The sequence below is a fragment of the Symphodus melops genome (genome assembly GCF_947650265.1).
Source record: "Symphodus melops genome assembly, chromosome: 18".
Classification (NCBI taxonomy): domain Eukaryota; kingdom Metazoa; phylum Chordata; class Actinopteri; order Labriformes; family Labridae; genus Symphodus; species Symphodus melops.
In genome coordinates this window covers 19821100-20099885 of record NC_136708.1, presented here as the reverse complement: position 1 = coordinate 20099885, position 278786 = coordinate 19821100, and the positions used below count along the sequence as shown (strand labels likewise).

At 42.9% G+C, this 278786-nt stretch overlaps 22 protein-coding genes and 1 long non-coding RNA gene across 39 annotated transcripts; 11 read left to right on the top strand and 12 right to left on the bottom strand.

Moving 5' to 3' along the window:
- The first annotated feature begins 7598 nt into the window (after positions 1–7598).
- Positions 7599–13640, top strand: oscp1a (organic solute carrier partner 1a). Of its 2 annotated transcripts, none has more exons than XM_079368037.1 (11): positions 7599–7912; positions 8112–8141; positions 8991–9145; positions 9686–9853; positions 10041–10121; positions 10214–10317; positions 10889–11017; positions 11675–11729; positions 12851–13011; positions 13087–13147; positions 13238–13640. In XM_079368037.1, the coding sequence occupies exons 1-11, from the start codon at positions 7801–7803 to the stop codon at positions 13370–13372; spliced, it is 1191 nt and encodes a 396-aa protein (XP_079224163.1). In that variant the 5' UTR covers positions 7599–7800; the 3' UTR covers positions 13373–13640. The 2 variants fall into 2 exon arrangements, with proteins under 2 accessions (XP_079224163.1, XP_079224162.1); XM_079368036.1 differs by having other exon boundaries at positions 12833–13011.
- Positions 13641–14039: 399 nt separating this feature from the next.
- Positions 14040–15941, top strand: lsm10 (LSM10, U7 small nuclear RNA associated). Of its 2 annotated transcripts, none has more exons than XM_079368839.1 (2): positions 14040–14151; positions 15366–15941. In XM_079368839.1, the coding sequence occupies exon 2, from the start codon at positions 15421–15423 to the stop codon at positions 15832–15834; it is 414 nt and encodes a 137-aa protein (XP_079224965.1). In that variant the 5' UTR covers positions 14040–14151; positions 15366–15420; the 3' UTR covers positions 15835–15941. The 2 variants fall into 2 exon arrangements, with proteins under 2 accessions (XP_079224965.1, XP_079224964.1); XM_079368838.1 differs by having other exon boundaries at positions 14040–14155.
- Positions 15942–18700: 2759 nt separating this feature from the next.
- Positions 18701–27091, top strand: eva1bb (eva-1 homolog Bb (C. elegans)). The gene is made up of 3 exons (XM_079367931.1): positions 18701–19313; positions 22620–22773; positions 24386–27091. Exons 2-3 carry the CDS (start codon positions 22707–22709, stop codon positions 24814–24816), a joined length of 498 nt encoding a protein of 165 aa, XP_079224057.1. The 5' UTR covers positions 18701–19313; positions 22620–22706; the 3' UTR covers positions 24817–27091.
- Positions 27092–28642: 1551 nt separating this feature from the next.
- Positions 28643–40738, bottom strand: thrap3b (thyroid hormone receptor associated protein 3b). Its single transcript, XM_079367649.1, has 11 exons — positions 40340–40738; positions 36434–36570; positions 33992–34831; positions 32497–33111; positions 31976–32142; positions 31745–31856; positions 31552–31627; positions 30684–30856; positions 30252–30489; positions 29713–29862; positions 28643–29198 (listed from the first exon to the last, which is right to left on the bottom strand). Exons 2-11 carry the CDS (start codon positions 36553–36555, stop codon positions 28971–28973), a joined length of 2721 nt encoding a protein of 906 aa, XP_079223775.1. The 5' UTR covers positions 36556–36570; positions 40340–40738; the 3' UTR covers positions 28643–28970.
- Positions 40739–48443: 7705 nt separating this feature from the next.
- On the bottom strand, positions 48444–85683 carry LOC306839640 (uncharacterized protein). Of its 6 annotated transcripts, none has more exons than XM_079368438.1 (18): positions 84335–85683; positions 67499–67717; positions 65012–65080; positions 64738–64758; positions 62007–62170; positions 61108–61216; positions 60155–60259; positions 56692–56811; positions 55517–55665; positions 54747–54889; positions 53962–54206; positions 52848–53145; positions 52338–52518; positions 50555–50659; positions 50422–50472; positions 50279–50333; positions 49934–50173; positions 48444–49048 (listed from the first exon to the last, which is right to left on the bottom strand). In XM_079368438.1, the coding sequence occupies exons 1-18, from the start codon at positions 84390–84392 to the stop codon at positions 49038–49040; spliced, it is 2343 nt and encodes a 780-aa protein (XP_079224564.1). In that variant the 5' UTR covers positions 84393–85683; the 3' UTR covers positions 48444–49037. The 6 variants fall into 6 exon arrangements, with proteins under 6 accessions (XP_079224564.1, XP_079224566.1, XP_079224567.1 ...); XM_079368440.1 differs by having other exon boundaries at positions 55517–55641; positions 84335–85682; XM_079368441.1 differs by lacking the exon at positions 60155–60259.
- Positions 85684–90966: 5283 nt separating this feature from the next.
- On the bottom strand, positions 90967–94151 carry stpg1 (sperm-tail PG-rich repeat containing 1). 2 transcript variants are annotated; one of them, XM_079368445.1, is made up of 8 exons: positions 94075–94151; positions 93852–93976; positions 93671–93772; positions 92988–93158; positions 92793–92901; positions 92489–92657; positions 92199–92389; positions 90967–91184 (listed from the first exon to the last, which is right to left on the bottom strand). In XM_079368445.1, exons 1-8 carry the CDS (start codon positions 94133–94135, stop codon positions 91111–91113), a joined length of 1002 nt encoding a protein of 333 aa, XP_079224571.1. In that variant the 5' UTR covers positions 94136–94151; the 3' UTR covers positions 90967–91110. The 2 variants fall into 2 exon arrangements, with proteins under 2 accessions (XP_079224571.1, XP_079224570.1); XM_079368444.1 differs by having other exon boundaries at positions 93852–93979; positions 94075–94148.
- A 181-nt stretch (positions 94152–94332) lies between these two features.
- meaf6 (MYST/Esa1-associated factor 6) lies at positions 94333–98883 on the top strand. 2 transcript variants are annotated; one of them, XM_079368446.1, is made up of 8 exons: positions 94333–94447; positions 95444–95559; positions 95788–95875; positions 95963–96008; positions 96138–96330; positions 97549–97578; positions 98075–98108; positions 98426–98883. In XM_079368446.1, exons 1-8 carry the CDS (start codon positions 94358–94360, stop codon positions 98438–98440), a joined length of 612 nt encoding a protein of 203 aa, XP_079224572.1. In that variant the 5' UTR covers positions 94333–94357; the 3' UTR covers positions 98441–98883. The 2 variants fall into 2 exon arrangements, with proteins under 2 accessions (XP_079224572.1, XP_079224573.1); XM_079368447.1 differs by lacking the exon at positions 97549–97578.
- Positions 98884–104953: 6070 nt separating this feature from the next.
- Positions 104954–122387, bottom strand: LOC306838955 (four and a half LIM domains protein 3-like). Its single transcript, XM_079367389.1, has 6 exons — positions 122059–122387; positions 111191–111370; positions 109275–109449; positions 107601–107770; positions 106796–106982; positions 104954–105774 (listed from the first exon to the last, which is right to left on the bottom strand). Exons 2-6 carry the CDS (start codon positions 111344–111346, stop codon positions 105623–105625), a joined length of 840 nt encoding a protein of 279 aa, XP_079223515.1. The 5' UTR covers positions 111347–111370; positions 122059–122387; the 3' UTR covers positions 104954–105622.
- A 1843-nt stretch (positions 122388–124230) lies between these two features.
- Positions 124231–129377, bottom strand: rragcb (Ras-related GTP binding Cb). Its single transcript, XM_079368433.1, has 7 exons — positions 128825–129377; positions 127494–127697; positions 127196–127395; positions 126460–126574; positions 125829–125971; positions 125585–125733; positions 124231–125055 (listed from the first exon to the last, which is right to left on the bottom strand). The coding sequence occupies exons 1-7, from the start codon at positions 129002–129004 to the stop codon at positions 124919–124921; spliced, it is 1128 nt and encodes a 375-aa protein (XP_079224559.1). The 5' UTR covers positions 129005–129377; the 3' UTR covers positions 124231–124918.
- Positions 129378–129421: 44 nt separating this feature from the next.
- ppt1 (palmitoyl-protein thioesterase 1 (ceroid-lipofuscinosis, neuronal 1, infantile)) lies at positions 129422–135232 on the top strand. Its single transcript, XM_079368434.1, has 10 exons — positions 129422–129503; positions 130432–130554; positions 131178–131287; positions 131976–132103; positions 132401–132471; positions 132726–132828; positions 132977–133067; positions 133709–133807; positions 133946–134017; positions 134772–135232. Exons 2-10 carry the CDS (start codon positions 130440–130442, stop codon positions 134892–134894), a joined length of 912 nt encoding a protein of 303 aa, XP_079224560.1. The 5' UTR covers positions 129422–129503; positions 130432–130439; the 3' UTR covers positions 134895–135232.
- A 4-nt stretch (positions 135233–135236) lies between these two features.
- Positions 135237–159904, bottom strand: cap1 (CAP, adenylate cyclase-associated protein 1 (yeast)). Of its 2 annotated transcripts, XM_079368432.1 has the most exons (14): positions 159900–159904; positions 146802–146834; positions 141878–141985; positions 141338–141438; positions 141150–141227; positions 140709–140852; positions 139898–139983; positions 138920–139025; positions 138580–138775; positions 138132–138310; positions 137799–137922; positions 137332–137414; positions 136868–137014; positions 135237–136512 (listed from the first exon to the last, which is right to left on the bottom strand). In XM_079368432.1, exons 3-14 carry the CDS (start codon positions 141981–141983, stop codon positions 136429–136431), a joined length of 1434 nt encoding a protein of 477 aa, XP_079224558.1. In that variant the 5' UTR covers positions 141984–141985; positions 146802–146834; positions 159900–159904; the 3' UTR covers positions 135237–136428. The 2 variants fall into 2 exon arrangements, with proteins under 2 accessions (XP_079224558.1, XP_079224557.1); XM_079368431.1 differs by lacking the exons at positions 146802–146834; positions 159900–159904 and adding an exon at positions 142131–142232.
- Positions 148706–170933, bottom strand: kiaa0319l (KIAA0319-like). Of its 3 annotated transcripts, XM_079368418.1 has the most exons (26): positions 169935–170197; positions 169622–169782; positions 167476–168072; positions 165151–165315; positions 164398–164511; positions 162492–162760; positions 161877–161963; positions 161392–161635; positions 159651–159749; positions 159310–159407; positions 159140–159227; positions 157924–158016; positions 157706–157838; positions 157286–157391; positions 157064–157186; positions 156842–156965; positions 155802–155934; positions 155485–155633; positions 154728–154879; positions 154505–154643; positions 154057–154216; positions 153785–153927; positions 153349–153471; positions 152903–152993; positions 152574–152665; positions 148706–151394 (listed from the first exon to the last, which is right to left on the bottom strand). In XM_079368418.1, the coding sequence occupies exons 5-26, from the start codon at positions 164489–164491 to the stop codon at positions 151198–151200; spliced, it is 2937 nt and encodes a 978-aa protein (XP_079224544.1). In that variant the 5' UTR covers positions 164492–164511; positions 165151–165315; positions 167476–168072; positions 169622–169782; positions 169935–170197; the 3' UTR covers positions 148706–151197. The 3 variants fall into 3 exon arrangements, with proteins under 3 accessions (XP_079224544.1, XP_079224545.1, XP_079224543.1); XM_079368419.1 differs by lacking the exons at positions 169622–169782; positions 169935–170197 and adding an exon at positions 170921–170933 and having other exon boundaries at positions 167476–167923; XM_079368417.1 differs by having other exon boundaries at positions 169622–170197.
- ncdn (neurochondrin) lies at positions 170273–175001 on the top strand. 2 transcript variants are annotated; one of them, XM_079368429.1, is made up of 8 exons: positions 170273–170357; positions 170563–170784; positions 171072–172128; positions 172218–172399; positions 172746–172984; positions 173098–173313; positions 173450–173592; positions 174290–175001. In XM_079368429.1, exons 2-8 carry the CDS (start codon positions 170569–170571, stop codon positions 174706–174708), a joined length of 2472 nt encoding a protein of 823 aa, XP_079224555.1. In that variant the 5' UTR covers positions 170273–170357; positions 170563–170568; the 3' UTR covers positions 174709–175001. The 2 variants fall into 2 exon arrangements, with proteins under 2 accessions (XP_079224555.1, XP_079224556.1); XM_079368430.1 differs by lacking the exon at positions 170273–170357 and having other exon boundaries at positions 170382–170784; positions 174296–175001.
- Positions 175002–176684: 1683 nt separating this feature from the next.
- Positions 176685–190700, top strand: tfap2e (transcription factor AP-2 epsilon). Its single transcript, XM_079367961.1, has 7 exons — positions 176685–177055; positions 178369–178812; positions 180948–181002; positions 184712–184937; positions 187732–187850; positions 188307–188445; positions 189657–190700. Exons 1-7 carry the CDS (start codon positions 177029–177031, stop codon positions 189916–189918), a joined length of 1272 nt encoding a protein of 423 aa, XP_079224087.1. The 5' UTR covers positions 176685–177028; the 3' UTR covers positions 189919–190700.
- Positions 190701–193644: 2944 nt separating this feature from the next.
- psmb2 (proteasome 20S subunit beta 2) lies at positions 193645–205615 on the bottom strand. Its single transcript, XM_079367387.1, has 6 exons — positions 205474–205615; positions 204914–205036; positions 204093–204163; positions 195162–195324; positions 194747–194796; positions 193645–193886 (listed from the first exon to the last, which is right to left on the bottom strand). Exons 1-6 carry the CDS (start codon positions 205562–205564, stop codon positions 193785–193787), a joined length of 600 nt encoding a protein of 199 aa, XP_079223513.1. The 5' UTR covers positions 205565–205615; the 3' UTR covers positions 193645–193784.
- Positions 205616–205852: 237 nt separating this feature from the next.
- Positions 205853–207063, top strand: cdca5 (cell division cycle associated 5). The gene is made up of 2 exons (XM_079367385.1): positions 205853–206089; positions 206206–207063. Exons 1-2 carry the CDS (start codon positions 205865–205867, stop codon positions 206725–206727), a joined length of 747 nt encoding a protein of 248 aa, XP_079223511.1. The 5' UTR covers positions 205853–205864; the 3' UTR covers positions 206728–207063.
- Positions 207064–208009: 946 nt separating this feature from the next.
- LOC306839639 lies at positions 208010–210002 on the bottom strand. The gene is made up of 2 exons (XR_013781226.1): positions 208722–210002; positions 208010–208678 (listed from the first exon to the last, which is right to left on the bottom strand). It is a non-coding gene; the product is annotated as an uncharacterized lncRNA (long non-coding RNA).
- Positions 210003–222277: 12275 nt separating this feature from the next.
- On the bottom strand, positions 222278–225885 carry c19h1orf216 (chromosome 19 C1orf216 homolog). Of its 3 annotated transcripts, none has more exons than XM_079367648.1 (2): positions 225778–225885; positions 222278–223844 (listed from the first exon to the last, which is right to left on the bottom strand). In XM_079367648.1, exon 2 carries the CDS (start codon positions 223820–223822, stop codon positions 222779–222781), a length of 1044 nt encoding a protein of 347 aa, XP_079223774.1. In that variant the 5' UTR covers positions 223823–223844; positions 225778–225885; the 3' UTR covers positions 222278–222778. The 3 variants fall into 3 exon arrangements, with proteins under 3 accessions (XP_079223774.1, XP_079223773.1, XP_079223772.1); XM_079367647.1 differs by lacking the exon at positions 225778–225885 and adding an exon at positions 225629–225740; XM_079367646.1 differs by lacking the exon at positions 225778–225885 and adding an exon at positions 225363–225542.
- A 5624-nt stretch (positions 225886–231509) lies between these two features.
- On the bottom strand, positions 231510–243126 carry clspn (claspin). Its single transcript, XM_079368416.1, has 24 exons — positions 242884–243126; positions 241501–241618; positions 240849–241246; positions 240270–240419; positions 239849–239896; positions 239688–239760; positions 239215–239317; positions 238522–239078; positions 238227–238415; positions 237876–238042; positions 237560–237750; positions 237407–237459; positions 237128–237321; positions 236473–236998; positions 236268–236301; positions 235955–236042; positions 235741–235862; positions 235493–235654; positions 235100–235221; positions 234424–234551; positions 234172–234292; positions 233258–233337; positions 232691–232852; positions 231510–232036 (listed from the first exon to the last, which is right to left on the bottom strand). Exons 1-24 carry the CDS (start codon positions 242908–242910, stop codon positions 231911–231913), a joined length of 3939 nt encoding a protein of 1312 aa, XP_079224542.1. The 5' UTR covers positions 242911–243126; the 3' UTR covers positions 231510–231910.
- Positions 243127–244398: 1272 nt separating this feature from the next.
- On the top strand, positions 244399–266265 carry ago4 (argonaute RISC component 4). 2 transcript variants are annotated; one of them, XM_079368428.1, is made up of 19 exons: positions 244399–244639; positions 251654–251825; positions 252005–252125; positions 253184–253365; positions 254108–254244; positions 254854–254988; positions 255585–255672; positions 255893–256040; positions 256154–256273; positions 256488–256649; positions 258325–258458; positions 258923–259107; positions 259202–259361; positions 259742–259931; positions 260171–260314; positions 260504–260638; positions 260748–260849; positions 261591–261790; positions 261984–266265. In XM_079368428.1, exons 1-19 carry the CDS (start codon positions 244420–244422, stop codon positions 262090–262092), a joined length of 2844 nt encoding a protein of 947 aa, XP_079224554.1. In that variant the 5' UTR covers positions 244399–244419; the 3' UTR covers positions 262093–266265. The 2 variants fall into 2 exon arrangements, with proteins under 2 accessions (XP_079224554.1, XP_079224553.1); XM_079368427.1 differs by having other exon boundaries at positions 258310–258458.
- A 678-nt stretch (positions 266266–266943) lies between these two features.
- Positions 266944–273600, bottom strand: airim (AFG2 interacting ribosome maturation factor). The gene is made up of 5 exons (XM_079368437.1): positions 273156–273600; positions 272306–272485; positions 272101–272219; positions 271456–271512; positions 266944–267903 (listed from the first exon to the last, which is right to left on the bottom strand). The coding sequence occupies exons 1-4, from the start codon at positions 273422–273424 to the stop codon at positions 271472–271474; spliced, it is 609 nt and encodes a 202-aa protein (XP_079224563.1). The 5' UTR covers positions 273425–273600; the 3' UTR covers positions 266944–267903; positions 271456–271471.
- cldn35 (claudin 35) lies at positions 268436–271449 on the top strand. The gene has a single exon (XM_079368436.1). It carries the CDS (start codon positions 269626–269628, stop codon positions 270313–270315), a length of 690 nt encoding a protein of 229 aa, XP_079224562.1. The 5' UTR covers positions 268436–269625; the 3' UTR covers positions 270316–271449.
- A 61-nt stretch (positions 273601–273661) lies between the features above and the next one.
- cdca8 (cell division cycle associated 8) lies at positions 273662–277369 on the top strand. Its single transcript, XM_079368435.1, has 11 exons — positions 273662–273775; positions 274060–274152; positions 274260–274388; positions 274517–274557; positions 274671–274746; positions 275070–275131; positions 275247–275329; positions 275413–275511; positions 276306–276435; positions 276578–276664; positions 276770–277369. Exons 2-11 carry the CDS (start codon positions 274062–274064, stop codon positions 276803–276805), a joined length of 834 nt encoding a protein of 277 aa, XP_079224561.1. The 5' UTR covers positions 273662–273775; positions 274060–274061; the 3' UTR covers positions 276806–277369.
- Positions 277370–278786: the final 1417 nt, after the last annotated feature.

Below are 278786 nucleotides of genomic sequence, written 5' to 3'. Positions count from 1 at the left end.
TGTTTCTTGTGCAGTTGTTGTAGACTCTGGTGCCGGTGTTGTTTCTGATTCTTGTACCTGCGTTGTTTCAGATTCTTGTGCAGGTGTTGTTTCTGATTCTTGTGCAGGTGTTGTTTCTGATTCTTGTGCAGGTGTTGTTTCTGATTCTTGTGCAGGTGTTGTTTCAGATTCTTGTGCAGGTGTTGTTTCTGATTCTTGTGTAGGTGTTGTTTCTGATTCTTGTGCAGGTGTTGTTTCTGATTCTTGTGCAGGTGTTGTTTCAGATTCTTGTGCAGGTGTTGTTTCGGATTCTTGTGCAGGTGTTGTCGACTCTTCTGCCTGTGTTGTTTCGGATTCTTGTGCAGGTGTTGTCGACTCTTCTGCCTGTGTTGTTTCGGATTCTTGTGCAGCTGTTGTTTCAGATTCTTGTGCAGGTGTTGTTTCAGATTCTTGTGCAGGTGTTGTTTCAGATTCTTGTGCAGGTGTTGTTTCAGATTCTTGTGCAGGTGTTGTTTCAGATTCTTGTGCAGGTGTTGTTTCGGATTCTTGTGCAGCTGTTGTTTCAGATTCTTGTTCAGGTGTTGTTTCAGATTCTTGTGCAGGTGTTGTTTCTGATTCTTGTGCAGGTGTTGTCGACTCTTCTGCCTGTGTTGTTTCGGATTCTTGTGCAGCTGTTGTTTCAGATTCTTGTGCAGGTGTTGTTTCAGATTCTTGTGCAGGTGTTGTTTCTGATTCTTGTGCAGGTGTTGTTTCAGATTCTTGTTCAGGTGTTGTTTCTGATTCTTGTGCAGGTGTTGTTTCTGATTCTTGTGCATGTGTTGTTTCAGATTCTTGTGCAGGTGTTGTTTCAGATTCTTGTTCAGGTGTTGTTTCTGATTCTTGTGCAGGTGTTGTTTCTGATTCTTGTGCATGTGTTGTTTCGGATTCTTGTGCAGGTGTTGTTTCAGATTCTTGTGCAGGTGTTGTTTCAGATTCTTGTGCAGGTGTTGTTTCTGATTCTTGTGCAGGTGTTGTCGACTCTGGTGCCTGTGTTGTTTCAGATTCTTGTGCAGGTGTTGTTTCAGATTCTTGTGCAGGTGTTGTTTCAGATTCTTGTGCAGGTGTTGTTTGAGATTCTTGTGCAGGTGTTGTTTCAGATTCTTGTGCAGGTGTTGTTTCGGATTCTTGTGCAGGTGTTGTCGACTCTTCTGCCTGTGTTGTTTCAGATTCTTGTGCAGGTGTTGTTTCTGATTCTTGTGCAGGTGTTGTCGACTCTTCTGCCTGTGTTGTTTCAGATTCTTGTGCAGGTGTTGTTTCAGATTCTTGTGCAGGTGTTGTTTCGGATTCTTGTGCAGGTGTTGTCGACTCTTCTGCCTGTGTTGTTTCAGATTCTTGTGCAGGTGTTGTTTCAGATTCTTGTGCAGGTGTTGTTTCGGATTCTTGTTCAGGTGTTGTTTCTGATTCTTGTGCAGGTGTTGTTTCTGATTCTTGTGCAGGTGTTGTCGACTCTTCTGCCTGTGTTGTTTCAGATTCTTGTGCAGGTGTTGTTTCGGATTCTTGTGCAGCTGTTGTTTCGGATTCTTGTGCAGGTGTTGTTTCAGATTCTTGTGCAGGTGTTGTTTCGGATTCTTGTGCAGGTGTTGTTTCGGATTCTTGTGCAGGTGTTGTTTCGGATTCTTGTGCAGCTGTTGTTTCAGATTCTTGTTCAGGTGTTGTTTCTGATTCTTGTGCAGGTGTTGTTTCTGATTCTTGTGCAGGTGTTGTTTCTGATTCTTGTGCAGGTGTTGTTTCGGATTCTTGTGCAGGTGTTGTTTCAGATTCTTGTGCAGGTGTTGTTTCAGATTCTTGTGCAGGTGTTGTTTCTGATTCTTGTGCAGGTGTTGTCGACTCTGGTGCCTGTGTTGTTTCAGATTCTTGTGCAGGTGTTGTTTCAGATTCTTGTGCAGGTGTTGTTTCTGATTCTTGTGCAGGTGTTGTTTCAGGTTCTTGTGCAGGTGTTGTTTCAGATTCTTGTGCAGGTGTTGTCGACTCTTCTGCCTGTGTTGTTTCAGATTCTTGTGCAGGTGTTGTTTCGGATTCTTGTGCAGCTGTTGTTTCAGATTCTTGTGCGGGTGTTGTTTCAGATTCTTGTGCAGGTGTTGTTTCAGATTCTTGTCCAGGTGTTGTCGACTCTTCTGCCTGTGTTGTTTCAGATTCTTGTGCAGGTGTTGTTTCAGATTCTTGTCCAGGTGTTGTTTCAGATTCTTGTGCAGGTGTTGTTTCGGATTCTTGTGCTGCTGTTGTTTCCGATTCTTGTTCAGGTGTTGTTTCAGATTCTTGTGCAGGTGTTGTTTCTGATTCTTGTGCAGGTGTTGTCGACTCTTCTGCCTGTGTTGTTTCAGATTCTTGTGCAGCTGTTGTTTCAGATTCTTGTGCGGGTGTTGTTTCAGATTCTTGTGCAGGTGTTGTTTCTGATTCTTGTGCAGGTGTTGTTTCAGATTCTTGTGCAGGTGTTGTTTCGGATTCTTGTGCAGCTGTTGTTTCTGATTCTTGTTCAGGTGTTGTTTCAGATTCTTGTGCAGGTGTTGTTTCTGATTCTTGTGCAGGTGTTGTTTCTGATTCTTGTGCAGGTGTTGTCGACTCTGGTGCCTGTGTTGTTTCAGATTCTTGTGCAGGTGTTGTTTCAGATTCTTGTGCAGGTGTTGTTTCAGATTCTTGTGCAGGTGTTGTTTGAGATTCTTGTGCAGGTGTTGTTTCGGATTCTTGTGCAGGTGTTGTCGACTCTTCTGCCTGTGTTGTTTCAGATTCTTGTGCAGGTGTTGTTTCTGATTCTTGTGCAGGTGTTGTCGACTCTTCTGCCTGTGTTGTTTCAGATTCTTGTGCAGGTGTTGTTTCGGATTCTTGTGCAGGTGTTGTCGACTCTTCTGCCTGTGTTGTTTCAGATTCTTGTGCAGGTGTTGTTTCGGATTCTTGTTCAGGTGTTGTTTCTGATTCTTGTGCAGGTGTTGTTTCTGATTCTTGTGCAGGTGTTGTCGACTCTTCTGCCTGTGTTGTTTCAGATTCTTGTGCAGGTGTTGTTTCGGATTCTTGTGCAGCTGTTGTTTCGGATTCTTGTGCAGGTGTTGTTTCAGATTCTTGTGCAGGTGTTGTTTCTGATTCTTGTGCAGGTGTTGTTTCTGATTCTTGTGCAGGTGTTGTTTCTGATTCTTGTGCAGGTGTTGTTTCGGATTCTTGTGCCTGTGTTGTTTCAGATTCTTGTGCCTGTGTTGTTTCAGATTCTTGTGCCTGTGTTGTTTCAGATTCTTGTGCAGGTGTTGTTTCAGATTCTTGTGCAGGTGTTGTTTCGGATTCTTGTGCCTGTGTTGTTTCAGATTCTTGTGCCTGTGTTGTTTCAGATTCTTGTGCAGGTGTTGTTTCAGATTCTTGTGCAGGTGTTGTTTCAGATTCTTGTGCAGGTGTTGTTTCAGATTCATGTGCCTGTGTTGTTTCAGATTCTTGTGCAGGTGTTGTTTCTGATTCTTGTGCAGGTGTTGTCGACTCTGCTGCCTGTGTTGTTTCAGATTCTTGTGCCTGTGTTGTTTCTGATTCTTGTGCAGGTGTTGTTTCTGATTCTTGTGCAGGTGTTGTTTCGGATTCTTGTCCCTGTGTTGTTTCAGATTCTTGTGCAGGTGTTGTTTCAGATTCTTGTGCAGATGTTGTTTCTGATTCTTGTGCAGGTGTTGTTTCGGATTCTTGTCCCTGTGTTGTTTCAGATTCTTGTGCAGGTGTTGTTTCAGATTCTTGTGCAGGTGTTGTTTCTGATTCTTGTTCAGGTGTTGTTTCTGATTCTTGTGCAGGTGTTGTTTCTGATTCTTGTGCAGTTGTTTCTGATTCTTGTGCAGGTGTTGTTTCTGATTCTTGTGCCTGTGTTGTTTCTGATTCTTGTGCAGTTGTTTCAGATTCTTGTGCAGGTGTTGTTTCAGATTCTTGAGCCTGTGTTGTTTCTGATTCTTGTGCAGGTGTTGTTTCTGATTCTTGTGCAGGTGTTGTTTCAGATTCTTGTGCAGGTGTTGTTTCCGATTCTTGTGCTGGCGTTGTTTCTGATTGTTGTGCAGATGTTGTTTCGGATTCTTGTGCCTGTGTTGTTTCTGATTCTTGTGCAGGTGTTGTTTCTGATTCTTGTGCAGGTGTTGTTTCTGATTCTTGTGCAGGTGTTGTTTCTGATTCTTGTGCAGGTGTTGTTTCTGATTCTTGTGCCTGTGTTGTTTCTGATTCTTGTGCAGATGTTGTTTCAGATTCTTGTGCAGGTGTTGTTTCTGATTCTTGTGCAGGTGTTGTTTCAGATTCTTGTGCAGGTGTTGTTTCTGATTCTTGTGCAGGTGTTGTTTCTGATTCTTGTGCAGGTGTTGTTTCTGATTCTTGTGCAGGTGTTGTTTCTGATTCTTGTGCAGGTGTTGTCGACTCTGGTGCCGGTGTTGTTTCCGATTCTTGTGCAGATGTTGTTTCTGATTCTTGTGCAGATGTTGTTTCTGATTCTTGTGCAGATGTTGTTTCTGATTCTTGTGCCTGTGTTGTTTCTGATTCTTGTGCAGGTGTTGTTTCTGATTCTTGTGCAGGTGTTGTTTCTGATTCTTGTGCAGGTGTTGTTTCTGATTCTTGTGCAGGTGTTGTTTCTGATTCTTGTGCAGGTGTTGTTTCTGATTCTTGTGCAGTTGTTTCTGATTCTTGTGCAGGTGTTGTTTCGGATTCTTGTGCCTGTGTTGTTTCAGATTCTTGTGCTGGCGTTTTTTCTGATTCTTGTGCAGATGTTGTTTCTGATTCTTGTGCTGGCGTTGTTTCTGATTCTTGTGCAGGTGTTGTTTCTGATTCTTGTGCAGGTGTTTCTGATTCTTGTACAGGTGTTGTTTCGGATTCTTGTGTCTGTGTTGTTTCAGATTCTTGTGCCGGTGTTGTTTCTGATTCTTGTGCAGGTGTTGTTTCTGATTCTTGTGCAGGTGTTGTTTCTGATTCTTGTGCAGGTGTTGTTTCTGGTTCTTGTGCAGTTGTTGTTTCTGACTCTTGTGCAGGTGTTGTAGACTCTGGTGCCTGTGTTGTTTTGGATTCTTGTCCAGGTGTTGTAGACTCTGAAGAAGGTGTTGGTCGTGATTCTTGCAAAGTTGTTGTGGACTCGTAATTGGGTTTATCTTCTTTTCCTCCACCTCCCCCACAGTTGCAAGGTGGGATTTCAATGATTTCTCTGATGACATCAGCACCGGGAAAGTCCATGCTTAAGACACCTAAGCACCCTTTGTTTGGGGAATTCATTTTGTGGTTCACCACGATGGTATAAAGGCGCTCGTTAATTTTTTTCGCTAAGGTTTTCGGACTTTGATGAGTTAATGCTTCTTTGCCAGTTAGAACAATAAAATCGTGACAGAGATTTGACTTAGTTGCCCTTATTTTTTCTTCGACATTTTGAAGCTTATTATGTTCAAAGAACAATGATTTGTGGTTCCTTGTACCAACAGGATATGTGTGGCTACGGAGTAAAACAATTTTACCCCTTGCCTGTTGCATGTTGGGCACTGACCAATTAGTCCATATTCTATTCTTGAACTTTTCGATTGATTTATTCATCAGTGTCCCCACATTTTTCTTTAAAGGTCCATGTAGTGTCACCTTTAAAAGCACTGTCTCACTCACATGGGCATCTAAGAAATTGAAAAAGATCTGTAGGACTTCATCTATTTTAATTAGCTTCCAAAACAACCAATGACTATTCCGCATATTCATTTGCTCTTGGCCAGGTAGCCAAAGACCAGCGTGCATATCAAAATACCGGATTCCCACTTTAAGTTGCTTTTCCAGAGTCCAAACTTGAGTTTGAATTAGATGTCCTCCATACAATGATGAGCTGTCGTGTGTTCCAGGAATGGAAATAGCAGATACCGGAGTAGTATCAGATATAGATTTCATCCATTTCTGGTTGTAAAATCTGCTGTCTAAAGCTGAGTCATCATTGAAACCTTTCCCTGAACCTGAACAGGAGGTTACTCTGGAAGAGAGAACATGAAAATCACTAATTTGACTATTGCTTTGGAATTTTCACAAATTTTGAGGATAAATGTTCAACAATAAGCAGGTTAAAAACCAACCATGTACTAAACAGCATTACATACTTTGAGAAGCGATTATCCATATTGCAGAAAACGCATAAGGGTGAGAAAAAAAGTACAATACGATTACCAAGGTAAGTTAAACTTACATAGAGAGAAGCCATAGGTAATGATGAATCTCCATTATTGGTTTGTTGGTTCGTCTTAAGTCCAATGAGCTCAGTCAGAAGCTGTTGTTTTTCCTCGATGTGTTTACATTTTAGTCCCAATTTATTGAATTTGTGGAATGTTAATTAAGGCTCCCAATCCTTTCTCCGGAGGACGTGAGTGTTAAAACACTGGCAGTCTCATTTGGAGTGAACTGGTGTTACCATGAGTATTAAGATAAACTTTAATTTGCATGTTTCTACACTGTTATCTTCTATTTGGAATAGAAGGGCATGAGAGCAGTCAGTGGAAAAAAGAGACAAAGAAATGTGAGCATTGTAAAAGCGGTTCATATCGCAACAGTTAAGGTTGTAAAATTAGACTTCAGGGACAGTCATGGTGTGACACAAGTCTGTTTCCCTGGATATATCTGAACATAATACAACCAAGACTAAATTATTATGAGGATTTTTGAGGTTTTCAGTCATATTGCATTGAAAATGAGTTCTAAATCAAACGTTTGTCTGCAGAGGGAATGTTTACAGAAAGTTAGCATTGGTTTACAAAAGAGTGGAAACAGGTAGAGAGCAAGCCCTGCTTTTCCCAAATCTTTATACCAACACATCCAAAGTTGTTTTAATCAAACATGTTTGATTAAAAAAAATAAAAACTTTAAAAAAATAAAAAAAAAATTTACATTTGACTTATTGGGAAGTAAAATCACTATGTGGTTTCAAACTACTCTCAGCTAAATTTACCTCATCCGCTTCTGGCTTTTACTTTTTTGTTGAAAGTGTCATCGATCATACATGTTACTCTCTGTTTTAATAATGCTCCAAAAAAAAAGTTTTATCTGGAAAAACAGTTGGCTATTTGACCTTTGCTCCACTATAATCTTATGCCCTTGGGCAAGGTCTTGTCCACTAAGAAACGCATGAACTTCACTCCTCTGCAAAGAATCTTGACCTCATCTCCACTCCAAACCTACAGGTTGAACTGGATCAAGCCTCGCTTTACCTGGTAGAATCACTTCTCAACCTCACTAATAATCCTGTGGCTGAATTGGAACAAATCCCTGCAGCTTGGGCTTTGAATCTTGATTTAGGAATGTTAAAGCAACAAGTTAGAGTATAGTTTTTTGAATAAGACTTTGAACAATCACATCAGGGTGAAAATTTACTTTTTTCCAACATATAATGTAAATGGGTTTGTTTTAGTTGTTTCATGTATGCATCATCATGCAAAGTATGTGTCAACCTGACCCCAAAACACAAACTCTTGTTAGTTACAATTGTTTCAGTTGTTTTTTTTACCAGGAACTGAGAATATAGCTGCAGGCCTTCCGTGTTTGGGTGTGCTCTGCTGACACGTCTTTTTGTCCTGGCCAATAAGCTTGTGAGTGGCCTTGACTGATCCTCTTCCTGACCACCTGTTGCATCTTAGTGCTATCTGCAGAATCAGGATCAGATAAGACTTTAACATGGAAGACTTGTTAGCGGTGGAATTTCACGACGGATACGGTTGGATATTGTCTTTGAATGCCAAGAGGTCTTTTGATTTGCAAGAGGCACGGCTGTGTGTTAAGTTTTCTTCTGAACCAGCTTTAACCTCTAGGAATTAATCCCTGCTTTGCTTCTGCAAAATGTCTGTGAGAACTCTACCTCTGGTTGTCATTAACCTTGGTGGAGAGATGCTTTACATATTGGACCAACGCCTGCAAGCTCACAACACGTCCGAGGACAATTCAGATAAAGGTACTGCTGAATACACTGACAGGCCTGTTACTGTAGGTGTGTACGTGTTTAGCCCCAAGTCATCCCTCCTCTTGACAGTTGTACCTGTCAGACGTCAGCTTATGAGCTCTACATGTGCATTATATTTGTCATGTGCAACACCCTGAATGACAGCTCTATTTTTTTTCTTGTCTTTCTCGGAAACTCTACTTGGACGCAGGAGTGTGGTCAGAGTATGACAGAAAAAGAGGTATCCATGTCATACTTCAACAGACTTATGTTTAACTCTTCCTTGATTGTAGCAAATAAACTGATTCATGGGTTAACTATAAAGTGAGCTCCATTCATACATCCAAAGCTGTCTTTACCATAGACTATTGCCTTAGAAAAAAAATCAATTTAGAAGTAAATTCAAGAATCAGTCTTAACATTTTTAAAATATCACTCTTTATTTAAAACACAAAGAGCGAGCTAGCTAACTAGCTAAAGCAATAGAACTACCTAAAGTACATTTACGGACACTTGAAATATTATGAATTGTGTTAGGGGGTGGAGATAAAAACAACGTGTATGTTATTAAGTGTCTATTAGTAGCTAACCCAGAGGTGTTGGGGATTTACAACAAGCTAAATTCCTGCTAATAGCAACTAGCTTAGCAGAGTAGCTGTTACTGCAGTCTCAGCTGTGCCAATCAAATGAGTTTCAGGCCGGGTTGTTCAACCTTTAAATCCTGTACTGAAATAGCCATTATATATATATATATATATATATATATATATATATATATATAAAAGATGAATTATTTTATTTCACTACAATCAATAATAGCCTACTGAGGGAAAATAAACAATCAAGCTGGACACATTTAATCCTAATATGTAATGGACTAGGATTTAAGCTAGAGTCAAAAGACCTAAAATGAATTTAAAATAACACATAAAGGCAAAACAATGAATGTTTGTTTGCAATTTGTCAACCATAACACCTTTTGTGTGTTGTAATTGTTCTCTGTTTTTTTGTAAAATGGTGGTAGATCTAAATATTTGGTTGTTTATTCACAGGAGAATATAAACCACCTCTCTGCTTTCTTTGTTTGTAGTGATGAATGACATCGTCGGCACCATGTTCAATAAAGGCTTCATGGACGAGCTTCTCAAACCTCAGCAGCTGTATTCTCATAGGACACTGAAAACAGTGCTAACTCGTTTGGCGCACGCATCAATCATGAGGCTAAACCCGGCGAGCATGGACAGGGTGCGTACGACATGTGGGAGAAAGTTATTTAGAAATATTTGTGGGGAAATATCTTCAGACAAAAAACAAAACAAAGCCATAAAATAAGTGACAGGTTTCTCTGATAGCTGATGTTTTTCTACTTTTGACCCACTTTACATCCTTATCTAGCGGGGATGAAATATTTGTCATCATACTTTAATTAGTTCATTACTTCCCTCAAATCAGTACAGTAGTTCCTCGGGACAGCCATGACAAATATTACTGCTATGTGAATAATTTACCAAAAAGAAAAAAATAAATGTGAAGCAACTGATGCATTTACCAGCACAGTGATAAATCGTGTTAGGCTGAATCAAAAACATTTATTATCAACTCTTTAATTTAGAATTTATCTAAGCATTCAATATACCATTAACCATCACAACTAATACTTTGAGAAAGATGAATATTGTCGGTTAAGGAGGATCTAAGATCGGTTGTAGTAGAGTATTTGTGTGACTTGTGAATGTTTGATACTGTTTCACATTTCGTACTCTTTTGTTTTTACTCCTCTTGAAGCTTTATGAGTTGATGATCATGGCCGTCAAATACCAAGTCTTCCTTTGTCCACGGCCGAGAGACCTGCTCCTCATCTCGTACAATCACATAGATACCATCAGGGAATTGGTAAAGGAAACTCCTGTGGCTCTGAACCAAGTGGAAGAAGCACATAGGAAACTCGTTGAGGTACATTAAGAGCCAGGCTAACAAGTTATTGTCGTTCTATAATGTTCAAATCCAGGTACAGCTGTAACCCAGGGCAGTAAAAACTGTCTGTACAGTAAATTAGTCCATACTGTCTACATTCCAGCTGTCTCCGTTGTCAATGGAGCCGACATTCTGTGTGACCTGTTTTTTTCTTCCTTCGCTGCAGGTTTACTCATCGTTATCAGAAGGTGAATTCCAGCTTCTCCGACAAACGCTGCTCATATTTTTACAAGACAGCCATGTTCGAGTGAGTGCCTTTCATTCATCCCCCTCAAACATGCAAATAAGACCCATTATATAACAGTGACTCTTTTTTCTTCTTCTTTTCTTATGTCTTAGGTGTCACTTTTCATGAAAAATAAAGTCCAGAACCCAAATGGACGTTTTATCCTGTCGACAACGGGCCCAGTCCCTCATGGTGTAGATATTCCAGGTCTTATCAGGTAGTAATATATGACAAGCTAAAGCACAACATCTAATGTGTGTTTGTGATGTTTATAAAATCCTGTCATTAAGTTCAGCAGCAGATAAAACACATTTTAAAGATGATATAAACAGTGCTGTTTGATGTCTGATTTAGTCCCTCCACTTGTCTTTCTCGCATTTAGCATCTATTCCTCTACTTCTGATGAAAATCACGTTTGATACTTACTGCATTCACTTACAAAGGCTAACTAGGAAAGCTAAATGATCTTCTGACCTTAAAGCTGGCTTCTTTGAAAAAACAAGACCAAAAAAAAATCACAGGACTAAATTGCAAATGGGATTCCCAGCTAAATAAAAGCTGAATTATCTGCCAGACTTTTGCACGTTTTCTTTGTGGTCCCTGTATTGTGGTCATTGGGAATCCTGTACGATAAGCTTTTTTTAAACACTTGTTCTTTATTTAGCAGCTTTACACAGCAAGTCTGACACGCTCAGCTGACACGATTTAATGGCATCATTTGATACTTTCTGATAGTTGGTAAAAAATCAAAATTCCAGGGTGTCATCATCTGCTTCCTGTTTCCACAGGACGTTTGACAGTAAAGGAAGAAAAGTCAAACAGAGTGAGTTCCCCACAGGAGGAAGTTACACCAGCGCTATCAGAGAGGGATCTTTTGAACTGCATGGAGACAGAGTCATAAGACTTGGGCTGAACATGTGCGTATCAACAACGCCGCCACTTTCACTCCAGCTTATATCATTGTTTCCCAACCTGGTGTCTGGTCCCGCCCCTTGTGTGGGGGTGTACGGCTGTGTGTGGTCGTCAAACGTAGATTTGCACATATTACATTAAATCAGGATGACACACTTTCTGGATAGTTTATCATCAAGTATTCTTTGATTTATTTTTTGTATTCTTTTGATAAGAACAAATGTGTCTAGAGCTTTTATGTTTGTACTTTATCAACAGCAGTTTGGGATATGATTGAGAGCTCGGACGAGAGGGGCAACCTATCAACAGACTGTAGTTTGTCTAGCTCCACCTTTTAGGGGTCAGATCTGTAAGTTAGCACACCAACAGAAGTGTACTAAAAAAAGTAAGACAGTATGGATTTGTTATTTTGGTACCATTTTGTAACATTTATAACTTTTGGAAATGCCAATAGATGCTTACCGTACCAGAGCAGAACCACTTGGTGAAAACACAGCTGCAGAAAACAGTAACACATTGCTCAAATGTTTGATTGCAATTTATCACTTTTAGGTCCCTAAAATAAAAGTAGCGGGGGTCTCTGAGGAAAAATGTTGGGAAGCACTGGTTTACATGGATGATAAATATAAGTGTTTGTGTGTTTTGTGCTTCATGAATTAAAGGTACACTGTGAACCATCCAGAGGAGACACACACATCCAAAGCTTCCTCAGCCAAGGTAAAAAAAAAAAAAAGGGTCTAATTGATTGCACAGATGTAATTAAAGGAACATTTTGACATAAATATTTGTTTGAGTGCCTATGGAAAGGTGAGGCTCTATTATAAGCTGTGTGAAAGATTTACAGCCTCTTTTATTTTTCCTGCACAAACAGAATATTGACTTGTTTAAGTAAGAGTTTAGATTTAGCTTAGCCTGCAGAATCCTGCAGACAGTGCGTGTTTGGCTCTGCCCAGGATTCAACGTCCTCTCACGCATACTGACACACCTTTATGTAAAGGAGAAGTGAACGCAAAGGGCCTCAGTGTGAAGCACGTTTCTCTTATTCCAACATTCACACACTCAAGCTGATTTGAACAAAGTCAAATTGTCTTTGAAATAAGTTTACTTTCGATTCTGTTCCTAAGCATAAAACTACATTTAATTTACTCCGCTTCTATATTGTTTTTTATCCGATCTAGACAAACATGTGTGTGTGTGTGTGTGTGATAATTTTAGTTTATTTGCAAATTATTAGGAAGCATGCAATCCCAATAATTATTAAATGTAAACTGATCCACAAATAAGATTGATTAAACCTTACCGTAGATTGTATTAATAAAGATCAAAGAGGAGTTCCTCTTCATCCCCATCAACAGAAAGAGTCTGCCTATTTACTTCTACTTCATTCATACATTCATTCGTAAATAATGGAGCAAGATTTTTTTTCAATTATTTTTCAAATTAACTGGGTGTGCAAAGTGATGTAAATAAAAAAGCGTTTTTAAACTTTTCTTTTTATTCACAATTGTGTGCAAGTTACACTAGTGTCCACTAGAGGGAGCCTCATGAGCTGCTGCTGAACTTACTGACAGTGGACTCGTTGAGTTTGACTGTGGACATGAAGGAACTTTATAAGACTGGACTTGGATATCAGGCTTTATGTTTGAATCGACTGACAATTATTTCTATTAAAAGTTGTGTTGCTCCATTTGCAAAAAAAAAAAAAAGGATCAGGACTCTTTGTTCTTTGCATCACTTCACAGCTCTCAGTCAGGTCTTTTTTTTTCTCCCCTTGTGATGAATGATCACATCCAGTGTTTCTCTCCATCCGTGTCTAACAGTCTTCCTCCGCCCTGCAGCAGACAGATGACTCCCCGAACCTGCTGGCCAAAGAGGAGCTGAACCAGCTGGCTCGACTGATGGGCAGCATGAAGGCCGACAACACGCCCAAATCAGAACCTTATTTTAGGATCAACCTGTTCACTACAGATGAAGAGGAGGAGGAGGAGGAGGCGGCCGGGTGAGTGCTCCTTGTCTCTTCTTGTTCTCTGACATCAACTAACTAACGTCACTTAAATAGGACTTTTGATTGCAGGAGAACAGCAGGTGGAGCAGAGGAGCCTTTGTTTGGAGTGATAAATATTCAAGCCATGCAGGTTCAGTATGATTGTTTTTAGACATAACGCGACCACACGACTGGTCTTTGTGAATAAACGTGCAGTTGACGTGTTTCTTGTTTGATTCAGGATGAACAAGCTGCGACTGAGCTGGCTCGAATCGCCGGACAGTTTGCAGAAGGAGAAGAGCCGCCTGACAATCCCTGCAGCAGCAGCAGCAGCAACAAAGGAGACGACCTGCTGGCCATGATGGACCATCTCTGATGGTGATCTGTAGTTCAATCAAACTCTTTTACAGTTTCAACTTTACTGCCTCACTCAGGATGAGTCTTCATCCAAAGGAAAATCCTCTAATCTCTCACTGTTTATTGAAATTATTTTGACCTGTGTTTATAACAACGTTAGCATGGATGAAATCCCACTTGTCAGATACAACATCTACACATTTATATATTTGGTAAAGAGTTTAAAAAGCACATTGTCAAGTTGCAATATAATTAATTTTGTGTTTTCAATAAAGCATATATTCTTATTAAGTTTTATTTTTCTCTTTTTTTTGTTGATGGACTGAACACATGCAGAGACAAATTATGCAACGAGAATGTTTCACCTTTTTCTATTTAATTAGTAATGACTAGATTTCCATCAGATCTGGATGTATTAACCAAATACGGTGCATGTGAGCAGTAACTTAGCTTCAAACACAATGTGTTAAAAAGATTATTTTACTGTGTTAATAAGTACAGTAATATAAACGTTTATATATTAGTTTATATTATTCTCTCCTGATTTAAATGGTCCAAATCCAAATCATCTCTTTACTGTCTTTGTGCTGAGGGAGACCACAGACGATCAGTTTGTTTTAAGCCTGCAGATGACGCTATTGTTCCGCGCGGACGCATTTCTTCTTGACGCAAACTGACACGTCATCACGTTGCGCTTCCTGGTGCGGAAATCAAACTTTATCGACTCCTCTGAACGGTATTCTGTCACCTGTGCAGTTATTAGAGGAGGTTTTGTTGCGGGACACGGCTTCAACCAGAGCAGGTAAAACGTGAAACACGACACTGACACTTTTAAGTCGGTGTTTATATTATTATGTTGTCATATGAGTGACGGTCGCTGCTGAAGCTAAGTTTAAAGCTAACCATCATCATACGTTCACTTCAGCTTTATGAATAAAATCACCTGAAACATTTGTTAATTCTTCCTGGAGAACATGCAGACTTACATTTATCACTCTCACGGCTGAAAAAGAGGAAAAAAAACTGCATGTTGTTTTCGTGTTTCTATGTTTTATTAGCAGCTGAATTAAATCCAGCTTCACAATCAAACACACATCAGCACAGATGTGTTTTAAGTGATTAAAAGTTATTTTTATTTATTTAAGCAGAAAAGAAACACGATTAGATTTAAAGAGTCTCTAAAACATTGCAGCTGCACAATTTACAGAGTTTCATTTCTCAGGTCATCACTCACCATCTCATAAAGTCTGATCAGTCTCTGAGGAAATATTTCACCTGTATGTTAGTTTTTTTTTTCAGAAAGTGTTTCAAATTATTTTCTTTACTTGTCCACAGAAACATGGACAACATTACACTTTTTATCCCCTTTTTTTTTTTTTAAAAACCAACAGCTTTGTGTTATGATGTATAATTTATTAATCAAGGCTTAAAATGTTCAAGTAATCTTCTGTGTTATGAGCAGAAATGTTTAAACAAGTTAAGGAAACACTGACGGGGTCTTTGTCTCGCTCCTGAGCTTTTGTGTTAGTAGTTTTTGTAGTTTAGAAATTTTTAAGGCTGGTTAGTTGAAATGTTGTTTCAAAGCTTTTATAAATGTGCTGAACGATCAGATCTGTTTTTATTGACGTGTTTTCTCTTTCTGTCGGAGCTGCAACGAACACTTGATAAGTCGATTAGGAGAAAATGAAGCGTTGAGAACATTTCACATTCGACGCATTAAATCCATTCTCTGGTTCGAGATTGTTCACTGTAAAGATCTGTTCTTTATTGTCAGGGAGCGATTAACGCATCCTCAAATGTTGGACATAACCCAAGACAGAAGTTGTTTTCACAGGACATGTCGGACCAAAAAATCCTCATTATTTAGATTTTTTTTTAATGGTAATGCATTATAATAAATGCTGGTCATAAAGACAATAATTTTGGTTGCAGTTTTATCTTTAATCAGTTCAGAAATCACATGTTTGATTTACAATCACTTAAATTCATCTCGGTGTAATTCTCTGTTTTAGCTCATCCCGCTGCCTCTCTGTAGCAGACCTCCAGACCTCCTCGTCATCAGAGATCATGGAGGCAGAGGACTCTGGATCCTCTCCGTCCGGCTCGGGGTCAGCTGAAGTCTTTAACTCCATCCGGGAGCGCACCATCGCCGAGAACAGCATGGTGGTCCTGCTGCAGGGCCTTCAGGGGGAGGTGACCACGGTGGACCTGAGGAACGAGAACTCGGCGCGGGGCCGCGTGGTCAACGTGGACGCCTTCATGAACATCCGACTGAAGGACGTGGTGTACCGGGACAGACGGGGTCGAGTCACGCAGCTGCAGGATCTGTTTGTCACGGGTAGGAACATTCGCTACGTTCACATTCCAGACCACGTGGACATAATGAAGACCATCGAGAGCCAGCTGGCCAAGATCCACAGAGTCCGCAACTTCGCCAGCCAAGGCGGAGGCAGAAAAGAGTACAAGACGAAAACAAAATGATGTTTTAGTTTCACAAAGGACATAAAAAAACTGTGCTTGACCAACGTTCACTCCTACTGTTCAAACTTTCTTACACACTGTGTTTGACTTTTTCACACCTTTAAAAACCTGACAAAAGCAAATCAGTGTATGACGCAGAACTTGTGATGAAAGCTCAGAGGTTGACAGTGCAGCTTAGATGACTTGTTAGTTAATCAATTTGACTTTATTTATTTATTTTTTTTGTCCTTCAGTTTTTCTCGAAAGTTCTGACATTGTGCACGTTCGCAGGTAAGATGTGAGCCTGAGATTAAGCTGGTTTAGGAGTTTAAAACGTGATGATTGTGCGGTCGCCACGGTTAAGAAAGACTCGATCAACCCGGGACGTCTTTGAGTGCCTGGTTACTTCTCAGCTGACATTAATACTTGTGTATGTGATTTTTTTTTAAAGGAATCTCTGGACACGTCTAACGGTTAAACACTGTGTTTCTGTTTATCATATTTTAGTTTTGATATCGACATTAGGAGGTTACATTCGATTTCTTTTACAGAAATGAGAGTCATGTTTTTGGAAATGCATTGAAGAGTTTGGAATAAAGATACATACAGGAGACTCTGTCTCAACGAACATCTCTGTTTTAGTCACAGACTCTCCTCAGCTGGCAAGTTTGGTTCAGTGGTCTTTGTACACAGTGGTCTGGATTTTCACTGTGGGAAATGTTCTGTTTTCTGATCACGTATCCGCAGGCTGGTTTGTTGGATTTCCATTGATGGGATTCTAACGTCGCTTTAAACAGATATGTTTAAAAGTGAGGCTTAGTCAAAAATAGCTTTTTTAAGTATTGCTTTAAACTTGCAATGAATTAATAAACTCAAAATGTTTAATGGTGAGTAATGAAATCAGGCCATTTTCCCATCTGGTTCCATACAGTCTTATTACTGTACTAAACCAGTACAGTGGCCTCCTGCTGGCAATTTGTAAGAACGCAGGTTTTTTTTAATCGCTTAGATTTCTAAATTTTTCAGAGGCTCTGTCTATGCCTCATATAGTCTGCAATACAGCACATTCCTGCTCTTAAACATAAATGTAGAATAGGCTGCAACAATCAACATTATAGATGGAGAGTCAGCACAAATCCTGTCTGTCTGTAAAACCAACTTCAAAGTTAGTAACTGTCCGTATACAGGAAAACATGACTCATGGTCAGCGCTGGTCGGGTGGCGGGAAAAAAAAAAGTTTCCACAGCGTCCGACTCACAAACATCTCCGCTGCATGCATCAGCTGTCACTCTGCGCTCTGACGACCAGCCGGGCAGGATGGGACTCTGCTGCAGCCAATCAAAACGAGCAGAGCGGGTGAAAGGAAGAGAGTGTTTCGCTTGGAAACTGCCAATACACAAATAGGATTGGGAATTTGAGGAATTTGCAGAGGGGTATGTTATTCCTACAGAGTATCAGGAAGAGGACAGGCCTGACATAACACGACACAGGCGGAGGCAGATAAACTGAGCACCAGTGTGCAGAATCATTTTAAACTCAGGGAATTGAATTAAGAGCAACACGCACACAGGAATGTCCCTCAGTGGTCACAGCATTGTTTTGGTTGTGGCCTCGGTGTGTCTTTTTAGAGACATATTTTTCCTCTTGACTCCTTTTTTTAAAAACCAACCTGGAGAGCGTCTGAATGAGAGCAGCCACATAATGACCGCTTACTGCTCGGCTAAAAAACACGACCGAGTGCCACATCAACACTCATTCAACTCAGAATAGCACTTCACAGAGGCTCAACCGCATAAACAATTCTTAAACAATACATCACACAGTCTGGATCAGCGTCTCAGACTCCAGCAGAGCAAAGTAAAACTACCTCAAACAAAGAACAGATACTTACTATGGTGAACGTACAGAAGAATAATCGGCCTGATGTTCACAGAAATTCATTTTTTAGTTGGCTCTTTAAGTCTGACTCTTCCAAGCTGAAGGTCACGCCTCTCTTAGGGGTCACAAGAATGATAAGATGGGTCTTTAGATGGTTATGAGGGAAGAGAGAAGTACAAATGTCACTTTTTTTAACTTTCTGACTTCCAAATAAAGTTTCATTGACCTTGTGTCACATCTTTTGTCTCAATCAAGAGGCTTTCATTTTTTGAAAATAGCCCGCTTGGCTATTTGAATCTACTCAATAAGTTACTCTTTAGCAACTTATTTGAGTTACATCAACTCAACTTTTAACAAAGTTGGATTGAATTAATAATAATGTGTGCAATCTGTTACCTCAGTTTAATTGAGTAGTTAATGTGTATCTCTTTTAACAGTGTCGGGGGGGGGGGGGGTCACAACAGGATAACAATATATAGAATAACCAGGGAGGAGGAGAAGAAGTGAGACCTGGAATGAGCTTAAAAAGTTGAATTATCTATTAAAAAACAGAGATGAATGTCAGAACAAGCTGAAGGATCAAGGGAGCCAATTAGGTTTCAAACAAAAACCAAAATTACAACCAACAAAAGAAACAAGCACACTGAGACAAACACACCCACCGTGCACAGAAAGAGTCCGTAATCCTGATCTAACACTTCTAACCAAAATGTAAAGATTTGTTTGCGTTTGTCCCATTTATTATCTGTCTCCCCCTCCTCGGTTTATGACGTGACTCAAAGGAAGGGGCCCTCTCCTAAACTTACTTACTGCATTCATACTTTATCTTGACAAGCCAGCTGTAAAAAGTTTGACTGACTGCAGGATGAAGATGTAAATCAAGTCTTATTTCAGTTACGTGGTAATCGTTCTTCATCACTCTCCACCTGTCTGCACGTCGCTCCTCTCTGTACTTTATAAACTCAGTGCACTCTCCCCCCCCCTCCTCCCCCCAACGCTCAGATTAAAACACAAAGAGCTCAATTAATCCACGAGCCCCGGGAGAAGTCCTGCTGCAAAGTGCCCATGGCAGCCGACGAGCTATTTCCTGTTCCACCCTCTTGGCTCACAGTGAACAGACCTCACTGTGGTGCGTTTGTGGCCAGCAGAGGAGAGATCACCTCCCTTTGGTCAGCCGTGAGGCTCAAATCTGCACGGAAGAAGAAAATACTTCAGGGAAAGGGATTGTTTCTGTAAAGGTTATGACTCAGTTGTTTAATTTTGTGGCTCTTATTTTGTAGCCAGATGCTACTGGTGAGTGTCTCTTATCTCTCAGTAACAGGAAACGCCTCCTCTTCAACACGTGTCTGGACTGTTTGAGGCTGGTCCTCCTCCTCCTCCTCCAGAGGATGACAGGGAGTGGATCATAGTGGAAGCTGCTCTTTCTCCGGCTCCAGCAGCTCCATCAGCTCCTCTGTTACAAACACCAACAGGGACTAAGTGTTCAATAGTCTCTCGCTCCTTCTGATCTAAATCGTGGGACCTCTTCTAATTTTTTTGCCTGACACACCAGATCTGAATTTGGATCTTAACTTTTTTTGTTTTGCATGGGAAACTTTCTGCAGCTCTCGTCCAGGAGCAAGGTGAGTGATGTTCAGACTTTAGGATGATACCGTCTGTATCTTTTACTGTTCTTCTGCTAAATAGGTTTTTGTGTTAATCAAGCTTTTGTTTTACCTTACAGTCCAGGAAATACTATCTGTCAGACCCCAGTTTGCAAACTAGGATATTTAAATTTTGAAAACCTACTTTTTAAATACACTTGAGTTACTTTGCTGTCAGGCAGTAAAGTATTTTATTAGTAGCCACAAACCACTCTTCTCTTCAGAGGTGCAAGTGGCTGCAGTGTGCCCAAAATGTTCGACACTTTTGATACAAATTCAAAGGGAGAACCCATTCTGTCTCGTGTGTTTACTGCTTTCTTATCCCTCTTTCTCTTGAGCTGGAAGGACGGGGTTCTGACAGCGACCCCTCCTCTGAGAGACTATAAACATGTCGTGGAAGCAGAGCTGCCTATTGTAAAATAACAAGTGTTATTTTCAATGGTTTCACGTTTCTTCTTTTAACTTAAATGGGATTATCTGAGCAGGAAATATGGGAGGGTTGAACGGTAGTGCATTTTATGGGGTTACATAAACAGCTACAGCTGCCGGGCTTTGCATGTGTTTGGTTAAAGTAGACAAGTTATTGGACTTGTCTGGAAATGTTAGGTGTTAAATCTGTCTACCCCGAGACTGCGGCTGCATGAAACGGACATTTGTCTCCCTCTGGTATTGCTGTTGTGCTTCCAGCTCAGACAAACTTCACCACAAACTGTCTGTCATGAAGTCATGCCGGGGCTCTGCATAAAGTACACGTATTGTTTTTTATTCTGCAAATGAAAAGAGAACAAGAAAGTCAGTGTGCTCATTAGTTGACATCATTTTTGAACTTCACACAGTTGTCTGTACAATTAGTTGACAGCTGGACCACATAAAGTCATAAGGCCCCTTTTTGTTCCTGAATATAAGAAAAAAAGGACGATGCAGTTTCATAATTTCTGTTCACAGATACAAGAGTCAGGAAAGTCCAAATAAAGGATTAATGCTTGCTCAAAGTGTAACAAGCCTCCACGTAGCCTATACCTTAGCACAAATATTGAAAACAAGAGAACAGCTAGCTTGGCTCTTTCCAAAGAAAACTAAACAGCATCTTTAAAGCTAAAAATAAATGTTTGTGTAATATGTATCAGCCTGAATAAAAAACACTCGGCCTACTATTTTTTGCTGTTTGGTATGCAGGAGGTCTCTTTCTGCACTAAACCTCAACTTCTGGGAATAAACTGCAAAATATAGTTTAGTGAGACTTAGTGAGAGTTTTTGAAGGCACAGGAAGTCAGTTCTTGTATATATTAAATATGAAAACTGGATAATTTAGCTACGTTTGCTTAAATATACTTTCAGTATCTTCTGGGGAAAAAAGGAAACAACAATGCTAATCTAAGATAACTCTCTACAGGCTGTAGCTTCATTGTTAGCTAGCACACATAAGCATGCTATCAATGATCTCATCTAACTTTAAAGTGTGTATAAATGTCCTAGAGCAAATTACAGAAAATATGACTTGAGTCTAAAGTCTGATAAGTAGGCATGTAGGACTGCCGGGTGTAAAGATCAGTCTGTAATTAACACAAACGCTGTTTTCTTTAAACCAACTGAACTAAAAACTAAATTGCCCACTTAGGTTGTTAAGGTCTGGGGGCTGCAAATTGAGGGTGCAGATGAAGTCGTGTTTCTTCTGTCTGTGACTTAAATGTCGAACAGAAAGCATCGCTGGTTCAGATCCATCCGTTCCCATGAGTAAGTGAACCCTGGGACTCTACCCGCGTAATTGCCCCCCAAAATAACAAAAAATTAAAGCCTTTGAGTGTGTTCAGGGTCTGCCAAGAGTCACCAGGATAAGGATCAGGGTGGGAGACAGAATCAAGCCCCCAATGGCAGAGATTGGAGCAGGGCAATGGTTTCGTTTTCCCCGGAGAAAAGGCACCAGAAAGAACAACATTCAGCTCCCACGCACATTGTTGTAATGACAGGGAATGTGAGGGGGCGGAAAAATCCGTCATCATGTTTACATCAAGCTTTACTGTAACCGTGGGACCATTTGTGACGGGGGGGCTCAAACCGAATCCCCTAATTTAGCCTCATGTAACCCTCACTTTGTAAGAGCACGCTCTTGAGGGGACTGTTTGCCAAAATCACAACAAAAACTTTTTTAGCAAACAGTTACGATAAGACACTGTGTGTATGATTTAGAGCAATGGGAACGTTGTTTGTTTGGTGGTCCGTCCATCACCTGCTACCGTTAGATAGAAGCACTGCCAGGGTCCCCATAGGATCAATTCTAATTAATTAGCAATCTCTTTGAGGTTTAAATCTGCAGTTTTTAGTGAAATGCCTGGTAAACTGCAGGATTAGAAAAACAAAAATAATTTTGACTTTTTATAGCTGATTAACATATGTTAATTTGTTTTAATCATCTTCAGTGGCACAAAACAAAATGATCTCAAAAAGTTGATATAGTTAGCTCTTTTTTTCCCCCCTAAGCTTTAAATCGTATCTTTTGTTTTCTGAGGAGATCCCAGCAGCTGTTTTGCCAGCATTCCCAATTAGTGTAATTATTAACATCTGTAAAAGATCCTCAGCTTCTTTAGGGAATTGTGTAGGGAACAATACAATCATTAAAATCCAGCTTTTTATTTTTGGGCGTTTTATGCCGTCATTTAGAGATAGAACAGTGGATAGAGTCAGAAATCTGAGAGAGAGAAAGAAAGAGAGAGAGAGTGGGGAATGACATGCCGCAGAGTAGCCACAGGTCGGATTCAAACCCAGGCCGCCCACTTGGAGGACCAGCCTCCATATGTAGGGCTACAGTCTCCAAAATCCCACATTTTTAGTCCAGTTTTTGAGCAGACCCATCTCTTTCCCAAAGACTCTGGAACAGTCAACTCAAATCAAACTTTGTTAATCAAATCTGAACAAGAAAATCCACTTCTCCTAAATCTCCTAAATGTCTGAGTGAACACGCTGCTGTCACTTCTTCTGTGGAAAAAAAGAAACCAATTAGCTTGATGCAGAAAAAAAGAGCCTCCTGATGTGCTGATGTCATGAATATAAACATCCCTGTCCGACACGGAGGGCCCCTTGTCCGCAGGCCTGAGTGTAAAACACTTACGAGGAACACAATGTCCTCGTCTCCTGACCCCTTAGATCACAGGAACCAACCGCAGGGTGGGGACACTTTGAGTCAAGGCTTTCAGCATCTGCTGCATGAGCTCAGACCTTCCCATGACATTATCACATCTGTTATGTTATGAAGACTTTTTTACTCATGCTTGTGTTTTTGTCTGACAGGATACGCCGTTGTTGGATGGTCCAGGAGTTCAGCGTGTTGAATAAAGTTCTGGAGATGGTAGATATCTGAAACCACAGTGAACCAGGATGGAGCCAATAAAGAGAGACATGGAGCTGCTCAGTAACAGCATGGCCACATACGCTCACATCAAAGGTACAAAACCACAGTGTCTATAACTAACCTTCTGTTTGTGGCAAACTACAAATACTGTGTAGTTTATTAAGTTAATGAAGAGAAGATGTGTCCTTTATCAATGAGAGCTAGACTGGAAGGTTAATGAGCCTAACCCTGTAAAAGGCTCCAGGAGATGGTTAGCTAAGCTAATTTAGCTCAAAGGGGTGGAAACAGGATGCTATAAAGTCTTAACAGCAGCTACTTTAAAGCTAATTTATCAACACTTATTATTATGCTAAAAACACTTTAACATGTTTATCTAACACTAATATGTGTCCCTGTTCTTTCTACCAACCCACTCCATCTTTAGCCTCCTTCCTTTTAAATCCGTCTTAAAACAATAATCACATTTATTGTGACTTGAAAATGATGTTGGGTGTGTTACTGTTCCTCCTGTTTGCACTAAATTTAAATGTGAAAACGTCCTTCAGAGGGGAAACCAGTGAAAACCACAGGTCTATTTTACTGCAGATCTCAACAGAAGACTTTTGTTTTGTGCTTGAAGAATTCCTCTCGCTGTCTCGTCTGAATCATTTCCAGGGACTTCAGTGTCCTGTTTTCGTTGGCTCAGTGCGCTGCAGTACTCTGTCAGAGAGTATGCTCACATAGTTCAGTTTCTGCTGCTCCAAAGTATGTGGGAGAAAAATAAACGAGGTGACAGAACCTGTTTCAATCAATCAATCAATCAATCAATCAATCTTTATTTATATAGCGTCAATTCATAACAGGCGTTATCTCAAGACACTTTACAAAAGCAGGTAAAGGACCTTACTGTTTGTCTGTTAACATTAACAAAAGAGCAGGTAAACAGACCATGCTCATTGTTATGTTTACAAAAAGCAGGTAAAGGACCTTACTTATGGCTATATTACAAGAGCCCAGCTTAATCCGTCATAGCGTGGCAAGAAAAAACTTCCTTTTAACAGGCAGAAATCTTCAGCAGACCCGGGCTCATGACGGAACAGCCATCTGCTAAACTGTGCTGGGCTTGAAAATGGGATGGGGGAGATGTGTCATCATCACACCCACGAATCATTTAGTGTAGTGGTGTGAAAGACGGATTCAAATCCCTTACTCAACGTTATCAATACTCCAATTTAAAGTAAAGGGCCGGAGCTAAAATAGAGGAAGAAAATGTGATGGTGCAACATGAACAGAAGATTTTGGAGTTTTTGCTCGTGAAACTACTTAGAAGTGTTTATTTTTGTCCAGTGGTTCCCAACCTGGGGGTCAAAACCCTTCCAAAGGTCGCAAGATAAATGTGAGGGGGCCGTGAGATGATAAATGTGGGAAGACGCATCTAAAAACAAAACAAACATCTGCGAAGCTAAGAGGGAAAAATGTCCCTTTAAACTAAAACTCTCAGGCGTTGTAAAAAAAAGCATTTGAAATTCTAACCAGAGAGGTTCGTTAAGATGTTTTTATTTATCTTGTGATAAATAATAGTACTCCTAAAAACCTACAATTTCTGTAGGGGAGTTAACTGATGTGAGAGCACAGCAGGAAAGTTTTATTCGCTATATAAAAATAAATTGAACTGTTCAAACTGGAATTGTTTACTTAAATTCTATATGTATTTCTACCTGCACAGCCAATCCTGAGAGCTTTGCCCTCTACTTCATGATGGGCGTCTGTTTCGGCCTCTTGATGGCGCTGTGCCTCCTGGTGGCCGGCATCGCCTGCAGGACTCGGCGCCCCCGTAGGCCTCCACCGTCTCCAGAGAGAAGACAGCTGAAGGAGTCCAGTGAGGAAGAAGAGGAGGAGGAGGAGGAGGAGAGTATGGCAGAGGAAGACGTGGAGGAGGCGGAGATCCCTAAAGTGACAGCGGGGCCCCTGAGTGAGCGCAGCAGCCAATCTAACGGGACCCTCAGGAGCGTGAATGTGTTTGCGTCGGCTGAGGAGCTGGAGAAGGCTCGACGCCTGGAGGAGAGGGAGCGAATCGTCAGGGAGATCTGGAGGAACGGACAGCCGGACATCCTGGTCACAGGGACGGGGACTATTGGACGAGTGCATTACCACTAACAGACACTTTAACTGTGACCAATAAAATCCAACTCACAGACAATGACGACACAGCACAATGGAAGAGAACATTTTCATCACAATTTGTACAACGTCAACCTTATAAAAAAAACTGGCATGGTCACGTTTAAACAGAAGGAAGGTTAAACAGGAAGTTTACATAAACTATAACAACGTTTAAAGAGTCCCTCAGAAATATTTTCAGAATTTTCAAATCATTGCTAAATGTGTTCAGGACAGCTTTAAGGACATTTAGACCAAGAAATAAAAAAATGATCATTCCTTATAAGGAGATCAAATCTTTTAAATGTCTGTATTTATTCATGGAAATAATTTATTTCATCATAGTAAGTAAGTAAGTAAAATTTATTTATATAGCACTTTTCACAGGCAGGGGCCACAAAGTGCTTCACAAACAGGGTTTAAATCATCACAAGCAACAAACAGACAGTACAGAGACCATAGCAGCCCTAAAAGAGACCAACCAAAAGCCTGGACAAATAAAAACGTCCCCAGTTGACTCTTGAAAGTGTCGGAGTCACATTGAACGAGTATCCAATAGGCCAACGTGGATTGACGTCTCGGAGGTAGTGTCCGTGTTGCGGAGCGGGACTGGACGAAGGCACATCCAGCGGTCACGTGAGCTCCAGCTGGTCCACGCTGGAAAAGCCGGCATAAACACGGAAGTAGGCGATGGCGATGAAAACCCCTGACCATGGCTCCAGCACTGTGAAGGGTCCAGGACAGTTGTTGAAGCGCGGGCAGGCGGCAGCGAGGACACGCTGGCGCACATATCGAGGAGAGGAATCCGGCGCAGGAACCGAGCGTGGTCCCGGCAGCCAAAGACGACGGAGCCCCCGGCAGCCGCAGCACACCCTCGCCTCACTTGGATACCGGACCGAGAGCCTCTTCTTCTGGATCTCCTGGATCTCCTGCGGGTCCTTCCCGGCACCCGATACAGCATCAAGCAGTCCTGTGAGTCGGGATCGACCCCAAACGGAGGCAGAAATGCCCGTTTGTAACGGTCACCAGGCATGAAACATGTCCTCCAATGACTCTTTGATACGAAATAAAGAGTCCCGATCATAGGTTAGTAAAGCCAGGACACTTCCATTTGTCATCTGGGCTGCTAAGATCACATATAGTGAAACAATAATCATCAATAATCTACAAAACAGAGAGCGAACCGTGGCAATGCCAGTCACAGGCGCCAGTACGGTTTGGTCATGTCAAAGATAACTGGATACTTCACGCTGTTATTTCTCCTGACGTCCTTTGTGAACATGCATCGTAGGTTAATTGGTTTCATCTGTTATCAACCATCAATCAACAGCAGGACACGTAAGTTAAATGTGCAGTGCATGTGTCAGCATATACTCACTTAATGAGTATGAATGTGTGACAAAATCCATGATGATGTCACAGACCTGGATAATTTATAACTATGTTTAATGGTCTCAAGTTTCCCTCCACTTTTTTTTATCATAAAATGACATTGTGCATAATAATACCAGTGATGCTCTTGTCATTGTTCTTTCAGCTAATAAATAACTTTTATGACATGTAATCATAGTTGATTTTAATCACAGCAACTTTTAAAGCTGGATTTATTTCAGCAGTTTCATCCAATTATCTTGAGAACTTATCAAGTGCAATCTTAGCGGGAGAGATTTCTTCCCACAGAAGCCCTCCGAGCATTCCCAGTTTGTGTCTCTGACCCCATCACTTCCTGTGTTTCCTTTCCACAATTCCCAACAACCTTCCCTCCCAGAGTCAGCTGTGACACTGCAGCTCTGTGTGCTGAAGATGGAGCTATGAAAAGAGCCATTGACCTGAGCTGTACTGTAGATTTGACCAAAGCAGAGCCTCCTGAAGTGGATCCAAACGATGTCCCAGGGGACAGCTGCTTTTTCTGTTGGCTGGATTTTCCTCCCAGTGCGTTGAAAGGAGCGATTATGTTACAAGTGGAAGGCTTGTGTCCATTTAAACTGAATGAGACACTCATCAGCTGATGCTGCAGACTGACTGTGTGACTGTTTGTTTGTTCACTATAGTTTCTGGTCCTTGCCACATATTAACACAGAAGAATAATATTTAGGCGTAGTCCCATTTCACCACCTCCATATTTCATGCGTTTTTGGGATCTAGTGATGATTGCTTTTAAGTAATTCTGTAGAGATAATAAATAAAATAAAGGAGCAAAAATTAAGGAGCATGTGTAGCCGAACAAGGTTTGGACAAGCAGCGACTTCTGGTGTTTAAAAAAAAGAGAAAATATTATAAAAAAATAATATAAAAAAACTGCAGATCTTTGAGTCTCTGCTAAAGACCCAGAAGTCCCATCAAACTTCTTTTTTGACAGCAGAAATTCACGTTCAGAGCCTGCTAGAAATACTATTTTAAATTAGTAAAAGTTTGTAATTGGCACTCTGTAAATGTACTTATCACAGGACAACTGAGTAAAGTCAAATGCCTGCTCAAGGTTCCCATTCTTAAGGTCTTTCTGACTTTAGTTATACATAATGTAATACATAAATGTATAACTAAATGAATGTATAAAACATTCATTTAGTTATTCAGGCTTTTTTGTCCTTTACTGGAGAGACATTAGATTGTTCTGGAGACTTGAACCTGGCCCCCCCCGGTCCAAGGACCACATCCTCCGTCCATGGGGCACGCAAACCACTGAACCACCCGTGTCCCCATTTCAGCTCTCGTCACCTGCAGCTTGTTTCATTATCTCCAGGCTGATGTTTTTTGTGTTGGAGCTAAAAATGATCACGTCAGTATTTGTATTCATATTTCTTTTTAATAAGATCAGAAGAAAAAAAAAAAACAACTAAATAATTCAGCAACTATTCAGATTTGTACACAGACTGCAGTGGGGTTTGTGAGACCCCAAAACAAAACGATTAAATCAACACAGTGGGCTGTCCAACATTTCTACAGTCTCATTAGTCACTCACAGATTTGCCCTGAATTAAAAAAAAAAAAGAGAAAACAATCGTAATGAAAATTAAAAGACAAAGTAATTCAAAGCTCTTGAGAACAGTAAAAAAAGAAAAAAAAGAGTTCTGCTCAGTACATGCAGTCTGTACAGTCAGGAGTGGGACAGCTCGGCACAGTGAGATTCACAGAAGGAGCTCTGCTAGTTAAAAATCCTCACTCGTCGTGTTCGTCACTAATCGTTACGGCGCTGCTTCACTCGCTTATGTTCCAGGTTTTCTTAAATTAGCTCTCTCTCTTTACGGGACACTAACTGTTGTATTAAAAATGAACTACTATGACTTTCTATTTTCCCTCTTCAAGATGTGAAGATAAATGACTCGTCACTCTATGTAGAAATATCTGAAGAAGACTAGTCATTCAGAAAGCTCTGTGTGTGTGTTCACAAACTTTACTGCCAATTCTTAACAATTTGATGTTTGTTTGTTTTTTTTAACTGAAAAATATCCACACATCGACGACGATATACTGTAGCACACACACAGACACACACGTCGAATGTTTCCACCTCTACATGAGAAGTACAGCGGGCACTGTATGAACGAGCTCAGATGACACGAGTGACAAACATCCAACCGTTCTGGGGTCCGACAGATACTTCCACGTGTGATATTTGAATGACAGGGAGCCCCGAGCCCGCTACTGATTGGTCCCGTGGAGCGAGGCATCAATCAAATGTTTCATGCAGTAACATCGAAGGTTGAGTGCGGCCCCAAACACAAACAGAAAGAATAAAATGGACATGGTGTAATGTCGCTCACAGACAGGGCTCTACCTCCGACAGATTACATGTGACTGTTTTCTTTTCTTTTTTTCCCCCCCCACTCTAAGGCACAGATGCTTTTCTTATTTTTTTTTCCCTCATGCTGTCGTTACATTTAATCTTCGATGCCTCCGATAATTCTCCCCTTAAAAAGTTTACAATTAAGTCGAAACCAAAACTCACCGTTACGTTTAAAAAGAACATTTAAGCTGAAACCTCACATAGAAAAAAGTACGAGTGCTGCTCTGAAATCAAGTCAGATCTTTCTTCACAAACTCACTGAACACATTAAATCACTGAACAGGTTTTATGATGACGTGAAGAAGAAAATCTAATCCCTATTAACCCCTTCATCATGGCTGTGACCGCTGTGAATACGAGTCGTCTACTGCTTCATGGCCGGCACGTCTCCGGGGCTCTTGGGTTCTTTACGCCCTTCTTCCATGTTGTCGTCTCCCAGCCCCCTCTCCTCCCCGCCCTGGAACATGTCGTGGGTCCACTTCGGGCTGCTGCCCCCTTTACGGTAGACGAAGCGTCCGCGGCGGGCTGGAAAGGCTCCCCGGCCTCTTCCGCGGTTGTCTACCCAGGTTTTCTCTCCGTCGCGATCGTCATGCTGGAAGGGGAGATGGGAAGACTTAAAGATGAAGATGACAAAAAAAAAAAAAAAAAGTTCTGAATTTCCCAAATTAAAAAAAAAATCCAGATCTGGATGTAACTTTAAAATCATTGTGATGCACTTAAATCAAAATAATTCAACGACACTTCAGTCAATAAAAAGCAGGCATCACACACGCTGTGTTAACACATTCAAAGGCGCCCATAAATAAATTGTATATTGAATATGTCGAGAGAAGTCCCATTCATCCCTCACAGTGTGCAGACGACAACAATACATGACGAGACGACAGGCTGCTGAAACACCAGATGGCAGAGTCGGCACTTCATGACATCATCATTGAACGAGTGGAGAGCAGCTGTCACACATCGCAGGTCGCTCTGCTTGCACGATGGGACACGCGTGTCGTTCAGGTGTGCCGGATTGCAGGTCTGCGTTTTCTGCTCTGATGTGGGATCGAAACCTAAGAAGGGCTCTTGTTGTGTCTCGGTGAGGAGCGTCAGAGACTCACCAGGTAGTACTTCCTGCTCTTGGGAGTATATTCAGGGTCCCACTCCTCCTCGGGGGGCCGCGCCTGAGGATTCATGTTGACAGGGTTTCCATTGCTGTTGTTGCCGGGATAATTTCCCCTGTTCCACCCTCGACCTCGGACTCTTGGGAACTGAGATTTAAAAAAAAAAAAGCACGTGGATTTAAACTCACAGTCAACAGACAAAAAAAAAAAACAGGGCCGATGAAAACCACAGAACACAGATTAAAGCACTTCTGATGGAAATCAGGATTTTTTAGTCATGACAGTTCCACTGACTTGCGCTACATTACCTTGATAAAAATCAGGTAGTGAATGGAATATGTATGATAGAGTGTCATCACCATTATCATCATCATCCACATTATGTTCCTTAGCATTAGGAGGAAGGAACAGAGCAGAGAAGCGCAGTCTACTGTGATGCCATTAGGACAGAGAATTGCAAGAAGATGAGATGTCAGTACCTCGGTGGAAAAGGGAGAAGAGATAAAAAAAAAGTGAGCGGGGAGATGATGACTTACGAATCCACGGCCTCGCCCTCTTCCCTCCGGGTTGTGACCGTCGTAATGTCCGGGGCCTCTCTCTGAGGGCCCGCCATAGTCCCGGGGAGGATAACGGGAGTGGCCGTAGCCCTCCTCTGGATGCTCCGCCCCCTCCCCTCCCATGTACTCTTTACCTCTGAAGGGCGGAGGGTAAGGGGACGGAGAGGAGGAGGAGGAAGAGGAGGACGGCGAGCGATCACGCTTCTTCTTTCCCTTCCTGTGAGCACAAACAGAAGGATCAGACTCGACGGTGAAGAGGTGGAAGAAATCCTCTTCAAATGTTTAATGTGAAGATGTTTATATCCGTCTCTCTGCTCAGTGCTGCTTGGCAACATGTTGGCTCTAACCACACAAACCTCTCCTCTTACAGCCCCTCTCTCTCTTTCTCTCTCTCTCTCTCTTTGAACCTACTTGGATTTCTTGTGGTGTTTCCCAGATTTCTCAGAGGACCTCTCTCTGCTCGGCCCTCGGGAGCCTCCTGGGCTCCTGCCTCCTTCACGTTTGTAGTCCTTCCCGAACCTCTTACGCCTTTCAATATCCAGGCGCAGGTCCATCACGTCACCTTTGAACTTTTGAGCTGAATCCTGCAGAGACACGTGTTCGTTAGCACCGACAGCCGCTGTGCAAAATACTGATGGATAAAATATTTGGATCAATGCATCAAGATTTAAAATGTGCGTTTTTTTTTGTTTTTTTTAGACAGACAAATATGAAGCAGCAGAACAAATAGATACATGTACAGTATGTGCATGGTGCGCCCTCTGGTGGTTCAGATTAAATGTGAATACAGACACTTGATGTTTTACAAAAAGGCTGATGGCTCGTTTTCGATAAATGTAGTCAAACTAAATGTGTTACAAGTTAAGATGTTTCTTTAATCAAACTCGTCCCATATGAAGGTGTTTGTGGAAACCAGCAGCATGCATGTAGCTCAAGTTAAATCAATTCTATTTCACAGCTTTTTGTTGTGGCTTGATTTGATTCTTTTTAGAAAAATACTTACAAGGTAAAGGCATTGATAAGCGTCCCTTGAGAGGCTCGGATTCTGGATCTTAATTCACTTCCTTTTAGCCTTTGCTTGGGTTCGTACATACCCAATCAATAACCATATCTCATAGGCTTGGGGGGGCTTGCTTGGCACTTATAAAACACAATTGGGCTCTTTCTGAATTAGAAATATGCATCCTTTGAAAGAAAAGCACAAAGCTGAACACTGCTGCTTTGGATGGTCTCATATTGTCTTGCTCCAAATACGTCAAAATTCAAAAGGGCGGGTCACCTTGTAGCTCGACTCCTCCATATCCTCAAACAGGTGAGAGTGCCTCTTAAAGGCACTGGGGGAAACATCGATTCTCCTGAGAGAGAGAGAGAGAAGAAGAAGGAGAGATGTCATAAAGGCGTGTGGATATTAAAAGAAGGGAAAAAAAGAGAATAAATGAGTGAGCGATGTGAGTGAGTGATGTGGTCTGTACCTGTGGATTTCTGGGCTCTTCCTTGGCTTCATCATTTCTACCTCTGCAGCTTTCCTTTGGTACATCGCAAACCGCTCACTCAAAGTCATGTCTGAGGAGGTGAAGTGTTGAGCTGCACGAAAAACAACACAGACCTCTGATTAGACATGAAGGAATAAGTCTGGATGTTTCTAAGTTAAAGCAGCTGTGTGATCTTTAGTCTGCTGAGGCTCAGCACAGATCATGCTATACCTTTGATGTAGTGCACAATGGAGACTATGTGCTGAGCAAACAGCTCAGAGGGGCTGCGGCGGAGCTGAGCCGACTGCAGGTGCTGGAAGATGGAACGAAACTCGGCCTCTTTCTTGGAGGGATTGAGCAGATCTCGGGGCACGAGGCGATCTTTAGACAGAGAAGCACTGAGAGGAGAGGAGAGGTGAGAGACGCCGACTTAAACACGGATCCGTGATTTGAAAACATGTTGGCCTGAGATCAGGATGAGAGGGTCCGATAATGACGTGACAGAAGGTCAAACGTCCCTGGGTGACCTGAGCCTATAAAGCATGCATCGTTTATCTTTCCTGTTCAAAAAAACACATTTAAATGATGACATTCACTGATGTATTATGGGCTTTTTGTAGCTTTAGCCTGGCTAAGGTAGCTAGTTTCTTAAAACATCACTTGGCCCTAAATGATTCACGTTAACAAGACGAAATGCTGCGTCAATCGTCCCAGCATGAAGCCAGTGAAAGTTCACTGAGTGGGTTACATACCCAGGCAGCTCATCTGAAGCTCCGTACTTGAGCTCAAACTCTTCCCTTGATGAAGACAAGTTGCGGGCAGGTGAGGCATCACGAGGAGGGAACGCTCCGGGGAACAGAGGACGCTCCTTCACTCTGGATGTGACGGGCGGGGACGGACTCCTTCTGGACTTCTCCTTTTCCTTCTTCTCCTTCTTCTTGGCCTTCTCCTCTTTCTTGGAGCTGTGCTTGCGGCTCCGGTACATCTCCTCCTCCATCTGATCGACGGGATCCGCCTCTTCGGCGTCTCTCCGGCTTTTCTCTTTGACCGACGGGTAGGACGTCGGGTAGCTCGGCTCGTCTCCCCACTTCCCGAAAATATCCCGAGCGGTGAGGGCGGGCTTCAGCTCGCCCTCCTCCTCCATGTCCACCTCTTTGAGCCCGTGAGACTTGAGGAACTCCTCTTCTCCGGCGTCAAAGAAAGGCATGCTCTTGTCCTCCTTGGACTCGAAAGAAGTGGACGAGATGTTGAAAAGCTCTCCGGTCTTGCCTCCTTTCTCCGGCTCTCTGTCGGCGGCGCTCTGCTCCTTCTCCCGGCCGTTCTCCTTCTCGGCCGCTTGCTTTTTGTTTTTATTCTCAGCCAAGAATCTGAAAGAGAGAAGCAGACTCAGATTTAGAACCTGCGGCTCCGAGCTCCCCAACATTATGCTTGATTTAACACTTTAGAGCCAAATGAACAATGCATTATGGGAAAACAGGACTACACAGTTACAACACATTCAAATGTAATAGACAGCAGGGATGGGCAGCAGATGAAAACAATGGACTTAAAAGATAAACAGTAGCTTATGCAAAAGTCTCCCCTTTTTAAAGCTTCTAGTCTGTCATCCCTCACACTAGTATCTTTTTGTTACAGCTGGTCGGAATTTACTCGGTGCAAAAACTAACTACTGCATGTTAATCAGTCTGTTTGATTTCAATTCCATAGTTTGAATATATATTAGGAGGGGTCAAATACTTTTTTTGTGGTAACAAAATGTAGTAATACACTAGTTGATGAGAAGAAATCAAGTGTCCTAATACGGCTTTGGGACAGTCAAAATGGATAAACTTGATTTCAGATCTCGTAGCATAAATAAAGTCCCCTCACAGGTTTTTAAGAAGCGGTGCAGCAGACCGACTCATTTTAGCTCTCTCGTTATTGATTATTTCTTACGAATGAATGAATCAATACATAAGCCCATCCCTTATGCAAACAGGAAACCAGGACTCACATTGCAGTACTTATACTCACGTAACCACCACCGTTTCAAACAACTTCCTCTCAGTGCACAGAAAAAGGCAACAGCATTTTCACTGCACTTAAAATCTGGAGTCTTATGTATTCCTTTTTAACCTTTATTCTTCCAAGGATCTTTGACAAATGCTAAACATGTTTGAAAGAAAAATATTGTCATCAATTGTTAGAAAAATGAAAAAGAAAACAGTGTAAAGCATTACGAGATGACTGAAGAAGTAACAGACATACTTTTTGAAGGCGGCAGAGATCACCGTCTTATCTCCAGATTTGACATCATCCTTTGAGAAGAACCCGAAGCCTCCAAAGGAGGCGGTCTGTCCCGACTTTGAGGGGCTCTTTGGTGGAGGGGACACACTGCCGACGGTTTTCCACATAGGGCCTCCACTCACAGCTCCTTTGGTTGCAGAACCGGTGGGGGTATCTTCTTTCTTACAGTCTGGACTGGTTTGTTTGGGGCTCGCATCGTAGTCGATCCATTTACCTCCGGATGCTTTCTCGATGGCGCTGCCGTCTGCTGCCTGCCTGGGTTTCTCTGCGTGACTCTCTGCCTGCTTGTCCTTGCCGTCCTTGGAGCCCGGCTTGCCCTTGCTGCTGCGATGGCGTGGTGACCCGGAGCGGGACCGGGAGGAGTAGCTGGAGTGCCGGGAGCGTCGAGATCTCCCAGAAGAAGAGCGGTCAGAGTAGTGAGAGCGGCTCCGGCTACCTGAGCGTTTCTTCGGTGTGCGTGAGCGTGAACGTGAGCGCCCTCTCCTGGGGCTGTATGAGTGGTGGTCTTGGTCGTGGTGGCGATCGTGCCAACCCCCCCCTCCTCCTCCTCCTCCCCCTCCCCCTCCTCCTCCTCCACCCCCACCCCCTTGATAGTTTGCCTTATAGCCATATCCGCCTCCGCCTCCCCTGTTCTGGTAATGGCCGCGTTGGTAATAGCCTCGGTTTCTGCCGCGGTAGTGGAAAGGCCTCCGGTAGCCTCGGTTGTAGCCTCTAAAGTTCCCTCTGTTGTTCTGATAGTCCCTGGGAGGATAGTTTCTGTAGGACGGAGAGTGAGAGCGAGAGCGGGAACGAGACCTAGAACTGGACAAGACAGAGAAGAGGACAAAAAGCTGTCAAGAAAGCAAAACCAGAGATTCAAAGCTGTTAGCATCACGTCTCATGTAGGGTTGATGTGCAGTTTTTAAAAACTGAAGAGTAGGGAGAAATGAAGGCGGGGCTTCGTGCTCATGTCCGTTAAAAACTTGAACATCGAATGAAAAGAAAGTTTCATCTTAAATACTGAAAGGCTTTTCATTAGACACTTTTAGAAATGTAAAAGAGGTGAACCGTTGAAAACATCTAAACAAAAACGTTCCTCAAAAGTTAAACATATATATAGAAAAATTATTAGTTTACCCCAAAACAACTGATTAAAAAAACAAGACTGACTGCAAACACTTTGTTTTAGCTGATACATGGGTATTTACATGAACCCTGCACTTCAAAAAGACCTTGGCAGGCACAGGGATCCTACAGCTGCCAGTAGGGGGCACTGTAAGCTAAGTCACCTCCACTGAGTACAACCAGCTCATCCCAAACACGAGGGAGTCGTTCAGGAAGCAGCTACACTGACTCAACTTCCATCCAATGAAAACAGTACAACACATTAAATGTGATCTCTTCGGCCAATCAGCAAACAGTCACTTTACTACTGAGCGAGCAAGAGCTAAGTTCATCAAAAAAAAACCAACAACTCCAAAGTCATTCCTCTGCTCACCCCCTCCCTCTCTTCATTTGGATTTGAGCAGTCGTGGACTTTGCACCTGAACGTCGCACAAAGGTTGCCGTCAGGACACACGCCGCTCTAATCCACGGCAGGAGGAGGGTGTGAAGGGGGGAAAGAGATACTCTCTCTATTTAGACAATCATTGATGTGCAGGGTTTGAGATGCTCTTCAAGGTAAACAATCCTTTTCAACCACCTGCCATGTGTCTATATTTAACCTCTGAGCCGTGAGCGTCCACAGCCCTCCTCCTTTGAAATGAACAGTGAAAAAAAAAAAATTCAACCAGTAACAGGTTGACTTCTGGAGTCCGTAAAACACACGTTACAAAACAAATGATGACTAACAAGAGCTCGTGCACATTTTCCTGAGGCTTCGACAGCCTCCCTCCCACACAGGAAATACATTTATGCAAATTAAGAATAAACCTAGAATGAACCGTGCATTTCAGGACACAGAATAGGATTTAAAAACCTTGAACAAAACAAGTGACTTCTCACAAAACATAATGTGGGTGCACTTACTGTTATTGAAGGTTAAAGGTCAAGATAATAAAACATGTCTCCAGATTAAATTGTGATCAAGGCCAACTGTTTGGGCCTTCACGAGGGTGAATGGGCTGAAGACTAAACAAACACACCTCTGAAACCTGACCTGAATGTATTTGTAGCTGACACACACACAGTCAGAGCCAAACAAATATCACTACAAAGCACTTTAATGTGCTTCCCTGCACCGACCACAGCCTGTGTGACATCAACTATACGTCTGTTTGTACTGGACCAGCAGACATGAAAACAGCCATGATACTTTATCAATATAAAGTCAAAGCCAGCTGCACACAGTAAAGTGACCACACACACACACACACACACACACACACACACACACACACACACACACAGCAGAACGGTTTTTACCTGTAGCGGCGTTTTCTGGATCTTGAGCGGGAGCGACTTCGAGAGTGAGATCTCGAATAGGACCTGGATCTGGATCTTGATCTGGACCGAGATCGAGCAGGAGAAGCTGGAGCCTTCGACATTGTTTAGGTATTTACCTAAAAAGACAAGAAAACAAGCTTACTGATTTACTGAAAAGCTAAGACAGGCGCTTTGCTTTCATTGACACAGTTTCATCATCAAATCAGTCAATATCGCCCGATACAAACGTTGAACTTATGCATTGATGCATCCGACCAGAAACCAAAGATAGATGAAGGAATTCTGCTTTACAGCAGAAAACGTCAACACTGAGTTCAAAGAAGGCGCCCTGTATTCACCAGTATCTAACACAGCATACAGGACACCCTACCTCCCATCCACAGCCCCCTGAAGCCCCCTGAAGCCCCTCATGACCTTGAAGTCTGAGGAGAAAAATAAGTCAAATCGGGCCAGTTTCGCCGCAGGAGCAGCGTGCAAACGTGTGCATACTTGAGCCGACAGCAGTGAGTGACAAGTGGAGCTTCTGTGCAGCAACATGTGATGGCTAAAGTTTGATTTTCTCTGATCAGACGCAGATCAGATCGTGCAGCTCAATCCTGCCATGCTGAATGTGACTGTATCATAAAGACCTGGAAGCCATACGAGTAACATGCTGGAACGAGCTTCTTAGCTTCGCAGTCTAATGCAATAATACACGTCCTATCCGTCTTCTTTATTTATGTCTACAGCCGTCCATTGATATGGAGGAGATACCAAAGTTATCAAAATGTTACAGGAGGAGGAGTGAAAGACAGTTTATTCTGAATAGTGTGCAGCCTGGACGACACAACTGGACACCCAAGATCACATTTCAACAATAAATCCAATCCCAGTATTCCGGTCAGAGGAACACAATCGGCTCCTTGAGAAACCCTGTATCTGGTTCGGTTAGTTTCTAAAGACCATCGTGAATAGATGGAATTGTTGCTCGAGAATTTTGTACTGAATGAATGACCCACATCCCCCCTTCATGTCTCTACTGCTGCAGTCAACTAAAGGCATCATATGTTTGACATACAGTACTAATAGTCACTTAATGAAGAAACAAAAACGCTGCTATAAAAAAAAAAAACACCTGTCGCTCATGCTTCTTACTGGTGCAGTGTTTAATAAGTGAATACCACTTTAAAAAGGTGGAAGGTGATGTCACAGACCCAGACAGGAGAAGAACACTTTTTGATCTAATTTTAGTTTCATTTTAAAAGCATGAATTCTCCCACTGAGCACGCTGCTCTTTCACTCCTGCTGGACGTCGGAGGAGGAAGAAAACGGGCTCAAACAAAGAGGCCGAGGCCTCCTAAATCCAGTTACTGACAGAGATGACCTTGAATGTCTTTGTTTTGGCTTGACGAGTTGTATTTAAAGATGTCATGTGGATGATTTGTTCTGCTGACACGTATGTATGTATGAATTGACTTCATTAACTCGTATCCCTCTTCCTCCAGGATGTGTATGACAGTGTGTTTGAGTTGAACTTGTTTTAGGGTAATGACATTTGAATTGTTTGCATACGCCACCTCAAACTAATCCCTCACAACACCATCGCTCCAAACCACCACGAGGAACACATAAAACACTACTTTACTTGTGAAATGCTTTCGATTACAGACGAACTTAATTCACTAGGGATGCCCAACTCGGACCCAAACTTATCGTATTGCAGGGGTGGCATAAAGTATGTGTGCAGTCCCCTCCTCCCCCTTCCTGCAGCCCCTAACTGATAAACCTCAGGGAAACACTGCAAACTATGATATGCCCATTTATTTTTAAACCATTCAAGAAGAGCATTTATATCCTTTTCTACATAGTGCTTTGTAAAAAAGGCAAACGTGTCTTTCATTTACCGCACATCTTTGAAAAATCTACCAACTTATACACAACAGCAATGACTGTACTGCTGCCTTAATGCCCACATGCTCTAATAATGTCTAAATATTGTTTTAATCTTCACCCACTCTCCTACAAAATGGAGATCAGAGCATCAGAGTGTCTCACAAAGCAGCAGCAGCCCTGGAGCCGCTGTTGTTGCTTTAGTGCAGTCAGGCAAGCAGGGCGCTTTTACTACAACAGGGACTTCTCAATGTTGAAGACGTGGTGTCCCTGGTGCTGATGTCGTCAATCTGCTTTTCTCTCGAAGCACGGGGCATTTGCATTTTATTCTGAATTTCATTTGACAACCACATGAACTGAATTTTAGGGTTTGTTTACTCCACACAACAACGTGTGAAAAGCTAATTTCCTGTCATGTTTGCTTGGAAAATAGTTGCTATGTGCCAAACAGTTGCTATGGGTTTGTAAAACAGTCTTCTCAGTTTGTCCTCACCTAAAGACAGTGGTTAAATAGCCCCCCCCAAGCAGGCCATTCAGGGGGGGACAGAAGACCCACATCCCTTTCTTGCTGGGCCTCAATCTTTCAATGTACATAAGGTAATCGACACCTCCTGGTCCCCCTTTGATGACGGGCAACATGATCCTAACCAAGCCAGTTCGACTGGGTCGGCTCGCTAGGTGCATCGTGCGGTTTGATCGTAAAAAAGACAGAAACCGCTCGGTGAACTTCATGCTTCACAGGAAGGTCTTTAAAGTCTCAGTATTCACAGGATCATCTCTAACTCTGCTCTGGAGAATGAAAAAAAAACCTGCAGAATCTCCATATGCCCTGAATGATAATTACAACGAGTCGCATCTGTGAGTTAACGTTCACCCAACCACAAGTATCGGATTTCTACTCTGACATGAAAACAAAACAGGAAGTGAGACTGAGCGTGAATAATTCCAAATGCCTCCAATCTATTACTGCACGAAACTTCAGGGAGTCGACTGTTTGTTCAGCAAAGTATGCATATAAAAAATGATGGATTCACTCACTGCATCTGTCACAAGCTTATGTTTGCTCTGAGGCGGTTTGAGAGGGACTGGATCAGGTAGTAGCGAGGCTGATTGTGTGGATTGATGCTGAATGAATGATGAAAAGGGGACCATGAGACCAAGGACACAATTATAATGACGGCAAATAAAAATGTGAGTGAAGGTGAAACCAAAGCCGTTTTCACATACGCACTCCGGAGATTCTCAGACCGAGCTGTTCACATATACACCTCACAGCTGGAGACTATTTAGTGACTACATTGATAAAATCCGATATTTGTTTTCTGGCTGATATCGGACCGATATCTAATATCAATAATGTATTGGGACACCCCTAAAAACAAAACAAAAAACCTACATTCTTATCTTTTTAAATAGATTTTAAATAGATTCAAAACTTCCCAAATGTTTTTAATTCTCTTTGACTCAGTCGAAAAGAAATTCAGCCGCTCTGACACATGACTGGAGTAGATCCTTAAGTTTGTACTAATTCAAAAATAAACTTTTAAATCATGAATCGAAAACAGAGTCTGAATCAAATCGTAAAACCCCCCAAAGAATCGAAATCGAGAGATCAAAACACACCCAGTCCTAGTTTCTGTTGTGATCCGTTTGCAGATCGTGCAAAAAACATCACATTCAATTTCACCAAATAAGTACCAAATGGAACAAACACAAATATACTTTACATGCCAAGAAGGTAACAAAACCTCTGTAAAGAGGGATTACTCGGTTGACTGATTTAATGATCACTATAAAAATAGTTCAGACTGCAGTGATCAATAAAGCCAAAACAAAAGGGACATATTTAATTATTATTTCATGCTGCAGCTGATCAACGATCATCTGCGTGCAAATCTTATTAAAGTGTCTAAAAGCTTCAGATAATGAAACCACTAGAAAGTGAACGACATGTTACAGAACCGAAGCAGCGAATCACTTTAACTAGTGTCGTGTTACATTTTTAAAAACACTCACCTTTTCCTCGTGTTTTCCAGGCAGTGGTTCCGAGGTTATCTTATTTAAGCAATTTCACTGTCCGTAGTAAAGTAGAGCAACCTCTGATGAGGCCAAAAGCTCCCTCCTTCCTGGTTTAACTGTAGTTAGCCTAGTTAGCTTGTTAGCAGTTACTGACACAGTTACGGACGCACTGTGTCGTTTAGAATAGGCAAATAAATGTGTATGTTAGCATGAAGGTCCCCAGTTGGATGCATTCGGGTATTCGCCTCTGTATTTAACAAGTACACTAATTGTAATTTGTTGAGGGCATCGACATTTTGCGGTTACTAACGACCGACGGACGTTATTAGCCTCAAATGCTAACCACGGTCGAGGCGAGCGCTTGCTGTACCCAAATCCCGCGAGACTTGGAATCATAGAGCGTGGATAGATGCCCAGGTGAAGAAGGACTCCCAGATTCCCAGAGAGAGAGAGGGAGGAAGCTCTTTATCTGTTGCTGTGTGTGCTATCTCCTCTTGCTGTGTTTACTGGAGCACTGAATGGTATTAATCTGACAGGGGCGGGGTTTTTCTGTCCCTGAAGAAGTGGGTATACTCTCAATTTCCCCCCCTAAAATGATTCTCTTATGTGGATCATCAACCAAAGGATAAATTGCCTCTGTTAGAAACAGTGTTTTTTAATACTGCTCTTGCATATTTAGTTAGTACAGAGGGTTATTCTTTCACCATCCTATGAAAAAAAAATGCATACAAAATATTGTCAATAAATAAATGGTGTGAATAAGATATTACTTTATTGATCCCCAAGAGGAAATTCAGGAATAAGAGGAGATTAAGAAGGGGGTATACCCTCCACTACACCTCTGAGTGTGGCTTAAAGAGGTCAATATACTCTTAAAGATGCTCTTCACAATTTCCCACAGTCCAATGGGATACCCTTAACTTGCTTCACTAACGGTGCTAAAGTAAATATGTAAGTAGTCTAACATGTCACTGTTTATAACAGAGCAAGTTTATACTCTGCTGGACTTGCCTCTTCAAGAAAAACACATTTTGGAATTTGTGAGAGGAATTAACAAGTTTTTAAACATTTGATTATATGATTAAATTTTAAAATAACCTGAATTTCCAGCCCTTATTATTACACAGGAAAGCTTCAAAGTTAGAATTAATCGTAAAGTAGATTCCTTATTTTCTAAAAGATGTACTGAGTCGCTTGCTGTCATGTTTCTATGGAAAATCTGTATTCCCAGATATGATCATAAGACTCATTTTAAAGTCTTGACATGTGTGCTGGTATTGTGTATAACTGTCTCAGAGTATTAACAAATTCTTGCTGCACTGAATGATTTACATCTATTGTCGTGATTTAAACAGAATTTGTACTTTGCTTTTAAAAAATCTTGCATAAAACATGTTTTTTAATAGTGCTATTTACAAACGTTTTCTCAGTAACACCTGTGAGAAAATATTGATTAAATAGGAATGTATAAATGAAAATAATTGCAGCTTTCATACAGCATGCCAGGATCCTCCAACACTGCAGAGCACATTGTTAGGTTATTAAACAAAAAATCTCTCAACATTTAAAACTGATTTCTCCTTCTCTTTGTGTTCATTCTGTGGAATAAGATGTTCCTGCATCCCCCGAAACACACAGCTGTCTTTCAGCTTGACACTGGTGTCAGTGGGTCTTACGCCGTCCACAGTCCTGTGCACTATTTTTATCAGACTTAAAGCCTCATAACACCTCCTATCACAGACACAGATTCCACATTAACTCCACTCAGGGCTCTGCTGGGAATCAGCCAAACACAAACACACTCAGTTACTAAAGTTAACATTTGTCTTATCACACCTTCTTGTTGTCTACTGCAGCAGTTAAAAGGCAGTTTTCCCCTTGAGGAGATTTGTCAAAGTCAAAAGGTGCTTGGATGTCTTTTTATGACGAAGGACCTGTTTTTCACTAAGGATGTTTTTATTTGCTGGCTGATTCCAAGTTTCAATACAAAAACAATGCAGTTCAGGATTTTCAACGCTCAGCAAACTGGACGCAAAAACGCCCACTGTGTTGGCTGTTTTTTTTGTCGCTGATGATCTCAGTTGAAAACAAGTCAACACCTTCAGACTTGTCAATGTTACTCCCCCTCACAAACCAATCACTTTTTTTTTTTAAAGGGGGCGGGACTTCATTGTTTTCATGTTTTCTTGGTGATATTTCCTGAATAAATAAAATTTTAAATTGAAGTATTCAATCCACCCTAACGGTCAGGAGCGAGGGTAGCAGAAGTTAAGTTTCATAAACTTGTTGCAACAATGAGTGCCGGTGTAACGCTCTGTAAATGAGGTTGTTAGACACGTACCCTAAAGGAGCAAGAGGAGACAAAAAGAATCCAATGGAATGCAGCCAGCCGTTGTCATAGCAACCTGCAACCCAAACATTCTCCTCGCAGAGTTGCTGTGATTGGCCAGTGACACACAAGCTAACCCTGGATTGGTTATCTGATTCACACAGAATACAATGGATGGAGTCCAACAGACTCATATTTATTCAAAGGAACATTTAATTATTTTAATTGTTGTTGAAATGCAATGATCAAACTATGTTGTTATAATCAACATTTTAAAGAAATAACATGTGGCTTTAAGGAGCGAGTCCCCATCCTGGGAGACGGTCAGAAAAGAAGATCAAATGAAGGCCTAGTTTCAAACAGGAATATAAACTGAAGTTAAGGCTGCTGCACCTGTCACCTTAGAGACCCTTTAAATCCCACATGGCAACGAGACAAACAGTCAGAAAAACACGGCTGGATTCAAGGCTCAGTTTTCCCTCACGTACAGCAAGTACCTGACTATTTAAATGTGTGTTTACATTTTGTTTTTTTCCCTACTCGTCTCTCTGGAGTATTTTGATATCTAATCTTAATTAATTACACGTTGACCTCACTCACCTCTGATTCCACTCTCGAGCATTTACACTAGAAAACAGAACTTGAACTATTTCAACCTTCGAGACTGGGAGAGATTTCTTGAATGTTTGATGATGCATGTGTTTCTAGAGAGGGTCATGTTAAACAACCATCCATGCAGAAACTGTAAAGGCAGGGACCCTTCAAGCTCCCCCCTGCTCTCCCTTCTGCACGATAACAACATAACATCCTGTCCACAGCCTGCATAAAGACCTGGTTTGAATTTTGACAGCTTTAAGGCATGCAGTGATCATGTCACCCCTCGTTGACCTTCGACAGAGATATGCAAACAGACTGCATGAACTCTCCTTTTCCTTCGCTGCACAGGTGTTAGACACTCAGACGTGCCAGAGTTAAATTTAGCATCTCGACAAATCTTTGCTCGGGCCACAATGTGAGTCTGTCACTCACTGTTACAAGCTGTTAATGGTCGCCCCGAGGACTGGAGGTCTGAATGCCAAGGGGCGGAGGACGGCTTTGATTCGGTGAGGTCATGAGATTAAAGTGAAGTGAAGATTAGAGAGATTGAAGAAGAGTTGAGTCACTGCAACTCGAAACGTGTGGAGCTTTTGTGTCATCATTCAAAATACAGAGCAAACAAGGAACAAGCAGAGGTACCTGTATATTACTGGGGCCATATCAGAAGGACAACTTGACAAAAGGCACAACGTTGATGTTATTTGGAGATAGGCTACTTGGTTACTTATTTTTAATGTTGTCACAGAAAACAGGATTGCTTGTTTGAGTTTCACTCTGAGAATATTGACCCGTTATATCTTTGTATAAAACAAAACATGTGACAGAACAAAACAAACATTTTCTAAAAGGGCTTCATGGACTTTTGGTCCCCCCACCCCCCCCTTTTTTTTTACCAGTCACACATTCACGACCCACTGAAACAGCTCCGCGGCCCACTTTTGGGTCCCAACCCACCAGTTGAGAACCACTGCTCTAAAGTAGTTTCTAATGTAGTTTAAGTACTTCCTGTTGTCAACTGTGTTTCTTTGCTTTTCCTTTCTTGGGTTAGGTTTTATTAATTCATGCCCTGTGTCACTTCTAATTGGGACAACCAATAGAAAACCTGCTGCAACCATCTTTTTATTTTTTCATTGTATAAATGGATCGATGTCATTGCACACTGCCTGGATGTGTTTATTTGTCTTTATCAAGCTGCTTATGTAAAAATAATAAAAAAATAAATATTTTTCTATATGAACGAATGAAAACAAAATAAAAAAAATATGAAATCTCCAAACAATACTGTCTTTCATTTCACCTTTTATCTCTTTTTTAAATTCTGCTTATTTAAGTTATCGTCTTTGTTTTCTGTCTGCTCCGCCTCTCTGGCATCATTTATCACATTTTCTATCCTATATTTAACCAAAAGGGTTTAACCATTGTGATACAATATCTCATCTGCCAAGAAGTCGGTTATTTATATCAGTGTTCTTTATAGAGACGGGGACTTTAAACATCACAAAAACGAAGCAAACCAACAAAACATACAGCAATGTGAAGCTTAAAGCATCAAGACAAATAACAGAACTTGATTAAAGCCGTCAAACAGCTCACTGTAAATGTTGTTCTCAAAGTATTCTCATATAAAGAATTTAAGTAGGAACAAATACAGAAGACATCAAAACTCTTATCAAGAAATCTCCCCTGTCAAAGGTTTAACAGCTCAGCATTTCTCTTAAAGGGATACTTCACCAATTTACATGAAGCTGTGTATCATTAGAAACATGGTAGTAGTGTTGAATGGTCGTGAATCCAGCCCTCATTTTGCCCTGAGACGAGAAAAATATGTTTTTCTTTGCTTGAAAGTTTTCTTCATGTGATGCAAAAATCGTCATATTGCATCACATGAAGAAAACTTACAGGCAAAGAAAAACCCTTTAAATACTGTTAAAGCCATGCCAGCATGAGAACATCTAAAAGGTGTACGACTGAAAAGAAAACTCACCTTTCAGGCTGAGAGTGAAACAGAGCAGAGAGAGTCAGACGGCTCAGCCTCCACATTTATTGAAATGAGTGAAGAAGAAAAAAAAACCACAGAGGAGGGTGTGAAGACATCGCAACCAACAACCTGTCTGACAGCCACTTGGTGAAATCGCATCTCAATTATAAATAGTTCTCTCTCTCTCTCTGGAGGCTTTCCAGGATCCACACCAAGAAATGTATTCACCATTAAAATCTCATTTTATTCTTCTTGGAAAACTGGCAGGTACCTGAGATCAATGTCTAACAAGCTGCATCATCGTGTCCTGTTGGCTGACCTTTAATGTAAACAGCATCACTCTCCCATTCAGAGACACTGGAGCCTTTTTATTCCTCCTCTTATCAGTGCTGCCATGCTGATCAGGCAATAAAGCAACAGGGTCAATGTTGGCTCAGAGATAGCAGCCGGATGTGAAGCTAAGGCTAAAAGGTAGAGGACCCCACATTGTATCACAGAGTCATAAAATAGGCAGAGCTGTCCAGGAATGAAATACCCCGGGGTTAAAACGTCAGTCTGGATGACACACACGTGCATCATTCATTCATAAATACACAAAATGAGTCAAAGCCAACTGTCAGGTTTTTCATTGATTCAGAAGACCCGGACTCCATGATGTGTTGATGCAGCCCTTCCTTTGTTTTTCTTCTTCTTCTATACATTTGTTTTGCGCCCTCTCCTCGCTCCTTTTAGATGATGACCTGTGGAAGAGGAGGATTTCCTTTTTCTATACTGTATCTATCCTTGTATTTATCATATTCTTGTTTACCAAAATGATTTGCTTTCTGATGATGATGAGAACACAATATCTGCATTTAGCTTTGACCGAGCTTTAATTATGTAACAAAGTTGAATAACAATTTAATAATTTAAACAGAGATAGCTCAGTGGACATGTCGCACGCCACGTGCACAGAAACGATGGTCTCTGTCTCAGCAGCTGTGGGTTTGAATCCGACCTCTGCCCCTTTGCTGCATGTCACCCCCCTCTCTCTCAACCCAACATTTCCTGTCTCTCTTCCGCTGTCCTGTCCAATAAAGGCAAAAATGGCGAAAAAATATAATTAAATTTTTCTTTAACAACACTTGACTTAACAAGCTGCTCTCTAAAACTTACAGAACGCTGAACTGGACAGAGACAGAGACGTAAACAGGGCCTCTTGTTTGCTGCAGTGTCGTGGGAAACCTTTCTAACTGCAAAGTCATGCTCCAAAGAGAAACAGATAAAGACAATATGTCCTCATCCCCTGGTTTCTGTCCAGAATCTCACCGCTGCGACAAATGGCGGCCTGTTTACAGTGAAACAAGGTCCAGTGTGTTCTGTGAGACATTTGATACGTAGCAACCAAGTGACAGATGCAAACTGACCAACAGCTGCTGCAGAGAAAGTCTGTCTGAGGACAACGTAACCTGGAGCTGAAGGGAAAACAAAGTGACCACAAGGCTTCTCATATCTGAACGCTAGAGAGCTGAAATCTTTGATCCTGTCACTGGACTTTAGGTCGGAGCAGTCTCGGCTCAGTTCTCTTGTCTGTGTCACAAAGAAAACAAGAGACTGTGAAAATCAAGTGGTTCAAACATGAAATCCTGACTCAGCAATTTAGTCAGACTTAGTTTGACCCTGAAGGTAGGATCACCAAAAAAAAGCATATTAAGATCATAATGCATGTTCAACAGCTTCCTAACTTACTGTCAACAAGCAGATATTAGGAGGTAATTAAGGGCAAACTTCAGTTTACTTCAGTGGAGGAAAGTCAGAAACCATGATACTCAGAGGAAATGAAAACGTTGACTTAAAGCGCTCTAACTGTAACATGCAAACTGGTGTGAAATCCTGAAGGAGGAAGTTAGTAGTCAAAGTTTATAGGTGAAACATCAGTGGGGGAATGTTATTGGGATTTGTGGTGCATCGTGAGAATCAGTGACTTTAAAAAGTAGCCTGTTGAACACTCACTGTTCAACTTATTTTAAGCTATTTAGATTTGTTTGAGGATAGAATAAGATTCATAGCACGCCAAATAAGAAACACTGTCTTTAACCTGAGTTCATTTTTATTTGATTTTTTATTGTGTTATCTTGAAACCGTAAAAACATGTGTAGTCAAACAGGAATGTGCACGGTGAACCAAATCCCAAACAATCCATGAACCAACAAATAATAGGTCTCGATTGCACTTTGTTTTATTGACCACTAGATGTCCTGCTCGAGCACTGTGTCATTGAAGCCTAAACCATCTGTTGACTCAGCTTCAACAAAGCCTTGATCAGCCATCATTAGTCACCTGTTGCTCCTCAGTCTTAGCCAGTGGTGGGTCTGTCTGGGCCCCGGGCTAAAATGACTGGGGGGCCCTCCAAGCAGCGTTCATCACTATTGTAATATGTCATCCAGACTCCAGACTTTTTCTCCTCTTACTCTTTTTTTTTTTCTCTTCTTTAGACGGATAATTCTTCGTCAGGTTGGTAAACTTTGGTTTTCACAGCAATAATTCATGCAACGCTGAGCAGGGCAATGAGACTGAGTGCAAGCAGTTTCCTGCCTTGCAAGTTGACAAGCATCGCCTCTGACTTTAGCACTGCACGCCTGTTTCTCAAACAGGAAGTGTCAAACAGATCTGAACCCAGCCTTGGGTTTATATGGGGGGGGGGGGGGGGGGGGGGGGGGGGGTGTCAAGTGGAAGGTGCTGTGTTTGGTTGAAGTGTGTGTGTGTGTGTGTGTGTGTGTGTGTGTGTGTGTTAAAAATATTAATTAAAAGGCTTTTTAAGTATTTACTGAACTAACTTTAGCCTTATTGTGGTTTGGAGAAGAGATAATACTCACCTGAGAGAGTGAACCGATTTCCAACCCTTTTTGGTCGCTGCCAACTCCTCCATCCGTCTTGAAATGGGGTAAAAGGAGTTTCAGGTACACTACTCCTGCAGGAGGATTTGGGTTCTGGTCTCTTTAACACCCTCATTAAGAAAACTGTCCCGACAGGCAGCAGCACAAATGAAGAAATGACCGACATGCCACATAAAAAAACACACAAACACGGACGAATCTCTATGAGGCTTTCCTGGTTAAGGTGCATACAGACAAAAAAAAAGATAAACCTGTACTGTGGAGGATATTTGATGTTTTTTTTTAAAGTCTCATCATGATTGACGATAGACAGACTCCAGCCCCTTTTTCATAAAGCTTTATTTCACAGATCCCCTGTAACAGGAGGCCGAGGCAGCCAGGCTCTTTATACATTTACATACACTGTCTGTGGCCCGTCCTTACAATGCTCCCCATGTTAAATAACTCAATAATTCAAGACAAAAACAACAAACACGCACGCACACACAGGTCAACTTAAGATAACAACAATTTCTTAACGACGGTAATAATAACAACCATGGTCAAATATGATGAATTTCCAGGATCTTATACTGTATTCTTTAAAATCTGTTACTCAGTCAGTCATCTTTAAGGTGCACCATGAAATCTGTATGTGACAATAATGCTGCACCAGAACACGCGGTGGAGAATACTTGTTGTGTTTTTGTATGTTTCCGATGAGTTTGTTTGTTGTTGTTGGTTTTTTTCCGCTGCGTCTTCTCGTCCGTCCTCGGCGGCAGATTAACTGTGGATGTGGATTCAGCGTAGTTGGTTTTGTTTGTTTTGGCACACGTTGTTTTTTTTGTTTTTTTTTAATAAGCCGTTGTGGTGTGGCAATGAATCTCGTAGCTCAAGCAGAGACATAAGGCGCTTCTCCGTGGATGTGTTGGGGACTCACAGGACCTCTGCGGGGGAAACGTGGAGATCGAGAGGAGAAACAGAGGTTAAAGGTCGTCTCTGACAGAGACAGTAACATGTGTTCAATTCACATTCAAGTACTGGTTTAGTTTTAGTTTATGTGAATCAGGGACGTTTTACAAAAACAAACATTATTCTCAGAAGAGAAGAGAACTAACTCGCTATTTTCCATCTGTTGTATTGGCATGACTTTTTTTTTTTTTTTTCGAAGGGGGAGGGGCTTTTATGTGATGTAATTTTGATAACACAGTGTATAGAGTCATAAACTGTGGAGAGAGAGAGAGAGAGAGAGTGGGGAAAGACGTGCAGGAAAGGAGCCACAGGTTGGATTCAAACACGTGCCGACTGCTCTCGAAGGACGACGCTCCAGCGCCCAACTTCAAGCTCATTTCTGACCTTTTCATTTTCACTCTTGATCAGGTTTGACCTCTCTGGGCGAGTAAAACTCATTTAATCATTTCATTTCATTTAATAATAATGTGAAGAGCAGTTAGCGTTTTTTTAAAGATGTTTTTATGTTTTTATTTAAAGACGGAAAAGTGGATAGAGTCAGGAATCAGGAGGAGAGAGTGTGGGCCAATGGTAAGATTCGAACCTGGGACACCCGCTTTCAAGGGACCACAGTCTCTCTATACGGGGCGTGCAAACAAACAACTAGGCTACAGGCGTTCCTGATGATGATTCCGTTTAGGAAAAAAAAGAGTAACTTGAAGTGAGGAATTATTGTTAGTGGAAACTTTTTTTCATTATTTAACGATTTAAAAAGAATGAATTCATGATCATTCCTTCTCACTCGAGTCCTCAAAACAGTGAAGTTTGAAACCTGGTCGAGCAGGAGGTAAGTCCAACAGACTCGTGTGTCTTGAGCGTACCTGCGACATGCTGAGGCTTCATGGCTCCTGTTTTCATCCGGAAAGGCTCTCCGCCCTCGAAGGCCAGGATCGGCTCGCTCTGACTCGGAGTCGTGCTCCCTCCTTTGTTCAGCTGCATGATCTCCTCGAAGTCCGCTGCTTCCCCATTCGCTGAGACGCCGTTCTGGTGAGCGGCGGGCTGCACGCCGTTCACCACCGGAGCGGAGACATTTTGCGTGCCTGGACTCTGCAGGGTTACAGCTGCAGAAAGAAAAGAAGTGAAATAAATGTGCACATATGTATTTAGAGTATGGTAAATACGGAACAGCAGCTTTTTAATTCTTACTGTAAGAAAGGTGGCGTTACCTTTATTGAGCTCCGTGTCTTTGCCGTTAACCTGGAGAGAAGCTTTCACTTCCTTCTGCGATCACAAAGAACCAAAAGTTGTTAGAATTCAGAAAGAGATGCTTTTAGTTTCTTCAAACCTGATCAGGAGGAATCGAGCTGACCTTTTCTCCTGCGTCGCTTTTACGAGTCCTCTTCATGATCTCGTCGAGGCGCTGTGCAGAACAGACAGAGAAGTCGTTGAGATAAGGAGAAGCTGCTGGAGTTTATAGAAAGCTGGACTCAGGTGTTTCTCACCTTCTTCCTCTCCAGTCGCTCCTGCTCCTCTTTCTGGAAGTGTTTCTCTCTCTCCAGGCGCTGACGCTCCGCCTCCTCGCGGGCTTTGGCTTCAGCCTCCTCTCTCTGTAAACACAAAATAGACCCCTCCATATGAAGACATATTCTCAATAAACAGTATAAGGTCAAGATTAGAAAGCTACACATGAAACGGTCTGAACTGTTGGATTTTGTAACGTGTAGATACACAGATCAGGATTCATGAGCAGCAGCTTGTGTGGGTTTTGTCTCGTAGGCTACGTAAAATTAAAATAAAAACTTGAGTTTTGAGTTTGAGCACCAGACAAAAAGCCTTACAGGCGGTGAGGCTTTTTGCTGAAGGTAAAAAAAAAAGAAAAGAAAATGTCGTCTGAAAATTCATGTATCCACACAAAATAATTGTGTTAATTAGCAAAGTAATTAAAAAAATAAGTTAAAAAAATACAAAAAATAACCACTAATTGACTGAAATGCTGAACATGATTTTATATTGAATCATTTTATATAGTTCAAGCAGTTCTGATTTAACCTTTGTTGGGTTTTTTTTCCATTTTTTGCTTCTTATTAAAAGATGTGAAATTTTGCTAATTTATTTGACTGTCTGAATTATTCTTCATACTGCGTATTGATGCGCTGTGTTGGACAGACAGTCCTGACCACCAGGGGGCAGCAGATGCTCAGTTTACTCTGCAGCCTTTAAGGCCTGACTTGATATCATTTGAGTAACTCTATCATATGGTTCACTGGGTTTTCATACTCACACAGATGTGAGCAATCAAAACTTAAATTACGATCTGGGCATCAACCACTTACATCCAGAGCAACTGTTTTATTTTTAAATCAATAATTTAACCTTTAACATGAGTTGAGTCTACTGGCAAAACTCTGAAACATGAGGCCCTGCAGAGAGCTCAACACTTGCATAATGTCTGCTTCAAGGCCTGAACAAAGGTCTAATTGAGGGGAAAAGGAGAGCTGATAGCTTCAGGCAAGACGTACACTGACGCTGCTTCTCCGACTATCAGCCCACTGCAGAGACAAGCGTGCGAGACAGAAGCAACACAGGCCTGTCACTATCTGCACGGATCACAATGGCTCCCTCAGCCTGCCTGCGCTCAGCACCATTATGGAGGTCACCAGCTGGCATCGGGCCGAGCAGCCCAGGAGACGAGGGCCCCGTGACGAGCCTGACACACTAACTCTCCTCCCTTTAATCTGGCCAGACGCACAGACAGCCAGCGGGTGAGGGTGCCCGACCGCCGCCTGATGTTTGGCCTCATGGACAGTGTCGCCCTCACCCGCTCCCACAGCTCAGGCATCCTCATGAGCATTAATCTGCCCAGATGGTAAATGGGCTTACGGCATGTGGGGATCACAGGGGGGTTCATGGTGGTTAATGGAAATGTAAAGGGTTAAACAGTATTTACAGTTAACAGGGACTGATCATGTGTCTCATAGAGGAAGTGTTGGGACTGATAGAAACCACGGCAGGATTAAATACATGTTGAGTCGAGTGATTAAAGGAGAAAAAATTATTTTTTGTGTTATTTTGCTGAAATCATGGAGTCAAAATAAACTGGTATAAATTAAAATAAGATATATTTAATATGTTTAATAAAAGGCAGGGTTGGTCATTTTCTCCAGATACACTTTGCTCTGAAAATCCGTCATCTGTAGCAGCTGTAAGCCTGTACAAACTTTGACCAATGGTTTATCACGAGGTACCAATTGGATGAACCAATCAGACGCCTCCCTGCTCACTAACCTGTCTCTGCAGCCGCTCGTTCTCCTCCTGCTCAGCTCTGGCTCTCTCCTGCGCCTCCTTCTCCTCTTCAGCTCGCTGGGCGTCGTCCCTCAGACGCTGCTGCTCCGCCATGAAGCGGGCCTCCTCCTCTCGCCGCTTCCTCTCCTCCACCTCGCGGGCCATCGCCTCCTCGCGAAGGACCCTGGAAAGGAGACATCCGTGTCACATGCGGTGTTTCCCAACCCTTCGCATCAAACGCATGCAGGCAGATGAGAAGTTTCAAATCAACCTCCAGTTTTTCACAGCTCTCATTTTTCACTACGTCCACGACCTAAATGTCAAACACCTGGACTTACAAGGAGAAGCAGACTTGCCACTCAGCTTATGCTATGATATGAAAAAGTAGGTCTCAGATCAACAAAATCTCCATTCAAAAAAGCAAAACCTTTAAAAAAAGGGAGCTGTGCAGAACATTTGCACAGAGCTGGAAAACACTGAGGAATGATATCGCGCTAATAATCGTTTTCTGACCTGTTCCTTTGCTCCTGCTCCACACGCTCCTGCTCCTCCCTCTCTCTCTGCTCCCTGGCTTGTCTGCGTTTCTCTGCCAGGACGCGAGCGGCCTCCTCGGGGTCGTTGGTGCCCGCAGAGGGTTTGTTGGCCGGTGCAGGAGAGGTGGCTGCAGCAGCAGCAGGAGCAGCAGGAGCAGCAGAGGCCGCGGGCTCTACATCTGGCACAGCTGGAGAGGCGGCTGATACGACAGGCGTGCCGGAGGAGGGAGGTGAGAGAGGGGCAGAGGAGACCACGATGGCAGGAACGTTACCGGAGCCTGTCAGAGAGAAGGACGATCAGAGGGATCAAACAATGGAAGAGGAGGATTTATGAAGAATGTCCTGATCGGAAACTCTGGAAGACCCAAGATGAGGAAACGTATCTTGAGAATATCAGGTGATGATGTTCGTCAAACATTTCAAAGCTGTGTCAAATTAGATGATTTATTCAAAACGGACATGAGGAGCTTTTAGTTTGGGGTGACTTTGCCGACTCCTGTGGATAAAGTGGTCAGCGCTGATTTCATCCTCTAAACTTGTGGGTTTCTTTTTTTAAAAATTTTTTAGGGGGATTTCTGTATCTTGATTGACAGTGATAGAGGAAAAGAAAGAGAGAGAGAGAGAGAGAGAGAGAGAGGGGGAAATGACCTGCAGGAAACTATAACCCAGGTCGACTGCTTGGAGGACTAAGGCCTCTAAAGACAGGGTGCATGCACCAACAACTAGGCTACCTTTACCCATAGTAGTGGGTTTTTTTGTAAAATAAAATATCTCCTCTTGCTGTGTTACACCGCTGCTCCCAGAGAAACGCTTTATTTATTTTCTGTATGTCCAGCACATGATGAAAAACTGACAATAAAGATGACCATGACCTTGACTTGCATAAGAAAATGCATGAACAGACGTAAACTGAAGCCTTACCATGTGTAACATCTCTGCAGTTTGATGCAGATGGACCAAAGTGAGGTCGGTTTTTGACTCTGTGGGAGTGTCATGTGCTCGCACATGAATTTCACACTGCAACATTAATGTCAGCTGAAAACCTCGAGGTCACCTTGAAGCTCGGACGTTGTCGACTTGGCAAAAGCGCTCACCTTTTTTCTCATCTGATGCGGTGGGCTGCGGGGCCTCTTGGCCCGTTTCCACGGCGACCGCGGAGACCGTCTGGGTCTGCACCCTGGCGGGCGTCTGGGCTCGTTTGGGTCGGGTCTTGGTGCCAGAAGGAGACGGCGCCTTCTTGCCCGTTGGCGTCTTTGTGGCGGCTGCGGGCACCAGGGGGGACAGGGGCCGACTTTTGGGGGCGGCAGGTGACGGGGGTCTGTTTCTGGACCTCGGTGTGCTGAAGGGAAGAGAGACGACATGAAATATGAGACAGAGAAAAAAAAAGAAGAGGAGAGGGCGGCATAAAAGAGGAGGATTCATCGCAGGAAGAGATGATGAGGTTCCCAGTGTGGCACATGAAGACAAAACTAGGTCAAACAGGACGTGTGAGTCTGAAACCTCACATTCGGTCGCCATGATTCTTTGGCTGTAGGGGGGTGTAACGTGAGGAGAGGAGGCAACGAGCCATCTTTTTTTCCCCCTCTGTGCATCAGTGGGGAAAAACCCCGTTCAGCCTGTGATCTCCTCTCTCACACAGGCGGGCTGCTGGCAGACTCAACCTCGGCTGGTGACTGCCTGAATGGAGTCCAGCAGAGTCTCTTTTAGTCGTTAGATTAAAGCACCTTGGACCATCTGTCAGACATAAACCTACTCTCTCTCTCTCTCTCTCTCTCTCTCTCTCTCTCTCTCTCCTGCTTCAGTATTTATTACCTTCCACAGTTTTCCCAGATGAAACAAAGATCATGGGAAATATCTGTGCGTGTTTGGAGAACGGTACCTGGTCTCTGGTCTGGATCTCTGCGTGGTGGTGGTGGGGGATGTGGTCTGTCTCCTCTTCTGGACTTTCTCTGTGGAGAGAGAGTTCTTCTCTTTTTCATTCTCCCTCTCCTTGTCTCTCTTCTCCTTCTTTTTCTTGTCCACCTGGAGGAGGAGGGGGGAAAAAGCGACACCAGTTATGACCACAGGCCGAGGTCGGCTCTGAATGTTGATGAGAAAAGTCTGAGATGAAACTTGACTTGTTTCCACGACAACACAAAGAAAGAACTCAATGTATTCCGTTTAAGACGAAACAACTCAAAGACAGTCGTCTTTATATTCAGCAAAGAGCGACATTATTGTTTATGTTGAGTTTAATTTCACTCTTGTTTTGGTCTCCACCAACTTTTTCTCCCTCTGAAAGCTTCTAAATGTCCCCAGATGTTCAGCAGCAGCTCGGCTCTAACTTTGTGTGTCAGCTGATTTTTTTTTGTTTTGTTTTGAATCTCTATTTATCCCCATGTGGGCAATTAGCGCACCAAGCGGTCGACCCGCATGCACCCTGACGGAGCAATTCGGGGTTAAGTGTCTTGCCCAAGGACACGTCAGACATGTTGCTCCCAGGAGCTGGGGATCGAAGCTTCCGGTTTGAGAGACGACGATTCTACCCACTGAGCCACAGCCGCCACCGATTGGTGCTGAGCAGGCAGCGAGCAGCGCTTCAAAAGACGCCAAAACTGTTAAAAGGCTCGAACCAAAACAATAAAAGGTGAGTGCTTTCTGTGCGAGTACCGGGGTGGAGTTTCTCCGGCGCTGTCTCTGCGTGATGTCGGGCGTGCTGGCCGAGGAGACCCTCCAGCGCTCGGCGTTCTGGTGCGGGTGGTGGTGGGAGCTGGCGTTGAGCGGGCTGGCAGAGGCTGAACGGGAGCAGTGATGAGAGTCTGAGTGACACATGAACGTGCAGAGAGCGACAGCGCACACACACAGACACACACACACACACACACACACAGACAACATGCAGAGTGATGATAAAGTCCTCACAGAGCGAGCGCACACAGCGAACACAGCAACACGAGACGATGACTCAGATCCTGCTGGCTGATCCGTTCTCTCATCACATAACATTCATCAAAACAATCTTTCTTGTGTTCCTAGTTTTGTTTCAATAAACAAAAACACGTGAGCTCTTAAAGGTATACTACGCCTCATTCTGAATATGAACTCAAACTCTTGTCGACGTTTCTTTCAGAGGCTAAAACATGGTTCATACGTGTTTTTCCTCTCCAACCTTCAGCCCTGCCGCCACGTGGTGTAAGAGAACATATCTCTTGTTGTACTTTTCTAAAGGTCACGATCAGTGTTTCAGTGACGGAGTGTATTTTTAGACCACATCAGCCATCATCTTGGGATTTGAGATGTTTTTTCTCCTCACACAGTAAAAAAAAAAATAATAATAATCCAACTGAAGACAGTCGTCACCTTCAATCAAACCAAAGAGCGCATGCACATAAAGATATGATTATAATGACGGGTAGAAGTTCTTTTTTTCACCTCAAACTAAAACTGTGTTGGTTTGTTTATTTGGCCATACATTTCATGTATGTTCATGTTATAACTGAGAAGCTAATTAATCATAAAATCACAGTATGACACTGAGAGAACAATCTCACCACAAACTCCAAATTATAAACATTATAAATAAATGATAAGGAGCCTTAAAGAAGGTGAGAAGTGCTGGAAAAAATGTCTGATCAGTGAAAGCTTGAGAACATGTCGGGGATGAAACACTCTTAACTCCAGAGGTTTAGAGTCAAAATGACTGAGGAGAAGTTTGAGCATTCAAATAACACACGGTCACAGTTTTAGGTAAGAGGGGGGAAGGTAAAGTCTCAAACACAGAAAGGAGTGCACGGTAGGTCTGAACGTGAAGGGTCAAAGACGGCTGATTCCTCCGTCATACTCACGGGAGTCGCTGTGGTTGAGGAGGGTGGCGGCGCTGCGACTGCGGGCCAGGAAGGACAGCGTCGGCGTCATGAGCCGCTCCACGATGCGGCTCTCCCAGGGGCTCAAACGCAGGCTGCGGGCTGACACAAGAGGGCGCCGTTAGTATCGGGTTACCTGCCTGAGCGCACGCTGATACTCACCACAAAAACACCCTCACCGTCGACCGGCACACAGGTGAACACACACTGATGGAGAGGCATCGCTACGTGTGGATGTCAGCACATCCTCTCTCACACACACACACACACACACACACACACACACACACACACACACACGCCTCCGCCTAAAGCAGAGCGCTTCAGATTGTGTTCGTGGGCTGCAGGAAACATCCTCAGAATGAGATTCTCCCTCTCAAAGGAGTTGAGATGTTGTCGGGTGAAACAGTCCCGGGTCATGATCGTAAATGAAAAGGTAAATAAACACCACCGTCATCGTGTACGTGTTTATTTAGCCGATCAAAGTGTGAGAAGTTCACAAAAAGCGAGAGGCGACATGTTTGTTTTTGAAGCCTCTGTGATTTCAAACATTAGATGAAGACACACAGAGGAGCGAGTCCGCGTTAATTTGACTCATCACAAAACAAAAACAAAGTTTTGCTTTTTTATTTGTTTTCCTCACTCAAACTCAAAGCAGTGCACAGGCTGTTTCTTCTTAAAGCAACACACACCTCTGACCTTCAAACGCCCCCCCGACAAAGAGCTGATGTTGTTGTTGTTGTTGTTGTTATGAAGTGTAACATGACGACCGTTCAGCTCATATGACATCCAACATGAGCAGAACGTATGAACGACGTGTTTCGAGATGACCGACTCACAAACACCTGAAGGATTCTCCTGAAGTCAGAGAATAAAAGGCTCTCGGCCGCCGCTCGTTTCCCTCTTTCATTCAGGCTGAATCACATCAAGCCTGAAAGAGAAACTTTTGGAGGCATGTGAGGGAGTCTTTTTTAGTGACAGATGAATCATTCATGGTGAAAGCTTCGATCTCGAAAACTCTTCACACAGAATATTTTATTAAAGAGACAAAACTTCTTCAACTGAATGAAACGTTTGAAGCGTTTTCCTTCAATCATTTAAACTCCAGACCTGCAGAAAATGCTAGAAACTCACATTTAGGGAGCTCTGCTTTAACATCTATATTTTTTCTCTTCTTGAAATCCGTAATTCAGCGTTGAATATTTCACTTTTCCCAAACATTTAAAGCAGCCATTTGGGCCACGTTTGACTCGAAATAGATGATACTGGTGTACTAATTGAGTTTACGTGAACTTCATGCAGGACTATTTTTTTTAAAGAGTACTTAATCTGATTTAGTGGAGACCTGGATTTAAAGATCAGTGGTCTGAGTCGAGTCTTGTTTGTAATTGATTATTGTGTGATTATTGAACTGCTCCAGATCGATCTGAGCCTCCCTGACCTCCAATCATACTCACGTCTGATGTTTTCAATCCCAGATCGGGCCGTCTATGACGCAACACCTGCAATATTTTCACTATTTTAAAATCATGACCTCTACATTAGTTACTTCGTCTTCTTTGGGCAGATTTTTTTTCGTCCAAGGCTTCATCCATGCTTGCCGATTCCATCTGTTTTTAGTCTCTTTGCTATGCTAGACTAACAATCTGTTGGCTGTAGCTTCATATTTAGGGCACAGTCATGAGAGATGCAGGAAAGCTAAGCTAAGCTAATTTAATCTAAAATTGAAAAAACTTCATATTCTCTTTTTTTTTTTCACTGCTGCCTATACAGTACATAAAATGTCCCCATGTAGGTTTTTGAATTCAATATTTTTCTATCTTTTAAAACAGAGAAGTTTACTTTACAGGAGGTAAACGCACAGATGGACACGCCAGGTGTTTTTGGTCTCTTCAAACGAGAACGTCAACAACAAAACATGACATGAAAAAATGATTTTTTTTTAGTGATGGGTGTCGCTGGGTGCAGCGTCGTTTCAGTGCTTCTCTAGTGTTGCTGACACACACACACACAGGTATAGTACATGATGACACCTACAAACAAATACACACTTAAAACAGTGCAATCACAACAGCGCTGCAGAGACCAACACAAATGGGCTTCATATTTTGGCTCTCCTTATGTAACAGCACATAAAGTCACCTCTGCTGCACGTCGGCCGGATCATTTTAACAACATGTTTTATGACCAACTGATAACACCACTACCTCCTGTTGCTAGGAAACAGAGGTTTCCCTCCTCCTCCTCTCTCTCTCTCTCTCTCTCTCTCTCCAATGCGGTACAGAAAGATGGCCGAGCAGAGCGGCTGATCGACCGTTCACCTGACGGCAGATTGATGCCTGATCTAAAAATAAATAAACAACCGTCACAGAACTTCTCCTGAAGGCAGAAACATGAGACCTGACATGGAGCTCCGGCTCTGCAGAAAAAGTGACTCCGAAAACAAATGTGTCCGTTCGTGCTCCTGCAGCATCGGAGCGTCCGAGTTTAGCAAAGATCAAACGTCAAATCAGGATCTTTATGGTGGTTACAGAAGCCGAGAGCCAGCCTGCTGATTGCACTGTGAGGGATACGAGCCGTGATGACAGCGTGGGATGAACATCAAGACGTTATTACGACAAAGCAAACCTTTTCTCCGTTTTTTTTTGGTTAATCGTTTATCGTGTTATTTTAGGTTTAAGCCTGACTTGAATAAAACGTAAAGCTGTTGTGATCTTGGAAAATGCAAAAGAGTTGAGCGTGTGGAGAGAAAACATGAGAACGACACTGAAGCCTTCTGTTCTGATGTATGAAGAGGACTTGATGAGTTTGGCTAAGATAACGCCGATGCACTGCTATAAATATCTGACCAAGCACGGGGAGGCTGTATCGCTATGGAAACAGCCTTCGCCAACACATGTACTCAAATATATGAACACCATTATGCAATAATTGTTGTCATTTCATTTGCAACAATGACACTATTATATCCACCACCATCACACCAACCAACAGTACAGTGGAGGGGGACAACAGAAAGAAAAAGGAGGTGTAATGACAAAACGTGAACCCCCAAAAAATCCATGACCGAACCCAAATTATAGCACAGACGATGACGCAGTGAGGTCGATGTGAGAGGAAGGCTGATCAAAATGCAGAGGACACTCAAATCAATGAACACCACCAACTAAAATTAAAAAAAACAAAAAAATAAAAAAACACGATGCATACGAGACCGAGAGCGTGATAAGAGGAGGGAGTAGGTGGTAAATGACCAGTCACCAAGCACAGGCAGGCAGGCAGGCCACCAGAGACGACAGTTATAGTAAATCAAGAAGAAAAACCAAAAACCAGATTAGAGGAGGAGGAGGGGGGAGGGGGGGGGAGGTGGAAGGGGATGAAGAGGAAGGGAGAGGGAGGGGGGGTGGAGGGAGCCCGGTGGACATTGACGTCGGGTCGTCCTTACTTCTGTTGGGGGAGTTCCAGAGCGTGGCAGAGGACTTGGACAGCCTGTTGTTAATGACAGGGTCCACCTGTCTCGGCAAGTTGACCGTGGAGGCCGAGCATCTGCCTGCACCGGAGAGAACGCAACACACAACAAGTGTTCACAAGGCGGCCGGGGTGCAAGGCGGCCCCCCCAGCTTTAAGGACTTTCAGGGGGGGATTTCGGCTGCCGACTCCCTCGGTCTGGATCTGACTCTGGACACGTACTCACCAAATCTCTGAGGTCAAACTGGCTCTTTATTGACAAGGAAGAATTAATCTGAATTGAGGTTTGTAAGGAAATGGGGAGGAAATTTAAGGAAAGTTTGGGAAGGGTTTGGTATCCTGAGATATAACAAGAAGAGGGAGTGGGGTTTTTTTTTTCTTTCCTTTTTTCTTCCAACTGCATAAAACAGGACTCGCACACTCACTCACGCGCTCGCACACATTCAGGATCTTTCACACTTGTCTTCACCTTGGTGTCACGGGTTAAAAAAAAGGGCAGCCGGTCACGAGTATATGTGAGCGAAAAACAGGACGGTCTGAAAGGACGAAATTAGCTCCCAGCTCCCTGAAAAAACACTCCTCACACTGCTGATCTAATGAAACGTGCTCGTGGCGGCTAACCTCGGCGCTCATTCTCTGCCTCCGTGATCACTTTTAAATGGAGACAATTTGGTACGCAAAGTCGCCCTTTTAGTCTGAAACACAAAGAGGGATTAAAAAAAAAAAAAGGTTTAACATCGCAAATCACCGAGGAGCCTGTGTTTCTTGTACTCCGCCTTCATGGCAGCAAAGCCCTTCAGGAACTATTTCCTGGAGTTGCATCAGCGAGTCTGCAGCGTTCCTCAACATGGCCGAGTGCTTGAGTAACTCTCAGGACGTGATTCAAACTTTATTCACTGTGAGTGTTGTTGTTGTCGATCTCTCACTCACTTTCTCTGCGAGACGTTTGGTTGAGTCCGCCCGCCCAGGACCACCTCTGCTGCCGGATCTCTGCCCACGTCTTCTTTGTCGACCGCTTGATCGCAGACTCGTATCTCTCCTGGAAAGGACACACGCACTCTTATAGCAGTTTGTTTGACTGATTAAAGTGATCGTTCGGTGCTTCATAAAGTGGGTTGCTTTTGTTTCTGTAAGTAGGATTTACAGCCAGAAGCTTCTTAGCTTAGCTTAACATACAAACAACTGGAAAACAAACTCGTCTGGCCCAGTTACCAAACCAAACTTGTTGCAGTACTCAAAATCCGTCGTGGTCTCTCGACTGATTTGGAGACCACTTTTTGAAGGTCTTGGTCTCGACTTGGAATCGAAAGCATTTCTTACTCGGTGTTGTTTCGGTCTCACACGAGGTGGACTCTGGATTTTAAATCAAGACCGCTCATGACCACCACTGACAGACTGTTTTTAACATCATTACTGTGATCCTCTTACTAAAAGAACAAATGACTTTATTTCATTTGTAGTTAGATTTCTAAGTGATTTGTTCAGAAGATGATTTTTCAGTGATTTGTATGGTCCTGGTCTCGGTCCTGGTCTCAGTCCTGGTCTCGGTCTTGCCCTGTCTTGGTCTTGTCTCAGTCTCGGTAAGTGTGTTCTTGACTAAAACACTCGTTCTGAAACAAAGGGGCTTACGAGCAGAAATGTTTAGCACTGGGGCTGTTTGAAGAGAGTGACAGTAGGCTTATTCAGACTTAGCTGTTAGCTGTCTGCTAAAACAAAGCCAAGCTTCTGTGCAATGTATCTCAACCAGAGGACCAGAGCTGACCAACATCACCTCATATACAACCCCAAAAAGACAAAATACAAGATCAAGAACAAGCATCTGAGCTCACCTTGTTCTTCTCTAGTTTCTGTCTCTGTTTCTCCTCCAGCAGGGCTCGGCGTTTCTCGGTCTTCAGCCTCTGCTCCTCCAGCTTCCTCCGGCGCTCCTCCAGCTGGCTCTCCCTCAGACGTCGGGCCTTCTCCTCCTTCTCCAGCCACTGGGCCTTCTTTGCAGCTGTGGGGTCACCACACATAAGAGAGGTGAAGCGAGAGAGGAGAGGAGAGAGTTAGAAGACAATGATTGCTGCGGTTGTTCTTCTTTAATGTTGTGCTTTGTTGAGTTAATTCAGGCTCACAGCGAGCTAGCTTGAGTTGCTAAGTTGTTGTTGTTAGCGAAGCCCAGACTTTTTCTTTCTCCACATTGATGACAACATTGAGAAAATGAAACTACGCTTCACTTCCTGGAATAACTTTACATTAATAAGAGTCGACTGATAACACCACTACCTCCTGTAGGTGAAATGAAATTAGTAAAGTACAGCTAAGGCTGAAGGAAATATTGTTAGCTTTGCAGTTAATAGGTCAAAAATTAAAGCAGAGGAAATGTCACTCAAATTCATGAATCTCATCCGTGTGAAAAATAGTAAAACATTTCTGATATTTTTCTGATTCATTTGAAGAGAAAAGAAAGTACAGATCACAGATGGTACAAAAAAAAATTTTAAGATTGATTTTTGGTCTTTTTTTGGTGATATAGGAGAGTGGATGGAGTCGGAGATCAGGGAGCGAGGGAATGAAGAACGACGTGCAGGAAGGAGTCACAGGTCAGACGTGAACCCGCCCGCTCAGAGGGATAACCTCTGTACACGGGGCGCCACCTTCTGCCTCAGTGTGACGTTTTGACACTAGTTATTTTTCTCACACACATTCGTGACCCACTGAAACTGACTCTGCGACCCACTCTCAGGTTCTGACCCACCAGTTGAGAACCACTGTCTTATAACTTCGGTTTTATCCTCTGATGACACTGAACAACTAAAAAAAAAAAAAAAAAAAAGTACAACAATGGATCCGATAGTGACCCAGGGATTTATGTCCAAGTCCTGGACCAACATGTAAACCAACATTAGCATCAATTAAATCATTTAGTTTAGAGATAAATGATTAAAGGAATGAAAAACAAATACATCAAGTCCAAGTTCTACTTCGCCTGATGCAGTATTTTAACTCGGATGAAGACACGTTTATATCTTTCCACAGATGTATCGACAGCCTTTAAATCCAGCTGTGCAACATCACTTCACCTCTTCCATTGGCTCCTCGACAGACGAGCTCACGGAGCCGAGGAAGCAGATGGGCGACGATGTGATCACTGCACTATAATCCTGGTTACAGTAAATAAGTCGAAGTTCCCCGCCGAGTTCTACAGCGGCCTCCAGCAGAGAGCGGTTTGTCTTTGCACATACGCCGCTGCGGCTCATTTCTTAGAGGAACATTTAAACTGCATCAATCCTCTTAAATACAGACACCCCCCCCCCCCCCCCCCCCCCTCCTTTGTGCTGAGCAGCAGCTGTCTCACTCCTTTGAATATCAGATGAACACTTTTCTTATTGCATGCAGATAAGCCTGCTTACAGAACAATGAAAAGGTCAGTATGAAAGATGATGAGGGTGTGTTACATGCCGGATCTGACTGAAGGAAAGCCGTATCATGAGTCTCTCTTTTTTTTTTGTGGGTTTAGCCCTGCAGAGATATAGCGATGCTGCAAATCAAAACACCTTAAGCTCGGTTTCCTGCAGCGCGTCTTCTCTGGTGATTCAAAGAGACGGAAAAGTCTGAGATTTATAACCAACGACAAAGTCCTCCTCACTCCTCCTTTAATCCAACCCCCCCCCCAAAAAAACAAAAAATCAACATTGAATTCTGTGAAGCGGGGGAGAATAAAGTTGTCATTTTAAAGCGTGTGAGTCTGTTATTGCAGATATTTTCTTCAAACAAGCAGAGCAAAGCTGCTGCCGCACAACAAAACACACAATTCTTTACAATCTGCTCGTTTTCATCTTTCCTTTAAGGAATGTGTGAACAGCAGGATCGCTTTTAGTTCCCTAAAAGCCACTATGTTCATTCAGTTTTCAACATGAAAAGCACAGTCCTCTATCAGGACGCAGACTGCAGAAGGCGAACTAATCTAAGATCAAATGTAGCTCAGAAAGCCTCGGATAGCATCGAGAAAAGACGCCGCAGAATTCCCCCTTGAACTGTGGTGCGGCTGCAGCATGACGAAATTACTGATGCTAATGAAAGCAGTAATTAAATCTAATCTGTCTGAGGGGCCTGGTCTGGATTCTTGCTAATGACGGCTCATTTTTCACGCCAAGGGCCTCGGGCTCTCTGGGACGTCTCTGCTCTGCTCTGGCCTCCATCCGCAGGGAGGTTTTAAAAGTCTAGATTGAGACGTTCACGTCTTTGGGCTGGAGCTGTATTTACACACGAGGGGAGAAAACAGTTTAATTCTGCTGTCACAAAGTCGAGCCATGGTTTCTGTATATGTGTGTTGGGCATGCACGCTGGGTGGGAATGCAGAGGAACGTTTAAGAAGCTTCGGAAAAAATGCTTCAACCAAAAGTAAAAGTGATGAGGGTTCACAGGGTTCAGAAGTCACAATGGAATCATGGAGGGAAAAAGTAAAATCATGGCTGTGTTGCCCATTATTCACATCATCATATCATTATTGAGTTTGATTAATGTGGAAGGGCATGGCGGCTGCGATGGACTCGGAGGGTTTTTAGTGAAGCCCCTTACCTTGCAGCTGAGTTTGTTGTTCTGAAAGCCGTGCGAGAGAGAAACAATAAGAGACGACAATAAGGCGTCAGTCACGTCAGAAAAGAGTGACAGAACACACACACACACACACACACACACAGAGAGGCATGTTAATGCTGCAGTAGAAACAGAACAGGAGACGTGCATGCACCAAGTCAACACACGAGCACTTCATGCATCACGAGAAGAGACATTCGTATTGTTCTGAGGGAAGGTCCAGGTCGAGACGCGCCGCGAGACTCCCTTCTCTTACCGATATATTTGGCTCGTTCCTCCCTCCGCTCCTTGGCAAGTTTCTGTCGTTGCTCTGAGTTCATTGAGTCTGGAGAGAAAAAAAAAGACAAGGATGAAGATTTTTGGTTACGTCGAAAACGTTCAAAACAAACAAACAGAGACAACAACAAAAAAACAAACCTGAAAACAAAATCAGAAGCGCTGAGTACGTTTTTCCATTTATTTGATTTTAAGATACTGACGAGCGAGCGTCTTGCAAAGTAATGTGATTTAACTTGTCAGGCTCCCTCTTTACACGACTTTCACACAACAGATGCACCATTAACGAGGGTCTCATTCATGCTGTTCGCCTCTCGTGCAGACCTCCGCTCCTCCACATCAAAGCGAGGGCGGTCGAGGTGATTCGAATCGGAAGTTCTAGCTCGACAAACAACTCCGTCTGAGAGAAGAGTCAGAGCGCGCTCGGCGGATTACATCCACGTCTGGCCTGGAAATGCCCCGAGCATCTCCGAGGACGAGCATGAGAGGAAGAACATTCGGGGGCGACCCGGCTCAGCCTGCTGTAACTAAGACCCAGAGAAGCAACAGAAACGAGAGACGTGTGGAGCACAGTGTGAAAAATATCTAAATCTGGGAGAAAAAGCCTGAAAAGACGTCCCTGTTACATCCATCAATAAACAATCCTGTAAACAGTTCAGTGAAGAAATAATCCAGGGCAGAAGACGGGGGGGGGTACAGGTGTGTTGATTATCTGGAGTTAGAGGGACGCTGGCCTGATAAATGTTTGAACTGTAATCTTCCTGTCTTGATTTAGAGTATCGATGTTTAATGCTTCAATAGGACTATTTCATTACACAGGATTCATAAAGGAGTTCAAGTCCGGCCTGTGGCAGCTTTCCTTCACTCTGTCTTCCTGATTTCTGACTCTATCCACTGTCCTATCTCTTCAGCGAAGGCTGAAAAAAAGACCCAAATAAATCGTCAGCTTTCATTCAGTGATTCCAGGTCAGTGCTGCTCCGTCTGTCTGCACAGCGACGATGTGACGCTCTCCTTCAGCTCACTCTGATCTCCATGTGCTTCTGATGCATCTGAAAGACGCAGCAGCGGAGCACGAGGGTTTATGTAACTCGTTCTTTTCTTAAAGCGCGCTGAGCAAGGCGGCGAGTGAAGAGGCGGTCACGCCCCCCCCCCCCCACCCACCCCCCGCCGAGCGCTCGCTGCCGAGGCCCCGTCTTTCTCGCTGCAGTCGTTCTCCTCTGCGCTCGCCGCTCTTTCTCGAACCAATCGCAGGGGACCCTGCAGCACTTCAGCGCGGTCTCCATGGCAACCTGATTGCGGCTCTCCCTCCCCACCTTCAGGAGGCTTTCCTGCACGGATGCACACTTTGTGACGTGCGGAGACAAATGGACATAAACGTGAAGGACGAAAAAGACGCCACCGTCCCATTTGTTCGCCTGTGATACTTCTTAGTATTGTTTGTGTTGTGTGAGTGAGGGAGGGAAGCTTCAAGGAGCGTACAAACAACAACATGAAGCCCATTTAGAGGAGAAAAACAAATAAGACAGTCACAGCAACAGAGTGAGAAAATGCTGAACGCACATTTTCCCATCCGTCAGTGAATCATCGAATACTGAGAAAAAGATGATTTCGTCAGCTTTAACCTCCAATATGGTGAAATGATTGTGAAGCTCCCGTCAGGAGGAATCAGATAATGGATGGATGTTTACCATGATGGCACAACTTTATGGTGGATACTACTTTTTATTGTGTTGACTGAAAGAGGCTCAAATTAGCATCACTATCTGTCGGCTGCCAATTTACCTTTTGATTTAAGGGACACAGAGTCTGAGCTGATTTCAGTGCGTCTGCTTGAATGAATCGATAAGCTCTCTTTCTCTCTCTCTCTCCAGTATTATCGCTTGAAAATACCGAAAAGTTTCAGGAGGCAGCAACACGACCAAGTGGCCACAAACCTTCAGCGGCCACTTGAGGCTGCCTCAGAAAGGGAGTCATCCCCACGTGGCGGACGATGGAAGACTTGGCCATCATTTTTGGACGACTTGCTACATGACAGCAGACGTCTGTGCGTGTCAGGGCTCGAACTGCAGGAGTATAAATATCGATGTAATCAGCCTGATTATCTCGTAACGTGAAACCTACTTAACCCTTTACAGGGCGCTCGTTGAAATGGTTTGAAATTCTAAAATTCAACCTCATAGTGTTATTCAGGGACAGAACAGAAACATTGACAAAGTTACCATATTTGGTTCAAATGCCACAACAGCAGGATCAGTGACGTAGGGTGAGCTCTTCTGATTGGCTGAGTGAGGATCACATGCTTCTCGACCTTACTGAGGTGCAGAAGGCCGGCCGTATGTAATGTTTGAGGAAATGAAAATAGTCACTTTCCCTATAAAGGGTTAAGACACGATGGGGAATCAAAGTGAAGGATTTCCATGTCGGCCTTGAAAACAGATAATAACAAAAAGATCCAATAAGTCCCACCTTTCTTGGGCTGCGGGCTGCTGCTGCTGCTGCCCGGGGTGGATGGCCTCACGTCCGTCTTGGAGGAGGCCTCTGTCTTGGTGGGGGTCTCTGTTTTGAAGCTGGAGTCTGTTTTAGGAGAGAGGTCTGTGACGGCCGAGTCGTCTGACATCTGGGGGTCCTTCCCCAGAGACTTGTCCCCATGCTGGATGGACTGAGAGTCCGTCTGCAGGGGCAGAGCTGCGAGACAGAGAGGAGTGAAACAGAAACATGAGCACTGGTGATTTGATTATCTGATGCATCGCCGCATGTTGCATTGTTTTCTCTGTCCTGCCTGTTCCGTTCAGAGTCAAACGTGTGACGTCTTTCCATCGTGTCACTCCTCCTCAGCGTTCCCTCTGCAGGCTGACGCTTCCAATGACAGCTAATGACTTTATTTCGACACCCTGGGAGTCTTCATTAACACGACACTCGCGCCTCATTAGAAGTCACAAGCAGCTTTTTTTTCTCACACCAGGTGATCCAATAGTGCGGCGTCTCACCCCGATTGGGAGCCAATCATGTTCCTTCTTTTTGTTTTAGAAGGTTTTGTCCCCCACTGACGCTAAAAGCACACATCCTTCTTTCCCCCAAATCTTCCCGTAGAGTCAAAGCACCAAAGTCATGTCTTATCATGATGTTAATATATTTATTCCTTCAATAAATAATCCGTCCTTTACTCTCTCTCTCTCTCTCTCTCCCTCTCTCTCTCTCCTGACTGAAAAGGAGTCAGCCTTCATTAGGGGTCCAACTCTAATAACATTGTAGACACTGTATTCCCAGAATGCAACTTGATTCCAGTTTCATTATTCTTTATTCAGTGAAGTCAAATTTATTTGTCTTTATTTGATAGGACAGTGGATAGAGTCAGAAACCAGTGAGAGAGAGAGAGAGAGAGAGAGAGAGAGAGAGAGAGAGGAAAGAAGCCACAGGTCAGACTTGAACCCAGGCCGCCCCTCTTTGAGGACTAAACCCTCTTTACATTGGGCTCGTGCTACATCCACTGGGCCATCTGCGCCCTACGTTAGATTTATTTTAAATATCAGTGACTGGTCTGTAAGAATAAGAATGTTCACTATTTTCCAAAAGCCTCAAGAGAAATACTTCTCTTCTCCCAAAGCTAAGAAATGCTCCACAGTATGTATAATTATAAATGACAAGTTAAGGCAGCTGATCCTTCCACGCAGGAATTAAAAGTTCACATGCTATCAAACTTCTTTGAAATTAATTCTGATTTGTGTTAAAAAGACTTAAAAACGTACAATGAGGGTTTTTGTACAAAGAGTCAATCCAGGCTCTGCGTTCGTGTTTTATGTAACATGAGCGTCTTTTAAAGGTCCGTGTGAGACTTTCCCAACACGAGCACCGTTGAAGGCTTCACAAAGATCCGGTCATGAGGCCCGACTTCCTGAACTACGACCCTGACTGCAGAAAGCTACAAAAAAAAAAAAAAAAAACATCCTGTTTTTACTCCCCCCCCCCCCCCCCCCCCCCGACTCTGTTTTCACACTCGGCTGTCCTGCTGACACTGTCACTGAGATTGGCTGCGTGGCTGCTGCCTCTCTCCCTTTATCCGGAACTGGTTGTCACACTGAAGGAGGGGACTGGAGCAGGAGGAGGAAGAAGGAGGAAGAGGAGGAGGAGAAGAACAGGAAGAAGAAGAAAACGGAGGAGAAGAAGACCGAGAAGACAAATAGAAATGGAAGTAAATGAAGACGAAGGAGGGGGAAAAAACGTCCTCTTCTACAAGGACATGAGGAGAGTGAGAAGAGTGAACGAGAAAAGGAGAGCTGCAGAACAAAGAGAGAGAGAGAGAGCTTGAAAATGGTGCAGCAGCCTGTTTCATAACGACCGAGGGGAAAAGGAGAGATTTAAAAAGACAAAAAGAAAGGAGATAAAGATGGTGACTGCTACAGAACTAATGAGAAGGGAGCGCAGAGGCCCCGAGATCTGAAGGTAAGAAGCAGCCAACAGAGGACAGACGCTCTCTTCAGACCCGTCCAAACGCTCTCCGAACCACATAAATCACAGATTAACACTTGGCTCCTCTCCATCTACCCCCCGACTGTACTCCAACACGGAGCTTAATGCACAGGCTGCCACTGCAGAATCCTAACTGAGGAATAATAGGATGTGACGGGAGCCTCGTGAGAGTTTGGATAAGAGAGGGAAAAGATGTGCAAACAGGACGGCACCGCTTGTTGCACCTGGTGCTGCAGAAAGGATTAGGATTTGTCAAAAAGAGGATTGCAATGTTCCTGCTCACTTGAGAAGATTACTTTGTTCTTCCGAGTGAAGCTCCTTTTTTTCAATGTGGACACGGGTGGATGTGAGAGGAACAGAGAGTCAAGCTCAGGAACGATTAGGAACAGAAAGAGTAGAATTACGATTTTAAGAAAAATCATTTTAGGATGAAACTCGACAAACTTACAAAATAAATCAAATAATAGTTTTAGACAATCTTAGAAACAAGAGATTAGAGTGTCTGTATGCTTTTTTTTTAATGAATGGGATCAGTCACTTTACGTAGAAACGTCCATCAGTGTGTGAAGACTAAGCACTATACCAACTCAAATCCATTCACCATGAAGAGTTCATTGTTATCAACATTTTCAGGTATAAAGTTGCAAAAGCACAAAAACACACAAATAAACAGACCTAACTTATCCTCCTTAAGGTTTTCTCATCATCACTAGAAAAAGGTACTTTGATGGATTCTTGATAACGAGAGGACAATGTTGAATATCCCAAGACTATAAAAAACAAAAGAAGTGAAGATCTGCATGTCCACTCAGGGCTTCCGTACATAAGTTGAACTTGAACTTGTTTTTCTTTGATTTTTTTAATCTTCTGTAAAGCAAACTGAGTTTACGCTTACGGATGAAGTGGTGTAAAAACTGAACTGGAGAACAATGTAAACACCTTTAAGACCTCTATGGAAGTATTAACAGGGGTTCAAGTAGCTTCTTCATCGTCTTCTCATTATGACCGCTAAGTACAAAGTGTCCTACATGTGCGTCTGGTAAAGTCCGAAGATAATGATTAGAAAGTGGGTGAAGGACAGAAACAGACTCTCTCTCTCTCTCTCTCTCTCTCTCTCTCTCTCTCTCTCTCTCTCTATCCAGGTGTGTAACGTTCTTTCCTAGTTTTAGCTCCTTCATGGTTTATTGTTACACTTTGTCTCTGGGATTTCTGAATAAAACTTTTTAAGATATAACTTCTTTTTTTTTATGTATGAACCTCACGTGCATTTAGACCACATGTAGAGAAAAGTTCACTTCAAGCAGAAGCCAGGATCCCACATGTGACTGCTGTATGAGAGAGAGTTGATGTTTTAGTAGTTATTACAGTAAGCACAGAACGGGTGTGGCTGTTGTGTATTTTGTCGAGTCGAGTAATGACAGCAGTTGTGTAACAGCGAGACCACACAGTAAACTTCTGAGGAGACTGAGACAATTGTTTGCAATAAACTGGAGCCTACTCGACGGAAAGGCTTCACTGCTGGAGTCTTGTTTTGTCTCGTGCTAACAGTAGCTTATGGTTGCTAATGCGAACTTTCAAAAAACAGAAACGACAAGAGGTCATTGACTTCATGACTCAAGAGTCACTTCTCCATGTTTGCTTCCAAAAACACACACAAATGTAATTCAGCCAAATAAGTAACCTAAAGAAACTAAGCTTGTATAGCAGCAAGTTAAAATAAAAATGAACTTTGTCTGAACTGATGCTAACGCGAGCGCACGGACAAAACACGATTATTGGTGTTAGAAAAATATATATTATTTTTAGATTTAAACTTTCCAGGGATGTCACTCTCCTATTTTGTACCACAAAACTTTGGTAAAACGGCTTAATATCGGCAGAACAATCTAATCTAATATAGATTGTTTCCATAGCAACGTCAAAATGTTAAACCATGAAAATCTAGCATCCAGTTCTGGATGCAGTTTTTATTTTAATTTTAACTGAGATATTTAGCTACATTCAACAGCTACATTCACCATCTTCAAGACAAAACATCACATACATATTTTACAACTTGTTAAATGACTTCTTTATTTAGGATAAAACCATAGTAAACATATGCAGCCCTTGCATTATGGGGACATGTTTTCAGGGGCGGCCTTTTAACAGTGATGACAATCAATGCAGACCAGCAGAAATATGCATAGTGCCAAGTCAACAAGAGCGCCTTATCGTGTGACTGGTTTTTCATGTGACAGGCTCCATTTAACACAGAAACACAAATTCAGCATGATGTTCACCGCTCCCCTCCCTCCCTTCCTCCCCCCCTGGGTCTGCGTCTCTCTAACCAGCCGTCTCGGGTTTCTGCGCCCCTGTGACAGACTCTGGGTTTAAAAATAGCGACGAGCACCCTACTGAGAATGTCGGCCATAAAAGGGGGTTTGGCTTCTGTCGAGGCATCCTGCGACCACATGGTGAGCACAAACTGCAGCGCGTTTCACCAGATCTGCCGCACACACACAGACCCAATGTTTGTGTTTGGGACACATTGGCTGACGAAGACTAAATCCATCTGGTGTTCAGTCTTAAATCAAAACACATGAGGATGTCCAAAATGAGATAGTCACAACAAATCTCTAAATAAACAATCAGTCAAATTAGGGATTCTCATACTTGGATTAAGTTTATAATTCTGCATTTAAAGGTTCATCTGAAAAGTCTCTGCTGAGACAGGTGTGACAGATGTGGGTTGCATCTGCAGGTGGAGGAACTGAGAGCACACGCAGCTTAAAAGTATTTTGGAGGTTGGGTAATAAGCCTTTTGAATCTTCTCAGTGTCTACCTGAGTCTATCATGAACACACAGGCATGAGTGAGACATCTGTTTAGATTTAATGTGACTTACAATTCCTGCAACCCTGACTGGGAAAAAGCAGAATAGATGATGGATGGAGGTACACTTTTGTTTTCCAAACGGATCGTACGCAGAGTAAAAAGGCAAAATATTAAGTTCACGATCCCTTTACTATTCTGCTTTAAAGTCAGGGGCGTTCTGAACCCCATTTTGTGTGAAGCAGGTCACTCCCTATTGTTTAAAGTAATACGTGACACACATATATGTTTATGTATGTGTGCATGTGTGTGTCTTTGTGATGAGTGGGACATGCTGGATCTGGGTCAGGCCAACCTCAGGAATCTCTGGCATCCACATTTCCCCTGCACGTGTTTATACAGCGAATGTGTGCCTTTTGTATGTGTACACACAGCCTGCATGTGCCAAGGAATCAAAGGATTAAACTCATCCTAAAACAGAGGAGATTAAATACTGTATGTGTAGTAAAAGCCAAACGACGTTGTCCAAGAGAATTCACTTCCACTGAATGTATAAATGCAAACTAAGCAAGTTGAGGAATTTTGTCATATTTTAATCAAAATCAGGCATTTTGCTCATTACTAAGCGTCCGCAGGCTGTTTGAACGCTAACATGACGTTAAGCGGCATGTGTGTCTCTGTTAGACGCCTCAAACACCTCTTCCAGGAACGGAAACAGTCTTGGGCAACAAGTATCCACACCCCAGGGAAAAACAGAGGAAGAACATTCCTGGGATACTGGTGCTGAGAGCAACAATAGCCAAAACACGACGATTGTTTAAATGTATGGAGAGCGACAACCAGCGAGCTTATGTTCGAGATCTTTATTAAACTATCTTCTTCCTATAGTCTCTGTAACAGCAATCTATATTTTTTTCTTCCATTGTCTTCCTCCCCAGATAAATCTCATGACAAGTATGAATCCGCTCTGACTAAACCAAAAGGTCAATGAGTCAACCACACCACAGCCTCTGAGGGTACAGATAACTCCACGAACAAATGCTTCTCAAACCTTTGAACCCTTTCAACTCTCCTGTTACGTCGTGAGAGGACGGCAGACCAACAGCTGTGTTTGTTATGAGTTCCAGGTCGCAGAGACAACATGCAGAGCCACTTATTACTGTCACAGAAGAAGAAATGTGGCTTCTCTGCCCTGATGAAAGAAGAAGAAAAAAACTTGATTTTAAAGCTCGGTTTCAATTACAGACCGCCGTTACTGTAGCTGTTTCTGACAATCCTTCTGTTTTCTCTCTGTATCACTAAAAGTACAAATCAGGCAAAAAGTGAACATAGTTATCACGACTCAGCGCCTTTAGCAAACGTTGCAGCGATGCTTTTCATGTTTATGCTTGTTCCTTTCATAGCATTTTAAAAACCTTATTTTCACTCAAAAATATGTTGTATGCAAAATAACATATTTTATTTTCAGCCAGCAACTTGAGGTACTTTTATCAGTTTTAAGTAGCACGCAACGCAAAGCTAGCTTAGTCAATGCTAAAGCTAACATGTCTAAAAAATTTGACTTTTACAGCGTCATTTGAATTTTTACTTTACCGTAAACCCTTAAATCGAGTTGAATAAACACACGCGTTCTGGGGTGACTCCATTTAAAGTTAATTAGAAGCAAATATAAGCTTCTAAAGTTAGGAAAACGCTGAAAAAAACGTTTGAGTACAATTTCACACGATGCCAAGGTTTACTTTGTTAGCACAGCTAACTCCAACAACCTTCTGTCCATCTTTCAGGTTCACATACCTGTGCTACAGAGTTTTTAAAAAAAAACTGTGTTTAGTTAAAGTTGATTAAATTGTCATTATATTGGACATTATAGTTCTGCAGCTCACAGGAACAAACATTAGTTTGGTTAGCAAGTTTTGCCAGAAAAAAAAAACATGGTTGCACAGGTCAAGTTTTATATCGTTTAAATTGTTCAATGATTTATGTTGAGTTTGAATTATGTGATGAAATTTTTGCATATGCTATTTTAAAAAATGAATTAAAAATGCCACTCTATTAAAATTGTATTTGATATTTCTGGGCTCCATATTTATTTGCAGATGTCTCTAAAGATATTTTTTTAAAGACTCGCACATTTTAAAGCAGTTTTTCATTCATGCTGGCAAACTAGTTAATCTATTTCAAACCCATATCACCCATTTTGTGCTTGAACATTGGCCTGATAAGAAAACAAGATGCCTGATGTGTAATTTGTTGGACTCTTTTTTTTATCTCAAACCTTCCTTGTCTTTGAGTTCAGGGCAGAAACAGGACGCTTTTACAAGTAAAACTATTTTCTACAGTCGGATCTTTGGTCTGAACACTGGAGCTGAAAAGGTTCAGTCAGAAGGACGAGGAGCACGCAAACAGGATGTAAGCTACTCCACTTCAATCAGGAGGAATCTGCAGATGCTTTTAGCCTCAAAGAAGTGGGTTACCCAGTCATAAAGACATAAAACAGAGCCTTACATGAATCATAAATGGATTATCTATTATTCACTGTTCCCTCCATCTCGGTTCACTCGCACACATTTGATACTAAAAGTAAGGTTAAAGGTGATGCAGTGAGAAAGGTGAAGAAGGGGAAGACTTGTGATGGTGGCTGCTGATAAAAGCTTTTCTTGGAGACACAAACGGAGAAAATAGCTCAGGCGTGGTTTGTTGTGACTGAGGCTCAGTCGTGACCTCATCGTTAACAGTTATACATCTCAGGTGCTCTCTAAGACGGAGCAACGTTAAGCGAGGCACTAAATGTAAATAAGCCACGAGTGACCACGAGGTTTGTTTCTCTTCACAATGGAGGAAAAAGGAAAACAGAAAAAAACCTCCTAATGTACACAAACTCTACTTAAATGTTTTCTCAATGGGAGACGGGCTGAAGGGAGGTTTGATTAACGCTACAACTGAGGGACAGAGAGGACAGCAGAAGGAAAAGCAGACGACAAGGTTCATCAAAAGTTGAAAGTGAATAACCTCAAAATAGCATTCAATGTCACGCTAGACTTGTTTTAATTATATTAAATGAGTCCAATGACTTGTGAATTGTCATTTTCCATGAAGGGCTCGATCTTTCAAACCGCCGTCGCCTGCAAACCAACGGGTGATCTAACCGTGGTTACTTCCAGTTGTGTACAGTTTGTGGTCATTTGTGGTTAAACACACACACACACACACAACACACTGCACTGTTAATGAGGAAGGACGGGAGGAGGGACAATAAACGTTGTTAGAGATTTGTCCACAGGGGGCGCCAAAATGCACACAAACTGAAACTCCCACACAGGATATTTAAACTAGGGCTGCTTGACGATGGCCAAAATCATTATCAACATTATTTCAAATAATGCTGAGATCATTATTTTTAAACATGATTACTCGATTGATTTGACAACTTCAGCATCACATGAATTTATCAAACTTAAACTCTCTAAACACAACGCTATGTTCCACATGTAACTTAAGCAAGAACTTAAAATTATACAACGACTATCATTATCTTTTTGAGCCTAGACCACGATCTATTCCCAGACTGTTTTGTAGGAATACGTAACCTAACGCCAGACTGTTACCATGGCAACCACGAGATACGTGTGATTTTTCAGATACGTGTGAGCCACCAGTGCTATCCAACAGTCACGCCACACTGGAAAACAGTGACGGTCAAAGACGATGAAGCTCTGCTGTAGTTCAGGCGTGAGAACGTGTTGATGATTTCAGCGCTCGCACTGAAACACTGAGAAACAATGCCGCGCCTTTTAAAACCAGAGAAACAGTTACATAACACAGAGACAGAAACAAGGGGAACAAAAGGCAGAAACAAGAAGTTAACAAGAGATCTGCAGAAACAATGAGTCGCACTGCAGCTGATCTGTGTCCTGTTTATTTCTCTCATCGCTGCAGAACAATCAGACCTTAAAAAGCTGCTATACACGTCCAAAAACATCTTTTCTTATTTAACAGCTTTACACGAGAGGTCTGGCCAAAAAGAGACACAGAGCTCTGACAATTTAAGCCAACTGTGTGTCAATATTTACCAAAAAAAAAAAAAAAAAAAAGATTTTTCTCTGATGAAACATTAAGAAAACTTCCATTTCTAGAGCTGCACTTCCACTCTCTTGTTTTGGCCTCATAAGTAGGGCATACCTCCGTCTGGCTGACTAATGTTGACCTGGCAGCACGCGGAGGTGTGATGACACACTAAGTTTAATCTCAGCTGAGGTCTGGTTTCAATTCACCGAGGAGCACAGCAGGTCAACGATGCCATGACTACTTGATCAACTACTTTCACAACACATCAGACGTGTTCATACTGTCTCTTCAGGAGTTATTATATGGATTTGCGTTTGATGAATGAACGGCTATCAAACTTATATGAGTTGAAGTAATGTTCACGTAGACGTACAAAGATATTATTTTCAGGCCAAATGAGTTATGACTGCCTGCATTGTGTCCCCTTAAAGCTGCACCTGTGCACTTTTCATTGGGGCTAAAAAAGCTTCTTATTTTAATCGCCTCCAAAATAAAGCCACTCTGAGGAGTTTTTCACTTGTTCTTTAACAGACTGAAATCAATACTGATGTCTTTTAAGGCAAACGTGACCAACAGGGACAAGACTGGAATTTTCTGGATAGTTATTTTTAATGGCTGAAAGTAGTGCCGCAGGGTGTGTGTCAAACTGATTATGAACAGCACGATGCAGAAGACGGCTGTTTGTGCATTTTGCAGCGAGGTCCTTTTATGAGTGTTCAGTTTAACTATTTAAGAAAAACTCCACCTACAAAAGTATTTTATGGGGTAACAGTGAACTCTTAATCTGATGTAAGAGAGATAATAACATCATACATTTTCTGTGTATTTTATTGAACATTCTCACATTAATATTAGTCGTGGTCTTTCAGAAAAATCTTTTTGAAGCTTTTATGCACTTTTTTTTTTTTATCCATTTCTGACAGCTCGCTTCTCAAAAGTAATAATCAAATATTAAACTTGAAACTTCAATCAGGCTGCTACAGAATCAACACTGCAGGTTTGGCTTCTGTTCAAATGTTTCATTAAAAAAAAATCCTGGAGGACACAAATGAGCTTCCCGGAGGTCAGACAGCAGCTACGTGATTAACTGAGTCTCTTATCATCAGACACATCAAACTTGGCAACCAAGCCCGTGTTTAATGTCAACATTAAAAAACCTTAAGAGGAGAGAAAAGTCTCTGGAGAGCAGCTGCAGACAAAGTGTCAATATTTGTTTTGCTGTCTTCATGCTCCATCCTGAAGGAGAGCTTTTTTTCCCCAAATAATTTCCGAGCATGAAACATAAAAGCTAAGCAAGGAGGAGGCAGAGTGGCGTCACTGGAGGAGACTGCGGAGGTAATCAATCGACTGCCTGGAGCTGCAGGAAGCGCTGCAATCTAACAGGTTGAGCGCCTGCTATGAAATAAACAAAACAAAAAAGGAACTGGGAAAGGTTTGAAAAATAGAAAGACATCATCTGACACAGCGCATGAGGAAGCATCCTTACACAACAGAAAGTGAAGGTTCTCTCTTTGCAGCATGTGCGATCTGCAGGTCGTCAAGATGGAGGATCATTAAATGATGCTTTTTATTTTTTGTGTTGTCGTTCTCTCTTCAAGATTAAATTAGGTTGCAGTGGAGCCTGTGGGTCCTGTGACTGAGATGTTGAGTGATGAGTGACAAGTAAGAGTGTGTGTGTGTGTGTGTGTGTGTGTATAAGTGGGCAGCACGACAAACGCTAGCTACATCTGGGTTGTTATCTGCCCACACACACACACACACATGCACACGCACACATGCACTTCAAAGCAGGAGGACGGAGGGTTGGGGGGGGCTGTGCATCTGTTAGTGATTCCCTCGAGGTTGGAATACTACATCAACAAAAACATCCAGCGCTTGTTGCAAGGCAGCATGGGTAACGAGGGAACAAACGCAGGACAAGGAACCAAACTAAAACAGCTGAACGCCCGAGAGGCTTAAAGAACAACATGCAAGAAAATCACACTGATGTTGTTCTTGTTCATAATACTATACTACACATATTCAATGATGACTTCCTCAGAAGGAAGAGCTTCAAACTTAAGAGGAGCGAGCAGCGTAAAATTGAACTTCCATTGAACACTTGAGATGAATCAAACAGCAGAAACATTAGTCAATTAAACTTCAGCCGACGGTTAAAAAGTCCAATGTGATGGAGCTGCAGGATAAAAGAGGAGTGAGAGGGGCCTCGGGGTTAACTCGACAGGCCCTGAGGTAATAATCCATACTGAAGGCGTCTGCTAACATCAAAGAGAATCTCTGCTTGAATTTTAAAGATAAATTGAAGTGCAGGGCAGCCGTCTTTATTAAAGCACTCCTGAAACCATCTGGTAGGCCAACCAAACTACTCGGTTATAGCCTGTTCTGACATATAAATGTTGAAAATGCCTGCAATGTCGCATTGTTCTTCCTTCAAAGATGGTTAAGACGTTTGCTTCCACCACGACTCGTACTGTTTGAGATTTAAGGTGTATAACAATAACTCATGGAAAAGTTATTGACCTTTTAGCATTTGGAAAATAAAAACAACAAAAAACAATAAATATGTTTTCCCATTCTAGTACAGATTTTTTTTGCTGTATGCTATAATATGCTAAAGCAAGCAACTGTGTGTCTTTGAACAAAGTGCAGCGGGAGGTTCAGCTTGTGTTTAGGTTACGCTTCTCAGTAAGGAATAAACAACTTCTTGATCATCTCAAGTCAAGTTTAACATATGCTAGTGTTGGTATTCTATGTCGACTAATTTCCTGCAGGTCGTTGACGGTGCACATCTGATACTGACTACCAGTTAATTACAAAAGTTAGCCCAAATAGAAAACATTCAATCAATGTTAATGAATTAATAGATAATGTCTGACTATTCCAGACCAGGAGGTTAACTACAGTGATTTATGTCTGAATAATTAATTCAGTTTATTTGGGGCTTTGGTTATGTATTTATTGATAAGGAAATGGACAGAGTCAGAAATAAGGATGAGGGAAGCTGGGTAGGAGCTGCAGGTCGGAGTCAAACCCAGCTGCTCGGAGAACCATAAACTCTGTACAGGGAATATGCGACATAACCGCATGGCTATCTGGAAGCTTTCAATTTTTCATCTAAAAATCGTCTGGTTCAGTCAGGAAGTGCAGGCATGTCCAGAAGCAGCAGTGCTATATGTTAAAGGACAAATGGTTCGTATCATTATGTTTGCTTGAACAGCTCGTAAGAGCACTGACAAAGACCAGAAAGGTAATATTTGAAAGTGCAGGCCGAAAATATCTTGCTTTAAAATAGTTGCACTTGTAGATCAGTGTGAAAGACTTAAACTAGTTGTGTTTATTGTTAGGTCAGAAAAAGAAAAACGATCACAGTGCCTCATATTATTGCCTCAACATGAGCTCTAAAACAGTCCCATATGTGTAGGTGTTGACTCAAGTCTATAGAATGTGATATGACAGATCCTTTTATGACTAAACTCTGCCTCACAACGCTGTTAACAGGATTATGCTGCAAACAGGATTATTAATATCAATGTCCCATTCATGACTTCTGCTTTTTTTTTTTTAAACGTCGGATAGGAAAGGAAACATGACTAATCTGTGCATAAGCTCTCAGGAAGCTACATCCTTCTCCTTCATCATACTGGGGCAGCAGAGTGCAGCGTTCGCTCTCCTTTCCTGTGGTGTCATGGCTGTGATTTATAGCATCTGGTCACAGGGATCGCTGACGTGGAGGGAAGAGGAGAGCGCCATGGTCTGCTTCAGTCTCCTCCTCCTCCTCTCTTCTTGAAGGATCCGCTCAAACCAAAACAACAAGAACAGCCTCGACCCCCAACTCATGGTCCAATTTCTCACAGTCATCCTATCCACACCCAAACGTCTCAGCAGAAATCAGGAGCCTCCCACACAAACCATATACAAGCATTCAAGCCCCCGAGCCACACATGAGACACAGTTGGCAGAGCTGTGAGAACCTGAGCCAAGTCTGACTTCAGGAGTTTAGAGGGGCTTTGTGTCTGCAAGTTTCACTCTGAATCTCATTCTGAGTCATTATAAAAAGGAGTTGGAAAATCAGAAATGTAACAATGACTGGATTCATTAATCATTCAATCGTTTGTGTCGTTTTGTTTTAGCTTACTAGCTTAGCCTGCTCCTATTAAATGATATTTTTGTTGTATTTTCATAAAGGCACATCGAGTTACAAAAGAAAGGAAAAGGCGTTCGCATGGCTAAACTATTTTTGGTTGGAGCGTCAACTTCACCAAATCCTATAAAAAGTTGCTAACGTTAGCTTAAACGCTGATGTAGGCCTGGAAGCACACACACAAAATCCATTCAAATTGGGGGTGATACCAATTTCCATGAGTAGACTGTTGAAATGTTTTTATTTGTACTTTATCCAATGAGGGAATAAAATAATGTGGTATGAAGGACTCTACTCCTTGAGTTATCGCTGGATTTAGCTAGCACTTTAGAAACACGCTAGTTAGCGGCTACTTTAAACTCGTGCACACAGAAAAGAAGGTCGTAACAGGCCAAATGAGGTGTCAATCAAAAGGTCAGGGTGTTGCCACCGTTTTCATGTGTTTCAGTGAAACAAATTCATTCATAATTAATGATGACAGATAATACAGCGGGAAATAGGGAGCAGTTATGGCTAATTTAAAGCAACCCTTGGATCTTTGTGGATGTAATGTGTTTGGATTGAATTTTTCTCTGGGTTTGGATCTTGTGGAGCCGTGATGATACAGCAGGATTGATTTTGATACAGTCACTTCAGATAAAATGATTGCTAGCTGCAGCCCTCTTTCCAAACCATTCTTAGTCTTTACTGGGTCTATTTACCCGACCATGGTTACTTCTTTTCTGGAGTATAATGGTGGAGGACAAGTAATGATAGGGGCAAATCAAAAGCTGCAGCAGGGTGGTTTCTAAGCCAAAATCTACATTTCCAGCCTGGCCCGGGATGATGGATGTGTGCCAAGAACATAACGTCAGCGTGACTGGGAAGCTCACAGGGCCAGAGGGAGTCCACGTCTCATCATGATTACTTCCACAGAGGAGCGTTTAACTCCTCGCTGTGACTCTGCCTGCGGGGGCAGCGAGGCCGGAAAAGTCGATACAGTGACACCGCTGCAGGTATCGAGGAAAAGGAAGTTGTAACATACTCTATTTAAACTCTCGATGAAACAAGGGGAGAGCGTTTTCACTCCGCCTGACACAAAAGGGGGATTGTTTCAGCGCCGGACGGCGGTGCCACTCCTATTGTGAGCCGAACACACACAGAGTCTTTGAACATGTCATGTCTTGGTTTGACTCCAGGATTGCCCAGAAAGTACGTAAGGAAGTTTCAAAGTGTGTTTCCTCAAGGATCGATGTCTCTGCTCTTTTCCGCTTCTTGGCTGATTGAAGTGAATTTAAAGAGAGGTCAGGAGAGATGAGGTCAGGACTGGTGTACAGTGTGTGTTTGTGCGTACATGTGATTTGGAGGGTCGACATGCATTAGGGCTAAACCAAAGATCTGCAGACCTCAGATCTGAATAAATCACTTTGATACGGGATTAGGATCTTCCCACGCTGCAGGCACACCACGCTGCACACAAAGCCAACAAACCCTACTCGACTTTTCTCTCCACCTATCTTTTTTTTTTTTTCTCCAACGAGAATGAGACTCACAGCTCTCAGAGAGGAGTCACAGGAGGAAGAATGTTTCTGTTGATCCAACGCCCCGGCCTTTTTCGGCATCTAGCATTCCTCCTCATCACGTCACATGTTGATCCGCCATGCTGTGTGCGCGAGGCCTGAAACCGAAGCATCCTTGTTTTTTTGTTTTTTTTGTTACAGATAGCTTATCAATTGAGGATTTCGCTCCAGAACAATGCAAACCCGTTCAGCATTTCAACTACAGGAACTCACCACCGAAAAAGCACTGAAGTCTGAATTTCTAGCACCGAAAGGAAACCACAAAGTTAACAACCAAGCCTCAGAAAAACACAGGATATCCCCACACTTATCGAACAAGAAATGTGAAGCCTCATTTTTTCAAGATAACAACAGAACAAATTCACGACCAGCTATCCACTCAGCAGCTAAACAACAAGCATCCAGTTAAATCCTAATTCAAATTGATTGCCAGATAGCAGAGAGGTTCTGTCCCATTCAGTGGCTACAGTCCCGTCGCAGCAGCCGTCGGTTCAAATCCCTTGTCGGACCATTTGTTGCATGACAGCCTTCAATTTCTCCTCCCAACATTTCCTGTCTCTCTCTTGAGCCATCCTCTCCAACACAGGCTAAAATGGCTCCGTCTGACTGTTTCATTTTAAACTCCACACACTTTTCTTTCAGCAGAGAATCACAACTGTCGTCAAGGAGACTTTTTATTTTAACTAACTATCATGTTAGTTCATGCATCTGAAAAGATTTTCAGTTACCGCTTATTCTTCTCTTCCATAATAGCTTTTCAGATAACTGAACTCCTGCATACATCACCAAACTGCTCTACCTCTGTAACACCAGTGCTACCACTCAAAACTGGACATTGTCACATCGGCCACTTCGTTGTTTGGCTGGTGTGAAAATGGCCACTATTGTTGTTTATGGCGGTACTCTGAATTCTCCAAATTCATGGAAGCAGCGCGGCCAAGTTCTGGTGAAACAAGGTCATACTTTGAGAAGGCTGAGACGTATTTGTATCAGGCTGATGAGCAGGAGTCCTCACCTGGTTTATCTTGTTATTATAGGCCGCGTCATGTGCAGGTATGTTTTGTTTTTGTTTGTGCAGCGTGCTCATGTTGGAACCAAAGGACACAACGTGTATGCACAAATATAATCTATATATCCATCGGTGTGTGTGTGTAGCTCTATACTCCCACACATGCAGTGAGCTGTGATCGCCTGCCTCTGCAGCAGATGCTGCTCTGTCCATTTCACACTCTCCACATCAAGTGGAAAGGGAAGAGGAGGGGGGGGGGATGAACAGAGTCACCTTCTCTAGCAGAACACGGGTCAAGGAGAGATGTGTGAAGGAGGCGGAGGCGGCCCAAGGATTATTTATGGGGGTTTTGTTGTGATGGTGTTACAAATATATATCAGATCCACGAAGAAAGAGCGAAATCAGTCCAGAAATAAACAACGCTATCCACTCTAACAATTAAACCTTCAGACCTTGAACCATAACCAAACACGTTATCTGTACAACTTAAGAAGTTAGAGAAAAATTACCCCCAAAAAAATAAGAAAATAAAGCAACCATGACAAAGATTGAATTGACATTATTAAACCGAGCAGATCAGCTTATGAATCCACCATGAGAGGATTTGACTGATAATAAATACTGCATCACAACATCAGCCAGAGATGCAGATGTTGAACCTCTGCATCAGCCAGTGCTATGTGCTGGCAAAGTGCTCATGAGCAAGACCCCAAAAAGAAGACAGAAACGTCTATGTTCCCCTCTCTCCTCTGTTTATATCTGTTTCATTTCTCCCTGAAATCGTACAGCAGTGTATTCGGTCTGGTTTTTGCACAGGGCTGCGCCAGCTTTCCACTGGTTGTGTGTGTATATATATGAGGGCCATTTTTCACCCAGTGCACCACTGACGCGCTCGGTAATGGAGACCAGAGCGCGGTGCAGCATTTCCCCGATGTGTGCCGCCGGTTCGGACCCGCCTGTTAAAGAAGAAGGCGCAGAGGAGCTGCTGTTTGCTGCGCAGGAATCACAGGGCGGATAAAAACATCCCTTCTTTACATATTTGAGTGGGAGAGATAAGAGCCCATGTGTTGCAATGCTGCAGCTCCAACATTTCTTACTGGAAACACTGACGCGCATCGATTATGAATGGGATCAAAAGATTAGGGGAAATAACAAGGGGATAACATGATTTATAATCGAAACCCCCACCTTGGTTCAACACTAACGGTATTCATGACCTATATTTCAATTTATGTGTCTGATACTCACTTTTGTCTGTTATTGTCAGCTTCTCCTCGAAATGATGTCCAAGCTCTTTATAATCCATCGTTTCCAATCAGGCGGATCGCTGTCCTTTTCCAGTTGCTGTCATTCCTCAGAGTCCTCCCCGAGTGCAGGAGATGAAACTCCCGGTACAGATCGCCTCAAACACGCCCTGAGTATATCCAACCGGAATAGAAGCAAAAAGTAACAAAAAAATATATTTTTAGAAAATAAAACAGAATCCGGTGAAAGGACACTTAAAGAAAAAAAGATAAGTTAAATAATAAGAAGTTTGTTAAAAATGTCTGTTTAAAAAAATATTGTCACGTTTGAATCCAGAGGGTCGTCAGAGGGAAATGTACAGTGCGGGAATGAAAAGCTTCAGTGCGCCGCAGGATAGGACGTTAGGTTACAAAGCACGAGAACACTGCTTCCGTTACAAAACTTCAAAATAAAATCCGAGTGCAGTTTTTTTTCTTGGTGTGCCAAAAGCACAACTCAAGTAATACATACATCCTCAGCAGTAACAGGTGGGCCATGAGTTTACTTTGTCTGTTAGACAATGTTGTCTAGAGTAGATCATTTATTGTTTTCTATTCATTTTATGGGACTATACACATCTTTTAAATATATCGAGCTGTTTCTGACTTACACAAAAAAAAAAAATGTGTTGCACAAGAAAAAGTCTCCAATAATTCTCAATAATCTAGAAAGATAAGTTGAAAGGATACTCAAAGTTTACAAAGGCAATGTTGTTTTCTTCAGATGGTCTGACAGTAAGTTTGGAAAAATAATTAATATATACGTTTTGTATTTAAATGTATAAAAATGACAAAATACATTTATACTTCTTCCTACTCATGAACACTATAAAAGTCAGCAGAAGCACTGTTGGCTTTTTTTATAGCTTCTTACTATTTCTGCTTTAGTCCTTTGCTAAATGTTTTCCACCAAAACACCAAGTCAAATTCCTTGTATGTAAATGTAGACTACTCAAATAAAAGTTATTCTGATTAACTAAGAATACTTCTTTGAATTGTGTTTACATTGTTTGTACATAGTACTTTTTTTCCTGTCTGTCTGCTTATTTCCAATTATTTGTATTTTCTACATGTTCAAAATAAAAACTAAATTCAATTTCAAATGCTTGACTTCAACTTAATTTCTTTTTCTTTACAAACTAAAACACAAATACAGGCCTAGCATCCAAGGGTCTCTCTGACTATTTTATATCAGATCAGAATTAGAAATACTGCGATTCGGTCAATTTATTAAATTCATTTAAAAACACTTTATTTGTGCCCGGGGGGCCAATTCAAAGCAATCTATAAGACACCAATATAAATTACAGCTTAAGAACCAACTTCTGTGATCCATTAAATTTAACCCCAAACAGAACTGACATGAAACAGAAAATAGTGTTGGTATTACATTAGAATTATTATAATGGTCTAAATTGATAATTGATTGATTAAAATAGAGAGAACAAAATATACTTCGATGAAGCTCATACGTCCACTCGGGTTTACATCAATATTTCTAAGCAAACGTTGATTTAGATGTATGCCATTTTTTATGTATAAGTATCAAACTCCCTTTTAAATATATCGATATTTAATTCTCATGGTTTTAACGCTTCCATTTCCGGTTGTGGTCTAGTGTAAATCTTGTTACCTTGACGACGTCGTTCTCAGCGAAAAACCGCATGTCGGACAACTGGAGCGTGCCAACTGTTTCACGAGGGAGGAAATTCATTTACCAACCAAACACCGGGACACACAACTCCCCGAAAAAAAACGACATAACCCTTTATTATTCCACTGGAACTGATTATTAGTCTAAATCGTGGAAACATCACAGAGAAGTCTATGAGTCTACTCCGGGACCCCCTGGATGGTTTGAATGGTTTAATCCATCAGATGATTTCCAGCAGCTGAAATCACCCCTGCTGCCTGGAAAGACTTTGGTTGTCAAAACAGCGAAATAAATGGAGTCTATTAAATGTGAGCTAATCAAGAGTAAAAGGGCTTTTTTTTTTTTTACTTAATCTGCTTAAAATAAAATCTAACTATTTAATGAAATTACCTAGAACATCTTCTGAATGCTGACAGGTAAACACCTTAATCTTTCAAAGATTTCTATATACATAAATCGACACCAATTAAACAATAACCTTTAAGAACATGTTGGATGAGTACATTATGTTGTGCTTACATGCTTCCTTTCTGAGAGTGACAGTGCATTATGCAGCTCACAGCATTCAGGATGACACACTGGTTATCAATTGATATGACCTTCCTGTCACTGCAGGAGACAGAGGAGGGAAATCTTCCAGGAGGAAATCTGCCGCCAAGTCTTTTCTTACATTAACACACACACTAACAAGAACACACTGCTGAATTAAACAAGGTCTAATAGGGCATTTATCCAATGAGGCGTCTTATTCTAGAAACCTATAAATACAAAATAAGTAAAATGGTCATGCATTTTAAATTGACAACTTTTCTCATGAATAAAGAGCGAAGGGGCGAAAAGGGAACGGTGTGTCATTCATTTTTTAAAAGTGTCCTTTTATAAATAGTCTGACCAGCATCACACCCACTCACCACCTTTTCATTCATCTAGATTTAAAAAAAATCATATAAATTATAAATAAGATCAACTGTTTTAATTTTTTCATGAATCTGCTGGACTTAATGTGGGACTGATTGGACGAAGTACATCTCAAAAAACATCATAGATGAGTCTGGTAATACTGACAGAATATATAATGTAGCATATAACATGGTGGCAGAGCTGTACTAAACACTCAAAGGGCCATATGTATGTGAGATTAAATATGCATGAGCCACTTAGCTTAGAGAAGACATTAAAGACCTCGTAGACATCAGGACTCAAAACACTTGGGTCACTGTGGTTTGACCACCCTTCAAGTCTTTCCTACACCTTTTATTTTGGGAAAAAAGCCAACATTTTTCAGTAATCATACGTAAACTGTGACTTAAGATTGGCATTAACCAAACTCGAACCTGACTCATGGCTCAATAGATTTCTTTAATTCCTTTTGAAGATGGTGCATGAAGGTTAAAGATAATCAATCCGCGCGCCACATGAAAGGAGAGAGATCGGGGCTAATGGAGATCTGACCTATTCACGCCAGCGAGGCAGATAACAGATCTGTAGCTGAGCCCGGAGTCAAAGATCATGAAGTTATTTGTTGATGCAGTAATGGGATTTGGTAGAAAGGTAAGCTTCCCTTATCAAACCTTAGCTATGTCTTTAATCTGCCTGTGTGACACGTTAGCTCCGTAGACAAACACATCCATGTGACAGGAAATGTTTGTGTGTGTGTGTGTGTGTGTGTGTATGTATGTGCCACTGCATGACTTTCAAAGCATTTTCATTGATTTCTCCAACGTACCACATGACATCATTAAAGTCGCTGTAAAGTTGTGGTTTTTCAGGAAAAGCTTACTACTGTAAGTCATGTGTTATAAAAGGGAGGAAGGGGTGAGCTCATATATCAGAGCCTCGTCGATAAGAAAAAGTTTCTTTGTTCGCCTGGTGAAGTCGTTTACACAAAGAAGTCATCTGAATGAGACCTCAGATGAACCTTCAAGTTCCCCCTCAGGTATCGTCTGGTGTACTCTGTTGACAGTCACACACTTTACGATAAAGGCCCCGAAAACAAAACAACAAGACAGAGAGTCTGCAGTTATGAAAACAACTCTTCGAGGCTGAAACACAGTGTTTAACTGACGTGCCAACATCCGCATCGTAAAAAGCTCACGGGGAAACTGCTAGCATTCAGTTTTTTAGGTGGAAATATGAAGACAACGGTCACAAAACTTAGATTACTGTCCAACTATGTTAAATATTTAGATCTAAATAAGTGTACACACTCGATAATAAACTAAAAAGTGCACAATCTCATAAATGTGCATGCCATAGGAAAATTTATTATCCTCCATTTCAACCAGTGTAAATAATTCTCAAAGCTCCGCAAAACATGTCTGTGAAGTTTCTTACTGTAAATCCACTCTGATGCTGTATTTGATCAGGCCTATAAACCCCTCTATTTCAGTCCTGCTCAGAACAGGTAGCTTTAAATATGTAAATGAGCTGTTTCTGACCGATTGAATCGTATGACTGCTGTACTGATGTATTACAAAGAAAAAGATGAGTAAACATGATGAGATCTTCATTGTGATGTAGGAAACATTCCTCTACCAGGATAAAGGAGTTTAACTCCATCCCCTCTGACTATACTGTAATAGTTCAATCACACCTCATCACAGCTGGTTGGAGTATTTCAATTGTTGGATCTAAGATTTTTCAGTCAATATCTATGAGACACTGATTTCAACCTGCATGCATCCTTGAACCTTTCCGACAACAAAGAGCGACTTTCTTCGAGCGAGTGCATGTCTGTACTCGCCTACACCTGATGAAAAAAATTGGGAGGTGCTGAGATCCTCCCATAAACCCACAGAGGCATGCAGTTAATTGCCCCTCCTACAAACTCTACCACAAAAGCACTACAAAAAGACTCTAACCCAACAAGCCTGCAGTTACACTTAAAACCCTCTTGGTCTGGACCCTCCCCTGAGCACATTTCTGTCTGCAGAAAGGAGTTATAAAACACTCTTTTCATTGTAAAACCCTGGAGTGCACAATGGTTTGGTTTTTTACAGGGCAAGTACACATATTTGGAGAGCTCTGTGCTGAATGAAGTCACAGTCTGGATATAACTACAGCTGCTACAGTGTGGGAGTGCAGCATGTCTGCAGTTGGTGTGGTTATCAAGAGGAGAGCTGGGGAAATATTTCCAATTGATTTCCTTTCGAGCAGATGACACCGTGGTCCAAACTGGAATCGCATCCTTTGTCTGCACTTGTGGAAAAAACGCCTGAGATATAAATAATAAAAATCTTTGGCACCATGTTGATGTTTTATTCTGCCATTACCAGAGAGCAGATATCACTCCCTGGTATTCATTTCCATGTAAACAGCTGCATCGAGTGAACAGAAAACATCACGTCAATGTTTAAAAATCTGCTCTCAAAAGCAGAAATGTCTTAAAGCAAAAGTCGACATTGTTAGGAAACAAGTTGATCCTCTTTTTTTGTAACGTTGATGCCACACTTAAGGCCCTGAGGTGCATATGAATCTACAGCAAGCAGATGGGTTGGCGGATGGTTTGGTAGATGGATGGTTCTTAGCTTAGCATAAACATTAGCTAAGCAACTTTCTATACTGGTTTCATTACTTCAGTTCTAAAAATGGCGGTACAGTTAGCTGATTTACAATTGCGGGCTAACCCGAATGATGCTATGTAACCAATTAAACATTCATATTTCATACTAATAATATGGTATTGATCCAGTTAGCTTTCAGAGATCCTTAGCTGATTTATGGTTTTTGAATTATTTACCCACCTGTTTCACCTATGTCTCACTTAGCAAACAGGTGCTGTCAGAATAGAATATTTGAAGTTTCTTCAACTATTTTTAACCACTGATAGATAGTTAAACATGTCATATACAAAACAATTACATTATCTTTCATTTGGAGTCGGGTTTGTCCAAAGTTCACAAATGCCTTCTAACACAATTTTTTCTTGAGGACAGTATCTGTCCCTTGACTCACCTGCAGGTCTGTGTATGAATGCATTATGAGTGAACCAATGTGGGCGAGCTGCATGATGAGCTAATCTCACAGAACATCGGGAGCATCTAACTGCCACATCATGACCATAGACTGTAAATATTACGGTCGAGACGTATTTCCAACTAAAACGGGATAGAACCAATCACAAGACAGAAGCGTGACATAACGTCAGGATGCATTTAATCGGACTGTTCGCTTTGACAAAGTCAAAAAACAAAATCAGTCAAATTGAAAGTAAGGGAATGCCCCTGAGTCATCAGGGTTTTAAAGGAAGAGAAAATACATTTACTTTGATGTAAAAATACTTAGATAGTGCTTTATTGAAATATATTTGGCAGATAAATATTTAACACAGGAATCCTAGAATCAAACTATTTATTTTTCATTTCATGGGGGCTTTAAGCTCTGTAAGCCAAGAAGAGCTCCAAGTTGTTAGGTTGTAAATTATCTCAGTTCACAACAACCCACCCCCATTAGTCATTTGACACACGTTGTTGTGAAAATATTGATCACAGCCTCATTGAACAAGAGGATCAATCTTCCTCTGGAACTATTTTCTCACAAAATGTCGCACTTTTCCTGAAAGACTGCTCGGACGATGGTTCAGAAAAGTGATGTCAGTTTTCCATCGACACGACATTCAATGAGGGGAGTGATTGATGTGTCCATTTGTCATTCGTGTTGAACACCATCCCTGCCTCATGCCCAGTCAGTCACATTGCTCACATACAGTCACACTCCACCCCTCTGCCTGCCCTGCAGCAGTTGGCACAGTGTTGTCAGCCCGAGCTCTCAGCTGTTAGCGTGGCCAACCACTGACTGCACCGACAGCTGTTAGCGACCGCACCAACACTTTGTGTTTTATCATCTTCATATTAGAGCATCGGGACACGAGTGTGAAGATAAAACAAATGGCTTTTTAGAGTAGTCCCACTATTAAAAATGAAAGAACATAGAGAAAGAAAAAAAAGGTTTGCAAACATTAAATTTAATTATTTTCTCAAGACAAACAGACACGTACCTTGCATTGAGGCATTTTAACACAGATACTGACAGTTCATGTGTGTGAACAGGGTACATATCTGCAGTTTGCTTCTTCTTTCTTGAACGCTTCAAACAGGGATCCAGACATTGGAGTCACAGAAGATGAAGGACTGCTTTGAACAAATCTGAGGATCATAGAAACCTGGAACGATGAGGAGAAAGTCCATCTTAATAATGTTACACTTTATTATACAAAACAACCTAAGTTTATCAAAACATATTGACTGTATGACTTCATGACTTTCATTCAAACCAAGTTGCATTGAATATTTCAGGACAGGGACAAGTAGCAGGGAGGGAGGGGACTTTCTTTTCTCATCTGCTTCAGCCGATAAGAGACAGAGATATATGATCCATGAGCAGGAGCTTTGACCTCTTGATAATATCCTAACAGTCAGGGGCATTCCCAGTGTAAATGTGTCACGGCTTTGTGTAGGTGGGGAATTCTCCCATCTAGCTTCAGGCCAAAAAGTGCGTCAATGTGATATTAATCAACCTCTAAATCGTCATCACTGTTTGGCTTTGGTTACATTCCCATTTCCTCTCTGACAATAGACCGTCAGTGTGAACTAAAGAACCATTTAATGACTATAGTTAAATTACAACTTACTGAAGTAAAACATGTAAAGATCAGCCAAGAAAGGCCGAGTAGCAAAATGCATTTAATGTGTCTGATGGGATAAGAGAGGAAAACCCCCTGCAGATTTCAGGACTTACTGTACGATGAAATGTTGTCATTAATTTTTCATGTGCACTTACTTTTCCTCTTCCTGCCTCATTTACATATCCTCAAGTCAGCATTATTTTTGCATTTGCCTCACTGAATTTAAACAGCTCCTTGGGTAAGGATGGTAATTTACTGCAGACACCCAAAATCGAATCCCAAATTATTTATTCATCATTTTATCAATTTGAATACAATGAGCAGACTGGTGTGCTTTTTCTAAATTACAAATCCCTGCAGACGCTGTATTGCAAAACATAAAAAAAAAAAAAAAAAAAAAGATAATCAGGAAAGAAACCTTTTCTCTGAGTGAGCCAAAAATCACCTGCATTTGTCAAGAAATTCACAGAAATAAGAAACCAACCAATAATGTTCTCTTGCATGTATGATGATAACGAGTATCGATGTTCATGTAGTGCTTTTAGGCATTACCTGGTCCTGGTGTCGTGTTGTCCTTCAGGTATTGGAGTTTTCTTTCAGTTCCGGATGCAAATGCAGCCGTGAGCTTCGGAAACTTGGACAGGCCTTTACAGTCATTTATGTCATAGTGCCCGGGGCCAGGTCCAGGAGGGTCCTTAGGAACAATCAGAGGAGGAGCTGCTATCGCTAAATAACGTCCCCTCCTTAAAATACAGTTTACAGATTTGATAGAATTCGGCCTCAGAGATGAAATCGGTTATAAACATAAAAAATAAAGCTGTGAATGTTTCGCGTTTACTCACGGCAGGAGGGTCCTCTTCACTGGTGCAGGGGTCTGATGGGGATTGTAGGCTCCTGGCCCGGGTACACATGTTGCCCCTGGAGCAGGTATTCTCTGAGTTTTGGATCTAAAGGGGGCCGTAACGGCCTTGGGGCAGAACTGGATTAAACTGGTGTTGACGTCATAGTGCCCTGTTCAAATGTGTAACATAAGATGAAATATAAGAGATTAAAACATGAATTAAAATGATGTAACCAAAAACACCATAATATGATATCATGCACGTCTTCAAACAGAGAAATAAGAGAAAAAGTCGAGGTAGTTACATGGTGATGGTGAATATTTGTCTGGGTCAAAAGTGGAGCGTGTAGTTTTTGACAGGAAAGCTGATGTACCAACAACTGAGGAGAATCTCTCTCTACTACGACAACTGACCTGTCCACCCAAGAGGAAAATAAAAAAAGCAGCACATTAACGACAGGACACACAAAGCTGACATTCACAGCAGAGAGCATACATACATCATATTGATTCGGTGCTGGACTCGTGTGCTTTGGATCCTCCACCTTCACGGCCACGGGCAGCCTGAACACTCTGGACACTCCTGTGTTGAAGTCCTTCTTTTCGAAGAGGGAGCTCTGCAGGTTGTAGGCATTCGGTCCTGGGAAGTCGTTCCTGAAAGGTCTGGCAGTCTTTTAGAGAGAAATGCATGCAAGTCGAATTTCAGTCAGTCAACCAAACCAAACTCTGCCTCAAGGCCATCAAAACACCCAAACTATAGTTTATATTGTCTGGAGTTCTTTTTTTTCCCAAATCATGGGACATTTATTAACTAATTGCTAACACTAGCACGCTGTTGTTTAGCAGGTATCATGTTTAAACACGCCAGCTTGGCATATTACAGTGCTAATGCTTATTAAAAACGACTAACAATCATGTAAGAGGGTTAAAATGTAAGAACTACTTTTTTCCCCAGTTCATTTAATAGTTTTGACGAGATTACAATAGTGCAATACATTATTTTAAGTCAAATATAATTTGCTAATGAGCAATACACGGTAGGCCTACGAATATATTTTCCACCTGTAGGCCTGATGAGACACTGATACCTGCATGCATGCAATATATTACATTGCTTATTTGTACTTGTGGAAACTTTGATTAGCATGCAAACATTTTGAATTTGATTTTTTGATGAACTGACCTTTGACACCACAAAGCCTGTGGTGCCTTTGATTGAGAATGAAGGACTTGTGATTTCAGAACTGGAGACACAATCATAGCTGCATGGTCCTGGATTTTCATTCTGAAACAAAAAAAACCCCACATCATTTGTTTTGTATTAGTTTAAAAAAATGTAGAATTCAAGGAGTAAAAATCCGTACCAGGTTTGCTTGAGGAGGAAACCTCATAGCTTGAGATGAAAAGCCCTTCTTTTCTGGATTTGTTATCACCACTCGTTGGTGTTGTGTTGAAAATGAACAAGAAACTGTGCAAGTCGACATTTTATCTGCTTAAAAAAAATAGAGAAAAAAGTTATGTCATTATTCCCCTTTATTAAAATAAATCTATTTTACTTTAAAAAAATAAATAAAAAATCAAACGTACTTGAATTAAATCGTCGGGACGTTTTTAGCCCATTGTTACTGTTCAACGTCTGAAGCCGCATAGATACTGTTGCTATGGCGACCAACAAAAAAAAAACGACGCATGTGATTTAAGCATACGTCCGTTTGACAGCTTTTATTTAAGTCTGCGTGTTTTTGGTTTGTTTGCTGTCTTCTAGCGCCATCACCCGGCAGATGGTCTGCACATCGGGTGTTTTTTTTTTCCCACAACCACCACCCGCCTCTGTTTTCGTTTTTTTTCTTCCCGGACAGCTCGATCCATCATGGCGATGCATGCGAAGGCGACTCCGCCACAGATCCCGGACACCCGCCGGGAACTCGCCGAACTGGTGAAGAGGAAACAAGAACTTGCTGTAAGAACGCTTTTGTCTTCGGGGTGTTTTTTACACCATTTTGAGTTACAGCGAGCTATAAATAAATATAACCCTTTAGCAATTGCCGGATAAGGCCTCACTTTATGCTAAGCTAACCATAGCACGGACAGAGGTGTAAAAGGGGGTAACGTTAGTGGCTTGTGGGTATTTTTTTCAAGGTGGACTGTGCAGGAAAATGTATATATTTTAAAATACTTAAAGCTCGCCATTGTGCTCTCTTTGATTACGCAAGCTCGTGTTGTGTTGGCGGGTCAAACTGTAAAAACTACAAATTAGCCGCCGCAAGCTCGGATGAGTTCTCGCGATATGTAGCTCATATGCCATCTTGCCATCTTTCTTCTTCTTTTACGGCTGCGTCCATCCACATTGTTGCATTACTGCCACCCCCAGGAGCCATTCCCCCTTCATCACGTCAACATCTCAGATCGGCTTGTCATGTTTGTTTGATGATAGTTAAATATTAAACTATGCTTTTCCTACCCTGTGCAAATTCTCCTTAACACACTCCTCACATTGGTTTCCACTTGTCCTACAATCTGACTCCAAACATAATGATTTTCCTGCATGATATGCTTAAGAACACACCAACAAAACAGCAAATTCAAGTGGCACAACCCTTTATTAAATACATGCAAGTAAACAAATCAAATAATGGTTGTTTAAAACTCTCACACTATTAAGAAAAACACACACACAACCTGAAACCAAAACATTTTGTTTTCCACAAATACAGGAGAGACAAAACATCAGAAGGGAGTCAAATCAGTATGTCAGTCAAAACCTTCATGATTTTAAATGTGCAGCAGTGGATTATCACCTGGAATCGTGTCTGACTGATTCATTCTGAGTAGTTTAGTCGTCTGTCGGCAAAATCTTTCCAAAGTTGAGATTTAGAGTCTGACAAGCATGTTAATCTATCTGTCTGCTTACTGTGCCCGGCCCCCATTTCTAATTCTAGTCTCTGCTGTATCATAGGAAACACTGGTGAACCTGGAAAGACAAATATATGCATTTGAAGGCAGCTACCTTGAAGACACCCAGATGTATGGCAACATCATCAGAGGATGGGACAGATACCTCACTAACCAAAAGTAAGTTCTCCATACGTTTCACTCAGGCTCTCTGAGCTGCTTAGAAGAGAGGAAAGAAAGAGAAATTGTTAAACCCTTATTACTGCCTACCTGGAAACCAGACTTATTTTTCTGTTCTTCTTTGACCTCAGGACAAGCTGTTCAAAGTGTGATGGATCCATTGAACATCGTTTGTCTGTCCACTGGGATCAAAGGTTGTTAACTTTACGGTGTGTCTACTTTTGACAGGAACTCCAACAGTAAGACTGACAGAAGAAATAGGAAATTCAAGGAAGCAGAGCGTTTATTCAGCAAGTCGTCCGTCACGTCAGTCGCAGTAAGTTTCTTCCTCCGTGGATTTTGGATTTTTGGATGTTTGTCACTCACTTTTATGTAACTGCTAACTCTCTGTTTTGTCCAACAGGCAGTCTGTGCGCTCGGTGGGATCCCAGATCACATGAACGAAAAACGTGAGTTGTTTTAAGTGACGTTGTGAATCATAAAAAGCAGGAGTGGGGGGAAGGCTTCTTCATGCATAGGCCATCGACACTTTCTGATTCTGGGTTCGTCGCCGTGTTTGACCGTTTTCCTCCTCTCAGGTGAGGCAGGAAGCGGCACAGAAAGCGACGCCTCTCCGGATCTCCAGAACCAGGAGAACGAGCCGAGCCAGGAGGACACGGAGGACGTGGACTCGACACTGCAGGACCTAAAGCCCCAGAAAGCTGCCTCGTCATCCTCCTCAGGCAGCCACCACGGGAGCCACAAGAAGAGGAAGAACAAAAACAGACACAGGTACACGCTCCAAATACATGACTGTTAATGCGTGCTTCTTTTCCTGTTCTTGTGCTGTGATCGGACTCCTGTTTTATGAAGTATCTTAATTTAGATCATAGCTGATCAGTTTGTTTACAACTACATTAGAAAACCATGGTTACCAGGATGAGGCGGGTTATATTTGCTAACTTACTGGTTACTGTTGGATAAAGGCTAAAAAGCATTGTATTACTGCTAATTTCCACTTACTCCCTGCTCGCCTCGGTCGCTGCCTGTCTGCTCAATGCTCCTGCTTCCTCAGCGAGCGCCGCGGTCAGTGTCCCTTACATTCCAGCAGCGCCACGACGCTCCTCCGCTCTGTTTCAAATACGCTGTGAGTCTATCTTCTACGAAGCACACATCAAGCTGGACAGAATCAATCCAGACATGAAGTCAGGTCAATTAAAAAACAACAAAAAAACCACTCACGGTCGTATTTTCCATCACTCGATCAACCTCTCGTAAAAACAGGCACAGAAGGAACAACTAAGTAACGTCAGAGAAAGACAAAACAAAACGTTGTTTGCACGATCTTGTTTTTTTCGTGATTGCGGGTTCAGCCGCTCCACGGCGCCCAGGCTAATTCAACAGGCCCAGTGTGGCAGGTTGAACACCGTCCTACGGAGCAGAACAATGGCGGTGACGGGGCCGCGGTGCACGTTGACTATGTGGAAGTTTGCAGCTAATAGAGAAGGGAGGAGTTTTGATACTCGGTGCTAAATGTTATGTGGACTCGAAAACTGTTGAATGCTAATTTTAATTGTGACTGTGAACACCTAACCTGATCTCAAGACTGCACCGTGTCAGTATCTGATGTCATTTCAGCTTCTGAATATTTTCAAAGAAGTAAAAGATGTTTGCTTGCATAAGCTGTGTTTCAGTTCTCCGACCTTCTGTTTTCTAGGTAGAATTCTTATTTCAACTTCACGATGTAAAGATGTCTGATAACTTGCTCTGCAGTGTTTCTCTCATTGTTTTCCCAAGTATTTTTTTCCTTAAGCCTGAAGCTAACCTCACATTAACACAGCAGGTACTCCGACTAGCTAACAGTGACAGAGTGGTTCTCGCACTCCGTAACGTCCGGACTGCAGTGTCATGTAGACGTAGGGCTTTAGATTCAGGTCGGTGAACTAACAGCTGCTGCTTTCTTCCTCCCCCTAATGCTGCCCCCTCCCTCCCCTCCCTTTTCTCCCTCAGTCCTTCTGCCATGTTTGATTATGACTTTGAGTAAGTCTGGATTTTACTTCCTGCTCCTGCTGTGTTTACATCCTGTCTGCTTGTTGCTCCCATCCTCAACTGTTCCACCTCTCGCCCTGCTTTCAGTCTGCTTCTTAGTTTGAGTTCAAGCCTGCTCGTCATTCAGAGAAACTGCATGTTCCAACACCTCAATGTTTACATGTGAATGCACATCAGCATCCTGCACTCTGAGCTCCATTAGTTAGCCTTGCTTGCTGCTGGGGTATCTTCATATCTTTCTTACCTCAGATTCATTTCAAAAGCGTGTTTCCCAAAATTCCAGCAATCAAGTAATAATCGCTGGTCCTGTCTGATGCTGGGCCTGCTACAGATTTGTGCACAAACAAGAACAAACACATAGCGTTCTTGTTCTGGGCTCGTCTGTGAGGCTTTTCATGACACAGTAGTGGTTCGGCTTTCACCATTAGTCCCATCGACCCGGGTTTGGATCTGGTCCTGGTCTAATGCCTTCTTTGCTTTGTTGCAGATTTGACATGAAGGTGAACAAAAAACCAAGAGCTGTAAGTCAAAATCATTTTTCTTATCTATTAAAGACTTAAAGGAAGAATGTGTGACTCTTTGATCCAGTAGATGGCGCCCTTGAGCGCCAGCATTCAACAATCTTCTTTTAAGCCATGCAATGTTTTGCCTTTATTTTATAAATGATTTACATTAATTTTTTATTCTCTACTTTTTTTCTGTTGCTGATAAAGAAACTTGAAAAAACTATCATTTCACTATTTTGCTGTAATTGGCGATGTGTTATTATGTTTTATCCAAATATTTGCTGATTAAAGTATTTGGCTCCAGATTGAACGTATTTGTCATCCTCCTGCAGGATTACTCGACCTAACAAAGACGAGTGGAGTATCTGGACGCACATGAGGATACTTGCTGACAAACACAAGATTTCTGGACTTTGTGAACTTTTTATGTTTTGTTTTTGTTTTGTTTTTTAATTCTCAGTTGTCATATTTCAACCTGTACTGTGTGTATTGCTTGAAACCCCCCCCACCCCCACCTTCAGGTCCTGATGACGATTCTTGACCTGCTACCATTAAGTAGAGATACGGTGTCGCATGTTACTTGAGGCCTGATATGTGGCCCCCCTTCAGTAACACACCAGCTTGTATAGTGTTTAAAAATGTATTTATTAAGTAGATTATTCCCATGTTTCACATTGTAAGAAAGTCATGTCTTTTTTTGTTAAACTTCACACAACCCATCGAATGCCCTGGTGTTCTTTTATTACATGGTTTGTTTTTCAAGAAAATAAAAAAATACCAGTAACATGAAGTATATTCTGGTTATTTAGTAAAAGCTATGAGACACTGGCAGTGCTTTCAACCCCTTATCAGAGCCTTTTAGGGACAGGATACTCCTCGTTTCAGTAATTGCCATCTAGCTGCATGTGTTGGATAAAGTTCCCACACACACAGTCCGTATAAATGATGATATGGAATAGTTTACAGCAGATATCAGTGTTTATGTAACGTATAGAGAAAAGCCAGGGCATTCTCTTCTGACAGCGTTCAGTTTATGCTATGAAAAAAGTTCCTTAAATAAGCTTGGGCTTAAGACAGCAGCGTGCTATTTACACAGTCCCTCCTGGCTTTCATCAGCCAATTACTTTGGTATTTCATGCTGTTCTAACTAATGGATGAGTTAAACACTTAGAAAAGTTTTAGATATTTCTAAAAAACAACAACAACAAAACCCCCCCCGCCACTTTTAACACTTTAAAGTATTCAGCATGCAGTGTCACAACTGGTCACCAGGCGGCGCTGCAACACAACACAACTAAAGTTCATAATGTTAACTAACATACACCAGAGGGTATTACACACCTAGTATTCCTTCTTTACTGTATTTTTTTTAATTGAAAAAATAATGTATAAGCTCATGAGTGTCATATTTTCACAAAACTTTGATAATACAACTTAAAAGAACGCTGAATGTAAAATTGCGTAATATCAATGTTTTTAAAAAGATCAAACTGGCAAAAAAGAATTACCTGTTAGAATAATCAATACACAGACAAGGACAATAAATCTAAATAATGACAAGGTAAGATAGTTTATAATTAAATCTAAGTTTACAAGGTTGAATTACACGTGAAGTCTACTGGTGTTTAAACGTGGAAGTACAGAAGTCATTCAGGATAAATCATATACACCTCGTGAATACAAACCCTTCTTTCAGAGGTCGGTACCAGGTTTGTTTTGACCATATGCTTTTATACAGTGTGACTGCTTCCAATAAAACAAACAAAGTGAAGGAGATTGTCAGCTATATCTATATAATTTGAACGCTGCCATTGCTCATTGCATTTAAAGAGACACACACCAAAACGGAGCGTATTGAAAGAGCTGGTTTCTACAGGGTCACAAACCAAAGCACGGCACAGATGTTTTATTTAGACCACAGGGGACTGTTTGAAAAGGTCTATAATATGTCCTCTTTAAGGCTGTTTTAGTGAGACACTGCTTTATCTTTTTCAATTTGGATTTTGTATTAATTACACATTTTTCATAGCTCAGTCAGAGCAACTAAAAACTTGAAAAAGTTTTGCATTGAGAAGCAAAAATAAGTCTAAAAAAACTAGCCTGAAAGAGCACTCCAGGTCGGGATCTAGACAGGCATCCCGAGGATCCAGAGCCAATGACAAACAGAGATGATGGAGAGACTGCCTGGAAAAAAGTCCATCCCAGGAATGCAATCCTCGGTTTCATGCTGCTCCACCGCCACATCCATCCCAGAGACACATTTCTTCTGGTCAAAATGACAAAATGACTGTTTTTTTACTGCTCTGTTGCGCCAGACAGCGGTTGGCTTTGTGACTAGTTTGGTCCAGCACTGTAGTTCAGCTTTTATATTGCAATATCTAGAAGGTATAATTTTTTACATCTTTAATTTATGGTCTCCAGAGGATTTATCGAACGACTTTGGCAAAGTCAAATGCTCCCTAAGGTTTAGGCAACTTCTGATACTTAGACTTCTCCCTCGGTATTGCCAATGGGGTTAGCCTCTTTGGCTCGTAGCAACATTTTTTAACATTTAATCATTCTCAGTTATAAATTTCTGATTGTTCAAACATTGCTTTTTGACTATAGCTTAACATCATCAATTGCTAGTATGCTATCATGCTTTGACAAGATTGGAGTATTTTTGGAGTACATCTGCTCAAGTAGCATGTATAGCTAAACTCTTATGGCATTTAGTATGGGATATCTGGTAGTACTCATAGGACTGCTAGCATATAGGCTATCCAATTAGCCTGTTTGGTAAGGCTAATTGGATAGCCTAAGGCCAAATTGGTCAAGACTACACTTCTCAACCATTATTGCCTTGAAAATTATTTGTTACTGTTTTGTCCTGAGTGGATTTGTAGATCCACTTCATTCTTGTCATGTAGTGTTACTGTGAACAAACAAATTGTACTTTTCAGAAATCAAATGTAAATTCAGGATCACGATGAACAGCCATCGACCTAAACTAGGCCGGGCTTGGAAATGGGATAGGGGGAGAATTTGCATTCACCATCGTCGAAGGAGAGCCTGACAGAGTTACCGAGTCTTCACATGACATCAGTGTTTCACCGTCCTGTTCACATCTTCACCTGAGTTGCTGACTCATAGAGGTAATGACAGTGTACTGAGCGTTGACACAGGTTTGGAGACATACTGCACATTTTTCTCTTAGTGTTATATCGTTTCCTCATCTCCTCCCATGTCTAACCTCAGCCATCCAACACATAGATACTGCACAGGCCGGCTGTGAGTGAGTGAGACCAGCGTACATGTCAGCCCATGACTCACTCACAAGTCACATTCAAACCGCTCAACATCACCTACTACGTAATGCGATCTGGCTGGAAACTCGCAACCCTCGCACCAGAAAACATTCCACACATTTAACTTCGGGGTGTGTGAGTAATGAGGCATGAATGTCCGACGTGTGTTTCGCCACTTAACGGCAAATCTTTGTTTCATTTCCTGTCACTTTGGGAAATTATCTGGAAAGAATTGACCAAGGCGAAGCTTTAATAGAGCTGTATCAAGCCAAAAGGATTCATTAAGTTACACAGAACTGCTGCACTGTGTGTCCTTCGGGCTTTTATTATCCAGATAAGACTGGTTTTTTTAAAGGTTGAAATTGTAGTTTATTGTTAAATTGAATCCGTTTCGCTGCCAGATGGGTTTGGGTTAGGGTCTTGACTTTGACTCTTCACATTGAAATGTTTCATTAAAGACGTTCAGTGTCCAGAAGTGAATCACCGCAGTTATTCTGGGAAGCCCCACTGATTGCGATGAATGATCTTGTTGTGATGTTGATAACCAGCATGTGTTCAATCAACTTCTTGGCCCCCAAACAAAAGAAACAACAACAGCTTTAAATGATTCTCAGAGCAGAGAGTGAAGCATGTAAACAGCTTTATTTCAACCCATTACTGGAAATGAAGCTTTTCCTGTCTTTCTGTGTCGTTGTCATTTCTTGGGATGTTGTTTGAACTTCCTGTTGAAGGCCAGTTAGAGCACAAGTTAAACCATTTAAGTTTTTTTTTGTTTTTTTTCTCATGAAATAGCCTTACATACAGGTCTGATGATGCTTTCAACAACAAGAACAACAAAGTGTGAACCACAGATGTCCCCATTCACAAGCTTTCTTTGAAAGTATCAACGAAAGAAATCGTCCCCATGTAAACCAATCACAGTGAGGAGATTTAACAAAGTAACAGACACTGTTTCTAATGGAGATGACACAGTTTTTATGTTTGATTTTTGACCCTATTTAACACATTTTCCCTTCTATTATGTTGATGTAGAGATTTATTCTTTTTTTATTTAACTTTTATTTAACTTTTATGTAACCAGGTTGGTCCCATTGAGATTAAGAACCGCGCTTTTTCAAAGTAGACCTGGCCAAGACAAGCAGCAGCAAAAGAACACAAGGTTTCAGACAAATACACAAAGGGAGGCCAGGTGCAATTTACAAAACATCTTGCTTTATAATGGCACCATCTATGAGTCAAATCCGGGAGTCAGTAGTTCAAGCAGTCGAGTAAAAAAACATCGGCTTTCTGTAACAATCAAGAAAACAAAAAACTGCAAGAGAAAAAGAGGAGACATACTGTGTAATGTGTAAAAGCTGGCTGAGTTACTCAAGTATTCTGGTGATTTCAGGGGTCCTCTCTCATTATTCAAAGTAACATCTGATTTTGAACTGGCAATGGGTTTACTGCGTGAACTACACTGGAAGCTGCAGGGTCTCTTTGCGAGGCGTAGCCCCCTTTCTTCTTCTGTGGTCTGTCAGTCAGAGTAATGTCCTCTAATTACTTTCACAGCCTCCAGCAGAAGATCCAGCTGAGTTTGGGCCCCTCAGCACGCCGAGGACCGAGGATGACGTGAAATCTTAAATATTCACAGAGGAGCTTTCGACCCCGTCCTTCCTCCTCCTTCCTCCTCCTCCTGGGACCAAACAAGACCGTTCGCCTTTATCCCCACAAACAAGGTCAGAAATATTTCAGGAAGAGTCATGGGAAAAGCTTAAACACATACAGTAACAGCACACCACAGAGGCCCTTCTTTTTATTTTTCATCTGGACTTGATCTTGTGATAAGACTTTTAACAGTGTCTATACTTTAAAAAGACAGGCTTGTTACAACAAGTCAACACTTTTACACTCGCTCATAAAAGATGATCAAAAGCAGGACGAAGCAGGAATGTAGATCACTTCTGGACAGCTTCAGTTTATGAGGGAATACCAGCCGCCGGGAGTTTAGAGAGTGCCCGCAATTTGACTTTATCACCTGTTAGGGCCAAATTCATCCTTTTTATCTTTATATTTAAACACTGTTCCTTTTCATAGCCTTTAAATCATGTTGAAATAACATATATTTTATGATTTAACTAAAGGGTTCAGACTAAAAGTCCACTGACAAGCTCGTTGTCGATGTGAGACGGTAGTTTAGTTGAGTCAAATGATTTTCAAAAGAAATAAAAATGAACTTACAGACTCATCTTTTTTTCATATTTATAAATGACATGTTCACACAGAGCAGGGTCGCAGATTGCCCATTGGTTCAGCCGTGACCAGTGACGTCTGGTGGGGCCCCGTGCAAAAACTGGTTCGGGGGCCTCTGACCAGCGTTCATCACCATTATGTCTCCCGACACCTAATCCCATTCGTCTTTTTTTCTCTCTTCTTCATTTTGGTTTTCTCATCAATAATACATGCAGCACTTAACAGGGGCACGAGAGTGGACGCTGTCAGGTGGGGCCCCTCAGGGAGGCTTTTTTCTAATGTCATTGCAAAATGTGTTTGGACATTTTGGGCCCAAGCTTTGGAAGAACCACAAATAGAAGAAAATTGAACAAAAATATTACAAAATGTAAGGCACAAAGAACACAGATGAGGGTCTAAACATGCAACTAAAATCTTTTGTTGTTGTTGTAAAGTTGGTTTCTTTTTATCGAGTCCTTTAAGATTAAAGGACTCGATAAAAAGTCCTTTCTTGAATTTCCTTCGGGATCAATAAAGTATCTATCTATCTATCTATCTATCTATCTATCTATCTATCTATCTATCTATCTATCTATCTATCTATCTATCTATCTATCTATCTATCTATCTATCTATCTATCTATCTATCTAAAGAATCGCAGATCCAAACTACTTTCTTTGTCCTTCTCCTCGTCAGCTGGTTCTCCCTCCCTCCTGACGTGTACGCCAGCCTGGCAGAGCCTCCGTACAAACACAATCTGAGCAGATCAGCACAGAGGTTCTGAACTGTAAATGTTATTGTATGATGATGTAAGTAATAGTTCAGGAAAGTTTGCATGGGACCATCAACAGAAAACCATCTTTAGGAGACTGGGTGAAGGTTTTTCAAAAAGGAATGTTTTCCAGATTTTATTCTCAAAAGGTTGTCAAAACAGATTTCGATGATGAAAGCATCAGATACTGAAATAATAACCTTTCTCTTTGATTCACAATTCACATGCTTAAATGGGAGGGTTTTAGCTGGATCTAATTATTTGCTTGACCCTTTGTCAGACAGGAAAACACGCTTTTTTAGTCTCCATCAACCCTTTGATCCAGATTTGATATCTTAACACTCGCTGGGCAAATTTTAAATAAATTTGGTTTAAGTTGTCACAACTACCAGAGGCTGAATTCAAAGACTAAGGTGTGTCTCTGACCTTTTCTTCAGCTCCACCTTGCAATAATAAGCTGCAGTTTTGGGTATGAAACTCGGTCGAGACATTTCTGCCCTCCTCACGATGACTTACCGAGTAAATCCCACCAGAAAAACGGTGAAAATGGAAGACTGAGAAAATGAATGCATCTGTGCGCTGCAGGGAATCAGATATTTAAACCATGTTGATTTAATTTCCTTTTTAAACAACCAGAACAGACAAACAGCCTTAACAACAGTACTTGTGTATCGTTCAGTTCATATAGAAAAAAAAATTCAATAAATTAATAAGCCACCTTTTTGTTTTGTTTTTTGACATTTTTATTGCATGGACGCCAGTAAAGATGTTTTTAAAAGTCATTTTAAAGGATTTAAGTTTGGATAAAGCAAGAAGGGTTTGAGGTTAAGGACAGCTTTATACAAAGGAGTAGTATTTCATAAGTATAAATACATGTAGCAGGCTTAAAGGTTTAAAGATTCAAATGTTGGTGACATCTAGCTGTCATGACAATATTTTATAAAATGATGCATTAAACCTCCATGATTGTCCAAAAAGGCAAACAGTTTATGTCTATTTTGTTTTTAAAGTCTTTAGTTTAAGATGTGAAAAACATTAAATAGAGAAAAACAAAGTCGCACACGTTCAACACGTATCTGCAGAATTTATACAAACATTTGGATGTGCTCAAAGATAGCAAGTATCGAGATGTAAATACTGATCGTTGTATCGGCTTTACGCTGTGAATGAATTCGTGCCACTGCAGTGTTCACGTGCAAGAAGGAGGTTTAGGAGTTTGATATTTGCTTGGTAAGGTTCAGGCGTTGTTCAGCGTCAGTCAGTCGTCGCTGTTGCAGTCTGTACACAGGATCTGGTCGCGGTCTGGGAAGAAGCCGGAGCCGACCAGCGACACGGAGCAGCGAGAACACTTGAAGCACGGCTGGTGCCACTGCCGATCCTCAAAAGAAACGTACTTCCCGTCTCCAAACCCTGTGAGACGCAAACACAACACGTGAGCAAATAATGGAGGAATGTTTTACAAGGGCTGGAAAATAGAGTTAATTACAGCTTTGCAACATTGAACACACGGCATAAATGCATTCAAGATAACATCAGCTTTTGGCAGTAAAAGAATGAAGAACTGGCAGCGATGTCAAGCTGCTGGCATCTAGTTTACAGCTGTGTTCAGAAACACCTCGTTCTTGTTTGGAAAGTTTCTTTGCCAAAACAGAAAACATTGTCAGGTTAGATAGACGGGGATAAGAGGATATTTTTCTACTTCTATTCATGCTTAAATTTAGCTTTATTTGATTTTCTATTTTAACGTTTGAACTTTTTTTTTAAAAGTGGATCAGGCATAATAAAGGGGACATATTATCCCTTTTTTCCACCTTTTCAAAAAGTCCCCCTGTGGTCTAAATGAAACATCTGTGCTGCGCTTTGGTTAAAATATAACATGAATGAAGCACCAGAGGAGGTTTGTGACCCTGTAGAAACCAGCTCTCTCTAAACGCTCAGTTTTGGTGTGTGTGTCTCTTTAAATGCAATGAACCCCCGCTGAGTTTTTCTGGTACGACATCACTCCTTTGTTAGTGAAAATAAAAATGGCGGACCTGCGTTAAAGTTTTGCTCCATGGTTGGAGATACCAGAGGAGGGCGCCGTTCAGCGTTACTTGATATCTCATCGGTTTACTGCTCACTACTCGAACCTGTCGATGCAAACTGAAGATGTTCTGCTGCCACTTGCTCATTCAGATGGTGAAATCTGGCTTTTTTTATGAATGGGAAGACACTTTTAGGAGATGATGTGATGCAACCCGAGCAAGAAGTGAAACAAAGCAACCTGACTTATCTACCTACACCTGATTACTGAAGATTATAGGTTTTGTATTTTACTGATTGTGTATAATCAGATCATGATAATGGGATAATACAAGGCGAGGATTTGTCTGTTGTGACAAACGAACTATTAAACAATGTTGTGGGGTGGTTTTTTTTAACATCCACTGACCTGTGATGGCCGTGTTGCAGCCGGCACACTTTTTGGCGTACAGGCTGCTGAAACACTTGACGCAGTACGGACTGTCTCCCTGCGAGGTGAAGGGTTGTCCGGCCAGAGGAGCTTTGCAGCCCGTGCAGAGAAAACACTCTCTGTGCCACACCTCGTCCTTGTAGGTCACGCCTCCTTTAGTCAGAGCCTGCGGGATTCAAAAACAAAACGTGCACATTGACACATGCTCTGGTCCAACCGGGGAGAACTTTGGCAGCGAGCAGTGCCTGCTGTGACAGTGACAGTATGTTGGGTCCTAATCGTGAAGTTCCTCTGGGGATCAATAAAGGATTGTTCACACACTGGGACACCAATATTACGCCACAGCAGGTACAATTTGTTAGCACAAAGGCGTACTGATCTACTGACTTTGTGAAACTGCAAACCAGAAAGGGTTAAAGATGTTTAAACAACATGTTTAATTTTATTTACTTAGAAAAGAATAAATGAAAACACAAAATCATTAAGAATTTAATTACACTGTGGCATTTATTTCCTAACATGTTGTGGTCGACATATTTGTGGACTGCCAAACAGAATATTGAAACAAGAATTAAAAAGGGGAAAATTGTTTATAATGAATCATCAATGTGCGTCTTTCATACGATGTAGAAACTTTCCTCTGTTGCTTTATCCTTCCACTGAAGTCATTTAAAACACTTCAATGATCGTTTAATTAAAGTCATCAGAGACACAATGACACAGGGAGAATTCATTTGATTCATAATTGGATTGTTAATGTTGTAACACTATAGGCCTGATTTACCTTCTTGCAGTGGTGGCACTGAGGAGCAAACCGGCCTTCGTAACACGGCACGCAGTAATAGTTGTTCTGGTCTGGAATAAATGCCTCGGCACCGATCGACTTCTCACAGCCGTGACAAGTGAAACAGTCCTCGTGCCACGTGGAGCCGCCGTACTCCAACATCTTTGAACCTGTCAGAAACAAAAAAAAAAGGGAACTGGTTAGGAGACATCCTCCACGGGTTTCCTGTGATCTCTGCCCTGTGGTTGTGTAACTTTCACTCAAGCATTTAGAAAAACCCCAAACCTATGATTCAGTGTGACTGCTAAACCTGTTCTTTCAAGAACATCAGATTGTATTGCATCTAAACAATCTGACAGGCCGTAAGCAGCGCGGCTGTAACGCATCCTAACAATGCTTCATATTTAGTTTCAACCATGAGACACGCGTGACCTTTTGTCCCCTCACGTCAGCCTCGGAGTTTGCGAAGAAAGACACATGTCCTCTTGAGGAATGAAGAGGCTTATTTACTCAGTTCCTCTGCGGTTTCTTTTCTAACAGGTTTATTTTTTTTATAGCTTTATGAGAGAGAGAGAGAGAGAGAGAGAGAGAGAGAGAGAGAGAGAGAGAGAGAGAGAGAGAGAGAGAGAGAGAGAGAGAGAGAGAGAGAGAGAGAGAGAGAGAGAGAGAGAGAGAGAGAGAGAGAGAGAGAGAGAGTGGGGAATGACATGAGGCAAAAGAGACACAGGTCAGATTTAAACCTGGCCTGCCCGCTTTAAGGACTGTAGCCTCTGTCACTCACCGTGGGCCGTGCAAACTAACCACTAGGCCACCTGTTCCTCTGTGTTATTGTCTATGAAGAGGAAAAAATAATTAGTCCCTGCTGTAAGAACTACATTAAGATTTTATTGATCATATTACCGGTATTTTCTAGCAACATCTCTTGCTTCTCTCCATTTCTTTTTCCATGTTTCCATTGGTTTTGCTACCTTGTATATGTCTCTAAAATGTGATTTTTATTTAAGCAATTATCAGATTTCTAACACGCCCACACGTGTGCTGTAATGTTTCGTCATAAGTTTTGTATTTTTGGGTGGAAGAAAGAGATTACTAAACATTGCATGCTCCACTGCAGAGGTATAACTTAGAAGCCAGAAATACCCCCGAAACTGGACGTCAGTATTTAATCACTGGCCTTGTTTTACGACTTTTGAGACCTATAATGCTGCCCAGAGGGATGGACGGTGTTTTCAACTTGAACTTGGCTGCACTTATAAGAAAAAAACGAGGGCGAGGACGGCGGATTTCTAAAGGCATTTCAAGCTGAACAGAAACTGAAGAAAAAGACTGCTCATTTCACTAAAGAGGTGGTGAGTGAAATAATCCCACATTGCCCACAAGGCCCTGGTAATTTTCAGTCATCCGACACCACCGCTGAACCCGTGTCGTCACACGGCGCCCAGAGCAGAAAACCTCGCTGAGAGATATTTTCAGCAGAGCAAGGAAACAATCATTCTGTCACATCTAAGCTGTCACGCCCCAGATAACAAAAACTCATTAGCCTCTTTATCCGTGCAAAGACAGGGTGTGAACGTTCAGTCCGTCTGACTGATTACTCACAGATCTGTCTCCGAGGACGTGTGTGAGGGGGCGAGAACAAAAAAAAGTGAAACAGCCGGTCATTGTTGTTCCTACCTGGCTTGACTATCTTGTCGCAGGCCACACACTTGGAGGAGTACTCGCTGCAGTAGCAGTCGCTGCACACCAGTGCGTCCTCCTGGCTGGTGAAGGGCTCGTCTGCCAGAGAGCGGTCGCAGCGGAAACAGCGGAAACAGTGTGCGTGGTAATGTCTGTCCTCGTAGAAGAGCTCCTAGAAAAAGAAGAGCATTTAGAAAATGGTGAAACTTGAAAACTAGTATATAAAAGACAATAAGTACACAGAACATAAAGTTTGTGTTGTTATTTGTTTGGGAAATGACACTCGACTTCAGACAATCCCTTGTTTGTTGGATTTTGAAACAGTCTGATTAAAACCCCATTCAGCTCAAACTAAAGGTGCTGTTTCAAGTAATGGAAATATATTTGAGACCTGTTAGTTTAAATGTATATAGTATATATATATATAATATATAGTTGATGTATATCTTCAGTGAGAACCAACAGACTTTGGTGAGAGCAACGACCATCTTCAGAAAAGTTGGAAAGGATTTAGTGGGTAATTCTGTGTTTTGTTTTGATCTTGTGGGTTCGTTCAAAGAAATCAGTGTTATCTCTTAAAGGTGAATAATATATAAACTCAAGGCATTAACTCTAAAGGCTGTAATAAAAACACTTGATAATGATCATGTTATTGTTCCTTTCAGAAAGGTTTGCTGCCCCTCTTCTGCTGGGACGTCTGAGGTCACGGTCAACCAAGGGATTCTGTTTCCTGCATAAGGGCATGGAGGGTTTTTTTTTTTTTTTTTTTTTTTTTTTTTGGATGACATAGTTTCCAACTTTGGACAACACCCTGCTTTTTCTCCACACAGGAGAGGCTTAAGCTTTCATTAATATTTTTCCGGAAAAAAGAAAAGAGAATAACCCACATTGTGAATTCTCTCTAACAGCTGCTTGTGTTCCAGTTCATCTGCAGTTCAAGCAAGCTCTTTGATAAATGGCTCCATTGAGCGATGTTGGGTGAAAAACCCATTTTCGAGGCATTGGGGTTTCACAGTAAAAGAAACAACTACAGCGCAGGGACAGAGAAGTATGAAGGATGGATGTTGTTACGTCTTGTGCAGAGGAGGGACGGCCAAAGCAAGCAGGATCATAAATTACAGCCAATCCCTCACATGGAGTTTCTAATTTACAGAACACTGAAGGCCTCATGGCGTCTGTGGGGTGTTTCCTTTGGGACAGTGTTTTTCATTTTTACCCACTAAAGCTTCTGGGATTCTTAGAGGGGACTACAGGACATTCGAGCTGTGTTTTCCAGGGATGCAGTCAGGCATTTACTATTTCAGTGGTGGATTAAATATTCAAATCACCGACACAAGCTAGACGAGTTTAAGTTCTGCATTTATTTTCTCCACAGCAAAACCACCCATGAGAATTTAAATATATTCAAAGCAGATACGGCGGCAGGACGACCAGTTGCTGAAAAAGGGCTCCAAAGGTCGTATTTGAACAAACTTTGCATAGACGTAGTAAAGACGACCGGGCGAAACAAACCTGAGAAAGAGGGTACGTTTACCAACACAGCACATACAGCAACAGTCGTAGCAAGCTCCCACTTCCTTATTTAGCAGGTTTTTTTTTGACCTAGCATCCAGTGTTTCCACGGCAACGATAAACATTCTGTGCAACATTCCTGTCATGGCGGCTCAACCTAACGGTCGCCTCGACAAGACGAGACCTTTTGCAATTGTAAACTTACGGATTTCTCTGGCTTTGATAACTGTTGGAAATATTTGAGGTATTATAAGTACTCACCAAAAAATCATATAAACATGTTTGATTAATTTAGATATTTGATTGTAAACTGTTGTAAAATTCTACCTAATGTACGTTTAAGTGTGGTAGTTTAGTGAGCTTTTTTTTTACATTTCCAGGATGTACAAAGTTGCGCTCACCTTTGCATTGTGCCCGATGATTTCTTTACATTCCTGGCAGGTGTTGGCGTACATGCGGTCGTAGCACGGGATGCAGTGAGGCTTCCCCTCCACCTGGATGTATTTGCGTCCACACAGGGACTCCTGGCAGTTCTCGCAGTCCATTCGGTCACTCATGATGTCTCTGTTCAGACTGACCGCCTGTGAAGACGGAGAATTCACAGGCACAGTTTAACATTCACTATCAGATACAAGACGGAGCAGGAAGGAGGAGGAGGAGGGAGATAAGTAAGACACAGAGAGAAAGCAGAAAGAAGGGAGGTTAAAGTTTTTGGATAAACAGCTGGGAAGTTAATAACAGCAAGAGGGACAAAGGGGGAAGGAAAACAACTTACAAACACTTAGAAGAGCTCTTTTAGGCATCAAAAGACACTTTGTACAGAAGGTTAAAAACATCCAGCAACGTGAAAATGATTTAAAGCACATGGCAATAAAGGACTTTTAATCAAACATCAGAGATTTGATTTAGGCTACTTCGAAACAAACACAAATCTTGGCTATCACATCGGCTCCCTCCTTTGGACTTTTTCCTGGAGAGTAGGAACAGGTAACAGAGGGAGTGGACTACTGAAAGGCCCCAGATGAATTCTGAGGGCCTGTTAGTGTCTGGCTTTTTGAGAGAGACAAAAGGCTGTAAAATGTGGAACAGGGAGCCTATAAGTAACATTAACTTCCCTTTAGAGTGGCCTAATGTGTAAAAAGATGCAATGGAAGTGACCTCCAAGGTGCCGCTCCAGTGTAGGAAACAAACTGAAGTCCCTACAGGCTGCCTCCTCCAATGGAGAAAAAAAACCAGTATCCTTCTTAAGTGGTCGGGTATGAGAGGAAATGCAAAACAGTTCCCTCAAGGGTGCACTTCAATTGAAGACAACATTACAAAAGGCCTAATTTGGTGCCCTTCCTTTGAAGTAAACTTCATGAAATGTTCTCTAGGGATCAGGAAAACTTTCCAAAGAGGTTACCCTTCGCATGGATAAAATGTTGGGACTTATTCCTAAGGGTTCCCTTTCAGTGGAAAGAATGATACTTCCCTACACGAGGTTCACATTTAAAAGGAATAAAAACTGACAAAATGCTTTCAGGATTTAACGGGCAAGAAATGAAGTGACTGCTCGGGTGCACGCTGCACGCTCAATAGACAAAATATCATGGTTTTAGGGTGGTTAAACAAAACTCCTAGTCTGTTGAAATTGAATATTTACACTTAAATTTTACTTTCCTGATTCAAATCTAATTTAATTTTTAACCAGGGTTGGATCAGTTACATCAGAAATGCCTTTAGGTGGAGTGGCCTGATGTTTGGAGGTTAAAGGGCTGTTTTAATTACGAGATTAACCTCTTGTTTGACAGAGATTATCATGGCTTTCTAATGAGGACCTTTGATGATCATAAATTTAAGGGATTGTTTTTATCCGTTATTCAATGATTGGGACGTAATCGTTTAGGGTGGAATGAGTTGCAGTGTTGATGGGAGAACTGGACATCATCGACATAGAATAAGAATAGAAGACCTAATGACATGATATTATAAAGGGAGCGTGTACAAAGAAAGCAGAGGAATAAGAAAGGACACGTAGGAGTCGACGAGCTGTTAATACTTTCTGTCTGTAAAATATAATCTAGCTAGGAAAAGGAAGAGCTGGGGATGTAGTGACGAATTTAGGACAGATGGTCACTCAAGAAAATAAATGACTTCAGTTTTGTTAGAGAGAGATTTTGTTCGTGACTTTGAAGAAGTTTAACCTACTCGCAAGGAAGGGAGATGATTTCTATCGTTTTGCAATTAATGGTTAAATATTGTTCCACAATTAGAAAGCTGTCCCTGCAGGAAGAGCCACAGCTGATTTATCATCAGTCCAGTAATGATATAACTGCTTCTCCTGTTACACCATCGCTCACTAATAAAGGAAAGCTTGATGACGTCTGGCCCTCCCTCCCCCCCTCATTCTTTTAAGAAACCCCCTGTGGCGGTTTGGCATCGAGAACGAACCACCAAACAATATTAATTGTTGGGAGCTGAAGTGAAACAGTGTTCTCCATTTCAAAGGCTCTCGAGGGCTTTTTCATCTTTGTTTGGCCTGACTTTAAAGGGAAATACCAATCATTTATCAAGTTTATTCCTTTTGTTAACTTTGAACATGCAACTTTCTCTTGTTATGTGCAACAGCTTTAAGTTGTCCATTTGTATATCTGCAGCCCGAGCTATTTCTTGGCATTGTACTGTTTCTGAACATCTGTTAATGTTTCATACGGATGATTGTAGGAATGCTCAGAAAATTACAAAAGCTTCTCCCAAGTGCTTCACCTTTATCTTGTGAATGTGTGAGCAGAGAAAGGTCGGGTTCTCCTCTTTTAAATAACATTTTAAAGAAGCGACTCTAAAGGAGCTTTACGCAAAACATCGACCACATCACTAGCATGTTCTAGCAGAGGAACGTCACTGGAAAGATTTTTCTTATAAAGATCTTCTGATGGGATCGTGCGTGCGTCCCAAATCTCGAATGCCTCATTTGGTTGCCTTTTATATCTTGCTTCCCTTTTATTCTACTCACAACAATCCCACAGGGAAAATGCGGCTGATCTTCAAAACATATCTGTAGTCATACTCCAGGCTTGTCTTTTCCATCGATTTGACTGCAAAGATGCCACATGAGTAGTGAATTCTTAAGCTTCAATGACCCTAAAAGTCCTTACGAGAAGAAGGAGATTTTGAATAAACCGACTCATCAAATGTTCTTGGTTGCTTCTGCTGAATATCTTGTGGCCATTCAGGACTCTAATGGCCACGAAAAGCATGCCAGCGTTGCTTTTTCTTTGAGTCTCCCGTGCTGGCTCTGTTAAGAGAGGAAGCTTTGTTTCAAATGCTGACAATCATATAACGTTTTTCCAGGCAGCTCTTAAAATAAACTTGAAGAAGATTCCTGTCCCTGCGAACTCATCATCTTGGAGGAAACTTGTGCTCAGTCAGCGTGAGAGCTCAGCTATAGTAGCTGAAAAGTGCACACAGCTTTTCTCCACAAAACAAGAGAAAACTGCACAAAGGACACCTTTCTGGGTATTTTTGCGGCTGAATATTATTACTGCTTTAATGCTTTATGAATTAAACTTTAAGGAGAAGCAGATAGCGTGGAGGAATTATGTGCAAGTTTTGGCCTTAATCCATTCTCAGTGAATCAGGCCCTGCACTTGTTCCAAATACACATGCTGTTTCTTCCCACTTAGATTTGATCCTACTTGACTGTATATATATACTTGTTGATGATTAGAGAAAGCACAGGTGGTCAAAGGCTGTGCATAAAGACAGCAACATTATCCTAGTGAACACAGTGAGGCTTAGCAACGCACTGTGCAGCAGCAAAGGGAAATGAAGTGAGGGAGGTTAAAATAGTCTCCTGTGGATCTGTTAAGACTGGGCAGGCTGGGTTTAGAAAGATATATACATCATGGGTAAAGATAATGGATAAGATCACAACTTCTTAAACATTTTCAAGGGCAGATAGGGAAATATTTCGCTTGGAATAGGTCATTGTTTATCATTTCCAACCCTCTATTTTGGGTACAGAATTACTTTGACATGTTTCTTTAATGTCCAAAAAGGAGGCCGAATCAGCAAAGTGTAGCAGAGAATACGTGGGGCTTGAAATCTCCCTAAGGGGTCGAGGAATGAGCTAATACCCCCTCCTGCTCCTGTACTCAAAGGTTGGAGACGTCACTGGCTTGGAGTCAGTGTAATCTAATGTATGACAGTTGTTTTCCTGGAAAAAAAAAAAGCTTTTTTGGTAAGAAGTAACCATCACTCATCGGGAAGAGATATTTGGCTTCATGCTTTGTAACCCCCAAGAATTTGTCTCTGGTCCTTTTAGGAGTCGTCTTGAAATAGTAGTTTACATTTCTAAAGTCTGGCTGCCAACATTTTCTTTCTATTAACCAATGATGCAGCACTTTAAGATTAAACATAAAAGACTAAACCGCCTGCTCTCAGTAATGCCGATGCAGGAGACACTACGAGAAACTCCTTCTACGCCAAGACTTTTCCCCCCATTATCAGCACAACACTGAAGACATCCCTAATACATCCCTCCCCTGCAGATAACACAACTTCCTCTTCAAGGGGCATCCAGCTAGGTCAACACAACACGGAGCAAAACCAAACTTGAGACATCACATCCTCGCTCTGTTTTCTGTCAGATTCCTTGTCTGAACGGGGAAATCAGCCAAACTTCCCTTCTGAATCGTCTAAAGGGGTTTGAGTTTCTATTCCCGTCCATCCATGTGTGCGATGAATGCAGCGATAGAACAATGGGTTTCCTTCCGCTCATAGTCTTCCTCGTTTTGAGTTTTATGTTCCTCTTCCTGAGCGCTAACATCTGTGGACACATTCTGTGGTCTCCAGCTGTTGTCTGTCATCAAACTCTGCTTTAGGCGTCCAGTCGGGAGTTCTTTCGGGACTCAAGCCAAACCACAGCGATGACTAATTAAAATCCGTCACTGTTAAAAATTAACATTTTATAGCTCCCAGTAGACGGTCCATTGGAACTTAATAACCAGCTTCACAACAGGCAAATACTGTAGACAAAGACAAGGGAGAAGCTGAGTTTCAAGTTGGCCTCCAGAGAAGAGTCAAGCAATGATTAGCTGAGTTTAGCTTATCCCCGTACCCCGCTCTGAAACGTGTTGCCTCCTCCATTGTTGTCCTCTTATTTCTCTTCTATACAGAACGGCGCAAAATTACCCAGACGTCTATCTGCAAATTGATATGACTACAGTTAGTCATCCAGAATCAGTGTGAGAGTCGTTCCCATAGCAACCACCGACTGAACTTCTTTGTAACATAAGTTTTGCTGAACGTGCTCTATCAAGAAATAGCATCCTGTCATCGGCCAATCAAAATAAAGTATTTAAGTCATCCGTGTAATAATCAATCAATCAATCAATCTTTATTTATATAGCGTCAATTCATAACAGGTGTTATCTCACAATAAGACAAGAGTAAATGAACTTTACATCAGCGTGAGTGTCTGATCCGAACTCATGCAAGAATCTGGACTTTACCCACCTGATGGGGCTTTTATGTTTTATCTAATGTAAGGTATGTATATTGGTTAGTGGAAGGGGCGGGGCTTAATCTGCAACAGGTAATTTTAGCTTCACTTTTCATACAATAGGAGGAGGTGGCGGCACGTCATCCATCTTGATCTACAGTCTGTGCTCTTTACACAACAGCCACATGCACAGGAAAGAGTCCAGTACTCACAAGAGAGAAAATACACAACACATCCAAACTAGTAAAAATACCGCTGGACAGGTTGATTGCCAATAACTTACCGACAACACCAACACGGGGACAAATGTTTAACTGTGAATCAGCCGCTGTTTGTCCTCAGTCTTTATTTCTTTTGACCTTGTCGCGTCATTATTTGCATCCGTAGATCTCGCTTTAAGGTTATTACTGACGTCTGCTAAGCATCCCTTCATTTGCCCTTCACACCATCCAGACCGTCTGACATTTATAGTCTATAAAACTGACTCATGGAGTCACACCTTGTTTAGGAGGTGTTCACTTTAAGCTACAGGTGTCCTCTTGGTTTGCAGCCAGGAATGCTTGTCACCGCTGTTCTCCTCTTCATTTAGAGGCAATAAACCAAACAGTCATCCATCCTGTCTCGGTGCTTCGTCTCTCAGTAGCACGGCTGCTGAACTATTTAAACTAGTCACCTTGATGAGTGGCCTGAAACTCTGTGCGTCCCGCTGAGAGATTTACTGGAGTCTGACCTCTTTGTAGTGTTAGCCAAATGGCGACTGTCTCCAAGGATCAGCCACCAGGCCTTCTGTTTTTGTCCCTTCATGGTTTTCTGCCGTCACTTCACTCAACGACAACCTGACACCTTCTTAAGACGGCAGCCAGGATCTCTGCGAGCCGTGAGAGCTGCTGTGTGGGGGGGGGGGGGGGGGGGGGGGGGGGGCCTTGTGTTTATTCTCCCCCCGTGCAGGAATCTAGCCTGTGCCTGAGGTTTACAAACCTGATTATTCACTGTCACACATAATAAAGTTCAGTGTAAATACGTGAGAAAGTGCTAAATCTGTCACAACCATGACATGCAATTTCATGCTTAGTAAAACAGCCTCAGCGCCTTTTAGGGGTTGATGTTATTACACCTGAAACGGAGCTTTACAACCTTCTGGCCTGTTTCAAAAAAGACTGTTTTGACTGTTTCCATATTCCTCCTAATGCTCAAACTACAATCACTCCTTTCTCCTCTATACTGTAACACCTCCCAGACACTGATGAGTGTCGTTAAAATGGGAAAGAACACTCTGTGTGTTTTCAACCCATGACAGTGGCAGGCCTTTAGTGAACTTCGATGGTGTGACGCGTGAGCGACCACGTCAAGTATCTTCACAGTTGGTTTGATTATTAAGACAGGCTCGTGGTAACTTTTTTATAATACACTTCTTAAAATGTACCCGGATGGGGAGCATGTGTGAGCGTACTTTTTCCTGAATTTCTTCCGTCAGCCTCAGAGTGAATAGTCGAGGTAACAGACAGCAGCCAACTCACCGCCAGCGAACAAATCAGAGGTGAAGGTTTTATTGTTGAACCAGTATGAAATTGATGAGATCTTTGTTCTCATTTCTACTCATTATTCGGCGTTCAATAACTTCTTTCTCTTCAGCTGGTTTACACCTTTCCCCTAAAACTGTGTGTCCATTCAGTTCAAACAGGAAACTGAGTAACCACGTTGTTTTGCTAATTACCACCCCTCGTTTTTTTTTTCCTCCCTCTGAAATGGATTAGGCCACTTCAATGGCCTCTGACGCTCAGCACAGTCCTCATATTGTGTGTCTCCTAGGTTGCATAACCTGGATTTGACGAGATGAATAAGAATATTGATGGCGACACAATAACGTGTACAACATGCAGGCAACGGTGGCGCCCTGCAGCATTGGAGGAAATGTGACACCCTTATTATTGCAGCTATAAAGTGTTGAAAATAAAACAACAACTAAACAACAAGGCTGCTGTCTTATGGCTGTCAGATGACTGCGCTCCCTTTCATCCCGCCGAACAAAGACGCTCAATGTGCTGCGGCTTCCTGCGGATCACGAGGCCTGCACGCACACAAATCAAAATGAACACACATCGAGTGTTTGTTGTTGCTGCTGATTCAAGATCTCATCAGGGAGGAAAACCCCCTTCAAACACTTTCTCAAGGAAATCCTGAGTAGATTATCTGTTTGCAGATATCGCCGCTTGATTTCAATGTGTCTTTACGCGTTACTGACAGGAAAAAAAAGTGTCATATTTGGCCTTCAACATGTGATAAAAATGCTTTTCAATCATAAAAGTCTGGCTTCATTTAGAAAAGTTTAAAAGAAAAGGACGCATGTTTTCTCTCCGGATAAAAACCTCAATGGGATGAATGGCTGTTTTTAATTCTGACATTTTTCTCTTTTGTCTAGAAATCTGATCTTTCACGCTGAATTTAATCCTAACCTCAGTGTGTTTGGTATCACTGTATATCAGCAACACATAACCTGTAAAAGTGAACCTATGACATCAGGGATTAAGACACCTCAGCAGACAGCAGGCACGTCTGGCTTTGTTTTACGAGTCTCCAGCGGGCTGTTTGTTTATCCACTGACACGACGACGGTTGACAGCTGCAGTTTAACCTCTGCGACTGTCGAGTAAACCGGCAAACAATCTCAGTCAGACAACAAGTAAACATGTCACCGCCATGTCACGTCTTCATCTCACAGCAACCTGAAACGGAGCATCCTAAAGTCATGATCAGGACCTCAAGTGAAGATGTCTTCTTTGGGAAATTTTATCTCATTCAGGTCGATGTAGAATCAGGGAAACATGTGAAACGCAACCAAACACTGAGATCTCCAGCAAATTTGGTCATAAGCTGCTTTAACAATGTTTCATGGTCTTTCCTATTGGTTTGCCTTTGCCCATTCGTCACCCCATTACGTTTGGAAATTTCAGTCAAGTTGTAGTTATATTGTTTTGTAAGCTGAAAGAGGAGAAACATCCGATCTGTAAAACAATCCAGCGAGCTGTCGATCTCAGGCCAAATACTTTCTCAAGGGACTCTCACACACATTTGATCTTCACATTTGTGACGTCATGAGACATTTGGGTCACTAATCCTCATGTTTGAATGTTTGGCTGACTGATGATGTCATTTAATTAGCGGGCGTTTAGTTGGACGAAGCTTAGAGCGAAAACTATTTCTCCATAAATTCTTGAGACAAAGTCTGGAACCAGTAGATTTGTTTCCCCTTGGGAGCGTGCATGTGTGTGAAAAAAATAAATAAAATCCCCTTCATTCATCCAACAGTTTTTTTTTTTCAGATCTGTTCTGGACTGACAAGTCGACTGTCACACGCTCACATTGTGTTGATCTTCACCTCAGAGGGAATGGCGAGGGAAACAACAGATGTCAGAGAGAAAGATCAAACCGTTTGTAATCAAGTGGTCGTGGAGTCTCTTAAAATAAGTGGGCCTCTCGTCGGTGAAGTTACTTTTGGCAGAGTCGTTGTTGCACTTGGATTGTACGTGCAGGCTGTTGCAAATAGACAAGCCGGCATGATCAGCAACTACTATCCAAAACAAACACACGAGTAAACATATTTTCCCACCGGCTTTCAGCTGGCATTGGACAGCTCAAGACCTGGGTGTTAATTATAACAAACGTTTGTTAGCTTCATGTTAGCTGCCGGGTTTATTTGACTTTCAGTCTGAGCTTTTAACTTTTGGATGAACGGAGATCAGCTGAGAGTCGGTGATGAGGACAAGAGACGGCAAGAAACCACAGGTAGAAAATGTTGACTCTTCTGAGATTACAGAAAGGCGATGTTTGGCTTTGAGAAGCTGCGATTAAAATGTAAACTTGGGAAAAGAGATATTTAGGACATTTAGTTGCAAATAACACTGTAGTTCATCCAAATCTTATTTTAACTCCTAACAGGAGCAGTTCAGGTCTTTTTCTTGTTGAAATTCTTTTCCAAAGTAAGATACCACTTGCATGCTGTTCAGATAAAAAATGAAGCTTTTGCAATCAGTCGGTTATCTTAGCTAAGAAGAAGCCTTTCGGAGGAGAGGTGACGTCTTCAATATCTTCAATCGAGTCCAGTTGCCATTTGGAGCGAGCTTTGAATATAGTTTTGTTACCTTTGAGCGTGGCTACTTTTCTCTTTATCTTAGCTATGCTAGCTAGCTCAGCCGCCAGCTTGTCGTCTCAGTCTCAGCAAGAACCCAACATCAACATATTTCCTAAAATGTCAAATGACTCCTTTGAAACTCTTCCCAGGCCTTACAGCGGAAATAGGAAATGGAAAAGACAGTGGTGATGTGAGTTGAGGCTGACTCATGATGAGACTGTCTGTTTCCTACGACTATCATCCAGTCCCTCGACAATCCAGCATCATCTCCCTTTATCGTCTATTTTCTTTCCGCAGCTGGCTCGTCCTCATTTATTGTACACTGGGCCAACCTTCGCCCAACGCAAGAATGTCAGAGGAATGTGACCGTGGTCGAAAACGTGGCAAGATCGTGTGGTTGGAACTCTGAGAAGAAGACGTAGAAAGAAGAAGAAAAGCATTTTTTTTTTCTTCCACCCTCTGTTTTCTAAGAAAAAAAAAAAACCTAAAGTAAGGAATTCCTTCTTTTTTTTTGTTGCCACACACACAAACACAGAGTCACATTTCTTTAGGTGCTGACTGCAACCAGAGCTGGAGTGTTACAATAAATCTATTAAATTCACCCAAAGGGATCAGAGCGTGATGATGGTGGTGTGGGGACTGTGTGCGGTGATGGAAACTATGAGGTGCTGGAGGGGGGTTGAGGGTTGAGGGCAGAGGGGGTTTGTGGGAGGGTTGCTGAGTCTCCAGAAGAAAATTTGTAATCCGAAACATGACATCACTCCAACTGAACCGGACTGAATGGTTTGTTAACAAGCCTTTAAAAGACAAACTGATTCAGCTTTTATTCTCATGAGACAGAACCTTCATATTTTTTATTTTTTTTGCATCCAACTTAGAAACACAATAAAGCTGGGGATCCTTTCTTCAAAGGTCTCCTTGTTCTTTTCCTCATAAATCCTGGTTGAGAAAGTGAGGCTGCAGCACTTCACAGTATCAGTTACCTCATTTAGGACCATGTTCAGGCCCCGAACCCCCCAATAACATCTACGATATCCTCGCTCTCAAGACAGAACATCCTTTTAGGAGCATCCTGGATGTGGGGGGTCAAATATTTGGCCTTGACAATGTGAAGCTGTTTCATGATTAAGAGGATAGTTACTGTATATTAAAGTTTGTTAACTTGGTACTAAACACTCATATTATTGATTTATAACTTTCTATGACTTTAAATGTTAATTATAAGTCATGTTAAAGGAAAAAAAAACTTTGTCTGAGAAACACCCTGCAGGCAGGTGCTTCACTTTCCTGTTTGGGAAAATCTTCACACAATTCTGCAGTGAGTTTAAATGTGAAAATAACTCAGTTAGGACAAATTTAATGCAACAATTGCTTAAATAAATGATCTTTTTCCCTTTGAGAAAGCTTACAATAATTTCATCTCCCCAGAGAAAGTTCTACAGTTATTATTAAAGCTTCCCGTGTTGACTAAAAACGTCATTTGTTCTGCACCAGGTTGCTTCAGGTGAGGGTGCTGTCAGTGCATGCCTCAGTAGAACAGACACCTCAGGACATTGACCCAATGCAAACTCGTGTTAACGCACTTTGAATAGCACACATCCATAAATCTTTGTTTCACACTTACAGAGCTGACAGCAGAAACCAAACACATAAACGTACCTGACTTTGCGCATCAGCAGCCTGTGGAGATGCTCTCAGGAGTCTCCCTCTCTGCAGGACCTGAGCAGTCTGTGCGCTCGCGCCGCTCTGCTGTCTACTATGACAGATGATTAAATCCTCCGTGGACTCCCCGCGAGCTGAAAGTGACGAGTTTCCACTGACCGAAGCGCGCGTGTGTCTGGTGCGTTAAAACCAAACTCTTCCTCCAAACTCCGCCCCACTCTCTCCCTCAGCCTGTCTCTCAGCTCCCTCTCAATGTCTGTCTTTCACCTTGTGGAGAGTTCAAGCACACATAAGGTAGAGTCACTGTGTTTCTTGGATGTAATTGAATATTTTAAATATATAGTAGGGTTTTTTTTTTTTTAAGTTTCCAGCTGCCGATAGAAACCACTTTAATATTTATATAAGCGGAAAATTCCAAACGATAATCTCACAATAGGATGTATAATACTGTGATGTACTCTGCAGCCTTTTTTTTTTTTTAACACAAGTGAAGCTTTTTGATGAGTTTGTGATTTAACATGAATAAAATGTAGAAATGTGTAGAAAATTATGATTTAATGAGTAAATCTGAGGAGGAATGGACACATGACTTCCACTTTCGAATGACTCTGGAGATATGGATGGAAATATACCAGTTCATATACAGAGAGGGAGTTTTGTTGGGGAAAAAAGAAGCGCTCGTGTTGTCTCCAAGCGTCAATAAAAAAGAAAACTGATAACAGTTTACTGAACCTCCTCACTATGGCAGCATTTGCACAATATGCATTTTTATAACATGTTTATGATTCTACTCACATCAGTCATGTCCTAAGAGTTTATTTATTACACATTACATGTACATGTTTGTAACATCTATATAGCCACATATTTTGTTTTGTGAAGCTGTGAAAGAACCTCTTCACACACTGACCTCTTGACCTGTGGAGCTGTCAAAACACACGAAGACACTTTGACCTTTCAAGCATCCAGTCCACATGTTGTGGCTTAAATGAAAAGATAGAGAGGATGTAGAATGAGTTAACTTAATGTTTAAATCTCCTATAAAAAAAAAAGCTGTAGGCTACTATCATCAAATTACACCGACATGGCCGGAGCTAAATGGAGCTGCACGGTTCTCATCCATCACACAAAGCTGCAGATGTCTCCCCCCCCCCCCCTCACTCTCGCTTCTCTTCAGAGTTTTCGGGGCTGCATGACCTTCTCTGCGGTGAGGAGTAACCGGCAGGATCTCACAGAGCCAGATATCTTTTTTCCCTCTCATTGACCTCAGTTTTCCGCAGAGTGAGCAGGAGGTCTGCAGCCGATTAGAGGCTTCAGCTGTGGCTCCATCCTGCCACCACCCATTAAGTCAGGAGGAGAACGACATGTCGATGACGTGATGAGGCATTCAATGTGTGTGCGTGCATGCGTGTGTGCGTGTGTGCGTGTGTAATAACGGCAGTGAAAATCACTAGGCCTACTTACTTATTTGAATTATTATTGTAATTAAGTTTTTCTGTAGTGGAGCTGACGTAAATATTTACACGCAAGTATGCTGCCACCTGCTGCTAAAACAAGGTAATTACAAAGCTTCCAACGAAGCTGGACGCACAAGAAGCAGAAGAAAAAAAAGGCGCGCGCACACACACACACACACACATAGGATCCTATGGACATGCACTTAATGGAGAGCCTGCTCGGGAAGTTATTTGGCACCAGTAACTCAGTTTCCAGACTTTGCAAGGAAAGAGAATTGAACAACCCAAGTCCCTGCAGACTGAGATACTGCCGCCCCAAAATCCACATGGTTGGATAAAAAGTCTTAAAGGTGAAATGAACTTTTTATACATCCATTTAAATCACTTGTTTTTTTTCTAGTGTAAAATAAACTACTCTTAAATAATGAGAAGCAAATCGTTCATGTCATATCATTCCCCCCCCCCCCCCCCCCCCCAGGCTCCCAGATGCAAGAAAGCATGACTCAGCGAATTAAGAAACATATTTTATTCAAGAGTTATGTACAATAATAAAACTAATCATCCTGGTGTCCGGCTCACACTAACGAGGAACGTAAAAACATTTGCTACAAACTGAAACTCAGAGAAGAGAATTTGGTTTTAAACATTCATCACCTACAAGAAGTCGACTGTCGACAAACCACGCAGGATGTCGGAGAAAAAGATTTGATTGGGGGTTTTTTTTCCGCCCTTTGACCTGTTGATCAAAGCTCTTAATGGTGTCACTGGCACAGGTCCCGTCTGCAGGGGGGGGGGGGGACGTTTTTATCAACAGAAGCACAGAGTAGAAGAAACACAGTGCTGATTAAATCCCCTCACAGCCGTCCACATCCCCCGGGGTTAAATATGCAGGATCATGGATCACATGTGCTTTAAAGTGTAAAGTGGAGTTCATGGAAACACGGGTCGAGCTGAGGTCCACGGAGCTTTTACACATTTTACACATTTTACATGTTTGTCAGTATGACACGTCAACTACATAAAAGTCTGAACATTTTGCAGAGCACACTGAATTAACTGGCCAAGAAGGTAAACACAGCTGACGGAATTCATTGACATTTAAATACAGGTAAACGCTCAGAGAGCAGCTCTTTTCTTTTCTTTTCTTGCTCCTCTCGTCTCGAGAGATGAGTCTTTATCTCCTGTCGTGAAACCCGAAGAGGACGAGCAGGTCGATCAGATTTAAAGTCCGGAGCTACGTTTTTCGTGGTGTCGAGTTCTGCTGCAGCTCAGCTTCTTTCAAATCAAGCGTCAAACAGAACGGCTGCGTTTGTCTGACAGGACATTTGTGCGCCCCCGCATGTTTCTGTCCTCCACATGGTCCCCGCCTGCGTGTGTGTGTGTCGTCTCAGCTCCGCCTGTTAGAGAGCGTTTCCGTTCACGGAGGCGTACTTCAGGCTGGTCAGGTTGCTACGCGACGGGCTGACACTCAAGGCGCCGACTTCAAACACTTCTTGGATGGCTTTTCGGAAACAGTGGAAATTATAATCTATCAGACCTGCAGAGAGAACAAAGACGTTCTTTTATAGAAAACAGACTTGAATATACCAGGATCAAAAAAAAAAACCCTCAAGACTTAGCTTTTCTCTAAAACTACAGATGAATCATTTAACGATTTGGGAAAGAGGTTGTTGATTCAACTGTCACGTTTGTACCTTCCCTTTTTGGCAACACGTTCAGATATAATGAATTCGACCTGACCGAACTTCTGCAGAAATGTCTAGACCGATGCAGAGCTGGCTAAACACTGAAGCTTCAGAGTTTGCGACATGACAACAACCTGCGTGCATTTATATTGATTCAATAGAGATGGGGGGGGGGGGGGGCAGCTCTCTCCAATGTTGAATTTGGATTGCAGGACCCTTTTTAACCACTAGGTGTCAGAGTTACACACGGCTCCTTTGAATAGATGTACATTTTTAAAGATGGCCGCTTGCCACTAGAGTCTTACATTCAGGACAAACATGTTGAATCAAACCACTCTTAAAGGTGTCTACGTAATCATTTAAACATCATAGACTACACACCTTTCCTCTCGAAGCTCTCCTCTCTGAGGATGCAGACCACAGCGAGGAACTTCGTGACCTCTTTCAGATAAAGCACCGTCGTGTTGTTGAGCTTGATGATGGCCAAGGACTCTTTGTCGTAGGCACAGCCGCTGCCGTCCTCCATCAGCCTGACAACAGAGAGGCACATGTTTAACTGTTCATAACAAGGACGCAGCCCACGGCTTAGAGAGAGAGAGAAAAACTAAAGTACAATTCTTCTGACCCGTAAATGCAGGAGACGTCGATGACGACGTCGATCATATCGCAGCAGATTTCGTAGGACTGCATGTCGACCGGAGAGCTGTCTGTGGCGATGTAGATCTTACTGACGACATCGAACAAGAACGCTTTCTCGATCCCAGAATGCTGCAAAACATGAAGAATACAGAGATTCAAATGGACTTAAAAAGAGTCTTGAAAGTTTGGGGAAAGATTTATTATCTTAAAAACATTTGAATATCAGAGTTAAAAACCTGCTTGAACATGAACACACCTCTAGCCTTTAATGTTGTGCTAGCATGCTAACTAGATACCTCATTAGCAGCTACTTAAAAACAGGGCGGCAGATACAGTAAGTCCTGCACGCCTCGTCACAGCGGCCGTGGGTTTGAATCTGATCAAGGCTCCTCCCACTCTCTCCTGTCTCTATCCAATAAAGGTCAAATCCCACAGAAAAAAAACCTGGTATATTTTCCCTATCACACATGACTTTTAATGACAACTGATCGGGGAACAACAAACACGAGTAAAAAAGCATAAATACAGTTTTGTTTTAGGTACCTTAAAAACTGCTTTAAATTCTCTCCTCACAATCTCAATAAGTGTGAATTAAGAAAACAACAAACGAGACTCACAGATATGAAAATGTTCAGAAGGTTTTCCAGCGTCGGTAACTGAGGGATGAGCTTCTGGACCACTTTGCTGAAGGCCTCGAATATGGAGTGATCGTAGATGCTGGTTAGGTAGAAGCTGAGCGGGGACAGAAGGAGATAAAGATGAAATATTTGAAGAACAACTAAGGCATGACTGTTTGGTTTTGATGGAAACTTTAAGGCCCCTGTGAGGAGGTTGTTTTACTGCCACACAGACTGAAATGATTCTTTACGCGACTCATCAAAGCAAAACAGACCGTCAACAACGAGACGGATTATTTCTTTACTGTGATGATTCAGGCCTGTGAACGCTGGCATGTATAGGTGTCAGACACAGTGATCATCACACTGAAGAAAAGGATGTTTATTTTCTGTTTTACAAGGAAAAGATTCACAGTGTGCAATATATTTGACTTTAAACAGCAGGATATCTGTCAGAAACACATCACAGAACAAGATCAGCTGGTTAGACCTTCAGAGCAGCTTTACAGTTTAAAGCAACACCTGAAACGTCTGATACTGTCTGTCACTTCCACGTCCTTATTTTTATTTTTTTTTAGCCGAAACGTTTCTTGATTTTTTCAGGAGCGGATGTGTGAAGGCAGCTTTACTCTCCCTCTCTCTGGTATCTGATCCCAGAACGAAGCGCTCCTCTTCCTCTTCTCTCAGCAACCTGAACAGACCTGACCCGACATGTGCAGACACGTCACATACTCACCTGAGGTGAAGCTTCTCCAGCGAGGCGTCCGCCAGGTCATCGTTGGCCCTCTGATGAATGTCTCTTTGTGTTTCTATTTTGTGGTCGTCTGAGAGACCGTCGACTTTATGGATGAACACCTCAAAGTTGATGTCTGGGTTCACTTTGTACGCTCTCGAAACGGTGAGATGTAACCGCCCGAGAGCTTCGACGTAGTCGTCCTTTTGGAGACAGAGATACAGCACAGACAGATTAATAAATAACATCTCAGCACAGGAAGTCTTTTTTTTTTTTACCTACAATGTAAGCCTTATCCAACCTGAGCATCAATGACAAAGATCAGAGCGCCGGTTCCCTTGAAGATCATCTCGCTGTCAAACGTGGGGTCGAAAAAGTCCACCTGGCCAGGAAAGTCCCAGATCTGGAAGTTGACGAAGGAGCTGGTTGAGATGTCGTCTTTGTAGATTTTGTTTGTGCTCTCGAGGAAAAGCGTCTCATTGGGCGACATCTTGTGGAAAACAACCTGGTGAAAGACGCATAAAAACGTAGAAAATTTAAGTTCTTTGAAAAACTTTTCTCTCGTGTTAGTTTGTCTTACTCTGTTTATCTTTATTATTTTTATAGAGTTTGTATTGTGTGTGTGTGTGTGTGTGTGTTTGTTTATCTCTTCTGTAAAGCACATTGGTTTTACGTTTGTATGAAATGTGCTAAACAAATAAAACTGAATTGAATTAAAGTGGATTTAGTGTTTTAGCCTGATGTGGTTTATTGTCTACGTTTTGACTTATAACATATTACATTAAATATTTAAACACTCAGATGGCATATTTTGTTATTTTTCTTTTTTCTTTATGCTTTTCGAGGGCTGAAAAATATTGTTCAGTAAAATGTATGTATTTTTCTTTCTTTTTTTTAAACCAAAATTAACCATGTTACAGAATGCATTCTGAGAAAAACAAAGTATTTGTTGTCTTTTTATTGAAGGGTTTCTTTTGATACTGATCTACAAAGCCTTACTATTTAAAATAAATGAGAACAAAATAGTTTCTCAATGCAATAAGTTATCGTGTATTTACGTTATTTATGAAGAGATCAAAACACAAAAAGCTCCTTAAAATATTAAAACAATATAATAATAATAATAATAAGCGAGCGACAATGTTGGCCCTCAACAAAAAAAGTTTGGACACCCTGTAATAAGATAAAATATGACTTTATTGATCCCTAATGCGGAAATTCGGGTTTTGCAGCAGCAATACAGAAATCAAAAAGTCAAACACCGAATAAAATAGTAACATAAATACAATTTGAAAATGTTAAAAGATATATAGAGAAGACTTTACATAACATGGTGAACTCAACAGGACAATGAAGAAATGAGGTGCACTGGATGGTGTGTTAAAGTGACCAGTGATGATTTACAGTGACGTGTGTTCAGATGCAGTTTGACAGAAATATAAAGTATAACATAATTTAATATAGTGCAATAGATACATTATGTTGAGAGTTAAATCAGCTCCAACAAACTCTGACCATAATGACTTTCATAAAAATGGGATTATTTGCAGGATTATTAGGGTCAGTCCTGTTCCTGAGGAGGTGTGTGTGTGTGTGTGTGTGTTTTATGAGGGTGATTAAAAGTGATTTTACCTTCTGGATGGAGGACTTTCCACTCCGCCTCAGTCCCATCAGCAGGATCCTGGGTTTGTCAGCTGATGAGGAGAGCTCCTCCATGTCTGGCACGTCCTCTCCATAACCAAAACTTTTAGGAAAAGATCCCACAACACCATAACTCCCCGATAATGTCGGCTCATCATACTGTATGGACATCTTGTATTAGTCTCTCTGGCCTCCCCCTCTCTGTCTCTCAGTTCTTCTTGAAAGCAGTCAGTGCGGTCACTTTTTCAGCCTTGCTGCCCTTTTTTATAATCCGGACAGGAATGTTGTTGTCGATGACTTTCGCAACAAGCTAGCATGGCAAGCTAACACGCTAGCAGCTGCTTTTAAGATAGGGGGGTGATGATTATATGTGGAAAAAAATGCTGAGTCAGGCCCTGGCGTATCGACTTGCGTTTTAAAAAAAATAAATAAATAAAGTTACAAAGAGGTTGGATAATCGTAAATAGAAATCGACCAGGCAGGAAAAAACTGTGATCTTTTCGATTTTAAAAAAAGAAACCCAACAAGCCTTGTCACATGTTAGACAATTACCCCGCCCCCTTTTAGTGCTCAACCACGCCCCCTTTGCGCTGATTGGCTGTTTGGCTCTAAACATAGTCATCATGTGACGATTGCTCCGACAGACACAAGCAGGAAGCACACAGAAACGGTAAGTAATCATTACGAAAACTTTATGTATTTCAGAGATTAATAACGCTTTTTTAACTCAGGGATTTATGTTTTTTTGTGCAATGTTGGTTTAAGTTCGTTCTTCGCAGCTTACGTCTTCTTAATCCTTCAAAAAAATCAATTTAATCAATGATTTATTGATTTAGACTTTACTGATTAAGTGTCTTATCCTCCTCGTCTGTCTGTCTGTCTATATAACCTCTACACAGGATTCACTTTATCTTTTCAGTACAGTTTCCGGATTCATCTGCTGACCAGCCTTCCTGTTTTGCTGATTTATCTGAGTCAGCATCAGTGTCGTTTGAATGAATTGAAAGCATTGTCCAAATATATGCAGATGAATATTTGTCTTCACATATCTCTGATACTTCAGGTTTCTCTCTCAGCAGCTGCAGGATTTCACAGTCTAACTTGTCTAAATATTTAATAATATTATCAATTGGTCACTAAACTTACGATTTTATTTTACGAAATGAGATAAATGATGAGTGAATCTGATTCATTTTAGACCTTTCTTCACCTGAGAGCTACTTTCAACAAATTATAGTGGCCAAGAGCTACTTGCAACACACCGCTTGCATTTATTTGTTGTAAACGTGTGAAACTGCAATGATTCAATGCTTATCAATAATCCTTAATTCAGTTTCAGCGTCCAAAAAAAAAAAACATGAATATTTTACACTTCTAACTAATTGTGCCACATAGTATAAGCTATGTTACTGCAAGTTCACATCAATGTCCAATGACTGCGGTGCGTCCTCGTTTTCAAAATCTTCCTCTGAGACTTGCAAGAAGAATGGATCCAGACTTTTTCAGCAAGCAAAGTCCAATGGGAGGTTCTCGTGCTGTTAAATCTTGATGAAATCGAGTGAAGAAAGGTAACTGTGACTCTCTTTGTTTGTTTTCAGGGTCCAGGATGACATCAGCCCTCTTGTGCTTCCTCCTGGCCGCTCCAGCGCTGCTGGTTACGAGCAGCCCGGTTTACAAATCTACCAATGGGACTTTACCGCTGGTGCTGTGGCATGGGATGGGTGAGGGCCTACAACATACATGTTTATACAAATACCAGTGATTAAAGTTACATGTACCTACAGAGACATCTGAAAGAAGAAAATGTCAGGAAGCCTCAGGTTAATTCTTGCAACTGGAAGGTGTCTACTTTTTTTTAAGTTTACCAAATGCTTACGTATTTCACCAAGTGACCCAGCTGGGGGGGGGGGGGGGGGTCCTGCCCCTTTTTATAGCCTTATCAACATGTAAACAACCTCAATTGTCAAGCTGAGCAGATTAATACACTCACCAAGAAGAACATTCAGCTGCCTTTCTGGAACCAGAAGTTGAATTATTGTTTTATATCATTCACATGGAAATAAGGAAAGAAAGACAGAGATTCCTTATCAATGTCTTTATTTAGTGAATTGGTCAATATGACTGTTTATACAGTACATGTGTGCTTTAGATTCCACTAAGGCCCGGGCAGGTATATAGTCCACCTTTATTTTCTGATAACGGGAAAGGAAGTCAATTCCTCCTGTCAGCTCAGCGAGGAGAAAGAAGACAGTCTGGCCTTCTTTCGAAAGTGGGAACATTTCTCCTCTGAGCAGAGAGGAGGAGGGATTGAACAAGTCGACTCCTAACACGAAGTCTCCTTCAGGTGACAGCTGCTGTAACCCGCTCAGCATGGGGGCGATAAAGAAGATGATCGAGGAGGAGATCTCCGGCATCTACGTGCTCTCGCTGATGATCGGAAAGAACGTCATTGAGGTGCTTAGCTTATTACCCATAATGCCCAAAATCTGTAAAAGCATAAAATGTACTTCTGTTTATATCTGATCCTTTTGTTAGTCTGATCCCTGTCCACTAATATCTCTATTTTACATAACCAGTTCAAATAGATAGATAGATAGATAGATAGATAGATAGATAGATGTACTTTGTTGATCCCAAACTGGGAAATCATGGAAACACAACATGCGTTAAAGTAAAAAAAAATAAAGATGTCAAAATGTAGATATGACACATTTAGCTAACCACATCAAAGAGAGCCAGACAATAATAAGATGTGATGATGAGAAAATACGTCCAGATAAAGAACCTGTATAGTTTGCAGTCTGATGATAAAAACAAAAATGGAAGTGAAAAATGAAATAGAAATGTTGTTCTGTGTTGGACTAAATGGCAGGCAGCAGCACATCAAGCTTTGATTGATCCGTCCGTTTGACTTGTAAGGAAACCTATTCTGTGACATTTGCAGTCCTGGTGGCAGAGGTTACATCAGAAAAACGACTCCTTTACAACTTCACTATGTCGTTTCTGGCCGTTAATATTCATCACAAGCCAGCGTGGACTCTGCTTTGATGTGTGCTAACACCGTGACGCCGCATGGCGCTCGTTTTCTTCTTTTTTAATTTGTCTGTCATGCTCTGAACTTTTCATGTCCCTCCTCTTGCAGGACACAGAAAATGGGTTTTTCAAGGATGTGAATGAGCAGGTGTCTATGGTGTGCAGCCAGCTGGCCCAGAACCCGGAGTTGAAGGGAGGATATAATGCCATGGGCTTCTCCCAGGGGGGCCAGTTTCTGTACGTAAACCACTGTTCTGGACACTGTACCGTTTTGTTACGACTGTAAAAGAAATTGGAAGAATTCTGTGTTTGTATAGATTCCCTTCTTCCCTGATTCTCCTGCAGAGTGAATGAAATAATCAAAAAATACAGAAATCTTTTCTCTGACAGAGAGAGAGGAAGGAATGTTGGAGTCCTGAGCTCCATTCAGGCGCTGCCCTCTGTGTTCGAGCGTGTTTTAAGTTCAAAGTTATTCACCTCCTCGACAAGAGCCGAGGAAGCTTGCTTTGATTCTCCTGGTTCCTCTTTCCCCAGACGAGCTGTGGCTCAGCGCTGTCCCTCTCCACCAATGAAAACGCTGATCTCTATCGGAGGCCAGCACCAAGGTAGCGTGACCAGGAACAAGCGGAACAAAAGATCATCTCACTTCTCTTTGCAGAACTTGTTTGGTTTATTTGGTGGTGAAGAAACAGGGTCAGAGGATGATTGACAGGTTGAAAAGCAGTACCAACAGTTTCAATTCAATTACATTTAACTGTTGAGACTCTTAAAATCAGTGCATATAAAAGAGATATTATTGACATATTTTAACGACAATATAAAATGAAAACTCATAATTCTGATGACCACACACCTCTAGGAGTGTATGGACTGCCCAGGTGTCCCGGTGAGAGCTCCCACATCTGTGACATGATCCGCAAAGCCCTGAACGACGGCGCCTACACGGACCTGGTCCAGAAACAGTAAGATCTCTTTCTTCTTTCTCCCGTTGAGTCTTTGTGGTTTTCTGATACTGATGATGGTGTTTGTCCAAAAAAAAAAAAAATCAACTCTTGTTGTGTTCATCTGCAAGAAGACCGACTGGTTGTTGTGTTTGTGCTTTTTGCTCAGTCTGGTGCAGGCGCAGTACTGGCACGACCCGTTAAACGACGACCTGTACAAGAAGCACAGCCTGTTTCTGGCAGACGTCAACCAGGAGAGGGTCAGTGAGAGAGCAGAGCTGCTGCAAGCATTATTTAAACATATTCAAATCCGAATTTATATCTCAGATGTTTGAAGAGTCCTCTTGGTAGACTGTGTGTACTTACAAAATAAGGGCGTGATAAAGTCTGTTTGACGGTTGGTCATAGGTTTTATTAGCAGATTAATTTTTCTTGATGAGATTCAGGAAAAACTCCAGTGAGCCAGTGACGAAGGCATTTTGCAGAAGTTTCTAAAAACTGCTTTATTACGGCACGTTGATTAATTCAACACCGAGGAGAGTGCTTTACATATCACGTTCATCATCATTACATAGATACAGATTTATTTTGAGGCAGGGACGTTATCTACATACTGTATGTTCAGGATGGAGGTGGAGATATTTCAGACTCAGAGACTTTGAGATAATCGTGATGCAGACTGAGACGGATGTAATGGAGATAACGGGATAAAAAGGAGTAAAGGTAGACGCGGAGATGCATGGAACTCATAGACACTTATAATGGAGAGGTAGATGCACAGATATTTGAGTGACTTTGTTCCCGTTGCTGCGTTCAAATTGTATGTTTGTGTAGCTTTAATCATGTTAGCCACAGTCACCTGTCTTACTATTTCGCCATGTTTCTTTTTTCCCGCTTTAAGGCTGTAAATGAGACGTACAAGAAGAATCTTCAGCTGCTGGAGAAGTTCGTCATGGTCAAGTTCCTGCAGGACACTGTTGTGGATCCTGTTGATACGGAGGTAACTCCCCAAACACGGACACGAGTTTTAAATATGCTTCCTATTCTACACATATGTGTTTGAAATGTATTCATCAACTGATGAGTGAATGTAGTGAAGCAGCATCACTAGCTGTTTTTGTCCCGTCTCTCGCTGCAGTGGTTCGGCTTCTTGAAAACGGGTCAGGCCAAAGAGATGGAAACTCTGCAGGAGAGCGTCCTGTACAAAGAGGTCAGTGTTGATGAGCTTCAGTTCATTTACAGGTTCTGTCATGACTAAAAACAACATGCTCAGTGGTTTTTCAGTTACTTTGTGAAATATTACACTTCCTCCTTACTTGCACATAAAAAAAAAAAAAAGTTCAAGTGTGAACAGTCTCATTTCTCTGAAGCCCAAACATGACTGCCTCTGATCAGTTAGACCATTTAATTTTTAATTTATAAAACTTTTAGGGGTTGTCAAAAACCTGAGAAACCGCTTCTATATTAGTTCAGTTTTCATTTTAACCAGTTTGAGTGTCTTAGAGTTCCCTGAAACGTTTGTAAAGTGTCTTATAAATCCACTCTGATCCTGTATTTGATCACGTCTATAAACCCCTCTGTTTCAGCCTTGCTCAGAACAGGCCGTTTCTGTATCTGTGGCTTTAAATATGTAAATGAGCTGTGTCTGGCCACGCCCCCTCTCTGGAAGGGCTCCGGCTTTCTCGCTCCATGTCCTGTTTACAGAGAGACAACAGACTCAGACGACAGAACAAACACCTAGCTGTGGGAGTGTCACCCACCTGGGTGAGGGGCTACTGCCCTTTGTGACGTCATGGAGGGAAAATCTCTAAACGGCCTGTTTGAGCACACATTTTGTGAAAAAGGGAGCAGACAAAAGACAGAATGGGGGTTTGTAGACAGGCTAGAGACACTTATTAGTGCAAGAACATGTAAAGTGTAATTGGTATAATGTGTTACCTTTTAAATTGCGTCCTTGCACACAGGATCGTCTGGGCCTGGCAGCGATGGACAAAGCTGGAAAACTGGTATTCCTGGCCACAGATGGAGACCACCTGCAGTTCACCAGAGAGTGGTTCAACGCAAACCTGCTGCCTCTTTTACGCTGAAACATTTCGAGTTAAAACAATCAAGCAGCAAACGTAGAATCTGATTTTAACCGCTGAAACAAACTGGATTCTGTTTCTAGTAACTAACTAACTAGTAACTTTTAAAAAGCGCTGCAGGATGCAGAAAGTTCAGAATCCATTTCTTTTGCACTGATCACTTGTCGCATGTTAACACTGTAACCTTTCGATTATCGCCTCATTTAACTGCTGTCTAAAAGCCACTTCTGACGTCTTATTTGACCTCAGAAATGTTGGATCACTCCTTTACCTTTCAGACAAAAACTCTACTGTTTGCATCTGTGCAATATCACTTTTAATCCAATAAAAGACAAAACAAAGACATTGTGTATTGCAACATTTTTAATGATGTCTCCAGTACTAATGAGCAGATCTCTGATTTTGGACCCAAAAACAAAAGAAAAAGAAGTCAAAGAAAAAGAGACGACGTAGAAGAAAAGTCAGCTAACAGCTTCACGGCACGGAGAGCTGAAGAAAACCAAAGAGTGCAGAGTAAACATGGCTACTATTATTTAAGACTCTTCAATAGTTCAGATTTATACAGATGTTACAGCAGATGTTTCCACTATCGAGACTGAAGCTGAGTTTTTAAAAACAGTCGATTAGCGGCCTCGTCTTTGTCTTCACCAACATCTCTTAGTCTCTCTTTCACAAACTTTCTCCTCACACGTCTCGTTATGTGGAATGATTTTTGTATATTCAGGAATGTCCTATGAGTGGGTTTAAGGGAAAAGCACACGGAATGATAATTATCCTGCAGCTTTGAATTGTTCAAACGTCATCTAGATGGAGTTTTTCTGATGTGCATAATGTGATTTCACTCTTATTTAAAATGTGCTCTGACATTTATTTATTATCCACTATGAATGTTAATATCAATACAGTCAACATCAGCAGAGGTGATATGATGCCTTCATCTCCTGTAAGAGGGCTTAGTTGGAAGTGCTTCACCAGTGAATTGCATATAACAGAACTCGATCAGACTTAAAAAAAAAAAAAAAACACACCCGCCCATCCTGACCAGGAAAGAAGAGAGAAAGGATTAACAGCCTGAAGCGTCCTGATTGGCTGAAGTGCTTGTGTCCTACGGGACTTCTATTTCCCGTGTTGGCTATTCTACAAGTTAAATTTAGCTAAGTATTATCCTGATGGATATGAAATATCACACAGAGCATCGCAGCTGTTGGCAAAACTCGGGAATGTTTTTTTGGAAAGTGCTCACAGGCAAAATCATTGGAACAATAAGCTGCTCCCTGCTGATTGGCTGGAGGATTTGCTCCAGAGAGTAAAAAGCGAGCAGACCTCTCATTGGCTGATGGAAGGGACAGCTTAAGCTGTGATTGGCTGATAAAATGACAGGGGGGAGGGAGATATAAACGCATGAGGTCCAAATCTCAGTCTACAGTGCGAGAGTTAGCTGGTGGGGCGGTGGATCAGTCAGGAAGGCAATTTGCAAAAAAAGGGGCATGGGGATGGTGTGGAGGAGGAGCGGCAAGTTTGACATGATGCCCCCTTTCTATCCGGCGATTTCTGTACATGTGGTGACGAGCTTCTTGCCATCCCAGATGGTCTTGAACTGCTCGGGAACAGGGAACTCCGACTGAGAAAGGAAAAAGAGAGAGAGAGAAGGCAACGAGTCAAACAAGCTGCACGTCCACAAAACCCCCGTTCCTCACGTACAGAACATTTCCACCACCAAGCTGCAAGAGGACGCCATTACACATCTCACAGGACTGTTAACGTCCGGCACACAGAACGTCTTTCAGGACAAACGATTATATGATTATACGATTATAGAGCATAAATGAAGCGCCTCTTTATCCCCAGACAGCTTCGTGTGAGGCGTGATGTCACAGATCCTGCAGACCATTCCCAGCTCAAACTTTAAAAACATCTCATTAAGATTTGACGGCCGAGAACGAAGCTCTCAAAACGTGTTGAAAAAGGTCACTCACAAAGTCGCCGTCGTCGCCTTTGGGTACCAGGATGTTCATCTCTGAGCTCTTGGCGCTGATGATCTCACAGCTCAGGGAGTCTTTGCTCAGGTACACGTGGCACCCGTCCGTCTTGTTGATGGAGATGGTGGGGACTTTACCCAGGACCTGCAGAGAGAGACGACAACATGACGTGACGGTTTCTCAAACTGATCAGCTTTCAATCATGGAAAAGAAAAATCTGCAAAACTCTGTACTCTTAGTAATATTACTGTTTGATGTCTTTAAGCTTGCAGGTGTGCATCATCTACACTCACATCTAACAGGCAAGTGTTTATACTTCATTCTTAGCTTGAGTGAGGTCTTTAGTTAGCGAGGACTTTTTTTTTGTGAGGTCTTTAGAATTTAAAAAAAGCATCAGCAAAGACAGAAACTGAGGAGTAATGGGACGGCAGTGATCACTCGCTGCGCCTCGTCTGTCTCACCTGAACCTTCACGTCCTTGCAGTTGATGATCTCTACGGTGCCCACGACGTCGTCGAACACCAGGCCCATTTTCTTACAGTTGTCTGACGGAGAGAGACGAGCGTGTGTTCAGGTGAACAGAGACGCATGCAGACGTGATATTTGCATTTTAGAAGCAGCATGAGCAGGTGGAGCAGAGTCCTCTGATCCACCTGGATCCTGTGCAGCGTATGAGCCATCATTTATTTTTCAGCTAGCACATCAACAAGATGTTTTTTTTTTTTTTTTTAACTTATTTTTTTAATCTTCATGAACACTCAAAAACGAAGGCACGTGGAGATAAAAATGATCGTTTGTTGTTTTCCTGATTAGTTTAGATAAATCTATGGATGCTTCCAAACATGTTTGTTTGACAGATAATCACAGTCAAGCATCCCGTGTTGACAGGTTTGCTTGCAGCCTTTTCCTTTCACAGATGATTCTCTTACCTAGGATGATGGAGTTGAGTTTGCCCTTGACCGTCAGGGTGCTCTTGTTACACTTGAAAGCGTAAACCACCTGTTTGAGCTCGGTCTTTTCGATCACCAGGCCTTGAGCGTCCTCATGGTTTTCCTGCAGAACGACAGAAACAGAACATCGAGAAAACGGTCTCAGTTCATCCTGCCTTTTACTTTTCAACTGAAACATCAAACTGTACTAAAGTAAAGGACACCAAACCTTTCAAACTGCATTTATATAAAAAAACATTTCAACAGTTTCTTGGGTTTGGTCCAACTGGGATTTCTCAGCTAACTTTTTATATGACTGAACGAAGAACGCACCACTTTCCACTTCTTCCCGTCCAGCTCCAACACCGGGGGCAGCGTGCGGGTGGGGGCGGCAGACGCGGCAGGTCGGGGACTCGGGGAGGCGAAAGGTTTGGGCCCACTGCGTACGGCACCCTGACCCCTCAGACCAGGATTCTTGTGGGTCTTCTGGTCGTCGCTGACGTGCTTCAGACCTGGAGAGTTTAAGAACAGATAATATTACAGAGACGTCTTGAGAAACTTTCTTCCAGGTTACATGTTTGTTCTGACTGCTCCATCACTACATTCAGCAGGGAAGGTCAAACACCGTCCTTTACTCCTGATATCTGATACGACTGTTAAAGTACGTATGGTCGTACAGGATGAACCGTGGCCGGATTCATGCTTTCAGTACAGGCCTGGAAATACAGCTGTGGTTCTGGGACTGGATAGTTAAATTCGAGCACTCATTCAGAGCACGTACCGCTGGTGATTTCAGACCCTTTGTTGAGAGCGGCGAACAAAGCATTGCGAGGGTCACCGCTTGAGTTGCCACCGCCGCCGCCGCCACCACCACTGGAGACGCCAAAGTCTGCTGGGGGAGGAGGTCCGGGAGGAGGTGGGGGAGGACAACCAGCAGGGCCACTGGGGGGAGCTGCAGAGGCCGAAGCTACGGGACCCTGTCAATCACAATCCCACATCAGTTATTTCACTAAAAGGTGTGAGAAAACAAACCTCTGATATTCACTCCCTCTCCTGTGATTTAACTTGTGAACGATCTCTTTGGAGGGGGAAACTGAGATGTGACTTCTCTGCAGACTCACGCTGTGGCTCCAGCTCAGCCCGGTGGTGTGGTGCTGTTTGACGTACGTCTGCAGGTCAGTCCAGATGAGGAGATAAGCCTTCACCCAGTCCACGTGCGTCTTGTCCCTGTGAGGACGAGATGGAACTTTTTTCATTCAAAACGTCGGCATTAAAAGTTTCTTCTCATCTCGATGATGTTTTTAAAGCCTCTCCACTCGTCTCTGCGTCCAACAAGGAAACAGCCAGTGAACTCGGACAGGAACCGAAGAGTTACAAGTGAAATAGAACATTTTAACAAAAAAGAGCGAGCCAGTCTGAGTGAAAAAAAAAGTGTCATGAAGACATCTTTGACATTAAAAAAAACCCAGCTGACTTTTGGCGCTCATTAGCGTTCCTGCTCTCTGTGCTCCTCTGATCCAGCTTCCTCTCTCCATCATTCAGGATCCAGCACCAAACCTGCTGCCTCCTCTCTCCCTCTCTCTCTCCCCCCAAACACACCGGGACTGTCCCGACCTGCCACACTTCCAAACTGTGATCAAAAATTTTAATCGTTAATCTTGCTTTTCCAGTTTTGTCTGAATATTACTCAGTAAAAGTGTTTTCGTTTATTCTTCTTTTAACCTTTTAAAACCAGCTGAACAGATCTAACCCCCGGTCACATCTGTGTTTGGATAGTTTACTCTCTGCAGAGAAGGGAGGAGGTTTTCTATTTAAACAACAACTTCCACCTTCTAAGTGGTCCATCTCTCCAGTCTGCTCGTCAACATAAAGATTCAGAGCCTGACACACAGGAAGTCCAGCAGCAGCCGGCGTGCTGACTCATAAAAAAAATGAGGTTTAAAAAAAGGAGCCAGGAGGAAGCAAAGATGGAGGATAGATGTGCTGAGCAAACTACTTTTTTTTTTTTTTTTTTAAATGTTAACATCTCCAAAAACAGAGAAGATTTAAAAGGACACGTTAAAGTGGTCTTTGACAGAAGGACACGACGGTGCACTTACTTGTCCTTGTAGTCCTTGAGCACACGGTTGGTGTAGAACATGGCGGCGTCCTGCATCTCTTTAAGGTATGGAACCGGTTTAGGAGCCTGGGACAAGAAGACGAAGACGACGACAGGTCATTTAGATGTTACTCAAGTTGTTCATCCGCTTTGACTTCTTGTTGAGAGATTTAAAAGTCTGGAGGTAATTCAATAAGCTGATAGAAAATAAATACAAATAAAAGCACGTGAAGAAGAACCAACTCTCTCGAAATACTTCAAGGTTCACCTGAAAGCTAAAATATGTTTACGTAATCTCAAGGACTTTAAGCACGTCCTGACCTTGAAACCTCTGAGCTTTTTAAAAAATTTTTTTAGACTTTTAATTAACTCCATACAATATTTTAAAGCCACAGCAAAACAGGCGGTCATCTTGACACAACATACCAACTGGATACAGGAATATTTCACTTATTAGAGAGGAAGGAGGAGTCTGCTCTTTGGACTCAAATCAAGCATTCAAACATAAATCCATCCTCTTCTCCTCCTCTGAGCAAGAGAGCGAGAGATTCCCCCAGATGAAAAACTAATTCTTATAAAAAGGAGGCTGAGATTAGAATGAGATCTCCAACATACAAGTAATGACTGCATCCATTATGTGGTGTTTGAAAACGGATGTATTATTCATGAGGATCAAACAAAGAGTTAACTCTCTCAGACGGTAACAGTGCTGCTCTGTTCAGCAGACACTGATGACAGAGTGGCTTCGTTTCCGGCGTTTACACACCATTTCACCCTCACACATATCAAAGCACCCGTTCCCCCAGACTCACCACGGCGACCCATCCGAGCGCCGGCACGCTCTCGCTCACGGCCGACAGGTGGTTGAAAAGCTTGGATGTGCGGTTCTGCTCACGGAACGTCTGCACCTGCTCCACCACTTTGCACACGGGCTCCAGGAGGGTCTTCAGAACGCCCTGAAAGGACGACAAAGATCACATCAACGGGACGCGTCCAAGGTCGGACCTGGGACCGACGCGAGGACTGTGGCCACAAGGGGGCGCAATATTCAGTGGCTGAGCTAAACTGATGCCCCAACACGGTAAAAAGATCAGGCGGTGGATTTTTAGGATCGTTTCTTTAAGTAAAAAAAGTTACATTATTTTTCTTTTTAACTTGAAAAAATGAAGTTTCAGATTTGCACTGAAACCAATGATGCAAACGTGTGTGTGTGTGTGTGTGTGTGTGTGTGCGGTGTGGTGTGTGTGACTCACATCAGCGGGCTTCTGGCAGGAGGAAGCTTTGACGAGGACTTGTCTCCCGGCGGCGAAGCCCTGCTTTATCATTTCTGCCTGGAAGGAGAGATACGACCCGCAGGATGTGGTCACATGACAGAGCGTGAGGTCACTGCTTGGGGGCTTTTAACTCCACTATTTCGTCCAATTTTGCATTTTAGACTCACATGTTTCTGGACGTCGCCCCCTATCTGCTGGCTGAGGGACACGTACTGGGCCACAGGGCCGCTGACGATCACGTCAAAGGCTTCGACGTACGCAGATACAGCTACGAACGAGAGAAGAGACATCAAGTCAGCATCAGATCTATTATGGAGTCTCCAACATGAGGGTGAAACACTTTATCTGCATCATTGGTGTTTATTTGGTCCGTTCAGCTCAAATGAAAAACATGATAAGCGGTGCCTGTGGCTTAGTGGTTAGCATGTCCCATGAGGCAGTTCAAGTTTGAATCCAACCTGTGGCTCCTTTGCCAACTGTCATTCCCCCTCTCTGATTTCCATCGCTATCCAAAGTCCTTTCTTTCCAATAATTTTTTTTTTTTTTTTTTACTTCACCCTTTTCAAACACAAACCTGTTATTGAAGGAGTCTCTACAGAATGCACGTTTGTTCTGTTTGTCAATATATTTTTTGTTATTCTGAAAAAGTCTGAAATAATAAAGAACGGAAACATGGAGTTTGTTCCATGATATTTTTTTCTCTTTACCTCCTCCTGAAACATCTCCACCAGCGCTGCCTCCAGGCCCCGCCATGGACTCCACACGGCCCACCGCCAGCTCCAGCCGCTGCACCAGGCTCGCCAACTGATCCATCGCTGTGAGGTGGGAAGACACACGTCATTCACAATCCCTCCTCTGTGTGTATGTGTGTGTGTGTGTGTGTGTGTGTGTGTGCGCGTGTGTGAGAGCAGCATTTTAAAATCTGAAACATTTTCTGGAGAAAAAAAAGTCTGAAAATACTCCAATGGAAGTTTAAGTCCTTAAAGATGCAGAAATAACATTGTGTGAAAAGTACTGGAAGCGTCCAGAACTTCATCTCCTCCTCTAGCTAACGCATCATGACGGTTCTCAAACCACTCCCAACAATCGTCCATCCCCGTTTGCACGCTCGCGCCAGATTTAGCGTCGACCAAAATGCCCTCGAGGAGGTCGCGAGAGCGGCTACTTAAATCCTCCGCTGCTCTGTCGAACATCCGGGTGTAGCACGCGTTTCAATGGTCGTCATGGGAGACGCTCTGCAGGCTACATCCGCGTTCTGACGTCATCCTCAAAGACGTTAAATCAGCGGTGTCACACAGGTGTAATTATTATAAAAAAAATTATAAAAAACTATCTAATTATAAAAAATTATTAAAAATTAAAAATTATAAATCAGGATCAGTGTCGTGTTTACAGGGAGTTACAAAAACTAATCTTATAAACTTCAGATGTTCAAAGACATTGTGTGAGGATTTTGACGAGTCTGCCTTCTTGTGTCATTATTTGAGTGATATAAAATCACTGTTCTGTGAAGTCCCCGTTTCCGTGCCTGTGAGGAGAATATTAATAAGCTCCACATTGACGAAGGGTCAGACGGAGTTCACTCAAATGAGGAGTGGATCATTTTTTAATAAGCAGCAGCCATCATTTCCCCCACTTCCTGTTTGTCCCTCTTATTAAGAGTGTATTCTTTTCTTATTACTCTTCTGCACGCCCTAATTGGGGGATTGCATTTCTCCTGGGACATAATGTGAAGAAATCACAGCAATTAAAAAAAAATGAGCTGCTTTGGTAGAACAACAACAAGCAGCAGCGCTCTGGATGCTGGTTCAGTTTTGACCTCGTTTTATTCCTGTGAGGCCGATGAGTGAAGCCGTCAACAGCAGCTTGGTTGTTTCAGTAAGTCGCACGTTTTCAGCTGAATATCCTGAAGTTGATTCACATCACTGTGTCCTCTGAAGAATACGCAATGTGAAGAATTATTTAAATAAAAGTTGACATGAGAAAAACACGGTGATCTAGGGCTGCTGCTAACACAACAATCAAAGGTCACAACAACAAAATAAACTTTAACATGTTTCTCTAGTCTGTCGACAAACCGCCTAATAATGTGAAACGTCCTCTCCGTCTTTTGTCTGCTCCACTTTTCAGAAACTGTGCGCTCAAACAGGCCGTTTGGAGATGCTCCCTTTGTGACATCACAAAGGGAACCTCCCTCGGGTGGGTGACACTCCCACCGCGAGGTTGAGCTAGTCACTAAAGTTCTTATAAAACGTGTCTTTCACAGACGACGTCCTCCAGAAGTAAACAACATTTTCCCACCTGGCCTTCTCATTAAAAGTCCTCGTACCTCAAGAGAGGTTCAGCAACCCGACGAAGACGAAGCAAACGAAGAAAGACTCAGAAGAAGGCTGGATGTTTGACACAGGTCAGGACTTGTCGAGTTAAAGTGTGCAGATCATTCCTTGTTGCGGACGACTCTGCACTGACCTGTCCCGCTATCCCAACTATGTCGTTCCCAGATTCTCCTTCACAACACGAGTCGGAAGAAAGAAAAAAACATCCTCTCTGCAGTCAGTGGGCCAACGCGTTAACTGATTCTCCTACCTTACCCTTTTAAGAAAGAGATTAACAAACTTAATCCGAGTCTAGCATAATCTTACACACACATAAAGCTGAAGAGAGGGAGGCTGACGTTACATAAGACAGCTGTAACCTGACACCGCCTTCGTCTCCAACAGGCTCAGGTACTTACACCTGGCTCACAGTGAAAAACAGGCCACTCTCACTGATGAAGACGAACCTGCTGCCACCGTCTCACTTTCTCCACAAAGCCACTCGCTGGACCAACATTCATACACAACTTCCTGGTTAGAAATAACAAGCTAATTTTTTGTTGTTTTCTTGTTTGGATGATGAAGAGAAGTCAAAACTTCAGTTTAAACCTGGTGCCTCAATATTGAGCTTTTTTTGCTTCATCTTTAAACAGACATTTTAATTCAAATCAGGATTACTAAACAGTGGCCTGCTTGCGTTTTCGCATCATTTCACTTTTTGGAAAAAAAAAACCTTTTGGTTGTCCCTTTATCAAAAATTAAGTGACACAAAATAATAAAAGGTCACAGACATTGACAACACATTTCATGTATAGCTCTGTAGTGTGAGAACGTCCTCATGAGTGTGCAGACAGTCGTACCTTCACTTCAACATGAGGGATGCAAACACTTTACTTCACTGCACTAAAAGATGACTAACAAACTCACAGAGATATTTATTTCACCTTTTGGTGCAAAATGCCAACACTGATAACACGAGTCACAGTACTGTTCACTTATCAGACCAGAAAGCTTCTCATTTAACAACATGTTCCCCTGATTTCATGTTAAAGTGTCATTGTGTTTGTTTATATAGTGACAATAAAGAGTTTATCTAATATCCTTTAGGGTCAGTGTCTTACAGGTGCACGCGTTGAGGAAGCCCGTCTTTGACTGGATCCAAAAAGAACTTCAGGAGAACTTTTTTTTTTTTTTTTTTTTTTTAAAGTCTCCCTCTCAGAGAAGTTGTTTTTAAAGTTTCTGGATTTCAATAAATCTGTACAAATGTCCCAACAAGCGGGGCTTGATGTTTTCTTACCAGGCATAAACACAAGTAAGAGCGCCTTGTTTTTGGGGCTTAGTAATTCCTCCACAAGACGCAGGGATAAAATTAGATAAAAAGCAGGACACACACCCCGACTACCCTCCTTGACCTACATGCATACATGTCCAGGGCTGCTGCAGCATTTACGGTTTACCTGCAGATACCAGAGTTCAACTGGTCTCAACCGTCATGACTCACCAGCAGAGCAGGAAGGGAGTGGTCCCTTTAGGTGTTTGAGGGAGTGACAGACACAAAACAAGCTGTGAAAATGTTGGAGTCGGGGATATCACAGCCTGTACTCGCTTCAAAAACATGAATAAACTTCTTCCTGTCTAAACCCCTGGTTGAACTTGGCCGTTTCCTTTCAACAACGTTTAACTTTAGTGCACTTAAGGAAAACGTATCTGAATAAACACGACGTACGTTCAGGCCAAAACGCTGAGCTTCAGGGAAACTCCACTGCCCAGAAACACAACTTTCCAGAGACATGAGTCACAGTACGTGACAGTGCCTCTCATAACATTTTCCCTAGATTATCCTTTAAGACCTAAAAAAAGAAAAAAAGAAGGCAAGACATGCAAAACTGGAACGGAGTAACCGGAGTGGGAGAAACATGGATTAGTCCTGCACATTTAAAAGTGAACAGGGATATTTCCTGTAGTCGACAAAACCTCCAAAACAAACAATGAATTCACCCGGCTAACAAATACTGACTGCACAAGAGCCCCAGTGGATATATGCATCATTTATTTAGCCCTATTTGAGTATTAAAAAACTAATTAAAATGGGGTATAGTACAATTAGGAGAATTTCAAATATTGGTTAAATGATAATCCTGCAAATGGTAAATCATCTTGCATACTTTGCACATAAACCATATTTGTGTTGACAGCAACAAAAAATAGAAGTAAATGTTAATCTATTTTTGTTTGCTTTTTTTTTTTAATAATGTCCCCTCCCTCCCCCCGTAGATGCAACTCACATCTGTGATCATTTAATATAGGTTTAACTTCAATATGCATATCCATGCCCAGTGCTTTCAGATGCACACTTGTGCAGAAATGCACCATCAGCATGCAGGCCAGTGAACTGGGTTAGGCCTGTGTGAGGGGACAAAAAGAGAGCAGCCTTTTCCTTTTAATCTTTTCTGCACATGACAAGAGTAAAGTAATTTATTGTCAATGTAAGGAGGAGGCAGTGGGCCGCAGCTACAGAGCCGTAAAGACAGCCCGTTCTCTGGTGTGCTCAAAAGCTCAGAGAAATCAAGTTCAAGCCGCCGATTGTTAATAAGATCACCTCTGATCAATCAGGATGCTAACCAGGCTAAAGTCGCTAGCGGAGCCGGTGAGGTGTTCCGAGGAATTCTGCACCCCGAGCAATTTGATTCCCACAATAGACAATACACATTAAATACCGTTTAAACAACGGGGCGCCGATGAGGACTTTTTGCACACAAGTTGTAATATTTTTTTAAATTACGATGACTTCTTTTGGGACTCGTTTCCAATAAATGAGGACACGTTTAATATGAGTCAAAATCCCATCTGGAACTCTTTATTGCAGAGCTGGATCATTGAATACTTTAATGTGTCATATATTTCATCCCTGTTGTCGAGTGCCTTGCTGTGTCTCTCGGCATTTCCTGGATTCACACACACACCCCTCCCTGTGTTAGCTAATATTGCTTCAGTCTGCAAGAAAGAAAAAAGAAGTTGCCACATATAGCAGAAGTCAGAGGAGATTTAAGCTTCAATAGGTGTGTGTCGATGAGGGCTTAAGCGTCAGATTTCGCTGCTATCAGTGACCTAAACCTCAGTTAGCCGGGTGTGTTTTTGTGTTAGCATCACACCGATATTAATAAATTATTTCTGAATGATTGGACGCCGCGGCGAGCAGGAAGCGGCGGCGACGCGCTGTTTGTCTTCCTCGCTGAATCTTTTTGACGCTACAGCGGAAAAAACATTTTCACCTGCGACGAACAACGAGATCAGCAACAGCTGCGTGTAAGCTTACCTGCTAAACTGGTCAAGCAGTGATTCGGTATTGAAAAATCTCGCCGTGTGTGCAGTGTGCAGGCTCGCAGGGCAGACTAGGCTTCGTCTCTTTTCTTCCTGTATGTCGGTGAATTTACCCAGCTGTCACCGCGCCGCGTTTCCGCCCTTGTTCGCGCAACTAATTCCTTTCCCATATAAGGAGTGCGACTGTGAGAGAGGCGGAGGGCAGCGAAATAAAGGAGTGGGGGGAAATGAAGAAGCAACTGTTTTTCCTTCCTTTTTATGATGTAAATACAGTATATAGTTCATATATACGGATGCTATATGTGGCTGATTCGACATCATGCTGTTTAAATAGAGCTCCGTTTAATGCAGAGAAAAGTTATTAATAATGTAAAACATGCGTGTTACATAATTACTGCTCTGTGCAACTCCTCCATGCTGCATGTGTCTTGTTGTCTATCATGCTTCAACATGTTTGCAGAGAATTTGTGGTATCCACTGCAAGAAAGCGTACTATTACTAAAGAGGAGATTGAGATGCTGCATGCAGTTTAATAAATAAATAAAAGGAGTCACTCATGCAGAAGATGAATGTAAGATGAGGCGTGCAAAGATGAAGCAGGGGTCTGCCTTTTCCATCACTCTGACTGCAGGGAGACACCGCAGAGGATTATCCACAGGTGGGACAAAATATGATGCAAAACAACAGAAAGCAAAGAAAGATGTTAATTAATTGCAATTAACTATTTACAGCTGCCGGCCCTACTGTTTTTATGTTACACTGTTGGGTTTGTCTGCACACTTTGAGAGGCAAATGATGATCAGCGCGACTGTGGCTCAGAGAGTAGAGGCGGTTGTCTTCTACCTGGAAGGTCGGTGGTCCAATCCCCAGCTCCTGCAGCTTCGTGTCCGATGTGTCCTTTGGCAAGACACTTAACCCCAAGTTGCTCCTGCTGCTTAATCAGTGGCGTATGAATGGCACAATGCCAAGTGCACAATGGCAATAGCTACCTCTGATGCTCTGCTGTCTATGTTTGTGAATGTGAGGAGGTGTGACCTGCAGTGTAAAAGTACTTTGAGTAGTCAGAAGACTAGAAAAGCACTTTACAAGTAAATGCTTCAGGTGTGCTAGAAGTGAACTTACAGCCAGTTGGAGGAGGAAGCACTAAATAGGCCAAACATCAGGATCTATTTCAAATCTACATTTCCTATTGTTGAACTTTTGACAGCTTTCTACTTCCTCCTTCATTTCTCATTTCACTGACCTCTGCTCCCATCATGAGGTGGAATGACATGACCTTCATTAAGTGTTACGGACACCATCATCTTACACATCGAGTCAATGGAGCATCAAAGGACAAACACCCAGCTCAATGAACGCATAAAAGTCAATGAGAAGTCAAACTATGGTGGCTCATGCTAGAGTCATAACAAAGTGCAATAATATAATTTGCACCCCAGGATCTCTTTGTTAACTAGGTGTGAAATACAGCAGAAGTTAGCGCTCAGATTTTAAAAATAAGGCCATTACAGTAAATGTAGGTCACGTTTTTCATGAAGTATTGACTGTAGTGCACGTGCATTTAGTTGCATTACAAACGATCTTCATGAATAAGGATACACTGCCATTTTTAGCATCCATGTAGACTATTTTCTTTATCATGGTTCTTTAAATACAAATTTACAAATCTGTTTTTATAGCCAATCGTAGGTTATTCCCCAATTAAGGCTCCAAAACTCAAACTTCAGGATCCCGCTTGTGTGTAAACAAATCTAAATAAATCTTTTGTAAGGTCTCAGAGGCTTTAAAATACACCAGGATGTAGGAAGGAGGGTCCAGTTTTTACTGGGACACTTGATCCGAGCATTAACTGGATTTAGCCAGATCATTTTAAAACAACAGACTTCACTCTCGTAAAAATCAAGAACTCAAATGTTTTATTTGCCTTTACAGATTATCCAGTTGCATCAAGTGTGGTCACACAAAATGTAAGGGAAGGGGCTAATCCTTCACTAAGACCTTTTCTAAAAACATTTTTAAATTAAACTCTCTTCATTTAACAGTTTCTCACCGTTTTCTCTGCCTGCCTTCACAGTGGACTCCGTCAGAGCCGGGGTCAGTTCACATCTTTAAATCCCAAAAGTGATTGGAAAAGTTGCGCTTGTAACAGAAGAACTGCAAAGATTCATGTTCATCAATCAAGTACAGAGCGATCAATGTAATTGTATTTCTAACTGTGAGGAAAAAGGTGTAAAAAGAAACGAGAAATAAGAATAATCAACATCAAGTAATTGCATTAGGTAATATCCTACGATGTGCAAATAACAAGGGAAGAATGTGTCATTCTAAGGAAGAGTTCGGATGATATTTCAATGAATTGGCACTTGGGTTCACTTGGTTTTAAATTTGTTTTAAAGTTGGCAAAAATTTGGACAGATAAATTCATAAAATCTTAAGAAAACAAATGTTTGTATGTTGTAGGAATCTCTCTGCCTCTGCTGGATGTACACCGCTTGCTTTGACTGACATCAGCATGAGATGACTTCTTATTTTCACACAAATGTTTCAAATGATTGCTTATTTCACACAGGCTGCAGGTTGAACCGTGTCAAAGGCATACCCACCTTTTTTTTAACATTCAACAACCAAAAGGAAAAGTGACTTACAGACTAGTTTCACATGAAAAGCAATCAGGCTGAAATGTTGCATGGAAAAGTCGGGTGGTTCAATTTTTCCCTCAGTGCAGACTGGTCAGGAAACACCAGCCGCTGCTTCAGATACGGATAAAAAAAAAAAAAAAAAAAAAAAGAAGTTGAACAGGTGCAGCTTTCTCTCTCTCTTCTGTCGTTACTGTATCCAGTGGGTCATCATGCATTTACCACAAACACCCCTCCTTTAGATCAAACATTTTTTGGATCTCAATTGGCAGAAAGAAAATTAAATCTTGGTCAGTCTGGATACAATTCATGTTCATCCACTATGTTATCTTCCTGATTCCTCGTATATCTTTTATCCTGATGTTTTAACTATTCCCTTTTTTAACCAAGTTCAGCTAACTGAATTTTTGACTATCCTGTTAGAAGCCAAATCGATCAATAACAATCAGCGTGTGCTTCATCATTCAAGACTACAGGGATGTAACAGTGACGTCCTCTGCATAAAATCCAGACTCAAACATGCCCTCTCCTTACAAATAAAAAAAAAAAAAAAAAAATCAAGGAGTTGTCATAGTCTATACATTTATGACGTCGTGAACTCCTGTGTTTATGGCTGAACCGTCTCCACTCTCCTTTTCCAACAAACAAGAGAGAAACTGAGACCTGGAGCTGCAGGCATTAAATCAAAGTGCATCAGCTTGAATCACAGCCTAAAAAAGTCGTGTGAGGAAATAAAAAGAAAACATACAGTGTTCTTCATGTTTCAAGCCGTCAATGAATATCAAGGCGAGAGAGCAAACGATGTCCAGTACATCCAGTTTCTTGTGCTGCGAGCGTCTCCTCCTCACGTCGCCTCCTGTGAGACCAAACTCATCGAGGTTGTTGATTCCAGTGTTTACAGGCTTCAGAATGACAGCATGGTGTGGGTTTTTTTTTTTTTTTTTTTTTTTTAAATAAAATTTTACCTGTGACCGCGACTCTCCCGTTGGTTTATAACAGAATTAAAAACATACAAAGTGATCTGAAGAAACACACCACACATACACCCATCATACAAACATGCAGGCCGTCATTCCAGCATCAAATTGCACCAGAAAATGCAATCTGTCACTCTGCATGCACCTTTTTTTTTTGTTGTTGTTGTTTTCAGAGCTGTTCAAAGCTATGTTTTGGTTCAAGTCACCATGTGTAGCAGATTAGTTAAAGAGTTAATCGGTATCAACACGGCAGTGTTTGGTAGCATCACGTTGACCTGAAACTGTGACAACGACGTCTCTGTGCGCCTGCATGCGTGTCTACAAAGAGGCAAGGTGTGAGCGTGACGGGTGGCTGGTCGCTGAAGCAGAGAGCGCCATCAGGAAGAGGGGCGACAGTACATTCTTTATGTCTCTGTGTTAAATAAAAGGAGTTATCTTTTTCTTTTTTTCTTGACTATTCAAAACACAGTGCTCACCCCCTAATCTTCAGCAAACTTGTGTTTTCTTCCCTCCGTATAGGCTCAGTGTGGGAGCAGGGTCGTGTCAGTACAGTGGCGTTTGAGGGACATCATGTTTCCAGCATGTTCGTCCTCTCCTTCTTCTCCTCCTAAATCCCGGTACACAAAGTTCGTCTCCACGGGTGAGAGGTGTGAGGTTTTTTTCTCGTCGACGAGCAACAGGCAGAGTGAGGAGGTGCGTGTGTGTGTGCGCGTGTGTGAGCGTGTGAGGGTGTGTGTGTGAGTGAGGGCAGCGGCAAGGCTCCCCCCTTCCTCCCTCGCTATAGCAGCTCGTCTCTCTGCTTTTTGCCTCTCACGGGACCCTGGCCGTTCCTCAGGGAGCCATTCTGGGGCCTCAGGAGATGCCCGCGCTCCTGCTCTGTCCACGGGACCCCGCCATGCCCGTCGTCGCTGTCCAGGTCTGAGTCCGAGTGCATGAGGGCGGAGGAGGTGGGAGCGGGGACTGGCTTCAAGCGGACTGCAAAGAAGGTGATCGAAGGAGTATAATGTCAAAAACAAGAAAATGGTAACCATGGAAACAGGTTTTATTCTAAATGTTAAATTCACAACATCCTCAAACAATCTCAGCCCCTCACTCCAATAACAAACACTTTACTTTGATTCCACTAAAAGGGACCAATTTGTGAACTTTTCATTTGGACTTCAACATGTGTGGAACAGAACTCCGGTTCAAAAACACTCCCACATGTGAGGAGTGAAGATCAGCAGGACGCAGTGTGTGTGTGTGTGTGTGTGTGTGTGTGTGTGTCACTGTGTAAGTAAGTAAGTAAGTAAGTAAAATTTATTTATATAGCACTTTTCACAGGCAGGGGCCACAAAGTGCTTCACAAACAGGGTTTAAATCATCACAAGCAACAAACAGACAGTACAGAGACCATAGCAGCCCTAAAAGAGACCAACCAAAAGCCTGGACAAATAAAAACGTCCCCAGTTTACTCTTGAAAGTGTCGGAGTCACATTGAACGAGTATCCAATAGGCCAACGTGGATTGACGTCTCGGAGGTAGTGTCCGTGTTGCGGAGCGGGACTGGACGAAGGCACATCCAGCGGTCACGTGAGCTCCAGCTGGTCCACGCTGGAAAAGCCGGCATAAACACGGAAGTAGGCGATGGCGATGAAAACCCCTGACCATGGCTCCAGCACTGTGAAGGGTCCAGGACAGTTGTTGAAGCGCGGGCAGGCGGCAGCGAGGACACGCTGGCGCACATATCGAGGAGAGGAATCCGGCGCAGGAACCGAGCGTGGTCCCGGCAGCCAAAGACGACGGAGCCCCCGGCAGCCGCAGCACACCCTCGCCTCACTTGGATACCGGACCGAGAGCCTCTTCTTCTGGATCTCCTGGATCTCCTGCGGGTCCTTCCCGGCACCCGATACAGCATCAAGCAGTCCTGTGAGTCGGGATCGACCCCAAACGGAGGCAGAAATGCCCGTTTGTAACGGTCACCAGGCATGAAACATGTCCTCCAATGACTCTTTGATACGAAATAAAGAGTCCCGATCATAGGTTAGTAAAGCCAGGACACTTCCATTTGTCATCTGGGCTGCTAAGATCACATATAGTGAAACAATAATCATCAATAATCTACAAAACAGAGAGCGAACCGTATGTGTGTGTGTGTCACTGTGTGTGTATCACCTGCTCGAGGTGGTTGGAGCTCCAGACTGTCTTGCTCATCAGCTTCCAGCATTTTGTACCTGCTTTTGCTTCTTCGCACTTTGCTTTTTCGCCTATCAAGGAAAAAATGAAGCCAAACAGAATTCATCAGTAAGAGCTGATACAAAAACAGAGAATTATAATAATGCTGTGCTGATGGTTGTCAAAGGCAAAATAACTAAATTAAATTAACTTCAGCAGTTTGTCTCAGTTTAACTTGATCCTAATACTTTTCATTCAAAGCTTTTTTTTTTTTTTTACATCTTATGTTAAAAAACCCAAATCAGAACAATATTTGATACTTTGCTCACCTGTTGCAGCAACACACCATCCCCCAGATAAGCGTTGCTATAGCAACCACAATCATAAAGGACGCTATAGTCACATAGAGAACACTCCACTCTGAAAAACAACACATGACTGTGTAATGAGCAACATGGAAGGTAGGAGAACCGGATCATGCCGGGGGAACTCATGGCACGATATCATTGGATACCACACGATACAAACGTGACATGTGTCCAATGAGATGATTGATATATTGAAAGAAGATTTATTTCGTAAGCTTCACAGAGAAGAGTCATGAAGAAGTGACGCGGTGAGTCAAACTGACAGAAAAATAACCTATTTGAAGTCAGTACATCAACATATGGCCATATAAATATTCTATCTGCATGACTGCATGGGGAGCTCTGGGCCACATGAACTCAGTTGTAGAGCACGGGGAAAAAAAGAAGAAGAAAACAAGTCATCTCACCACAGTTGCTTTCAGCGTCTCCAAGCTGAGCTCTGATGAAATTCTCCATCCAGAACGGGTGGCAGACGCAGCGCCTGGTGAAGGACTCACACTCCCCGTGACCCGAGCAGTTTAACTGGCAGACTGAAGGAAAACAGCAGAGAGGGTGACGCAGATTAAAGTAGAGCTTAAATTCAGTCTGCTGAAACACACTATACTGTGTAGCATACTCACATTAAACAACATACACCTACATACTTTTGAGTTCAAATAAACATCCAAAAAAGAAAAAAAGATCTACATTAGTGTGTACAGCAACATGTGCTTAAAATCCAAAAATCTTAAAATCTAAGGTGTGCTGGTAGTCGAGCGGTTAGCGTGTGCACCACAATCCGACCTCAGGCTCCTTTCCTGCAGGTCAGGTGTCCCTTACAAACTAAATCCATCTGATACTCACTGACTGTGTCCACTCGTTGGGCCTTAAAGATGAGGAAGTCATTCTTCTGTTTGCGCAGTTTGTTGCGAAGACTGAGTGCAACGCTGTGGCCTGACAGAGGGGGGCGCCCTGGCCCGCCGGACACCAGGAAGACCAAACGGGTACTTTGGATGAAGAGAGACAAAAAAAAAAAAATGCTTTGAGCGTTAAAATCAGGTTGGGGTGTTAAAAAAAAAAAAAAAAGGGTTTTGAGGATGAAATGTGTGAAAACATGCAGCAGAGAGTTCTCTCACCTGTGCTCATTAAACGCACTGATGTCTCGCACAATGATGTCGCTGTCGAGCACGCCCAGTAAGACCCCGACCTGGCGTAGCAGCATGTCTCGCTGACGCTGGGAAACTTGGGACACAGCGATCTCTAGCACCAACTCCACCAGGTCGTGCGCCCATACGTCTAAAAGCAGGAAGAGAAAAACAGACGGGAGAGAAAGATGAAAGAGGTCGATTGTAGGATCCATCTGACACTGAACTCTGGGAAAGAGGCCAGAGCGCCAAGCGAAGGATTAGTTTCTGGCAGGGTTCGAGTCTGTTCACCGTGTGTTGCAAAGTGACCTGCTCAACCTTCTGCTGTTGGCTGTCGACTCTCTGGCTGTGATGAAACCACTTTTTATTGCACAGACGTGTTTAAAGGGAGAGATGACATCGAATGTGTCTTCGGAGATGTCAGGTGTTTTCACTCTACCTGGTTTGACCTCCACCGTGCCGCTGTCGATGCTCGTCTGTCCTTTGCTGTCAGTTACAGTCAGGGTGAAGCTGTACTTCCCCTCCACCAGGTTCCCGAGAAACAGCACTGCCTGGTGGTCAGAGTTGTTCAGTACATCCTGTTTAAGAGAAGAAAAAAAACATGTTTGAAGGTGTCACACAACGGTTATTAGTCAAAGCATTGATTCATCAGCCCGTCTCACCCCAGCTGCAGGACTGCTGTCATCTCTGGTCCACAGGTATCCAACTCCACCTTTGTCATCAGTGGAGTGCGACCCGTCTAGAGAGGCGGTCCTGACAGGCAGAGTGATGGCCGGACTGGAAACCACATGAGCGACGGGAGGCTGGTCCACTTCTGGTAAACACAAAACATTAAGAAAGAGATGAACTCAGACAAGTCGACGTTGTATTCTTAAAGAGGGAAACAACGCTGCTGCAGGCGCTTTCAGGGAAGGTGGTGAAAATATATATATATATATATACATCAATCTCTAGGAAGTGTATAAATCCAGTAAGACCTTTTTTAGGTGAGTGGATTGTGACAATTTTGGAAATATTTGAAATGGGAGTTTTGACTTTGAGGATCAAAAATAAGGAATTCAATCATATTTGCAATAAATGGATGAAATGTAAAACTTGAACACAAGCACGATCTGCATCATAGATTGTACATGTTCATCATACACAGATCTCAAAACATCAATAATCCTCACCTGCCCGGCTTCAATCCCTGCCTGTTATTTCACTGAACAGAAGGGGATTATCCCCACACACACACACACACACACACACACACACACACACACACACACACACACACACACACACACACACACACACACACACACACACACACACACACACACACACACACACACACACACACACACACACACACACACACACACACACACACACACACACACACACACACACACACACACACACACACACACACACCTTCTCTGACGATGACAGAGACCATGTCGCTACTTTGCAGGTTTCTCTCATCCGTCACGGTCAGGGTGAACTCGTACGTGCCGACCTCGAGGCCCGTCACCGTGGCAACAGCACTGTCTGCATTCTCAATCTTCACACCGTCGGGACCCCTGGTGTAAAAAAAAAAAAAAACAGACGGACAGAAACGGAGAGCATGAGAGATCCTTCACCGCACCAGGAAATATCAAACCTGACGACAGTGATGGACGTGCTGTAATGGAGCTGGTTTTCACAACGGAGCTTTTCGAACTGACTGAGAAAGTCTACTTGGCACTGACTTGGTTTGTATCCAGTGGTAGGTGGCGATCTTCTGGTCGTCACTGCTCTTGCTGCCATCCAGCGTGGTCCGGTCGACAGGCAGAGTCAGCTCTTTCTCTGGTCCAGCGTCTGCTACCGGTGGCTTATTGTTTTCTTTAGAACAGAGAGAGCGAGAGAGAGAGAGAGGCACCAGGATGAGGAAATTAAAAACGCCTGACACACAGATGGAGTTCAAAGTGAATTATCCAGTAAGGCCCTGTGTCCATCTAGCATCTTTATTCAGTTCTCAGTTTGGCAGCAGAAAGCAGCCGTCTGGATGAAAAGTGCAGCGCCCTGTGTCTTTATTACAAAGATTGAGAATCGTTCAACTTGTCAGAGAGGCGCTCTTTTCACAATATATGACACCGTATTTTAACCTCCTACAACCACGTCCTCTTTGCTCCGTGTCTGCTGGGGTAAAAAATGTAAAACATGCAGTAAAAAGTGACGGAGCAGTGTCGGTCATAGAGCGGCCCCTCGGTGGACTCGGGGTCTGAGAGCATCTGATTAAAAACCAGCTGGCTTTTTCTCAAGCATTTCAGAACTCCAACATTTGACCGTCTCTGACCTTGCAGGCAGATTTGTGTTCACAAAGCAGCTCCTGTTCAAACAAACACTTCGAGACGGCCACACCGGCGTGTGTTTGCCGAACACACACTGCTTATCAGATGGAACGTGCACGTGCACCCACCTTTACCTCCGTTCACAGCGCTGTAAATGTGTGAGCAGAGTTTAGGTATGCAAATACAATTTTTTGAATCGGCAGCTTTAAAACATCAGAGAGGGTAAACGATGAGCTCTTAACTATTCATGTGTGGATTTGTATTAAGATCTTTAGAGGATCTTTAAGTGCACACTGCTAAACAAACACCTAAAACCACAAGTCAATCATTTCTAAAAATAATGAGTGATAGCTGGAAGTAGCTGTAATTCAGGCCAGCTGCAGCTGATGCAACAAGCACTCCTCTCAGAGATCAAGTGTGCACAGGTTGGCGTGCACGGACTTTGTTTAGCCGTCTACCTGGTTGCACAATAACGGTGACCTGGGCGGTGTCCTGCTGTCCAGACGAGTCGGTCACCGTCAGCTGGAAAGTGTAGTCTCCTTCCTGCATGGCCGACAGCTGCAGGATCGGAGTCCGTACGCCCTACAAAATACAAAAGAAGAAAAAGACGTCTCTCTTAACCTCTACTCTTCAAAATGAAAGTGAAACATGAGAATCTGTAATACGCCTGAGGGTCTCACCTGCATCTCCACCACCTTGTCCTTGCTCTCAGGGCTCAGGGACCACTCATAGGACAGAGAATCGTGGTCGTCGGTGCTTTGGTTGCCGTATAGAGAGATGGAGTTGCGCGGCAGCTGGATGACCTGGATTGAGTTCGAGGAAACGCAGCGTATCGGTGAGAAGGAACTTGGAAAATAAAACCCGTTTTCTGCAAAGTCATGCGGACAGGAAATGTTTCAAACCTTGTTCGGGCCTGTGTTGGCGAAAGGCCGGTAGTCCTTGGCTTTGTTGACTGAGAGGCTGGCCTGTGTCGAGTCTTTGGCTCCGTCTGAGTCTGTCACTGTCAAGCTGAGAGAAGACATTCGTTACAAACAAGTTCAGCCTGTCCTCAGAATTACAAACCATTCACCTAAACAGACCATGAAATCACAACTCTGACTTATTGTTACCTCAGTAAAGTGACATTTTCAGCTTTTCTCCAGATATGCATCTTGTCAAGATGTATTATTCATGACAAGACAAACTGTTTTTAACAAATTAGACCCAGTATTCAGGATGCTAAAGCAGAACCAGTCTTCTTCAATAATAAGCTGCCCATCTAAAACTTCTTAAACTGAAATAATCTCCCCCCTCTCTAAAGGACATCGGAGGTCCCCTTGTACCTGAAGGTGTAGTTCCCAGGCACCAGACTAGTAAGGGTGAGGACGGGGGTGTCAGCAGAGACCTTCTCCTCCCTCAGCGGTCCTTTCACCTCCTCCCAGTGCCACGCCACCACCTTGTCATCGTCTGTGCTCTCTGTAGGGAGAAAAATGGCCTTAAAATGTCTGTACGTGTGTGTGTGTGTGTGTGTGTGTGTGTGTTTCTCATGCGGGAAACTCACGGCTGCCGTCTATGACCGTGGAGCTGGTTGGCAGGGAGATCTCCTGGTACTTTGGGGAAACCACGGCAACAGGAGGCTTGTTTACCCGCGGCTCTGTCAGGTGGAAAACAAGAAATTAACTCGCCTGCTGAGCTGTAAATGAGCCGAAGCTTGTGCACAGTTTGCACTAGTCAGCAGCTACCTCCTCAGCAGAAGTCACAAGCATGCCTGTGTGTGGGAGGAAAGCTGCCTCATCCCCCCCAGCAATAAGATTCAAGTTCAGCTCTGTGAAAACCAGGCCAGACTGAGGATTCAAATCGGGATGATTCCACGTTATACAATCTGATCAACAGGAAAGAAAACGGCACTAATGATGAGACACCACTGTCTGACAACCTTCAGTTAGACGCTGTTAATATGAACAAGCTAATTACTACAAACATGGAAATGTGATCTCACATCATCAACATCAAAAGCTTGCTGCACTTTCAGGAAAATCCACGACTGGAAGAAGCTGATCAATTTTAAGGCCCTGCGTCGTCTGTTCGTTAAAAACTCATCAAACTCAAACTCTTCCCCATGCCATCAAACTCTCCTGAGGCATGTCCCCTGCAGGCTCCGACACATCACACACGTCCAATCCAGTCAATTTTATGTAAATAGACTCAGTCTTATACCACACACACACATCACAAAGATGCCTAAAGGAGCTCTATAGTTTATACAGCAGGAGACTTTCACACCCTTAAACCCGGATTAAGATAAAGAAAAGCTCCAGAAAAAAAAAAGAAGAGAAAAACTGAAGCCAGAAATAAAAATGAAAAGGAAGAGTGACAGAAGATGGATCCATGTTTGAGAGAAAGAAATGCATGAAGAAGATGTGCAGAGAATATCAACAAATTGGGGGAAACAAAATCAGTTTTCACAAGCAAGAAGACACTTCTCCTTTAAGTAATTACCTGGTTAAATTAAAAAAATAAAACATTATGTACATACTGCCATCAGCATTAAAAACCTCCAAATACACTAAACTAACATTGTGCAGAAGCAGCTGCATGTGCTAGTTGCTAATCTTCATGAACTTTTGTTTCTGATCCATATTCATACATTTTTTACTGTCATCATTTCTCAGGATATTGTCTTAAGTTTCCTTCATTTGAGCCCTTAGGGGCTGATAAACCCACCTAAACATCAAGCGAAATGTAGTTTCAGGACGTCAGTGACTGTTGGACCCTACCTGGTTTGACAGTGACGTTGACGTAACCTTCTCCGTGGGCGCCCTCCCCGTCCACGGTCACCTCAAACTCATACAGGCCCACAGTCAGCTGAGAGAGAGGAGAGAGCGAATCAAGCAGGCCGAAAGAGGAAGCCATCTTTTTGAAGGCGTTTATAAATCAGCTGATTTACCTGGCTCAGTTTAAGAGTCGTGCTGTGCTTCCCTTCCATTTCCCCGCTGTAATCTTTGGGATGAGTTTTCAGACGCCAGTCAAGTGCATAGTTTGTCCCTGTCAACGAAGAAGCAACATGAGAGAAAGGACAATAATCCAAACTCATGCAGCTAATTAAAATCTATCTGATTATTTCAGATCATTTCTCGAGGAAGGATCAGGGGATTAACTTAAAGTAAAACAGTCTCACATACACTGGAGCGCTTTAGAAAAATCAACCTTCATGAATAATAAAATCCTGCTGCATGTTAATAATAATAATAATAATAATGATCACAAACAAGGCAGCTTCGGTTTTACCTTGAGGGGGCGTGGGGACGACAAAGGCGTTGAGTTCGACTGTGTTTCGGGGCAGCGTCACCTCCACACTCTCTCCTGCCGACACCACCAGCTCCCTCACTGGAGGTGAAAACACAAAAAGGAAATGACATCAGATGTAAGACAGAAGCTGGTCAGAGCAAAGGATGGAAACATGACAAACATGAGATCGACTTTAGAGAGTGAAAACCGCTCTTTGTTGTATAAAACCTTGTGCAGGGCTTAAAGTGGGAAAAAAAATCACGAGCCTGAAAAATTGAAGCCCTGCTTGTGGAAAAACTTGTTGTATATGGAGGGCCGTTTCCGCTCACTGTCTGCAACGCTGATGATACCTTTAAGATCATCCACTAAGTCCAGTAGCCTTTGGATCCAGCTTCAAACTGAACTGAGCTTCTCTCAGCTGGGAAACAAATGCATCCACATTTTAAAGCTCCTGTGAGGTACTTCACAGTTTGGCTTGTGCTGAGTTTGTCCTCTACATTTCTTTAACCATTCATCTCTTTCACAGCCGAACGTCTCACACACTGTCACTCTTTTTGCAGAAGTGCAGAAAGGCTGTTTCTGCAGCAGCAGCATGCAGAGAATCACTGATGTTAATCTCAATTCTGTCTGTTTGATAACCGCTTCAACTCTCATCACAGGAGCTCTGAAAGAATCCCACATTAGACTGTTGGCCTGTAGTTTCAATACTGCATCTCAACAGTTTCTATTAACCAGCCTGTTTGTCACTTCGAATGATGCGTCACAAACTGATCCATAACAGACTCTTCTGTGATTATTCAATCATCAGGGACATTTTCTCAGACTTCACGGCATCCTCCTCAAACCCACAGGATATTACACAACCGTTCTTCTCACACAGCGAGTCCTCCACATGACTGATAAACTCATCACAATGTGTCAGGTGGATGTACCTTTACAATCAAACTGTGAACTGCACAAAGTAGAGAAAGACATTCGAGTGAGACGTCGTCCTCTTGGTTCAGTTTCTTTAATCGTAAGCTGCTCGTGACCTTCGCAGCTCGCCTTCTTCCTGTTTGCTCGAGGAAATCCACTGTCATCCATCTGTATATTGACATGCATTGTTTGGGTGAAGTCCTGGAGGGATACGAAAAGTGACCGTACAAGATATTCCTGTTTGGAGAAGCCCTGGATGTCTCAGCACATTCCTGCAGATTACTATTACCCTCAGCTCACTTCACACCCACAGCACATGATGCTTCCATCTGGTAAAATAACATCGGCGCAGCCTGCCATCAAATACGTGGGCTTTACTCGTTTTTGTTGGTCATAAACTGAAGCAGAGGGCCGAGATCAAACAGTGAGGAATTTAAGGCGCGCAGCAGGGAAATTCTGGCTTTTTGCACACTCCCTTCCTCTCGGCACATCCTTCACACTCCTGCAGCTCTCTTCATGCACCAGATTGACACAATTAACATATCACAGATTAGACTTGAATCCTTCTAGTGTTCATTTTAATCCATGCACTTTTTCTCTTCAGAGGGAGGACTCGTGTTCTTCACGGGGAATAAACCCAGATCATGAGCACAAAGTTTGTATTTAAGGCAGCTCTCGAAAGGGTGGGGATGAGTAAAGTCTCCCCTCAAGGCGGCAAAACTAAAATACTGCTCCATTATGAATGAGCTCATAATTAATAGATGAAGACATATTACTGTACAGCCCAGAAATAGATGATGTCTCTCTGGGCGTGAGTCATCCTTACCGGCCTGTGTTGGAGTCGGGGTGATGGCGGCTGCAGTGGCGGTGGGTGCGCTGACGGCTTCACTGCTGTTGGAAGACACAGCAGCGTTGTCCGCCGTCGAGTCCTGCTGTGATTTAGCGGCGGCAGCGGCGGCGTCTGCGCTCCCATTGGCTGTCAAGCTGTGGTTCTTTTGGGCTGTTTGGAGACGTGCGACGGTGCTGGGTGCCGTTGGTGGCGAGGGAGCTTTTTCAAGTTCAGGACTGTCCTGTAGAAATGGTTAAAAAAAAAAAAAAAAAAAAGGATTTCAACGAGAATAATCGCTTGTTTCTGAATAATAGTGTTTACAACAATGAAGGGTGGGGGATGGATTTTAAAAGAGTGACAAAAGGAAAAGGAAAAGATTTCGCTGGCTTTGGCTTCGTGTTGGAGCATCCGGCCGACTAATGAACAGAATCTACAAGAAGCAAACAGTGTTGTTGAAGTTGACTCATATCCTGCGCAGTTACCGTGCGGGCTGATTGTTTGTTGTTCAGTCCTCGGCTTCCTGCCGTCTGTGCCTGGAGAGCTCTCCTGCGTCTTCTGAAGACAGGACCCTGAAAAAGGTACCACACACAGAACGACACATTAATCACACTGTGTGTAAGCGAACTCTGCTTTTACAAACTCCCACTCTTTACTAAAGCCCAAAATCTGCATACTACACCGCGTGGAAAATCGTCTTTGATTAGGAACTACAGCTCGCTCTGTTCTCTGACTCACATTGAACACAAATACACACACATCAGTTCGACACGTCTCCTATCAAAGCTCCTGTATTGGTTGTCACAGACCCTTCTTGGAGGCTCCATTGGACCTTGTAGAACTCGTGCATAAGTGATTAAACAATGCCCCCTTCTTAATTACTCATAAACCATCTTAGGCTCTTTGTCCACCAAGCTGTGCCCACCTGTTAGCAAATTCAACTCCACAACTCTCAGGCAAGAATTGCCTAAATTATGAGTTTAACAAAATTCCTAAATTCTGCTCCTTACTTCAAACCAGAGGAAGGATGTTCCAGTTAAAGAGTCAAAAGGTTGATTTATTTGCAAATAATTGAATAATGATTCGGCTCATCTTTCTACCTTTGAGGCCAGCTGCAGGAGCCCAAGGGACTCCTGGTGGGGCGGGGGCAGGTGGGAGATGGGGCATCCCCTATCCAGCGTGCAACGGAGGAGCACACACCGCCCGCCCAGGCTCCATATGGCGTTGCAGTTCGGCTGCAGGCAGCAGGACTCCCAGCATGTGGCCCCGCCTGTCCCCAGCGCCAGCGGGGACCAACCCAGGGTGAGGACGCTGCTCCAGTGGATCCCCAGCAGCCCGCCGGTCACACGGCAAAGGTTTGCTGACACACCTGGACAGAGGCAGGAAGCAAGGACGTTGAAAAAAGATGGAGGACATTAGGTGAAGGTTATCATTTCCTGCAGAGAAAATCTACAACCAGTTCAGTCTTGCCACATGAGACATCTTAGATTTTGCCACTGGGCAGTCCTTCCCAGCCTTTCTTTCCAGATCTCCTTGTGTTTTAATCAATCAGGGCATTGTTGTGTGTTCATGGCATTGGCAAAGGGGCAAAGTGAAACCAGCAGCTCGTTCGACTTCTCACAGACTCGATTCTCTGCTAAAAGCTGACATGCAGCTTCGGTGTGTGAGCAGTCAGCCAAGTCAGCAGCAGAAAGAGGAAGTGAGGCTTTTTCCCTGACAAAACAAGACGCTGATTAAAACCCAAAGCACAGAACGCAGTACAGACCCTCTGAGCTCTGAGCCCGACCTTATCAGACTCATATCAGCAGAGCAGGGAGCTGGTGCAGTTAACAAGAAGCTAAAAAGGCTCAAATCAAGCTGCTGCAGTATCGAATGAGCTTCAATCCATTCATTGTGATATCAGTATGAGTGACGTGAAGCCTCGCTCCCACTTACTATAGACAAGGACCTCATTCAACCGCACTTCAAAAACTCTGAACTGTCCCTTTAAATCTTCTCAAAAAGCTGTTTATCTAGAACTGTGGCTACCATGGCAACACTAGACCTAAGTATGACTTTATGGGATGTTTGTGTGACTCGAGTCTAAGAAAACAACAAAAAACACACAGAAAAGCATTACAGTTTGTTTGGGAAAGGACTCTTTGACCTCAACACACACACACACACACACACACACACACACACACACACACACACACACACACACACACACACACACACACACACACACACACACACACACACACACACACACACACACACACACACACACACACACACACACACACACACACACACACACACACACACACACACACACACACACACACACACACACACACACACACAAATGTCTACACACAGAGCCCCTATTGTCCCGTTTCACATTGTAACCCACGGAGCAGAGTGGCATCAGGGAGAAGGAACACACACACACACACACACACACACACACACACACACACACACACACACACACAAACAGAGACACACACACACACACACATACAAACAGACAGAGAGACACACACACACACACACACACACACACAAACAGACAGAGAGACACACACACACACACACACACACACACACACACACACACACACACACACACACACACACACACACACACACACACACACACACACACACACACACACACACACACACACACACACACACACACACACACACACACACACACACACACACACACACACACACACACACACACACACACACACACACACACACACACACACACACACAGTAGGGGTGCCACTCGTTGTCTGTCTCTGTGCCTCAGAGTGGAAGGACAGTAAACAACAATTAACCTCCTGAAAGCAGCCAACAGTCGTAATAAGATTGAGAGAAGGATGAAGACCCACCCTGAGTAATCAAAGGCGTGTGAGTCCACTGTGCACAGGACGGCTGCTGTTGTTCACACACAAACATTTCCTTATCAGTCCTCAGTGGTATAGGGGGACTATCAGTTTATTTTACCTGTGGGAGGAGCCAGGAGCAGGAGGTAGGTCAGCGGGAGGAGGAGGACTCGAGGTAAGCTCCAGGTAAGCAGCTTGGGATGTGCATAGGACATTTTATACAGGGACCAAGGACCTAGGAAAGGAAAGACAAGGCCATTAATGTAGTTCAGCAGAAAATACTTTGGGAAATATGGCTATTTGATTGATGTGTGAGAGTTATCGAAACCACAATGCATCGTTCAGTATGGCCGGGCGTCTTCTGATTAACCTGATTAACCTGAAAATGTGATGATTCAGTGTCCCGCACGAGGAGAATTAAGGACAAAGTTCACAGGCCACTCTGAGGGTTTACAGCTGGTATGATCAGGGTCCCATTCACAGAGACCACTTCATCTCTCAGACTATATAAAACCTCATAGATGTAAAAATAAACATTTAAATATACAGTGTGTCATCCTTTCACTGATGTTCTTTTTCCACACATGCTCAAAGTGTTTCTACTGCTAGAATAAACTTGACCACATTCACGCTTCATTTTATAAGCTCATTTGCCTTCATATCTGCTCAGCTCAGTTTCAGCACCAGACATTTGTCTTGATATCGTATTTCCCCCCGTCGAGAATTCCCCGTCAGAGTTGGCATGATTCTGAGCTCATCGTTTCAAGACGTGTGATTAGATTCCTCAAACACAGAGCGAGCACCTCGTCCTTTGACCGTGACGCTGAATCCACCGGTTGTTTACTCAAACGCCTGCCCAAAACAGCGTGTTTACCTTTCCTCCCGGGCCCAGGCGGTGGAAGAAAATCGAGAGGGAGCGAGGAGGTTAGGTCGGCAGCAAGGTGCTGCGAGGTGACGGGTGAAGACGGGTCAACACCAACGCTCGGAGAAAAACATCCAACATGGCCGCCTCTGAGGCCTCAGCTGCTCAAACACTAAACTGGAAAGAGCAAAGAAAGGAGAGAAAAGGCATTTAAGATGTTGTTCATTTAGAAAAGGATAAACGTAATAAACACATAGTTCACACTAAAGGATTAGGATTGTGATATTTAAAATATTCTGATGTCCAATAAATGATATTCTGATTATAATGCAGAAACATGCAGAATAGTCAGCAGGTTTTAATGAAAGCAGCTGTTTTGCCTCCTTTTGATGATTTGTCCCTCTGTCTCTGTCAGTGTAACTAACTGGACTTTAACCCGAGTCCCGCTGCCCGTGCGTCCCTCTATCTCTCCCTTGATGAAGAAAAAGCGCTCCTCTGAATCTAAACCAACTCCAACACAGCCGCATGATAAGAAAATGTCATGCAAATCCGATTCAAACGTCCCACAAGAGATCCCTCTGCTGAGACAGAATCCTTCCCATAAACAGGAATGTGACATGTTGGATGGAATAACACAAAGCAGTTTGAACCACAATCGTCTTTTACAGAAGAATTCAGGCCGTCTACGGCGCTTAAGACAAAGACAGAAATACGGTCAGAGAGTCGAAGAGCAAATATAAGAGGTTGGATTTATCGTGCACTCACTCGTTTGCTCCTTTGAAGAGTCGGCTGAAGTAAATACTTGAAACAAGTCGATCAACATACTGATATGACAGGTCCCTAATCCCTCTGTTGTAGGAAAAGGCAGAACTCAAAATGTTGTGTAATACATGCAATCATCACGAGGCGATGTCTAATCATGTATCATAACAACCCATTCATCTACAAATAATGTTAAAATGACAAATGGGCTCTTTTGAGTACCGCTGTATACAGAACGTTTCACCTCCTCCTCCCTCATTAGGTCTTAATGAAGTCTATTGTGCAGCCATCACTCACTGCACAGCAGTGTTATCATAAGACGAAGCGTCTCCGTGGACTTCTTGGAGTTGGTCTCTCTGGGTCAAACGGATGAGACGGACGACATGCAGGAAGTTATGCTCTGCACAGTCACAGGTCGCCCGAGCTCCGACTTATCTTCTTCATGGTTCAGGAATCCTTCTCTTTCAGGAAGAGTGAGGAGGAAGTTTCTTATCGACTTATTAACTGGAAGTGTAAATAAAAAGTCACGCTCACACGCTGAATGAGTCACAGAGAGCAGCAACACGCAGACTGTATCAGAAGAAAACAAAAACATAGTCGTCATGTTGTTCTGCTGGCGTAACGATCCATTTTCTTTTGGTTCAAAGTCAAACATGAGCCGGTGACTTGATGAGAGACGCATGGAGTTACGCCCCTCGTGCAGCAGAAGGGGAATGATAAAAAAACAAACGAGTGTTTAGGGGGGCCGTGAGCAGTGCTGGTCCTGGGACTCTGTGTTCAAGATGTTTGCAGAGCTCTTCTCCACGTGGTCTCACCGGGAGGCTGCTGTAGCACACAGCGGTTATAAATCAAGGAGTTCTCGCAGGCATGCTGAGCGGACGGTAAACATTAGCCAGGTGAGATATAGCAGTAGGGTTGAAAAAAAAAAGGAACGTTTTCTTCATTGGTTAACTGTTAGAAACATGAAGATGGTGATGAGAAACCAAACACAGAGAGAAATGATCATAAAGGCCTCGGCAACAACTATTAAAACTCTGATAATAAAGACGGTTTTGCCCAAGCAGCGAGAGAGTTCTGAGCATCATAACTTCAGCACGCTTAACAGGTTAAATCTTCCCTTCACAAAGATGTTTAACAGGTGATCATCTGTGCGCTGGGTTAAATGTGGAGCTGTACGGCAGCACCGTCATCAGCAGGATGTTAAAGTCTTTCAATCGTTGGTCAGTAAAATGTTCCCTGTGAGTGCCTAACATTTACACTCATATTACAGCTGTTTTAATATGCACGCTGCTTTACGCGTTTCAGGTTTTCATGTGTTTATGAGTTTAGAGAAACATCCTGACGTCTGTCTTCTCATTTCTTTGACGGCTGATTGAATTATTTGAAGGAGAGAAAAACGTCTTGACAGAGAATCCTAAGCTTCCTAAAAGTAAAGACTTCAATGTGATGCTGTTGTATGGACCTAAGCGTTGCTGTAAAAGAGTCCTTCATTATTCAACGATGGATATCAATACTGACTCTGGAATGAAGTCGACCTTCTTACACACTCGCATAACAAGAATTGCAGTCACAAACCTGTGCGACCTTCCTCCACATGTCCACCTGCATTCCTGCTGCTGAGCGCCAGCACCTTCCTCCACCTGTGCTTCAATCAGAATCCACAGCCTCTCATTTGTCCTCCTGCAAGCGAGTGCTTTTCTCTCTCCAGGTGAGCCCCCAAGGGGAAAAAAAACAGTCCTGGGATGAAGTAATCCAGACGAACAACTCGAGGGGGTTTCGGCTGATGAAGTCACCACATTGTAGATTCGATTTTTTTCTTCTGCGCAGTGGATTCCCTCAGTGTGGTGCAGCAGCAGTAATCCTCAGGTGCACTCGATCATCTGGGCTGATGACAGCTCCGCCATTATGGACTTTTTAAACGGCCACTTTTTTTCCCCTTGAGAAACTTCTGCAAGACAATGAACTCTGTCACCAAAGAAACCCTCCTATATCCCAAAAAAGGACAAGCTCTCTCTCTCTCTCTCTCTCTCTCTGCCTGTATTCTTCCTCTCGCTCGCTCACAGTAGCTGCAGTCAATAGCCCACTTGTCAGCTCTGTATTGGCTCCTCGGCAGACAGGTTGGTGGAGGCTCCTCTGTAATGACACCGAGTCCCACACACTGTTTTCTTCAGGCTGCAACAGGGGGAGAAAAGTGAAGCTGGTTTTATAATGCTCTCCGAAGGCAGCGAAAAAAAACCAACAACACAACAATCACAACCCTCTCATTATCGTGTGACAGGTGCAGAAACGTCGAAGCTTACCGTCACACATTTTGCAACACAATTATAACAGCGTTGCAATTAAAGCCTCTATTAAGGAATGTAACAGGAGTTCAAAAAGGTATGAACTAATAATTAGGCTACTGTGGTTTAACCTTACAACTGATTACAGTATGTATTTACCATGTCGAATTCATTTAACCTCTTTTGTGCTACAGTATCGACACTGTTTGTATTGCTGGCAAATAGAGATTGACATTTGCATGTTTCCACGTGCCTCTGCTACTGGAGGTCACTTTCTGGATTTCATGCTTCTCATTTTGGTGACTGATAGATGAGCCTGTTAGGACGTCTCTCTCTGTGTGTGCGTCACACTGCAAGTCAAATATCAGTGAACATTTACCTCAAATGTTAACCAAATAAAGACTGGATAGATGTACAAAAAAACATTATTTTTAAATGAACTGTTTTCTGGTTAGAGATTACCGTACCACATCAACCATATTCGGCGTGAGAAATAAAACAAATTAAGATTTTGAACACTGGGATCATTTTAAAGGGGACAAAAGTCTGCTTGTTTAAAAAATATGATTACATCATTTACAAGTCGCTAAAAAATTGTTTTATGAATCATGTGCTCTTGAAAAAAGTTTTCATCACGTCAATTTCTGAGGATCCTCATCGGCCTGACATTGTCATATTTTTTGGTCAGGCTCTCATTAAGGGGGGGGGGGGGCTATTTCTCACATTTATAAAAGAGCAACACTTCAGGCGTTTGGCTTTGTTAGTTTTGAACTTTAATTTTATCAAGTGATGATTAAATTAATCACACAAAAGAGGGAAAACAATAATGGCTGGATAAGTCCTGCTCCAAAAGGTATGATTGATTCTTTTCACAGTGGGGATTTTCTGACTGATTGATTAAAGTGCAAATAAATGCATGACTGACTGAATAAGTGCAGACCTGCCTATCAGTCCACTGATAAGCAAGAGGAAAACGCACTTGTGATATTATCACTGAGATATTTCATAGCTCCTTCAATGTGCATCATACCAGGCTGAAAACTTGCAGTTAGGTTTAATCAGGACAGGCTTAATAAAGTTGAGAGTTAATTGAATTAAGGCCGATGATTACAGCCTGCGTAGTAGGCTGCACTGCACTATCACAACATTACAAACAGAGAGAGAGAGAGCAGGCTGAAGCCATAATACAACACCTACCTCTTATATTGTCACTGTTTCACAACGCATAACGCTGCCCACTCTTATAACAAGAAGGTTGGGGTTGAGAGGCATAAGGTATGTTACCTGTATAATCCAGGATCACCCCAGTTTGAGGCACCTTGAGGCTAACAGCTGCTTTCACTATACGCACAGTGCAGGGACACGGATCCATCCTGTACGCTTTTACTGGCAAATATCACGACATAATTCAACGCAGAAAAAAAAGCACAATGACTTACAGCTGCAGTGAAATTGCCCAGGTTCCTGTGGTATGGTGTGTCGTCCTTGTTGTTTTCCCCTGTGCAGTTTAATTAGGTCAGTATTTCTCTCGCTGCTACAGCTGATGTGACTGTGAGACTCGTTGTCAAGTTAATAAGACTGATAATTCCACTTCCGGTCACTAGATTCAAAGTAAAAGCTTGTATTTTATTCCAATCATCGCCAATGATCCCATTAGTTACTGCTCACACCAGTTTTGTTTGTAAATGTGATTTTAATGAAATCGGGCTGCATATGTTACAAACAACTAGGTATTTCTAATTTTAGGTTTACCTTTACTGAATAAAAGTAAAGTAAATTGAAGACGTTGCACTACTTCCGTCTACTTCCGCCAAGCGCCACCTGCTGAGCAAATGTCAAAATCGAGAGTAAACACTCTTAAGAAAATAATAACCTGCTTTACATTCTTCTTGATGTGTACGACTCGGTCTTTGGCATTTAAAACAAAAAATATATATATTAAAAAAAATCTATCGCATGACCTCAAAATTAACGCGGCATCGTTTCTTTAACGTTAAAGTCGGTTGAAGTCACAGATCCAAAATGGCGTCTCCACCTCACAAGTATCCGTATTGTGATTGGTTACTTGACATTGCCAGACGATTATCATTGGTTACTTTAACTGCAATTTAGACGATTCACTTCCGGGACAGTATTCGCGTGCTGCTGTCGCGCCTGAAAAGGACTGTCAACAAAGTAAGTCATTTTTTCGAACGTTTAATATCGTTTCCATAACAACTGTTTCTAAACGATGCTTTAGTGACAACTGAAAACCCCTTTTAATTATGTCGTTCTAGTAGGCATCAGTGGGTTTTGTGCTCATGAAATGTGCATCTGTTTGGGTACCAATTCCTTATTTTGCTCTATTTTTAATCGCTCATTTGTTTGAATACCTGCGCAGGTCACAATGGCTGACAGTGCCGAGGTGAACGGTGCACCTTTCGTGGCCAGCCAGCCACCTGGGAAAGAGGAGCAAGGAGCAGGAGAAGGAGGCGGAGGAGGAGGCTCGGAGAGGGATGGAGGAGGTGGTCTGACTGATTCCCAGAGAGAGGTGTTGGAAAGGTGTCTCCATGCACTCAAGCAGGCTAAAAATGACAGTCACACTTTGGCTGCTCTGCTGCTGGTCAGTGTTTATCTTTCTCCTTTGTTTTTAAGTATGCTGTTTGCCAGAAGATAAAAGACATTTCCACTGATCCACAGCATGTAAAAGTATCTGTTGTAGGCCTATACATGTGTAATAATTAGCATTTATGCGAAACACATGTATTCTTCTCATAATATAGGGCCTTTATCCATGTCACATCACTTGTTTCCAGAAACTTGGGTCTATTGTTTAGATTATTGTTTTAGTTAAATTAAAAGTTGTGAAAAGAGGTTTGGTAAAGGTTGTTTTCCTCTCCTTGTGTTCAGATAACTCGCTTGTGCCCTGCAAACCAGCTTGACAAACCCACCTTGAGGCGCATCTTTGAGGCCGTGGGCCTGAACCTTCCAGCCCGGCTTTTAGTGACAGCGATCGGAGGTAGTGAGAGCTCCGGCCTGCCTCCGCATGAACTCCTCTCTCTGGGCATGGCTCTGTTGGCTGCGCTGAGCACAGACCCAGACATGGCCTCCCATCCCCAGCTCCTCGCCACCATCCCGCTTCTGCTGGATCTTTTAGCTCATGGACCCGTGAACCAGCTCAAACAGGAACCCCAAGAACAGAGCAAAGACGAACAGATTGGGTCGGGTAAAGTCAAATCAGAAGAGAGTGCAAACGCAGAAAGTAACCCTGCTAATGTGGAAAAACCTGCAGGTGAGAACAGCGAGCAAAAGGGTGTTGATGGTAGTGAAGCAGTCGGAGAATCATCATCTCAAGAGAGTTCCACCTTCTCCAAGCTAGACGAGGCCATAGCGGCTGACTGCTACCAGATCCTCACGGCTGTGTGTGCCTTACCCAGAGGCCCAGACCAGCTCCTGAGTAGGGGGGGGATTCCTGCGCTGTGCAAAGCTGTGCATCAAAATCAGACTTACAGCCGTGAGAGGGGGCTTACCTTGCTTGGTTGCCTCCTGTCCGGTAAAACCAAAGACAAAGCTTGGAGTAAACACCTTGCAGAACTCCTCTCTCTGCTGCTCCGCCTCTCCAAAGACTTCTGCCAAGCCAAAGACCAGACCAGGCTGGACATGTGTGTCCAGCTGGTGCAGTTTCTGCCTCCAGTAGGAGTGGCAGTAGAGAGCGAGGAGCTGAAGGGAGGTGTGGCGCAGATATGGGGGGCATTGAGACCCATGATGCAGGCTAAGTTAACACCCAGACAGATTGGGCCCATCCTGGTCCTCAGTGCTTGCCTGCTGGATTTGTTTGGCTGGGAGTCGGTGGGACCGCCAAAGTTCTGCTGCTTACTGGTGAACAGAGCGTGTGTGGAGGTGAGGATGGGGTTGGAGGAGCCGCCTGGTAACGACCTGAGCCCTGAGCTGCAGCACACACTCACGGGTACGTGCTCACACAGAGCCTGATTCTGAACAACTGTCCATCAACTTATATATATATATCGTCTAACGTGTCTTCCTCTCCTTCCCCAGGCTGTTACCGGATCATGGAGGCGGCCATAGAGCAGGCCTGCTCACTGGGACTATCACAGACCCCTGTGCCTCCTCCGAGCTCCTCCTCCTCCTCCTCCTCCTCCCTCAGTCTGCAGCAGAGCAGGCAGGTCCTCGGGGTGCTGGAGGAGGCCTTCTCTGCCTTAATATACCACCTTCAGCAGGTGAGAGGATGAGCTTCTGTTCAAGCTTATTGTTGCTGGGTCTGGATTCATGAAACCACTCACTGTGCACCAGTGGTTTCCTTTTTACTTCTGTGCCTCTCAGTGTACAATATTTGGGAATAACATCATGGTGAATAAAGCCTTTTAAATAGCTAGAAGTATGACAAAAATCAATTAAACTATCATGCTTAACACTGGAGCGAAAACTTGTTGAAGAAATCGCAACCTTCAAGAAAAAAAAAGAAAAAAGTCCAACATAAAAAGACAAAGCCTCTCAGGGTCATTGTGACTGTTCTTCTTTTTAATATACTGTTAATCTCTCCGTCTTCTATTCGTGGTCTTGCAGGTGGATCCAAGCCGCTACGGGGACCCTTTCATTTTCGCCACGTTTCGCTCTCTGTGCTCGTGGCTGGCCGAAGAGACTTCCTGTCTGAAGGAGGAAGTGACGAGGTTGTTACCGTTCCTGATCGAATACTCCCGCAGCCACATGCTGGGTGAGAGCGCAGAGCGGGGCCTTTCTGATTGGATGGCTGAGAAGTCGTTCAAAGAGGAGGAAGAAGCTTGGACTGGTGAAGAAGCTCTGAGGTAAAAAAAAAAAAAAAAAAAAAAACTAAACAATTCCAACCCCATCTGAGGGTTTCAAACAGATATCAAACTGTACTTGACCTTTGACCTGACACTCCTCTGCCGCTCTTCAGGTATCTCCTCCCCGCTCTGTGTCACCTCTCAGCAGAAGAAGGTCCCAGAAAGGTGCTGCTCACCCTCGACACTCCGGCCCTGCTGGTGGACTTTCTGTCTCAGTGCTGGACGTCCCTCAAGGGGAAAAGTGGAGTGGCGTCGACTCGAGATCCCAGCATGGAGACGGCCTGCTCTGCCCTCCTTAACTTTGCTGTGACGGAGCCAGAGAGAGTCAGGTCAGCTGGTTTGAAGTCAAATGAAACCTTCATGTTGACGATCTCAGATATCTTTAAATATGTTGACGTTAAAAATGCGACGTAACTGATGCTGCTGACAGGTTGTAAAGCAAAACTTCTCTGTTCTGTTGTCAAGGACCGACCCATGCTTCAGAAAGCTGGAGGCCGTTCTGAGTGAAGCACTTCCTGTTTTGGTGCATAAACCACGCCTGTTGGTCCTCGCAGCAAATTACTGCACATTGGGCTTGATGATTGGTCGACTCCAGTCGGCTCCAGCAGGTAAACACACACACACACACACACACAGAGGCCCTGGAGAGAAGGGGCTCAGCTGAAATATGCCTCCATTGTTTACTGACGCCACATCACGTTAACTGAATATAGAGGATCACCAGAGAACACATGCTTCACTCATCCAGCTTTAGCTGTTTGGATACACGACATACTGACTGAGAGTTGTGCATGTTGTTAATATTAATTAATAAACAACATTTTGTTTATTGATGTTCTCTCTTTAAGTGTCCATTAATCCGTCGAGCTCTTTTTCTGTGACGGTGTTTGCTTTCAGATAAATCCCAAATCCTTTGAGACGATTCATCACTTCAGTTTTAAGAGCATGATTGAGTCGCTCTGTCCTCTCAATATTAGCTCATACAGGCTGAGGAAGACGTTTCTGAACAAACTTGTCAAGCACATGTTGCTGGCTCTGTGTGATGAAGAAGCTGGTCTTTATTTTATCAACACTTATCTAGCACTGAGGTTTTCATGACCCCTAGTGGTCAAAGTTCACCCACTTGTGATTGACATTTTAATCTAATGAAACCTACTCATCAAATGTTTCGGTGCTGCTACTGGAAAACTTTATTTTTATATAAAACAATATGTTCCATTTCGATTTTAAATATGACAACAGTAAACTGTCTGTTCCCTTCAGAAGTATTAGAATACACTAACAGTGCATTTATTTTCCTCCCAGGCTCAGGAGAAGCTGGCCAAAGGCGTTTCTTCTCCTCAGCTCTCAGATTCCTCCGCAGCGCCATCGACTCGGGCTCCAGCCCCGGTCCGGTCCGGGTGAGCCTGAGCTGGGAGGAGAGTTGGAACGATGTGGAGGAGTTGTGGAGGCTGGGTGTGCAGGCTCTGGGAGGCTGCGCCCGCGCTCAGCCCTGGATCCTCACGCTGGTCCGAGAGGAGGGTTGGCTGAAACACACACTCGCCATGCTGAGTCAGTGTAGCGCTCTACCTGACAAGCACACACAGGGGGCGCTAGAGGAGGCTCTGTGTGCCATGGCAGACCAGTGCCCGGTCTGTAAACGAGAGATCGGAGACATGATGAGGAACGATCAAGGAGCTTTGAGCTGTATGAGGAGCCTGAAGAAGTCTGTAGGAGTCAAGTGAAAGGAACATTTGCACACTAAGCAGACATAATAAAGGAGGGCTGTTACTGAAGCCAAACTTGTGTTTATTATTTAAACCAATCAGACACCACTGATGTATCACCTGTTGTCCCAGAACTCCTCCTGAGGAATAACTTCAGCTCTTTCAAGATGATTATGTCTTCCTCTGTCCCATGTAATCAAATTTAAATGTTTGGCAGCCGAGCTCGGAAGAGAAGCGAGCTGCTTGTAGATGTTTAATATGAACGATAATAACTTTAATAAAGAGCTACCTGTATTTTGTTAGAAAATCAACCTGAATTTCTTCTTTTTTTGTAGCATCTACCAACAAGCATTTATATTTTTTGCCAACACATCTCGACTTATTCTACGGAAGCCCAAAGTGAACATTCAGTACATCCATACATTTTATTAATTCACCTCTCTCATGATAAGTTGTATCTGGTTGTTTTCTCGAGGATTCGACTCGTTTATCTTGAGATAAAGAAGCATGTTTTCTCATGATGACGGGGTGATTTTTTTTTTCTGATCATGGTGAAGCTCAGTAATGGCCGCCCTCCCTCCACGAACCAGATTGATGCTAATCATGGAGTGGATTTCTGGAGACAAGAAGAGGGAAACGTATTTTATGTGTATTAGATTGTTTTTTTTTGTACGTTATGTTGTTTCTTTTATAGGCAGGGAAAAGCAGGCCAAAAGCTGCTTCCGGTTATGATCAACATCAGAACGGAATTAATTAAGACCTCATGTTTTCATGATCATGTGACTAAGATGTTTTCTGATGTAAGAGTTGACAAGAAGGTAAGTAACTGTTACTATAGGCGCTGTTTTTTCTCCAGACCACCACAAGATGGCGCACTGAGACTTGATTGCATCTAATGTGCCCTGAAGTTCTTGATAAGTGACTAACGGTGGAAGAAATCCCTGTAAATGAGAAAAACAGCCCTGTATCATTATGTTCAACCACTACATCAAACAACTTAACTATAATAATGAAGGGAACTGAACCTTAAGGTAACATGCGTTCTGTTTTAAGGGCTTTCATTGATGAGTTTCACAGAAGTTGCGCAGTGCAGATAATTGGAAATATGCAATTTAAGTTTGGAATATGTTTATTCTAATTTATATAAAAGCTTTAAGTTGCTTGACGATAGAAACTCACGTTTTTATTATTGTCTTCACCACCTTGCAGGGATCACCCTCCTTGGTCTCAGCTTCACCTCCCTCCTGCTCCATCAGTCAAGCGCCAACCGTGAAAAGTTTTCAGCCACCCCAAACCGCGACTCCTGTCACCTCCCGCCCTCTTTTCTTCTTCGCCCCCCCCCCCCCCCCCACCCCCTCCACACTCTACCCATCCATACAAACTCCTGCATCGTCTCTCAAAGTAACTCACTCCTCTCGGTACCTTAAACCCGTCTCCTCTCCACCCAGCGCGTCACATTAACCCACACAGCTGCAGACTCAGAGCCTCCACCTGCAGCACCAACATGCTCTGGAAATCCCGGACCAAGACTGAAGTATTACAGGTAAAAAAACAAAACACCACCAGGTTTTTTTTTTTTATATATTTATTTTATTAGTGCGTTTGTTTCTTTCAGCAGCCTTATACGAGTGCATAATTTTTGTTGTTCCTTTTTTTTTTTTTAAGAGAAACTGAATCCAGGAAATTAGTTTATAAAACACGTGAACGATTCTTTAACATGTTTGGAGAAACTCCCTAACTGAAGTTAAAAATCATACAACTATCAGGATATCCGTGCGTAAACGGCTGCGTAAAGTAGATCTTAATTATTATTATTTTAGATATTCTCATTTAAAGTTGATTTATGAACATTTATTTTGATGTAAACGTTGTAAATGAACGACATTGTAGAGTCCCAGATTGTGCGTAAAGCCCTGGAAATATTCTGTGCCATTTCCCAAAACGAACAATAAATGTCAAAGTGCGCTAAGTGTTATGAGTGAACTGTGTGAAATGGAATGAATATATCTCTTTAAGAGAAGTGGACCCTGTCGACCCCTCCCCTCCTCGTTCTGCCGGGCGTGCGCAAAACCTATAAGTAGTGCGCTCATGGAGAGGCAGGAGGACTCCGTGTGTGTTGTGCGCGCGTGTGTGTGTGTATCTGGCAGCAGCTTTTCATCTGTGCGTAAAGAGCTCCGTCAAACAGAGATAAAGGGGAAAGTAAATGAGACGCTTGAGTTTCATGGACCGGTAAAACAGTCTGGATTACATCTCGGAGCATTTGGTGACATCTGTCAGTGTTTGGAAAGCCAGCGCGTCCTGTTGAGTTTTATATTTTGTGGGGATCCAGAGAGTCCAGATGTTAATCCACACCTATTCGGCAATGGTGAGTTTGAAATAGACTTAATTTGTTTTTGGGTTTTTTTTATTGCTAATGTTTGTTAATTGAATTAACATAATAACTTTTATTAAGGGGTGTGTTTTGCAGTGTCAAATGACTACGATGAGGAAATTGTGCTATGAATTTTAATCTTTTAAAACGGCTCATTTCTGGGCAACAACTACACATGATTTAATACATGTATTGCATTTTAAATGCATACAAATGTGTTGACTAAGATTGTCAGCTTGCAAAGTTAAATCGTCCTCTTCGCTTTTTTTGTCTTTCAATTGCAAACATCTCTGATGAAAAGTTGGCTGTTCTCCGCTCTGTACTAGAATCCTAAGTGTCAAAGTGTCCGCACACTTCGGAATGAGCCGCTCTGACACCGAGTTTAGAGCTGCTGCTGCAGCGATGCTCTTTGTCTGTGCAGTGTCACAGTGCGTGAGACCAGATGACAGTGAAGTGTCCACTCAGTGCACACACTGTGACATGCCGAAACAGAAGATGGAAGAGAGCTTCTGCTTTTTAAAGCTTTAGATATAAACTTTTTTAGAGAGAAATTAAAGAATTTTAAAAACGACAGGCAGAGAGAAGTGAATGGATGACAGACACACTGTGTGTGCTTTTGGGCTCTTTGACTGGCACATAATGGACATTGTTCAACCACAACATTATTGATCCGGCTGACCCAGCTTTTGCAAAAATCCAATTTAAACAGGAAGTGTGTGAGCACAAATGTAGGCTAGTAGACTACATCGCTTCCCTTGTCCACGATGGGTTAAAGTCCAAAAGTCCAAATCACATTTTCTTCCACTTGTCAATCTCAATGAGCATTTTTCCTCTTGCTTAATTTTCAGTTGCAGCTTTGTTGACACCTGTCCAGATTATTTACAGATGTACCCCCCCCCCCTTCCTGCAGCGGCAGAGTGTGGTTGTTGTGTTGGGTTATACCTGTCCCTTCCCTTTGTGCAGCTTCTTGGTGGCTGTGACCTTTCTGACACTGTTCAGCAGCGGTGCCAAGGGCGTCTTCTGCCAGTGCGCATCACTTCAAGCCAAGCTGCTATTTCCAACCCTCTCAAAATGGAATTACGTTGTTTTATGTCTGTTTTTTGTTACACTTAACATTGTATAAGTGTGCGTTTTTCCGTGACGTTTGTCCGTATATAAAACGACTGGCAATTTTACGCACGATTTTTAGAATGTATTCATTTCCTGGAGGTGGGAAGTTTTGTTATCGGACTTTTGATTTAATAATGGTGTTTTGTAACCTTTTGGAAAAATATACGATATGAGAAAAACTTTTCAATCTTCTGCAGGACCGCGCAGACGGACTAAGCGGCTCATCGCCGAGTGGGCGCCTCTCCCAGCTCTCGTCCCTGAACCAGGCCGCCTACTCCTCGGCGCCCCCGCTCTGCCACACTCCGGCCTCAGACTTCCAGCCTCCGTACTTCCCTCCCCCTTACCCCCAGTCCTCCCTGCCATACTCCCAGAGCCAGGACTCAGCCTATTCCCACCTGTCAGACCCCTACCCCTCCATTAACTCCATCCATCAGCATCAGCAGGCGGCATGGCACTCGCAGAGGTCGCGCTCCGATGAGGGGGGGCTCCTGTCACAGTCGCACCGAGCTCTGAGCCTCGACCCCCGGCGGGAGTATGCAGCTGTCCCTCGGCTGCTGCACGGTCTCGGGGAGGGTGCAGCCGCGCTCGGGGACGGTCCCCTCGGCATGCACTTGGGACATCACGGCCTGGAGGATCTTCAGGTGACTACATATGTTTCTTTATTCCGGGTTTTCGTCCTTTGGTTTTTGAGATACGCACTGAAAGACCCATGCGTAAAAGTCACCGGCACTAGAACTGTGCGTAAAAACTTGAGAAAAAAAACAACAATCTATTCTGGGCCTTCTTTATTTTACTCCTTATCTCATTCTTTTATAATAACCAGAAACTATGACTAAAACAAGAGTCTGTAAAAAAAAAAAAGTGTGTGTAAAATACGAGAAGGCCTGAAGGCAATTTAGAAATAAGTGTCCTTCTCTTCAATGATCAAATATCCCACTTCAAGTCAAATTTAAATACACTTAACTAAACAATTAAATCACAACAATTTGCATTTATACAGGTATAATTTTTGCGTTTCCTTTTTTAATTATTTTAGTAGAAAAAGAAATCTTCCTTATCTTGCCTTTGTTATTGCAATTTCTCAGAAATGTTCACACACACTTTGGGCGTCTTTAATAAGAAATAAAACTTGTGCGTGTAATTCTCCAGACTTTAAAGAAACAGTTTGTCATAAATCAACCTTCTTCTACTGCATTGAGACGTCTGATCAGAAATATGAATTCAAGTAAAATATCATGAAATATCACGATACAAGTCGTTCATAGGCCTAAATAAAATAAATAATATATATTTAAGGACAATTCTCCGTTTGACTTGTTTGAAAAAGGCCGATTGAAAAGGTTATTATTTCATAATTACATTGTTGTTGTTTTTTAGTTTTCAAACTTTGGGTGTGTTTGGAGGAAATTGAACACTGGGTGTGATGGGTGGAAATCCCATTGTAAACGTAAATGTAAACGATTTTATGAGCTGATATCTTTTTAAGATATTTGCGGATTTAACATAATGAAAACGGTGCCATTTGTCCGTGTTGTTGTTCTCCTGATAGTCCTGCTGTGTTGGAGACAAAGTGTTTGTTCCACTTCAGCTTTCTTTCTTTTTTTTCATATTGTGTGAGAAGAATAGTTGGTGAGCTTTATTGAGCAGTCAGCTCTCTGCAGCAGGTGCAGCTGCAGACGCTGTTTGTTGCCTCCTGCAGTACGAAGAAGAAGGAGGAAAAAAAACACAGCGAGACCAATTGATGTTTACGGTCATTAATAGAAAAGAAACGTTTGAGAGGCGCGCGAGGCGAGGAGTCAGCGCGAGGCGTGTTGCTGCTAAACGCTCCCACATGACGAAGACCTTTATTTGATTAATGGATTATATCCTCCGCGTTTGAAGCCTCGATTAAACTCCGCACAAAGACACATCCGAGGATCACCATGGAAGATTTTTTATCCGCAGAGAATGAAAACATCAAATACAGTGGAGAGGCTTTAATTCATTATTATTTGAATCGGAGCTGCTTTCATTTATTTTTTTTTAAATCCAATTTTCATTTTCACCAATCAGTTTTTTCAGAAATTTGCCTGCAGTAAAAGAAATGCCTTCAGTTTTTGTCTTCTAAGCAATGGGGGGAAATATTTCTCTGCAATAAATAAACAACTATTTAGTCTTTTTAAACAGTTTGAAATGTGACTTTATTTACTTAATTTATTTAATTTTAAATAAAAAGAGATTTTTTTTTATCTAACTGCTCATATCACATTTCTTGCACCAAACAATCCAAGAATAGAGTAAGAACATGAATAAGTACATTTATTTAATTCTATTTATTTTAACCCAAAAATAAAATTAAAAACATCATGTATAGTGTGTGCAAAAATTTAAAATTAACCAAGTAAGAATTTTAAATCCATCTCAGCTCCCTTCAGTTATAATCTGTCTGCATTTCACACAAAGGAATTGAAATGATCGCAACACTTTTTGTTAGATTTGTGTATAAATGTGACTTAAAAGATAATCATCTGTAATAATTGTATTGTCTGATTTCCCTTTTTTTTTTAGAAAGAAAATTGATAACAGCAACATGTTTTATTGTGTATTTTCCACATAGAGTGTTTTTTATGCTCTGTGAAGAAAAAGCAAATGCTGGACCTTCCATCTTGCTTTGGCCTAAGAGCGAGTGTGTGTGTGTGTGTGTGTGTGTGTGTGTGTGTGCATGAAGTGTGTATTTAAGTGTGTGTGTGTGAGGCCAGTGGATAAATGATAGTGACTGTCTGTCTGTCTGACACAGGGAATGGAGGAAGGATCAGCCTTGGGCATCCTCGACCACTCTGTCATTAAAAAAGGTAAGAGGTGGGAGAGCTCTGTGTGTGTGTGTGTGTGTGTGTGTGTGTGTGTGTGTGTGTGTGTGTGTGTGTGTGTGTGTGTGTGTGTGTGTGTGTGTGTGTGTGTGTGTGTGTGTGTGTGTGTGTGTGTGTGTGACACGGAGAAAGTGTGTGTGTGTGTGTGTGTGTGTGTGTGTGTGTGAGAGAGAGAGAGAGAGAGAGAGAGAGAGAGAGAGAGAGAGAGAGAGAGAGGGTAAAGATTGAGTGTGTATGTGTGCATTTGTGTCCAAGTGTGCACCTATATAATTGTGCTATACATGCTGAAGGGGGTTTTGTGTTTAGGGGCCCTCCAACACCAGTCTCTCTCTCTCTCTCTCACACACACACACACACACACACATACACACACACACTATAAATAATTCTGTTTTGCTATTTCATTTGAAGTCAAGAAGTCCTCTAATACTCAGCTGCAGACTTCACCCCAAAGGCACACATTCTTAATGAACTGTTCATGGTCATATGAGAGTGTGTGCGTGAGAGAGAGAGAGAGAAGAGATGAGAGAGAGAGAGAGAGAGAGAGAGAGAGAGAGAGAGAGAGAGAGAGAGAGAGAGAGAGAGAGAGAGAGAGAGAGAGAGAGAGAGAGAGAGAGAGAGAGAGAGAGAGAGAGAGAGAGAGAGAGAGAGAGAGAGAGGGTTGGGGGGATTAGAGGGAAGAAGAGGCAAGAAGAAGTGGGGCAGAGAAGAAAAGGGAGGGGAAAGTGATAAAAGAGGAGTTGTTGGGGAAATTTTGCAGAGTACGATCACTCTAATATTACAGAATCAAAGTCTGCGGGAGACACAGGGGCACGATCAGGAAATTCAAGTTGAATTTGTTGCTGCTGGAGTGAGATACTGAAGAACCCCTCGCTCAGACAAAAAAAAAAAAGCCCTGATAGGCGTCCTGTTTTGGGTGGTAATACAGCTTTAAATGAAAGTCAAGGTTTGCTCAGATTCGTACTGGGTCCTCCGAATGACCAAAGAATTGATCATAACTCTGCTGACAGAGAAACTCCTCAGCACAGTGGATGCTTTGTGTTTTTTAGAGGAGTTCATTTTAAATGGCCGTGAATAATTATTCCTCACAAGAGTTTACTGAAAATGATCAAAAAATGAATGTGCTGTACTTCTGCTGTCAGAACAGCACTTAAACATCGAGGAGGCTTTGAGTTCAAATGTCCTTTTAGATCATCATCTTTTAATTCTTCTCAACAAAAAGTAGAAGAAGAAGGAGAAGATTTGGATTTTTGTCTTTTCTGTTTAATCGTCTGGTTTGACATTTTAGATTTATATTCACATTCAAATATATTTTAGGCTCCTCGTCACAGGTTTTTAATGATCCAAACCCCTGACTAGTCAAAACCTATTACGACAAGGTTTCCTGGCCATTTAGAAACTGTATTTGAGAGAAATTGATTGTGCACATTCAGAATATTTAAGCCTCCATTTGCCTCTGTTAAGTTTTCTCAAACACAAGGACGGCATTCTATAAATCAGAGGCCTAAAGAGACGACAAGGCTCCTACTGTAAATCCCTGGCTCAGTTCAGTGACGCCGCTGCAGACCAGCACCAGCAGTCATTTGATGAAGTGACAGTGATTCCACTTGTTTGCCGAACGCTCAGAATTGATCCATTACCGCAGCGAGGCTCTCCCCGGCGAGCGCTTACAACAGATAGCAGAGCAAACCTAAAGGCCTCATGAATACCAAAATCCAACAGGGAGAGCAGAACGAGACACAGAGAGAGAGAGAAGTGGGGGGGGGGGGGGGGGGGGACCGGGGGGGAGACGAGGACGGGTGGCAGATAAAGAGAGGGAGAAACGAGAGAGTCGAGGAAGAAGATAAGAAAAGGAGAGAGGGAGGGGCAGAGAGACGACAAAGGAGGGAGAGAAACTCTCTCTCTCTCTCTCTCTCTCTCTCTCTCTCTCTCTCTCTCTCTCTCTCTCTCTCGCTCCCTCGCTCTCTCTCTGTGGCCTCGCCGGCTGCCTGATCACGCCGCGTTGTGAATGAGAGGATTTAGAGAGATTGTTGCAGTTCAGGGGATCTGCAGGAGCAGCAGGCTGTCTTATAAAGGATCACCCATAGAGAGAGGTGAGAGCCAGGGCCTCAGTGTACAGTTATACAGATTATCCATTAAAATAATAAAAGAAAGGGAAATAAATGGCAGAACCATCAGGACAGAAGAGATCAGAGAGAGAGAGAGAAGAGAAAATGTTGTAAAATAAACCCATTATGCTTCATCATGTAAACATGCCTCTATACATTAACTTAAATCCAGGCATGCTTACATGATGGTTCACTCACTCTAATCTCTGATTCTCCCTCAAATCCATCAGACAATCATCTGTTTAAGGTCCCTCTCCTACATTTAATCAAACACATATATATACTTATGTAGTTTCTCTGATTTATATATTTTATTTTGGTATCCAGTTCATGTCCCAACACCAAAAATACAACAGAAATCCAAGGCAGCTGTTTCTCACAGCTGAAATACAATAGATGTGTATCGAAGAAAAACGTTGTTTAGGAAAGTTTAATAGGTGGGAGACGTCACTAGTTTTCTTCATAGATCCTTTTGTGAAGCATTTCTGCAGAATCCTATTTTCAGAAAGCCACAAACAGAATTCAGCTCACATCCAAAGTGTTGGACTGGAGGTCAACATTTCCTGCACGTGTGTCTGAAAGCCTACTACCTCTTTTTGGAAAAGTAGGAAAAAAAGTTTGAAACATCTGCGTGGGAATTAAAAACACCGTCGAGGTGACGTCACACCTGAACATCAGCTTGTTCACATAAAGCGATGAGGTGCGTGTTTGCAGGAACAGACGCTCCTCACAAGTCTTTAAGTCGACGACGACTTTCTGCCCACACAAGTGCAGATTGACTTTATCAGATTTTAGACTCCAAAGTGAATTTCATTTACACTGAAAACCACCTCGAAATATGACCTAAGATAGAGAAGGAAAAGCCAAGTAGACACTCAATGATTTTATACTTTGAAAATACAAATAGTCAATTAGATTAAATCCGTTAAATGAATTAAATGAACTGCTTTGATAGTGAATTTTAGAAGTTTTCTTTGTGATTGCAGCTTCTGGAAATATTTCTTTACCTTCATTTATTTACTGCTCAACTGTAAAACTTTTGCTTTAATTGAGGCACAGCTTAAAATGTATTCAAAGTTTTCTGACCATTTAGAGACAAAACTGCTCCTCTCAAATTTAAACCCCTGAAGTGGCGTCAGGTGATTCTCTATGACCCCCCCCTCCTCCTCCTCCTCCTCTTCCTCCTCCAGAACCTTTTAGGAGTCTCAGAGTTCAGTGCAGAAAAGCGAGCGTGAATCGTGCTCCTCGAGGTGTGAACCAGAGCTATTTGAGAATGCGCAGTTAAAACGTAACCACCTGCAGTTTAAACAACAGAATCAACAAGCGGCGCTCCAGAATTAGAGCTGTCGACGCCAGGGAGAACATTACACTGAATAGATTAATCAGGAGGAGCACTGTCACACTCTCATTACCACAACAATACTGTCACAGCACAAGACATATGTTTAGATTGATGAGCTTTATTCCTCCCTGATCTCTTAGTTCCACTTTGCACCTCCATTTTTTTTCCTTTTGAGAAGTATTTAAAGTTTGTATACTAACTTTGTTTTCTCCTTTGGACTTCATTTTTCCAATTTTCACACCAGTTCCGTCGAAGCTCAACGGCTCGTCCCTGTCCGCCTTGTCCCTCTGTAAGGAAGGTCTCGGGATGGGAGCTGTGTCCAACCCGGCCGAGGTCTTCTGTTCGGTCCCCGGGCGCCTCTCGCTGCTAAGCTCCACCTCCAAGTACAAGGTGACGGTCGGGGAGGTGCAGCGTCGCCTCTCCCCGCCAGAGTGCCTCAACGCCTCTCTGCTGGGTGGAGTCCTCCGGAGGTGAGAGGAGTGTGTCTGTGGTTATAGAGCTGTTTTCAACAAAAAAAACATTTTTAAATCTTTTATTTAAAACCTTATTGACTGTATATAAAGACGGACTAGACGTCTGAACCGCTTCAGTCATTTGGAGCCTGCAGGACATGCACTGAAGGGATCTCTGATGCCCGTTCTACTAACCAAAGCACACACTTTCACTCACGGATAAAAACGTCAAAGATCCCTCGAGTTGGTACAGTCCAGTTTCTCCTTTCAGTTTGAAGCGGACGCTCACGGCGATGGAAAATTCAACAACTCTTTTTGTTAGTCGTCGTTATGTTTCCTCCTCTTACCTCTAACGTCGTATACCCTTTTTTTGTTGTTGCATCAAGTAACTACTGAAATGTAAACCTCTAAACAATTTAACAGTTAAAAAAAAAAAATCTCCGTGATACGAACCAACACTGATGTCTGACACTTTGATTGTTTGACATGTCCCGTCTGTTGTAGAAGGTGGAGCTCGTAACGGTCAGTAGGAGGAGCTGTAAATGTTTTGGCTTCACTTTCATGGTGCGGTGGTGCCGTCGATCTTTTTACACAGTTAGTGGACGAACCTCATCGAGCCTCGTGTTCGTGTGAACTGATACAGCTTTGTTGCTCGACTTGAAAAAAGATCACAAGCGTGAAAGGTTGCAGATAAATTAGTGAAATAACTTGGAAAAAAAAAAGTTTGTGGTTTCATTTTAGAACACCGTTAAACAAGTAAACAATGACTCGCCTTTCATCCGAACATTATGCGAGACACATGATGAATATTTCTTTTTAAAAACAATACATGACAAGTAACTAGCAAATGTTTACAATCATTTACACATCAGACAGAAAATCTACAGCCTCCATATCTTGATAATGATCTGATCTAACGAATCCGAAAGTCGTCTTGAAGATTCAGGGGGGGAAAGATCTCACCAAAGGCTGTGAATTGATGAACACAGAGACTAAGAATGAAAAGATTTAGAAGCTAACACTCCAACCGTTTGTACGCAATGTCAACTAACATCCACTTTTGTTCAACACTGATGTAATGCCCCCGTTCAAAACACCAGTGGCAGCCATCTTGGTTTGTTTACGAAGGAGACACCCGAGCAGCGCTTTAACCTGCACCTTGTTAGATGTGATCTGTTTGTGCAAATAACACGAGCTCACAGATTTTTATTTTAAAAGCAGCCGTGGATGACACCGGATATTTATTCTTTCTTTTTGTGAAAGAGCAGAAAAAAAAACACAGAGCCAGGGTTTGACAGTCAGACAAACAACAAGTGCAGGGGAGAGACAGCCGCTACGAAGAAAAGATCTTGAGCTTCATTTTGTGTTAAAAGTATAAAATGTAGCTCGAGTGAAATGGGAAGCTGAACCATGTGAATTTAAAGACTGCCGTTATCACGCTTTTGGTCACATGACAGAGGTGGCTCTTAGTGTACACATCCTTTGCTTTGACCTGTGTCCTCCATTCTCCAGAAGCTTCCAGAATAACGTGCTCCAACTTCACTATGAGGCCTCATGCCGAGGACCCAAAATGGGTCATGGGACTCAATCACAAGAGGAGCAATGTGTTTTAATGAAGCACAGCCCCGGGGCGAGAGAACAACTTTATGATGCGGGTAGAGGGCTAAAATCCTTTAAAGGACATCATTAAAAGATCTAAAGCGTGGTAAATATTATAAAGCGTCCTCAGCAGAGACAAACAGCTACTCCACTGATAATAATACACGGCTGTCCGTCATTATGAGGGACTCTGCTTGAGTTTTCCCACTTCCACTCTAAATCCCCACACTGATAAAATGAGTCTTTGCAAAAGCTGGAATTGATTGTATCTTGGTAAACGAGGACTCATCATATGTTACAGTTAAAAAAAAACCTCTGCTTTTGTATCGATTACCCATCATTACCCCTTGAATTTCCCTCGGGATCAATAAAGTATCTATCTATCTATCTATCTATCAAAGAACGGTGCAAAAAGCTGATCAAATGAGCCCCGCCCAACACGAATACAACAGCAACATGATCAGCTGAAACATCAAAACTTATCCACGTCATTTATTTTTTATTACAATGTGTTTTTCCTTTTTTTTCTAATTATTGGATGTTTTTCTACTTTTTAGGGAAGCCCTCATCCTTACATTTTATTTATCTCTGGTTGGTTTCTCTACATCACAACTTCTTTATTTTGTATCCCAAGAGCTGCAAAAGCTCAAAAGAAAACAGAAAGAGTCTTAAGTCACCTCATCAGTGTGGGCCGTGGCAGCATGACGTGAGGTTGTCTGGCCCATCGTAGCAATGTTTACAAGACAACAAGCTGGAATTACTCGCTGTCACAGGATGTTGAGTAAATGAACTGTATGGTTTATGTCCTCTTTGGGCTTCCGTAATCATAACTGCTTTGCTGTTACTTAAGTATTTTGATTTGGTTTATTGGAAGGTGAATTAAAGAAAAAGGTCTTTGTTTTTCCGTACAGCTGACGATGAGATGAATAACTTCAAAATGTGTTTTTAGTGCTAATTATTTAAATTTTCTTAAACTTTAGGTATAAAAAAAGGAAGAGATTAAAACAGGCAAAAAAAGTCGAGCAAGAGCTGCAAAAAACACCAAAAGATGCAAGATCCTATCAGTGTTGACAGGGAGCATACTGAAGGAAGATTTCAGCTTCACATTCACTTACATAGAAGCACACACACACACACACACACACACACACACACACACACACAGAAGCAGCATCTCCTAAAAACTGCTCTCTGTCTCTGTGTCCCCCCTCAGGGCGAAGTCAAAGAATGGTGGCCGCTGTCTGAGAGAGCGTCTGGAGAAGATTGGCCTCAACCTGCCCGCCGGGCGCCGCAAGGCCGCCAACGTCACTCTGCTAACATCTCTTGTGGAGGGTAGGGGAAGAACACACACACACACATACACACACACACACACACACACACACACAAACAGTGACCTGCATGCATGCTGACAGAAACAGACACATATTCACATAGAAATATCTCTGCATGAGCACACATGAATAAACAGTCAGAGCACGGGTGGCTGCTTTCGTGCGGGGCCACACACAAGGGAAGGGAAGCGTTTGTAAAGTCAGTGTGCGCCCGCCACACAAAGCCAAAGAGCAATGAACTGTTTGAGTGGTGAAAGTGAGAAAAACGGCTGCAGAGTTTGTCTTTTGACCCGGCTTGACCCGAACACTCACAGATAATCGATTGTGTCTTTTTAAAACAGTTTCTACGACTGTTTATTTTATTTGCATCTAAAATGAGACCTAACTGATGCAGCACACGGTTCACGACTCTTCTTAACAGTTGTCTCGTTTGTCTCCTCCTCTCCTCCTGCAGGTGAAGCCGTCCATCTGGCGCGGGACTTTGGTTACGTGTGTGAGACAGAGTTTCCAGCCAGAGCCACAGCTGAGTATCTGTGCAGGCAGAGCGAGCCGGACCAGCTCCCAACACGCCGCAGCATGCTGCTCGCCACAAAGTGAGTGCTTCCCCCGGCACGTTTGGATACCACGACACGCTGTTTGTCTTTTAAAGGAGGACATCAAAGTCAGTTTGCTATTCGTGGGGACACCTCGAAAACACCTCTCAAAATAATGAAAACACATATAATATTTAAATATTTTTTTAAATCACTCCTTATTCATCATAAATACTTAAGTTAAGATGTTTTGAACAGGGAACAAAAATCTCTTTAAAAGCTTACTATTATAAAACTCTAAATTTCATCCTTGTGGTTCTGACTTTGAACAGCTTTAAAATATCGTCTCAGGCAATTTGTCAAATCTGAGAAAAATCAAAATGACATCCCTCATTTCAAAGTCGGCTCAAAGGCTACAAGTTGTTTCAGGAAGCTCGTGAAGGGCATGTAGTCTGAAAGAGGGACGGCCTAACAGGATTCTAGTTGCATTCTGGGAAGTGTAGGATCCAGTTTACTTGGAGCTTGACGCATACTAAGGGATCAATAAATCAGTCAGGATGTTTTGTCTTCTGGTGTTTCACTTTGGGCCTTTTTTTCCTCCTGTAAATCAAACTGATTCAAACCGAGTGTCGACTGATGACGTTTTAGAGCTCAACAGAAACAGGAAGTGCTTGATGCCAGGTTCAATGAAAATGTCTCAGGCTTTGATTATAATCAGTTCATCTGTTTTAGAAAGGATTTGATTCAGTTTAGGATTAACTTGTAATAATTCAACTAACCAAAGATGCTTCACATCTTGGTCCCCATAGGATTGTGATTAAAATGATGCAGGATTTAAATGTATTTTGTTAAAGGCCGGTCTTGATGTAATATGTTAGAATACAAAACACTCTTGTCAGGCTTTATTTATTATACCAGGTAGGTTGGTCCCATTTTTTAAAGAGGAAGTTGTTTCACTACAGAGACAACATTTTTAAAGAGATGCACATGTTGTGTTCTTGAAGCCAAAACCCTCGAAGAAGAAAAAAAAGAAACATCTTGTTATCTGAGACACTTTCAGACCCAGTCAACCTCAGTGGCCTTTTCTCTGCTGGTTTGGAGACTTTCTTTTGGCACCTGTTTGAAGTTTTTAGTTGAATTAGATACAGAGCGTGAGGCGGTTGACAAAAAGGTTAAAGGTCAAGAGCAGTCAACAATAAGTAGAGACCGTCTTGTGTCTTGTATCGGTACGATGTCACGCTAATGTCTCCTCTCGTTCTGTCTCCTCTCAGGGAGATCTGTAAGGAGTTTGTGGACCTCATGTCCCAGGACCGCTCTCCGCTGGGCGGCAGTCGACCCACCCCCTGCCTGGAGCCCGGCGTCCAGGGCAGCCTCACCCACTTCAGCCTGCTCACCCACGGCTTCGGCACCCCCGCCATCTGCGCCGCGCTGTCCGCCTTCCAGAGCTACCTGATGGAGGCGATCAAAATGCTAGACAAGGGCGAAGGCGGCGGGAAGAGCCACCACGAGAAGGAGATGAAGCACCGCAAATAGGCGGAGGACGGACTGCTGTGTTAATGTAACGAGAGGCAGAAAAAGAAAGAAAAGAGGGGAAAAGACTGACTGTTACCCCCCTCGGTGTCTTTTCTTTTTGCCCTCAGGATAAAAACTGTTACCTCCCAGAACCCCCAGCGGCCCCCTGCGGTCGAAGAGGCGGGGTTTACGATGATATCTGTACTGTAATGTGTTTCCACCTCACTCGAACATGACGCATGGACCTCTCTTCTCAGTAGCTGGTTTGTGTCATGATGGCGTCTACTAAACATCTATTCAGGATGAGTTCCTACATATGGCTGTATAGTTTTATTTACCCCCTCTTCTACCTTTATTTAAAGTTTTTGGTAAACATGTCACCTTTATCAGTGTTTTAGAAAACCCCTGCCTCCATCAGTCGCGCTCCCGTTCACACATTCTTCGGACTGAGCTCATCTGGAAATTGTCGGAAGCCATATCTGAGACAACAAACCTGCTCTTTGCTCCTTTGGAACTTTTTGGGAGACTTTTAACTCCAACTGATGGGACGAGCGACGCTTCCATATGTAGTTCTTTTTAAGCGGTGGTCATGGGAAATGGAGTTCTCTGGGAGTGAGAAAAAGGAGGAGTCAAAGGCAGCTACGGGAGATTTTTTTTCTTTTGTTTTGAAGTGCTGCGTGTTGGTAACTTAAGAAAATAACAGATCATTTTGTACTTTCTGTGTATGTTTATTATTAATGTTATTACTGTTGTTATTATTATTATTGTATAACGACATAAATGTAATATATTATTAAACAATTAAGAACAATCAGTTTAGTTTCATGAGTGTGTTTTTACGTTGCGATGTCAAAACTCAGATGTAAAGACGATGAAAATATGGCGGCCCCCTCAGGTGCTTTTTAAATACAGCTACCAAATGTAACTTCCTTTAAGTTCAAAGATAAGAGTCGGCTCTTTTTGTAAACGCTTTACCTTTATATTAACACTGACATGACAGGAGCTTTGTGAGGGTGCAACTAAAGGTTGACTATTAATACAGCAAAAATCAGATGTATCCTCATTTAAACCCGATGTAAATGTATTATGGAGTAAAAACAGAGTGAAGTCAAACTCCCTCTGTGTTTGTTGTTCTCAGCTCTGTGTTCACGTGGACGGGACGACGTGTCCTTCAGCTTGTTTATGTTTCGCCTCAAAGGCTAAAACTAATTCCATTCAGGTTAATCCCTCCCTTTCTGACAGTCAGTCCTGCTCCGTGTGGGCGACACGGCCACGCCCACTCGGGGAAGCTGCAGTGACAGTGTCGTCACAAGTGTTAAACTGAAGGACAATCAGTAGACTTCCTTATTGGAAGGAAAGATTTTCTATGGCCTAAAAAGACAAACATGCATGACTATCATAACTTCAACTTGATTGCAGAATCCTGTTTTAGCACTCGTGTTATAGTAGCCTAAGTAATGTTGGGGGGGAGGTCTGGGATTTAAAAATGGAGCAGGGTGTGAATTAGTGACCTTACTCAGGACAGATTGCTTGCGAGCGTCCCAGGGGCCATCCAAAAAAAAAAAAAAAAAAAGTAAGGCCCCTGTATGGATGCCGGGCTCCAGCGTGGGCATCGCAGCTGCAGCCCTGAACTGAGCACTGAACCTGGGACTTCAGAGACACAAACCACACACACACACACACACACCTCTCACCGCATCTGTTCTGCATCTCTCCCACAGACCAGCCCTCACCTCTGCAGCGCTCTCCTTCACTTTGTTTAACCAGGAGATGCTCAACACAATCACAGCTTTCCAGGGACTGCACACATACACGTGTCACACGCTCTCCAACATCACTCATCTCTAAACCTGCCGTATGTCCCTCTCTCTCCTCCTATCTCATTACCCTCCTGTGTCAACCCCCCCCCCCCCCCCCAACCTAACTCCCCTCCTCTCCCCCCGCCCACCCGACTCTCTCTATCTGACACTCAGCGGGGCCGCTCTCCATCTCTCCCCGTGCCTGCAGGCAAACATATGCTGCTCTTCCCGTCAGATTCCGGTGTGTTTGAGAGAGGAGGGATTGTTTAATGTTTATTAATCACCTGTCTGTGCAGCAGAGAGGAGACGGTGATGATAGAGCCGCACACACACACACACACACTGCTTGTCTAACTCTGCCTATCTCTGACACACACAGACATCCTGTCTCACTTCACACACACACACACACACACACACACTTATGTGATGTTACCACCTTGCTGGCCTGGATTTTCCATTTACAGCTTATTTATTGTAACACTCTCTCTGTGCAGTCAAAATATAGTGTTTCCAGCTGCTACATGTTAGAAAGCTGCTAAAGATCCTCCTTCGAAACACATCTCACTATCCAGTACATTTAAAAAAAGAAAAGATTTAATTCTTCCGCAGTTGTCTGAACATACTGTGCCTTAAATAAAGATCTGACTGACTAACCCACAGCCCCTCTAGTTTATTTAAGTAGGCTACAATTTTTTTTGACAATAAAGTGTCTTTATTGTGTCCACGTGGTCTGTCATTGTGTTACACCAAAAAAACGCTGTAAAGCTGTTTTTTTTTTTTTTCGACTCCTGAAATGTTCTCGAATTTTTTTGTTTGCCACAGCTTAAAGTTTTCGCTCTCGAAACTGTGAAGGGGTCGGCTGAGGGTCCCAGGTGGATCGACATGAGGCAAAAAGAAGACGCCAACTGTTTTTTTTTTTACCTTCACATGACTTCTGCAAGAAACTGGAAGTATTCACAGAATCATCATCAATCAACATACAGGCTTTTATAAATGTCCTTTCCCACGTATCGAAAAAGCTGTTTTTGTTTTCAACTTTATTATCGACCTTGGGAAGTGTTGCAAACAGAGCGAGAAAAACAGTGAAATAAAAATGTCCTTGAGTTGAGATTATTTATACCAATAAAACACACCGGCATACTTTCGTCCGTCTGCATCTTCAGCTTGTTGACCTTCCTCTTGGTGAAGTAGTAGTGCTGTTGTTTTCTCCTGTTTGGACTCCATGTATTTAAATTCAGGGTGCGTGGTGAATCAGCGGGAGGTAAAACAAACAGACGCTCTGAAACATTGATCAGGTACAATATTTAAAAAATAGATTTTTTTTCTCCTGAAGCGACGTGGATTTGTTTTGAAAACCTGGCTGAGGATCAGAACACCTGTGCAACATCACCTGATTCCTTCCTTAAAATGTTTATTCATTCGCTGACACTGCGTCAGAGGTGTTGATACAACTCTATGGTAATTTTATTTAGGCCCCCCATTTTCTCATGTTTTAATTAACTTCAAGGATATGTAGCTATTTTTAGTTTCAGGGTATCACTAAGAACACAGCTCGGTTTGACTGCAAAGACGTGAGAATATTTTCACTTACATTACTCACACAACTAGTAAACCATGTGACCTACAAGTCCTGAACATTTGAACCAAAACTATAAAACTACTGAACGCACAGAGGCCTAAAATACTGTTTAAACTTGAACCTGGTTTTCTTCAGCACCACGACAGAGTTTGGGTCATTTAGCGGATTGATTAAAGCGAACCCTTTCTTTTAAAGAAACACTATACATGTGTGTGTTGTTACACGTGTACAAGCATGAGCGAGTGTGTACATTACACACAGTCGCTGAGTACAAGTGCAAAAGTACACAGCCAGGAGGCTGTTCTCTTTCCATGTGCAGATGAGCAGACTAGAGAACAACGAGAAAGCACCACAGGGACAAAGAGCTTGTATCTCAACTGTGTGTCACTTTTTATTGGAACAGAAAGAGCAAGGAGGTCAACGGTACAAAAAAAAAAAAAAAAGAAAGAAATGAGGAGAGAGAAAGAATGGAGGGCGTGAGGGGTTGGTAGTCAAGCAGAGAGCGGTCACTTAGCGCCAGAGGTGAGCTTCTCCAGGTCATGGATGCCCTCCTTGTCAATCAAACGGACGGTGAAGGAGGGGAGGTTGAGGATTAAGCGCTTGTTCAGCTGCAGGAAGAAATCGGAGGGAGAGGCGTTAAGAATAAGAATCCGAAATATAAAGAGGAACACCGGCTTTTTAAACATGGACTCTGAGCTTTATTTTAAGGGTTTAAGATGCATTTCTGAACTCCAGTCAGTCTTTCTATCTGAGATATTTAAACACATCTCGTCCACATGTTTTGGTCTCCTGGCATGTTTATGAATAGTAACCTCTGTAGACGGCTGCAGACATGATTTTAAAGGCGTTCTTAGTGCTATCTGGGAGGGTCGGTCGACGCCTTCAGTGGTGCTACGGGCTCTCTGGTTTCACTGTGGGCAGATTCCAATAACGTCAATGGATCAATAAATGAAACAATGCGGGTTAGTTTGCATAAAAAAAAAACAACAAAAAAAAACTTTGTTTACATGTCTGCTGTCAGAGAGCCCGCTGAAGGCTGCCGGCGGCCCCCTCGGCGAGGTCACAGCCGTGGATCGAACTAAAAGAACCGCTCGTGTGACTTCTCAAAGTTCACGAGTTGTGTCGTTTCCAAAAGGACAAAAAGAGGATCGAAGAGACTTTTCTCCGAGAGCCAAACACAAAACACACAAGAAGGTTTGAAAAGTCTAAACTGTGTTTGTGCTTGCTGTTCGATTTGTGGCCGTCAGAGACGAACAGTTTAGTATCAGCAGGCGAGAAATGTGACTCCCTCAAGTATTCTTCACTTTCTCTAAAAGTGATACTTACTGCATTTCTCTTCATCATAATTTAAACATGTATATAATAAAAACAAGCCATCTAAAAGTGTTTCATTAATTAGACAAGTGTAATTCAAAGTAAACCCAAAATGAAAAGCCATTTTTGCATTCTTTATATCTTTATATCTCACCTCCTCGATGCACTTCTTCAGGAGATCCACGGCCTCTTCTCGGGTCAGATCTTCAACAAAAACAAAAACAAACTAAATGAGACGACTGTCCAATCGAACCACAAACTTTACCTAGAAGCTGCAGTCTGCTTCTTACTGTGATCACTTTCACAAATAACGTTAATAAGACACCGAGATGAGATCGGATTGATCCACTCTCTGATTAAAAAACACAGAGGCTTGGACAACGTATAAACATAAATATAAATAAGACTTTCTATCACTGAAACACGTCGTCTTGTTTGTGCATCAAAAACAAGAAATGACTCGATATATTGGGCGATGTGTGTCCAAGGTTAAGACCCCCGTTCAGTGAGTATTAAAACAAAGTCCATGACCTTGTCAGTGAACCTGCGAGGCGGATCTGTGGACTGACCCGGTCTGTAGTGCTGGTCGAGGATGGACAGAGTGAGGTACGCTCCGTAGCCGTGGGCGGCGAAGGGGGCCTTGGCCAGGGAAGACAAGTAGTCCATGTAGTAGAGACCAGGGCCGTCTGCGTCATCGTAGCCCGCCAGCAACAGGTTCACGTGGTAAGGAGTCTGCAGAGGGAGAGGGGGAGAGAGAGAGAGAGAGAGAGAGGGAGAGGGAGAGGGAGAGGGAGAGGGAGAGGGAGAGGGAGAGGGAGAGAGAGAGAGAGAGAGAGAGAGAGAGAGAGAGAGAGAGAGAGAGAGAGAGAGGAGGATTAACATTCAGATCTATAAGATGGATTTTAAAGTCATTCAATCTTTTATTGGAAAATGTTGATACACATATTTTCTGTTATTTTAGCTCAGCGTATTCGGAGAAATGTTTGATTCACTGTTTGGATATATTTAGAGTGAGCGCTGTTTCACCATCAGCTGAATCTGAAGACAAAGTTGTGAACATGAACAGTAGCAGTGCAGTAAACCGTCACAGTGATTTAGACTTCGTCTCTCCAACTAAAGAGGGGACAACATTACGATTAGCACGCGGCTACAAAGACGTTCAGCACGTCAGAACGTATCTTTTTAAAAACACCTTTCATCAACAAGTTCACGACCGCTGAGCGCTTGAAAAGTACAACTTCTTCCTCAACTCCCCCCCCCCCCAAAAAAATGGAAGAAATGGAGTGGCGTGCGGCGAGATGAGAGAGGAAAGGTGAAAGGGCGTCACAGGACGGAGAAGGTAAGCATGTACGTGTGTGTGTGTGTGTGTGTGTGTGTGTGTTCGAGAGCGTCACTGGCAGTGTGACATCTGCAGGGAGTCAACACCCCTGTTGCTCCATCCTTTGCGCCCCCTCCCCTCTCCTCTAACCCCCCCCCCCCCCCCCCTCTTCACCCTGGAGTCGTGCCAGGGCTCATTAAAAACTTCTGAAGTCGTTTCTCTTGCCCCTTCCTCCTCCCCCCTCATCTTCTCTTTTTTAAATTACATCTTTTACGCTCGCAGCCTCGTTCTCCCTTCTCTTCCTCCAAAACACTCATTTTCTCTCTTCGCCGCTGCTGTCCCCCCCCTACCCCCCCGAAAACCCGTTTAGAAAAAAAATCCCTTTAAAGCAAGACAATTTTGAGGGATTTCAAAACAACTTGTGGCCTAAATTCTTGAAGAAATGCTGCACTGATGAACATGCAAGAGGAAATTAAAGGTTGCGTTTAGAATGAGGCAAACGGGATTCATAATACGAAGCCAGACGAGTCGTGATCTCCACCTGGCCTCACCTCTCAGCCGACCTGCTCACTGCTGTGACTCGTGTGCGTTGGCACCGTATGTGCCACGAGGGCAATAAGGATTGTTCTGCTCCCCGTGGAGAAGGCTTTAGTGTGCACACACACACACACACACACTCCTGAGAAAGAGGTGTGTTTCTCAGGATGAATATCTAAGTGTGTGTGTGTGTGTGTGTGTTTTAACTCCTCTGTGAGCTTGTGAACACCCCAGTGGCGTCACCCCCACCCACCACACACCTGTCTCACTGGTTACAATGTAACAATAATACGGACTTGGCATCAAAATAACCTTCGCTTCTCGTGTCACCTCTGAGGGATCCGAGCAGCTTGTTAAGCAGCCACCTGAACTCACACCCGGCTTCACATGCAAACATTTCACATGTACGCTTCTTTATTTTCTATTATACGTTTTGTACCCGCCCGCTGTGACGCCGCGCTCGCAGCCAAAACAAGACGAGCGGAGGAACAAAAGCCCCGACCTGACACGATCACCTTTCAACTCTGTAGCATAGCTTAGCATAATGACTGGAAACAGAGGGAAACTGCTAGCGTGATTCAGTGCAACGTTAAGAACCAGTCACCAACGCTACGTTTAAAAAGGAGCAACGTGTTAGTTCTGTTTATTCATTTGTTGACTTTAATCTTTTAAACCCATCAAACATGGCGGCACTCACGCTCCAATCCTGTAGCGGTAATGTTCGTAACATGCTAACCTTTTTTAAACTACAAAAGAAGAAGACAACAAAAAAAAACCAAACAAACAAAGAGAGTAATCTACGATAGATGACACGGCGGAGCTTCAAGACCTGCCCGCTTCTTAAAATGGGGGGAACCGCACGACTGACGTCCTACATCCTTTGATCTTTAAAACAAACAATGTTGTAAACACATTTTGTTCAGCGTCCCGTTCGTTTGAGACCAGAGAGCTAAACATTTGTGACGTTTTTGCGCGACGTGTAACTCATCTGAATGTCTCTCGATTCATTTTCAGTCGTTTGTTTAATTGCTGATGCTCGACCTCTATCTGCGAGCTGAACACGTTCTGAGCTGGTTCTGTAACCTTTGACCCAAAGCTAAGCTAGGCTAATCTTAAACGAACTTGCGGCGCTAGCTTTATATTTCGTGTAGAGACGTAAGAGTGGCATCAATCTCTCCTGAACCGTTTGGAAGAACGCCAACGAGTGTTCGTCTAAAAGGTCACTCTGTTCTTTGAACACGCGTTAGTGGACGGTTCGGACAGAAACACCTCGAGTTGAGACGCAGAATAAGGATCAGAGCGTTAAAAGAATCATCACCAACTCCCCCTAAAACTCGACTCTTCCTCCCTCGCCCCCCCCTTCCTCCCTCCCTCCTTATTTCTGCACCCTGCCCCGGGGCATGTTCTCTTTATTGGCATTTCTCCTCAATCTGCTGTATTAATTGTTCATCTGTGCAGGAGCAGGGGAGCCGTGTGCAATATGGCGCCAGTAATTATTTGTGCCCATTGTGTGCCCGTGCTACAAAATATCTTCCGAAGCCATATGGGGCCAGCTGCACATCAGCAGCATGAAGCGACAAACTGTTGCTTATCAGGATTACAGGAAGAAAAAAAGACTCCAACTTCAAAAGCTTAAAATTGTAACTTTTTCCAACATGGTGCAGATAAAAACCGACGGCTGGGAGGCCTTTAGGCGTCATGGCTACGTCCAATTTTTCGATCTATTAGCCATCTGCCTTCACCGAGTTTCGCTGCAACAATTTAACCCCGTTAATCCCGCGAAGATCGCCGCGACATTCAATTAACTATCAGTCAAATCTTTGTTGTTTTTTAATTCGGTCTGAGCAGAACCTTTCAGCACATCAGTCAGTCGGCTAAAACAAACAGATGCTGAGTTTTCTATGCCCCCGAAACTTTGCAGTTGTTGTTCTGCTTTGTGGTGAATTTCATGTGTATCATTACTGATATGCATGCAGCACAGCCGAGGCCTCAGGTGATTTTATTTACTGTGTCTCTGTAAAGCCTGAGTGAACGCTGCACTCCAGAGGTTAGCCGAGTTGTTTTTGTGGACGGCGGGCTGGTAAGCAGCACACGGTCGTATGTGAACGGTTGGGGTGGGGTGGGGTGGAGGGGGGGGGGTTCACTCGCTCTGCGCCGACATGCTCTGCTGACTTTAGCTAACTACACCTCCCGGAGGTCTGCAGCCACTCGGGTATGACATCTTTCAGACTAAAGGACTCATCTGTAATTTATCCTGCAGGAATAAGGCCATCAGAATTAACAATATACCACTGATTAATTTATCAGCCTGTGGTTTTTAACCTAGGGCTTTGGACATGCCAGTGGGAATCATGCAATGACTTTTTTTTGGGGGGGGGGGGGGGGGGGGGTCAGAAAATGATTTAAGGATGGTAGAAAAAAGGAAACGGGGATGTGATGTACAAAAGCAGATCATTATCTCTCCTCTCTGTCTGGGCTGAACTTTAATCTGCACTGATTTAATCAGATTAATTAAAAGAAACTCAAACATATGCAGCCAGTTCCCCCAGACTGGAGCCGAGCGCAGTCTTTGGGACTACAGGCGGTTTTTTTCTCTCCCCCCAAACAAATAAACATTTTGTTTTATTCAAAAAAAAACGAACTCAGTCTCCGGTTCACAAATCAGCTCGTGGTGTCAAAGTTTATTTTTGCTGCTGATCATGTTGCATGTGATTCGTCTTTTAACGTTGTGTGGAAACAAAAAAGATCAAATACACAACCGTTAAAACGCTTTCTGTGATTTTTTTGTTGTTGGTGTTTTTAAAGGAATTTAAAATGACTGTGTGTGAAATCAGTCCAGACAGGCCGACTCTGATGAACTCAGGTGACCTCATGCTGTGTGTCATGTGACCATCGCCACCTGATTAAACTGTGTTAGGCTTCAGCATTCTACCTGACGGATCATAATAGATTTATATGTTTTTATAGCTGCATTGATTGTTCTTCGTTTTAAACGATGCGTCTTTTTTAAGCACAATGAAAATGTGTATTCACAAAATCAAAGGTAAAGTTCTCCCAGTACGTTTCAGAGAGTGAAGTGAATTCATCATTTCCAGGATGATAAAAATTCATTACTAATATTTTGGCCAGGTTTTCATGTTATCCCATGCCTAATGAAAGCACACGTGTGTTGTTGTGAAATACATTCGGAGGAACATTTTGTCCGAATGTCAAAGTCACGATTATGAAGTCGTTTTAATTCTGACAACTTTCATCAAGTTTCAGTATTTTTCTGAATCCACTCGTTCAGGATTCTGAAAGGTGAGGATCAGCTGTTTTTTATTCTCTCTTCATTAAACACGGTCAAGGTTTTTTTTTTCCAGGCAAAGGAAGAACTTTCAAATACGTTACCTTGAAACTCACAAAATCTGAACTCTATAGAATAAGAATAATGCACATTGGCTGAAGTCACAAATAATTCAGAAACTTTTTCAGACTGCTATATCACACGTATCTCCTTCATATTTCTTTAAAAACCTTATTCCACCTTCATGGAGGGTTTCTCTTAGTTCGACAGCACGCATTACAGAGTCTACCAACTCAACATGTTCTGGAGGTTAAAAAAAAAAAAAAACACCGTAAAAAAAAAATCTGTTTATACAAGATAATTTGCAAATGTCCGTGTACTCTGGAGGTTGATGAATGTGAGAGGAGCATAGCTGCAGGAAGGTGTGGGATGCCGAGGAGAAAGTGCTATTGCTTCAGTTTCTGAGCACTCCTGAGGACGCAGCGTTAGTAAATCCTGCACTCATAAAACCAGATTCATAACCGTGAGGCACGAAGAAGGAGAAGAAAAAAAAAAAAAACGATACACTCGCTGCTTATGGCAAGACATGAATATAAATGTTATCCTCCGCAACATGTACAACCTTGACAGAATGAAAACGATCCTGATCCTATAGGTCCCTCTGTGCGCCCGCTGTGTATTGTGTGTGTGTGTGTGTGTGTGAGAGTGTATGTGCGTGTGTGTGTGTGTGAGAGAGTGTGTGTTGACTCCTTCTCGTTCTCACACTCAAGTTTGTCCACTGGGCCTGCTCGCCTCCCCCCTGAGACCCCCGCTGCTCCTCCTCCTCCTCCTCCTCTATCCCCCGTTCGATGTGTCCCACATTCCCTCCACTGCCACACTAATTGTTTTTTGTAATTATTTTCACCCTTCTGCGTATTGTGACAAGCAGCGGCTGCACCGCTCTGAACAAATTAGTGAAAGAGACGCAGCGCGCCGGGGTCGAGCAGAAGTGACTCGAGCCGAGCAGGTTACAACTTCAAACACAAGCAGCTGAGCAGGACAAGTTCAAATCAGTGTCACATATACGCACGGCTGAGGAGTCAACGACTACTTTGAGCTTAGTTCATCCATGCGTGTACAAGAACACGCGTGTGTTTGCTTTATGTTTGTTTCCTCCACATTTTTATTGGCCTTCTTTTCTGTGTTTGATTATTATGTCTTGTGTGTCTGATGTGTGTTTTCGGTTTACGTTTGATTAATTGATTTCTGTAGATTATTCTTGATGCTTGTGGATTTAGATTGCTCCTTTTTTTTTTTTTTTTTCCAAATTAAAAAAAGTCGTTTCTCTAAAAAGTTGGTTAGCTGGATAAATGAACTCATTCTATAACTCCACTGAACATCATCCCTTCAACAATTAGTTCATTTTCAGCTCGACAGGAAGTGTTGAGAAGAGAGTAGGGGATGATGTGCAGCAAAGTGTCGATGTCAGATATGATTGAACCCTCGGTCGTCACGACGACGACAAAAAGCCGTGAGACCTCGGCGCTCTGCGATCGCTCATATGTTCGGCACATTGTAAAGGATTTGGAGGTTCCAGCGTCTTAGCTGTTTTTCGTTGACATGTTTTAAATGAATGACGAGTATTCGGTTTTGGACTGTTGCACGGACGACACCTTTAAGGACTGGAGAAACTTAAGAGGATATTACAGTCGATTAATCAAAAATGATGCTAAGCACAAGCCGTGCTCAGTGGATTTCTTTGCACCTTCATCCAGTCCTTGTTTGTGTATTTCTGACTCTCCTGCCAGGTCTAACGGCTGTTTTGCTTCTGGAGCTATCTCAGTTCTCTGCTCGGCCTTAAGGACACACATAATAATTTCAAAAAGCGCTGCAGTTTCTGGAGACGTGTTCTGCATGAATAAACAAGCCGACTCACAAACACACAGTCCGATAAATTAGCTGCTAACCTCGCCTGGTTGTAAATGGAAGCATGCACAGGAGAGGAGGAAAATTCTGCACCTCAACTCTTCTGTTTTTTTTCTTTACGTTTGGATTCACAGGTCACATGTTTGATGATACAGGAACAGTGAGTGCGCAGTTGGGATGATGATGATGGTGTGGTTGGTGGTGGTGGGTAGGGGGAGGAGGAGGAGGGGGAGGGGGGGCAGCAGCAGTAAGGGCTCAGGTGTGTTCATGAAGTCTCAAAGGGAGAAACCTTCATCACCACTCACAACAAGCTGACAAATGTACCTGGCTCTGTCAAAATGAATCCACGGCTTCGGCTCAGACGTCTCAAGCTGATAAAGACGAGTACAAATCGCACCTGAGACTGAATTGCCACCTGATCTTCAGACGAACGCCAACACTCCTAATACGTCATCAAGACGAACACGGTCTCTCTGTAGTGTTGAAATGACTCAATTTGCTTTTGGGCCAAAAAAAAAAAAAAAAAGTCATTTCAAGCAGATATAGAAACATTTATGACATGGTTGAGTAATCTCTCACATACAGACACCAACCCTTCAATTTGAAGTGAATATTACTTCAACTTATGGGAATTAATTTGTGATTCTATCACAGCTTCCCTGGAGCTAAATGAGATTACAAGTGCTAACAGAGGAATGTAATTAAGTTCAAATAGGAATTAAAATGGTTATAGGTATGTTCCCTCATCAGCCCATGATGAATCTGCTTAATTCAGAGGATGACCACTGGAACACAGCGTCAATTAGCTACTGAGGAAATGTGCAGAGATAACTGGTGTTGGAAGTAAGAGCAGTTGCTTTGCTTCGGCACAAAAAGGTAGAAAGACATCGTCAGACGAGAAGCATAAAAATGAAGCCGAGCGGAGAGGACATGATGACATCACAAAGGGAATCACAGCGGGCGTCTTTGAAAGACGGCAGCACGCGCCTGGTCGGCTTCTATTCTGTCAATATCTGTGTGACCTGAACTTTCTTACACATTTTCCTCTGTATCTCAGTGACCGTGTAATACCAAGGAATCGCAGTGTTTTAAGTAAAACTAAATCGATTTTTTTTCCCCTCCGGCAAATAAGCCGCATTACAGCTCAGTCAATATATTTAGGAAACTTTATTTTTAATTTTAATTTGTCTCTCCAAGTTTGGTGCTAAAGTCTGAAACATTCACTTTTTTCTGAATTTGTCACAAAATCAATTGTCCCCAAAGAGCACATTGTGTGTGTGTGTGTGTGTGTGTGTGTGTGTGTGTGTGTGTGTGTGTGTGTGTGAGAAAGGGCCGACGACATCAGTCCCTCAAATCTTTGAAGCCGCAGTAACTCAGGACAAAAAACAAATCGCTGCAATATTTATTAATGTGTAATCAAAGCAGAGGAAGGAATCAGGTCTAACCTGAGGACACATCTGGAGAGGAGAGACGGTTGCATACAGTCTTTTTGTTAAATGTTCAATTTGAAACAAAAACCAAATGCAGACTCTATGAACTCAACGTTAAGTCCTGTGGGTTCGAATCCGACCACAGTCCTCGACTGCATGTCGTCCCCCACTCTCCCAAAGGTTCCTGTCTCTCTTCAGCTATACCATCTCATTAAGAATGAAAGGCTAAAAAAAATAACTAAAAAAAAAGAGCTTTGTTTTTTATTATAAGTTGTTTTGTTCTATGCAGAAAATGTGCTCCTAAACTCAAACAGTTATAAAGTCATGGTTATTTTTACAGTCACATCTCTCCTCTTACTGGTTTATGAAACGGCCAAACATTTTCCCTGGGCTTTATAAAACTATTCTCACAAAGTAATGGTTAGTGCCGTCACTTAAAGGGAAGCGGATGGAGCTTTAACGGGCTGACAGTAAAAGACTCCAGATTTTAAATAAAACATCAGCGCCAACAATGGACAAATGATTTAAAATAACAAGCTCAAATAAATACTAATTCATTCTTGACAAAGCTCATGTTTTATGATTTTGCAAAGAACGCTTGGTTGTTTCTTTCTTCTTCTTTTTTTAACATGTGATAAGTCAAAATGGATCACAACAGTACCGTGTACTGACCTCACAAAAAGTTACTTCATGTGAACATAACTAACTACAGGCAGAATGCTCCAGGTTCTTCTGTTGTCAGCATGCCCACATAGGTTACTAAAATTCATTTTATAACTCATAAACTGTTAAATTCCACCTTAAAAATCGTGTTGCTGGCAGTTATGTTGTTTAAACTCTGAATGGTCTTCACAGTGCTCACAGAGAGGTTTGTCAGTCAGTGCGTGGACGCCCCAGGACACGCGTCTATTTAGACGACTAAGAGCACAGATTGCATCTTTATGTTGATAGTAAAACGTGAGATGTCTTTCAGAGATTGCGTTGTAAAAGCCGATCGTTGTATCGTGAGTGTTGGGATAGTTACCCTGCTTCGAAGGTAGTCTGCAAGGTTCTTTCGTGTGAAGTTCGCTGCTGCTGATGGACTGAGTTCATAACCTAATAAAAATAAAAACAAACACCACATTCAATAACTTTGTTTAAATGGACACAAATAATAAGAATAAGAAGCCGGATCAGACTAAAAATGCTTCACGTAAACGTCAATCCGAAGTGATTGATCTGATCTGGCTGATTCAAAAAGATTTTATACGAACAAGATGGGTGGTTAAAGTTGTTTGTTGTTTGATGGATATTCATGTTTACAAACTTGATCTGATTGTGTCTTCCTGGTTGGGGTGAAATCATTTCTACCACGCATATCTTCCCCTCTTCAACTGGGCATAAATTACTACGACTACATCTGAAGGGTCCTGCAGACTTGCACTCTACCCTTTATAGATTGCAGAGAAACTACAGATACTTCTGAACCTTCAGCTTAATAAGGAAGAAAAGATGCAAATAAATACAGGAGATCCTAAGTCACAGAATAGAGGAGAATAAAATCTATGTCACACAGTGAGGAAAGTAGAAGAGCAACACGGTTGGTTGTTGTAATAAGCGGACATTGGTACGCATTTTGGCTTCCCGAGACAAGAAGAAGAAAATTAAAGAGAAAAACTGAGTGCAAATATTACAACAAGAGACAGAACTACACAAATAGCACAACCCACATGATGCAGCATTCAATCAATCAACAGCACAATGAGAAGCTCCGATCACCTCTAGATTCTTTTAAAATACATCCTGATAGGATCCTGTTGTGACTCGTTACATCCTTATAAAACAACAGATCTCACAGTTACTCACCGTTCCTCATTTTGTAGAGCTGCACGTTCTTCTGGATGTACTCTGCAAACTGCACCGTGTCTCCTGCCTCTCCAACACACAGGAGCAAGATCTTCTCACTCAGTTTGAACATTTTGTCATAGTCTGAAAGAAACAACAAAAAACCACAAGGAGCATTATTTCATTATCTTCCGGTCGACTACTTTCACTTTCACTAACAAGAAACCAGTTTGGGCAGGCCATGCTGACTTTAAAACAAGTTTAATGCATTTAATAAATAATAAAGTTTGATAAAAAAGTTCCATAACAATGCCTCTTTAAACGCTGTTATCAGAAAATGAAACAGAAATAACATTAACGTTTCCTTGAGCTAGCCGCAGCTACATTTGTTCGCTCAGATTACGAATTACATGAAAAATTGGTGATGAAATATAAGAATTGGGAGGGGCTACACGTTTAATATTGATCTTGACATGCGAAAGCAAAACATTTAAGCACCTATTGTGATAACAGGTATGTTAGCAGGTGTTGCTAAAAGAGCCGGCTAGGTGGCTAACTGCTAAGCTAACGCGTTGTCATACCGTGTTTCATCTGAATGATGCTGCTGGCTGCCACATTATCAGCCGCGACCAGGACGAAGTCAGGTCCCTGTATCCCGATTAAATACTCCATGGCTTATGAACAAAAAAAAGAGTCTGAGTAATTCTCTTGAGAAAGAAGGCGAGTATAAGCCTCGTCAGTGCAGATTACACAGCAAAAGTTTTAGATTTGATGGGCGAGGGTTGATGTCGTCACCGGAAAAACACCGAAGCGTCATTTCTTAAGCGACTCGGGCGGGCAATTTGAGCGGACTGCAGTGGTTGTGGCACTCCGTGTTCAACTACTTCTCCGACATTTGCAAAGAAAATCAAACAGAATCAACTATTTCACAAAAACAAGGTCAGTGTGGACGACAGGGAGGCTGAAGTCAAAATGTCAGCGCGTAACTATAGTAACGGCTCGCAGCGGAGAAGGTCACCGCGGTTAAGTTCTCCTCGAGCTAATAATGTTCAAAGTGACGACAAAATGGCGCTGGTGAAACGCTCCATCACTGTGAGGAAAATAGCACCCAGGAAAACAGTCGCACCGTCGGAGAATAACAAGGAGAACACGCCGAGACGGTCCGACTCAGGAGGCATCCAGCAGAAGAAGCCTAAGGTCTTTCTATTTTAATATTTCTTGATGTATTGTGTAAAGCACTTTGACTTGCCTTGTTGTTGTTGTTGTTGAAGAAATGTGTTATATAAATAAACTTGCCTTGCCTTATCTATAAGGTCTCCACCCCAGATGTAAGGGGCTCCTCCTCCTCCTCGGCCAAGATGAAGAAGAAGACGGCTGCTATGCCTTCACCAATCCTCCCATCTTCAACACCTCCTGTGTCTTGTCCTCCTTGTCCTTCTCCTCCGCCAGCAGCAGCAGATCCAGTGGACGCGGTGTGGTCGCAGAAAGTGCGCAGGTCCTACAGCAGGCTCAGCGACAGCTCCTTCAGCAGCCCCGGCTCCAGGGTCGACATGTTCGGCTTTGAGAAGCTGAACACCCCAGAGGTGGGCCGGCGATCCAAACCGTGTCTGGAGGTCTCGGCATCCTTATCCGGCCTGAACTCTTTCACAACGCTAATCGAGGCGGATAACTGCACACCCCAGGTGGACACAAACATCCCAGGAGTAGCTGTGGTGAAGGAGAAGAGGAGGAGGAGGAAGGTCCAGCAGATAGGCAGCTCGGAGATGGACGAACTGGCTGCCAAGATGAACGCAGAGTTTGATGAGGCAGAGGTGTTTGAGTTGTTCGTGGAGTAGAAATGTTCCTCACCAAAAGACTCCAAATGACTTTTTAAAGCATGTTATTGTTGTTTTTTTTATTTCTCTGACATGCTGAAAACACACAGACTCTGGGAGGATAACACTTATCTGTTGGAGTCATACTCAAACAAAATCAAGTTTTTAAGTCGCTGTAGTTTCAGGCTGTACAAATTCAACCTTTAGTATTCTTCTGAGATTTATTTGTTGTTTTTCTTTGAAGGCTCTTAATGTGGATGTTTTAGTCACTTTGGGATGACATCGTGGCGAAGTCCATGTGAGTGTTGTTGATGAGTGGTTAAACAAGTAAAGCGTCTTCTTTTGGTATGTGAATAATTATGAAGTACCGTAAATTCCGTACTATTGAGCGCACCTGGATATAAGCCGCACCGGCTAAAAATAAGTAAATAAATGTATTTGTACATATATAAGCCGCACTTGATTATAAGCCGCAGGTGTCCACGCTATAACAAGAGCTATTTACACAGACGTAGGCTACCGGTAACATCCGCAAATACTGTAGCGTCCGTACGGACGTTAAAGGACGACGAGAGCGTTCAAATAATAACTTTTAATAACCCGATCACTGTCGGCCGTGACCACGCCGTTTACAGCAGAGAGCAACACATAACTTGCCGTAACAATCCAACTCTCTCCCCCAGCGTTCTCTCATACAGCCACTCAACACGTTCTCGCTGGTGCATTCACTGACTCTCCACATAATCGGAATTATGAACACATTATCAACTACTGACTTTACAACATGAACCGTTACAATACGAAGCCTAGCCGACGGTGTCTGTAACACGGCTGATGAAAAAGATGACCGTAATATATTTCACAAGAAAAAGTCCATCCATTCACTGCCTCAGAATGACTTCATTACTCACTTCCTCAGTCTCTGTTGTCGCTGTCAGTGTCATCTTAACGTGCAGCAGCTCTGTTAGCTTCTTTGACAGCCAGGTCGATCGCCTTTAACTTGAAAGCTACATCATATGTATTTATCCGTGTGTTTTCCATCATGAGGGTGCGTGCATGAAGCGCACAATGACTGATATTAAGATCCGACGTGACGAAGTCAAATGTTTTTGCGGCAGAAGCTCATTGTCCCCCATAAAAAATCCATGCATTAGCCGCACCGGAGTAGAAGCCGCAGTGCTCGAAGTGTGAGAAAAAAGTAGCGGCTTATAGTCCGGAATTTACGGTATGTTTCTATACATGTCTGATGCCTCTTGATCTGTTTTGACAAAAACAGCCTAATATTATTTTTTTCTTGATTTAATACTTTTTTTTCTTTTAAACTAAGTTGGTGGACATGTTTCAAGCTGAGAGGCCAAACATCTGACATTGAAAGCTGGGTTGTATTGAAGCTGCAGTTAGAAAGCTTTGAACTTTTGCATTATTAGTAAGATCTGAGTAGAGATACAACAATTAATGGATTAGCTGTTAAATTCATTGTCAACTATTTGGATCATTCTTTTACACATTTGAACATTTCTTCTTATATTGAGAAAATTAAATGATTCCAGCTTAACTTTTTTTTTTTTTTTTTACTTTCTCCGTCTCTATTATTGTTGTGAACTTGACAAAATATGTCTTTGAGGGAATAGATTGAGCAAAAGTGGAATTTCTCTTTTTTGGATGTTCAGAATATTTTCATATTTCAGAATAAGACTATAACTACAGCACATATCAAGACTGATTGGATGTTTACATGCTGCAAATGTAAATAAATATGCAACCAATTCAAAGGACCAATATGTAACATATTTACTAAATCAAATGATGACACCACCATACCAAGTCATCAGTCATTAAAGAAAGGGCAAAAAAAAGTGACCAAAAATATAAAGAGGTTTGAAGGCAGAAAGGTTTCTAGATCGATGCAGAGCTGGCTAAACACTGAAGCTTCAGTGTCCGGCAAAAAGCAACCTACGTGATCCATGACTCTCTTGAATGCTTTGACTTCTGACTTTAGTACACATTTTAAATACGACCTGTCAGAGTTACATATTAGTCCTGTGAAAAATCAGAACTGCTAGCAGACTTAGCCGTTCTTTCAGGATGATACAGTCACATTTTACAGACGTCCTTGATTCTGCCCCCCAAAACATTGTAGATTTTGTCCAATTTTTTTAATGGCAGTTGTTTAAATTGGTTTAATTGACTGTGTAAAAATGAGTCAAGGACAGTTTTGACTGCAGATTCTCAGCTGAGCCACATCCATTGCGGACTTGCGGAGGCTGAGCTCGTTAAAGGGTATTGTGTCTTTCAAATATAAATCCAAGTCCTCCTTTATTACAAATGGCTCAGAAGCAGTTAAAACCTCCTATCCTAGACTAAAAGTACTCTGAGCTGTAAGAGGAGTGGATGCGTACAGCTGATTTGAGGGTATGATGACATGCTGATAATTTGAACATGCACTGTGTTTAATAAGGTCGTAGCCTAACTTGATGGTGAACAACACATTCCTGTAAACAGCTTTCGTCTCCAGTGACTGATGAGGCTCGGCGAGTGGGCGATATGTCTCGATTTAATGAGAATGCCGGACAGGTAAAATGTTTCCCTCTAGAGCCTCTTAAAGGTGTAAGTGGATATGTTGCATAATTTGTACTAACAAGAGGAGGACTGTTATTAATCCCCATGCCTGCTTCTTCACGGCGCTGCCGATTGTCTTAACTGTATGGAGCCTAGATTATTTAGGCTGCAGATGGTATTGAATATGAACATGTGACTAGCTAAATAAAGATTGGAATAATTAATTAACATGGGGTACAAGAGGTCACAGTCCTTTTATAACATGCTAATTGTGTGACTCATCCATTAAGGACTTCACAGTAAACACATCTCAGCCCACTATCTATTATCAGTTTAAAAAATGCAAAATCAGTACAGGGCACCGGTGGCCTTGAGGTACAACTAAATTATTAGAAACACATTTCATCATATACATTATTGAAATACATTATTTTATTATACAGAGGCTGTAACCATCGAAACGGACAGCACAGGTTCTCATGCCCGCATGTGATTCGAGACTCTCTTTCCCCAGCTTCCAGTTCTATTCAATGTCCTGTCTCTACAACAAGGAAATAAAAAGCCTCATAAAAATAAAATAATAACACAACACACCTCAAAAGGTATTATCTTTTAGCAGAACAGGGCTTATTTGTCCTTAAGCGTTAAAGGGATTTGTTCTGCTTTTTACCCAAATCATATGACCTAAATAACAGTGTATGGTTGCATTTATACCTTGTTAGACATCCACGTCCAAACTACACTGAAAAACAACACCGAACTTTTAACGTTGAATAGTCAAGCCAAAACCAACATTTATATTGCATATTTTAAACAACCTCAGTTGGCCAAAGAGCTGTATGAGTTTAAAACACAATATACAACAATAATGTGAATACAATTTACAGTATATAACATAACAAACATGTAAAAATAAGAGCATAGAAAAATGTCAACATTTCAAGCTTAACCTGATTTAATAGCCAACTCAAAGAGGTGTGTCTTAAGCAGTAATGGATTCAGCAGTTTTACTTGTCAACAGGTAAACTTTAACAGATTTGGAGCAGCCATCCCAAATCCTCAGGCAGGTGTAACTTTCATTTGAATGTAGTCTTTTGTGCTTGTGTGTAATATATTGTATTCCCAAAAACAGATAGTGTATGTCCCAGTGATTGTCTAATGTGAAATCTAGGATGTCAATCAGCCCCTTTTTTAGAATGTAATATATTATAATATAATATATATTTGTCTAACCTGTCCAACAATATTGAAGAAGATACTCCACATCAACTGAGCTTCCAAGAGAGCACAAACATAACAGTTTTCAATCCTGCGAGGAGCATTAGAAGCTGATTTGAAGCATCATGTCGGCCTCACACCAACAATGTGGTGTCTACTTTAAACAGGTCATCTGTCTTCGCTTGTAAAATCGTTGAGCATTAGCCATGTACCATCTTCGGCTAAACTGCCACTAAGAGGTCCAACTGCTGATGGTTTTTCATGATTAATTTGTTCTTTAAACAACTCAGTTACTCATTGGTTTGAAGATGAGCAAAGAGAACACCAAGAGTAGAGTTTTTGTAACATATTTTTTGAACATCTCGTGCTACAAGATTTGGTAAAAAGGCTGTCAACCTATAAGACACTAAAACAGGGCTGGATACAGTATACTTTTGGTTTTAAGTGTAAGACCTTATTACGATGGCTGTCGTCATGCCCAATTAAAATGCAGACACCACATTTACAGCTTTTACAGAACAATAATTTAAAGTGGAATCATGAAAAATAAACCTCCGAGATCTCTATTACAAAGTTAAAGAAGTGATGCACAAGATGCCGACAAGCATTTCTTCACCTGTTATGCCAGCCTCGTCTTCAAAAGCTCTGAAGTCTGTTATTTACATCTGCTGAGAGCACGTACCCCCATTGCTGATAGTATTTGTGTGAGCGTGGAAGGAGGAAGAGAGGCGAGATAATGAGTGTGTTTGGGTGTTTGGTGTGTTGCAGCAAGTGAGTAAATCCACAGTTTGCTCACGCATTTTCGGGTTTGCAAAGCACGCTCTGCTTTCCTCCTCAGGTGCCATTTCATGTTCATACCCTTCATTTGGCATTTCAGCTCCCTGGGAGAGGAGACTTTTTTTTCTAGCAGAGTGACAACACATGACAGCTTGGCTTTTGTATATTTTTAACAAGGTATATTATAGTCTGCTGTTAGTTTGGCTGAAAGTTACAGACAGAGTGAAGCAGGAAGATTTTTTTTAAGCTGCTGTTGTCTCTGCTTTTGAGTATGTTCATGCTGTTGTAATGTTTATTGCACAATAGAAGACTTGAAAACAATCCTTTTTTTTCATTTAAATACTAATGATGAACAACTTCAAGAAACAGATAGCGAAATTACAGGAAGACATCAAGCCATATTCAAGTGAAACAACGCAAAGGCCCACCATAAGCTAACATCCAACCGCTCACTGGCTAACATTATTTTAGCTTATTACATTAGCAAGAGATTTTCTCATTAGTGGTTTTTAATCAGTTCTTATATCAAACCTTAGTTAGCATTATGTTATCTCTGAAGTATGTTAGCTAGATATTTTCTTGGCAAATAAATTGTTACTTGGAAGTGTTTTCTTGTTTTGTGTAGGCCTAACACTACCAAACAGTTATACTACCTGTTAGCCACTTCTTAGCTAAGCTTAGCTTCTTCTTTTTTTGTACCAGAGCACAAGGTGACTTAACTTTTTAGTAGTTTTTACAAAGTCTTTATATCTTCTTGTAATTTTGGTGGAGAGTGTTGGACAGAGTCTTCTCGATTCATGACCAAAATAAATCTGGAGGGATTTTCCAACACATTAGGGATGCTACCTTGTTAGCTACCAACAGCGTGCCTTCAACCACTTTCCAGCTTTAGCTGTCACACATGCGGAAAGTAGAAATGTCCAAATTAGCTGAGTTTGCTTTTTCCAGCATTTCATTTCTTAGCCTGCTTTTTTTTTTAGTATTGGATGCTACCAGTGATATTACCTTACAGCCCCTTCTTTGCTAACAGTTATCACCCACCCCAACAAGTTAGCTTTTTGTATATTTTTAACAAGATAGTCATGTCTGCTTGTCACTTTGACAAAAAGTTATAAACAAAGTGAAGAAGAAATATGTTTTTCTCAGATGCTGCTGTGTCTCCGAGTGCTTGCTTTTTGCTTTTTTGCATCTGTTCATGCTGATTTTTTTTTTTTTGGGTTAGGTTGGATGTTTTACACTAATATTCATGTGTTTTTCTTTTCTCCCCTCTTCTTTTTACTCTCTTTTCTCCCCCCCTCCCATCCCTCCTCACCCTCCCACATTTCACTCACGGCAGTTGTCGCTGGTTCAGCTTGACTGCTTCGTTAGGGCTCATCATTTGCATTCAGATTAATTATCTAATTACCGACAAATGTCCGGCGGCCACCCCACACTCCGGCTCGTCAGCTCTCAGCCTGTAATTATTTTAATCATTTACTTTCATCTGGAGCGTTCCTGCCATACTCCTGTGTTTAGAGGCCATTCTTAATTACCCTGCCAAGACACTCTTTTCATGAGAGGGAGGGAGGGGAGGAATGGGGGAGGAGAGGGGAGGGTTGGTTTGAGGGGAGAAGAGAGCAATTGGGTGAGGGAACATGTGTGTGTGTGAAAGAGAAAAAGACCAATGGGGACATGATCCAGAGGCTTTGACAGCACAGAGGAAGCTCCCTGCTCTGCTGGATGCTCATTCCTCTCTCTCTTTTTTCTCTCTCTCTCTTTCTACATACACCCCCCCCCCTCCAAAAAAAAAAACCTCCCCCGCCTCCCAAACCAACTTCCTCATCTCTTCTCTCACCCCCACCTCCCTCCTCTTCTCTACACCCCTGTTATACTTCCTCCCTTTTTTCCCTTTATCGCAAGCACACACAGGAATCGCCCGTGGGCTTCAGTGCTCTGACTGCTAATACACTGACACACACACACTTTTATACACACACTACACACACAAAAACAGGCAGACAAGAGAGAGTCATGTGCCCTGTTTGTGGCACTCATCAGGATGCACAGATCTTTCCACAATCTGCCTGGAAAATCTATACTCCTCTCTCTCTCTGCTTGTCTACTCTGGGTTTTTTCTGTCTCCCATCATCCCTCCATCCTGCACACGTCTCTCAGCCTCCTCTTCCTCCCCTTCTTATCCCACCATTTGCAGGCCTGCCTCTCCCTGTCCTCCCTTTACCATATTCAAGAGCAGAACATTTTCAGGCTGCTCTAACTAATTTTACAGTGTTGTGTCATTGCATTCAAGAGTAAGTTGAGTAAATGTAGAGTGTCTGACGATCAATTATCCACTCACTACTTCTAAATTAATGATCAACAGAAAACATCATGTATAGTGAATATCTGAAAGGGTGTCAGGCCTAATTCAAAGTTAAAACAGCATATTTCACAACCCATTACACAACAGCTTACAACCTAGCGAAAACATATTCGCCAGGAATTTAAAGCTTAAATGTTTTCTATGATGTTAAACCAACAAACAGTAATATGATCTGCCAGAAACTTCTTAGCTCATGCTGACATTAGATACTGTATGTCAGATGTGCCTTAGGCTGGATGCTAATATTAGCGGTTGTCAAATAGTTTATTAAATATAAAATCAAAATCAATGCAAATTATTTTGTACATAACACTATTGTGAGTTATTAGGCTAAATTTCAGCCACTAAAGCCGTTTGTGCAATCAGTATGCACTCCTGACAAATTACTAGAGAATTTTTTAGAAAGACTGTCCCTGAAAGTCTCCTGATCTGTTCGTTCACACCTAACCTAACCCTTATTTTTACAGTCTATGGTTCACACATGCACCTCGGAGGTAAGACGTGATGTAAAAAGAACGATGCAGACAAATCAACAGCGACTGCTAGATGATGCTTTAAAGAGAATATATTACGTGATAGCAATGCTATTTGTTCATAACACAAGCCTACCAAGAAAACTTCATACTGAACTATACGGCATGTTAGCTGTTGTTACCATTATTGTCTCTTCGATTGCTTATCAATGTTGAAACGGTCAAATTGTATTTTTCTGAGTCTGTACGGCATGTAGCCTTGAACACAGCAGGAGGCTATAACGTTATGACTGCATGCAAGGTTCCTACCCTGTGCATTATGGAAGAGGAAAATGGTGGCCATGTGAATACGGTCAATGAGAGGAGACAACAGGTCATCTCCTTCCCCCTCCAACCCGTGATCACTCCATAATGATGCTCTCACTCAACCCTTAAGCAACTCAGCCCTCTCTCCCTCTCCTTCTCCCCTCCTCTGACTGCTCTTGTTAAGAAAAGGGAGAATATGAGAGAGAGGGAGAGATACAAGCTCTGTAATTGGGCTCTTGAATATTTAAGTCACTGGGGATGAAAGTTTAATGAAAAGATGATTATCTACCAGTTTATCACACCACTGTTTCATATTTCATTTTCACATTCTCGTTTCCAGCCACGTTGTCCATTCTGGCAGCTGTGAGTACAGTTTCTAATCCAGTCAACGTGTGTTGGAAGGAAGTGAGTATAGAGGACGAGAAATACGAAGTTTGTGACCCATTGGAGACACTTTAGCTAAATACAGGGGGGACTTTTGTTAGCACTTACATCCTGGACTTTTTGCCTTTGTTTCATGGGATTTCGTCACATTGACAATCAATTATTTCTCCTAAAAGCAAAATATCCCATTTGGCATGACTAAGAATGATCTAAATTTTTAAATGATGTACAGTGGATACATTTTATGTTCCTTTTGGGCAGCTGTAGACTGATTTATTATCTATTGTAACACTAAACCCCCCAAAAATAAACAAGATGAACTTTAATTCTTGGAGTTCATGGCCTCTGTGTTGTTGACTAATATTGTAGAAATCTGATATTTTGTGGCCTTCTCTGCATACAAAAACAACAATTAATAATAATAAAAAAAAGAAGTTGTTAACTTTGACATTAATTAAGGGATGAATTCTGTGGCGGTACTTTGGCATAACGCAGGAGATGGAAACTGAACACACTTCTCAAACAGTTCAGTGTGAGGTGAAAGGACACTCTTTCCTTTATTCAAACGTGTGGGATGAACAGACGGCTGCTTGGTATTCATTCCCATTATTCATAGTGGTGGGGACATTAATCCCTTTTTGTGAGAAGATGCGAGCTGCGTAGACGTGTAGCACTTTCGCCAAACCCCATTGGAATAACGGGGACTTTGGAGTTTTGAGGGGGGATTATGTTGCGGTCCCACACATCGCCCCGGGCCACAGTTTAGAAGCGGACACAGTTTGGACTGCAGAGATTAGACACCAAGGTACGGTGCAAAGAGGCCATTTCCAGGCAGCAGCCTGTACGTGGGTCAACATGGGGGATCTTCTCTGATTAACCAGCTCTGATAAAAACACAGAGACTGAATGCATGAAAATTAAGATAAGAGGTGATGCTCTTATAGGCCACATGATGACAAAAGATTAGTTTGTGAATTAAAGTGGCACACAATTTGCATTCTTTGTGTTATTTGATTAATTTTTGGCAAAGTTGCAGAGATAAATTCATGAGCTGCATTATTAAACAGCTTCTTCTTCGTCTACAGAGCGCCATATGTTGATGTGTGCGCCGAGAAAAACCTGAAATCCAATAACCTGTATGAAAGAAGCCTCTGGGGACCGAAGTGAGACGGAATTAAAGAGTGTGTTAACCCTGCCTTATGAGTTACTCTGCATTCATTTAGCCCCGAAAAAGTCCCTCGAAAAATGTGGGATCTGTATCGTTTTGGCTGCTTATCAGTTTAATCCACAATTTCACGGCGCAGAGGCGGGTGTGACCTGCGAGGTTCGCTGCTTTTGTGGACAGGGTGTCACCGTTTAGCCCCGTATCTCTGCAGCTTGGACGTGGGAGGGAAAACAAAAAAAGGGGGGTGGGGTGGGGGGGGGGGGGGGGGAGCCCTTCTCCATCTTTAGATCAGGAGGGAGGGAGGAGAGAGGAAAGAAGAAAAAGAGCAAGTTAAATGGAAGTGACAATCTGCAAACATTCCTGCCAGCAGCTGCGTATAGCATTCTGCATGGTCACTGCCGGGTCCCCCTGCATCCCCCCCCACCCCTGCGACCCCCGTGCCTGGCACACGCACCTGCCGCTTTCACCGACAGCCAGATAATCTATGGGCGGGTCCCGGCCGGGGCTCCCCCTCAATGCACTCTTGAGAAAACCCCTTATGCGTGAAAAAGCTCCCTTTCTCCGTCTTTTGTCCAACACAGTTTTATGGGACAACATCGGGCTTTATGAGGTTTGGGGGATTTTTCACGGGACTCTATAGAAGGCGATAATCCTTTCAGGCACGGGACGAATAAAAAAGTTTTAACCTGCTGTTTTCATATTTATTAGCTGGTTAAAGCAGACGAGGCAGCTGAACCGTCACCACACACACCCCCCTCCTCCTCCTCGTCAAACACACACACACACACACACACACTCAAGCTTCAAGTCCTGGAATCAAAAGCAGACACGATGCTGCGTCTTAAAGGGGACCTCATAATGGAGCTGATTGCTTTAACTGAATTAGTCCAGAGAGTCAAGTGGGTGACTGACACTGAGGTCATTTAAACGCTCTCTGTTTCAGTCAACAGGTTGTTCATACTCATGTAGTAAATGAAAATTGTCCCAGAATTTAACCTGTTTTGTCAATTAAAATTTCAACAGCGTTTAGGTTGGATTTCATGGTTTTAAATTTCGGCTTCAAATCAAGTCACATTACGCCAATTTAGAGCACAATGAGTGACATCTGCAATTTATTTAAACTCAATAATTGGACTCTGCAGGAATGAGATAAATAACCCAACAAATGTAATAAATAGTTTGGCATTAAATTATTAGACTTTTGGGGAAATTTAAAATGTCACTTTGTCCTTGCTATTTAAGTTTTACTTTAAACATTTCTTGTTTGTATTTTTAATTTAGCATCAGGGACGTGTCAGGGGATTATTTTTTTTTTTTTTATTTTGTTTGGGGGGGGGGGGGGGGGGGGCTTTCAGTGAAATTGGCAGGTTGTATTAAACAGACTTACACAGCAGTGACCTGTAGTTTATACGCTAAGAAGTGGTATAAAGAAAATGTGAAAAATAAATTTTGAAAAAAACGTAAAATGCTAATAATTTTAAACTGACTGAAAGCACATAGTGTTAGAGATTTGTGTTGATAATATAAAGTAAATGTAACTCCTAATCACCTTAAACAATTACACAATTTAATGTGAATTCTATCTATCTATCTATCTATCTATCTATCTATCTATCTATCTATCTATCTATCTATCTATCTATCTATCTATCTATCTATCTATCTATCTATCTATCTATCTATCTATCTATCTATCTATCTATCTATCTATCTATCTATCTATCTGTTCTGTTGTTTCTCCTCTGACGCCGGGTCTTTCTATTCAGTTCATCATACTCAGGCCTCGGGCCCGCAAGCCTCTCCTCCTCCCTCTCCACCCGTCCTCACCCCTCTCTAACTCCCTTCATCCCTCCCCTCTCTCCTCTGCCTCCCCTCCACCACCCCCTTTCTGTCAAAGCTGATTGTTTCCACGCCAGCAGAGTGCTGCGGGCAAGCGCACTGTCACACTACATCAGGCAGAGGGAGGAAGGGGAGAGAGAGAGAGGGAGAGAGAGAGAGAGAGAGAGAGAGAGAGAGGGAGGATGATAGGGTGTATATGTGTTTGTGTTTGGGGGAGGGAGGGGGCAGCAGCAGGGATTCCCAAACTTTTTCATGTCAAGGGCATCCAGATACAAGACCATGGATTGTTTGTCCTGAGGAATCTGAATCTGAAGGGACTTTTAGCTGGACCGAGTGATGTATCTCAGAGTGGACAGGAAGATAAATCTGATATTAGGATGACTAAAAGGCTCCACACAACCAAAAAAATACAAAATATCATGGGTGGATTTTGTTCCAGTACAGGGATTGGATGAACCAGGACATGTTCCTTTGGTTTGTTTTACATGAGTGTGTTTTTACCTTGAAGGAAATGTGAGAGAAAACAAATGCAGAGAAGGATTTTTAACTTCAACTATAAGAATTTGGCTGATTTAGTTTCACCCTATAAATACTATCAGCTCCAGTTTGGGTACGAACCAATCTTTTGTTGTTTTTTTTGACACAATTACTCTGAAACGGTCATAAATGTATCCTAACATTGTAAATGACAGTTGTAAAAAGAAAGTTTAAATGAGTGAAAGTAGATTATTACAGCTCGCAACAATTAACTTTGGCTAATTTAGCCAACGAGATTAATACTAAATCGTCAATAAAAAACAAGCCACTGACTCCTACAGTGGATAAAGTTAACCCTTCGTGTGTGAGCGTGTCAGGTGTCAGTGGAGGTCAGACGATGAGGAGTTTAAACGTCGACAAATTTCCAAAGTATTGAAGGTAAAACAACATATAAGGTGTATACATAATAGATAGGATCAGTGGTGTAGTGCAGGGAGAGTATAATCCCCAGTGATTACTCAGCATGAGCAACTTAAAGTAATTCTGCTTATTTGACAATGTAACTACATAACGTATTACCTGAGCGTGCCATGGATCTACTGATACAGAAAGTAATGTATGGAGTAGACTGGTGCATTGTTTTGTGATGCTTTACCCCCAACACTGTTTAGGAATAAAGGAATAGTTCACTAAAATGCTTCACTGTTTAGTTTTAGCCTGAAGTCTGTTGGCCAGTTTAAATGTCAAAATCTGTCTATAGCAGAGGCCGCTTATCATCTTCCACTTCAAAAAACATTTTGGGAAAAATTATACCCACCTCTCAAGGCAGCACTGTAACTGTAACTAAACCTGAGAGGAGTACTTAACTGTATAGATCCACATTTGACAGCAGACTAAAATTCTGTTTTATACATAACAAAATGATGTGATTTATCATTGATCTTCTGATTTATTTTTCCTCCAATGCATTATCTCGCTCCATACAATGAGCCTTATTTTAGTCAATTGAGATTAAATATTCTTTTTTTTTGGTGGAAGAACGGGTCGAGGTGACAAACCATTACAGTCAGAATGGTATAAAACAAATAAATTGACACAAAAATGTCAAACTTTTTTTGCAAGTAATTTTTCCTTTCTTTCTTCATAAATGTCTGTATAATTTCAGGACATAATTGAACTATTAAACTAAATATTATACTTAAAGATCCTCGTCTTCTTTCATTTTATGGGTGTTTCCTCACGCTCTCACTTGCCTCCTAAAATCTGAATATTTCTCAAATCAAATAAGTCAAAGGAGGAAAATGTATAGCTTATTGTATTTGAATTGAGTTTTTTTGTTCTTCCCTCTGATGTTAATAATGTTATGATCCCTCTGATTTCGCTGCATTATATCATTCAACATGTTGAGAAAAAAATATCTCCCAATGGGAATCCTTTCATGGATCCCAGGTGGTCCCTCGTGAAGTGCACCACAGCTAAAAACACACACACACACACACACACACACACACACACACACACACACACACACACACACACACACAGAGGTATCTCGACTTGTATGCACACTGCTGCCCCCTGCTGATGAAACAGAGACACAACAGCAGGAGGAGGTCTGGCCTGTGTGTCTGTGATGGAGTGTCTCCCCCTAGTGGACAAAGTGACAACTGTCAAGTTCACCAACAAGCCCGTGTGTCTTCTAGTGATTTACATTTTGCAGAAACAGATGCTGAAACACTTAGATAGGTTACATTTTTCACTTTCTAGATTGAGTACATGTGTTTTGCTGTCATTGTAGCTTGCACTATACTACCCCTACATATTTATTTTCTTGGATTACTGGATTAACATATCTTCTTGTGTTGAATGAAACCTTTTATATTGAATGGTTTTGTTTTTGTCAAAGGTCTGGCAATCCAAATGGAAATACAGCTTTTCACAGCTTTTCAGTGTTTATCTGTCCTGTGTTTCTGCAGTTAAAGAAATGTAAACAAATAATTAACCATACAGTCACCAGGTTTGTTTCTGTAGCTCTTAGATTAAAGGCATATTAGCAAAGTGTCAAAGTGCATGTGCATTTAAGGAGGTTGAATTGTTTTGGGAATTTGTAAAAAAATAAAAATAAATGCAGGAATAAAGCCTAAGATTTCCAAAATGATGTAAATCAAACACTTACTACAGAGAGATATTATTATCCAGGAAGAAAACCCTGCATAGAGAAGCTACTTTTAAGTCAATGGGGGAAAAAACAGCTTCTATGGTCAAATTTGTAACAAGAGAAAGAAGGAAAGCGGAAATCCTTTTTTAATCATGGCCCTCATTGTCGCCCTGAAGCGTGCATTAAACACATCTAACACAGACTACTGTAGTTAAGTGTCTTGTTTTTCTATCCTCTCTGTATCTTATTGTTTTATAGTACACAAGGATTCAATACCATCACAGTAAGAGGTTTTTAAAGTGCATCCCACAAAGTTTACATCCCCTTCTCACATCAAATGGATATCGGTATAGGCCTCCTCTCTCTCTTAAAAATGCTTGTACAGCTTGTAAAAGGGAAGTTATTGTACGCTGTAATAATTTGCTTTGCTGATCAGTTATAACTGTCATTCATAAAAAACAAATGTTGGCTTGTAAACTCTCTGTGCTATATGGTCTTTATCCAACTCAAGATCAGTGATTTGTCTAGAAATCACTTTATAGTTCCTGGTGGAGATGCAGCTTACTTTTATATTGTACTGTTTAACCTTTGACCTTTTAAAAAAAAAGATAGAAACCCTTATCTGGGTCACAGTTATTTGACATAATATATCATTTTAAGAGCAGCAGGAAATCCTGTATGTTGACTTGTATTGTCTCTATAAGGGCAGACAGTTAACATCAGTACATGTAACATCAGTAAAATCAGGAAATCATCTAAAAATATGTGTTTTTTCTGAACTGATCTGGTACATCACTCTCCTCAAGTGGATGAAGGCAGCTCATTTATCTCCGTGTTTCATGCGCTTTGTTTGGATGCTTTCATAAGCTCGTTAACCAGCCTGAAATCACGTCTCGGTGGTTTACAAAATCACCATCAAAGGCGCGTTTGTTCCTCTCTGTTGTCCCCTTTCTGCGAGGTGGCTTCCCGTGTGTCTCTAACAAGTCGGTATTCCGGTGTAAACATGTTATCCGCGCGCTCTCACGCCTCTCCAACATCCACCCTTCAGCCAGAGAACAAGGGATCAATATGGAAATCGACTCAGACTTTCAGTGCGACGCCTGCGTCCAGGAGAGACGATAAGCTGGAGAAATAAACGAGGAGTTAGTTGGGAGGCAGCTAGAGCCGGGGATTATCCCAAACTGGCCCCGGGGTTTGGCTCTCCTGCGCGCGGACCGGACCGGCGTCTGTTCACCGCGGCCGGATAGAACGTGCTGCCCCGGGCGCCGACTGACAGGCTCCCCGGGGGGGCCCAAGCGCGACTCTGTATGGAGATTACAGGGTGGCAACGCGGCTGGTATCTCTCTGAGAACACACACACACGCACACGCACATAGATAGAGGTGAGATGATCTTGAAGGAAGCCCGAGGGCAGCAGCCATGCCCATAAAGATTGACGCCTCAGCCTCACACGGCTACCACACCCCCCCTTCAGAAACACACTCCCTGAACCCCGTGTGATGAGCCGATACAAACCAACTTTGTTCAGCTGACAAAGAGGCAATTGTTCGCTGAAAGGTCACACGCCTAAAGGCTGAAGTACAGCAGCAAGAACAGCTCCAGAAGATAACAACTGGCCTTTTTTTTCTCTCCTTCTAAAAAGTCATATCTGCACTGCGAGGGCTTTGATAAACCTGCTACTTCAAATCAACATGCTGGTCTGGAATTAAATGAAGCCTCAGGGGCCCTTAAAGTGGGTTTATCAGGCAAGCCATTGGACTTCCCCTCAGTTTAATCTATTTTCAATTTGATTACAAAACCACACAATTCATCAAATGTAATTTCACGGGGGAATAAATACACACAACACACAAATGGTTGGATATAAGATCATTTTATTTATGCTTTGTAATTCTCTTATCATCTCTCTATATACAGCGTTATCTCATATAAATCATCTCTGATGTATAATCTCTGATAGTTGCAATACTTCTTGGGTACAGCAGGGCTTCTTTTTCTGACACAAACATCAATTCAAAGACAGACAGCACAAACACTTGACATCAATATATTCTCACACAACATTGTTCATCGTCTCCAGTGTACATCCTAAGTCAGACATTTTGAGGTTAATTCCAGTTTTCTGTAGTTGAGTCGGATACATTTATTGATGCTCTGGTCGGGAAACGGGTAAAGAAATTGGAGTTTGGGGAGCGTACAATCAGAAACATGAGTTTGAAGCTCAAACCTGTCAGACAAAATACTGGGAAGTTGTGTTTTTTTTTTCTTTCTGGGAAGATGCTTAACAAGTAAAGAAAAGAAGAAAAAAAAAAACAGTTTTCCTTCACTTTCAGTCCCTCCTTTTTCCCTCTCCTCTCTTTATGATTGGCTGACAGCAGCAGGGGGCGCGGTGTTAGCGACGGCAGAGGCGGCGCCCATACGCAGCAGTTCCTTCCTGTGCGTGAGGATGACGTCGAAGGTGGACTGCAGGCGGTTCTGCTGCTCCTGGATGCGGCTCTGGAGGGTGCGGACCCAGCGGATGAGGGCGAGGCGGCGGTACATGGTCAGCTGCACCTGGTGCTTCTCCATCTCCTGGGCCTTGAAGTGCTCGCGGTCTCGCAGCGTCCACACCGCGTCCATCAGCTCCGGCATCTCGCTGTCGGAGTCTGAGGAGCGATTGTCTTCGCCTTCTTGCTCCTCTGCGCCCTCCTCCATAAGATTCCCCAGGTTCCTTCCGGTCAGAGACTTGCGCGGGACACTCCTGCGTCTTCCGGGTGGTTCTCTGTTGCTGTTTCTGGTTTGGTTGATTTCCTGTTGGGTCGATTTTGGCTCCCCAACTCCAATGCGGTCCCAGCCTCCCATGAGCATCCCTTCACCTGCGCAGTCCATGTTGAGCGGAGACATTCTGCCGCCGGACTGGTAGCTAAGCTCGGACTCAGAGTCGCTGTCGCCCCATTCGTCGTCGTCCTCTTCTCCTTCCTGACCCTTCTCCCTCTGCTTCTCCTCGTTCTGACTCCTCATCATCCTCTTAACTTCTTCTTCCATCCTTCCTTCCTCTGCGCCGTCAGGAGGAACCCTGCCGAACCCGTCATCCCCTGTCTCGATTTCAGGCAGGGGCTCCAGCGGGCTCCAGCAGGGCATACGGGATCGCGGCGACAGAACGCCAGAATTGTGGTGATACCCAGAGGCTGGCGAGGAGTTCGGAGGATCACGACCGAGCGGGCCTAAGTTGCGTGGACGCACCTGGTTCCGGTTCTCGTCTCCAGCCCCGTTGCCCGTGAGGACCTCGTCGTCTTTGCCCGGCAGGAAGTTGAAGTTGCCATCTTTGTCGCCCTTCCTGTTTTGCAGCGACGAGGAGGAGACATTTTTCGAGCCTCCCTTCCCTCCATAGGCCGAGTTCAGAGGTTGGTCCTGATGGAGCATCACTGACCTCGACTGAGCCTCACTGAAACCACAAGAGACAGAACATCAGAGCGGGCCGAAGAACCAAAGCGTGCTGTCAAACATGTTCCAATGCAAAAGCTGCAGTCACAAAAAGAAGTTGAGTTCAGCCAAGAGTTCGACTTCACGTCAGCAGAACTTCAAAAGAAGAACTCTTCCTGCTTCGATTCGAACCAAGAAGCTTTGTCGCTTGTTTTCAACCCTCTTTCTCGTTTTCCTGTCCTTTCTGTACCAAAGCTGATCCTCTCCAGGACGGCAAAAAGAGTCTCTGAGAATTGAGATCTCAGGAAAAGTTATAAATTGAAGTTTCAATAAGAGGCACGTCTCGCTCCTACCGTTTGTAAAAAGGAGCGAGAAAAAAAACAACATGATTTTAACGGGCAGAAGCAGACTCACTGGTGGAAAGCAATCTGTTGTGACTAACTTCAGAAAGTGATTCCTACTGTTGGAACAAGTTTCACCTTTAACATATATACTAACCCCAAAGTCAAATGTTTGAATTGAAGGTATTGCATCAACTTTACAATCCAAAGGTTTGAAATGCTCAGAAGAAAGCCATTGATATCTGGGGTTCAACAGCACTCAGAGGCAGTTTTTAAACCTACAGTTGTTCTGCTCTAATGTTCTCCTGACAGCAGCCATTTCCCTGTTAATGATCCCATGAGTTTGATTTCCAGACAAAACTTAGATAATCATTCCAGAGGCTCAGAAGGAAAGCTCGTAACACATCCACAGCTTTGAACAGCATGATGCACCAGAAGTTAAAGAGCTTATGACGGCAATTTTCTCTTGTCTGCAAGTTCTCTTTAGAACAAAGATGAGTCAAAACCTGTGGCTGCATGAAAGATGAAAAAAAGTGATCTTCAGCTTTGGGGAAAAAAAAAGTGCAGTAAATGAAATTCACATGCGGGATAAAAGAGGTGGATTTAAAAAAAAACAATAGAAGGAACACTCAAACACTACTGGATGAGCCATAACAGAGTAAACCTGGAAAATTAAATTGAGTTCAACAGTCCATCCCACCCCAAACACACAATCACAGTCTTACACACACACACACACTCTCTCTCCAAACTCCTTGTTGTCTAGAACTACAGGCTGGCCCCCCACACTCCATTTCTATTAGCATCAAATATTTACATGTCTCCTCAGAATGGAAATTTCTCTAATCCTGACTTCAGGCTGCTGTCAATCAATCCCCCTCTCCTCTCCACTGCATGCGCGTTCACGTGGTGCTGAAGGACAGCGACTGACTGTGGCTTTGACGGGAGCGCGCGCACACAGCAGCAGGCAGGCAAGCACACACTCTGATGCCTGACGGTCACGAGGCGAAAACACAGATTATTCGTGTAAAAAAGCGACACGTTTAATCGCCACAGACCTGATATTTAAACATAAAAACACAACGAGGTGCCTCAGAATCGTGTGTTGTCAACATAGCACCACATTTGCAGTGGAATATATAGCATTTATACCCACAACAAGGTAAACACGCGATGAAAAGAAGAGGAAAAAATAATACCAAAACGGTCCTTCGGCTGGATGGATGTTTCGCAGCTGTTCAAAAACACGCCTGTCTTTGCGCTGACGACGGCAGGAAACGGAAAAAAAGCGACCAATGGCGTTAAATTGTTGCATTTTACCGCTCAGTCATGAACATAAGGGAAAAGAAAAAAACACCAAATACGATAGTCCTTATTTATCCACAGCGACGCTTAAACATACTGTTAATAAAATGAAGGTAAATGCGATAAAAACAGGTCATGTTGGGCGTTATGTAACGCTCACCCCATATCAGTGATGTCTCCTCTCTCTGTGTCAGTAAAAAAAACAACCTCAGTGTCTTCCTTTCATCTCTTATTTGCCGATTGGGAGAGTCAGATGACTGACACGGAACCGATTGAATGTATTAACATGATGTTCTGGATTTTTCTTACCTTTCTGTTGGTTTTCAGCTCGCTGGAGAAGCTGGACGCTGCGCCCTCCCAAAGTGTTCCCCCTCCTCCTCCCCCTCCTCCTCCGACCCTCCTATGTGATGTTTATCTTCCTCTTCCTCTCTCCTCCCTCCTCCTCCCTTCCTCTCTCTGCAGCCCGGTGATTCTAAGGGGGGGGGGGGGGGGGGGGGGGAAATCAGAGCAGAAAGGACTGACTTCATAGCTTCCTGAACTGGGCTGGGACAGCAGAGGAAACGAAACAAAGTGCAGCTGTGGTGGAGGTTTGAATGTACACAAACAAATGATTATATATAAATGACAAGCCAGATTGCACTCACCCATTTTTATTCTTTGGCTTTCTTGTTTTAATGTTTTATTATTTTTCATTAACTTTGTTATTGTTTTATTTATGTTTTGTTTCTCATGTGTGTACAGCACTTTGTCCCAGCTGTGGCTGTTTAAAGTGCGTTATAAATTAAAGTGAAGAGTCAGCTTCATAGCCAATAAACATGGTAAACCTTCATAATATGGTGCATTGTGTCTAAAAGCAGGGAACGCTTAAAAACTCAGTTTGGAGTGAAACTGAACTTTAACTCATGAAGCAGTAATAGATTAGTTACAACACACTTTAAAGTAGTTGTATAAAATGATAGGGACATTTCCAATCTTTATAAATGTAGCCTACAACTTGTCTAAAGATGTTTACCTTGGGTTATGTAGTTTATCTTCTTAGAATCAGAGGCATTGTATGAAATAACATTTTTCACAGAGGAGAAAAGACGCTTTGTGCCAGATTTAGCTGACTAGCTCATTACCATGTGTTGTCCCTGGGCAGATGATGGCAACAGTAAAATAGAGAACAACAACACACACACATACACACACAAAAACACACACATTTAAAAAGACAGAAGAAGAATCTAGAATAATAAACAGATATTTAAACAGTATGTACACACGTCCATGCCCCTGTATTTGAAAAGTTCAGTATCTGTGTGGCCGCAGTCTTTGCTTTTTGTACCCAGGAGTTTGAGTTGTTGACAATCACAAAAAGAGACGTTTGAATCTTTTACTAAAAGTTAACGTTCTGGTCAGTCATTTCTGATTAAGGGGTTTGAATGGGTCACATATGGCTTTTTGTTTGAATCGTATTTTAATGACGATATAGGTAAGCCACTTAAACTTTTCATGAGTTTATGTTCTGCATATTTTGTTGTGTAACTTAAGTGATGAAAGCTCCTGTATATCCAAAAGCAGAATAATATATTTAATGAATTAATGTGTCCCTTTGGCCCATGTTATAAAAGAGGTTCTTAAACGTTTCGTGTCAGGCCCCGTGTTTTTAACTTTCAGTGTTATATTTTCCTTTTTTTCACCTTTAAAACACAGCTGAGTGGCAACATGTAGTCTTCTTGGCTTGCTTGTTTAGGAATCACAAAGATGTGTTGCAAACATCACATTTCAAATACTATACGTTAAAGCAAATGTGCTGCATTAAAATGCAAAGAAAGCTACGACCAGCTTGTTGCCACGCAGCCCAAATCGTTGATTTTTACAGAAGTCCAGCCTCCTTCAATAGCCAATCATAGTTTCAGAATTATTAGCAGCACTCATTTCAGTGGCCTATTAGATTTCAAGGTGGGCCAAGACCACCTCTGGCCGTGCCCCTGCCCGGGCCACCCACTCCCCCCCTGTCATATCTTAGTGCCTGATGCCCCTGTTTGAGAACCGCTGCACAAGAACATAGTTGTACTCATATTAAATGAGAAGTTGTTGAGTTCCTTACTGCACTTTTAATCCCACTCCCAAGAGGGAAAAGTGGGGAACGACATGCAGGAAAGGAGCCACAGGTCGGACTCGAACCTAGTGCCGTCCATCTGGAAGACTACAGCCTCCCTACATGGGGCTCGACCCGACCGCCAGGCCTTCAGAACATCTACGTACATCTGGACCTTTTTGACCTGCTCAGAGTGCCTCTGCTGCTTCAGCACTTTGTCCGGTGTCTGTTACTGGTTTTTTTTTTTTTTTCATTTAATTGTAAGGGTGAAGCCTATAAATAAATTGCCATAAATAGTCAGTGTGTGTTTTTTTTGTTTGAAAGTTACATAAAGGGGAATTTCATCAAAGCAGAAACAATTGAAGCCTGTGAAACTTCAGTGAACTTTTGACTCAAACAAATGACAAACCTCACTTTCACTCACTTCTTATGAATACTCATCTGTTGGTCATGAGCCATGACTGTTTTTTCTCTCTCCAGGTCTCTCTTTGTGAGTTCAACAAGGAAAGGTCACGCCTGTCCTCTGGTGGTCGTTGAATGGCATTCTGGGAGTTGGAGGACGTGACACAAGTGGATTTAAGGTCAAATCCTGCAACACTTTCTGCTACTTTCTGTAACATCTATCGCTTGTCAAAAGTCTTATCATGACATCACATGATGTCTGGAATTACTGATGGTGAAAAGTGTCAAAACTTTTACCCACAATGCAACGGTGACAGGCAACATATTTTTAGTCCTCGCAAAGATGGAGGATTTGTTGCAGTGTGATATTTCTCCAGACTGGTGACTGGCTGCTTTTGTGATCGTCAATCCTCAGATCTAAGGGCACTGCAGTTGAATATGTGTGTGTGTGTGTGTTTTCTACTGTAGAGGTGTGTGTGTGTGTGTGTGTGGTAGCCTTTAGAGAGGCTACATCAGAAAGACTTAACAAGTGTTCACCGACTCTCTCCACCCTGCTCTCATCCCCCTGACATGTCGTCGCTGGCGGCAGAAAGAACCTTGCATCCTCCCTCCCTTTTCTACACACACACACACACACACACACACACACACACACACACACACACACACACACACACACACACACACACACACACACACACACACACACACACACACACACACACACACACACACACACACACACACACTCCCCCCCATCCCCTCTTTTCTCCTTCAACAACATCCCCATTCAAGTGCATCAGCTCCAGGCGTCCTTCCTCCCTCCCCTCCCCTCGCTCCCTTTCCTCCCCATCGTTCACTAGTAGCCTAAGCACATAAAAAATACATCAAACACAGCCGTCCGCCCAAGGCCTCGTCACACGCAAAATCATCTCTCCCTCCATCTTTCTCTCTGTGCAAAAAAAAAAACTAGTTACAAAAGACAACTACAGAGGACACTGATAGAAGGAGTGATAGACTGAACTCGGGTCATCTGTGTGTGAGGCCTCCTGAGAGGGGAGGAGTGGGGGAGACAGATTATTATAATGGTAACACTCGCACGTTAAAAAAAAGGAGCATGACTTACCTTGTGCATAATAAGACCTTGTTTGGATTGTACACAGCCTGCAGCAGCGTGACCCACTTCCCTTCAGTTCAGCTCCACATCTGCTCCAACCACCAGTCTCGTCTGTGACAGGGGCCTAGGGCAGACATCGGGGGGTTGGGGGGGGGGGGGCCCGGCACCAGCACCCTTGGGCCCACGCTGTCAGATCCCCAACGCTGAGACTGTAACAGAGGAAAAAAAAGCCTGCTGGACCTCAAGAAAAACAAAAACAAAAAAGCCAAATTAGCCAAGACGTGCTAAATTGGACCGCTAATCCAGCACGAGAGGGCTGCTTTGCACACTAATTCCACACGTTTATTTAAAGGCGTAGATGTGAGCAGACACGCAGTCATGACACACAAGCTTGCACACTCCCTTTGGGTGCTACGGCTCATGTTTCTCTTCAATTATTCCACCCTTTGCCCTCTCTCTCTCCTCCACTTCCCCATAAATCTGAATAAAACCAGATCCGTGTCTTGTCCTCTAGATATTTAGAAGCCGTGCCAAAACGTGTAACCTTCCTCCTCTGTCAAGTGTGGAGAGAATTGGGAGTTCAGAGGGGGGGGGGGGGTTTAATGCGCTGACCTCGTACAATTCCTCTCAGGGGGGTTAAATAAAGTTGTGAAATTCAGTTTGTGGTGTTGATGCACAGAAGAGGAAAAAAAAGAGGAATAAAGAGTACATTTATGCTGAATTACTCTCCAACTTGCAAATATTTTATTCCTATTAAATTCCAATTAGAATTGATTTCTTGACCCTGAAAAAAGACCCTCCGGACTTGAGTCAAGTCTTTTTCTCTATTAATTGCATTGTAATGGCTCAAAGATAATGATAGACGCGGCATAATCGGATTTCTTTGGCCTAAAGCATCTTTTTGCTCTTAAAATTTCCAACCAGAAAAAAAAATCCACAAGTGTGTTTTCAGATGACATTTTTTAAACAAAGGTAAAACTAATAACAGCTCTAACAGGAGGACTTAAGCTGGCCTGCCTGCAGGTGAAGCTGCATGCGTTATGCAGGTCTCCTCCACGGGGGTTCATTCCAGACCCTCCTGGCGTTGGCCCCTAATGATGTGTAATGGGGCCTCCTGCGCCCGCTCCTAACCCCGGGACCTCCTCCTAATCACCGTGGCTACTAATGAGATGGAGAGACATGAAAGGGCTCGTTAGACGACCCTCCATTTAACGCCGACCTATTATTAGCCACTTAGCAAATCATTAGTCTCTAAACTGCAATTATGTTTTAAAGCAGTTAGGAAGAAGAGAGCTGAAGAGTCTCAAAGTGTGGAGGTGGAGATAATAGTGTTACATGTGCCATCGTCACCTCAAGTTTTCTTTGAGTGACCTTTGTTGTGTGAAGAGGCCGGACCAGCATCTAAGAGTGGTGTTAGAAACGTCTGAATCCCAGTAAGCAGCATGCCATGACCTCAGGGAGAAGAGCGCTTTGAAAACGGTCTTTGTTGATGAAACCTGTTAAAGCTACTAAAAGGAGGAAAATTCCCCCAAAAGTTACATAAGCAACACAAGTAATCAAAACAAATCCTCTCACAGACATCTAGAAACCTGTCTTAAAAGGATCCTTTGAAATGTCACTGAAGAAATCCAGAGGGAGTTGATACTAAGATGAAGAATACTTTGCTTTCCTGTATGTGTGGTAGTCAGTCGAGCATCACTTGGTGCCTGGTATGGAGGAAACGAGGAGACTACTTTATGATAAAAAAAAAGAAAAAAACGAAGTGGATTAGGCCATTTCAAATATTTTAAGACTTTGATTTAAAGTAGTTATTGTGTAGATTTCACGTAGAGAGAGAGAGATGAACACATTTTCCAAATGAAAACCCATTAGTCCAACAGGTGACTTCCTCTGCCCAATAAAAATCAGAAGTGAGGTGGACTAACACACCAGCATGAAACCTGAGGGGTCCCAACAGAAACAAATGGGTATACTGACATCAGTGCCGGCCCGCAACAGGGACGATATCTGCTGACACAGCCCTCATGCATCATCAATCATTTTTTCAGATTTGAATTTTTCAATTTTTCATGCCCAAATTTAAAATCACCTATTTCCCAAACTTTAAACGGATGCTGTTTTAACAGTGAGCTCTGAGTGGCTGCTTGTTGGTTCAGTCATAGTTCAAGTTGAGTTAATCTTATTTAAATACTTTATAAATCCCTGAGGAGAATATTGGTGTTTTTATTGAGACACCTGCTTCTGTCACACACACACACACACACGAGATGCTACACAGGGAGCATATCAGAGCTGTTGGAGGTCTGATGCCTTGCTCAAGAGCACCAATCCAGTACTCAGGAAGTAACCTGGCACCTCTCTAGCTACAAGACCACCTACAGAGGAGCTAAAGAAGCTGGTTGCACGTCAAGAGGACAAAAAAAGGTGAGGAGATGAAAATGTCTTAAAATACACTTTTATTTACATGTTAGAACATCCATTTAAAATCATCATATGAAAGTATCCCTAGTCATTCAAAACTAAATAAATCCTATTTACATGATAAAAGGTTTTATGACCACATCATTCAGACGTGGTCATTGAAGGCGTCTGATGGATTCAAAAAGTCGCCATGTTTAAAATCAAAACACACTCCAGTGGTGCTCTTCAGTTTGTAAACATGTAAAAACACAACGCAGAGATCTGAAATGGATCCAGCGGGCAGGACGCTGATTGGACGGCTCGACACGTAACCGCCATTTCACCTCCTTCATTTTTCAAGTCTTATCGAGTTAGTAAACGCTTCCCTTCATCAGTGGGCCTGCTGATGATGCTCTTTAAGTTAGTGTGTTTCTGTGACCTCACTGGCCCAGGAAGTTGAAGATGCTCCTCTGCGGGCCTTTAGTCTGTGCGGCCGCTTTGTTCTCCCTGCAGACCCTCTTAGCTGCCGGGTTCACCGTTTCCACCGCCATCCTCTTCTTCATCATCTGAGGGTCAGACACCAACAGAGTCACACACACATGTACAGCATGAAAACCTTTTAATTTAATTTAATTCATGTGTTAAACATTACGTCAGCGGTTGATTTGTGATTAATGATTCTTGGGAAGAACTGCCAGGCAACAGTTTTTAAAAAAAAAATCTTGTGTGTGCTGGTGTTCAGGAGGAGCATTGGTGCTTTGGCTCCCCCTAGTGTCAGAAATGTAGAAGACATCCGAATCCATAAATCAGCAGTCACACTCACATGACTGTCACAGTGTGCAGCCTCCACAGTTTCCTACTTTGTGTGATTATTTCCGAACGGTCACATCTTGAAAGAAGCAGACGCACGGGATGGATCAAACTGAAGGCGGACAGTTAGATGATCTGTTTGATGCAAACGGCTGGAGAGCGTTACGGACACTTGTCGGGAGATGATTATAGACATGAGAAGTGCTGCCTGCTTGTTTTACTGAGACCTTCAGTAAACAAACATGCACGTCTTATACATGCTCTAATAACGACGTGATTAAAAGCGACGCCAATCACTCTGATGACAGCTGATCGATGGTTTGAAGCCCCTCCCTTTAATCCGTCTCTCTCTCTAAAGACCCGGCTCTGTCATGCACACCTGTGACACCACGTGACTTCCTCTCACTCACCTGTTTCTGAGGAGCGTCTGCCGTTTTGCCGTCCTTCTCGGGAGACAACGTCTGGAACAGGAATCCTCGGCTGTTTCTGGGCGCCAGAGGGTTCCCGTCTGAGATGGAGGCCAGCTTCTGCAGGACGGACCGAGGCTGACTCAGGAGAGAGCCTCTCCTCACCTGGACGACCACAAGGAAATACAGCAGATCAGAGGGATTAACATATGCACCGGTTTAGATCCTTTCAGTGAGGTTTTTTTTTTAACGGTTACACCACAAAGGTCAACATTATAAAAATATATATATCCTCTGTTTAGACGTTAGTTTGTCATCTTCTTCTCATCCACACAGAAGTTGTCAGATCAAATAAAAAAAAGTCAGCACAAGGTTGAGGCTTGACCTCGAGGACATTCTTTCACACGCCTCCTCCTGAGTTCTGAACGTCGTCAGTGACGATACGACGGGAGTCACGAGAATGAGCGTACGAGTTCAGCAACATGTGAGGGGTTCAAGCTTTCCACAAAGATTTTTATAAAAGAAACGTTTACACTCTTACACACACACACATGAGTCACAACAACGTACCTGTAAGGGCTGCGAGGGTCTCTGGAAGGGATTGAGGGCCGCTGTTGATTTCTTCTCTGGTTGTGGCGCCGCAGGAGGTTCTGTTTAAAGAGATGTGAAAAGTCAGGATGACAAACAGCTCGAACAAAACCCATCAGTTTATCCCGCCTTCCTCTTAAGCCACGTTGTTTACATGTTTTTTTGTTTTTTTTGGGGGGGGGGGGGCGTTGCATGTGCAGCCTGATAGCTCGTATGTGATATCTTTAAATCTGTTGTCTTTGTTTCTCCGAGGCATTTATTTGTCTTCACGTAAGCGCTACTTTGAGTTTAAAGAAGAAGAAGACTGAGTTCCTGTCGTCCAGCTCGCTTTGTAATGTGGATGTGATGTTGCTGCGAAGCGTCCAGTAACAAAAACTCATGAATATGACATGAAGGCGCTCAGTCTTCAGTCATGTTTCTTCTTCCAGGAACGAATGAATCCACTGTTTTGGGGGAAATGAGCAACGGGAAGAAACTCTTGGCAGCACTTTCTGTGTCCGCTCGCTTGAGCTCACACGGCTTGGACAAACGCCAGAGTTTGGAGTGTGTGATTAGGACTTGAATTACTGTCAGGGACAATTTTTAACAGCAAAGAGCCGAAGATTTATTCACACGAGGAGTGTTCATGCGTTTGAAGTTAATTCTCTAAATATTCACAGAAATGATAAATACTTCTTATTTTAGTGTATTCATGAACAGCTGGACTTCAAACAGGAAATATCTGTTTCAGGAAGTTTTCAGCACTGTTGTATTTCTGTCTGTAGTTGAGTATGCAGCCTTGTGTGAACTTTTTTTTTTTTAACAATTGAAAATATTGCAGAAAAATGAAGTCTATCAAGTTTGTTTGTTTCCATGTCTTGGTGTTTTTGAAACTCGAGAGCTTCTTCCACACTGACCTTTTCTCTGCAGAGTCTTGGCCGTCAGCTTCTTGGCCAGCTTCATGAAGTGGCTGTCTTCCTCTTCTATCTTCTCGTCGTCTGCGTCCAAATCTTCCCCTTTCTTGGATTTCTGTTCAGACTGAGACGAGACAGAGAGAGAAAAATGAAGACAAGATCGCAGAACACACAGAGGAAGTGAGGTGGATCCAACCGTGCCGTAGACTCGCTCACATTTAGTTTGTTTACAGGGAAAAGATTCCCACCACCCACCTGTTCTCTGAGCCACTGCTCTCTCTCCAGCCTCTCTTTCCTCCTCTGGACCTCGGACTGGTCCACATCTTCATCCTCCTCCTCCTCCTCTCCCTCTGCTCCCGTCCGCTCCACGTCGAAACCATCGTCTGGAGGAGGGATTCAAAACAGAAACTCTGAGAAACTTTGAAGAGAAGATTCTTCGGTCTCCTTTCAAACCTTTTGTTGTTGTTTTCATATTTAGACTCATTAAGATCTACTCTACATATATGGAGCCTCGATGAGAGCAGAACACAGATAATAAAAGGATTTGTATGATTGAGATCAGATTTGTGTTGTTTTATTATGGACATTACGATGAATCATCAACCAAAAGTTGTCAATGAAAAATCAGGATCAGCAGGCCGAGCTTTTTTAAAAGTATCAGAACCGGGTGAAGGCCCGGCAGTCGGATCATTTTTGGGCTCTTGTGCTTTTATTAGATAGAATAGTAAATCTGGGTGAAAGTCAGAGTGGAGGATGACGTGCAGGAGGAGCCACAGGTCAGATTTGGCTCGTGTGACCGCGGTCAGCGGCGTTAAATCCACTATCAGAGTTTGTTGTCTTCTGTTCCTGCTGCCACCTCTGATGAAGCCGACCGGCACGCGAGCTGATTTTAAACTCGGTGTTCCGGTTGTCTCCTCCCTCGTTTACTCACCGATGTGTTTCCAACGGAAGCGTCGCGCTCTTCCAGGGCCGTCGGAGTGCAGGTCGCCGTCGGCAAGGTAACGCTCCTGGTAGAGTCTCAGACGACGCTTGTCATCATCCATGATCTGCTTCCTGAAGAATCAATCACAGATAACCGTCATGAGAGTTTAAAACCATTCTGAGGGGGGAATATAAAAAAAAAGGTTGCAGGGGAGGAAAGCATCGATCTGAATCTTTATTCACCTGACAAAAATTATTGATCTGCTGATTAAGAACATCTACTCATCCAGACTGTAAGAGTCCAACGTCTTCTTATTGTGAGTTCAATTAGGTTGAGTTATAGTTGCTCTAAGCTCGTGGAAGTCAGCCACCAGCTGCAGACGTCTGTCGAGTCGTTACTCACATGTGGATTTTGTTGACTTGGTCCTGCAGCTCTTCATCAGATGGAAGCTCTTCTAGAAGCTCCTCTTCCTCGTACTCACTCTGTCCGCCCTCGTCCTCATCCTCGCTGCCCAGGTCGCTGCCTGACAGCTCCGCCTCCGCCTCCAGGTAATCAGCAAGGCGCCTGTGAAGAGGACGCAGCAGCCCGTTTGAACCTGGACTGGAGTCTAATCTTCTCACGAGTCCGACATGGATCGATTCTACACTCACATTTTCTTCTTCTTCTTCAGCCGGCGATGTGCGAACACACCCTCCATCTCCTCCTCTTCTACCTCATGATCGTCCTCCTCCTCTCCTCTGTCCTCGTCCACACTGTCGCCATCGTTGTCCTCCTGAATCAAACAAACATTGAACTTGTCACTGAGCTGATAAAAGACGTCTATTCATTCGACATGGAGTGACGTTTATGGAGGGAAATAACGACCTGTTCACTGTGACTCTCTACGTCTGACAGAAGCCGGAACTCGCAGTCCTCCTCTTCTTCCTCCTCCTCCTCCTCTGGCTTCTTTTGACTTTAAACAGAGAGACAACTTTTACTATCTTATTCTGCATGTACACGTTTTCTTATTCACTGAAGTAAGGTATCAAAAAACACAAAAACAAAAACACGAGAATTTGTAAAGACAAGCACACTAAAAGACACGTTGTAAAACATCACAAACAGTCTTTTAAAGACAGGTGTTGTTTTGGACGTCAGAATCATTAGATGTAGAAATAAATGCGTCTTGGTACAGTACCTTTGTTGTGCTGGTGAAGCCGTGTGGGCAGAACCTAAACGTGGCAGCAAAGGAGACAAAGGTACGTTCGGGTTTACCTCGACAGGAAACGACTCAAAATAGACGTTCAGAACATCTCAAGTCTCAGAATCTGAAGCCAAACATCCTCAAACAGACTCTTCATCACTGTGCTCATAGAAAAGGTGGACAGGCCGCACTCCTTTACCTGGACTAGGAAACTTCCCCGAGCACAGGCCAAGCAGCTGCTCCACGGTATGATCGGACCCGTCTTTACTCTCCTCTGTCCCGCTCTGCTTCTCTCCCGTCTGTGTGGTCGGAAAGGCTCCGGAGCACAGCCCCAGCAGCTCCTCTTCCTGCGTCTCTCCCAGGCCCGCGGCGCGACTCGAGCCGCTCTCCGCCCTCGTCCCGAAGCCCCCCGAACAAAAACCTAAAAGCTCCCCCATGTTCGCGTCCATGGCGTTCTCGTCCAGGCTGTCCAGGATCAGCTGCCTCTTGTGGGAGCGGGGAGCGCCGGGACGCGGCCCCACGTTCAGGAAGCCGTCTGCGTCCAGTAACTGGGAGTGGGTGTCGTCCTCCAGCGAGAAGCGACCTTGAGAGTCTCCTCCCAGGCCGGGGCCGGAAGCTGCGCCACCCAAGAGCCCAGAGTCTGCTCCTGGGGATGGAGGCGCGTACAAGTCCTGCGAGTCCTCGACGGGGAGGCAGAGAGAAGGCTCAGAAAGTTTCCCTGAACTCTGAAGGAGGGGAAAAAAAAAAAAAAGAATAATTCAAACATTTAAAAGCAAACAGCTGAGGTATAAAAGTGTTTTTTTCTGTTTTGGTTTCAGCTACACTTCTCGGGGTGATAAACAAACCGGACGTACCTTCGAGGCAGATCCCAGGAAGCTGGGCCTGAAGAGGCAGGGAGACGGGGAGCGGAACATGGAGGAGTTGGAGATGCATCGTCCTGCAGAGCGCTGGTGGCTGACGGGCTGGTAGGAGGTGATCATGGATCCCGCCAGCTCGAAGCTGCTGTTGTGGCTGTTATCCTTCAGCAGGGACAGAGAGTCGTCCTCTTCTGTGGACGAGATCGATAAAGAGCATTCAGTCCAGCTCCAGAAAAGTTCAGATAAGTGACGTCGTGTTCAAAGAACTCTACATACCCATCTTGTTGCTGCTGTCCTGTCCAGAGGGACCAGACCTTCTAACACCGTCACTAGACAAAAGGAGAAGGGAGCACGTGATGCGTTAGCTGAATGAGTGTGAGAAACATCTGAGACAAACGAACACAAGCGGGCAGTCCGGCCCCTTCGTACCCGGTGCGAGAGCAGGAGTTGCCGGGGAACAACATCAGCGTGCCGTCTGTGTTAACGAGGTCAGGAGTTGGAGACGGTCTGATCCGAGCCACGGGAGAAGTGCTCCTGATACTCTGAGCCACACTGCCTTCCTCCTCCTCCTCCTCCTCTTCCTCCTCACCATCATCACCTCCCAGTAAGTCATCCAAACCCTGGTACAAGAGAAGGCCGAGTTAATGCGAGTCCTGAGTAAGGACACTCAGCTTCCTCCAATCTGAGCAACCTAAGTAATGACTCATTTGTTCCAAATCTGTGCAAACTCAAAGCGTCCTCTTACTTCTTCTTCTTCCTCGGAATCATCCGTCATCTCTTCCTCCTCCTCTTCCTCCTCCCCACATTCCTCGTTGTCCAGGCGATTCAGCTCGGCCTTGCGTGCCCGCTCCTCCTGTCTGCGTTGGGCCATGGCGAGCTGCAGACGCTGCCTCAGAGTCAGCAGCTTCTCTCCTGGGACAAAAAAACAACAAAAAAAAAACAGAAAGAAGGATGGAGGTTATCAAACTGGAAATCAAGACATAGTCAATTTAAAGACCCAGTCCGCAGTTTAGGTCCACTGGTCTCGAGTGTGTTCTTTAAGTAATAAAGCCTGATGGTTTGTAGAAACTCGGTCCTCTCAGTGTATCCACAGTACCTGGTTTGGTTGGCGCAGGCTCCTCTGCGCCCTCTTTAATAGTAACAGTGACCGTCTCAGTGTGCAGCTCCTCCTGGCCAGAGGGGGCGCTGTCCTTGCAGATGATGTTGAGCTGCATTGTACGCTCCACTTGAGGGCGAGCTGGTGGTTGGACATGACGGAGGTAACGCACTTTAAGGGCTTCCAAACCTTGGTGGAAAAAAAAAAAGGAAAGAAAAAGATATTAAACATAAGCGCTTCATCTAACAGTACATGTTTCTTTTTTGCTGAAATCCTAAAACGGATCGGTTCCCACCTGGGTTAAGCTGAGGAGGCTCCAGCTGAACGAAGGCCCCGTCATCTGGACACAGTTTAGCAACGGGTGGAGGGTCCACTCCGAGCTTCTTCAACATGGCAAGTCTGTCCTTTTTGGGTTTAGTGGGTTGCTTAGCAGAAGGCTCTGCTGGAGCCGGCGCCTCGCTCCCACATTGAGCTGCTAACGGCTCCAACGAAGTCCCAGATCCAGGCTCTCCATGCAGGACATTAGAGTCAGACATGGTCGGGTCTAAAAGCACATTAGAGGTTTCTCCTCCTGATTCAGGTCTCGCTGATCCATCTGCCGTCTCAGACTCCTGCAGGCTCTCGGAGAGGTAAAGCATCGGTCCAGATTCCTGCTCAGGATCGAGGCTGTCGGGAGTTTCTCTGGCTTCGCTCGGGCTCTCCTTCTGCGGGGACGAGGTGGCGGCAGGCTCAGGGATGGGCTGGATCTGAGTGGAGGACAGATCCAGAGAGGGAGACGAGTCCTGCTCGCTGGGTGGATCAGTGGGAGGAGCTGCTGGTGTCTCCAACATCACGGCTGAATACTTTGAAGATCTTGATGGAAAAAGATTGTCGTTAATATATCAGGGCAGCCTTTGGACTTTTAACTCAAGACAGAAATAAATTGGGAACTTTTAAAACTCTAGTCAAATAAGAAATCTTAAAAATCTGATTTCTGTCTATCACTTACTTCAGCAGTGCCATGGCAGGACCCTCTGGTCTGGCTCTCTTCTTAAAAAACTGGTCGATTGTCTTCGGCTCAGGGATGTGGTAGGGCAGGCCCAGAGTAGACTCTTCAAAGGGAAAGAGAAGGTCAAAGGTCAAGACTGTGTCCAATATACCAGTAGCACCATTATACCAGTTTAAAACATATCATTGGTTGTGTTTTGGGAGCTCTGCAGGGAAACATGAGAACGCAGGAAAGGATGGCAGTGCCACTTTTTTTTTTGACCATCTTTTCCCCATCATGTGGTCATAACGGGGCGTTTAAAGCAAACAGTGGCGTACTGTCCAGGAAAAGCAGCTTGTAGAGTGCGAGGAGTGGGAAGACTCCCCCCCCCCTCATTGTATTTCAAGAGAGAATACATTCAGGATAAAACAAATCTATGATCCAGATCAGCCTGATAAAAACACAGAGGGAGAGATGAAGGAGAGTGAACTGACCTCTGACGAGCCTCTGAGACTCACTGTGGAGCTGCTTCATCGCCTCTTTGCTGGCGCGTGCAGCTTTCCTCTCCTGAACATAAAAAGCACATGTTGAGAATGAATTTTTACCTGGATGTGGTGTTCATGAAGTACTGTATTTAAAAACACAATCAACATACCACACGCTGAGGTTTCTCTACGTCTTCCTCCTCGTCCAGAAGAGGATCCTGCAGCAATAACAATAAATAAGACAATTTATTCATAAACGCCTTTCAGGACACTGTATGACAATCAACATTCAAAAATGACAATGCATAAGAAGTAGCAATAATTAACACTTATTCCTTTCTAAGCATGTGCACAAATTCATACCCAACACTGTGCCATGCTTTCACTCTTTCAGCATCTCTCTAACAGTATTCTGTTTCTATAAGAGTTTAAACTCCTGCTGGACCGAGCTACAGGTGATCAGAATTCAATTTTTCTTTTCTTTTTTCTTAATCCATTTCAGTAAAAAATAAAAACACAAAACATGAGCGATAATTACAACGTTGAAGTATTGAAGATGTGACATTCATTTCACACAGCCATCATGCACACCTTGTGCTTCTTCATCTTCTGTTTAACAGCTGCTCTGATGGCCTCCAGAGACTCTTCCTCCTCCTCTTCATCGTTCAGTCCGGTGTCAAACAGCTCTGTGTCTCCCAGCAGGCATCCACTGTCGTTCAGGGCTCGAGGGAGCGGCGCTTCCTGAGACACAGAGGGAGCAAGCTTGTCTTAATTATAGTCCACCTGTATCCATCATTCTACCTGCAAAATTGAGTGTTTGGGGGGAAGTTTTGATTAATTTGAGGAATTTATAGTCCAGTGCAATTTGTGTACCACAATTAAATAAAGATAGAGAGAGAGAGAAGTTTGACACACTAACCACCAGGCCATCAACTCTCCAAAAAGATGATGCAAACAGTCAAACCTTTCAGAATTATCTAAATAGATTCAAAAGCAGAAAAGTGTACTGCACATAAAACACCTTCTTAGGATTGTTTATGCTTTCTTTGACATTGAAAATTGATCCCCCCCCCCGAGTACATTTAAAGACAAGACTAGAGGAGAAAGTAATAAAAGTCTGCAGCATAAGAACTAAAGTGTGGCTCAAAGAAATCAGCAAGCTGCACAAACCTCACTCCTCTCAGAGAGTCGTTTTTTCTTCTTCTTCAGTTTTTCCACTGCTTTGCTGCGTTTCTCTTTTTTCTCTCGATGTCTCTGACTCTTCTCCCTCTTCTTCGATTTGACTCCCTCCTGTTGCTCCTCCACCTCACCGCGTTTCGCTCGCTCCGCTTCACTATCGTCGCTGTCGATGGGAGCACGACTGATTCGCTTGGTCTTCTGCTTCCTCTCGTTCTTCTCCGCCGCCTCCCCGGTCTCCATCTCGTCTCCGCTGGAGGCCGATAAAACCAGCGATTCAGCCATGTGCGTGCCGTTCTCTGCGGAAGGAGCCTCCTCTTCCTCGCTGTCGCTGTCTCTGATGGCATTACGATGAGGCTTTCGGTGAACTGCCACGTCTTCATCATCAGAATCTGAGAAGAAGAGTAGATTTAGGAAACGATTAAAAATAATAATAATAATAATCTGAATGGTCGCCAACATCCTTTCACAGTAGTTGAGGAATGCTTTTCAAAGCAGGTCAGTTTCCCTGTAAGCACCTTAAGTGTATAATGTCACACTTTCCTCTTATTTCACAGACATTAACAAATGGATTCCTCATTTGCACAGCTAAAGTGTCTCTGCTCTGTCTGAGGCTGGATCATCACCCCTTGTTGTGACACTTCACCTTTAAGTTCTTCTCTTTTGTTGGCTGTATCTGTGACCGTCTCCTCCTCTGGAGAGCCCATCCCGCTGTCTGAATCACTCTCTGCTGCCGTTTGAGCCACCACCGGGAGTCCCTCAGCCTGCGAGACGAAATGCAATTTAACCATCAATGTGTGTACTTTCTAACGGCGAATCAGGTCTGCAGTCTGTGTTCGAGGAAGTCAGTGTATCGTACAATATTAAACATGCCTTCAAGGTTGATATTTCTCACTTCCAGCAGCCTGTAGAAGCAACTCTATTAATGATACAACCGAACTTTAAATCATTTTTATTTATCTCATCTATCCTGCTTTCATTCTTTTTTGTACTACTCACTAGTGCTCCTTTTCTTTGTGTTGCTGCAACGCCAAAATTTCCCCTCGAAAAAAATCGCACCTTTGTACTTTTTATGCTAATCCTGAAATCACATAAATGGTATGATTTTATCCTATATGGTGTTGTTGTTTTCAGCTTGGGGGGCTGGGAGAAGAGCATCACGTCTTTTTTGAATGTATGCAGATTCATGAGAAAAATGACAAATAAAGTTATCTTGAATAAGAAGGGGTTGATTGTTAAAGAAAGGTGCACCGTCACTCACTTTAATATTTTACATTAACTTTTTCATTTTAGAAGTCAGACTCCCGTAACCCGTAAAATCCTCCTTCTTATAACTGATATAGATCTTATAAATTTGGGGCGTGTGTTCAGTAGTCTGTTTTTTTTTTTTTTTTAAACAAAAACTAGAATTAAAACCTAAAACAAGGACAGTGAGCAGGGCTTAAACTTATCGTACACACACACACATATATATATATATAAATAATTAAAAAAAAGAAATACCCAGTAAAAGTAATATATATATATATGAGAAAACAACATGAAGCATTTAAGTTGTTTTTTGTAAGTAAATGGACCCTGATGGTTGTTGAGTTGAATCAATGGCGCCCTGCAATAAACTAAACAATGAGCACGTACGTGACGTTAGCGTCTTAACGTCTTTTCCACTTTGATAACTAAAACAACATACATGACAAAAAACCCTTCATGTGTGCACAGACAGATGACTAGCTTGAGTAATCACTTGGATAATATGGTTCGCTTTTTGCTCAACAAAATACAACGCGTCTAATGGAGGGGGCCAGGCCTAGACCAGGACCAGGACTACTATCCGGACTGGTTTAACCCTGAGAGTTAGCTTCCTGGCTAAGGCTAAAATTACTTGTAAAAAACACAATAATGTTATTTTGCATCATTTAGTGAATGCTAATCTATCCCAATAAGTCCTCACAAGCAGAGACATGTGTGCAAGTCCGAATTGTTCGCGTTGTTTCGTCCAAAACTAAACTAGCAGCTCGTGTTTCCTCACCTGCTGTTGAGAAAGTACCAGGCTCATCTTTGTCCGCTCTTCAGTCAAATAAAACTCTTCCACGATTCACAAAACACTTCCAAACATAAATGTCGGCGCGACACAAAAGGCTATTTTGGCTGTTTAAAGCACATTTAGGAGGTGTTTTTTTAGCCCGGTCAGCTCCTCTTCCTCCCGCCTACAAACCGAATAGAAGATTTTTGATCTTTCGCGCGCCGTGACAGCTGGCCCTGCAGTTTGTCGTCACCGGTAAACCGCTGTGTCAATCGCACCGTTCTCGCTTTCCCATTGGTCCATCGGCTGCGTTTGTATCCGCCCACCTTGACGTCACATCTGGGTGGGAACTGATTTTAAAATACCAGGAGTTTTCGGGCGGGGAGGGGGGTTGATTTAAAGCGTTTAAAGAAAGATTTTGCACATTTTTTCCCCCACGATGGACCCGATAATGATGAACCATCTGATGAGATGTATTTAATTATTTATTTGTCTTGCACATACAGTGACATTGGTGCTGTTACATGCATAACAGTGCATAACAATGCATAAGTTGTGCTATGAGTGTTTTTGGCAAAAAGCTAACTTGCAACACCTGACCAAATAACCATAAACTGCTAATAGCATGTCTAATGTTCGGTAGGAGTGCAATTAGCTCAAATAGAGCTCTGCAAAATGCAAAATGCTGTGTTTTTAACAACAAATAATTTACAAGAACAAAAATCACACGTTGTTTAGTCAAAATTTTGAATATTAAGCTAATGTGCAGAAATCCTTTTATCATAAAATAGCAGGTCCATGATAATTATTGAATGTTAATCTACAATGACGATGAAGGAAAACTCCTAGTTTACAGTCTTACCTGCTTGTTTACTAATTTGTCAGTAAAGTAAAATATTTGCCTTGATAACCTGCTGCTCTAATTCCCCTGTTTGGATGATAAAGGACATCTATCTATGTATCTATCTTACACTGTTTTTTTATTCAGGTAGGCCTACAGAATCTGATTAATTCAATTGCTTATTATATTTTAATTAAGTAGGCTTAAAGCCGATAATGGAAGTGACTGGAATCACTGGAATTTTAACAGTATATATATATATATATATATATATATTACTGTTTTTTACTTGATAATGATCCATCATCCACCAATGTGTTAGCATGTTGTTGCAGCTCTTAAAGTACCTAAATCTATGACAGGGCGTCAAATTGTATTTGAAAGGAGAATTTAAACTGAGTAATTTATAATAATAATATATAATATAATATAATAATAATATAATGTGTACACACAGACACTTTACTTTCCACTTCATATGTATAGATATTGCCTCACGTCTTTTTCATGCATTTATTATTTCATACTTGTTTGTATTTGCCTTTCCATCTGACGACACTTCATGCATTAAAATATCTTTTCAGTGCTAGCATGTTGGATCTATACTATACGTGCCGACCTCCCGCTGACTGTGATCATTAAAGTGCGGTTCAGGAAAATTACGCATGCGCACTACGCTATCCACGGCCTCTAACTGGCGCATGCGCACTTCCAAATCCCCCAGAACCAGCAGCAGCAGTGGTAGCTCAGGTCAGTCAGTCCAGTCAGCCGTCATCCACGCACGTATCTATATTCCCCCTTTTCTTAAATTAGCCACTTTAAGCTTCGCGATACCGCCCCCAATTTCAGCGTCGGTACGGAGCCGCCAGGCCGGGACAGAGACGGAGAGCGAGGCCTCGGCCATGGAAGCGCTCGGACCCGGTGAGTACATTATGAAGAGAAGATCGGAAACGAGAGCGAGGAGCGCGAGCCGTGTGTGGGGCGCGTGTGCGCAAATGCGTCGCTTCACTGGGGGCCGCGGCTGCAGCGAGGCCTCGCGAGCTGACGGGGAAAACAAACCGAGGCCCAACCCGTGGTGTGTGTGTGTGTGTCTGTATATGTGTGTGTGTACATGCTTTTTTGTTTGTGTCTACGTGAGACGGTTCACATCGAGCGGAAGCGACGTTTCATGCCCCTACGAGGAGTTTTTTTGGTTTTTATCGGGTCTCCTGAAATGTCTGCGCGGTTTTATTTACGCGAAGCTCGTCGTGTCGGGGCTGGCATTGTGTGTTGCGTGTGTGAGTGGGGATTTAACCAGGACCTTCCTTCCTCCTCCTTCCTTCCTTCCGCGTCGTGGTGTGTTTACGTTGATGTTTGTGCACGATGTGTTTCCTTTTCCACCTTTCACCACATTATTGCTGCGACATTATTTCTAACATTAGACCCAAACAATCAAATTATTCCGTCTGTGAGTCGATTCTGGGTTTCCTGCTAAACCATGATGTACATTTGTACCTTCGCCATCGAGAACAGTGCGTCTCTTCGGGCTTCCCCTTGTCCAAGATGACAGCGATGGGTGTAAAAAAAAAAGAAGCATAAATTCCTAATTAAACACGTTACTGGCTGCAGATGAGAAAAGCGTGTGTATTTTTTTCGTGTCTCGTCATTTCAGTCTCAGTGAGCACAGCGGGGGGATGGATGGCGCTTTTATCGATCACATCTGCAGGCCAGCTCTATATTATTCATCTGCTATATGATAACAAAGACACTTACTTAGCAGCGATGCAGCGATCTGATGGGGGGAAAGCACATCAGCCACACACCTACACACCCACTAAAGCAATGCATCGTTATTGTCACAACATGGAAAATGTGTTTAACTCAACACATTTCCCAACATGACTCTAGTAGTTAATATATAAATATTTACATTGAAATGCATGAGAGATTAATCAGCTTGCAGGGAAAATCTCACACATTGCTCGCATGCTTTAGTTGAGACAAAAGGTGGTGGCATTAGGGAAAACATGCATGCATTGTATAAGGAGGGAAAACCCTCAGCAGCAGCAGCTCTGAATGTATGTTAAAACACATGCATGGTGCTGTGTGAGGGGTCCTGGAGAATGTTTGGAGGCCATCCACAGGTGTGTGTGTGTGTGTGTGTGTGTGTGCGCGCTTGTGAGCCCCCATGATCACACCAATCAGTGCAAGCCTTCAAATGACAACAAGAGCTGGTACTTCCTGCAGGATGAAGTAGTATTTAATGAACGTTAACCTTGCAAAAAAAAAGGATTGTGTGGATGCATGTTTGCCTTTGTTGCAGACACATAATGTTAATAAGCTAAACAGTCGAGTGCCTACATGAGGCCTTTAACGCTCGTGCTGACTTACACCAGGACTTTAAAGTAGAGACTCAACAGCTGTATTCAGATTCGACTCTGCAATCATCCAAGTGATGCAGCAACTGTGCTGCTTTTTAAAGCTGGTAACAAACTACAGATCTAGATATGACTGTGTAATGTTCCTCTGGAGGACAAAGTGTTCCTATCGCATTCATCAGCTTCCTCTGAACCAGCTCGACCTTATTTCTACATAATTTTGCTGATTTTTATTTTTTATTTTTTGCCTTTACCTGGTTGGTATTTCCTCCCAGAGGTTGTAGACATGTTGTGTCCTCGCATGTATCCTGTTTTCTATCCTAATGGTGTGCGATGCACAAACGCCTAGATTAGCGCAGGAAAGATGCAGATCGACAACATTGAAGTTATTCCTCCAGAGATAATGAAGTGTGTCATGAAGTCAAACACACAACTACAACTTTAACTAACAACTTGTTTCATTTTTGAGTGATTGTTTTTTTTCCTTTTTCTTGATGTTTTGGTTGATTTGAATCTGAAAAAGACGATCAATTATTCCTGAAGTTTAAGCTGACGTCCTCGAAATGAACTTCAGCTTGATGCCCTACAAGAGTTAAAAATGAGCATTTTAGACGTTCTGGTTTGAGGATTGTCATTCCTTATTTTTCCAAAATGACCTCACAACAATATAAACATACATAAATTAGTCCTCGCTGCCCTGAAACATGTGACTCAACTGTGGGATTATTTATATCGCCAGGTTGAGGCTGAAGGGTTAAAAACGTGGCTGATGAATAAGAGAAAGAACTGAATGTCCTGGTTGAATGTAAACCTCTGTATGGACTTATAACGCACAGACTCGGCGTGTAATTTGAGCAAACAGCTGTTCTGCCAGTTGGGGTAATGCATCCATCAGTGTGCTGCTGCCAAACATCGGCTGCAGAGGTGAAGGGAATGTAAACGTAGAGTCGTAGCTGAACGATTCAACGCTGAGATCAGTGTCTCCCGAGGAAGACGCTCCTTCTCTTAAGTCTATTTCAGTACGTCGGCCTGTCCCGCAGCAGTCCAGCGTCGTCGACAGTAATCCAGGTGATTTGCAGGTGTGGGTGTCTGCACGCTCCCTGCTCAGGGCTGCTTGTCTCTGACTCATCAACCGGCCAAGCCGTCTCATCCTCATGCTTAGCTTAAGCCCAGCTGTCTCTCTCTAGTAACCTCCAGTGCACAAGTGGCGTTCACGTCCTCGCAAATGGGAGAAAGCGTCACACACCTCCTGCGGTTTAACGCTGTATGTAAACAAAGAGTAAATTCAGCCCAGTTGTAGCACACGCGGGCGACATTATTTGTACTTTGCTGTGTGTGCTGGTTGTCCAAACAGACAAAACTCAGCAGGATTACACGAGGAGCATAAACGCTCCAGTTGGCCTCTTGTGCGTCTGTCATTTTCTGCGCCAGGAAAAAAAAGAAAAAAAGAAGAAGCTAATTTCACTTCCTCTGTGAGTCAAAGTAGACGCAGCAGCTCTGTGCCATGTTGGAGCAGAAGCATTAAAAGCCGTGGAAGAAGCTTTCTTGACAGGTCGTTTAAATCAAAGTCTAAATAAATGCGACGTTTGACGAGTCTGGAGGGTCTATTTCACGCGATTTAAAGCTCTAATTGAAATGTTTTATTAATGAGTTTTTTCTGTGGAACAGAAAAAATGAATCTTCTGCCTGCTCAGTTTGTGCACTGTATTCCTCAATAATGTATGACAGGCCGCTACATGGGATGTTAAAAAAGGACCAAACCGGTTTTTCTTTTAACTTCAGATTTCTATCAGAAAAGACATAAAGCGAGGGTCTCCTGCAGCCTGACATGATGTCAGCTATTCTTTGACACATGTTACACTGTCTTATTGAGGGTTTTGTGGAGCTTTTCAAAAAACTGTTGATTTGAATCACATTTGATGGCTGTCCTCCATGACTGCTTTAGTCCAGGTCAGATCATCAATAACGGTGATGGAGGCCAAGTTTCTCTCACCATCGAGGCAGAATTAAACCCTGATCTATCCCAAATTACAAAATGCATTATTCTAGTCACTTCATTTTTTTATCCAGCGTAACCATTTCTATTGGTTAAAGACTTCATGCTCTCTCGTCTCATGATCCGACGTTGGTCTAAAATGATCAAGTTTGATTAAAGAAGTCTCTGTGGTTTGGCAGATTTTCACTTGTGAGGTCAATCAGCAGGATAATCAATAAGAGACACAATCAGCCTTTTTTGTGTTTGCTGTGTGTTGAAGCTGAGACGACTGCTTGAATGGAGAAACAAAAATTTGAATCCGATCTAATTGGATGTTATAAGTTAGAAACAAATTCAGCGTTGAAACTACTGCTCTGTTTTTTTGGCCAAAATTTAATCTGCGTTTGTGTTGCTTAAAAAATATCATTTTTCATTTCCTCACTTCAGCTCTTCGGTCCGTTTTTTTTTCTTTGGAAAAAAAAAAAAAATCATCCTTGGGCTGTTGGGAAGAAACATCTGACTCAAGACGTCCACTTTCCCCATTTTCTGTCATCACATGGACTAATGAATCCACCGATCCAGGAAACACGTGAGAAATAAACGCAGAAATAATTGCGAGGTGCAGTTTCTGAAAACACTGAGCTGAGGTTGTCGCTGGTGTGAACTTGGATTGTTAGACGTGGGGTTGATTCCTTTCACATTTCTAAGGGCAGTAGTGTAGCAGCTGAGGAGCCTAAATATAGGTGCCGCTCTGTTTTTGGTTAAAGTGGAAGAGCTCACACTCGCTGTGCCTCTCACACATGGACTGAAACGCTTTCTGCTGTACCTGCTGGTGCTCGCAGAGCAAAAAGAAAATAGAAAGCGGTGTACAGAGTCAGACGATCAGTCCGCTGCGGTATCTGGAGGGACTCAAAGTCTTTCAATTTAGCTCCCTCAAACAAGCCTCGGGAATGAAGAGCAGTCTTAAGTATTTTCTCTCGCCCGTTGTGGGCAGAGATGGGGAGTTATTAAATTATTTTTTGGTATTGATTGAGGGCTCCTTGATAAATAATTCAACGCCTCCCAGCATCCTGCCAAAAGTGATCTCAAACTGCTGCGATAAATTTAAAGAAAGTTCAGATGATTGACTTTTTGTTTTTTGGAATTGTTTCTCCATTCGTCTCCATTCAGAGTGTTTTTTATAAACAGATGAATTCTCTACCACATATTCGTTCTGCATAATTTCCTTTTTTTTTATTTTTTATATATAAACCAAATGTGTCCGTACCTTTTTTTGAATCCGTCCTCTCCACTGAGCTCATTGGTTCTGTTTAAACCATGCATAATAAACAATAAATGTCTGAATAATTGAAGGTAAACAAACAGTTAAATCAAATCAAACCGGTCTGCAGAAGTCTTAAACTGAACTCTGCACGTTTTATGGGATCAGGTGAACAAGGGTTAGACTTGGCTGTATGTCCATCCCTGAGCATGTAGAAGACGAGCACACATCGTCAGCGCACCGCAGGAAGACATTAAATGCAAACGTCTGACTAGCGATGCACTTGAAATGCTTTAGTTTGTGATTACACACCATGTTCAGCTTTCAAGCCTGGCTCAGAATACTTTGTACAGCCTGTTGTTGCCATCGGTAACAGGGCCAGTAGGACAAAGTGGAGTGAATCATCAGATGATTTTTTTTTTTTTTTTTTTTGGTACAAGTCGTGACGGAGACGATCGCACGTGGCTCGAGATGAGGTATTCATGATGATGATCATCCTGCTGTGGGGAACACAGATGTTGTTCTAGTGAAGCTGTGGAGGAAGACGAGGAGGAGGAGGAGGAGGAGGAGGAGGAGACGATTTGGGGCCCAGGCTAGATGAGGGCATGTTAGGAAGCGATGGGGAGGTTCCTAATTGTCCGGGCTCTCGCGCTTCACTTGCTAACTGGAGCGTGTGTGGGTGCATGGAGTTCAGGAGGACCCCCGCAGTCCCTGAGCTGTCAGTTGACAAAAGCAGCGAGCGCCCTCCTCCAAGCCTCCTTCGATACCACCGACACAATATTAATTTAACTTAGTGTGTACGTTCGGCCTTTTTTCAGTACGCTCTCAGTCTTTGTCTCCTTTTCCCAGAGACAGGAGCAAAGATGGACTGTATCTGCGAGTGTTCGTCTGATGTTCTCCTGTGTAGAATTATTTATATATAGCAGCCCAACGCAACGGATCGAGGAAGGAGGAAAACGCTCCAATGTTCATTTCCTGTTTATAGTATGTCAGTAATGAGTTCACCTGCAGCAGGATGAGGGAGGTACATGTGCTTTTTTTTTTCTCTTTTTCTGATCATGTAAGCATCAAGGTGTTTCCTCCACGTTTTGAAAATGCACCTGCGCGCATGAACGTATATGTGTGTGTGTGATGCATGCTTGTAACGGTAATCCCCAGACTGTGTGTGGCATCCTCCCCCCCCCGTATGGCCCTGCTGCTGTCTGTCTGAGAGGAGCTCGCTCTTTGTCTCAGCATGAGGGGTGGGCGCCCTTGTGTGTCTGGGTGGAGCTGGGGGCGGGGCCCAAGGATAATTGGGGGTCATTGTTTTGCCAGCCCCTTGTTGACCCATGTAGGTCAGGGGGCAGAGTGACGGAGCAGTCAAACGGTGTTTGTGGGTACGCCGGGGCCGTTTCAGTGCGTTCAAGCAGGCGTCACTGATGAGATGGTTTGGAACAAGCGTGGCGTTGCGTCGCAGACGTTCATCTTTACATTTGACATTGAATGTAAAGACTGAGCACACATGAACTCTGTCCCAACCTTTGTTCCCATTGAAAAGAAACGCCAAGCATGCTTCATTTAAGCTGCAGTATTTAATGGAGGCCGACCGCATTAAAGCGCCGTCATCTCTGGAAGGAGGAAAGTAATGTTTAAATAAAGTTTTGACAAACGATCATATGAACTCTTGCATCACAAAAGCATCGATCCACTGATCTGGATCAGCGTAATGATCATCAACCTCATTGATGAGATGACTTCGTCCCTCACCCCTGAGTTTGTAGGAGGTTTCACACGACCCCCCCCCCCCCCCCCCCCCAAAAAGGCCCCAAAAAATCTGAAAGAAATAATCAGTATATTAACTTATTTAGCCTTTTCACACACGCTGATCTTCCACCCCTTCCCCATCGTTACATTTCCACAAGAAGTGAAGTCAAAAGTGAAGGAAAATTCAGTGCAAGGCGGCGGGAGGAGGTGATGGCGTTTATCTCAAGCAGCCAGTTCCATCGTGATGAAGCTGCTTCGTACTCGTTGCTGATACTCTGATTATGTCCGTTATCACGTAGCGTTGATACTGAGGCAAAATTGTATATTTCTCCGCTCGCGAGATGAATAAAGGATTATCTTATTTTATCTTAAAAACAACCTGCACGCAGACCTCTGTTGCTGCAGCTTACGTACACGTGTGAAATAAAACCTTTGATTTACACTCTTGTGAAGTAGGCTGCTGGTCATTTTCTTGTTACTCGGTGAGAAGAATCAATTAGTTAGAGACTTTGTCGATGCATATTCACTTATCTCTCTCTCTCTCTCTCTCTCTCCCCCTCTCTCTCTCTCTCTCTCTCTCTCCCCCTCTCTCTCTGCAGGCCCGCCCGCACCAACCTCTCTGTTTCAGCCTCCACGGCGTCCCGGCCTTGGCACGGTGGGGAAACCCATCCGGCTCCTTGCCAACCACTTCCAGGTGCAGATTCCCAAGATTGATGTCTATCACTATGATATCGACATCAAGCCTGAGAAACGGCCTCGGAGGGTCAACAGGTAAACAAATCTGCCCGTTAAAACACACACATGGGGATAAGAGATTAACTTTGAGGGAGTGTTTTTTTCTGAGATGTAAAGATGAGAAACTGTGAGAAGAAATGAGCTTTGTTGACCATTTTGGTTTTCCATCAGTGATGACACGTTTGTGCGTCTTCTCGTCCCCTGTTCGCTTGCAGGGAGGTGGTCGACACCATGGTGCGGCACTTCAAGATGCAGATCTTTGGGGACCGGCAGCCTGGCTACGACGGGAAGCGGAACATGTACACAGCACATCCACTGCCGATTGGGAGGGACAGGGTTAGTACTTCTGTTTCCTCAACAAGCACACAAACCAATCGTGACGGGTCGTTTTCCAAAAACAAGGTGTGGATGATTTTGGCACTTCAGACCACTGAAGGATTTTTAAAGGGAGAAATCTTTTGCATAGAAGAACGCAGCCCCACGTTACGTAGAGAAGGTCGAGGGCTTGTGGGTCTGTTAGCGTCATCCTGAAATCTCAGAGAGGAATTTAAGACCAGCGCTGAATTCTGTGCAGACAGTTCGCTGCGCTCACATTTCTTTACTTGGTCTGTTTATTGCATTCTGTGCAGAAATGATCTCGCAGTCAGGAACTTTAAACACATTTTATCCTTCACTTTGAAATGCTGATGTTGCCTCACAGAGTCGATCTGACAACAAGTGTTGATGTTTGAGTAAAGAAAAAAGGCTGATCAAGTTTCATGATCAAAGGCCCTTTTTTAAGGGATTATTTGACTCTCTCTATTAAAGATAGGCATAATGTAAACAGCTGGACGAGGAGCTGCAGATGTTCTGTCTCAGTGGTAAGATGTGCTGATCTTTATTTCATCAGTGCACTTATGTGTCTCAGTTTATGGACCAGAGACAAAGGGGCATCTTAAAAGTGTGTGTGTCGAGGAAGGATGGGTATTCAGCAATGTGCATGTTCTTGATTTATAAGGACGTAGAAATCCACCATGAGCAGGAGCTTTGTCTAAGTAAGAAATAAATACTTCAAACAAAAGGAACCTTCATAATAAGAGAGGTTTACTGTCAACGTGAACGTTTGAAAATAATTACAGACGGCAATACTAAAATGTCTTTTAAGCTGTGTAAAGATGCTTCAGGGTTAAATGTTCCAAACCTCTTTGTCATCACGACAAAGAAAAAGCAAGTCACCCAGAGTCGTTGCTCTTTTTCAGTCCACTTTGTCGTTGGTGATTTTCGCCACTCGTTCCCTGTCGCCGGTTCTTCCACCTTTTCTCCTCGCCTCATCTTTTGTTTCTGTCTCTTCCGTCTCTCTCCTCTGTCTTCTGTGTCCTGTCCTCCTCTCTCTCTCTCTCTCTCTCTCTCTCTAGGTGGACCTGGAGGTGACTCTGCCCGGGGAGGGGAAAGATCAGACGTTTAAGGTGTCCTTGCAGTGGGTGTCTGTGGTCAGTCTTCAGATGCTGCTGGAGGCTCTGTCAGGCCACCTGAACGAGGTCCCCGAGGACTCGGTTCAGGCTCTGGATGTCATCACGCGGCACCTGCCCTCCATGAGGTACAGACACTCACCACCCCCGCTCATCTCACACGCGCAGCACCTGTTGACAGTTATTACTTCTCAGCCTGTATTTGTCAGGGTTATTTAATTTCCTGCTGTCGTGCTTCTTCCTGATCAAACCACATTACAAAATATAATGATGACGTTCGGTGAGTCACGCAGGAGCAGAAGCTTTTGTTGCACAGAGGTGTTGCTACTGAACCTCAGGGCAATGCAATCCAATAAATGTCTGTGTCCATCCCTGAATGAATTAAAAACCCAGTGGACTTTGTGTAGGCCTGTTTCAGACAGGACATGTCCTGTGCACGGCCTGTCCTCCTTTAGATCCTTGCATGTGTCGTACTTACTCTCAGATTTACGTCACAAAAGCGTCAGCTAAATGAGTTGGAGAATCGAGAAACAGAATCGTAGGACATTTTAAGAAAAAAAAAACAAACAAAAAAACAGATTCATTGCACACCATCAGATTTAATTTTGGGGTTATTTACCTTTTCAGATGCGTTACATTTTAAACCTCTGTGTGCAAACATTCAATTTTGTATTGAACAAAACAAACCCTGACCCTTGAACTTTAATTTCTTGTCCGTTTGTGTATTTAACATGACACACACATAGTTATGAATTTATATCTAAAGGTTGAACAAAATGTATTCCTGTTTAAAGGTCAGTTTCCGTGGCGATGCATGAACCTATACTGATCTAGCTTTTTCTTCTTCTTCTGCTTTTGTTTTGCACTCAGGTATACTCCTGTGGGGCGTTCATTTTTCTCCCCCCCTGAAGGCTACTACCATCCTCTGGGTGGAGGACGGGAGGTGTGGTTCGGTTTCCATCAGTCCGTCCGTCCTGCCATGTGGAACATGATGCTCAACATCGATGGTGAGACCTGCTCTGTGTGAAAGATGGGCTGCAGGGAAGATTCAGGAAAACGTCAACTCCAGCAAGAAGAAGAAGGAGGGGAGAGGATGTAGAAATACTTGAAGCGGTGCATGACTGTAGACTGTATGCACACAACGCAGTTATTAAGGCAGCAGTCCCCCACTCCCGTCCGACAGGGATCACACGTCCCTCGCTGTGAGGGACGTGTGGACAAGCTCACGACGTAGAACATGATAGTTAACATAATCAATATTTCTGGTTTTTAACTGGTTAACTGGTTAGTTAAAAACCGAGTTATCATTTCTTTCAGTCTCTAGCATCAGATTCTGGCAGCTATGTAAGCTAGTGAACAGGCACCTTCATGCAGAAAGATCAGGCTGAGTAATGTGTGGGGATCGTCACCAACAATCCTGTGAAGATTTTCAAAAGGGGTTTTAAAGCATGGCTGCCTTTTGTGAAAAGTGTCTTACTCAGAGAAAGGGGCTTTAAGGGTCACGTGGTCACCACTGTATCCCCTCGCCAACCAAAGCTGCCTGTGATACAGTCCTAATGCTTTAGTAGACCTGCTGATATATGGGATTGATTTTGTGTACATTCTTACCCCCTCAGTGTCAGCCACAGCCTTCTACCGCGCTCAGCCTGTGATCGAGTTCATGTGCGAGGTGCTGGATATACAGAACATCAACGAACAGACCAAACCCCTGACCGACTCGCAGCGTGTCAAATTCACCAAGGAAATACGAGGTGAGCGCTCTAAAGGTGTACATCAGACATGGAACAGCCGATGTATGCTGTATATGCCCTCTACGCTCTCGGCACCATCCTTCCTTAACCTCAGGCTGACTAAAGACTGCGTCTCTGCAGTTGACCATTAAGTATTCATAATGCTTTTCCTTATTTCCTTTTTTTTTTTTTAATGCAATAAAATGCTGCCTTAGAGCTTCTTTAGTCTGTGTCCTCACTTCAGACACTACAAAGAAACCTCGCAGGAGCTGGTGGCTCTTTTCAGGTTTTAAACGCTCACTTTGAAGCAGAATTTGTATCACATATTTACCTCAAGAGAAACGTGTAAGCTTTGAGTCGTCTCCCTTTGGAGTATTTTTTTAAAACAAGCTGTAAAAAAAAAAAAACCTACTTACAACCGTTGTCAGCTTTGTCAGCATTTATTGTTATCTCGGCCTGAAAACAACAGAAGAGGAACAAAAAGTGACCGCTTAATGGAAAGATGTCACAATCTAAACATGCAGTCGTTAACCCTGAAATATCGAGCTGTGTTGTTTGTGTTAATGGCGCCACGTCTTGCCTGACTTTCTTTCAAATGTTTTATTTTTTTTTAACAGGCTTGAAAGTTGAGGTCACACACTGTGGTCAAATGAAGAGGAAGTACCGTGTGTGCAATGTAACGCGCCGACCTGCCAGCCACCAAACGTGAGTGAAATCCCTTCACTTCTCAATTCTATTTTATTTTTTCTCGTATGTCAACAAATGCGATGTTGCATGTGTTGTGTGAAGCACCAAAAAAAAAAAAAAAAAAAAAGTCCCAAAACCTTGCAAACCTCCAGTTAATGCAGCTCTGGTCATGTTTTGTTTTATTTCTCCTGCGTGGACCTTACGCCTGCTTCGCCCACATTTTTCCATTTGTTCACAGGTTCCCCTTACAGCTAGAGAACGGCCAAGCCATGGAGTGCACTGTTGCTCAGTATTTCAAGCAGAAGTACAATCTGCAGCTCAAGTATCCACATTTACCGTGCCTGCAAGTTGGGCAGGAACAGAAGCACACCTACCTTCCCCTGGAGGTGAGGAAGACACAAAAAAAACAAGCTTCCTCCTTTGACTCTCCTGATGTTTCTCTTCTTATATGTGAGACATGTTCTGTTTAAATAATGTCTTGTTTCCTTACTCTCTGTAGGTCTGTAACATAGTCGCAGGCCAGCGCTGTATTAAGAAGCTGACAGACAACCAGACGTCCACCATGATCAAAGCTACAGCTCGCTCTGCGCCCGACAGACAGGAGGAGATCAGCAGACTGGTGAGTGCTGTCTCCTTGAGGTGGGACGAAGAAAAGCAACTGAACCAGCTCTTCTTTTGTCACTTTTCTTTAAAGGACTTTAAAGCTTCTACTGTGTCCTCAGTAACTTCCCTTTAACGATGAATTAACAAAGAAAATCCACTTTCTTATGATTTTCTTTCCCCCCCCCCCCCCCCCCTCCCCCCCCACCCTCTTTTTCTTTTTTCTGTCCCAGGTCAAGAGTAACAGCATGGTCGGGGGCCCGGACCCTTACCTGAAAGAGTTTGGCATCGTCGTGCACAATGACATGACCGAGGTGACGGGCCGCGTGCTCCCAGCCCCCATGCTCCAGTATGGAGGCCGTGTGAGCACCGACACAGGGCGGGACTGTGGCAGGGTGAGTACTGGGAAAGGGGGGCTGCACTCACATGGGATACATGCATGTTCGGGATACACACGGGGGCGAGGGAGCATCACAGAGGGAATGCGTAAACATGCCCATGTTTTAAACCAATAGGTTTGTGATATTATCCAGAAGAGTTGAGGATATGATCAGTCGACAAACAAAGAATGGGCGGAGTCTGTACAGAATCAGCAACACCTCTAATTGGTCAGTCTGGGCTGTCGATGTTTGTCGACTTATTAGTCCCACAAAGTTTACTGCCTCTATTAAATCAAGTCGGGACTACATAAACAACCATAATTATATATTGACCTGGATCTCCCCCTCTGTGTGGACCCTGAGGCGTCTCTTCACTCACACAGCTGTACCCCAGTCTGTTAGTACGACGTTGGGCCTGTGTCAGCGGAGGGAAATGAGCCAGGGGGGGGCAAATTTGTTAGATTGCAGAGACTCACCCGCTGAATCTGAAATCAGCCGTTTATAGAGATGTCATTTGTCGGCGCGTGCAGAGAAGACGAGTAAACACTATGGAGCAGAAACAAACAGATCTGAAAGGTAACTTCTCTGCAGAGGAGCAAGCGGGGATCTATTCATGACAAGAGAGAGTGTGAGTGTGTGTGAGAGAGAGAGAGGTGTGCTGCCAACAGGAGGAGGATGAGACTCGTCGTCACCTAACATGAAAGTGGGAGTCTCTTTAAAAGCCCGGGGAGTGACTGTGACTTCATCTCTCATCTGATATTAAAAAGGTTCATATGCTGGAATACCACACAGCCATTGAGCCGCAGCGTTCGGTGACTCTGCGATGACTTGATGAAACTTTAATCATCCCTGTGGAGGAATAGTTTCAGACTGAGCTGCCAGCCTTATCCCACACTGGCTTTCTGAAGTATACGTCTGTTAATTTACACGAGATCCTATCACAGCTCTCTCTCTCTCTCTCTCTCTCTCTCTCTCTCTCTCGCTTTACCATTTGCCTGCTGGGATATTGAGTCTAATCGGCTTGCAGTGAAATGCCCTTAAATGTAGACTCAAAGCTCTTCCTGTGCTCATCGAGCATGAATGACAGGCACACATTGTTCGTCTTACAATGTTTAAACACTGGCGTCATATTTTTTTCTTTATTTTATTTTTTTTAACGTACAGACAGCATGAGATGGGAAGCGGCTGTGTGATGGTGCACTGCTCGTTGTTTTGAAATGAATGAACTTTTAATAATTTTCTCGATTCTATGAAGTTGATTAATTGGATGATAAACTTGTAATGAGATGGCGAGGCTCTTACTTTGCTTCGCATGCCGCTCTGAAGTAGTTCATTGTGTTCACTTGTGGAGAAGAACAAAGGCTCTTAATGGCATTTGGAAAATCTTGTTAACCTAATTGAAAGCCACGGCCCTTTTGAATTAGAATTCACAACCACACCGGGTGCAGGAGCAGCGGCCTAATGATGCATCTGTGAGGAAAACCAGCATGAAAACAGACGCACAATGCTGATGTTCCGTTACTTTAGCAGGTTGAGAATTGATGCTCTGTACATCTTGGTCCACCTTTTTTTTTTAGTTGGTGGACTTTTAAAGAACGCTCGTGGTATGAAAATCCAAATGTGTGTGTATCTTTTGTGTCAGCTCATTGAACCGAAAGGTTGACTAAGAGGTTAGGGACTCTCTCCGCAGAATAAGACCGTGGCCACGCCCAACCAGGGCGTGTGGGACATGAGAGGGAAGCAGTTCTACGCCGGCATCGAGATCAAGGTCTGGGCCGTGGCCTGCTTCGCCCCGCAGAAACAGTGCCGAGAGGACCTGCTCAAGTGAGTCACGCCGCTAACGCTTTAGTAACGAGGCTTGTTCTCCCAAAGGACCCGGGTGAGGGGACGGAGCGAGGCAGAAGCTAAGGAGCTTATCCACATGTTGCTCTCTTTAAGGTCACGCTATCAGGACGTCTATATAAAAGGGCAATGTCTGGTCCAAGTTCTTTAAAGAGTGGGGGCCACGTTTTCGTAAATAAACAAATATTCATGTGAGCAAGATAATTTATCGTGATGCATCATATTCATTTTAGCACGTTCAGGACATTCGTTTCTGACCAGCAAATGTTAGCATGCACACCCACTCCACACTCGTCATCACATTAGCATTGTTATTCTTGATGTGTTAGCTCCTTGTTGGTTGCTTTTCGCACTCACTACGATGCCTCAGTGTCAGTTGGATGTCGTCTGCTTGTCCTGCCGATTTCTGACGCGCTTTTTTTTTTTTTTTTGTGCCGTTCGAAAAGGAGCTTCACCGACCAGCTGCGAAAGATCTCCAAGGACGCTGGGATGCCCATCCAAGGCCAGCCGTGTTTCTGTAAATACGCCCAAGGAGCTGACAGCGTGGAGCCCATGTTCAAACACCTGAAGATGTCTTACGTGGGCCTGCAGCTGATCGTGGTCATCCTGCCTGGAAAAACCCCCGTCTATGGTAAGGAAGTGAAATCCATCGCTATTGCATTTACCGACCAGGGTGAAGGTGACCTCTCCTCATCACATCGATCATGTTGACTTCTGGTCTCCAGCTGAGGTGAAACGTGTGGGCGACACCCTGCTCGGCATGGCGACCCAGTGTGTGCAGGTGAAGAACGTAGTGAAGACGTCCCCTCAGACCCTCTCGAACCTGTGCCTCAAGATCAACGCCAAGCTGGGAGGAATCAACAACGTCCTGGTGCCTCACCAGAGGTCAGAATTTATTCATTTACAGTCTGCCTTTTAGTCCAGATGGGAGGCAGGATCGCATGTTGGCTGTGAATGCCGGACATCGTTCAGATGCTTCAGTAATCATGTGGTCGAGAGCGGTCCAAGTGGATTTAGTAATCTGCATCATTTCCATATAAATGAAGCTGTTCCTGGAAGCCATCAGTCTGGAACTTGAATTCTGGGAATCTTTTCTATCCTTTGTGTCTTGATGTTTGGATCCGAGTTTAATTTTCTTCATAGTTTTCTGCTTATGGGTTTGTAATTGAGAAAATGTTGTCCAGTCCTGTAATGCAAAGTCTCCTTTTTCTTTCTTTCTTTCTTTTTTTTTTTTTGTGTGTGTGTGCATCCTATTCTGCGTCCAGGCCCTCTGTTTTCCAGCAGCCGGTCATCTTCCTGGGCGCAGATGTCACCCATCCTCCAGCGGGTGATGGGAAAAAGCCGTCCATCGCAGCGGTAGTCGGCAGCATGGATGGCCACCCGAGCCGTTACTGCGCCACGGTTCGAGTCCAGACATCCAGACAAGATATGTCCCAGGTAACACCAACCCCCCAGGTAATGGCAAACTTCATTTACTTTTACATTCATTGAAATACTGTTGATATACTATTGATGTGTTTAGATATGAAAGTGATCGATCCTGTAATATTTATATGGAATACAGGAAATCGTACTATATCGTTTACTCAGTTATTTTTTTCCATGCTAGTACTTGTATGGAAAAGCTAAATCTTCTATTCAAAATGTTTCACCTTCTGGAGTCTAAATCAGGTGCCGTTGTTTTCTCTCTTTAGGAGCAGCTCTTCAGCCAGGAGGTGATCCAAGATTTGACCAACATGGTGCGGGAGCTTCTCATCCAGTTCTACAAGTCGACGCGTTTCAAGCCCACGCGGATCATCTATTATCGTGGGGGAGTGTCGGAGGGACAGATGAAACAGGTGAGACGCTTCACCAGCTCACCTCTCTCTGATTGGTGCAAATCCCAAGAGTGACCCGACGTAATGAAAGGCAGCTTTGATTCATCCATTTTAAATAACACACTCCCATACACCACATTCCCAAATACAGACACGGTCCTAAACAAAGTGCCATTTGTATAAATAGGAAAAAACCCTTTTTGTTTTCAGGTAGCGTGGCCGGAGCTGATAGCCATCAGGAAGGCCTGTATCAGCCTGGAGGAGGATTACAGGCCGGGCATTACTTACATCGTGGTTCAGAAACGTCACCACACCCGTCTCTTCTGCTCCGACAAAGCCGAGAGGGTGAGTAAGAGTTCCCGTTGCCGTGGTGTCTGGACAGCAGCGGTTTTTCTTTGCTGAAACGCTGGCTCAAAAAAAATTTATCATTTATCTCATTGATTGAACCCTGCAGGTTGGGAAGAGCGGGAACGTTCCAGCTGGCACCACGGTGGACAGCACCATCACACACCCGTCCGAGTTTGATTTCTACCTGTGCAGCCATGCTGGGATTCAGGTAAGGGATACACAAAATAAAAAGCAAAGGTCGGCTCTTCAAGAGATGTTAGGGAAACCTCCTTTTCCCCACATAACCCACATCTTCACACAAAGTGGAGGTCATTACAGCTTGCTTACTGCGCGTTATGCAAATAACAGCATCACTCAGATGCTTCTTTGACCCACTGGATTGGCTGTTATTTAAAAATGACAGTAATAGTATATATCTCAGCTCACACACTGTGGGCTTTGAAGCTGCACTTTGATGAGTAAACAGATTGATCAGGTTAGTCCCATAGATTTGAATTAGAAGGTAAGAAATCGTCAACGGTATCCCTCGTTACTCTTAGGACTTTGATTGCATGTGTCCATGTTTTTAGAAATGAAGGTGCAACGTGTTGCTCTGATTTGTTGTGGAAACAACTCGTCATTCACGAGGTAGCCACATCCGTGATGCACTGATTTACTGACTGTGTCACTCTGAGACCATCATGTAATCAATGAACGCCCTGCTGTGTTCAAGTAGAGGTAAAGGACCATTTAAATGATAATCACACCTTCTTCTTCCGACCAGTGATGTTACCCCCTGGTGGCCGCTGGAAAGAATGCAGGTTTAAGGCACTTCTGCATCACTGCATTCACTTTCCAGACCTGGAGGCGACCTCCACTTCTTTTGTCCAGTCCAGCCCCTGTGTTTGATATAGTAATATAGTGCAGTTTATCGAATGCTGACATATAACATGTTTTTTTACTCCTTCAGGGAACCAGTCGTCCCTCCCACTACCACGTCCTGTGGGATGACAACTGTTTCACTGCCGATGAGCTGCAGCTCCTCACCTACCAGCTGTGCCACACCTACGTCCGCTGCACGCGCTCCGTCTCCATCCCAGCTCCAGCTTATTACGCCCGGCTGGTGGCTTTCAGAGCCCGCTATCACCTGGTCGACAAAGACCACGACAGGTGAGAACGATTCTGGATATGTGTAGTTTAACACCCCCTCCTCCTATTAAAAGGGGACAGTTTTAAAGCTGCAGTGAAAACCATCAGGACTGACTATAGGTCAACAGGGTGTTTCCTGAGGCGTGAAGCTAACAGCAGGAGAAATCGTTTGATTGTCCTCTCATAGTAAACCCTCGTCTCTCTTGTCTTGCAGCGCTGAAGGCAGCCACGTGTCGGGCCAAAGTAACGGCCGGGACCCTCAGGCGCTGGCAAAGGCAGTTCAGATCCACTATGATACTCAGCACACCATGTACTTCGCCTGAGCTAGCGAGCACGTCAGCCAGTCCACCCGCGGATTCCCTTTCTCTCTGTCTGTTTATCTCTTATTTGCCACTCTCTCTCTTCTTCTTCTTCCACCTCTCTTCTCTTCTCGTGTAGCCTTGTTTCTTTCTCTTCATTCTCATTCTACATTTTCTGAATCTGCACCAAAGCGGCTCTTTGGACGGGGGGGAAAAATCTGCTGCGTCTCTTCGTCCGGCAGGTTTTTTTTTTTTGTTTTTGTTTCCAGGAACAATCTCCAACCAGCGTTCCCAAACAGAGCCGCCTTTCAAACCAGCAATCCAGCACTGGGAACCCTGACAGGTTTCCAATGCACAAAAGAAGAAACATACAAACAAACAAAAAAACCATACACACACATACTACAAGTTGAGCCATTATTTTGAGTTTTTTTTTCTATTTGAATGTCTGCACTCTTGTGTTTGTAATATACACTGAGCAAGGGAGTGGATTGGCACAACTTGTGTCAGCGCAGCTCTTTAGCTCTCCCAGCTAAGCAGGACTCTTCTCTACTTTTACCTCAAAGCCCTTTTGGGCAAAATCTGTCACAAGGTCTTGGGTTTATTGGGTGGCGGGGAGGGAACTCTACAGGAAAGAGATGGAGGGGAGTCGACCTTTTGAGAATGATATATATCTATATATATCTCTATATATATATATTTTCCTTTTTATGAGCGTGTGTTTTAACCTTTTCTCCTTTACCGTCTTTTACAAGCGAGGTGACCTGGGTGTCATGCCCATTACTACTTTCCTCCCATCTTTACGAAGAACACCCAAGTCTTTATGTGAGTGCGTGAATGTGTGTGTGTGTGTGCGTCTCTGTATATACATGTTCTGCTGTATGAGAGTGTGTTCGTGTGCGCACGTGTGTTTCATGGCAGGCCACTGAATTGTAAAGGGAAATCAAGGAGATAACTGCTGTAAATGCCTCAGATTTGTTGTTTTTATATTCACACATACAGTACATATAAGCATATATTTACATCTATAGAGCAACTTTGAGACATATGACTTAAACAGGCCTCCCAGAGGCTGGTGTGGGTATTTGTAGCAGCCCTGAATCACTTATTAATTGAAGTGCTTTGAATTACATGTGTGTTAGCGTGATGCTAACGCCACAAAGACGGGATTTGCACTCCTTTTTAGTGCCTGAAACATGAACAAAAATCTCATCCAATCAAAGTAATTGAATTCGTTTCAAGTATTAAGTGAGTTCAGGTCTGACGTGTAGCAGTAGTGACCGCGGTCGGGCCGGTGACTGGCTAAGCATTGGGACCTGTTCTGAAGGCATGACACACACAGAGCACGGTCTTATCAGCCGTTCGGTCTGTGTGTGAAGCAGGATCTTAATTTTCTTTGGACCTGATTATCTGAAAGAGTTTATGATGAATCTGCTGGACGTTGCTTTACTCTGTTGATTTTAGTAGTTTTAACGGCCGGAAACCAATCTAGTTTTTTTTTTTTTTTTTTTTTTTTTTTTGGCCTTTTTTCTTTTCTTTTTTTCTTTTTGTTTTTTGAGGTCTCCTTTGCTAACTGGCCAATTCATTGCACTGACCCGGGACGCTAGGCAAGCAACAGAGGGCACTCTCAATCTCTCTTACCTTTATGCATTTATACATACGAATCAACAAAGCAGATTTGTAAAAGTTTAATATAAGATGTTTTGTGGTTATCTTAAAAAAAAAAAAGAGCTGTTGTTTAGGATTAGTAGTTTACCATTGATGTTGTTGTTCTCGTTGTTGTCAATGTTGTTACTATTGTGATGAAATTTTACGGTTGGCAGCCAAGCCAGTTCTCTAGTTACTAGTGCGATTCAGGAATAGACTTCAGTTGTGGAGCTGCAGGTTAAAGGGTAGAGCTTTTGGGTTGGAGCGTTTAATTTTGTAGCATTTGGGTTCATGGTGAGAAGAAGAAGAAGAAGAAAAAGAAGAAGTGAGGCCCCAGGACGGATGAATTCATGCTTTCTCGTTAGGATGTGACTTAAATCTAGCAGCAGGTTTAAAGGTATAGTGTAGCACTCCAGGTCTGCCGCTGTGTTCATCGCTCAGCTGGCGTCGGCTGGATGAAGATCCGCTAGATGGAGACAATCAGGGATTGTGATCAGACTGAACCTAGATTAAGGGATTTGTTTAAAGCGATTGGCAATGAGTTGAATTTTTAGACTTTTTAAAAATCGGTTTCTATTACTGTGTGTATTTGAGGTATACCCATTTTAAAGTCTCTTAAAGCTATTTGACCGTATTGATTTCACATTTATATGCATTTTTAACACTGGATTAAATGAATTGAAAAATAAGCATAAGCACTGCCCTTGGACCCCCTGTAAACGCAAACACACGGCAGCTTGTTACAGCGACACTGTCGTGGTGACGGCTTGCACAGGAAGTGCCCCCTGGTGTCGCGATCAGAAAAAAAAAAAAAAAAAAAAAAACACAGGACGGGACAGGAGGGTTTGGAGGAGAGGTCGACGTGCACGCCTCATCAGGGGGGGGCAGCTCAGTGAAAACGCTTTTGTAATAAACCACCCGTAAAGCAGCAGGTTTACTATGAATGAGTTTGAGCACCCGCCTGTTGGAGGCGTGGACGTGGGCGATGGTGATGGTGAAGGCGTGGGCAGGAAACATGGAGTCAGGGGGGGGGGGGGGCGGGGGGGATTGAAGGGGGTGTTGTCCAGGCATTGCATGCAATAAGACTGTGTTTAAAAAAAAAAAGAAGGGCAGGTCAATTTTAAAACATGCACTAGTTTGAACAATCCAAGTCAGCTGTAAGTGAACGTTCATGTGGCATCTCTAAACGGGGACTGATTTGTTTTTTTAACCTTTTACTATATTGGATCCTTAAACTCCAGTCTGATAAACGATCACTCCCTGTTTGTAACATTGCAAAGCAATATTGACCCAGTTGTAATTTTCAAATGTGGAAAAACCAAGCTATAATTCTACTCATTGTGGTTGTTGGTCTACTCTTACTATCGTGTCTCTGTACTTTTTTTTATTTTTGTAACTTTTAGTTCCTTTTATTTGCTTGTATCAATCAGTGGGAATGTGCATTTGGTGGAATAGTTATGTAGGCTTTAGAGTTTTTTTTTTTTTTTTTCAAGTAACAAAATGTAGACTTTGCTCGCCTGCATGCCAGAGTATTGTCCTTTTTGAAAAAACAAAACAAGAAAAAAAAACTTTTTGAATCATATTTATTATGAGAAAGAAAAAAATATAAATGCTTCTTTATTTTTATTTTTTTCGGGGGTAAATGTTTCTGAATTTAGTCGGGACTGTTTTAGGCTAGCAATATCTGTTCAGTCTCTCCAAGACTCATTTTAAAGATTCCTACACAAATGTCAGTAATTTGGGAGGTACACCGATCGGTTTTGTTCTGGTAGAGGGACGGAGTCGAGTCTTTGCGTTGGGTTCAGATTCAAACGAGGTACTTTCTTCAAACATGGACCACGTTAAAGACCCAACCCCTTCCCCCCTTCCCCAGGTTATTGAAGGGAGCGTCTACTTAGTCTCCTCGCTCCTGGTTTGTAACTGTGGCTACACCTCCTGGCGGTTTGTGGAGGGGGGAGGCTCTCCTGTCTCCATGGCAACTCTGCTGACCCCTCACAAATGCACTTCCTCTTTGTGCCGGGGTCCTCAGCATCAGCGGAGCAGGATTACCTCTTTTTAACCTTTTTAAAAAATGATCCACATTTCTTTCTGTGCCCCAATAGAAAGAGAGCATGAATTATTTTTCAATTCCTCTCACTTTGATATATTGTTATATCTTAACGGATTTGTAATTTGACATTGTGTATCGTGTATTTACATTTTATTTTCCCTTTTTCAGTTCTCGTTTTCAGCGGGGGGGATTTGTTATAGCTCTGCTCTGTTTTCTTTTTGTTTCTGCTAGTGGTCTCTGAAGCTGTGTGTGATCGTCTGATAGCAATAGAATCACAGAATCGGATCTTTCCGACTCCGTGAATGAACGGATCCCCTTTCCAACCAGTCGTGAGAGGGCAGGGTTATGTTCTAGCTCCGCCCCCCCAGCAGAGGGCCATTCAATCGCTGTTATTGCTATTATGTGACAAATTCAAATAATTTGTTTGTTTTTTTTAGCCTGCAGGGAATTCTTGTGTTAATGTGCAAAGTAATAAAAAGGTATTTTATGCCCATTATAAAGCTGGTGTGTCTTGTCTTGTCTTTATGTCCTGATGAACTGTTGGGTTGTGTAGATTTTGGCGCCCCCTTGTGGACTAACATGTAACTCAGAATATTTCGATGGCTGTTTTGGCAGCATAAAATCAGACCTACTGAGTGTTGTAAAATCACTAAAGGAGTCAAATGATCTTGTTTGCTTTTTTTTTTTTTAGCTCATATAGAGGCCGCCTGTTTAAGCAGCCTAAAAAGTCCTCATAGGAGCTTTAAAGTGACGTCCATATGCACCAATGAACACAGAGACCCCTGTGTCTACTGTGTCACTAGATGGCATTCTTTGCCAAGGTAACTGGGATCACATTAATATTGACAGTTAAACAGTCGTGATCTTTGTCCTCACCTTCGATCAGTCATAAATCTAAAAAAAAGAATTAGACATTTTAGTCAACCTAATTCTCAACATTCACACTTTCACTCTGACACACAGTCTGTAACGCTGAGATCATCTCTGTATTTTATTTTGTGATCAGAGTGCCTTATGGGTGATTTATCTCCGTGCTAACCTGTGCACATGGAGTCATACAGAAGAGCAAACCTAACCCCATATGTCACCCTGAGACAGCGTTCACACAAACATCACTTTGGACGCACACTGTTGAAGTTTTCAGGGAGAAAGGAGATTGGTCTTTCTTCAAACATGAACCACAGTAAAGACTGGTTTTATTGATCTGTAACCAAATAAGTCCACTGATACCTTTGAATGCATGAGAGGAAAATACAGTCATTGAAAGAGACAAAATGGAGCAAATGATTCTCTATTTGGGTTTTAATTAGTTCATTACCTCTAGTCCACCTACAGTATGCTTGCTAGAGGCTGAGCTAACACTTCTAATCATAAATAACTTTTTAATGAAAAAAAAAATCAAAACATGAATTCTTCAGTAGACCAGCGACATGTAAGTGGCAAAAAAGAGCACTTTATTGTCAGCTTTATCAGAATCACTGAAAGGGATCTTTGTTGGGGTTGAACTAAACTAAATGTGTGGCTGAACTTTTGTACGAGGTATTTAAAAAGCAGAAACCTAAAACAGAGGTGTTTTATCTTTAAATCCAATATAGATTTAGGTTGTTCTTCAAAATGTGCCGCGAATGGAAACGTTGGACACAAAGTGCAGGCCGTTGTGTTGGCAGCGGCTCTCTCCTCTCGTGGAGCCTCAGGTCAAAGAGGTCAGCGAGTCCGGATCAGTCGAAAAAGTATTGAAAATGTCTTCAAACGGAGGGCGCAGAGAAGGGTGTGAAAAAATGTCAACTTCACTTTTACACCCATCTATATTCAGCTGAATGTCTTTTCACAGCAGAGCCCTTCTGTTCAGTCAAACACCCACATCTGTCTGTTCCTCACTCATTCTGGATTTGAGCCATCATTGGTATGTGTCACCTTCCTCTGCTTCCCTTTGTGTGTGTCATCCCCTCTCCTCTCCTCCTCTCCTGTTTCCTGTGTCCTGGCTGGCTGGTTGTCATGGCCACCGTCACCAAGGCGAGCAGGGGCTACAGAAGAAAGGGAAACCCGAACCGCAGATCTTGATGCCGTGATATTTAATTCATCGGCACTATGGCAAGCCAAGGTTCAGTGTGATGCAGATGGAGCGAGAGCCGTCTCAGCTGGAAGGGGGGAAAAAAAAAATCAGAATATGAGGACAAAGAGGAGTTGTCAGATCCGTATGTTACATCCGGGGACTTTTTTTTTCAATACCCCTGCTGCTTTTTCAAAACATATAGAGATAAAACATGACCTGATGTGCAGAGGTCTGTTTCTGATTCAGCCAAAAATGTGGCTGTTGCTCACATGACACAGCTTCTTTTTTTCTTTTTTTTTTTACACCAGTGGCGTGTGGATTTCACCCCCAGCTTTTCAACATTGCACAACAGAAGAAGAAACCCTTTAAACGCAACCTTTAGTGTGGCTTTGCTCCCTTTCACAGTGGACAAAAAAAGGGTTAAAGTGAAAGCTCGTTTCAGTGAAAGCTCCTTTAAAAACACACGTGAGTTTGTGTGGAATGAAAACACAAAGTGTGTAGCCCTCATTGTATCCCCCCCCATGTTGTCTTTGTGTTAACTGATCCACCTACGGACGGCTCTCCATCCTCATCCATCCCTCCCTCCTTTTGTTGTCTCACCCCCTTCTGCCCTCTCTCTCTCTCTCTGCCTCCCTCCTGAATTCCTGTTTTGGTTTTTTTTTCCCGCGGCCGAGCTTCAGTTTGCTTTGGCTGTTGGATTAAAGATGCTTTTTTTTCACCCAGAAGTGAGCTCTGATTTGTTTTCACACCTTTATTGGAAACAAACCGACCCAGTTGGACCGCCTTGTTGCTACTAAAGAAAGAGGCTCTTGGGGTGGGGGGGGGGGGGGGGGGGAGGGGAGGGTGAAGCCTGAAGTGGCCTCAACAAGGCTCGGACCCCAGCGCTGCTTTATTGTCAACGAGGCAGCAGCAGCAGCATCTGATAACGAGTCCTACTGGCTGTTTTCCTCTGTAAATCGCTGCTCTTTAAAAAAAAAAAAACTAAAACCACTGGCTTTACATTTGTATTCTGGACGTTTGACGGTTGGATTGTTGTAAAAGACCTGCTCAAAAAGCGTCTGGAATATGCCCTGATTTTTCATCTCAACAGGATGTTTGAGTCAACGATTACTCAAGGACTAAACATTCGATTTCTGTCCACTAAGAGGTAACAAATGAGGATTTTTATTCTGTGTAATCAAGCATCTGAACCCTGCTGTGAGAGGATACGCTCACAGCAGCATCGGCGGCGCTGAAATCCAAGTATCAGGTTCTATTAGTCTGATCCATTTAGGTAAGGCTACACCGAACCAGGACTGTGACACTGCAGCTCGCGGAGTTTGAACCAGAGCTGAAGAAAGGAATCCTCTTTCACACACACAAAAAAAATAAAATAAAATACAGAACCATTTCATCCACAAAGGCCTGGACGGTGAAGCCCGATCGATTGACTCCTGCAGGCTCTGCCACAGGTGGCTGCACAGCTATTGGCTCCTCAATAATGCATCGAGTGGAACTCCGGATTGAAAGGGAGGAGAAAGTGTGCGGAGGGGTAATCATTTGGTGACTGTACAGAGAAAGCGAGAAGGATAACGCGGGAACTGTGGAGGACACAAGGAAGTGAAGAAAAGCAGATGTTGAAAAGGAAAAGAGGAAGTGACAGCTGCTGAGGAGGAACGTTTGACTGGAAGGAAAAGAAACTTGACTCTTTCTCGTTGACTGTGTATAAGTGAACATTGCCTCCTGGTTTCAAAAGTGAACCCAAAAAGTGGACTTAAAGAGGATAAAAGTGTACCCAAAGAATATTATAAAGAAGCACCAGGGCATCATGGTGAACACGGGAATGCAGCTGATCAGTTTCACCTGCGCGGTGACCGGCTGGATCATGGCCATCGCCATCACCGCTCTGCCTCAGTGGAAGGTCTCGGCCTTCATCGGCAGCAACATCCTCACGTCGGAGATCAAGTGGGAGGGCATCTGGATGAACTGCATCTACCAGACCACGGGTCACATGCAGTGCAAGACCTACGACTCCATGCTGGCTCTGCCTCCGGACATCCAGGCCGCCCGTGCCCTCATGTGTCTCGCCATCTTCATGGGTTGGCTCTCCTGCACCGTGTCCTGCTGCGGCATGAAGTGCACCACCTGTGCCGGGGACGACCGCCGAGCCAAGGCCGGCATCGCGCTCTCAGGCGGCGTTCTCTTCATCCTGACCGGCCTGTGCGTGCTCATTCCCGTCTCCTGGACTGCTAACACTGTCATCAAGGACTTCTACAACCCCAACGTGCCCCTCATGCACAAAAGGGAGCTGGGTCAGGCCATTTATCTGGGCTGGGCGTCTGCTGTTATTCTCATGATCAGCGGGGCCGTGCTGAGCAGCACCTGCCCCCTCATGGAGCGAGGGGGCCGATATCGCAGGGGCTACATCGGGCGGAGCTTTGCTAATTCACCTCCTTCGGCGCCAGATCTGCCTAAACCCATCACATCCAACAGTCTACCATTAAAGGAGTACGTATAGGAAGAGGAGAAACTTTGTAACTGGTTGTTTCTGACTGAAGTCCGGGAATTTTAACCAATAAATTGCAAATATTAATATATATATTTATGAAATCACGTTAACTTATACTTTGCTCATTCTGTATCTGTTTGTCTTTTTAAACTTGTCTGCAGTAGTTAAAAAAAAATCCACGTTTGTTAAAACTGAACTTTTTATTCATTGATTGCATGAAAGGCGGACATCGTTCGGGGCTTCAAAAGTGAAGTCAACGCCCAAGTGTCTTTAACATGCATTCTTTCAAACGGCCAGCAGGGGGCGACTCTGGCACCAAAAAAAAAGTGATTGAATGAAACCAGACGAGAGAATGATCCTACTTCTTTCTCGATTATTTTACAGAAGTGAACATTTTACTCGAGAGTTTCTGCTCTCAATCACTTCGGTAGTCTTAGGTCTTGTTTAATCCACCATGATGTACATTCTGTAAATGTTGTCTCCATTCACAGAAAAAAAGGCAAATACAGCATGATATGCTTCAGGGCTTGACGACCTGTGATTGTCAGGTTGTTACCTTTGCAGCCTGTTGACTAAAACTAAGATGTAGTGATGCCTCTCCATTCTTATTCCCAGGCTTCAAAAGGAGCTAATGGGTTAGCGTCAGCTAACTTGGCCCTCTCCTTCATTACAGTCTTTGTATTTACTGTGATTTCATGAAGAGCCTGAAGAAAGCCTAATGCAACAATGTATTACAAAAGTACACAATGGCGGTTATGATGGCTTGTGTTGCAGTGATTTTTTTTTAAGCAGTTATTTGACCCAAAAGGTCTTCACTGAGTGAGTCTGCATTTAAGGTGTGAAATAAAACTGGTTTGTCAAAGTGTTTTCACTAACTCTTTCTTAAAACCGTCTATCACTGTGTGTGCTGACTCGCCTCGAGCCTAGATTTTGGTTTGTACCATTTTTTCAGACAACACATTCACTTTCACAGTGTCATAAATCAGGACCAAAATGATGCCGACATTTTCTTCTGCCACACTTTCATCCCTCAAAATGTATTCGACAAAGTGGGACTCTCGTCATCTTCCGAACACTGACACATAAATATGTGTGCACGTTTCCTCATCTCTTTCTACTTGAATGAAAGCTGCTCAGAGTTCCACTTACATCAACGTCACTCTCTTCATTGGGACTCAACAAAAAAGGACACTTTGCAGAGCGTATCTGAAAGGAAGACAGAGAGAAAATATGAGTCCACCAATACATCTTTAGATCTTTATATATTAAAGCACTCACTGCTGGTGCCCTCATAAAGAAGCATCCAGCTCACTGTAGGAATCACGCTTGAGGGACGATTGCAGCTGGGCAATTTGAGGCGACATTGTGCGCCGAATTGAGTCAAAGTGAAGAGGTAGGAAGTTAATATTAAGCACATTTGTTTTGTGGGATGCTTTGTATAAATGCTGTACAATCTGTATTGTATGAACAGGCTGCACTGTGTGATGCCAGTGGAATGAAGTCAGGGCAGGACAAGTGTCCAATTTTCAGCAGGATTGGTGATTTGTAAATTTTAATTTGGCTTGAAGTTGTCACTGTGCTTATTAAATATTGTTTTTATTGTTTTTCGACTCACCATTAAAGACAGCATGAACTGATTTCTGAATTACGAGTTAAGTTGCTTATTGACAAGTTCCTCTTGGGCATGTGCTGAAGCGTGAGTTTTGGGAGGAGGGGCAGGTTTCTATATTCATCATTTAGTCATTATTTGAGCGACATTAACTTCAGATTAAAACATCATATCAGACTTTTTACCCGTGATTCTGTCCTCAGCACTGGAAGACTCCATGGATTTCCATCTCTTGGGAGCATCTTCTAACAGGGAGAGATCTTCTGCTCTGAGCGTCTGCAGCAGACTCTTCCTCCTCAGAAATCTGAGAAGTTGAGTTGAGGAAAGAAAAAGAACAACAACAACAGATCCAGACCACAATGCAAACTCAAATTCAAAGAGAGAGGATACTGCTGACGATAGTGACGCTCGGCATCCTGCAGCCACCCCAGCATGTCAGAGACTGACGGAGCGGTGGCAGAGCGTTCAGTAACCGTGAGCAGGTCCAGACTGTCTGAGTTCTGCTCGTAAAGCTGGAAGACTGCAGAGACCTGGTTACTGACGGAGTCTCTGACTGACTGGAGAGAAGACCTGAGGGGACAAATGAAGGATGGATAAATAGTTCAGATAGCTATGTAAACCAGGGCTAAACTAACAGAGAGGTTTCTGTATGTCCAGCACATGTTGAAAATTTGGCAATAAAGATGACCTTGACCACAGTGGGACTCTGGGCATCGAGGTAAATAAACACTGTAAGTGGGAAAGCTCACTGTCTACACACAGTTTAGACTGCGAGTACACAGAGTGAGAAAGCTACTAACTCTAAAGAGCTGACATATTTAATTATAGTTTCATAAACTGCAAATGACATTAGCATAATATGATCAGTCATTGCACAAATTCTATATACTCTGGCAGAAAGCATATACAATTTAAGCACATTATTGTGAATATAATAGTGTTATTTCTTGGTATTGGCATGAATCACTGACTAAAACCAGCACACCACCACACAGCCACATGTTGATCACAATGTCACTGATAACTGGGGTCCATGGTTAATATTTTCCTTTACTGGTCCCTCAGGTTGAGCAGCCCTAAAATGAGTTATTGTTTTGTAAAAGCTTTCTGTATTTAGCTTAAGTTATTTTATGGTTAAACAACAGTCAAAGATCAGATGCTGTGTTTATAGTACTTTTAAGTGTGCAGTACATCACAACCACACTCTTAATGTTGTTGCACTATTCACCCAGTTACTTACATCTTCTGATTGAGTTTGAAGAGTGCAGTATCCGTGGCTTGCAGGAGTTTAAACCTCAGCCTCTCCTCCAGATCAGGGAAGTCTCTGAGGGGAGTATTGCAGATCTGGACTTTGGAAAGCGCCCTCGACTGCTCTGCCAAATTCCCGAGAGATTCCATCAGTGGGCTGCACTCGGCCAGCACGCTCCCCCATATTCTCTGGTTGTTTTCAAGACTGTGGAAGCTTTTCCTCAGAGCTTGATGAAGAGAAAGTAGAGCAGGTTTGGACATTTCAGGCGCTGATATGACTTTAAATACCAAGCAGCGTGTAGATCCTTGTATCTAAATTTTATAAATCCATTTTGTGGCAATTATTTTTTTTTAAGTTTCACAAAAGCCAATATATAAATAGTTATAATAAGCTACACGTTTCCACCATGATGCTTTGACTTACTTCCGGCATACTGATGTAAACACTGACGTCTGCTGCTCCGATAGGCAGAGGCGTCATTTCCCTTGACGCTGGTGAAACGCGACCAGTGATTGGCTCTCTCCTGGATTGGCCCCGCCCCGCGCGGAGATTTGAAAAACGGCTTTGTTGAGGACGGAAAAGTTGAGTGTCCGAGGAGGAAACATAGTCAGGTAAATACTTTGTTTATGAAACCAGTATAACCGCAGTACAAGTTATTATTTTGACTTTAATAATCACATGTTTCTACGAGGGGATAAAAGTTGACATTTAATTGAGTTGTCGAAGGGAAACGTCATGTTGCTAAACAGCGAGCTAACAGTCCATCGCATGGCGGCAGATTCCCCTTTAAGTTGTTTCCAGCCTTATATCCTAAAGGTGAAACATGTTATTTAAAGGTCTGTCTTACGTTGTCAATCGTTTGTAATCTGACTGTTTTTTTTGCCTGTAAACGAAGTCATGGCTCCCAGGAAAAGAACCACCAGACAACGGAAGAACGACCCAAAGACGGCCAAGCTCGAGGCTTTCCTGGAGGACTTCGACAGCGAGGGTGAATACACTTTACATTATATGTTTTAAAGGGGACATATTATACCCATATCATTCAATCACACGTTAATACTGTATCATCAACAGCACGTGTTGTTGTCTTTACAGTGAAGACCAGAGTCATACGAATGAAAGAGAAGATCAACCAGTTGCTCAAAGATGTGGACAACAGCTACAACATGGCTCTGATTAAGCTGCCAAAGGCCATCAGACAAACACCTTGGCTAGAACACTTCAGTAAGTAAATAAAACTGATTTTAGGTATTTTTCTTTAGTGCTGAATATTTACACATTCCTGTTCTGGGTTAGTCAGGAGTGATAAGTGTCTGATCAGTAATAAAAACGTTTTGAACGTCTCTCTGTAGAGCCTGAGAAACCCAAGTCACCAGAAGTTGACAATACAAAGGTGAGCTGACAGTCAAAGTATTCATTATGATCTACAGGATTTCAAATGTTTCACACTGTTTTGTTTCTGTTATAAATGTTCATTATAATCTAATTATTCCTCTCTGTTAACAGAGAGACGAGGAAGCTGCTATCGTTGAGAGTGTCGTAGCTGAGGACCACGCAGCTCTTCTGAAATCTGCCAAACAAAGTACGTTTTTTTTTAAATGAATCTTTTCTATTTTTTTAAGTCTATTGAAAACATTACTTGGGTTCGGAGGTGCTGAACATCTCCAAGAACTTAAAATAAGATAAGATAATCCTTTATTCATCTCGCGAGCGGAGAAATTTACAGTGTTACAGCAGCAAAGCAGGACAGCAGAAGAAAATCACACAGTGCAAAAAATTAAAATAGATAAAAATATAAGTGTAGAAAAAAATATGCATCAAATCAAGAAAGACATTTAAGGTTAGGGAAGATTAGTTGAATCTTGAAGCGTGTTTGATCAGGTTTACTTCCTGTCTGATCCACAGAGACAAAGAAGAAAGCTGGATCCAGTTCAGATGAAGAAAACATCCCGAGTACCACAAAGAGGGTAATAGATCATTTGTGTTCAAGCGTGTGCACGAGAGATGAAAACACTCCTGATCATAGATATTCACAGTTCTTGTGTCGCCGCTTCACTGTTTAACCATTCCTTCCTAAAACAGGGAAGACCCGCAAAGAAACCTCCGACTACATCCAAAAGAGCCAAAGCGCTGTCTGTCAGCAAGCAGAACACCTCCATCAGACGGTCAGAAGAGAACTTTTTCACTTCCTCTCTCCTTTTTTTAAGTCCCCGAAAACGACTTAGCAACACGTCTCTGTCTGATTCAGATCCAACAGGAAGCCGATGGTCACCCCCGCCAGGAGCATGCTGGATTCCTCTCTGATGATGGGAGCCACGCCCCTCGTCACCCCACGCTTTGACCCGAGGTGAGCAGGGATTAAAGTTACCACAACATGACTGTAATAATGCAGGAGCTGAGCCGGTTTCTTTTAGTGAAGTTATTGTACCGCAGTTTGTTGAGCAGACTGTGGTCGCCATAACGACTAGAGTTTGTTTACAGTGTGTGATAATATTTCATTTATGTATTATTGTACTAAATGGAAATGAGTCATGTCACCATTGGTGTACAAAGCTTTCTGTTTTCATCTCAGCTGGACCAATCATTACACGAGCTGCTGTACTTGTTTGATGGATTTCTTCTTTCAAATCCTAAATCCGTTGCTCTATGTTGGTTTGTTTCTTAAAATACTTCTCACACAATGTCTGGGGTCGTTCTCACCAGCTTGAATTTCCCCCGGGATCAATAAAATCTGACTCGGTGGAATGAAGTTCCTGCCTTGAGTTTGAGGTCAGGGTGGATTTAGAATCATTGTCAGAGCAACTGTGAGCGAGGACGAGACGGAAAGTTTTATTTCAGGGAGGAGGCGTGTTAGGTATGATACAATGATTCAAAAGCACTGATTGGTTGATCCATTGCGGCGCTGTAGCAGAGTTGCACTCTGAAAAGAGCTTCAGTGGAATCAGCATCTTTGTTCCACATTCAGAAGGAACGGGAGACTTGTTCTAACACAGCATGAACGAGCTCTTTTAGAAGCAGAGACGTTTGGGGGGAACTCTCGCTCTTTCTCTGTTGGATCTTTTTTACTTTCTGAATCGAAGAGACGTTAACCACAGTTAGGAGTTATATATAATCCTTAAGGTACATGCTTTATGTCTTCAGGCTGCCAAAGACCCCCGCTGTGAGAGTTCCACGCCACAAAGAGAGGGTCTACAGCATCTCGGTCAACGGCTCACCCATCGCAGCAGGAAATGAGGACATCGTCATCAACGTTCCCATCGGCAACGGAGAGGTGAGTGACGGGCGGCGGGGCTTCGGTTACATGTGAATGAAACACAGAGGGTTAGATCTTTTGTAAAAGGAGATGGTGATGTTTTATTTATGAGACGACATCGGGTTAATTTATCGACCAAACATCTCGTGTGTCGAAACAGAGCATTCAGCTTTTGGCCAATCAGATGGACTCAGTGGACCTGTCACTGCTGGATGAGACGGCTCTGAGGAGCATTCGGCTGCTGAAGGTACGTTCAGAAGCTGAGCTGATACGCTGAAGGAGTCAAGAAATGTTTTTTTACGTTTCCTTTATTTTTCAACATGTTTTTTTTTCTTCTCTCCCTTCTTGACAGAATCGTCTCACGGCCCTGTGTGGGACGTCAGAGTGACCCAACCAGCTGTTGTTGACTTGTATATTATTTGAAAGAAGTTTTAACCTTTTACTTGACCGTGTGCGGTGACGTGGCGTGGTGGTTTTTTTTTTTTAAACTCGTGGGTGAGATTTGAAAACGTATTACACACAGGTTGTATATATTCTGTTTTAATGATCGTAGTTTCCTTTAAACCAATCCCATTCTTGGATATCCATCCAGCTGTAAAATGTTTGAATGTGATTAAATGTATTTCACTACGTTTGTGAGATGCTCTTCTTATGGCCCTGACTTCAGCTTTTATACCTGGGCGCACTCTGCCTCATATCCGTCTCATCTTAGTGCTATTCCAGTGTTGGCTAAAGCTGTGCTACAAGTGTGGAAAGACGCTTATCTTTACTTTGCTTAGGTTTCACATTTCATTCTTTTAAATCCTGAGCCTACATGTTTTTTTTAAATGTTACATTTCGTCCTTGTTCCTTCCTGTTTCCATGATCATCTGTCTGCAGTTCTGTTTTTAGTGCAAATACATTCTTGTACATACTTTACGTCTTTTGTTTTTTTTAAAGGATTTTGATCACAGCTTTGAATTTGTGTCATATTGTTTATTTCAAATTAAATTGTGTTGGTTTGTAAGTGTGTGGACGAGTAGCATGTTCACAAGAATGTGCAGGTTGTTCGGAACAAGATGCACCTCTGCATGGTCAACACTAGGCGGCAGCATTTGATCATAGAAAAGTCTGGGTTAGTCGAAGCAGCGTCTCTAGATTATTCTCGTTTCTGCCTCCTCAGTGTGAGGCTGTTGCTTTACAGACTACAAGTTCAAGTAAAATAGATAAATAGATAAAACAATAATAATGTATTAGTGGAGGTTTTTCAAAACACTTACGACCACCTTACAAAGACATTACTCATTTTGGTTTTAAATTACACTTGGCACTTGGAGAACTTATTTCTTTACTATAATCTTGTGCCTTTGTTGTGTTAATAACACAACAGATAGAGAAAGAGACAGCGTGGCGGATGACGTGTAGGAAGGATCCACAGGTCCGACCTGGGCCACTTGCCTGAAGGACTACATCCTCCACACATGGGGCTCGCACACCAACCAGCAGGCCAAAGGCGCCCCCACATGGACAACTTTTTCACAGAGCACTATATGGGCTTTTTTTTATTCATGGCATGATAATTCTTAAATGTACATAGAGGCGTTTAATTTGTAGCCCCGTACAGCTGAGTGATATGTTTTGCATAAAAAGGATTAAAAAGTATGAGTGGTCCATAAAGTCCATGTGACTCTAATTCACTATGTTAACCAACTCTTGCTTATATAAGAAGTTGCTCTTGTCCTTCCGTGACTTTGTTTACACATAGCGACATTAGTCTGCTCACGTGATGATCTGTTGGCAGGAAGTTGCAGCATGTCCCGCTGCTGGCACACAAACCTGCACTCTGACCTTCGGGGACATCATTACACTGCCAATTAGAAGCTTGTTAAGCTCCGTTAGGCCTGATGAGCTCGTTAGGTTTTCCACCTGGGACGAGGAACAGGGTCAGGCCGGGGCCTCACCTTGGGCCTCTACTGACGACCATAACTTTGCTTTTTCCCGCCGGATTCCTCATGCATCATATGCTATCCAAGCCGGAGCCAGGGAGCTCTGTGCCCCCAGCTTGAGCCCTGCTCGGTCCCTTCCATCTGTATCCATCTCAAGCGCTTCATCATGTGCTGTCTCTCACTGTGCAAACTGTGCCGCAGAGGTAAAAACCCAAACTCTGCATCCCTGTAAACGACAGATGTTGTGGCCAGCGGTGCGTGCAGTTCAGCTCCCTCGTTAGCCGAGCACTGAGCCCTTGCGCACCTGCTCTACATATCATAGAATTTCCCCCGTTTTGCCTCTGAATGGATTGAATCCCTTTTTTTTTTTATTCTCTAGGTGGGTGGAAAATTGCCATTTTACACGGATGGCTTGGTTTTCAGTAAGCACGCAGGAAGCGGCAC

Bases quoted from the DNA above. Each gene is read 5' to 3' on its own strand.
- clspn (XM_079368416.1), bottom strand. From the start codon at position 242,910: ATGAGCCTGGTACTTTCTCAACAGCAG. The intron at 234,552-235,099 runs GTGAGTAAACGA...TCCCTCCTCCAG, and splicing joins CTTCCGTTGGAAACACATCG to ACGATGGTTTCGACGTGGAG. The intron at 234,293-234,423 runs GTGGGTGGTGGG...GTCTCGTCTCAG, and splicing joins AGCAGTGGCTCAGAGAACAG to TCTGAACAGAAATCCAAGAA.
- lsm10 (XM_079368839.1), top strand. From the start codon at position 15,421: ATGGAGGCAGAGGACTCTGGATCCTCTCCGTCCGGCTCGGGGTCAGCT.
- cdca8 (XM_079368435.1), top strand. From the start codon at position 274,062: ATGGCTCCCAGGAAAAGAACCACCAGACAACGGAAGAACGACCCAAAG. The intron at 274,389-274,516 runs GTAAGTAAATAA...GTCTCTCTGTAG, and splicing joins ACCTTGGCTAGAACACTTCA to AGCCTGAGAAACCCAAGTCA. The intron at 275,132-275,246 runs GTAATAGATCAT...TTCCTAAAACAG, and splicing joins TCCCGAGTACCACAAAGAGG to GGAAGACCCGCAAAGAAACC.
- cap1 (XM_079368431.1), bottom strand. From the start codon at position 142,206: ATGAAGTTCTGGACGCTTCCAGTACTTTTCACACAATGTTATTTCTGC. The intron at 141,228-141,337 runs GTGAGTCTAAAA...CTCTCCTTCCAG, and splicing joins GGGGCGACGTCCAGAAACAT to GCAGAAATGATAAAGCAGGG. The intron at 137,415-137,798 runs GTAAGAGAATCA...TCTCTCCGTCAG, and splicing joins ACTCAACTCCATCATCCTAG to ACAACTGTAAGAAAATGGGC.
- LOC306839640 (XM_079368438.1), bottom strand. From the start codon at position 84,392: ATGGATTATAAAGAGCTTGGACATCATTTCGAGGAGAAGCTGACAATA. The intron at 67,718-84,334 runs GTGAGTATCAGA...TCTGTCTCGCAG, and splicing joins GCTGACAATAACAGACAAAA to CTCTGCCCCTGCAGACGGAC. The intron at 50,174-50,278 runs GTAACGCCACCT...TTCTTTCTGCAG, and splicing joins AGACACGGAGCTCAATAAAG to CTGTAACCCTGCAGAGTCCA.
- airim (XM_079368437.1), bottom strand. From the start codon at position 273,424: ATGTCCAAACCTGCTCTACTTTCTCTTCATCAAGCTCTGAGGAAAAGC. The intron at 272,486-273,155 runs GTAAGTAACTGG...TTGTCCCCTCAG, and splicing joins TTCAAACTCAATCAGAAGAT to GTCTTCTCTCCAGTCAGTCA. The intron at 271,513-272,100 runs GTAAAAAGTCTG...TCTTCCTTTCAG, and splicing joins TGCTGAGGACAGAATCACGG to ATACGCTCTGCAAAGTGTCC.
- eva1bb (XM_079367931.1), top strand. From the start codon at position 22,707: ATGGAGCCAATAAAGAGAGACATGGAGCTGCTCAGTAACAGCATGGCC. The intron at 22,774-24,385 runs GTACAAAACCAC...CTACCTGCACAG, and splicing joins CACATACGCTCACATCAAAG to CCAATCCTGAGAGCTTTGCC.
- cdca5 (XM_079367385.1), top strand. From the start codon at position 205,865: ATGTCAGCGCGTAACTATAGTAACGGCTCGCAGCGGAGAAGGTCACCG. The intron at 206,090-206,205 runs GTCTTTCTATTT...CTTATCTATAAG, and splicing joins TCCAGCAGAAGAAGCCTAAG to GTCTCCACCCCAGATGTAAG.
- ago4 (XM_079368427.1), top strand. From the start codon at position 244,420: ATGCGCACTTCCAAATCCCCCAGAACCAGCAGCAGCAGTGGTAGCTCA. The intron at 254,989-255,584 runs GTGAGCGCTCTA...TTTTTTTAACAG, and splicing joins ATTCACCAAGGAAATACGAG to GCTTGAAAGTTGAGGTCACA. The intron at 260,315-260,503 runs GTGAGACGCTTC...TTTTGTTTTCAG, and splicing joins CGGAGGGACAGATGAAACAG to GTAGCGTGGCCGGAGCTGAT.
- kiaa0319l (XM_079368419.1), bottom strand. From the start codon at position 164,491: ATGTCCTATGCACATCCCAAGCTGCTTACCTGGAGCTTACCTCGAGTC. The intron at 157,392-157,705 runs GTACAAGGGGAC...GTCTTCTCTCAG, and splicing joins CCTGGGAACTACACCTTCAG to CTTGACAGTGACAGACTCAG. The intron at 157,187-157,285 runs GTTTGAAACATT...AACTCAATCCAG, and splicing joins CCAACACAGGCCCGAACAAG to GTCATCCAGCTGCCGCGCAA.
- thrap3b (XM_079367649.1), bottom strand. From the start codon at position 36,555: ATGTCGAAGGCTCCAGCTTCTCCTGCTCGATCTCGGTCCAGATCAAGA. The intron at 32,143-32,496 runs GTATGTAACCCA...CTCTCCTCTCAG, and splicing joins GCTTCAGATGAGCTGCCTGG to TGCTTCTCTGTCTAAAGATC. The intron at 29,199-29,712 runs GTGAGTCTCTGA...CTCCCCTTCCAG, and splicing joins AGAGCAGGAAGTACTACCTG to CATGACGATCGCGACGGAGA.
- ppt1 (XM_079368434.1), top strand. From the start codon at position 130,440: ATGACATCAGCCCTCTTGTGCTTCCTCCTGGCCGCTCCAGCGCTGCTG. The intron at 132,104-132,400 runs GTACGTAAACCA...CTCTTTCCCCAG, and splicing joins TCCCAGGGGGGCCAGTTTCT to ACGAGCTGTGGCTCAGCGCT. The intron at 132,829-132,976 runs GTAAGATCTCTT...CTTTTTGCTCAG, and splicing joins ACGGACCTGGTCCAGAAACA to TCTGGTGCAGGCGCAGTACT.
- oscp1a (XM_079368036.1), top strand. From the start codon at position 7,801: ATGTCTGTGAGAACTCTACCTCTGGTTGTCATTAACCTTGGTGGAGAG. The intron at 8,142-8,990 runs GTATCCATGTCA...CTTTGTTTGTAG, and splicing joins AGAGTATGACAGAAAAAGAG to TGATGAATGACATCGTCGGC. The intron at 11,730-12,832 runs GTAAAAAAAAAA...CGTGTCTAACAG, and splicing joins CCAAAGCTTCCTCAGCCAAG to TCTTCCTCCGCCCTGCAGCA.
- stpg1 (XM_079368444.1), bottom strand. From the start codon at position 94,135: ATGCGGCTTCAGACGTTGAACAGTAACAATGGGCTAAAAACGTCCCGA. The intron at 93,159-93,670 runs GTCAGTTCATCA...TCTCTCTAAAAG, and splicing joins CAGGCTTTGTGGTGTCAAAG to ACTGCCAGACCTTTCAGGAA. The intron at 91,185-92,198 runs GTAATGCCTAAA...TCATCGTTCCAG, and splicing joins CAACACGACACCAGGACCAG to GTTTCTATGATCCTCAGATT.
- meaf6 (XM_079368446.1), top strand. From the start codon at position 94,358: ATGGCGATGCATGCGAAGGCGACTCCGCCACAGATCCCGGACACCCGC. The intron at 96,009-96,137 runs GTGAGTTGTTTT...TCCTCCTCTCAG, and splicing joins AGATCACATGAACGAAAAAC to GTGAGGCAGGAAGCGGCACA. The intron at 97,579-98,074 runs GTAAGTCTGGAT...GCTTTGTTGCAG, and splicing joins ATGTTTGATTATGACTTTGA to ATTTGACATGAAGGTGAACA.
- psmb2 (XM_079367387.1), bottom strand. From the start codon at position 205,564: ATGGAGTATTTAATCGGGATACAGGGACCTGACTTCGTCCTGGTCGCG. The intron at 204,164-204,913 runs GTGAGTAACTGT...TATTTTTATTAG, and splicing joins GCTCTACAAAATGAGGAACG to GTTATGAACTCAGTCCATCA. The intron at 194,797-195,161 runs GTCAGTCCACAG...TTTTTGTTGAAG, and splicing joins CGACCAGCACTACAGACCGG to ATCTGACCCGAGAAGAGGCC.
- c19h1orf216 (XM_079367646.1), bottom strand. From the start codon at position 225,478: ATGCAACAATTTAACGCCATTGGTCGCTTTTTTTCCGTTTCCTGCCGT. The intron at 223,845-225,362 runs GTATTATTTTTT...TTGTGGTTTCAG, and splicing joins CCAGCCGAAGGACCGTTTTG to TGAGGCTCAGTCGAGGTCAG.
- LOC306838955 (XM_079367389.1), bottom strand. From the start codon at position 111,346: ATGAGTGACCGAATGGACTGCGAGAACTGCCAGGAGTCCCTGTGTGGA. The intron at 109,450-111,190 runs GTGAGCGCAACT...TTCTTTTTCTAG, and splicing joins TCATCGGGCACAATGCAAAG to GAGCTCTTCTACGAGGACAG. The intron at 106,983-107,600 runs GTAAATCAGGCC...TGAATCCCGCAG, and splicing joins AGTGCCACCACTGCAAGAAG to GCTCTGACTAAAGGAGGCGT.
- ncdn (XM_079368429.1), top strand. From the start codon at position 170,569: ATGGCTGACAGTGCCGAGGTGAACGGTGCACCTTTCGTGGCCAGCCAG. The intron at 172,129-172,217 runs GTACGTGCTCAC...CTCCTTCCCCAG, and splicing joins GCTGCAGCACACACTCACGG to GCTGTTACCGGATCATGGAG. The intron at 172,400-172,745 runs GTGAGAGGATGA...GTGGTCTTGCAG, and splicing joins TAATATACCACCTTCAGCAG to GTGGATCCAAGCCGCTACGG.
- cldn35 (XM_079368436.1), top strand. From the start codon at position 269,626: ATGGTGAACACGGGAATGCAGCTGATCAGTTTCACCTGCGCGGTGACC.
- rragcb (XM_079368433.1), bottom strand. From the start codon at position 129,004: ATGTCCATACAGTATGATGAGCCGACATTATCGGGGAGTTATGGTGTT. The intron at 125,734-125,828 runs GTCAGAAGAATT...CTCTGTTGTCAG, and splicing joins GACGTCTCCTGCATTTACGG to GCTGATGGAGGACGGCAGCG. The intron at 125,056-125,584 runs GTGTGTAGTCTA...TTCTCTCTGCAG, and splicing joins GGAGAGCTTCGAGAGGAAAG to GTCTGATAGATTATAATTTC.
- tfap2e (XM_079367961.1), top strand. From the start codon at position 177,029: ATGTTAATCCACACCTATTCGGCAATG. The intron at 177,056-178,368 runs GTGAGTTTGAAA...AATCTTCTGCAG, and splicing joins TCCACACCTATTCGGCAATG to GACCGCGCAGACGGACTAAG. The intron at 188,446-189,656 runs GTGAGTGCTTCC...GTCTCCTCTCAG, and splicing joins AGCATGCTGCTCGCCACAAA to GGAGATCTGTAAGGAGTTTG.